Source organism: Botrytis cinerea, chromosome 8 (genome assembly GCF_000143535.2).
Source record: "Botrytis cinerea B05.10 chromosome 8, complete sequence".
NCBI classification, from domain to species: domain Eukaryota; kingdom Fungi; phylum Ascomycota; class Leotiomycetes; order Helotiales; family Sclerotiniaceae; genus Botrytis; species Botrytis cinerea.
Genome location: NC_037317.1, coordinates 2,253,547 through 2,506,985, shown reverse-complemented (window position 1 = coordinate 2,506,985; position 253,439 = coordinate 2,253,547). Strand labels below are relative to the sequence as shown.

Genomic DNA, 253,439 nt, shown 5'->3' with positions numbered 1-253,439 from the left:
GACGGCCAATCAGTATCATCTTCTGTTCCATCGGGAATGTACCCAGGAACTTCATCATCTGCGTAATAGCTTCCATCATATTCATCCTCTTGATTCTGGTTGGATGGTCTTCGAAATTGACCAAGTGAACTTGGTTTCTTGGGTGGCGTAGTGAACTTTGTCCTATCCCAACTCCATTGTGTGGAGAACCCCGGGATATGATGCTGCTGTGACTCTGATATCTGCATTGGTACTGAGTCGTAATTCTGCCAGGCAGGATCTACGACTGTTCTTGGCAGGACGCTGTTGATGTTTCTCTTTGAAAACGCAGCCGTCCAGGGTATGTCATCAGGTTCGCTCATATCTTTGCCATCAAGTATTTTTCGGCAATCTCTGTGATCCTTCCTCAATCTCCAAGGTGGTCTATTTCTCCTACAATGTCTTGTAAAATGATATTCTTCGTTTGGTTTCAATGACATATGACATTCGAAAAATTGGTGGTCAAGTGTCCCGCATTTTGGACAACCGTCCATATATCCATCGTGGGAACAGTTGACGCAATCTTTGAGCTTATGGTCGTCTTTCAAGCACCTAGGGCAAAATATCTTTTCTTTCGTATGCCGAATCTGTCGGGACATGCCACGAACGCCGCGACCTCTGTGTGAAATTGGCGGTCGGGTCGCATGGTTCCTATCATTCTTCTGGTTGTAATTGCTATAATGGCTCTGATTGTCTATCTGTGTTCTCTGCGGCATTCCATATTGTGCTGTTCGTGTCTGAGTTCTAGGACCAATTGGTGTACTCGAAGGAGGTCCTGGTAAAATGGGAAGATCAATTGAATTCTGTAAAGGCATTGTGCCTGTGTTCGCGACGGGTTCTGAGATCTGTTTTGTTTTCTGCAATGGTTGATCTCCTCCTGAGTTCGAAAAGATATCAATATCGAATTCTGGAATATTTGCCATTTTGTGATGGTGGTGGAATTTTTATTTGTTGATGCATTCAAGGAAATCACAAAGTCAAACAGCGGAGGTTGCTTGGGGTAATCAAGCGATTGCGTAGGCGAAGTCTCGTGCACAGTCAAATTTCTTGAACCTCACTTGATACATGCTTACAGTGTTTATTCATGCATTCCTGGAAATCCAACGATTGGCAGTACGACGCCTTTATCTCGACCTCAAAAGAGGTACGAGTAGCCTTCTCATAATCTCCCCACAACCATAACCATCTTCGACCTCAAAAAAGGTATCAGATTTCATTCCATAACCATCTTTTCCATCGCATCACCGCCTCCCACCCTCAAATGAGAGTATCCCGTGACCACCACTCAAAAGAGCTGTCAATCAGTCCTCCGTTTCTCTCTCCATGCCTTCAGTCGGGCTTTTGAACCTAAGCCAGTAAATTGGCCATCCTCAGTCCATGTTTTCTGCATCAAAGTGGTTGATCCATCACCGCTTTCATCAGCCTGCTCCTCATCAGGTTCCTCTTGAATGACGCTTACTCCACATGGTGTTGTTTTTGGCCTTCTCTCCATATGAAATCTATCCGATGGAAATTGATCTTGGTGAATGTCTACAGCTTTAGGCACTTTATTGTTAAATATTGGGTGGAATGCGGATATCCTGGGCTGGCCCAAAGTATCATCCTCGTCGTCAATGTCTGGAGATCCTCGGATCTCTGGACTGAGGTCTCGTCTAATTTGAACCTGTTCCATTCGGCCCTTGACGATCCATAGTTTCTTTATTTGCAAAATACTCTTCGTCGTCATCTTCGAGTTTGTTATGTGCCCATAAAGGTTCGATATTTGATCCACGGTCAACAACATAAAGTTCTCTTCCTTCTTCGCAAACATATCCCATGCGTCGGCAATTGCTATCAAATCTGCTCGACCGACGAGATCGGTTTGGTTCTTAGCTTTGTTTTTGCGGCCGATAACTTTTGGGATGCATTTTGAAAACTCCCAATACGCTGGTAGATTATAAAATCCTTCTGCTTGAAGGCTGTCTTTGATTTGATCCTCCATCGCTTTGCTAAGCTGAATGCTGAGGGGGTGGCCGTGGTCATCATGCAAACTTTCTATACAGTCAAACACCGAATAGTACCTATTGTCTCTGCATCTATCCAGTCCAGGATCACTGGCTTTGTGACCGAGTCTAGTCGATATCGCTAATAGCACGCAATAAATGAGGAACCTATGACTTCCCTTGCACACTTCTCGAAATGGCGGTAGTAATATGAGCTTGCTGAGTTTGGCACACACTGAAGTGGCCCAATTTGTATTGGGTATTTCGGTAGATCCAAATTCTATATTGCTGGCAACAGTAGTGACTCCTTGTGATCGGGGAAGGAAATCTCCCGGTGGGCGCTGATGAAACTGGAGACACTTTCTCCAAAGAGTAATTTCTTCGAGTGTTGAGGCTTTCAAAATCGCCTCATCTCTTGCGGACCAATGATGGTCGATGGCATCGTGAATATCCTGATTGTAGAAGAATTCCGGTCGCCAATCTTCGTCTTCTTCGTTCTCTGAATCTCTACTTTCGCAGTTTGTATTCTCATTGTTGCTAGTGTTCCCTTTTGAATGTTCGCCTTCGTCTTCGCTTTCGTCTAAATCAAGTCGTCTGGATCGTCTAGATTTCTTTTTCTGGGGTAGCTCATCGTTATCAGACTCTGGAAGCGTTCTCTTGGTGGTCTTCTGGGCGGTCTTCTTGGTGCTTTTGACTCCTCTCATTGATTTCTTGGGGTTCCCCTCTTTGGCAGGTCTAACCATCTTTTATTTATTATGTAGATAATCTTTTAAAATGTTATGCAAGTATTTGTGTGCTTTGCATGAATATGATGTGGTGTGGTGATGTTCTTGAATTCACAAGGCTGCTTGTGCAAGTACAAGGCGGCTAAGAACTTCAAAAATAGCTCAAATGGTCTATGCTGACTGGACGACACACATTTGTTCAGACGCGCTTCTACAATATATCACAACTCCAAGGATTCTTTCCGACTAATAATATGTTTCGAATTGGCATACAATGTTAAAGTAGCTTTGTATTCTTTAGTTATAGGCAGAAATTGATCATTACTGATAATACATATGATTGACATAATGTGAGTTCGAATATCATATGAGGTAGATAAAAATTATAGTATTAGAATAGAAATATAAATGTTCATCTTCACCTTCATAAGGCTATCAACTTGTGGTTACAAGGCTACAAGCGAAGCCAATGAAAAATTTCACACGGTGAATAATATGAAGTCTCTAAAATTCCATCGATCTAAACAATCAACAACACCACCACAATCACAACAACAACAACACCCAAAGAACCACGATACACCGCCATCAAAATGGTAAACCTGGGGAGACTCATACAGAAAATCAAAGAGAAAGCATTAAGAGATGGAGACAATCAAGGCACAGTATCAGAAGACGACTTCCAAGAAATCCGAAAGCACCTACAGATGAAGATCCCAGAGAAACACCCTCAAGCTACCCCAGATCAACTACAGCTCATCTTGGCCAATAGTTTTTGCAACTACTTTTGTGTGTATTCTTCCGCTTTTCAATTCAAAAATACACTAACATTTTTGACAGGGGGCAAGAAGCAAGCTGAGAAGGTATTTCCAGAAGAGTTTACTCTACAGACAATTCCAGAGCAACCACAAGAGGCTATTCAAGTCACACCCAGCAGCGAGCCAGAGACTCAAAGAGTCGCACCACACCCAGAAACTCCATTAGTCAACCAGTCGACCCCAACACCACAGCAAAGTCAGACCGCTGCCATCTTTCCCAATTTTACTGCAGAACAATGGGTGGCTATGACCAAAAATAGTCCAGAGGTTGCAAAAATGATGCTTGAACGCATCAGTGCTACTACTGGCAAAGCCAACCAATCGAAAGAAAGCAGCATTCATCATGAATCCTCATAGAGACCCCAAGAGGGCCCCATGAAGAAATCTCAAGAAAACCTCGCCAATAATTCTCAAGAAAGCCAGCAGCACCCCATGCCGAGCCAATTAGGTGATCCAAGTTTATATCAGCAGTTGAAGGCCATGAATACCCCATCGATTTATGCCCCAACTCCTGGCAGTGGACCAGCCCAGCGTCTCGCTGCTGCACCTGTTGGACAATGGAGTCAAGGCTCTTCAGTAGTCAAGTCTTCTAATCAGACACAATACAGCATAGCCTCCAAGAATTCCGGAAAACCCAAGTACACTAGTGCAAAGGGTCAACCAAGAGAAGAGAGATAGAAGTCCCAGGCCAGACAAAGAGAAGGCATCGATAAGAGTGGACCCCTCATCCACACACTGCCCACTCGTGTCGGTGAATGGCAACCATACTACAGCGTATTGGTCAAGGCCCAAATCAAGCAAGTCTATAGCCAATTTGTAGGGCTACATGGCGAACACGTCAAAGAGTGCCAAAAATTCTTCGGAGTTCAGTTTGCCAATAATTACTTACAGATAGAGGGCAAGACTGTTCTCATTCTTCTAGTTCAAACATTTGAAGAATATCAAACGATCGAAGAGGTACCCTCAGAGATACGAGACGCACTTCAAGCAGCATATGAGTTTTTACAGATCTGGCTTTTTTCTGGTGTGAACATATCAAGACCCATATCAGACATGCTTTTTTGGGTAATGGGAGACCCAGTTATCCGCACCCCTGAACAGCCACATTTGCAAGCTTTCTGTTTAAGGAACCAACAGAAGTACGAAATGTTAAAAGAAGATTTAAGGTAGAAGAAACAATCAGAGGAGAAGTCTCTCCAGTTTCGCGACAGTCCAGGTCACGCGTCCAACCTACCTAGAAATATCGACAAACAAGCTATCATCAAAGAACAATACCGAGAAATCGGTAATGGTGGACCTCTTCCATCCTACATCCTGCGTACAGATAAGCAAAGAGCACAGAGATCTAATAATGCATTTGCATCTTTGGGTGCTGGCTCGCAGCCAACATCAGGACAAGTCCCAACTCAGGTACCATCTATTGGTGAAGGCATCTCCCTTCTACCCAGTGAAGAAAATGAGATTCAGATACTCACAAAAGAAATGGAAACAATGCGTATCTTCGCTGATGTTTCACATGATGGAATCACAGACCCAGCTGGAGACTTCGCCAAGAAGTTCCCCGACACGCGCGAAAAGTACATAGTCGCTCTCTCAAAAAAGGAGAGTTTGGAATCCAAGGGAAAGGTTGTGACTAGAGTCATCAATGGAGGTCTCTCCGTTGATGAAACTACACAGTTCTCTAGTACCGACCCTCCAAAGACTGATGAGATATCAGGAAAGGAACCAAAAGAGACAAAAGTTGAAGAGGCGAAGGGTGATTTGGTGGTGCCAGAGAAAAGGGAGGAGGATGAAGTTGAGGTATACTGCCCATAGATCATTTGATCATTATTGGCGTGTGAAGGTGTTAATTTTGGATCACCTCTTTAGAGGTTTGGGATGTCTGGGGGAAGACGGTGTATTTGTTCACCTCATTGTAGGAATTCATACTCTATTTGGAGTTACTATTATAGTTGGGGATAGGAATAATATTAGAAATTAATATGTTCTCAAAGTTACTTTGAAGTTTTCATGACTTGATATTATAATATTGTAAATGTTATTATGATAGTAATCTGATATTGTGCGCGGGAAAATGCTATATGAGTGATGTGACAAGAAAGTTTATTAGTATCTATGATTCTTTCTCCTATAGACCTAAAATTTATCTGATTTACTCCCTCTTATTTGACTCCTTACATTGTGTTTTAGATCAAGTGAATCCTCACACCTCGTTGTCGCTATGTAGTGATTCACTCTCAATCATTATGCATAGCTGATATATGACTTAAAGAATTATAAATAAGTTTAAAACGATTTTGATTGAGTTCAAAATGATTTTGATTAAGTTCAAAGAGATAGCAATCTTATTACTTCTTTTCATTGTTTAATGAGCACATAATATCTCATGAATACTCATATACATGTAAAACAAGCTGAGATCTCGTCCTTTATCTCTCTGTCCTCCTCCATCCTCTCATTTTTACTACCTCCGCTTTTGTCTTTCCCCATTCCCCCCTTCATTTCTCACTTCCTGATCCCCAACTCTCCTCCAGATATCCCTCGAGCTAAGCACTGTACTAATAACAGTCGCCACACCTACAACACCCCTATCACTAACAATCCACCCTGTTACCGCTCCAGGTAGAAAAAGGTCGGCTGTATTCTCGAAAATTTTGAGAAATACTTGGGTCTTGGATTTTCCCTTTTTCTTATTCTTCTCTGACTGTCCCATGACAATTTGTGTTGTGTCGGCTGATTTTGTTGCTAGATCTGAATCATGTGAGTTGTCCTGTGAATTGGACTTTGAGGCTGTATCATTATTGACAAGTAGATGGTAAAGATCCCATAGCTCTCCAAATATCGATATACACAGCGAATAGAACCAAAATTTGTTGCCTTCAAGGGTACATGTTGAGGACCAGGGGGTATTACATACACCCATTATATCCAACTGTTTTATAAAATGTAATTAGTAATTTTTCTTACTTGCCTTTTGAGCCATTCTCTCTTGAGGAGTTGGTAATGAAGATACTCAGTAGGTAGTTTGATGGTTAGTACTTACAATGGTGAGACTTTCCACTGTTTGAGCAAGTTATGATTAGTCAATTTCCTTATAAGAGAATTGGAAAGTAAAAGTGCATTAATATAAGAATGTAGGAGCATAATAGTATAAGAAAACGGAGAAGTGCAAGAAAATAAGAACGTGAAAGCAGAGAACAAAAAAAGAAAAAGAAAAAACTCACATCCCAAATAAGCACCCATAAATCCCGATTTACCCACATTAATCATCATCTTCATTCCATCTTCATTTAACAAACTATCCCATGCTTTTGAAAAATTCTTGATGAAGCGAAAGAAACGCATATAACGACGTCCTGTGTGGATGTTAGTTTAAGCTCTTTGTTCTAATCCACTTTTTCGGTGATCGCTTCGCTCGTGGATTCTTTCTTTAAATAAGAAGAGAGAATATGGTGGACAAAATTCCCTCTTCATCCCACCTCGAACGATGGTTCTTGACTTTGAGATACAAAGTCAAGGAGAGATTAGATGTGATTCTCGCACACTGGTACAAGTAGCTCATTCCCGAATTTCGAATTATCCTCTCCGCTTCCCAAGTCTTCCCTCATCCTCTCATTCTATCGTCTCGTTGGTCATCCCATCATCCCATCATCCCATCATCCCCTCATTCCCTTATCTCCCCATTACCCACCACTCAACTCCATCTCCCTATTAAATAAGAAACAAAACATACCAACAGCAAGCTCTCTCCTCGCCTTCCACAACCTCTCCACAATCTGCACCTGCACCTGCATCTTCCCATCTACATCTACACCCCCCTTCCCCCCTCCACCTCTCCTCCCCATTCCAATTCCCAACCCCAACAACACCCACCCCAAAACCGTCGGATAAAATGCACATATCTGACACAAAGCTTGTATCAACCTTAGAGCTTTTTCTAGGCCGGCTTCTCATTGGATATAAAATTAGTCAAAATCTTTGTATATTGGATGGGAGGATACGAAACGTGATTTCAGAAGAGTAGGAAGCGGTAAGGGGGCAACAGGGGAAGATGTAAAGGACAAAGACCATACCAGCATCTGAAGCAAAATCCACCACATGTTTTAAAACACCCATTCTATTGATCTTCCTTCTTCGCGGGACCGTGTCAGGTTAAAGTAGTTCAAGCACCTACACCCAAGTGGTAATTATTGTTGTGATAATAAATTCCAAAAGTTCTTTGTGGAGTAAAAAAGTGAGGTGGCACTCCAAGTCGCTTAGCTAGGAACATCCTAATCATGTCCTGGAAAGGGTATCTATGATATGATCCTGTGTATGTATTATATTATCCCTTACCGTATGAATATTATTTTAACCCTAAATCTCATAACTCACATACAGGTAATTATTCCAAACATAGGATTAAACTTCACATCTCAAAAATCAAATGAACTAAAATATTGGCTTCCAATTGAAAAAAAGCACCCATGCTTGAAATCAATAAATACATTTACATCCCCCTATGAACAGTTCACTATTCCATTCACTCCCCAATTCATGCTCCGCTTCACTCCCTGATTTATTGACCAGGTGAAATAAGTTTACCTTGTTGTAATGCATTATTGTCCCATCCACCAGCCAATGCTGAACCTCCATTCTTCTCTGCATAATCCTTCATTCTTGCCTCTAACTCTGGTCTGAAATGTCTAATAAGACCTTGAATAGGCCATGCAAAAGCTTCTCCGAGAGCTATTTATATTGATTAGTCAAATTCATCATATGAGGAAGAGATATACATACCACAAATAGTATGACCCTCAACTTGCTTTGTAAGTTCTTGTAACATATCAATCTCACGTACTCTACCTTGACCCTTTTCAAATCTCTTCATGATTTGTTCAGTCCACTTGCTACCTTCTCTGCATGGTGTACATTGACCACAAGATTCATGTCTATAGAAATGACTCAATCTTGAGATGGCACGTACAACATCAGTACTCTTATCCATAACGATAACAGCTGCTGTTCCAAGACCAGATTGACTATCCTTCAATGCATCAAAATCCATCAATTGGTCATCACAAACATCCTTTGGTAAAATTGGTGTAGATGATCCTCCAGGAATAACAGCTTTAAGGTTATCCCAACCTCCACGAACACCACCACAATGTTTATCAATGAGTTCTCTGAGAGGAATACTCATCTCTTCTTCAACGGTACATGGGTTGTTAACGTGACCAGAGATACAGAAGAGTTTGGTACCAGCATTTCGTTCTCTACCAAAGGAAGCGAACCAATCTCCACCTCTTCGACAAATTGTTGGTGCAACAGCAATAGTTTCGACATTTGCTACGGTTGATGGACATCCGAAGAGACCAACAGCAGCAGGGAAAGGTGGCTTGAGACGAGGCTTTCCTGGTTTACCCTCGAGTGATTCAATCAAAGATGTTTCCTCACCACAAACGTAAGCTCCCATTCCACGATGAACATAAACATCGAAGTCATATCCACTACCACAAGCATTCTTTCCAATCAATCCATCTTTGTACGCTTCTTGAATCGCACGTTGTAAAACGGTGGCTTCGTGATAAAATTCTCCACGAATATAAATATATGCCGCCGTACAGTTCATTGCTCTTCCTGCAACCAAACATCCTTCGATAAGTTTGTGGGGATCCTTTCGCATGATTTCTCTGTCTTTGCAAGTTCCGGGTTCTCCTTCATCTGCGTTTACGACGAGATATCTTGGTTTGTTGTCATTTTCCCATCCTTTGAAGTTCATGAATGACTATCATAATTTAGCTTCATCCATTTACTTTATGAAACATCAAACCTACCCATTTCATACCAGAAGGGAATCCAGCACCACCACGACCTCTCAAACCTGAAGCCTTGATTTCGGAGATGATCTATTTCGGATGTCAACTTCTATCCTTCACAGTTGCAAACCTCTCCAACATACCCAATCATGACCTTTTGCGAGAATATCCTTCGTTCTATGCCAATCACCATATTTTTTCGCACTCGCAAGATCCGCTCCGTGATGCCCATATAAGTTTTGGAAGATTCTATCTTGATCTCTTAATCCACCCCATTGTGTCTTCTTTGGTGGAGGTGGTGTATCTGCGACTGTGGCAAGTCCTCTAGATTGTTGTATTGAAGAAATCGAAGGAGTTAATCGTGCTGTTGTTGTAGAGGTGGAAAGGATTCGATTTGAAAGTGTAGAGGCTGCCTTTGCAGAAGGCGCATTTCGCGAAAGCATTTTCGATGTGTATTTTGTGCTCAATTGAGCGTTGTTGTGAGTGGAGAGTGATCGGATTGGGGGGAAGTTGAGGTTGTAAATATTTCCGAATAGTTCAAGTCATCATAGAAATCATGAATGTTTGATTGGTCGAAGTGACAAAGCTACAAAGTGGTGGCGATAGCCGAAAACTTCCGTTGGTACGTTTGAATCTGGAACTTTAAAATTTATATGTATTTCATATATATCACTTCAACTATTACTTTGCTATTACTATTACTCCACATATGAAACAAATGGTGTTGTATAATGTTGTCTTTTGAATTTCTTTTTCTTTGAGTTATCATCCGAATATACTGGAGTACTTTGGAGATTGATGAATATCCAGAGATTTTATAGAAGTAAGCGGCAAGAATGGATATGATTTGCCCATTCTACCAATACCTGACGCTTTGCTATACTCCGTACCATCAGGAACAAACTTAACTCACCACAACTTATGTTGACCCTCTAGCAGATACATCAACCACCTCCACAAGTCTCGAATTCGTGTTCGGGTTTATAAATACAACAAGTGATTGGCCAGTATTGGCCGGTATTTACCAATATTCACCAGCACGCACCAGCACTCACCAGCATTTCCCAGTACCCATTTACCTTGCCAAAGACGACCTACATTCTACATTTCAAGCCTTGACACCGCCTACCATCAATCATGTCCTCCGCCAAACGAGCTTCCATGCTCCCTCCACCTCCTAAACCTCCGATTTCATTCTCAAGTAATATCACCATCGCAGACCATGCTTCTCTCATTGGCACAAACCTTATATCCATCCGAGGACACACCATTCTTCATCCACGTACAAAATTGAATAGCAGTTTTGCTCCCATCACAATCGGTACACAATGTGTCATTGGCGAACGTAGTTCAATTGGCATGTTGAATTTTCCATCCGAAGAACAAGCTTCAGGTGTCACATTGGAGAATGGCGTTATAATAGAAACTGGAGCTATTGTCGAGGCAAAATTCGTGGGACAAGGAAGTCTCATTGAGATCAATGCAAAGGTGGGAAGAGGGGCTGTCATAGGAAAGGTATGAATTTCGCAAGTAAAAAGGTACTATGACACGCTAATAATATACTTTACCTAGCATTGCAAGATTGGACCAATGTGTGAGGTTGAAGAAGATGAGGTTATTCCAGATTACACAGTGATATATGGAAATGGATTACGTAGAATAGATAAAAGTGGTGTGGAAGGCCTCAAGATGAAGATGATCGGTCGACACGTGGATGTGCTTAGGAGGCTTGTTCCTAGCAATTTATCTAAATATCAATGATACCCTTTTGATTTCTCTTATACTCCTGATATTCGTTTGCCTCCATACTCATCATAGGTATAGCTATGCTACTATTCTTCATACATGATTTCCGTAACTCCTAAAAAGATCCATAACTCTTTAAGAAAGAAAAAGAAAAGGAAAAGGTCAAGCAAGGACTATGCAACTCTGAAATATAATACAAGCAAATATAGCTCAACTTTTGCCAATCAACTAATTACTTCCTCCTCCCCCTCTAGGACGCTTTCCTCCATTTCCTTGTTGACCACCTTCTGGTACAGGTCTCTTTTGCCCAGGCTGCGCATTTGGACTGAAATTCTGAGCTGCTGCATTCATTCCTCCCCGTCCCGTAGGATTACCTCTTCCTCTACCAACGGCTCCTCCACGTGATTGTTGATAAATACTTCCACGACCACCCCCACCTATATTACCACCTCCACGATTTTGATTACCGCCACGCATTTGTGGTAATCGTGATTGATTTCCTACTTGAGGGGCCTATATTTCGTTAGGATTAGATGTAAAAGATTTGGAGGTTTAGAAGTGTTGCTTACAGATGGAATGTTACTGACGGGCAGTGAAGAGGCACCATTGGTAGATGGAGTGATTGGACGTGGGCCAGAAGGGATACTACTCTTCGGGGGTTCAGCCTCCTCAACCTTAGTAGCTTCCACGGGTGCACTATTGGATTGGGCTCCGGTTACGTTTGTGGGTGGTACAGCAGCTGTTGTAACATTTGCCGGTGATGGAACTGGATGGCTCGGGATTGAAACTGTGGCCGGTGTAGTAGCTGGTGTTGGTGGAGGTGGTTTAGCATTTTTTGCAACCTCCCAAACCTCACCCACAGGTTTCTCGGGAGTATCAGTCGCAGCTTTCTCAACGACAGTGATTTTTGCAGTCGCATTTTTCACCCTGTTATCCAACATGTTAAGCTTCAATGATGACTTCTTCTCTGCCATCAAAACAGCCTGGGCTTGACTGGTTTCAGCCTTTGCTTGAACTTCGGACAAAGTAGCTTCTGCCTTCTTTCTTTCTTCGGCAAGTTTCTCAGTTACCAATTTATCTTGCTCTGATTTAAGTTTCTGAGTTTCCTTCTCAAGTAACTTCTTCAAATTATTAGCAAGAATACTCTTGATTGTTGGATTTGTTGACAAGAGATGTCGAACTTGGTCATCTGAAAGATCTGAGCCATCAGCCGATGGTGCAGCAGCTTTACTTGGAGTGGCGGGAGTAGCTGGAACAGCATTTTCTTCAATCTTAGGAGCAGATGGAGTAGGTGGTGGAACTGATGAATCAGCAGTTTTGTTCTCTGCAAGCCAAATTTGTTTTTCTTGCTCGAGTTTTAACTTGAAATCAGCCTCAAGTTGTACTCTAAGAGCTTCCTTGGATTCGCCAAGTTTCTTGTTCAAAGCTGCCTTCATCTTGTCGGAACGTTGCTTGAGTGTAGCTTCCATAGATTCTTCAATTTCCTTTGCCTTCTCATCACGTTCCTTAGCCATAGTTTCAGCAACGGCTATACGTGCCTCCAATGCCTTTCTCTCTTCTTCTGAGATACCACTTTGATTTTCATCAATCTGTCCCTCATCAGCACCATCATCCATTCGGGCATCGGATGGTTGTGCCGTTTGTTGTGATCGTGCTTCAGCGGCGTCGGCGATGGCATTATCTCTCTCTGAATTAGCAGCTTCAAGTTGCTGCTTGAGTTCTGTGATTTGTTCCTCGAGAGCTTGCTTCTCCAAGATTGCTTGATCACGTTCCTTACGAAGTTCAACAAGTTGTGCATTGATAGCTTCGTTACTTTCCGATCCATTCGTTACTGGAGGTGCAGAGGGGGTCTTGGGTGAAGCAACAGATTGAACAGCATTAGCCAATGCCTGATCACGCTGAGTTTTAACTTCATGCAATTCTTGTTCCACTTCCAGAAGTTTGGCTTCTGCTGCTTCCTTTTCTTCCACAGCAGTTTGAAGTTGTCCTTGTAGAGAAGTGAGCTGTTCTTGAAGGGAATCTCTCTCAGAAATTGCCACATCTCTTTCTGCAGCTCGATCATTCCTATCCTTCGTTAAAGTGCGGTTCCTCTCCTTGGCTTGCTCAATCAACTTTTGTCGGGTGGTTTGCCACTGTGCTCTATCATTCTCCATGGAACTTTCCAAAGTTTGTACCTTCTCCTGCAATGGTTGTTGTTCCTCCAACAGAGCGTCTCTCTCACTTCGTAAAGTCTCAATAGTCTCCTTCATTTGTTCCATCTCAGCAGGGTCGATTCGGTTGTACTTGGAAAGTATATCTTGGTTACGTTTCTGCCAACGATCACGATCTTCTTGCAATAGATGCATTTCACCCTCCATAGTTTCTTTACCATGTTCCAATTCACGAACCTTAGTCTCCAATGGTTGAATTTGTGCCAGAAGGTCTTCAACACGTTTAGTTTTATCCGCAAGTTGAGATTGAGCTTGGCGGGCCTCATTACGCAAGGTAATACTACTTTCGCGGAAAAGATTGAGCTCATTGAGTTTGTCCATTAGATCCTTGTGTGCAATGGAGGATTTACCACCATCAGCATGGGAACGTCGCTCTTGGTCGAGTTTCAGTCTAGCTTCGTCAAGTTGAGCCTGAGTGTATTCGAGTTGCTGTTGTAGACGTTTGGCTTCTTGAATCTTGATATCATATTGAACCTCGCCAATCTCTTTTTCGCGTCTCAAATATGTATTCAACTCACGCAAACCTTCTAACGTACGATCATTTGTTCCCTCCGCAGTTGGCGATCCAGCTTCGGATGCACCCGGTGCATTAGAGCGGGATTCTTGCAAAGCAACGATTTGTGAAGAAACACTATCCAACTGTTGGTGGAGAAGTTTGTTCTGTGCATTGACATCGTCCCGTCTAGTCTTTAACTCAACCATCTCTCGTTCGAGCTGTTCACGTCGTTCCTCCCAAGATGCTTCACTTTGGCTCAAAGTGACCTTGGCAGATTCAGCCTCCGCTTTCAATGTTGCTGACTCTGATTTCAGTTGATTATATTCAACGCGTAAAGTTTGAAGGTGTTTAGCAGCTTCGGCGTGCTTAACAAGTTCATACTCGTAATCTTGTTGAGCTTTGGTAGCGATGGCTGCTTGGGCACGAAGGTCTTCTTGATGGAATTTGGCGGCTGCAGAGTCCTTCTCTTGCTCATCCTTCAAGCGTAAGATCTCTGCCTCGAGTCGTGACTTCTCTTCTTCAGCTTGTCTAGCAACTTCACCTTGTTGGTTTCGAAGAGCTGTCAACTCATTGTTTGAATTAGTGAGCTCGGTAGAAATGTCTTCAGCTCGTTGTTCAAGTTCGCGAATCTTTGCATCTTTCTCCTCGATGATCTTATCCATCTCCTCGCGGGCCTCATCCAATGTAGCATTGAGACTTTGTAGCTCCTCTTCAGATGATTGACTGATAGACTTGAATTGTTCCGCTTGATTCTTTGCATTCTCAAGCTCTGATTTCGCTAGTTCCAAATCTCTCTTCAACTCTGAAAGCTCAATTCCCAACTCTTGTTCGCGACTTAAAGATTCGTCTTCGGCGTTTGCATCTTGTCCAACCGTCTCCTGAGCATTGGTTCCTGGTCGTGGTGTAGGTCTTGGTTGTAATAACTCAACACGTTCCTCTGCACTCTTGAGTTCGATGTGCAATTCATCTACTCGAGCTTGGAGATGATCGCGTGATGTCTGTGCTGCAACAAGTTCCTCTCTTGCCTGGCTGAGACTAGTTGCAAGCTCATCAATCCGCTTTTGGTTTTGCTGAGAGTCATACTCCTTCCTCAACTGAGCTTTCTTACTCTCTTCAACCTCATCATTAAGCTTTCGCTTTGTGGAATTCAATTCCGATTCCAACGATTCGACTTGGGTCTGTAATCTTCTTCTAGTCTCGGATTCGGATAATTCGCGTTCATTTTGAAGAGTTTGTTGATTGGCAATAAGTGTGTTGAGTCTGCTGCGTTCATTGGCGAGATTCTCATTGTCCTGACTGAGACGATCCTGGATGTCTTTCCAAAGCTTCTTTTCGGCCTTTAGGTTGGCGGTTTCATTTCGCATGCTCTCCACCAATCCCCTAGCTTCAATCAAATCCTCTGCTACTTGCTGTGTCCTCAAATCTTGCTTGGCAGCAGCCTCGGAAAGAATTTGAGAGCGCTTTTGCAACTCGCTATTTTCTGTCTGCAACAATGTGTAATTAGAGTGCAACATTTCGTAGCGTTCATTTGCAAGAGTTAATTGACTACTAGCCTTGGAAATCTCTGCTTGAAGTGCGCTCTTCTCTGATGACAGTCGTTCTGTTTGCTCTCTGAGAGTGCGTCGATCAACGGTTTGTTCTTCCCGGTATTGATCAAAGTGGCCTTGCAACTCACGCAATAAGGCTGCATAATTAGCATTGTCCTTTTGATTTGGATTTTCAATCGTTGACATGACACCATTGCCATCCACTGATTGACCAAACATGGATTGGAGATCAGAATTGGCTGGTAGTTGTCCTCGGTGTTGAAGCATGCGACGGAACATATCCCTCTCCTTGATATAACTCTCGGAACGAGTGATCATAGATCTCAACTCATCTTTCAAGTCCTCAACCTTGGCTTGGAGGGTTTGTACTTGTTCGTGGTCTTGAACGGCTTGATTTTTTGCAGCTTGAGCTTCTTCGCTTTCCATCTTCTGGCCAAGTTCTCTGGTGATCTTGAGCAACTCTTGATTTTTCTCTTGTAATTGACTGATGCTGCGGAAGACGGTGAGTCTCTGACTGATAAATCGATCCGTGTCAGTCATTCCTTCTAATGAATCTTCGCTAACTTCTCCTCGGGCTAGACGTTCCATTTGTGCTCGCTCGCTAGCATTCAAAGTCTCCAACCCTCTTTCTTTCGCATCTAAATCACAAAGAAGCATCTTGATCTGGGCGCTGAGATCTCTGAGTTGTTGTCGAAGGATATTTACCTCTGCTTGTGCTGTAGAGGCCTCACTTTCTGCCCGCCTGACATCTTTCTTGGCTCTATCACGTTCCTTGCCTGTTTGATCAACGAACTTCGACATTTCCACTACCTCCTGTTGAAGACGTTCATGCTCAGCTTGCATTTCTTCTAACTCGGGTTGTTTCGCTTCAAGTCCTTGCATCATTTCCTCCATCTCAGCCGCAAGTCGTTCACTTCGTCTCTTCTCCGTAGCCAATTGGCCCTTGACTTTGTAGAGCTCATCAATAGCTTGAGTAGCCGTGATAGCAGATTTACTGCGCATAGATCCAGGTGTACCAAATTGAGCAGGTGAACCGGATCTTCCAAACACAGATCCATTCAATCCTCTTTGTGGGGTTGATGGTACTGAACCAGGGTGAGGTTGTGAGGATACAAGGGCTTCAAGTCGATCAATCTCGGCTTCAAGTTCTGAAATGCGATGCTCCGCCTGTTCACGTTCTTGTCGTTCCGCCTCAGCTGCTTGTTGACATCTACCAATTTCCTCGGCAGCTTCATCCTTGATTTTTTCTACTCCCCCTTCGACCTCCTTCAATCTTTGTCTGTGTGTCTCGGTTTGTTGTGCTTGTAGCTCGGCGAGACGGCGTGCGCTTTCCAATTCCTGGCGGAAACCATCTTCAGTTTTTGCAGCTGCTTCTTGAAGTTGTTGTATCTTTTGAAGTGAATCCTCTGCCTTCTTTTGAACTTCATCCAATCTAGTTCGTAAAGCTTGTTCGGTGCGTCTCAAAGACTCGACGTTGGAGGTGGATTCTTCATTAAGGCGCTGTAATTCTGCAATTCGTGCACCCTTCTCTTTGCGGTACTTCAAAGCTTCGGCGCTTTTAGTCTTTAATTCATTTTCAAACCATTCGTTGTTGCGCTTGGCCAATTCGACTTCTTGTTTCAAAGATTGCTCTCGAAATTTAGCGCTGGACGCCGCAGAGTTTGCATTTTGAACAGATTGTTGTAAGGCTGTAATTTGTTGACTGAGTTCCAATCCTTTTTGGTGTTGCTTTTGCAAGTCTTGTGCAAGAGCACCATTAGCGGTGGTCTTTGACTCGATGACAGCCAATGCGTCGCGATTCGAGGATTCGAGAGAAGAGATTCGAGACCGTAAGGTTTCTAATTCAGATGTCGACGTCGAAGAAGTAGATTTCAAGGTTTGAAGTTCATTTTGGAGAGAAGACCTTGAATTCTCTGAAAATATACGAATCAGCATCACCACACGGTATAGCAAAATTCAAACAACTTACCCTCCTCATTGAGCTTTGTTCTCAACTCTTCCACATTTTTCTGCGCCTTTTCCACACTTGATCGAAGTCCTTCAATGCGCGTCTCTGAACTTCTCACAGCATTTTCAAGCTCGATATCGACTCGTAGTTTATCTGCCGCCAATTCATCATGTTCGCGTGCTTTTGCGGTAACAGCTTCAAGGACGCTTCGAACTAATTCCGCTGTAGGATTATCAACAACTGTCTCCAGAGTTTGTTGCGGCACACTTAAATATGCCGACAAATAATCGACATCAAGTACCGCGGTCGCCATCTTGAAAAGATTCTTTCAGACAATTCGTGGTTGTGTTTTGTAGAGGACCATTTGAAATGAGTGGTTGAGAATTTGTATTGATCGCGTTGCTTTGAGAAAGTGAAGGCAGATGAGAGTAAGTAAGTGATAAAGTTGAAAGAAACCCCAGTGGTCAATATTAGATTGAGATCTATGAAATTCCTTTCTTTTCTTGTATGCCCATACCAAATCTCGGAATGAATGAATATGCCAATAAGAATTCGTATTGAAATACCTACGATGGTCAAATCGCGGTGTTGTCAGTTTCTTGAATAGAATCAATCAGTCTTTGAAAGCTAGCTTCCATGTTGCTTTCAGGACGGGAAGGCGCTGACTAATACATACAAACCTGGGAAAATTGGATAACATGAATGGGTGATATCCTTTAGCGCACGCTTGGGCCCTGTACGTTCTACATGCGCTAAAATTTACTCCCATGTAATTTCTCAGCCTCATCAACTGTACAGTACGGAGTCTTTCAGGCACTGAATAACTTCTTTGTCTTATCTCAACACTCTCCATCAAAAGTTGCGCCAAATCCGCTCGACCCTTCCACACCTCTCGATTTCGAATACATACTGTATTGTCCAGTCCTTACCCGTCGTATGCATCTGGTAGTCGACATCAGCCTTCCTAGTTCTTAAGCACCGACGTCATCTGGACCTCAAAATCATTATACGGCTGTACGACATCCCTTCGGCCTAGACGCATAAAGCTCTTTCGGCTTCGGATCTATTTCAGACTTTCATTCTCCATACATTCAATATCACTAGCCATCATCATGTCTTCATTCCTCGAGAAGCAACAAGCAGCCTTTGCAAAGGGTATTCAAAATACTTCATCTAAAATCACAAGCAAGCGTCCCACTGCACCAGTTTCAGTTCCGTCACCCGCTCCATCAAACACCTCAAATACATCGAAGAGTGAGAACAAGGATCCTAAACGTAAGAGAGAACCCACGAACGTCGTGTACTCTCAGCCTGCTTCCACCGGTTATGGAACAGAAGCATTTACACAAGTCACCTACGTTATCGAATTCTTGAAGAAGAAAGATGAGCCCAAAACTTTTCAGGAAATTCTAGAATATTTGAGTCAGGTACACGTTGAGCAGAGCAAGAAACAACTCATTGCGCAAATTCTCAGGAGACATGATCGAGTTCAATGGATCGCAGATCCTAAGTTAAAAGTACAGGCTTGGGATTCTGGCACATTCAAACATCGGCCTATCATCGGTGTTCGTAACAAGGGAGCTTTATTATCATATCTTCAAAACAAACCTGATGCTCAAGGTGTCAGTGTTAAGGATTTAAAGGATGGTTGGCCAGACTGCGAAGATGCGATCAACGAGTTGGAAAAGGAGTACAAGATTTTGGTTACCAGAACAAAGAAGGATAATCATGCACGAATGATTTGGATCAATGATCCTACTTTGATTCATCCTGTCGAATCCGAATTTCAAGTCATGTGGCACAGAACGGAACTTCCTAGCGTCGATGATCTTGTTCGAAAGCTTCTCGAAAATGGACAAAAACCTGCCAGTGAAGATCCAAGTAAGCGTGTCAAGGTGGCTCCGAAGGCAAAGGAAAAGAAGAGAAAGGCTCCAAGAAAGGGTGGTCGTACTACAAATACTCACATGGCACATTTGTTGAACGATTACTCTCACATGAAGCGATAGATAGGATGGCAGGGAAATTGTACCAAAATAATGGGACGGCGTTTTTGAAGGATTTCAAATAATACACAGTGGGGGCGTTTGGATCCAGGGTTTTAAATGATGATTCTTCATTTGTAAATCCCTTGACACATATGGGAGGGCGGAGACATGGCTAGGTGGGTGGAAAATTGGTTCATACAATGGCATTCACAACTTACGGTAGATGCGTTATGAAGATAAACCTCAACATGCAATACATACTTGCAATACAAACTTGCAATACATACTTGCAATACAGAGTTGCTTTACATGCTTGCTTATTCATTGATATTCAACTGCACATGTGAAATACCCTAGATTTCCTCTTTGGCAGTTGCTAAACTGATACATCATTGGTAACAAACCCCATAGACTCCATGTATTCCCTTTCTAATTTACATAGATGGCTAGGCTGAACCGAGGAACATGCATGTCATTCCCTAAATATTTCACCTGTGTTGCAAAAATTCTTCCCCTGGTCCATAGGCGAGAAGTAAAATTCAGGGGGTCAAATAGACCATCAACATAAACACGCTTCCCGCAATTACCAAGCATCAAAATTCCCAAATCCCCCGGACTTTATCTTCTTCTTAACTGGCGCCTCCTCTTCGTCCACTTCTACAACTCCAACATTATTATCCGTCCCGCCAGCTTTAAGATATTTACCCACTCCGCCCGTCGACTCATTTTGCACCACCGTTCCATCACCCCTAATCCGTTTACCAGTCCACGTAGTCTTATCATCTTCCGTTCCTCCCTGCCTCATGATTTCCGCTTTTTCTTTCTCCGCAACATCTTTCTCCTGTTTCTGTTTTTGGAATTCTTCAAATGGATCAACGAAAACAACCACATTTTCCATCACGATATCTTTTATAGGACGACTCTTGTCATCTACTTCCACCTTTTCGAGCTTAGATAGTACATCCATACCACCGACTACACGGCCAAAAATGGTGTGTTTCCGATCTAAATGTTTAGCTTCTTTGTAGGTGATGAAGAATTGGCTCGAGTTGGTGTTTTTTCCCTTGTTAGCCATACTCATTACACCTCTTGAATCGTGAGTTAAAGGTCCGTCGAATTCATCTTGAAAATTCTTTCCCCAAATACTCGAACCACCTTTACCACTTCCTGTTGGATCACCTCCTTGGATCATAAAATTTCGGATATTCCTATGAAACGATACACCATTATAGTAACCTTTTTTGGCCAATTGAACAAAATTCCATACTGCGCGAGGTGCTGTTTCGGTTTGTAATTCGATATTTAATGATCCCAAATTCGTCTCAATTCTGGCATATCCCTTTATCTTAACTCGTTTTGGCTTCAACATATATTCTTCATCCGTAAGAATTGCTCTCTCTCCACTGGTCTCTGGAGTCAAGCCCGTACTTGTAAAACTTGCTGCCGCTCTCCCTGTTGTGTATTGTGCTGCGTTGTATGCCATTTTCTTTTCCTGTAATAACGAAGGTTTCGCCATGGAAGTTGTCGATCCTTGTTTAATCATTGACTTTGCGCGATTGACATCTCCACCAGCCTCTCTTTCCCTTCTCGCTTTCTCGACAGCTTCTTTCGCCCTCAAAACTTTATCTCCAACTCTTCCCAATGCATTAATATTGACACTACCTTTCGATCTTTCTTCCTCTTGTTCTTTGCTCAAAACGGATTCTCCTTCTTTCAAGAATTTGAACTTGCTGAGGTCTCGACTTTCGATATTTTGTGGATCTTGTAATGTAATAATGTCCGACCTCCCAAATTCTCGATCGTCGACCAGATCTAACCACATCTTCGCCTTGATATTCAATCTTTCGACAGTTTCCCAAGCAAAAACATTGGCCTCGGTACCGTGCCTTATAGCGACAATATGCGTATTATCCGTAAAGACTTTGAAGGTAACTGGATCCACCATTTCTCCTTTACCATCCCCTCCGGCGCCACCAGATCCTCTTTCTTGCGCATCAGTGTCTCCATTCCGCGCAAAGTTCAATTTTATCAAATCTTTCGCATTCAGTGGATTTCCATTGATAGGATTTGTGCCATGCTTCTCTAGCCATTGCGAAATGACTTCTACATCGAATATAGTACCTTCGGCTGTACAGACTGGATGCTTGAATGGTTGTAGACTGGCCGCACAAAAGTTGAAGGGAAGGCGCTTGAATGAGCCATTGGGAGCTTTTTGGGAAACGTTTGATCCACTATTTGCAGAGAATGCATCAGAAGATGACCATTCGGAATGGGTGATCTGAATTCCATGTGAAGATTAGCATATGGGAAAACTTGACATTGGTACGTGGTCTAGGACTGGTGAAAGCTCACGTATAGTTTATCCGTGCCTATGAGAAATCTAAGTCAGTAAACTTTTGCATGCCAAATCTGAATAGTATTGCGACAAACCTTTACCCATTATAAACTTTCAATATTGTGTTGTGGATGGTTGATGGAAATATGAATACTTAGAAGAGCTCTTCATCAATTGTTTGACGTTTTAGCGTGATAGGTTGTTATCGGGCTTATCGTGGGTCGCTACAGTTACTTCAACTCCATGCAAATATTTTAAACTATGCTTCATTATCATATCAAACATCACCACATAATAAGTCATCACATTCAATGGTGTATGTCAATCTATTTGTGTTTCTTCATCTTTTTGAAGATATATGGATCTTGTAATTTCTGAGGGTGTATACTCAGGATCATTATTTGATCGCTCTATCAGAAAAATGTACCGTTCGTGATGAACGGGATATACTAGGCTGCAATCCTCCTGGATGCGCTCTACATGAGAAATATTCTATTGCCTCAAGATTCTCGGCCTCCTTTGGAACAAGTCCATAGACCGTCAGTGCAACGTGCCGGAAGTTTCGGTTCGGATCCATCCCAATGAGTTGGTAAACTATAAGTATCGAGTGATAACATTATGGTAATTGTGAAGAAGAAGGTTGCGTTAAGTGACGCCCTGAGAGTATCATTATCTCTGATGCCAACGGCATATTTGAGGGAACGACTCCCTAGTAAGCTGAAGTACAAGTTTTGGTGTCAGTTTAGCTGTCTGATGAATTGGTGAATACATACCTATGTATATACTCCTGACCAAGTGTTCCTCCCCCTCCATTTCATCATTCACCCTTCGCTTCCTCTCAACACTCTAACAACATATGAACATTGACAACTGCTACATCTCCAAATCACTCGTTCGTCTGTGATACTATCCATACTCCACCACTGCTTTTGTTCCTTTTTCCATTGAACCACAGCCTGAGTTTCTAGCTCACCAAAACTATCACCTGGATACATCTCAATGTATGGTCTATGTTTCTCCAGGTCATCTGTAAGCAGGAAATAACGAATGTGGTACTTCGGGTACACATTTCTATCCTTTTCAATATTCTGAAATTCAATAATTGGTTCTGATTTTGATGGTATGTCGCCCGCAAGAAGGAGAAAGGCTTTATTGAGTCGCAGGCGAGCATCCAATGCCGAAAGGAAGAGAGATAGGAGGTTGGATGAGTGTCCCCTCGGGATTCTAGTCGCAAGACAGCAAAGTACGACACTTGAAGTCATCTTTTCCCACTGTAGTGATAGGTGTTTGAATATGAACAAGAACTAATGTGATTGTTTAAATCATTCTTCTTCCAAACAAATACTCTATCTCTTTAGCTTTGTAGTAATAAGTTATGAATATCTGAATTGATCATTAAATTCAACTTTACATGTGCAAGTTTGCTTGAATAACACCAAAGATTTTTTGTTATGAATCACGTTCTATACGGCAGCACACCATCTGACTACCGTATGAGTTAACAGCACCCTATCAACTCTTCTTTCATTTTGTATAAGTCTGTTTATCTTGTTGTAAGTAAAGTGTTGTCATAGTGAACGAACTCTTGACTCAATCGACATATCTGTTTGTGAGGTTTCCTTTCTTCCACCGTTCAGGGGCTCGGGAAAACCGAATATTGGATGGTTGGTTGAGATGAAACAATAACCAAATTCTTGTGATGATAGAAAACATTTGAGAGTATATACAGTTGCTGACCTCCCATGAACACCAGGCTTGAGATTTTTATAAATCCCTGGGATCATGTTACTTTCAAATGTATATCGGTTTGTAGTTCACGCCGTCATCTCACGGACAATTGTATTTAAAAGGCTTGCCTGAAGATTCTAGCAAGGTAATGATGTCAAGTTTCTATTTCTTGCTCTGAATTTTGACTATGAAGAGCGTATAAACGATATATCTATTAAAAAATACACCAAAAATAATGGTACCCCGCATTACTCCATCACTCCTCATCGCCTCACTCCCCCAACTTTCCCATTCTCAAACCTCAAACCTCGCACAACAATTAAGACTAAACAAAACGACACTCCACCGGTACCGATTTGAGAATCTACACAAAACAACTCACAACCACAAGAGAAATAAAAGCAAATACGAATGGCAGGTACAGTGCATGAACCAATCGATATTTGGCGACCTGAAACCATACACCAGTTAAATTTCTACTTGGGAAGAGTTTTACATCCGAATTAAATTTTAAATGCATGTTCTGAGAACCTATTACTTTCTCTCAACAAAAAAAAGGAATTCAAGAACATCAATCCAATCGGGCCACTGCCCATCATGGAATCATCTGGAAAATACTGAATCGCCTTTCCTCGAGAATCTTGTACCAAACAAAAATCACCAATTACATTCCTCATCGAAACAACAAATGACGCGAAGACATTTGATGTCAAATACTAGAACACTGGTTCTTGAATCTACTTGGACAGGACTGGATTGACTCGAACAGGAAACTAAAATCCAGAGACATCAGAAGAGTAAGAATGAGCAGCGAGAATAGAAGATCTCCAGGCATGCTTTTAGTACTTACAAACTCGAGACACTCGACACTCAACCTTTTTTAATGTGCATTTCAATCAGATATGCACCACTCAGAATTCATATTCCACACCTGCACCGCACTTAGCCCAGCCACATCTCAAGTCCACCCCAATCAAAGCAATCTCAAAAGCAAAAGTAAAACCTCAACCGCTTTTCCAGATCCCACTTCTAACCGCGCGATGCGTTCCTCAAAATCCCGATAATGTTCAAGACAATAACAAAACCTACTGGTCGGGCTACTCGAGATCTACCGTACATACATATACATAGTGACCAGCGGCCACAGTGTGTACTCACAGTAGTGCAGACTACCTATCACAACTAGCAGAGACACAACTCCCGTTTGTGAATATGCAGCGACTTCACCACCTCGATTGCCATGTCACACTCGCCCGCGTCTAGACGATTGACGTGGTATGCCTACCTGGATTCGCACTCCGTCGCCTCGCAGAAACAGTGGAGCGCATCGGCTACGCCGCAGGAGCGCCAAACACATGGCATCTGTGGGGTTTGGATGCGCTAGATTTTCCGCGTTGGTACTGGTATGGAATGTGTGATATGTAGTGTGTGTGTGTGTGTGTGTGCGATAGACGCAGATGATGCGGTGAGGATTGTGGTTTGCTTGTATGGACGCGGTGGAATGGATGGGTTTGTTGACCGTTTGTTTTGGGGTTGGATTAGCTGCCGATGTGGTGTGGTCTAGTTGAGAAGCGGGATGGACTGGAGGGGCTTGCGGAGGGGCAGAGGTGCAGTGTGGAGTTACCACACATCATATCATATCATATCATTCATACCATACTATAGCATATCATATCATCTCTCATCCACAGTACTGACCATACACCAAGACCTCGAGTTCAACGTGAATACGCCTCGTACGTGCCAAGCACTCTGTAGAATGTAAAAAGGAAGCGGTGTACCTACCTACTGCCGGGCGGTGTAAGGTTATTCCACACTTCCGCCCCTCTATCTTCTCGAGCCTTCGAATGCCATTCCCAGCCCACTCCAAATCACATCGCATCAAGAATCAAGATGTATATCCGTAGCGGGGCGGAAGTACCGGTTGGTTGGAGCTTCAAGGTTCAGGGAAGATAGAGTGGGGTTGGAGGGGAACATACATACATCGTATTGTCTTGTATTATTATTGTGCGGACGATGGAAATTCGCATCAGATCGAAGGATATTGCCGTTGAGGCGGTGAAGGAACAATTTATTTCCCTTCCCTTCCCTTCAGAATCACAAGGAACAGGAAGATGGGGAGCACGGCATGTGGAGACACTTTCGCGTTGCAGATTGGGAGTGGAGGGGTCCGAGGGGTGTGTTTCGAAAAAAGGGGCAAAGGGAGAAGGAGAAGAAGAAGAAGAAGAAGAAGAAGAAAGATGTTTGCCTTCTCGAGTTTTGTTCGGGGCGCTGTGCGAGCGAGCGATATCGATGGACTCCGGTAAACGTACAACGACGATAAGAAAAATATACTTCGTCGTGTAGGAAGGGGGGGGGGGGGGGGGGGGGGGGAGGAAACTCTAAATAAACAGATGAAGAAGTAATCCAAGAAATAAATCGTCAAATAAAAAATAATAATAATATATTTATTCCGCCCCCAGATACAATCGAACCAAATCTCATGCCACAACCGTTCCAACATCTCTTGCGCAATCTGAGCCCTTTTCTTACTTGCCTTGCCAGACCAGTCATCTTGTCTCTTGTGTCTTGCGTCTTGTCTGGAAAAGGGAACTTCGGTTTCACATCGGCCGTGCGTGTATGTATATGATGGGTAATTGGGAGGGGGCTATTGATTCTTGGTGGCTGTCACATGATTTTATTGGATTTTGATTTCTCGAAATTGTTAGAGATACTGCGGGGTGGAGTAGCAGCACGCCCGTTGCAACTCACTCTTCAGCATTCTATTTTATTTTATTTAATTTCATCTAATTTTATTTAATTTTATTTTATGTTGGGGGGCTCAGAAAATGGAAGAATGGAAAAGGGAAAATTAAAAATATGGAGAGGTGGCGCGGCAAGCAGTTCTTCTTGTTGTTTGGGATTGGATAAGGAGATTCATGCCGTGTTTGCAGGAGCGTTACTTACTTGCTGGAGACTTACGAAGGAGGGGGGTCTAGATCTTTTTGAAATGTTTGACTTTGATTTCTGCTTTGAACTTGATTGTCGTGGAGGCAGGGAGGGAGGGAGAGAGGGAGGTAATAAGTTACAGTGCTATTATCACGGTTAGATGTTAGAGACGCTTCGAAGTTGGGAGTTGGGATGAAATACAGTCAATCAACGCCAATAAGTCAGTGTAGACTCCGGAATTGACCAATAATTATCCAACTTCCGGTTTGAGAAATTACATGTGTTGAATCTGACTGTGTTCCATATGGAGGATCGATTTCTTTCCTTCCATTGTAACATCACCATACCTACCATAGCACCAAAGTGCCACATGCGCCACCACGGTACCACTCTGAAGACATGGCATGTTCTGGAAATACAGCGAGGACATTGATTGATGCAGGTTGTTAGGAATGCTGCACGCACACACACACACGCATACGTATATCGATGCAAGGACAATTGATTATGCGGCGTGCCAACTTCTTTTTCTGGATACACGATCCGAGGATTGGACGGAGGATGTGAGGGGGAGAGGGGTGGGACGGGATTTCTTTTCACGCTGGGTCTGCGTGAGGCAGGTACACTGTACACCTATGTCTAGGCATCTCCGTTGGTGATGCGATGCGATGCGATGTGATGTGATGTGATGGAATGGAATGGGAGTGAGTGGCAAAGTTCATGGGGAAGGGAAGTGAAGAATCGGAGGAATCACAATGGACTCCGACTTTCTGCATAATGAAGTGTATTATAACGATTGTGAAGATGGGGAAAAAGGGGAGAAAGGACCGGAGGGAAGAATGGGCCGGAGGAGAAAGGGCCGGAGGGAGGGAAAATGTGCTGGGTTGGGATGCATTGTATTGTATTGTATTGTATTGTATCTACGACGTACTGGATTAACCGTAGACGACATGATTGGAACTTGACAGGCACAATCTTGATTTTATCATATGAGTGGTTTGGCTTGGTGTAGTAGTAGTTTGGAGACGATCATGCCAAGGTTAAATGCACTTATCATCAGTTGCTCGACATCGTACCTCGCTCCCCAGGCAAAGACAATTGGGTAATATTGAGCGATAGCTAGATCAGATCGAGTGGGACACAAAGTCAGCTTGATACTGGCCAAGTCAAGTAACCTACGGAGCGGATAATGGATACCATCTCCCTAGTGCGGTCCCGACGGAGCCATCGGATTGTGTGATCAATCGAGTAGGAGTAACCGTAACACCCTCGCACCGCACCAGATGGGAATATTTCTCGGGGATTAACGAATCAACAGGTTGGATGGAAGAAGCGGCCGACAACGGAGAAGGAGGGAGCAACGCGGAGGGAGGGTGGTATTGAAGCTACGGAATAATTTTATTTCTGGTGTGAGGATGTGAGGATGTGAGGATGTGAGGATGTGAGGATGTGAGGATGTGAGGATGGAGGGTGTGGTGAGAAGGATGAAGGATGAAGGAATGCGTTTGTGGAGGGGGAGGGAGGGATAGGAGAGAGTGAGTGAGTGATGGAAGGAAGATGGGTTGCGATTATCTATAGAGTAGTATCGACAGCTTTAGTCGAAATGTGCTGAGATGGCGTAGAATTATTGCTGAGTGTTGCTGAGTGTTGCTGAGTGAGAGAGACAACGGGGGGCTGTTGAGATGGTGTCAATGAAAGGTTTGGATGGATATTGTGATGGTCAATTGCTTGATACTGTTGACTGGAATCAATTCTTGATTACTCGAATTATTAGTATATCTTCACCGAAGTAAAGCTGTCCCCATTCTTGAAATTGCATATCAAGTTTACATACAGTCTACAGATCAAAGATCAAAGTTCTCGAACAATTCTAATTCCAATTCCAGTTCCATCCATCTCCATTTTCATTTCCATCCCATCCCTTCCCTTTTCGCTTTGATACCCACGTTCCCTCCCCCCCCCCCTTCGCACGTCTCCCCCTCACCGATCAAATCTCACACCATCCATACCCATAGCTCCCATCCGGTTTATACCCAAAACCCCTGATCGGCAAGGAGGGGCAACCGCAACAGATGTTTACGAATCAATCTCCTCCATCTCCGCTATCAGAGGACATCCACAGAGCGAACTGCCCGGTTTGATCAACGATGAAACTTAATATACATCTCTTTTGATAATATATTGCATTGGCAAAGAACGACCTTCTAGACAGAGACAGAGACAGAGACAGAGAGAGGAGACGATCTCGTAGACTGCTGGTGGGTGTTCGTTAAACACGTATACGGTAATTAGATCAAGTTTATCCATCCAGGTATCTATCTATCAATCACAGCTACGGAGTGTAGGAGGGTCTAGAAAAGCCCGACTGTGAGGAGTGAAGTTTAAATGGCCACACACACCAGTAGTCCCTAGATAATTCTCTAACATGCTAAGAAAGTTTATTGAGGAAGGTTTTGAGTGATTTTCTTGGGCCATGGAATTGGTGGAACATTGGAACATTCGGGAATTTATTCCTATTGGGAAATTGATTGAATTTCGAAGGAAAGAATGAAAGAATGAAAGAAGCATCACCGTCCCTAGGGAATTCGCCGCTCCATTTCAAATAAAGGGGTTCACTTGGAGTAAACTTTCCACAGTACGAATGGTGCATTCTGGGCTGGGCTGGGCTGGGTTGGACTGGGTTGGACTGGGTACGGGGCACAATGTCGTACTTCTTGTATGATTATTAGTAACGTATACGTATCTAGCTCCAGGTAACATATGAAGTACGCAGTAGGTACGAGCGAAGGCGAAGGAGCTCCACATGAGGTTTTGGGACTCAGCAGCATGATTATCTCCAGTACCATCATGGCTATCGTCATTGTAGGTTATCGGCTCGTAATAGATTCGCATAAGGAGAACCAAGTATGGTTCTATGACTGTATGTCTAGTATATCTTCAGGCAGGGAGCAACGTTATATAAGCCAAGTACATCCAAGTGAACCCGGTACGATGTAGTCATCCAAAGTGTAAGCAGTAGGTAGCGAAGTACGAAGGTCTGTCTATATTTAGGACAAAAGGGAACACAAATAAATCCTCCCTCTGGCTGGATTGTTTCTGGCAAGGGAATTCGCCATCATTACGTGTGTTTCGTGGGATGTATATGGTGATATGTTTTATAGTCTGCCTCCACGGCAGTGGTCCCCGAAGGGCCAGCGGAGCGGCATTCATCATTCATCATTCACCATTCATTCAATGTTATTTATATTGATGATGGGGGCAAGCCCCCAAACCCCCATTAGCTCGCTGCGCTCGAAAGTTGGGTTTGTGTGGTAGGTAGGTAGGTAGGTAGGTAGGTAGGAAGTGGTAAATAAGCTCCTATAAGATCTCCATCTTAACTCTCCAGGAATGGTGCAGGCGTGAGCTATGAAGCATGAGCTATGGTATCTGAAGGATGAACGACAGACTATGAGGCATGAACCATAAACCATAAACCATAAACCGTCTATCAGTAACCTCTGACTTCTGACTTCTGACTTCAAACCTCAAACTTCAAACGGAGAAAGCATCGGCATTCGACATGGGGGCTGTGTTATGTTGGTTTTGCACTACTGTACGGTAAGGTAAGGTAAGGTAAGGTAAGGTCAAGCAAGGCTTGAGCCCACCCACTCGCCCACTTGCCCACCTGCCCACTCTTTACGATGTGTTGGAAAATGGAAAATGGAAAATGGAATCTGGAACCCACCACAAGAAGACGGAGAGGGGGAAATAGATAATTAACTTCTGACTAAATTGATTCAAATGGCGTGAACTTGGCGTGTTGCCTCAGTCAAGCTTCTAGACTGCTCGGGCTAAACCTAATGGGGCAAGTTCTTGGATCAAGCATGGATCTTATTGAGAACATTCCTTTCTGGGATCCTGCCCTTCCATCAAGTGAATGAACGACGCGACGTGATTGGTCCCGAGAATTCCTAGAATGATCGTGAATAAACCCCTAACCGAACACCGTGTTCAATTGATAAAGAGGACAGATCTCCCACCTCGAATATTCCCCTTCCATCCTCTCTCCCACCAGCATTTCTCTCTCTCTCTTCTCTTTACTCCAATCATCCTTGCGTGGAATCTTCCATCTTCTTCTTCCTCTTAATCCTTTTATTCCGTTCCTTAATTCTTATTCGTCTGCCGCTTGACTCAAGGCATCCAAGGCATCCATCTTGCACCCATCCCTCGTTTTGACTCATACATTCGACCTCGAGTGGGCCATCTGTCCTCCTCATTATGGGCTTGTCCACATTTGACTCCCTCCACAATATCCTACATCTACAATAGTCACTCTGTGCATAAACCCATCTTGCTTGTCCCGTTTCCTCTCCATCATTGAACATCAACAAGAGATCCACTCGAGAACTTGAGAGCTAAGTTTCATCATCATCATCATCATCATCCACTTTGAGTTTGAGTGTGAGATCAATATCGAGGTCGAGGTCGAGGTCGTCACTATCAACATCAGCGTCAACCTCATACGCAGCAAACCCACAGATAATCATACAACCGACTATGTCGACTCCAAATTTAAAATTTGAGTTATCACCAGCTGAATCTGTTGCCGAATCATTTACTTCGATACCTGGTCAACAATACCCTTCATTATTTCATACAGAAGGAAGTATGGAGCCATTACAAGCTATGACTCCACAGTCTTTCGATGGCGACAGTATGTTTGGAGATGATATGGGTGAGGACATGGGCTTGACTGGAAGTCTTGCTGGCACACCCGCACCAGAAAAGAAACAAGTCAAGAAGAGAAAGTCTTGGGGTCAACAATTACCTGAACCAAAAACAAATCTCCCTCCAAGGTACTTTAACTCATCATCCTTCATCACTCAGTGGCATTGGCTAACACAACACAATAGAAAACGAGCAAAGACAGAAGACGAGAAGGAACAACGTCGAGTTGAAAGAGTCCTTCGCAATCGTCGAGCCGCTCAAACATCAAGGGAAAGAAAGAGACAAGAAGTTGATAATCTTCAAGCAGAAAAAGATCAAATCGAGCGTAGAAATACCGATTTACAATTACAATTGGCAAATATGCAAGCTAAATACGAAGAAGTTCGTCGAAAGCTAGAAGAAGTCACCGGTATGACTGGCGACAATATTGCACCAGCATGCCTTCCTCCTTCATCTGTTACCTCAACTCCAAGTCGGAAGGAAAGTTTCGATGGTCAATCTCCACTCGCCTTCACAAAACAATTATTCGAAATGGAAGAGTCTGGATCAACAATGACACCAATTAGAGATAGCCATAACACCATGCAATCAGCAATTGGTACTGTTGATCTAGCTTCCGTTTCGCCACCACCCCCTTCAATGGAATCAAATGATGAGGACTCATTCAACCCCAGTTCTTTCGGTATGACACAACATTCTGCTGCAATGTTGTGCGACCTGCAGTGTCAATCGAAAGTACAAGGGCATTGGATGAGTACCCCTCAGAATATTCTAATTTCACGGGTTTTGGTCAGTACACTATGGGTTCAAATGATGACTTCGCCAGTCATCTCGAATATCCTGATTCCCTTGGTGCAGATCAAACTTTCTTTAATGAACGGATCGGTCCTATTGTCGACACCTTCACTAATAACTTTGATAATTTGGTTGGTGACAACAACGGCGCCACTAACGATACCTTATTCGCGGACTTCACTCACCAAGAAGAGATCACACCATCTGCGCCCGAAGTACACTCTTCGGATTCGATTGTTGAGGAGACTCTTAACCTGCAGTCCCAGCTTGGCGCGTCCTCTTTTGGATGCGACGCTGGAGACAATGCGGTTGTCGTCTAATCAACAGTCAGCCAGCGATTGTATGAACGGCGCTAATGTGTTTGATCTTCGTCAAGGTGGTAAGTCTTCGAGTTTGGAATCTTTAATGACGTTGTCCTGGGCTATTAAAGTTATAATGAAGGAACAGGCAAAGGAACAGACGTCGGCAATTTCAAAACCGGACGCGGTAATGAATGTTGACCAGTCTTCTGGGAAGGATTTGTTTGAATTTAAAGAGTTTAGTAAGGTTAGGGTGCATGGGAATTCTTCTGTGAAGAATAACAGTATATTTGGGGAAAAGTCCTTGGGCGGACATTGGAGTATGGCGTTGGAGGATGATCAATAAGTTGATTCATTTCTCCTGAAATTAGCGATATCATATAGGGTGGCTGGCGTGCTAGACCTTGTATCATCACCATTGTGCCAATACAAATATTGAACATTTATTCACATATACTTTTTTGGTTCCGTTTTGTGAAATTTGATTGTGATCATACTTTATACAGGGACATTTTGTTCGTTGTTATTAATGTCGCTCCGCTAGGCCACTGCCGTGGAGGCCTTCGCGCTTCGCTTGAAGAAAGGAGGAATTTTAGTACGTATGTATGTAAGTTAGCAGTTTCCAACCTCTTCAAGTATTCATTAACGCTGCACCAAAACCAATCATGCTATATAAAAAAATCATGTGATATAATTTTGAAATGAAACCAATCGCTATCTATGAACATTTCCGCACTCCAGAAACTCATAACCGAGTTTGTACCAATTGCTATCTATCTGTAAACACACCCGTACTTCAGAGACTGCAAACTGCAAACTACAAACCGGAATTGCACATCTTTCAATGCGGCGAGATGCGGCGAGATGCGATGCATGTACGGACTGACTGACTGACTGGTTGGCTGGTTGGTTGGTTGTGTATAATCCCTAATCGGTAGAAAGCCAACGATACGTCCGGTCTGCATACCGCGTCCCCGGATAGTTCGTATCCATCCCTATCATCGTACAGATCATCCGAAGCCAAAGCCGAAGCCGAAGCCGAAGCCTAGTCATAGTCATCGTCATCATAACGATGACGAGAACGATGGCGAGAACTATGATGACTTTGATGACTTTGATGACTCTCCACCCTGACCCCTTGGCGTACGCTACTCGATTGGTAAACTCCATATCCAGTGCGTACCCTAGGGTTGAAATCTAGGTGTTCTCCTGGAGGCCTGGTTTGATACTGCGTTGCATGCATATTTGGATGCATAGTTGGAGGCATAGTTGGATGCATATTTGGATGCATATTTGGATACATAGTTGGAGGCATAGTTGGAGGCATAGCTCGAGGCATAGCTCGAGGCCTATTTAGTATTCTATCTTTCTCTGCGTCAATTGCCTCTCTTGCACGCCCCTTTCGACGACGACGTTCACGTTTGTCGCGAGACTCATACGAATCTGATTCGTAACTGTATTCTCGAGGTGGTCGTGCTCCATCAGCCATGTCTTGTTCCCACATATTACCTCTATCATCAGTGTCGAATTCGGAAAATTCTTTGCCCGCGTAGGATTGGTCCGGTTCATCGTATATTCTACTGTCCCTTGACGAACGGTGTGGCCGGACCTTCGGATAAGAAGCAGAATTATGATCAGATTCGTTTCGAGAGGCAGAGGAAGGAGTGCGATGGTGACGGCGCATTTTGGATTGAGCTTCTTTTATTTTTCGGATCTCTCGATCAATCTGTGCTTCGGTCTTTCTTCCTCCTATACAACTAATGCTGTCTTCTGGCAATACGAGATCGGTGTCTAAGGGTTCGGTGGGTCTTGAAGTAGAGGTGTGTTGAGTGGGTGTATGGCTGCGTGATTTTTTAGTTTTTGGTTTAGTTGATGTTCTAGTTGGCTCATCACTTGGTCGAGAGGTGCGGATTGGTATTGTCGATTGTCTACCCGTCGTCTGTTCATCAACCGTAGGCAAAGATGGTCCATTATCATAATACTTCTTCTTTTCCCTCTCCGGTCTAATCGTTGAATTTGATTCCGTCTCATAAGCAGTCGAAGGTGCTTTCTTCGAATCCCTACTCGACGAATGTTTACTTGACGAAGGCCTACTCTTCGAATCCCTACTTTTCGAAGCCTTCTTGTTTTTGGAATCGTAAGACCTCACATCCCCCTGCCCCTCACTATCACTGGGATACTCAGTGACTGTTATCGTGTTCTGGTCATATTGACTGGATCTCGAGGGACTAGGGGCACGAGGAATGGGGGGACTAGGGGCACGAGGAAGGCGGGAGCCTTCAGGGGCACGTGGCGTACGGGGCGTACGAGACGTACGACGGGACTCACCCATGATTTTTCAAATGAGGATATAAAAGTTGAATATGCGAAATTTCGAAAGTGCTGTGAAAATTGAATTATGCGTGCTGCAGATCTTTCCAGGGCACAAAATTGATGGATATATATATATAGGTAGCATATTTAACATATGTATCAGCCTAATATAACGGTCGCATCTCGGTACAGAAAAGGGGTCGAAATATCTAGGCTGAGACCCTGAGGAGAATATTGTCTTGGCGGTAACCCCTTGGTGACCTAATTCAACGATAATTTTGGCGACATATCGTGAAATTAACAATAGGCAGACAGGTTTAACTAGATCCATAGTAGCCATTTCTTCAGAATAGGCCAGAAAATGAGGCATTGGAAAGTTTCAAGAGTCGCGTAGGAACAATTTGTAATTAAATCAACCAACAAAGATGACATCTGAAAACATTGACTCATTACTTACAAGTATTTGACCCTCTCCCTCAATTAATATCTGTTTCAAACACCCCGATAGACCCGTATCGCGGTATCTCCATCGCTTTGCTCTAGGTACCTGAAGGAAGACAAAGTTTAAGCGAAGCGATATGAAGAGGGGTACCGTGTTGGATTTCATTTGTTTAGTGTGAACGTTAAAAAGGAAATCTTTTCAATTCCAGGAAAAGAAATTTCCATATATGAATAGTGGTAGAGTGAATTGTTCTTCAATATCAATTGTGATAGATAGTGGGCGGGATGGTGGGAAAGAAAGGGAAAGGGAAATGTGAGAAGAAAATGATGAATGGTGAAAAGGAATGGATTGGGGAAGCAAGCAATTGAAGAAAAGGGGGCAAAATGTTCTCAACGGAGTGGACAAAGACAAGATAATCAAAAGGTCTCTGGTAATACTATAATTTAATCACTGCACAAATGACATAATGAGGTGAGATTTCTCCTATCCTACGGCGCAGGTTAAGATAATTGACACTCCAAGACCTGCGCTGTTGTGTTACGTAGATGAATGAATGAATGGCTAGACAGATAGATAAATGAATGACTAGAAGAGTGAATGAATGGCCAGATAGATGGATATATGGATAAAGGACAAGTAAATGATTGTATGTATATTCGCCTTCTCTATTCCAATACCCAGGGAACGAGTAGAAGTGCAGGACGAATTGTCAATTCAATTTGTTATGAACCAATACTTCCCCAATAACCGCAGGTATAACAGCAAAGCTGTGTTTCATAACCGATATAAGCTTTCCAGTGGACCAGTAGTCAGATATTCGAGATTTTCATTTCGATGAATCGAAATTATACCAAATCCTCAGGGGTTTGTCTATTTCCGTCGTCCCTAAGGATAATTCGATGAGAATCATTTCGCCCTAGAAATTCCCCTCTATTCTCGTCGTTTTCACTATGGAAGTGAAATTTGATCATAAAGGTTTGGTTTTGAATCGGTAATGCTATGATGTATTGTATAGCCCTAGAGGAAAAAATCAGAAGGAATATCCATATAAATATCATTGATAAACTCACAAGGTGAAAAAGGCGAGTACAATCCCATCAACCACATCATTATTTCTCCAATTGTTTACCATCCCACCAATCATTGAAGATAGTAAACCACTAGCCAACAAGAAATCCATGACATTTGTAGCTTTAGCTCCATTTGGTCTGACAGATAGCTTACTCTGCCACGAACCACGACTAATCTCAACAGTGACATGAAAGACTGATGAAACGAACGTATGTAGAATTCGAACGGTATTGAAGATCAAAATGAACATGATAAAGATATCAGCAGCAATGTACTGCTCACCACCACTGATAACGAACAATGCGAAAGCGGCTGATCCGAATGCGAGATTCATGAGTCGGAGAATAAGTACATAGTTGATGGTGATAGAACGACTCTTGGAGGTACGATGGGGATATTCCTCAGATGATCGATATCCACCATCTGAACTTGGGGCAATGTATCGATCCGAATCCGAGGATTCTCGAGGAAGGGGTGAATAATCTGGGGAACCCATAATTGAAAACGAAGGGATTGTTATTGATGTTGGAAATCTATGGTTTGACGAGTATGTATGTGAATGTACAAAACGGACGAAAAGATTGAACAGTAAATACTACAGGGAAATTGAGGACATTTGAATGATCAGTAAACAAAACAAAACGATTTCCAATCCACGTATCCAATTTTTAGGTAAACAAAAAGTAAGGTATCTATCAAAGCGCTTCGTGTAAGAAAGGCGGCGCATGAAACTGTATACGGGGACTTTGAATTCGCTTCCACGAATCAAACAAATTGAGTCAGTCACTTAACCTTAAATCTCAACGACTTATCCATTCAAATGTCATATATGCATGGAAAGTAATTGGCTGGAATGCTCACTTGAGGCCCATGATGCATTTACCCAGCCTTAGGGAGGATTTAACATGCACACTTTTGTATCGAACTAACCCGGACGGTAAGGCATAGCCACATTAATGGGTTCATAGGGGCAGGCTCTAGGAGATACTCGAGGATGAACCATATAATAAAAGTGAATGCCTAATTGACCGTCAAGTTGATAAGATAAGTATCCTTGAATGTTTCAAATGGGTGACACACCGTCTCAACCTCTTTCGCTGTTACTCGTGAAGAGCATTCGGGAGCGTCGTAGACGTTCTATTCTGATAGGTACTTGGTAAGCTCAGCCGTCTTCTTTCGATCTTGAATTGCGCCATTCTTTATGTCTGCCTTGAGAGATCGTCAACTAAGCAGATTGAATGCATGAATACTTATTTCATTGATGATGCGTTTGGCATTTTTGAGACGATTGGTTGGATGTTTGATTGAATGAAAAGGTATTCAAAGATAGTTATGAAATGATCAACTAATAAGTATATGGGAATCTTTCCTGTCAGTAAGGTTAGCGCGTATTACATAATATTCTATCGTCTACCTCCTGCCTCGAGCCTCCTGCCTCGAGCCTACCTATGTATTTACAAATACAGCTTTAATCTCTTACACCTCTCTACACAGTTCTACAGCAAACAACCATCACCAACCATTCAAACTCCGACAGATCGATCTACTTTCAATTATCAGAACACGACATCCAAGGACCAGGAGCAAGTAAACATGCAAGCACATTTCAACCATCACACATCGAATTATCCATGTTGGGGGTTTTCTAGAATTCTACCCCTCCTGCAGATAACCTGATAGCGTCCCCTTTTCTCCTCCTCACAAGCCACTATTCTTCGAGATGGATCTTTGAACGCCTACCCCTCATTTCTGCTATTTTGAACACACCATCTCTTCCACTTCCCCCCTCAAATCCTACCTCACAACATCGACATCGATATCAACATCAACACCAACACCAACACCTCACACCAACACCTCACACCAACACCTCACACCACTACCCACAATTTCAAACTCTCCCTTCTATACCATCATCTTCCTTTCTCCCAAGTGTCTAATATTCTGCCTTTCCGCTCCGCTCCTCCCCTGCCTCCCCTCCTCTTCCTTCCCCCCCTTTTCTATCCTACTTCCATTTCAATTTCTCTTTCCGCCCAAATCCACAAACATCCACACTCATATCCTAACCCCCAACGCCACGCTAAAAACCACTCATGATCACTCACGTATTCACATTACATACTCGCCTCTTGTGCTATCCCATCCAACCCAATCCCATAAACCACACGATACTCCAACAGACCACCACACTCTACCATCACCATCACCCTCTCCCTCCCCACCTTCTCCATGGGGGCAAGCCCCCAAACCCCCCTTAGCTCGCTACGCTCGATTATCAAACATCCCCTTCTTATTCCCGAATCCGACTCCCAATCCTAATTCTCCATTTTCTACTCTTCATAACCCTATTATTGACCTTGATCCTAGTTAGTCTGCCTCCACGGCAGTGGCCCCCGGAGGGCCAGCGGAGCGTCATTTATTCGCCTTTTAACTTTCCTGCATGCATTAATACATACATGAGCTCTGCAGAATATAGGTATCGACAGGTACTCAAGAGATCCTCACAATTTTATACATGGGAAAGTTGGTGTGTATTTCAAGGAATAGAAACGCCAATGTAGATTCATCTATAGTGATCTAAAAGAATTTCTTTCCATCCTTCATCCATCCATCATTCATAATAAAAAAGAGCTCAGTTCAGTATTCATCTAGGTATTCATTTGCTTTCGTCGTTCGTTCGTTCGCTTGCTTGCTTGCTTACTTGCCTGCTTGCCATCAATCATTCATCTCCATTCATGTGTATACCCCTTATTTATCCACCCCTCGCTTCCCCCATTCTAACCATCATTCCATCTACAAAATTGTGCCGAAGCTATATTATTAATATTAGCATGCGTTACAGGATAAGGCCCTCCAGGAAAACCCCAAAAGAAACTTACCCAAAAGTCTGTTTAATACTTCTAACATAATATTCACTCCAGTTTCTCTTTGTAACCTCCTCTTGACCAACTGGAACACCAGACCAAGAAACTCTCATAACTGTAACATTATCGACATCATTTTGATCAAAGTTAATTTCCAATCTAGAGAAATGACCTTGTGGCCATTGATCCAGTCTCCAACTCTGTACGATTTTTGTTGGTTCAACGAGTTCAAGGTATTCACCAGAAACATTTCCTCCGAAAAGTTCGAATTTTCCTCCCTTCTTTGCACCTTCGAATAATTTTGGTGCGGCGCGTGTGAAAGCGGAAATTCGGGAAGGATCGGTGAATGTTTGATAAAGTTCTGAAGCTGGAGCTCTGAATTCTTCGTTATCGGTAACGGTGGTTGTGTTGACTAAAGAAGAACCTTTGTTGGTAGAAGTGGTTGTGGATTGGCCTGGAGCATTATGAGGATATGTCTTTGCGGCTGTGAATTTGGAAGCTGGGTTTGCATCTGGTGCATGTTGAATATCCTTTCCATGTTCTGTAATAAGAGCAGGACCTAATTGAGCGAATTGTTTTCGAAGTTGTGGAATAACTTTTGCACGGAGAAGGTCCTTGACTGGGGCTTTGGAATTGGCATCGGAATAAATATCTATGTCAAACTATAGCATCACAATTAGACAAATCATCCAAGTAGGCACCCGGGAGACGATTCAAACATACAACATACTCATTTTCTTCTGTATCATGAGCAACTTCAGGGACGGTGATGGTACCACTAACGGATTCATCATCTTTTGTTTTGCCTAGTCCAATTAGACAGAAATTCATAATATTGACTATAACTACAGGGCATACCTGAATACTCAATAACGAGCTTGACATCAAATATGGTAATGACCTTTCCCTTGCGTTGATTGACATCAACATCTCCTTCCATACTAATCAATTTATCCAATTGAGCAGTAACGCCATCCTCCTCTGCTTTCACCTCCTTTATGCTATCCTCCAACCATTGTTTTGCCCATGTTGAAGCATCTTTATTTACCCAATGCCAGTTGTTGGGGTTGTGAAGAACCATATTGATTGAAGTTTGAAAGTTTGTTGTTTAAAGAATCTGCCGAAATGGAATTGTCAGCAACAGGCATTTCAAATGAATGTGGAGATTTTTCAATCTGCAAATGAAAGGATTTTTTGTTCAGAAGGAGGCCCGAAGGCCATAGCATTGTCTTCAAAGATATGAGTACAAATCGACTCTGACTGGTGCCAGCTTGTGTCTCATCATAAAAAAAGGAAGGGGTTTGGAGGAGATCTCTCTGCTGAGACATTTTGCAACGTACCTTTGAAGTTGTAGAAGAAATGAATTAAATGTAGGTAATTATTAAGAAAAGCAACACGATCAAGCTTGCAAAGTCGATATGTTTCTGGATTGAAGAAAGAAGGGAGTATTTAAGCAAAAGTAGAAGAGTTGTTGAGACGGTGGGAAAAGAGGTACAAGTCAGAAATTATTTGGACGAAGAAATCAAAAGAATGAATTGGAAGTTTTGAAGACAAGAAGTTCAAAGTCAGTGGGGCACCAGGGGCTAATCTCCAATATGGTGTAGTGTGGAAATTGTGATGCCTTATATTGAGGTGTGTGAAAATAATAAGGCATCAATCTACCTGCCTACCTAAGGTAATGTCATCAGTTATCACTTGATATATGAAAATGAAGAGGAAATCGCCATTTGAATTGATGAACGTCCCCATCTACCTACTTACCCACCTACCTACCTACCTACCTACCTAGTATACACGACCGGAATACTTGAAGCACGTGCGACGACAGGTATCGAATAGTCACTGGAAGTGCTAAGTGTGCCTTCGGAGACAGACAGGGCATCCTCATACCAGTAAGAATGTCTCGAAACCGTCCCATCCACTCCCACAGACCTAAAGTGCCCGCACAAGCCTCAAGAGGAAGAAATCATCAGCTAGTACCTGGGGCGCAACCGCCCAGATCGCATCTATCAAGTTGGAGTCTTGGAGAGTCCACCAGGTCCGACAACGAAGAAAAAGGAAAATCAGGATCCCCGAATGAATATATGATCTTCGAACAATAATCAACTCGGCGATCAAACCAGTGGCTGCTGCTAGGTATTCTGAATCCCACCTCTTTCTCTTGGATTTGGGGTTATAGCGTCATGTGAGAACTGTGTGTGCTGTGTTTCATCATATGATCAGCTATATAAGCCAGCCTTGCCAACATTGGCAACCGGAACGGAGCATGTTGGTGCAAGTTTTCCTTATATCAAATGGATAGCGGCTTCTACCAGAGCCGGCGCTTACAATTCAATCTCCGCCCGGGAGTTTGTGAAGTTTGTATATGTGGGTAGTTTCATATCGAGGTGAACTGTATGAAGGAACTGCGAGAAATCTGATCAACTTATTGTATTGTTCAACAACCCAAGGAACAAATCTTTGTTGGGAGAAAGGAAGAATGCGATTCCAGGTTTGTTGAACTCGTCATAATGCAAAAAAGGACGATCACGGCTTCTATATATATGTTATCTAGAACCGATCTTTACCAAATGTCTCACTTGGTGCCTACCCACCTACAAAGACACGTAATAATCTCGTAGGTCAAGAGAACCTCGTACCTAGTCATAGGGTATCTGACCGTGCTAGCCCAAGTCCCCCTTTCCGCAAGCGATGAAGATTTCCCAGTACCAAGTCGAGTCAAGTATCAAATCTTTCCAAATACCGGTAATGTTTTCGTGTTCGAGGGTCGGTATTTGTGGCTGCGAACGTCATATTTCATTTTACCCTTGTCATGTGCAGCCACTCATGCTTGGAGAACGAACGGGGGACCAACCAACGCCAGTGTGTGGAGATGGGAATGGAAGCAGCGGAACGGAAGGGATGCACGTCAAGAAACAACGCGTGATGATTTTAACTTTTATAGATCTACGAGGGCAGTAGCTTAGACGTGCTCAGATGGATGGAGTGTTCTAGTTGTCGATGCATCGTGTGAGGTAGGAAGGTCAGATTTTTATTTGTCTAATAGCGATCCGATTAAATACATGGACAAAATAGATAGATAGATAGATAGATAGACATGTATTGATGCGATAATCTTACCTTACCTTGGCTTTATATTCCCTCTCGAGATCATTCCTGCATTCTCCCAACATAAACGATGAAGTTAACGTTGAAGCCAACACCGCAATCAGCCTTTTAACACCAAAAAAGCTTAACAATTATACTTTTGCCCATCCGCTCTACCATTTCCCATTTGCCGGACTCTCTTGTTCAGACTCTCCCACGTTCGGCAACGTCGATACCAAATGCTAGATACCACCAACGAAAACTCGCGACTCCGGAGTGAAAACATCAACAGCACAACAGGAACTCCGTCCAACCTCTCATCGATCCGTTTTCAGATCTTGGCATCTCCACGAAGTGATACATTTATCCAAATTCGGTCTTAGGCATACGCATACATCTATTCCTCTCTCTCTCTCTCTCTCTCTCTTCCTTACCTGCAACCCTTCATTCAACTCCCGCGCCTTAGACCTCATACGGACGGACATGCCCAACCACACCACGCCCATGACGTAGTTTCTAAACCCTCGAATCCACCTCCTCAGATTATCAATTATCATCACACACACTCTCTTCCCTACCCAGCTACCAAGCTACCAAGGACGAACAAACACCAAGCGTATCTTTGGAAGGAGTTAGTAGTTTACCTGCTTCATAATACATCAAGCTTTTGTCTTACCTTTGTGCTTGATTTTTTTTTTTTCTCTTTCTCTCTTCTCTTTATTAATTCAATCATCTTTTGGGTTGCTTCAATTGCTTGTAAGATTCAATTGTTTATCAATCACTAATCACACTCGAATAATCCTTTGTTGCTTCAAGGAAACTGGAGTGATAAACTTCATTGTCATCATCTTTTATACGAGACAGATAGATACCTCCCTACCTCCCTACCGGTACCTCTTCCAAGCAAAGAAAGAGAACAACTTGATTGTCGCAATACAACTATTACATTACCACACTACCACACCACACCACACCACACCACTACACTACACTACTACCCTGCACCACCATCCAATTTCCATCCTTCAAAATGGCGATTATCTGGGGTCTAGATCTCCGGGACATGCAATGGGGCAAGTTCAAGGGAAAGTACATGTTCAACCACGTCTACCATCTTCGCAAAACCAAGATGATCGTATATCAAATCGCCATGATTCTGTGTGTGTGTTCGGAATCCGTTGGAACGGCGGCTCTAAGTGGTAAGAAGAATCCACCTCTTCTCATCCTCTCCTCATCCACTCGCATATCGAAAAAGTAAAAAGAGACTAATCATTTATAATCCAATTTCAGATTACGTCGATCAACGAGACGGTATTAAATCGCGTTACGGATATCACACATCAGTTCGAGATATCGTTGGTATTTTCTCCTTCAACATCTTTGTCGGTATAGCCGTCGCAACCATTTTTGGTTCCGGCTTCTTCTTCGATCTCTTCTGGCCTCAACGTCATGAATCCCTTGCAGTCAAGAAGGCATGGAAGATTTGTTCCGTCCTGATGTGTTTCCTTACTTTCGCAGATGCTATTGCTCTTACCGTATGTTTATATCTTGACATCATCTCACCTCACCTCCCTCGCTAACCATTTCCGTACAGGTCATTGTAGCCACTCAACGCGCAACGATCGATGGATTAACCAATTCCGAAGCACAACAATATTTCGACATGAACGGTCCCCCAAATCCAATCTACCGCAAAAACGCATATTGTGTTGCTTCCGTCGTCCTCCTATGGCTCGGTATGCTAGGCACGATCGCTAGGTTAGCTACCCTCCTCTCTGTATCATTGAAACAACCCAACTAATCCATTTCCCAGTACATATATTATGTGGAAATCACTTGCGCACGACAAGGTTCACGGACCATTCGCCAGCAATTTCGGGCCCAAAGATGAGCCATGGCAAATCCACACCAAATCCGTCGCCACCGATGCCAACAGTCCATCAATGGTTGAATCAGGTATTGGTGAGCAACCCATCGCTACCGCCAATGATCCAGTAGTGGCCCAACCAACTACTGCTCATCAACCCGTCCACCACACAACTTGAGGTCCATCTATCTCACATATTCTATCCAACACACAAGTCATTCTTTCACGTGTGTGAATGCGAAACGGAGGATATCACAAAGTAATAAATATACGAAACACGAGCACCCAAAACAAAAGAGGAGAAACAGAAATAGAAAAAAAAAACAAAAGCAGAGAAATATTTATACCCCCTACAGCAAAATATTGAACGAGTTCAATATTATTTTTGGAAAGGAAAGGAAAGGAAATGAAACGAGAGGATAGGAATGGAATGGAAAGCCGTGGGAAGAACGGTTTATGTTATATTATGTTACGTTACGTCACGCATGCAGCAGGAAATAAATGATACCAGGCATGGAATTGGAGTTGGGGGTTTTCTTTGATCTTGATTACTTTGATTTATGAATTAACATCCACCCACCTACCTACAAACCTAGGTTAGGGGAGGATAGACAATTCATGATAATGCGGAGCGTGTATAATTATTGTTTCCAAAAAATGAGCGTACTTCGCAGAGAATACTCTGGACTTGATGTGACCCAATTTGATCGATGGTGCATTGTAATAATATTTCATTTGTTCGTGTTCGCCGTGGCACTTGTCCCAGAATTAACGAAGCACACATGAATATAATTTTGAAACGGCCACCGCACATACATACACACACACACAACACTCCATAAAGAACCCACTAGACCGTCATCATTAATGTAAGGTATAATTTGATCATTTGATTTATTGACTGCTTGGATTGTATGTAATAACTTTTTCCCTCGCCTAGCACCCCCCTTCCACCCCTGAGCAATGCTTTGCCGAATATCATAAAATAGCCATGCAACTTGCATTGGCTCTAGCTCTAGCTCAAGCACAAGCTCAAGTTATGCGTTTGAAATGAAGTAAGTGATTGCATTTCGCATCTTTAATATTGTCTCGTTGCCCCTTTCTCCCCTCATCTCCCCCCACTTCCCCAAAAAATCATCGCAAAGAATCAGGAACCGGTGCGATGTGCGTGCATGAAGGTGATATGTTTTGTGTGGACAGATCCGTCCAATGTCATCATATCTCCTTATACCGTTATATTAGTCCACACTCAACCCCCCGACCTCTCGTTTCATCCATCTACCTAGCCATAAAATTTGTATAATCGCATCATTCCTTGCATTTCTTTTCGTCTCTGCCCCTTCAACCCCTCCAAGGAGAAACATCTAGCCAGACAACACAGAGTCCAGCTTGGTTTATACTACTATATGCATAGACATAGCCTACACCATAAGTTGAATTCGCTTGTACCCCAAAACTGCTGCTGAGCAAGAAAAAAAAAATTACATCAGAAAGAGAAGACGAGACGAGATGAAAAGAATGAAGTTTAACAAAAATCAAGGGAATTCGTAAAAAAGAAAAAGTGAAGAACGAATTCCTCGCTGTGCATAAAAATGAATTATATGCACCAATGTGACCACCCTCCAACCTTAAACGCCCCGGTTGAGGAATCGAACCCCAAAACGTATACTGTGAAGAAATATAAAGCGAAGATAACAGCTGAATAAACTAGGGTATACCTCCCATCCATTTCCCCGTTCCCATTTCCCCATGAGAATGATGAATATTTCATGAATATGAGTAATTCTACTTCATACATTCTCGGGTTTAAGTTTCATTAGACGTCGTTTAAATTTCATACATTCGTTTATGCGTTTGCATTATCGGCAACTTCGACTATTCTTTCGGTTTCGTCGATACTGGGTAATAGGATACGATGACCACGTTCGGATTTCGGAACACCGTCTCGTGATGCACCAAAGTCGAGGACCTATTGAAATTGTCAGTAAAGATACGAATACAGATTTGAAAGTGTATGGATACTAACCTCGACAAATGTGAAATTATCACGTTGTACGGCTGCAACACATCTTCTTTCATCAAATTTGACTTGCCACACACCACTCAAGTCACCTAAAAGGTCCTTGATGCATTCACCAGTTTTGACATCCCACATTTTCAGGGTGCGATCTGATCCAGAGATGACCTTTTGTCCATCGTGCTGGAAACATGTAATAGCACCTGTATGTGCACTTAAGGTACTCTTGCACACACCACTTTCTGGATCCCAAATTCGTAACGTTGAATCTGCAGCTGCCGAGACAAGACGTTCATCACGTAAATCCAAGAGACCAACAAGAGATGTATGACCTTCAAGTGTGAATAAACAAGAACCAGTCTCAAGAGACCAAACCTTGACATATGTATCCATAGAACCACTGATACATCTATTGCGTTTATGATCTAAAACAACACTATAAACTTTTGCAGTATGTCCTGTTAAACGATACAAAACTTCACCTGTTGAGATTTTCCATACTCTCACAGAACAGTCGTAACTACCGCTTACTAAAGTATCTTGATGAGCAGCTATAGCACGCACTGAATGAGTATGTCCAGCAAGTACGCGAACAAAATAAGGGCAATCAGCATCATTAGTCGGTGGTCCAGTTTGGATGTATCGCTTATCTCCTTGGGCTGGTAATTTCCATACGCGTAATTGAGAATCACGAGAACCAGTAATAATAAGAGGTTGCTCAGGAACCATGATAGATTGACCACTTGCTGTCTTTCCCGCTTCTGATGGCATAAGGATTTGTAAACATCGTACAGTTGAAGTATGACCATGAAAGACTTGAGTGCAAAGGCCTTTTTCGATATCCCAAACGCGTACTGAACGATCAGTAGATCCGGAAACAAGAACGTTTCCTTCATATTGTAAAGCCCAAACGCCTCCATCATGCCCTTCAAGCTTTTTGCGTAGAGCTCCAGTTTTAGTATCGTAGACATGAATACATGTATCATCACTACCTGTCAAGATCTTTTCATCATCAAATTGAAGACAAGTGATTACATGAGATGGATGAGCTTTGAAAGCCATGTGATGAGGTTCAACAGTACGATTTGTCCAGCTATGCCGAAGGAGAAAGTGTCGGCGATATAAAGATTTGAAGAGATGAAGTTTTCGTAATCCTGGTAGGCCTAATTCGGGATTTGGTACTGCTAATGCAGCAGCAGAAGCAGCGCTTAATGGGCCTTCAGATTTATGAAATCTGGATGCCGATTCTAATATTTTGGTTGAAACATCATTACCTATCGCTCTTCTCTTTGCGCGTTCCGAGCCCGAATTTCCAGTAGTTCGCTTTCTTTTAATGGTAGCCCGAGGTCTTCTAAGTGTATCAATCTTGCTGCTACTGCCAGACGTGCCTACTTCCACATTGTGTGATTTGTCTTTAATACTCAGATCCATTTCATAACCATCCGGTCCATAAGGGTCTTGCCATGCCCAACCTTGACGTATTGCTCGCTCAAGTTCTTCGGGTTGGAGTGTGAAACCATCACGATCAAAGAGTTCTTTCCATCCAGTTTCGTTCGAGTCAATAACGTTTCTCCAACGCTTCGAAACTTGCGCGGCACGACAAAGGTCTTTATGATCCAGGTAACTCAAGATATGCAAGCTTAATTCAGCAGGAAGTTCATCAAGAAAATCGCACATCAAAGCAGGATTTACGAAACCCGCAACAGCCCGTAAAGTTTTCTTGGAGCACCTTCTACTAAGCTGATACATCACCAAGGCCTTTAATTCGCTTGGCATCGCATCGAAAGTATCCAGCATAGAACCGATCTCCATGACGGTAGAAATTTGTGAATGTAATCCAGTAGGTCTGATATGCCGATCTCGAGTCGTGGTTGTCTCAGCTACCTGAAGAGCGTACTCATCTAATGTCTCCTGGCTGTCGCCTGTATCATCATTGTCAAATTCTGGAGAGGTTGGAGTGGGCGAAAGACCAGGACTAGGAAGGCTTGCGTTTTGAGCAATTGCAGTATTCAAATGTGGGCGCTGGCCTTGTGCGAAGTTTGTATCATGACCAGACGACTCAAGATCAGATTCTACAATTGGGGGTGTAGCAACTGCGTTATTGAATGTTTCTTCATTGACGATTTCCAAATGACTTTCTGAATTCTCGAACGAAGCATTTTGGCTTAAACCAGATTGAGGGGTGTATGCATTAGTTTGAAATCGAGAGATCGAGGAAGGGGCGTCTCTCGAGGATAACTCTACTTCGGACAGATCGGGAGTTACTGGCAAGTCGGGTAAGTGCATACCCAGACCAAGGTTTCGACGTCGAATTTCGGGTTGAGCAGTCGAGCCCGCATCTTTAACTTCGTTAATGGAAACTTCTGACGCCTTTGAACTGCTAGGTCTACTGGCGGGTCGATAGTCAGATGTTCCTTTCGATTTCGAAGCCCTTCTAAAGTTGCTACTTTCCGCATCCAGCCTAATCATTCTCTCTGCTCTAGCTAATTCATCTTCGAACTGTTCACGATTCTCTTTTGATCGACGGCGCGAAGAAGAACTGCGAAGAGGGTCGGTTGGTGAATTCTGAAAAATTTCAAATATTAGTAATGTAAAGGCTTAAAGAAAGCGTACAAGAAAATGAAAATATTCGAACCTTGTGCATAACAACTCGTAAATTATCTTCCTCATACTCCATTTGTCGTCCATCAATTTCGTATGAAAACCTAGTTAGTTCAGCAGGAGTCGGTTTGAACGCTAAAGGATATTCCTTTGCGTCAAGGCTATCGAATGGTCGTGGATTTTGGAAGAGTAGTGGAGGATATGATCGCTTGGTTGTAGTCGTTGTGGTGACAGTTTTCGTTTCGATAATATCTTCCAACTCAACCTGCAATCTCGATGCATGTCCAACTGTATCGTCTCCATCTTCCCACCCTAAAGAAACGGTCTGGCTTGGGTGTCGAGTCTCGACACTATGCTGCAACAACTTCGAATTCGAAATGAACGGACTCGGAGAGGTGTCTGATGTGAATTTTGCTGTTCCAGACGTTTGAGCACTTTGGGAAAGCGTTCGATGTTTACTCTGGGGTCTATGAGGAGGATCCATTTTGTTGAAATTCGAGTGCCTAGTTAAGTTCGAGACTTGAAGCAAAAGTTCTAGCCTGCCCCTCTCTAATAGGCCGTACGCGTTCCTGATTTGAGGCTGACCACACGCGAGTATATCGCAACTTTAAAACAGCCCCTAGTATCCTATGATTCCAATGATAACATAGCCAGATTAATCGACGTTGAAAAGTATTATCGTGGTCGTGGTGGGGGGGACTTGAGATGTGGAATCGACCCGGATGACAGACAACCTGCAGAGTATGAAATCGGGGGCAACGTGTAAGAAGAACCGTGGTGAGACAATATGAAGCTGGTGCGTGGAGACTATTATATTACTGCAAATAAAGAGAAAGAGAGAGAATGTACAAGAGAAGGGGAGAAGGGGAGAGACAACTTCTTTTCTGAGAGAGAGAGAAATGGAGTGCTGTGAACTGTGAACTGAGAACTGAGAACTGTGAACTGTCAAGGGAAGATTTATCTCAGCGCGTGTGCGGGTTTGATTGTAGTGAATGGAAAGTGGAAGGTGGAGATGGATCGGTCCGTGTATGGTTTGTTCGCCGGGTTGAAACTTTTTTTTATTAAGCGGTTCTGGACAAGAGCGCTCATCCATCCATTCATTCATTCATTCATTCATTCACCCATTCATTCGTCCATTGCCTTCACCGTACAACCGTGCAATGGCGAGAATAGGGAGAGAGGTGACGAGCTGCCGCTCACTCAGCTACGTACTGTGCTTGTGCTGTCTGTACTTTGTATAAGATTCTCCAGAGGCAGGACAGGAAGGCGGAGTCGGAGTCCGAGTCAGCGAAATGGGACGTCAACATCACATTCTCACTCATTCCAATATATTTACATTTAAGATTGCAATTTTGCACCGAGTGCATGCTACCGGGATATTTATATCTATAAAAAATGGGGTCCTCATGCATCTCGCCATTTCCTTGAAATGTTCCTTACTGTAGTATCGTCGCCACAATATCTCACCATCTGCCTCTTTTCATACTCGGGTTTCCGTGCCCCTTGCTGTAACATTCGACAACAGGAGAACTTCTGTGTATTTACCCGAGGCGAGCCCAGCTTACGTTGAAAATGCCTATGATGAATTTCACAGTCCATCATCATAGTCTGACTATGCCATCTCAAATGACTCGATCTCGAAGGAAGTATTTGGAACTCCGCACAACAACCCCTTATTGGATGCCGAGCCCGCCACCAGAGAGATTATACGACACTAAGTATTCCATCCCTAGGTAGGTAAGCTGACAAGCACACCACAACGCATTCGCCCTCGCCTCCAGGTCATGAGATCTGTCTCTACGTGCTTGAAACATTTGCCAAATGCATGATAAGGTAGCTCAGCTATGAAGGTAGTTGGGCCTGGAATGGTTGATGTTGATACGACTCTCAACAAGAAATAGTTTGATTACAAAATAGTCAATCTCCACAGCAGTCGCCACGGAAAGCTAGGAGAGCGTCAGTGCCATTGACACATGGAGCTTTCTGGTGATACCATGAGCGTCGAGCCATACAATTTCATATGTCGAGGTAAAGGCAGATATGGGATATGGGATATGGGATATGGGATATGGGATATGGGATATGGGATATGGGATATAAGATATGGAATATGGTGAACTCTGTCGAGAGTCGTTCAAAGTCACTAGAGTAGATTAGGGGAGCTCATTGCATTCTACAAGTGCTAGAATGAGAGTTTCCCAAGATAACATCAAGTGGAAGAGAATTGGATCAACCGAATGATATTAGACTCGAGAAAACCGACAAGATTATTCAGGTGGTTCGCATGTATGGTGAGGGGGAGGCCGAGAAGAGTGAAGGGTGCGCGCCTTCCTTTTCTGCCTACATGTACCTTCCTGTTATAATACACTACCTCTCTACCTACCTACTTACTTCTCGCCTCATTTTCTTAGTCATTCTCTTCACTCTCTCAACTTCGCACAAACCCTTTCGATTTCACTTTCCATCAATTCTTCCCATCATCCATTTAAAATGTTGGTCGAATACCATCTCTGATTGGATTCTCTATCATCTCATATTGTCTTTCCCGTACAAAGTGTCAGTCCACAATTACCTACCCAGGTAGTATTCACCCATTCAATCGTCACGATTTTCTTTCAAATCATCGCCTTGAATTGGATTTTCCCGTTTCTTTCTCGAGAGCATTAGCTTTGATGAACAGTTGAATTGTGGTTGATTGAATGTTGAACAACACCTTCAACTTGTCCTTTCTCTACAATTCTCTCCATCCATAATCCTCCAACAGCTGTTTACATCAGCGTGTTTCACTATGCCAAGCAAGCAACTCCCACGTTTTGATCGTCCTGTTCGTGCCAAACCACCGGTAAAACCACAGGTAGAACCACAAACGAAGACGAAGCAAAAGGTTAAGGGTAAGGGTAAGGATAAGGCGAAGGCTACCGCGGAAGCTCCTAAAACAGTACAAGAACTTGTACTCAGCCAAAATCAAAGTTTTGAGCTGGTAAAGATTGGTGTAAACGCTGCTGTGTGTATCTTAGGCTCTTTCTACTTCTGTGTCCGCTAACAAATGCTTCTTAGGTCAGCCAGTTTGTTTTTGGTAGGAAACTCTTTCCAAGTAACTGCTACAAGACCCGAATCTACGATGCATACGATCCAGACCTTACCTACGAAACTTTTATTAACGGAACAAACATCCCCAAAAACTTCAATTTGAATGAAGCTGGTGATGAGATCGTTTCCTTCAATTCTGTTGTGCGAGGAACAGGCAACCCTGGCGCAGAGAAACTTCTCGATTGGCTGGTATTTCACCTTATTCTAGTCTCTTATATAGTGGTTAACTAATCAATACTCAGGAGTTTGGAGTTGCGGATGCTGTAAGCGATAAATGTTTGGCGAAATTCCAACTTTCTGTTTATCGAAAAGAAGTTGTCCCTGAACAGCTCGTTGAAGCATTCACCATAGACTTCACTTACAAAGATGTTGAAAAGAATCCCTATGTTCAAATATCTGCTTCTTTGTCGAATGATAATGGAGTTACCATCAATTTAGGGTTAGCACAGGAGGGGCTAAGGGACTTGATTCGACAGGTTATGAATAGTTCTCGAAATGTTCAAGGTCAATCGGGTAAGGTCATACCACCAAACATCTATTGACATCCGCTGAATCCGAATATAGCTGGACGCAAAGTGAGTATGCAATTGTTGTACAATGAGAACACACGCCCCAAGCATGAATATCGAGGGTTTCGTGCTGCATCGTCATCTCAGATACTTCCTGATGGTTGTGGAATTCTCATGGGCCAAACGAGCAACGGTATTCATGGGTATAACATTGCGACATCCACGATGCTACAATTGTTCTAACTTTCATAGACTTGAGATAAAGTACTATGATGCCCCAGTCATCGATACCCACTTTTCAAAAGCAACAGCTTTGAGTGATGCGAAGGTTACCTCCAGTCGAAAACATTTCGCAACTGTCACACGTCTCAAATCCACAACACCATTGGCCAATATGGTGATCGATGACAATAGCCAGTCTTCCTTGCGGCATAGTCAATTATCACAGAGCGTTGATACACATCAGAGCACAGTGCAATGGATCAATCAGATTGTAGGTTATCACCCGTCCATGGAATATTTTATTTGGTGGATGTACTAATTTGACTACGAATTAAGGGGCACGCAAAAGGATCTGACGATACAGATACACAACCGATACCCGCCTACCAGTCAACCACCTTCGGGGGGCATGCGGCATCTGTTGGACCAGAAGAGCTCAGTAATACAGTAATTGAGGAAGCGTCGGAAGCAGTGGAGGAGGAGGTAGAGTGCGAGTGTCAAAACCATGATGACCGTGAAAATTTGGTATGTCAGCCTTTATCTGCGTTTGCATACTCTAATTTGTAGAAAGATTCAATGTGAAATTTGTAGGAACTTCTATCACAGTCAATGCTATGGCTATAGCAAGGAGAGTGTCAGCGCAGATTTCAAGTGCTATGAGTGCCTTTTCGCAGGGTCGGAATCAGACATTCTTAATCAGAAGATGTACCACCTATGTGCCCGCAGACGTATGGTATATTATCTTGAACAGAATAGTTTCAATGACATGGAGGGTCTTTGCCAGTACATGAGTAGGTTTGGTGCAACTAACATTCGTATAGCACTAATCATGATTCTAGATAGGAACTTGAAAGATACGCAGGCTTTGTTTAGGTCTCTGGAAACCGAAGGTTTCATTAAGAAATGTTCAAAGTCCTCTAAGGAGCCATTTCGATTCTGCGACCGCAAGAAGCTTCAAACTGAATTGTTTGATCCATCCAAACACATTTCTCACACCAAGCCTGTGGGTAATCCTTCATCCCAGCCTATGAAAAGGTCTAATCCACCACAGTTTGCTACAGCAGCTCCAAAAACCGATTTGACCGGCAAATCCTTAGACCAGACCCAACTTACACCAGTTGGTCGTCGTCTTCGTCGACCCGAGGGTTCGATCCGAAGCGGCTTGCGAAGCGAAGGAAGCAGTACTCAGACCCCTAGTTCATGGAGAAGCTTGAATAACGAGACGTCGGGAAGATCACCAAGAGTGCCTGCTCAAACGACCCCTCAACAGCCCAACAAACGTGCTGGTGATGAAGTGTCGGATAGTGCTCGCAAGAGAATGCGATCTGCTCTAGTAGCGACTAGTCCTTTCAGCCTCAGATCAAATAGTTCGCAGTGGCCTGTTACGAAGAGTCGGACAGAGAGATGAGCGCAATAGTCATATTGCCTGATGCTCGTGATGATGTCTCGGGAGAATATGAAACGTTTTATTATTGATTGATAGTTATTTTTTTGCTAGATTGAGCACTATTTCATGTAGATTAGCTTTGCACTCGGTCGTCACAACATAAATCAGTCTTCTGTGTGTAATTTTATGTACAAGAAAATAATTCCTGTGCATCTTAATTCATCCGACTTCTTTGAAGGTTCATACAGAATGAGATGTTTGTGTAGTACTGGTGATTCTAATTCATTTTGTATCACACATTTTGGACCAAGTTAAGTGTGCCTAGTATACATGTAACGTGTGTAACATATGGTTGCTGGTTGTCTTGAAACAATTGAGGTTTCAAGTGTCGGACTGTGAAGGGCCGGGAGGTCGATCACGAAACATGAATGGGATGAAGTGTACGGGACGAATTAGGAATATATGGAGAGATACCATACTCACGATGAGATCGGATGATGTAGGACGAGATAAAGAGAAATTCTAGTATGATATTATGATTCATGGAAGATAAGATGTTATGATGTTATTAGTCGATCAGCATCTAGGATTACAAGGTGGTTTCTGGTACCTGAATTATTAGTGTTGGGTGCAACGGAATAAGCGTGGAAAACATGTGGGAATTCGTTTGAGTGTTAGTGCTTGTGTTCGGTGTCGGTGTCCCCGGTTGGAGTTTAGGGTCTAGATGGAATTGGAAAATGAAGGAAGAATGGAAAATGGAAAATGGAGAATGGAAGGTTAGGAAAAAGAAAAGATGTACGGAGGAGCATGGATTTTCAGAGCACTGTTTTTAGAAATGGAAAGAAAAGTAATTATGTACTAGGTACGTGATCGGGTAGTTTTGTGATGGGGAAAAAAGCAATATTGATCTCCTGTGACGGCAGATCAAAATGACGAGCAGAAGTTCTGCTTGTCATTCGCTTTCTTGCTTGCTTTCTTTTCCTTTCTTTTGAACCGTCAGGTTGGAAAAGAAAAGAGTGGGAATAGGTGCGAGCGTCACAGCGTGGAATGATTGGAAGGAGTGAAATGCTTCTGGTGTATTTTGAAGGGATAGACCTGGGATATGTATGGGCTTAGGATGAGACTATTTGAATGCTATGAACGCATTTTTGATGGATTTAGCTTTGGGCGTTTTTTGGCTCCTTTTGAGGTTTAGATCGGTGGATGATGAAGTAGTTGCTTGGTGTGTTCTAGTGTTAGTAGACAGGCTCGGTAGATAGGTTTTTGGTAGACTGCAGACCAAGCTGGCACGGGTTGGCAGGGTCGAGAATCCCACTTCACGGAATTCAATGTTACCTGTAAAAGAGGTTCGTGGCTTGTGATGTGATTCGATGTGATGGAAAATAGAGGAAGAGGAAGTTCGCGCGATGGAATCTCGAGGATTGGAAGGGAGGTGGTCACAAATGATAGTATACGTCTCTCTCTTACCATGTGAGACTTTTAGGATGGAGCGGCAGGGGTGAGAAAGGGGGTTGTTCTTGAGGTGTATTCACGCACGATTCACTTGGCTACTCGTGGTACATCGTTCTGTACTGTACATGCATGCAGTAAGTGTACATGTCTGTTTGCGGGGAACTCTTTGATCTCGAGACCTTGAGATTGGAATTGGGGATCGGATGTAATAGGCTTGGGGGTATGTTGGGGGATGTGCACTCCCTGATTCACACACATGCCATGCGTGCACACTAGGGGAATGGGAAATGGGAAATGGGGGGGACCACCAATCTTCACAACTTTACTAGCACATTATATGAATAATGGATTGTAGCCTGCGGTAACATGTAGTGTGGGATAGTCACTTGGTGAGGAGTTTATACAATAGGTAGATAGATGGACATGATTTGATCTAATTTGAGTCGTCAAATTAAGACCTCGTGATGGGATGTAATTACTTGATTGATTGATAAAATGAGGGTGAAGAGATGAAGTTAGATAGTTCAATAGTTTTGATGGATTACTTTAGATCAGATGAATGAATTCGTTTAATTTTAGAGTTGAGCATTACAGTTCAGGGTCGTTTGTGGCGGCGAAAGAAGGCGAAAACACTGAATCGTGCCATCTGTTATAAAAGAAAGTAGTGCGCACTGGTGAATACAGTTTATAATTGCAGGACATTGCTTTTGTTAATGGCGTGACATCTTCTTTTGAAGTTTTACATGGTTTCAACTATTTGAATGGGATGGGATGGGATAGGGTGGGATTTACCCCTTCATGAATCATGATTTTAACGAGATCTCATCAACGACAGTACCCGACGCTGTACAGAGTACATACTTCGTACGACGTGAGGTGGCAGAGGGAAGTAAAAAGTACAATCAGCCAGCCAGCCAGCCAGCCAGTACATGTAACATAATATATCTACCTACCTAACCATGCAAGCGTAATACTCTCAATCAAATTCATAGCCACATCTTCCTCCTAATCCGTACATGTGGTTCGAACTCCGTGGGTTAGCTAGATCAGCTAGGTAGGCTTACAAGAGAATCTTCATCCATGCCTAGATGATACCTATACCACTTCCGTGGTTTAAAGCGGACGGGCCGTCAAGTCCATCATTCAACAGATCTCAATATATGAAGCATCATCTTTGAGAGTTTCCGGCATCCGAATTCTCTTCAATAGCATAACCTAGTCCTCCAAACGTGTGTTCATAGGTGGGTTCACACCAAACTTTATAAACTCGAGGCAGACGAGATGATTCGACCGATTTGAAAATTCAAACAACATATCTTCAATGGTCATGTACAATCCCAGTCTTTTAATCGTCAACTATGGAGTCCTCTCCGTACTTGGTACTTTAATACCCTAGACTTGGAAGCCACTGGGAGCTTGGTAAGTATCCATCCTGGTAAATGGTTCCTCAATTATCGCGCAGGGTCCATTCCATATTGATCAAGGATGGGCCACCAGGGCCTTCATGGAGATTACGATTTGACACGACCAAATTCAATTTCATCCTACTAACCCGTAAGTTGTAACATCCATCTTCCTAGATACTTTTTTTTATTGTTATGAAATAGTGAAATTTCCGAAAAAGACTAGGAATCTTTTCTCTTTTGTTTTGTTGTCTGTTTCTTTGCATTTCCGAACTTTGTTTCGTAGACCATTGGACCTCAAGCTGCTTCGAATGTTACCGCTCTCCAATCTTTCTTCAACGACTTCATGATAAATACATAGCGAGCGAGGACTTTATATTGGAAGCCTTGTCAGCTGTCACATCACATCACTATATCCATATATACATATATACATATACACACACACCGACTGTATAACGAACCCTGGTATCAAGCTTTGTTAGCGGAACTCATAGCCCCTCCCATTTAATTCACGATCGAAAGCCACGATGCTCGTTGAAGAACGGTAACGGCGGTTCAATTTGACACCAGCACAGCGCCTGCATGTGCGCTGCATACGCGATTGTGAAATTTCTAGAATATAATTACATATAGCTTAGGCCTAGGAGCTTAGAGAGACATATACCGAGGTCGACCATCTCTACGAATACATAACATCTACCCACCAGCCATTTTCCGATTCATTGCGGCTTCATCAAGATGGGGCGAACTTCAAAATTCTCATTTCCCATTCCTGGGCGCAAGCGTAGTTCGAGTCGAGAACAAGCGTATCAAGTACCTCCACCGCCATCAAAGATATCTTCGGGGAACTTGTCAAAAGCTGAACAAATTCTGGGAACTGGCACCATCGAATCTGGGGATTGGAGGAGACCTGGATCTAGATCGAGTCGGATGAGTATTTCTATATCAGAATCAACACATTCAACGGTTCAAGATGGTCATGATTATGATCAATGGGATGGGGAATCGGGTGTTTTCCCCAGGCAAACAAATTTGAGAGGACAGGCTTCATCTAATGCATTGGGTCAGCGTTTTGGAGAAGATATGGCTACGGAAACTTCTAGCACAACACATCGATTGAGAAATGAAAATTCTACATCTACCTTGAAATCATATTATGATCGACAAAAGTTACCGGCTGCGATATCACAACAAACTTCTGCATCGTCTGCACGAGATATGGCTCTTCGAAAAGGACTTACGCCAGTTGTTAGTAGGAGTGCACATTTGCAAGCCGATTCTGTGGATCTTTGGGATCAAGCCGGTCAAAGTCTGTCGAGTATGAATGATAATCATTTGGGATCACCGGAGCGGAAGAAGTCAGTGAGGGCGGGTATATCTTCGTTGTTTCATAGGTCCGAAAGAAGACCTTCGGCAGCATCACAAAATTCCTACGATTCTTCCAAGCAAAATACCTCACTCCGAAATAGACTTGCCAAAGCAGCTTCGAAAGAATCATTACAATCACAAAGGCAAAACATTTTATCAACAAAGTCCAGGGACCAAAGGGACCAGATACAAAATCATGCTAACCCCGACGACTCACATGATTACTATGATCAATCAGCCAGGAATGCTCATATGAAGGCGATACCAGAAACCAACGTCCCGGAAACCTTTAATTTGTTTCCCAACACGTCGGAGAATAGCAATAGCCGTCAGCCAGGGTCACTAAATTCAGAGAAGAGGGAAGGACGTCGGAGATTGGAAGATTTACATTCTAGCTCTGGAGAAAAGGAAGCATTTTCGTGGAAGAACGTACGTTCGAATAAGAATGGAAATTTCCGCAACAGTATGATTTCTCAGAGCACAGGACATTCTAGTTTGGGTGTATCCAGTACTGGAAGCATATCTAGCCACAACACCAAAACATCGAGACAAACAGGGGGGAGTGTCTTTTCGAGTGCGGATCTACAACAAAGCAGTGTGTTGTCATTATCATCTGATTCGGAAGAAGATTTATCTGACGCTGAACCATCGAAATCTCGTGATAATATATCCATTGGAAAAGCTCCTTCACATGCCGAGAGCGAAATAATTCCTCCCGCATTACAAAATCGCCTAAGTACCACGAAAAATCCGTCAAGAAGATCATCAGCGTTGAAAAACTCATCATCCACAAGGAAGACAAGTGACCAATCAAATGCGTTTTTGACAATTCCGGAACCAAATGGAGGCTTGTCTAAATGGCCAATGCCACCAAGTATCACAAGGCAAGATTCTATGAATTCACAAGATTCTCGACCAACTTCATCTCATAAGCCCAAAAAACATATCCAGCAACATCAGCAACAACAGCAACAACCAACACCGCCATTATCTCCTAAAGAAATTGATGCCGAAACGGATTCTATTCATACAACATCTAGTGGTCGCATGATGCAAGTTACACAACAAGAAGAAGCACTTCTTGAAGCACTGCGTCAAAAGAGAGCACGCATGAGAGAAAAGATTATTGAAGAACACCAAGCGCGTGGAGTGAGTAGATCGCCGCCGAGGTCGACAGGAAACAGAGCGTCGTCAAGATTCTCAAAAGCGAGTACGGCGAGTACGATTAGACCGGGAACAGAGAAGGTGCCACTGATTCTTGACGCGCCGATTATGAGGGGAAAGGATATGGGTTTCGGAGGTAGATATGGGATGGGAACCGAATACGGACAACCGAGTCCGGATCTGAGTGATTTTTTGAGCATGGGAAGCGAGGAATTTGAAGAAGATGATGAGACGCCGACGAATAGTCGAGGAGTTTCGAGAAATGAGGTTAGGGGGCATGGGAGTGCGAGTGCGACTGCGATTGATGCACCGCAATTCAAGAGACCGGGTACGCCACCACAACATGATCCGAGATTTGCTTCTTTGGAGGTGGAGAAAGGTGGTAGAAATGAGGATCATGTGAAGAGAAATCCTAGTATGGGGAAAGTGAGATTTGTGGGATGAGAGAATGGAGAAGGGATGAGTTGAGGATTGTAATTTTGAGGTGCGGGTGGAGGGGTAATTTATATTTATTGTTCTTATGAGATATCACTGGGTGCGAATTGATTTTGGAATTTGGAATTGGATTTGGGATGTATGTACGTATGTATGTATTTGGATAGGAAGATGTGGATGGGGTGTCTGTCTTATTTACTTTCATGACACTACATTGATTGATGGGTTTTGGTTATATATGCATATACCCCTCTTGATTATTTTACATTTATACATTCTATACGGGATGGGAGGAGAGGGGACGGGAATGGGAAGCAAAGGATTTGTATAGCTAGCTGGTGCGGATGAAGATGGTGGCTTGGCGACCATTTTTGTATAGATATATAAATGGATGGATGTGTATAGTATAGGTGATGATTGATTGATAGATAGAAAGAGAGAGAGAAAGATTTATATTATAGATACTTATGGGATAGACAGATGATATCGAGAGTCGAAAATCGAATTTGATATTTCTGATTGAATGAATATTTGTTTTTTTTTTTATAAGCTACGATCGATATATGCATTGTATTAACTTTTTGATATTAACGTGAATGGCGAATATCAAATGTTAAATGTTAAATGTTAAATGTCAAATGTCAAATGTCAAATGTCAGAGATTTATCTTGTAGTCAGATCGAAGAAATCAAGTGTGTAAATGTTTAAATGTACGATGAGTGATTGGGAGTAGCAGTAGCAGTAGCAGTAGCAGTAGCTCGGTTGCGGGACTCTTCCGAGGTAAGTATAGTCGTATGGACGGAGGGTGGACGCTCGGGGCGGGAGAGAAGTCTGGATGCTTGGGGGTTGGGTCTTTGGGATTAACTTGCGTGGGTTAGGGGGGATTGGGGTTAGTGGGTGGTGGTGGGCTGGCGATTGAGAGGCTTGCCTTCTTTTGGGGTGGTTGGTTGGGTGAGTAGGTAGGTATGTATGTGTGGATGTGTGGATGTGTGGATGTGTGTGGGTGTGGTGCGAGTCAAGAGGCATTGGGGAGCAGGTAGGTAGTTGGGAGTTGAGAGGAGGGAGGGATCTTGGTTTGTGTTTGTGTTTGTGTTTTTGTTTGAGTTGGGTTGGGTTGGGGTTGGGATCCCGTTGATTGGGTTTTACGTATGAATGAATACCAGATAGGTGGTGGTGCTTGTGTGTGGTGCGGTGAGGCGAGGCGATGTTGTTTGCGGGAAGTTTTGATGGGTTTGGAGATCTGGGGATGTTCTAGGTGGGTGGGTGGATGATGGTGAGACATGTGTGGTCATGGAACTTGGAGAAGTGATTTAGAGTTTTTTGGAGAAGAAAAAAAAAAAAAAGAGAGAATGAGCTGGTGGAGGGATGAGATGGGATGGGATGGGATGGGATGGATGGATGAAGGGATTGATATTGACTGCTTAATTTGATGCTTCAATAGTTTCTCAATGTGAATATCGAGAATCGTTTGATGATGGCTGATCAGGTCTGGAATTAGAAATAAGAATTCTGCTTTTGGCGAATATGGATCCTCATAAAATTGGAGAGGAGAGCGCAAGACAAGGGCGTACATAGATGTGCACGTTTGATCAGCTTGTCAATCTGGTATTTGCTGGTGGATTTCCAGGAGAGAGCTTGCTGTTTCTTGATAATGATTGGTTGACTGGTCCAACCAAGATTGATTCTTGAATTTTGAACATCTGGAAAGGAAAGGAAAGGAAAGGAAAGGCAAAGCACAGCACAGCACAGCACAGCACAGCACAGCAGGACAGGGCAAACCGATGAACAGGGTCAAGAAATAGCTAGCTAGCTAGAACATTAGATCGTCTCTTTTCTACCAAGACCAACAATCCTTCCTTTCCTTTACATCATTGACATCATTGACCTCACTGTTTGCCTTGCACGTAAAGGCTTTTGCTTATTCATGATCAATCCATCTTACTCTTCAACCATAGTATTCTGAGAGATAAGATTACGGAGGATAGAGAGAGGAGATCCACCCCCGCGGTTTTGACACACAGAGAAAGTGCAGGATAATCTTGAGCGCGATGGCGATAGAAGACGCGTCGCAGAGTTGGATGGGGGCATCAATGAAGCATGTTTCTCTCATTTCGGTGAGGATATACTTTGATGGATTTGGACAATGGATTTGTGTTAATACTTTCGCAGCTTACTTTCCAAAACTCGGCCCTCATACTTGTACGTTGACATGATCGAAATGCGTCGACTTTGTCTTCGACATGACATATTGGCAGGAAGCGTAGCTAATATGGTGATAGATAATGCACTATAGTCGGATAATGCCATTAGGGGGTGGGCATAGATATTCCACATCAACCGCGGTTTTTCTCAATGAGATCATGAAGTTGGCAGTTTCCTTGACGATTGCCATGTACGATATTTCACGAACGTTACCTCCTTCTACGCCGGCCACGGTCCTTTTTGAACAATTATACATGTCTGTGTTTTCTGGAGATGGTTGGAAATTGGCCATTCCAGCTACTCTGTACACTCTCCAGAATTCCTTACAATATATTGCTGTGAGCAATTTGGAAGCTGTACAATTTCAGGTTTTATATCAATTGAAGGTCGGTTCTGTCTCTTGTATGTGCGGGATGATTGTTGACTGGTTTGGCCATGTAGATCCTCACAACGGCGGTTTTCAGTGTGGTTTTGCTTAGGAGGACACTTTCTTCCAAACGATGGATAGCTCTGGTCTTGCTCACAATTGGAGTTACGATTGTTCAACTACCCGGCGGTGCCCCGTCTGCATATTCGACAATGAACGATTCACAATCCCGGTTTTACTTCCCACGCTCTTTTCATGAGTTGGGACAAATGGGCAATGGCGCAGTGGAAGTAGCAGCCGAATTGACGAAACGTGGTATGGAGGGGCTTTCCGAAGGTCTTGCAAAACGATCTGCTACATATGAGGGAATACAAGAAGATCAAGGGCTTGTCAAACCAGTCATGAATTATTCAATTGGTCTCATGGCTGTGTTGGGCGCGGCGGTCATATCAGGTCTCACCGGGGTATATTTTGAGAAGGTGCTAAAGGAATCCACGACTCATGTTACGATTTGGACGAGGAATGTGCAGCTTTCGTTCTATTCTCTCTTTCCAGCTTTTATCTTTGGAGTGATATTCAAAGATGGAGAGGAAATTGCGAAGAATGGGTTTTTTGATGGCTATAATGCGATAGTTTGGACAGCTATTGTTATGCAAGCATTGGGGGGGATTCTCGTTGCGCTTTGCATAAACTATAGTGATAATATTGCGAAGAATTTTGCAACGAGTATTAGCATTGTTATTAGTTTCATTTTCAGCGTTTGGTTTTTTGACTTTGAGGTTTCACTCAATGTAAGTTTTTGGAGAGATTTACTTTGAAAAAATTCTTACTCACATATTCATAGTTCCTTGTCGGTACATCGATAGTCCTTTTCGCAACATGGCTCTATAGTGGTTCAGAGAGGAAACGTAATAGACCTCCACCAATCAATATCGCGAGCTATGAGAAGACTACTATTGATAATGGATTTACGCCAAAGTACGAAGAGGATAGGTCGAGTATGACGCTAGATCCATTAAGTGGGCTGAAAGGCCCAGGAGCTGGAGCATCGTTATCAACTAGTAGGCCTAGTTCGCCCATGAGACATCATTCGAGGGTGGGAAGTTCGAGAGGAAAGGTTAAGAGGGATGATTGATTTTTGGTTGGATGGGTTGAATAGGCTGGGGTTGAGATTGATAGTGGGCGAGTTGGAGCGGGGTCCTTTAATGCATACTTCACTTTAGCGAGCGATTTATCATCCTAAACTTCTTAAGCGTCAACACTGGTTTCATACTGTTGGAAATCCATATAGTTCGCTTGAAACTTCAGTGAAGAGGTACAGAAGGGAGTGACGCGAGATGACGAAATGTAGAGACGAACGAAATGATACCTGGGTGGGAAAAAACGTCTTGCGTGCACGCGCATAGGATACCTATGGAATAGCAAAATATTACATATACGATTAGGGAAAGTCAGCTGGAATGATTTTTCCGTATGAAAAAGAGCATTGAAACGCGCATTGAACAGGGAGGGAAATGGATGGAGGGCACGTGATGTTTAACTTGCGAGATATATGAGAAGTGGATCTTCTTGATGTTGAGGCGGTTTAAGACTTTTGGTACTACAATCCTAAGATTTCATACATTGCACAACATGTTTGGCTCGATTTCTCAAGTAAAGAATATCGAGGTGGTTGGTAGGTGAAGAGTAAAGTGAAGTGAAGTCAAAAATGGAAAGCACGCTAAACAATTGAGGGGTAACATCAATGGTTGCCTTTGATACACACACTTCATTTCATTCTCTCTCATGTTTGTGACATTCTTTATCGGCGTACTTAGATAGTTATCTGATCCTCCATATGTTTTTTCAATCTCTTCTTATCTATCATCAATCCTGAAAAGGGTCTCAGATTACCTACGAGCAATCAAGCAAAGTTTTGCTCCACATAGCGTGAAAGTCGTCATGGATAGAAGTTGGGATCCTCATCTTCAGAGAATTGCGAATGGTACAATTGGCAATACATCTGATGGTGTGCCTCATCATGGAGATGGAAAAGATGCAGGATTTTCCACAAACTTCTTCATAGGTAAGGACTCTCAACAGTTACCTCCAGGACCAGGATTCACCTTCGGACCATCTCCAATGCAGCATAATCAACAAGTATCTGGTCCATACGGTCAGGATGTGGATGTGCGAGGTCGTTATAACAACACAGGAGGACATAACCAATCTTCTGGATATCTGATGGCACCAAGAGAGGAACCGCCTACTGCGGGATTTACTTTTGCTCCGGCACCAAGGCAACCTGGGCAAAGGATGTCACCTCTTGGTCAAAATACAGATGTGCGAGCTTCGTATGATCTTCCGGTTCATGATCCACTCCAGGGGTACTTGAGTCGTCCTTCATTTGAGTTATCTCAACCTATGCAAAGACTCGCTCCACATTCTACTGCTGGTATTGGTAATGGGCAAGGCCGCTTATCTCTCCCTAGATTTTCTTCTCATGTTGGCGGTCAAGCACAATCCAAGGCTCGTGAACGAAAAGAACCTAGGGTTCTGACCAGTACAGATGATCACTTCAAACAGCAGATCTTGCAGGATATCGAGCTGAAACCCAAGCCGAGAAATATACCAGCACGTCTTTCGAATTCCGGTGTTGGTGAAGGGCAGAGTCCTCTAACTCAGCTTGCCAACAATATGATCTCGCAGACATCAATGCTGATGCCTCGAGCTTTGGGACTGAGTCCTTCGAAGCAGAACATTTTTCAGAGTCAATTGGAGAGACCGCTGCAGTTTCAGCAAAAGAACCAACAGGTTTCTACACCACCGTCTACTAGAATGGACTTGGGTATGGCATTTATCATTTATTCCTTGAATTCATATGAACTAAGTCGGCTAATTATTTTAGGTGCCTTCGCCTATAAACCTCCTGAACGAATGAATACAACCTTAAATTCTTCTCCTTTGCAACTTCCAGTGTCGAGTCCTAGTGCTAGAGTTAGTTCACGTCGAAATTCGAATCGACGTTTACCTCCACACAATACAAAAGAAACAGGGCAGGGTTTCGAACACCAGTATACGGCTCCACATACACCTCATAATCAGGCTTCACCCAGTAACAGATATGCTCTATCATCGACAGCCTCTCAAGCACAGGAGATGGGCCGTGGTGTAGAGACTTTCGGTTTCTCGCCCGCTAAGACATATCCTGGTAGTGTTGGACAATTTAAGAATGACCATCAGATTATCCCTTTTGGGAATGGCCCGCCAAAGGCACATGGAATTCAGCTGGTATCCCCTCACGAACTTCCAGATCGATTTCGTCAAGTATTTCCGTACGAACTTTTCAATGCTGTACAGTCCAAATGTTTTGCACAAATCTATAAGACCAATAATAACATTGTTATCTCTGCTCCTACTGGAAGTGGTAAAACGGCTCTTCTAGAACTTGCCATTTGTAAGCTAGTCGAAAGCTATGGTTCAGGACAGTTCAAGATCGTTTATCAAGCACCGATTAAATCTCTCTGTTCGGAACGTATGAGGGATTGGACCAAGAAGTTTAGTCATTTGAATTTACCTGTTGCGGAACTTACTGGTGATACTAGCAATGCCGAAATGAGTCGAGTAGGGAACGCATCGATCATCATTACCACACCTGAGAAATGGGATAGTATTACGCGAAAATGGACAGATTATCAAAAGCTTTTGCAGTTGGTGAAGCTTTTCTTGATTGATGAGGTCCATATCCTTAAGGATGCGAGAGGAGCTACTCTTGAAGCTGTAGTTTCTCGGATGCATTCTATCGGCGCTAGTGTTCGGTTTGTTGCTTTGAGTGCTACTGTTCCTAATGCGTAAGTAATACCTATTGCTGGAGCATTTGACGTAGACTAATATATACGTACTTTAGACATGATATTGCCACTTGGCTTGGAAGAGATTCAAGTAGTCGACAATTACCTGCTCATCGAGAAACATTCGGCGAAGAATTCAGACCTGTCAAGTTACAGAAACATGTGCATGGATACGAGAGCCGTGCAAATGACTTTGCTTTTGAGAAAATCCTTGATGGCAAGTTACCGGCTTTAATTCAGAAATATTCTTGTAAGAAGCCTATTATGATCTTTTGTTTCACTAGAAAATCGTGTGAAGTTACAGCAACTATTCTTGCGGAACATTGGACTCGACAAAGGGTTGTCGACCGCGCTTGGCCAACTCCAACTACCAGAACAGTTGTAGGAAGTAAAGATCTACAAGAGTTGGTTGGATGTGGTGTCGCTTATCATCATGCAGGCCTTGATGCGCAGGATAGATGTGCTATTGAGACAGCATATCTGAAAGGAGATATTAGTGTAATCTGTTGTACCTCGACATTAGCTGTTGGAGTCAATCTACCTTGTCATCTTGTGGTTCTGAAGGGTACAGTTTGCTTTCAAGATAGTGGTCTTGTCGAATATTCTGACCTCGAGGTTATGCAAATGTTAGGTCGTGCTGGAAGACCTCAATTTGACGATAGTGCTATTGCAATTATCATGACTCGAATGGATAAGGCAGATCGATACAAAAAGATGATTTCCGGTCAGGATATCTTGGAGAGTACGCTACACTTGAACCTCATTGAACATCTCAACTCAGAAATCGGACTTCGTACCATCAAGACTGCTTACGAAGCCAAAGTTTGGTTAGGAGGGACATTTTTGAGTGTTAGGATGAGACAGAATCCTAAGTATTACAAGTTTTCTGGGGTTGCTCCTAGTAGAGATGCCGACGAACAACTCGAATTGGTGTGCGAGAGAGATATCAAACTTCTTCAAGAATACGAGCTAGTCACAAAAGAGGAAAATTTCTCGTGCACAGATTATGGTGCTGCTATGAGCCGATACATGGTCCAGTTCGAGACGATGAAATTATTATTGAGTATTCCTCGTCATTCGAAGACGGAAGTAATCTTGAATACCATATGCCAAGCAGCAGAATTCAAAGACCTCCGAATGAAACCAAATGAACGATCAAGTCTTCGAGAATTTAACAAATCTCCCATGATGAAGTTTCCAATCAAGGAGAACATATCAACAACAGGTCATAAAATCTTTCTCATGATTCAAGTACAGCTTGGTGGCATTGAACCATTAACAAATAACGACTTTCGAGTTATCAGTCGACAGTTCGCAATGGAGACTAATATCATACTGGAACGATTTCAACGCTTGATTCGATGCGTTATTGATTGTAAAGCTGTGGATTGTGATTCGATCTCTGTACGCTGTGCTCTTGATCTTTCTAGGAGTGTTGCAGCGAATTACTGGGAAAACTCATCTTTACAGTTGAGGCAAGTTCCCCAAATAGGACCAGCATCTCTACGTAAATTAGCTGGGAATAACGTCAATACTATAGAGAAGCTTTCTGGGCTTGATACAGCAGGGGTTGAGAGAGTTATGGGCAAAAATCCTCCATTTGGGAAAAAGATGAAGGACATTTTGATTGAGTTCCCTCAATTGACTCTCACAGCTCAAATTGTTGGAAGAGCTTTTTCAAAACAGGGAGAGCAACCAAAGGTTAAAGTCAATGCCGTACTTGGTTATTCAAATCCCAAAATACCCAACTGGTCGGGTAGAATACCTTCAATTACCTTCATAGCCGAAACATCCTCTGGCACTTTGGTATTTTTCTGGCGTATGAACATCAAAAAATTGTCGAATGGTGGCTCTAAACAAGAGTTTACTGTTGAGCTTTCGTCACCAGATGACGAGATCAAGTGTTGGCTTGCGTGCGATGAGATTGTTGGCACTCTAAAATCTTGTGTTTTACAGCACCACGTTCCCGCATCTGAGTTTCCTCCTCCGAAAGCTATGATTGAACGACCGAGCATAAAGAGATCAAAGGCTCAAGAGCTGGGAATTTGTGATGAATTCGATGATGGTATTGATGAAGATGCTATGCTCGCAGTAGCCAAGCAAATTGAAGGTGGACGTCGAGCTTCTAGTGATTATGGTTCGGATGCTTTCATTGATATTGATACAGTTGGTCTAGACAATTCTAAAGAGAATAAGAAATTCAATGAAGAAGTCGTTGAATTAGAGCCCGTGAAGATGGAAAATGGGAAATGGGCTTGTAATCATCATTGTCGTGATGGAAATACTTTGAAAAATGGTCAAATCTGTAAGCATAGGTGTTGTAGGGAGGGTTTGGATAAACCTAGAAAGGTTACGAGAAAGAAGTCTTCCACAGGAATTACCGGAGATCAAGGTTCGAAGATTGATGATAATATTAAGGGAAGTGTGACCAAGCCCAGCATGAGTAATCCTCAACCTCCCGGTACGAAACAGCTCTCGAAATTGACCAAGAAACCTAAGCTTATGCAATCATCGGGTCCAAGTTCGGATCAAGACATTGTTGAAGTAGTCGACCTTTCGAGAACTTTGCTTCCAGTAACATATCCCGACGTCGCTCCAAGAGATTATCGTAAATTGCATAATTTGCATACAAGTATTCAAAAAGATACATCTGTTCGACTTCCGAAAGGCCAGCCCAGATTCTCTTATGCAAGTGGAAAAATGCCAAATTTTTCATTCATGTATAATGATGGCTCTAAGAATGATGAAAAAGATGAACCGGAACATTTTGATTCTGATGAGTATGAATTCCCTTCCCCTTCTGCTCTTTTAAGCAGTGAAAAGCAAGCGTCCAAAGGTGTCTCTATTTCTGCAACTCAGTTACCACCACCAGCTATGAGTGTGGACATCTCTAGGCAAGATGGAAATGAGCAACAAGCTCATTCTGACGACCCGTTTGAAGATTCATTTGGTAGTCTCGAAGCTGCGATGATAGGTTTAGATGATTCCATCAATCTTCGAACTGGCCCCGCTGCCCCTAATGCCCCAGCTACTCCCAAACTCAATACAAGCTTCGCTAATAATGTGTTTGACTTTGCGGCATTCAATTCTGAGGAAGTCAATGAACAACAATTCTCTAGTCCATTAATGAATCAGATTCAAAGAAAACACCAAGAAGGAGAGATGGATGAGATGGATATTGGTATGCCATCTATAAAGCGTCAGCAATCAAGTCCTTGGATGAAAGATTTTCAAAACGGTGATGTGATGGGATATGATCAGTGGGGTGAAAATGAGAACGAAGGTTATGATGGTCCGGTATTACCTCAGATGAAAAGAAGAAAAATTGATGGAGGAGATGAGGATGGGGATCGTGGCGGTATGGAAAGCATTGGAAAAGATCCGGAGGACGCTTTAAAATCTACCAGTGGAAGTAGTGCACCAGCATGGGCCAATAAGACGGGTTCTGGAATTATGGGATCGGATATAGGGAATGGTGGAGATGATGAGCAGAAAGGGAATCTGAAAGCCAATGTCCGTCAAGAACCGGCTTGGGTGGGTGAGATGGATCCGGATTTTATTGATATGTTTAGGGGATATGTTGATTTTGTTGATTGATTGAAGAGTTGCATTATCATTAAGGATGGACATATGGATTGAAGATAATTCGATGGGTTATATGAGGGGATGAATAGCTGGGCATATTTGGGAGAAGCATATGAATGGAACTACCTATCGCTATATTGCTGGACGAATTGAAGATAAAAGCAAATAAGCTAGAGCTGTGTTGGCTGAGATGTTATTTTTAGCACTACTTGCAATAAGGTATTGTTAGCACTTACATATAAAAAATAAAAACGATATCATCAGTGTCCATCTATTGGAATTGATATACCACTCTTGAGAACCAAATGTAAATTTGATTTGGGAAGTTTCCCTCTGTGTCTCTTAATCTATCTCAGCCAACGCTTTTCTTTCTCTCTCTGCTTCTTCTTCTTCTTCTTCTTCTTCTTCTTCTTCTTCTTCTTCTTCTTCTTCGCCTCAAACTATACCCAAAACTTCAAATACCAGTAGCAAGTAGCTGCAAGAAAAGAAAAACAATTTCTCAATTAGTATCCAATACAAAGATACAGATACAAGGACAAATACAAATCGAAACCAAAGCTCATTGCTTAGTGCTTATGCTAATGCTTAATGCGCAACGCTTGATTCTTACCCAGAACCAGAACCAGAACCAAAAACGGCACAAACCCACCCATCCTAGAATAAAAACTCCCATATCGAAACAATCATCTCGGCTCTTTTCGCAATCGTGTATACATTTCTCGTTTATCCCTTCATCACTTCATGCTTTCATCCCTTCATTCCTGGATAACTAAAACTAAATACTCTCCTTTTAGTTCCTTTGATAATACCATTTACGCCCGACATATCAGTTGGGCTTATAGGACTCGCTATGGCATGTTCGTGTCCGCGTCCATGTCCATGGCCGATCTCATCATCGTAATCCTCTATACTTGCACCCGCCCCAACACCACCGCTAACACCGGCGTCAGCTAAACTTCCCTTCCTCATTCTCAAATGCGTAGATGTTCTCGCTACCCCTGTACCACTACTCATCGGTCTTTCTCTTTCTTTCTCCTGCTCCCCCGCTCGCCCCTCAGAATGCATAATCCTAGGCCTCTCAAGTAATTCCGCAATTTCTCTTTCCCCCTCATCCTGCTCCTCCCCATTACCCCTCTTCCCACCCCCACCCACCTCCACATCCACACCTCCATCCTCTCCCCTGACCACCCCTTCCAATCTCCTCCACACTTCTGCGTCTTTCTCCAACTCCTGCCACGCCTCAATATCATTCCCCCAAAAAGTCTTCCTCACACTACTCACTCCCACCTCCAACACCGTCACCGCTGCCAAAATAACAATCAACGTACACCACCACAGCGGATTGCGACCGAATTGATAGATGAACCCATCGCGAACATTGTAAGTGAGTGATTTGGGAGAATAGAGGGCAGAGAGGAGGAGATTCCAGAGGAACCAACCGCCTATGCTGAGAATGAGACCGATGGCTGTGATGTAGGTTTTGCTGTGCATTTCTAGGATACTGTGGGGGTGGGATGTTAGTACGGGGTTGTGGGTGGGCGGAAAGAGGCGTGGAGATGGAAATAAAATTGGAAGTCAAAGTGAGAACGAAATTGGAAAAGGAAGAGAAAGGACGTCCAAATACTCACAGAAGTTTCGAAACGATAATAATCACTGCCGCCGTGAAACACAAATCTCCCAACGAATACAAAGTATTATCATCAGTAAACCTTGATTCACCAAAAAGCCCATACGCCAAAAAGAAGGTGATGATCATTTCGCTTGCCGCCATGAAAGTCCAACCAAAATATTTCTTCAAATTAAACGCTTCATCACGTTGTCCATACGTGTACAGTTCGGGAACGGCAAGAAGCGTTGTAGCCGAAAGATCCTGATCGAACACTCCGAGGAAAATAACACATAGCGATGTGAAGAGTGTATTGAAGACAGTCAGAGAAGCAGATTCAAAGAGCGAGGTTCCGGAATAACCGTTCCATTTTTGATAGATGGCTTGAATCATGTAGAACAGGAATTCCTTCCAAAAGGTCGCCAAGATATACTTTCCCGTGCGCACGTAATTCCAATGGCCATGAACGAACAAGAGACGTTGCAGAAATCGGAATTGCGCAATCGAGTAGTCGGATATACGAGCTGCTTGAAGACCTTCCTTGCCGCTGATACCAATTCCCACGTGGGCTTCTTGAATCATGGCGATATCGTTTGCGCCGTCGCCAATGGCTAGGGTGATGGATTTATTGACTTTGGTTCGGATTTCCTTTACTAGTGATGCTTTTTGACTGGGACTTGCTCGACAACAAATGACTGAATCGGCTTGGACGACGAGATCGAAGAATAGTAGGGAAAGTGTTTGGTTTGCATCAATATCCGAAAGAGTTTGTCCGTCCACGACGATAACTGAGTGAGCGACATTTCCATTATTGATATCAACCAATGTTGTAGCCATTCGCTGCTCAACTTCGCCAGTCGTTCGATCCAAGATGACGACTTCCGAATAATGTTTAGCAATCCTCGCAGAGTGCGCAATATTAATAGCCGTCTCTCGCTTATCACCCGTGAGCATCCAAATCTTAATATTCGCTCTCCTCAATTTGTCCACCGTTTCCGGAACACCTTTTTGAAGTTTATCCTCAATAGCGGTAGCTCCTGCAAGATCAAAATCTTGTTCTATCATCTCTCCTGCATTTTCAATCATGTTTTGACGATCTACTAGACTCGTTGTGGCATCCAAGTATATCTTCTTCCATCCAGTATATTCTTGTTCCTCTAAGAATCTATAGCCAAATAATAGAGTTCGAAGCCCCTCACCAGCGAAATCATCAATATGTTGAAAGCAACGTTCGAAAACAGCAGCATCATCCAAAACTAATGCTTCATCAACAAACTCATCAAAATATTCAGTTTGCATAGAAGTTCTGACATCCGATGAAGCGAAAGAAGATCGACCCATAGCCATTGAAGTCCTTGGAGTTCTATAAGCATCAGCCGCTCCATCCAAATCCGGCAATTCAACATCACTTTCCCTTTCCCTCAACCAAGAATCAAGCTCATCTCGTATAGGTTGTAATCGAGTACTGGCCATACTTGGTCTTCCACCCCCAATACTCTTTCGACTTCGACTCAAACTTGATCGTGGTAGATTCACACTAGGCCGACTATAACTCGTCCTGGGACTACTTTCACTCATTCTCCGTAGTGCTTCTTCGGCTTCTAAACTCTTTCTTACACTTGATCTTCTCTGTACCTCTGAAGCTTTCTGCATGGCTAATGGCGCGAGTTTCAAACGTGGAAGAATAGAAGAATCTGCACCTTTACAAAAGATACAAATTCTCCCATTAGGAAAACGAACAATAATCGACATTCGCTTTCGCTTACTCGAAAACTCAATCACATCAAGAACTTCATAAGTTTCCGTAACATCCTCTGATTCGCTCGGAATGGTCAAAGTAATGGAGCGAGCAGGTCTATCTATAACCAAATATCCAAGTTCTTGAGCTGCTTGTACCAAAGCCAATTCATCTGGAGATGCAGCCTGAAATTCAATATGCCCATCTTCTCGAACTTCTGGGAGACATGTATGACAAAGCGCAATGGACAAGAGGAAGAATTTAGCCTTTTTAGTAAAAATACCATGAGGTTTACTTTGCATGTATCGAATCATTTCCTCGGTTCGAAATTCAGGTTGAATGCGATTAGGCTGTGCTGATGATCTCCAGAGAGACTCTGATCTCCTAGGAATATCGGTGGTTGGGCTGTTCAATCTATCATCCCCTACATGAGACTGACGTGTTCGTTTCCTCGAAAAGTGTTTAGAGACTCCTTTGCCTTTGTTTTTTGACTTCATTTTGACTTCCTTACTTGCATCCGACTCCAGTTTGGCTGCTTCCCGAACTAAATCAAAATCGTGAAGCCAAGCATATCCAGCAACACTGAGCTTTCGAAAACGCATAACATTATCGGTCAATGTACCCGTCTTGTCGGAAAATACATAACTAATCTGACCCAAATTCTCGAGAATTGTAGATGTATTTGAAACCATTGGAGTATTCGATACGGGATCATACATCTCAACATCATGCATAAGAAGTAGTTGTCCAACCTTGATGATCTCCAAACTAACATATAACGAGAGTGGAATCAATGTATTGAAGAGGATAATAAATGCAACAATGGAGTAGCTGAATTTGAAATGCGCTCCTGTCAAATACCAAGAATTATTCTCGACATTCTTGGACCATACTTGATATGCGATGGTACAAAACAAAGCAAGGATAATGACAAATATAACAAGAATAATGACAATATTATTTGCAATCTTCTGCATCTCGGGTGATTTCGTTCGAGGATTTTTATTGGCGTTCATTCTGATTTTGCACTCTTCGCCCGTGTTGAGTATCATGCCAATGGCGTTAGGTGTATTCCTCAAGATGCTTCCTCGGAAGACAATCTCATTGGTTGTAAGTGGTAAGGTCTCGCCATCAATAGTGACTCTTCCATCAAAATTATACAAATCCAGATTAGGATCTTCAATCACAACGTGAGCTCGACAATCAACCAACTTCTCCACAGTTGAGCATTTCTTCACCAAAGGAACCGGAGGTGATTTCGTCTTTAAATTTGTCTCACCATCCAATGCCATAGTTTCGATAAAAGCGATATTGTTAGGCCCATCTGCATGTAAAAGGAGAATATCTGCCGGTACCGCTTCGTCCCGTTCAAGCTTTATAATATCGCCGACTTTGAGATTTTTCCACTTCAACGTTGCCCAATGTCTTGGTCCTGAAGCAGTTGCTTCAATGTCGATCTCATGTACCGTTTCGGGAGAATCAATGCCCAAGCCCTTCTTGACCCTCTTTGATCGTGGACCTTTAGATCCGATGTGAGATTTCTCATTGATGTCTAGTGGTGTATATGCGTTCAAGACCAATGTTTGATTGTTATTTTCAACTTGATCCAACTTGTAGCGACGAACATCATCATATCCCTCCTTAGCCATACTGATCATCACGAAAACTAAAAGTGGAGCAATTGTGGTATAGCTTCCCGTAGGTGAAAGTCCAGGAACCATTTGAAGAATAGAAACAAGTAAAAAGTACGCATTTGCCAGCTTTGAAAACTGGAAGAAAAGTTGTCGGGGCACAAAATTCCATATTGTATATCGACTAGAGCGAATAGTATTGCCGATGTATGCAACTCCAGTCCTCTCATCGATTAGCGGGGTACCGCGCGGACGAGCAGCATCTAAATCAAGATGTCGTCCATCTTTCGAAGGAGGTATTTCCCTTTGTCTAAGAATGTCCTTCAATATCTTCTCTCTCCAAAGCCATTGTGATTTCTTCTTCGCCCTTCGGATAATCGAGTCGTCTCCCTTGACCTTGCGTACAAAGCGATCATAATTTGGTAAATCCCTCGTCCCAAAAGCCTTTTTATCCTTGTATTTGGAAGTTCTACTCGAGCTCGTAGGCTGGGTACTCACACTTGGTGTCTCTTCAATCTCATCATGTACTGGACATACCGCCACCGAAGTTTGCGTCTTCTTCCCACCATTCTGTGAAGGTTCCGCTTCCACAAGTTCGATATTATCTGGCTCGGGTTCCGAATTGTTCAATCCACGCGCAAACAAAGTCCGCCTCAATGAGTATCCTCTGTCCCTCGTCCTCGGCGAAATTGGCGATATCCCCAAAACCCTCCTCCCCTGCCCCGACGTTGTTGCTCTGCCATCTGCAGCTGTTTCGGTCCCCGCTGCCCTGGTATCGATACTTAAATTCGGAGGCGTAGGTCTTTGACTGAAAGATTCGACAAAACCTCCTCGATCTCGATCTCGATCTCGTTCCACATCCACCGAGAAGCGCACTCGGTGGTTCTCTTTATTTGTCGCAAGAGGTGCGGGGTCCATTGTCGCAGGCGGGGCATTCGAATCGTCCGATGAGGTTAATTCATCGCAAGACGATGGACTCGTACTTCTTGTCCCAATGTCACCAGCCATGGTTCTAATTTATCTGTTGTCCCTCATCAATGCCAATATGTTATGAGAACTGGCCCAGTTTCCTTCTTCAATTCGAATCAATTTATACTCCGCCTCTCCAGCCACCGGACAACAAGTGCCCTAAAGTTACCAAGAATAAAAGGTATAAATCAAGTGTAACCGCAACTGCAATGAAGAATAACTTTGTGGAGCCTGTGCGAAGCAATCTGTATCTGCGAAGTACCTAGCCTGGGTATGTAGTTTTGTTTGCGAAACCTTATGGAGGAAAGCCCAAGCTCTAGATTGAATAAACAAAACAACAAATAACAATAACAACAAGAAATATTGATTGAGAGAAAAGAGAAAAAACGAATGGTGTCAAGGGACAACTGTTCGAACCAGTATACACTGCTACCTGCTTCAAACACTGGTTGGTGTTTCCAATGCCAATGCAATGTCTGGTGAGCTTTAGGTGATAGATAATAATGTGAATTGGATTGTCCTGCGTAGATACGTAGTTGGTCAATTCTTCCGCCAATTCTAGCCCTTGGACCTTGAGCCCGTTTTCGATTTGTTTTGTTTTGTTTTGTTTTGTTTTGTTTCGTCATTGCTGATTGTTACTTCGTAGATCTTTTGGTGGTATCTGATATCTGGTATCTTACTACTTATCTTCCACCACCGACATACCGGATGGTACGTATCTATGCAATGGTAATGTAGCATGCGTAGTATACAGTATGTGTGTATGTATGTATGTATGTATGTATGTATGTACATGCCACTTCCCCTGCAGAATCTATGATGAGAGAGTAGAGGCTCAGCTGCATATTCAGCTAAAAGTGTGTGATACACTAATAAGTATATACTCACACATCATCGTATAACATCAATTGTTGTCACATTCGATGTGAATTTATAATCAACGACTCAAATCATAGATGGTATCTATCCGATCCATATTCTAATACTCTAACACTTTGATATATACACACATATATATGCTTATTAAACGATTTGTTTATTCGCCTACCGATACATCTAGCTATACATCTAGCTACATATCCACCTGCTTACTTACCTTCCTATCTACTACACACCCAACTAATAAACAGTACATCTTTACCCATATCATTCATCCATCCATCCATCCATCCATTCTCTTCAATATTGAGTTGTACTCTTACCACTTCTCTACTTCTCTACTTCTCTACTTCTCTACTTCTCTACTTCTCTACTTCTCTACTTCTCTACTCACCTATTCACCTACTCACCTACTCATCCACCCACCTCCTACCAGATCCATCTAGCACACACATCCATCCATCCATCCATCCAAACACCCAAACACTCCCAAGTAATCAAAACCCCAAGCTGAATAAATCCTTTCTCCAAATTCCATAACTAGGTAATACATGATCTAGAACAGTCAATAGTCGATATAAAGATCAAAACTCAATATTCAACTAACAAAATACACCTCAGACATATCACATCACACAAATCTCACACATCAATCACAAAAACATCCATCACAAACTCACACAAATACACACTTCCCATATGAATATTAATTATATGCACATTTTTTTAACTTTACTACTCAAGCTCAAAAAAGAACAAGACAAAAAAACGAAGAAGAAAAAAACGATTTTACAAAATAGATTTTTCCACTATTAAGCCCACCATGATTCATCAATCCATTGCTTTACGCACATGTGCGCCAGCCAGCAAAATAAAATAAAATACCAAAAGCAAAATGTGTAAAACCCCCCCACCATGTTATTGTTTCCAGATTCAAATATCGCACGCTTTCCCCTAAAGCTTTCCACCTGTCCATTTATATCTTCAATCCAACTACCACACAAAATCTCCATAAGAGAGTTAAGTAAAAACAGTCAAGATGAATCTGATTAACAGACATCAAGTTCAAGAGAGAATGCGCAAGAGCAAAGATATCAATGAGAAAACGATCGCTGTACCAGACAGGCATGATAGAATTGGGTAAAGTCGTCATGCAAGTCGTGGCGTAAAAAGACAGAAGGAAATTTGGGAATATGAAATCAAGACTATGCTACAATGCCCCAAAAAGCAAGTGCAAGTCGAGAGAAGAATCGACATGAAATACCCAAAAATTGAGACGGCCGTTGACACCTCCCCCTTTCCGTGCAAAATGAAAATCAACCCAACGCCACCCCCGAATATCGCCCCCAAACAATCTCTAAGCAAAAAAAAAACTTCCTGAAATGCAGAAATTGATCATCTCAACATCTGTAATTTCAAACTCATTTCCAACAAAGGTCCAGAGTGGCCCTTTTAAGCTCTTGACCAGTTCCAAAGTTCAAAAAGTTGATCTAATCTACTGAGGCATATGCTCAGGCGAGAGACCATCATGATCAACAGGGAATTGAACAAGATTACTCATGTCCATATCCGCCGCAGATTGTTCACCAAAAGCTGGAGAATGAGGATGCATAGGGATATTAAGGGTGTGCTTCTGATACATCTCATTAAGTCCGGTACCATCATCGGAGATGGCCGAATCATTATGCATACTGTAAACATCAGCGGAAGCACTTCGGTGCATCATTGACATTGGTGGAGATTGATCAACAATTGCTGGGTCTCCGTGACTCATGAAAGATAGAGGAGAAACGGATGGAGGAACAAGCGAAGAAGGATCGGGCGACAGGTAAGGCATCGAGTATGGCGCAAAGTTCGAAGCTGGCATTGAAGATGATGTTGGCATTGGTCCTGTCATAGGTCCATTATCATTTTGGTGAGGGAAAAAGCCAGGGCTGGCATAATCCGATGGCGAAGTTGTTGTTGCTGCTGACATAGGATATTGTCTGAAATCCATTCCGTAACCTGACGAGGTATCAATCCGTAGATTAGGTCCAAGAGGTCCAAGGTTATTTGGCTGTTGGGGAATAGGAGCAAAGATATTGGGGTTTCCATGTTGGTGTTGTTGATGTTGGTTTTCACCAGGGTGTTGAATGAGGAATGATGGCATTGGGTTGTTGAACATGGAGAAATCGACGGCCATTGGAACGGATCGACTTCTCTGTCTTCTGTGACCAGGTCCGCGCGCACTTGGATGAACACCAATACCCCATTGAGATTCTTGAAACATACCAACATGCGCTTGCGCATTGAAGTTTGGCTGAGAAGACGGACGGAGACCAGTTGGAGATGCAGGTGCTGAGATAGATAATGGTTGTTGGTGTGTGAATGGGTTATCGCGTGTGATGAAAGACTCAAGGGAAACAAGCTTGGCTAATTGACCACTGAGAACCTTAGGGTGACCACCTAAATGATGAACCATGACTTGAGATGCTTGCTGGTCTTCTGTAAAATCACCACATTGGTAAAATCCACCGGATCCCGAAGAGTCCATGAAAAAGTTTGGCGCACGAATAAGCTCAACAACTAATCCACCAGGTCGCGACTCATTATCTCCATTTTCCAGGTAGATATTTTTGATTGACGAAAATGGATACTCAATTTTGTAACCAGCTTGGTCGTTGTTGATGTAGTAAGTCATTGTTGACTTATCCGGCGAGTAAAAGATGATGAGGTCCATGGCATTCTGACCAATTCGTCTCCATGATCCAATACTCAGTGATCTACACGAAAGATGATGAATCACTATTCAATGTCAGCATGAGATCACAACATGAAGAGATCTGTAGTTCAACCTACCAACTTTGCCTTGAGGGCCGTGATCACCACCCATAAGCATGTTGCCACTGCCATAAGGCATAAGTCCACCTCGGCCCAAGAAGTTACCACCCAATGACTTTCCCGATTCCATCTCCTGAATCGCGAGGTATTGGCGCATAGTTTCTGGAATTTCACAAGTCTCTCCAGTCTCAATACTCTTCTTTGCCATGAGCTTGATCTTTGCACGTCTGCGAAAGGTGATTAGACTATGCGATGTTCATCTAGTATATGAAAATAACTGACCTGTTTTGGAACCAGATTTGAACAGAACGTTCAGTCATGGTGATATCTTCCGCGATTCTCTCTCTAACTGTGGCTGTAGGCGTTGGGTTTTTGTTGAATTCCATTTCCAAAGTGACCAATTGATCTTGTGTAGCTCTCTGTCTCTTCTGGTTCTTTTGTTGTTGTGTTAATGTGCTCTTGCGCGGAGGTCTGCGGGAAGCCGAACTGCTACCAGCCGAGTTCGACGCGGTAGGAGAGGGCGTCGAGAGCATTTTGAGGGCATCTTCTTGCGACATGTCCGACATCTTTCTTAAGTTGTTAGGACCGTAGTCAATTACTTTCGTCTGTTCCTAATAGTTCAATCTTCCTCCAATGTGTTTGTATGTAGTGTAGTGTACGACAAGCGATTGTCTTTGTCTTTGGTTGCACGAGTCTCTGTGATCGTCGAGATGCTATGTGCTTTGTATGCGCAGGATGTTTTTCTGGGTCGAACCTAAGTGAGAATAGATAAAAGGGTCTTTTAGTAGATCCAAACTTCTGGCAAGAGGGATATCTTTCAAAACAAATGCTTCGCTGAATCTTGCAGGAAAAAGTGAAATGTATTGTGTAGATGTTGATAGATTCTCAAGAGATTCGTAAACGAAGCGTCGTAGGGTGTGAAGAAAGAGTGTTAAAGGGCCAAGATGACTCTTCGTTGACTTTGTGGTTGAATGTAAAGACTGGAAGGGTGCAGTTTGAATCGAAGGAGTGTTCAAGCCAGCAACGACTTTATTCTTTCTCTACAGAACAGTTGTGAAGAGGTAGAATGTAAATGTGAATTTGATAACTGAGAATCCGAAGGAGTGTAATGGACCCGAAGAATCCGATTAAAAGAAAGACAAGAGGGAAAGGGGAGGAAAATCACAAGGGGGGTGAAAAGAGTTTTGATAGAAGAGACGATGATGAAGTTGTTTTAAGAGAAAGGAAGATTCCACGATAGTAAAAGGGAATAAGACAAAAAAGAGGGAATGGGAAGGGGAAAAAGGCGAGCGGATCGGAGGTGTGGGTATAGTGAATAATAAATTTTAGCGTGCTGGCGTGGTAGCGTGGGAGTGTGGTAGTGTGGTTTATGTGGTAGCGTTCGAATCGTCACCCACTGCTCGAGTTTCGTCGATTGTGACTGGCTCAACTGGAGTCTGACCAGTTGAAATGCACTAAAATAGAGCTAATCCTTGAAACCATCCACCCATCCACACGCCCATAAGGGAGTGAACTTTCGAAGCAAGCCGAAGTCCACAAGCTACAAGCACGCAGACAAGCAGACAGAGAGGCCGGCAGGTCAGCACGCAAGAAGTTGAGAACGTGTAAGCATCTAGACAAAACAGGACAAAGATAAGCCGTGGCAGCAAGTACAGTGATTGCAATGGTAGACAAGAAAGACTCTAACCGACAATTAGTAGCATCTAGATACATGGATAGATACATTTGTGCTGCTAGCAGTCTTTCTTCACAACTATCCACTTCGGGTAATCTAGGCATGCTATTCACTCTCCCTCGAGAAATACTAATCACCAAGGTACGTAGGTATGATACTGTGCGTACTATAGGACGAGAGAGAATGCCTAGGTAAGTAAGAGAAAGCGAAAGAGAGTGAATGATTGGGAAATGCCACAATCACGCGCTCCTATTGACTCTCCATGTTGTCATTCTTTTCTCTTCTAGACCTCTCCGTCCATCTAAACCCACTCCTCCCTGAGAAGCACATCAACCCAACAACGCATATCATTGAATGAATTTGCCAGTCCATACAGCCAACGCATGTAGGTAGCTTCATGTAGTCCATTGGCACAGTGGATGAGTGGGGATGGGGGGGTGGTTCTCTCAAAAATAGCAATGCAGTAGTCTCAATCGACTACAGTTAGGTACCGCCCTTCTCCTTCTGCTATCCAATACTCTTTTTCCATCTACCCAACTACTTTCTCACGATCCATCTCCATACATGAACTGATGAATTAGTCTAATCTATCTGACAAACTGTTGGACTATTATTTACTGCATCGAGTAATGGGATGCCGGCACCCTTTGCGAATGGGAGTATGGCATTTTGTGCACGATCTAGAGCGAGCATCAGAATACCGAATCTTGCTCTTCCTCTCTATCCAGGATTTGATAACCTCGATCCCTTGATTGTTGTATTCCTTTCGAAAATCATACCTCCCCCCAAGATGCCTGTGCGTGGCCCAGCGGTTTAGTCACCTACACCAAAACCTACACCCATGCGAGCACGACCTGGATTGGAAAAAGATCCAAAAAGGGGGTAAAGAAGATCCATGCAAATTGATTAGCGTCCGCCATGTACTTTTATGTACGAGTACGCACGTATGTGAAATTTTATGTCCTATGTAAGCTATTCTTGCATTTTGTATGGCAAGAAAAACAATTCCAAGCTCCGCTGCTGCCATTGATGCACCACAGAGTACCTGGGTACTCCGTAGAGCGGTGCACTACTACCAATCCATACACCAATCGTCGCGTAGTGGCTCTCGTCATCCTGGTTTTGTTCCGCTTCCTCCTCAAACATGGGTATACCATGCCCCTGAATTGCGTTGTTGCAGATTCCGGACTTTTCAGGACCAGCGCCAATCCTCGTTGGTGGCTGGCAGCGAATCCAACCGCCGCATTTTCTTGTCTGGAATCATCTTTCCTCGGCCTTTGCACATACTTACGGTATGATTGTCGTTGGATAGACGGTGAATGCCCTGGAAAAAGACACCGGATGTGGGCGAATGAAGATATCAGTGCCAGTGGAGTGACAACTTGGGGGTCGAGTCGCACAATGCTCTTACCTTCTATTCTTTCGAAGAGGATCCGTCTTCTGACTTTCTGGTACCGACCCTCTTCATCCGAGTCCATATGCACCTTTTCCTACCAATCACCATGCACATCTTTTGCTGCACGTTACTCGATCACTTGTAACTATAACAACATATGCAATCAACCGACCGAGTCATGCAAAGTGTACATTGTACAAATCTTTTTCTGACAATGATATGATGTGACAATGTTGCAAGTAGATGCACACAACGCTACTCAGATATATGCTTTTCTGCACAATACATCTACTGTGCTGTTGAAGTAGGTTAGGAGGGAGAACGGAGAGAATTATTTGTATTCGAAATCCAAGACTTTGCTTCTTTCTCCCCCTCAAACAATTGAAACCATTCAGAGTTCCATCCATCGTCAAAATGAATAACACCCCTGAGTCCCTGGAAAACCTTACCTACCCATTCAGCCACGATTTACCGCTCGTTGAAACCAATAACAAGCGCGGATGCCGAAATGTATAAAAAAAGATGGGACGGAGGAAAAAAAACATGATGGCATTGGCAATTTAGCATCGAGAGAGAAATGCAAACCTTGATCTAAACACAATCAACTCGAGTGATTCGTTTGACTGGTGACATATCTAAGCCCGAGTGAGAATAGTTTGTTGTTTTAGTTGCAACTTGCGAGCCGTACCCAGATGCTTCGTACCGCATTACCGGCAAGCAAAAGGGTGAACTTCGAAGCATGCAACTTTTGTACCTGCATCACTGGCTCGGCGATTGTGCGGGACAGCTGCTAGCTAACGTGTGGTTCATCTTTTGTATGATTATGCACGATACTCAATGCAGATTAGTTGATAGTCACTGTGGAAGTTCTAGTCAGGAACGCTGCCACCTCTAAGGGGGTGGCAATAGTGATTGTATAAACCGACGAAGCAATCCACAAAAATTCAACCCCCCAAAACAATAAAATGGGGTAGCCTTGTCTTGTCTCGTCTACTATCTGGCTACTCGATCGCTCCCTCGTATCTTTGCATTTGGGTGCGTATCGAGGAGAGAATGCTTTGCCGTAAGATCGATACGACATTATCCGTCGCTGCCCTTGACGATGAGGTGATATATAGCGACATGTGAAGTCGGCCACCCCGTTCTATACAAACCTGGAATCGATTCGAATCCGCAGCAGCTACAGTCACTCTTCCACGGACTGAAACAAAAGGATTGAAGCCAGTCAGGTAAAGGAAGCCCGTTTTACGATCGTAAGAATCCGTATTGCTCCATCCGAAAGGTTTTGAAGACAGAACCTGTGCGACGCTAACCAGAGACGGATAAAGATGCTATCTTCACCCCCACCAAGGTTGCATAAAGGGGTAGGAGGGCATTAGCCTATTTTTCGTGCGGAAAATTGGCCTAAAACGTCAAACCGCAGAGCATCAGCATAAGCCATTATGCAGCTTGCGGCTCACGTGTTCCGCTGCATTGAGAAGTTGCTCCGATTTCCTCGAGAGCAGATGTTGATCTTTTGTCAATGTTGCGCGTAAGCATAACTCAAAAGTATCACGGCTGCGTTTTGACAGGATATGGGGACAAGACATTGTTGCGAGTTGAACGGAGAAGAACCGAAGAAGTCGAGTAAACCGACCCCATAATATTTCACGAGACCCTTACAGTTATGAGGCCATCGCGGCCATTTATTTCGCCGTGAGCATCCCTGGTACGCACGGCGAGATAAATATGCAAGACATGGTGGTGGCTTTTTCTATCCACGCCACTCTCACCGGGATTTTTACAGTTCAAAAATGATTTGGAAAATAGCACCGCTGGACCGGCCCTCGATTCCTCGTTTGTCCTCTCGTTCTCGAGTGTGTTTAGGCCGAAAAATCGTGAGATCTACCTAGGTATTGTTTGTGGTAGGTGGTATCGATAGATCCACAACACTATCTGCTAATCAGCTTACTATTACGCCAAAAATAACCACACAACTACTCGAGTATATTATGTCATATTCTTGTTCCTCTCTGATGCATACCACCACTAGCAGAATGTGAACTAGGATTCCCTATTCTTTCCGCCAAGTTCAGACGACAATCATTGCATGGTCCTCCCGGTTCCATGCTTGGCTTTCCCAATGGAGATTATGAGATTATTCCCTCCCCACAAGATCTACTGCCTCCACCCGACTGTCAAATCGGTGTCGCATAAACTTCGAGAAGGACTTTTTGAGGCTCGACCGTTATCATAATAATGTTTTCAATGCAGCCTGTCTCGCTTTCGATTAGTCGAATATAGAGAACAAAGCGAGACGAACTTGTTGTTTTGAGTTAACTGCAAGTCGAAACGAAAAAGATAAGGTTTCCCAGATCTTGGCCAAGAGACTGTGGGCCTATTTCTCTAGCCAAGCGGTGACTATGGAACATCTATTACATGTACAACGAGGCTCAGTGTGTTCCATCTGTTTGAGAACATAGTGATTCGGTAGAATTGCCACGTAAGTACCGCACAAAGTCTTAAACAGAAACATCGTCTACATTTGTATTCTGTATAGACGTCATTGTCGGACAAGTGTTCTTCCTTTGAGGTCTCGCACACGCGTGCAGCCATTATGACAAACAATAGTGTTGGAAGAACAGCAGCTAGCCACTATCTCAATAGACATATGTTCATGTCAGTTGCGGTGATGTAGCGTGCGTGATATGGGCTTTGCAACCACACGACTGAATGCGAAACTGAATGGCTCTCAGTGTTTATAGACTGTGAATTTCTAATTTAGCTTGGTTTTCGAGAAGGAAAAAAAGGAAAAGAGACTCAGCCTCAGACGAATTCGATGTACCAAATGGGCTAAAAACACCAAGAAAGGTTGGTGTAAGAGAAAGATCTAACCTGGAGCATAGTCGGAATCTTATCTGATATCTAACAACGACGTCAATCTCGCCTTGCAGTATGCAGCATTACAAACTTCATCACAAATCTTTGGAAAGTAACGTAGTCATATGACGGAAGATTGCAGATTCCCAGTCCTCCGGTATCAACGGGGATGGAAAGCTAAACTTTAATTGACGCATGTGGGTTTGGTTTCTAAGCAACCACGATTAATTCCCTTAAGGTTGTTCAGAGGACATATAGCTTCATAATTTATAAAAGCTGTCAACTTTAGGCATCTTGTAACAATGCTGGTGTGATGATCACACGAGAAATACCAAGAGGTATGTGATACGAGAGGTGGAGCACAAAAAGCAATGTGAAAGAAGACAAATATGTTGGGCTCGTATTGTACTCCGTGGCTAAAGCTGATCACGCGAAAATTGTATCATCCATCTACATATACCACATTCGAGTTACCCATAACTGACAATTCCTTGTGTGTCTGTCTCGCCGATTGTGACGATGACAAGTGACTTCTCCATCACTTCCTACCGATCGGGCTCCTTTCTCTTCACGTTACCAGAAAGAAAATTATTTGGGCAGCCTTGACAAGTCTCCGCATGCTCAGGCTGGATTTATCATTCTCATCTGATATTGTCTCAATCAAATTGGTTCAATATATTCAATAAAATAAGCCTATTGAAGATGTGGAGGAATCCGGTTCCCACTAGCAAGTCTAGTCAAAGGAGCATCACTACTCCTTTTTTCGCTTCTGCTTAATGAACTTGGATCGCCATCTGCTCTCTTGACTGTTTCTCATCAATTCCCATGTGTGAGTACCATCAACACAACTAGTGTACTATAATGATAGCCTCTGCACATTTACTTGCGAGAAGGAGGAGGTCAAGGGAGAGTAAGGTAAAGATTTATTTTGATTAGAAAGCATCGCATCGTTGCAGACGAGCAATGAATGATGCAAGTCTACTTCTCGAATGGACTTGCTGGTTCTGGCGCCTCGTAACCACGTCGAATCAAAAATCCAGCGAATTTCTGCTCTAACCTTGCAAACTAGAATACCTATTAGACTGAACTCGTAATGATACCTATGATACTTACCACACTCGTTTCCTCCACTGGTACAACTCCATCTTTGATCCATACGGAATAACTTCCCATGAGGTTTGCCATCATAACATCAGTGGTAAGTCTATCCCCGACAACTGCTATCTGATCTGGCCTGGTGACTCCGGTCTCGGGATACTTCGAAAAGTATTCCATAATATCAGGACCACATCCAGGCTTCTTAGAAGCGTGAGATAACACTGTAACACCTGTAGACTTCTCAACTTCAACCGCAAGCTTGCCAGAACGATCTAAAGATTCAGCACCTGCTGTATTAGAAACAATCAGAAGTCGCCGACCTGGGTAAGCTTCCCGAAGTTTTTTGAAGTTTTCCTAGAACAGATTAACATCGGATGAAGATCTCATGCTACGAGCTCGTTTGGGAAAGAAAGGAATATAAATGTGACAGAGTCAATGTAAGAATGGCAGATGCAGGCAGACTGAACGCCTCAGTGTAGATCGACAAGTTTTAAAACCCATGAAATATGCTCTTCAACGTACATTGTAAGACTCGTATATGTCATTGGATTTAGGATATGCGAAGCAATTATCCTTGTCCAACACTACTGCTCTAATATCAGCGTTTTTGTATTTATCAAAAGCCGAGTTGAGAGGTATCGGCAGGTGGTTGAATGTGGAAACTGTTGCTTGAGGTAAAATCAATGACGGTCTTGCAAGAAGACGAAATATATTCACCGTTGCTGATACGTTAAGAGTATTCATATCCATTGATGTAATTTCTCATATAATGGTTGTGATGTTCGGAGCGGATCAATAATTCTGAGGAGGATTGCTTGAAGACGGTAGACGGAAGTTACCGAAAGCTTCAAGATCACTAGCGTCAAATTATTCTGAGATATCCAAAGCTTCATTCGGATATTGACATTCACGCGCGCCGACTTTCAACGACTTTATCCCAGACCCTCATCTCTCTCCGACGGATTCTTTGTGATACATTTGATTTCTAGCAATTATGACGAGCACAATCGGAATACCAATCAAGCTCTTGAACGAGGCCCAAGTTCGTCCATTCCTTTCCTATAGGCTCCAAGGTCCAGTGTACCAAGGCCCAACGAAGTTTCTCTTCTCATATAACGTCTGCCATGTTCTCTGCTGATGATTACCGTTTGCTAGGGTCATGTCGTAACTCTCGAGATCACGACCGGTCAGGTCTACCGTGGAAAGCTTTTGGAAGGTACGATTACCTATTACGTTTTTCAAGCTCGCGAATCGCAAGATCGGAAAGAATGGAGGTGCTAATTCGAAATCAATGTAGCGGAAGACAACATGAACGTTCAACTTAAGGATATTACTGTCACAGCGCGCGATGGTCGTGTCAGTCATTTGGATCAAGTATACATCAGAGGCTCACACGTGAGATTCTTTATTGTTCCAGATATGTTAAGGTTAGTGAAGCCAAGATGAAGCTCCAGAGCAGATATACATATGTTCGGAGCTGTACATATCACTGTGGGCAAGGCTAACGTAAATTGTTGCAGGAACGCGCCCATGTTCAGGAGTAGAAACACTAGAGGTAGAGGTGTCGGATTGGCAAGAGGAAGGGCTACAGTTAGCAGGGCGAGAGCAAGTGGACGAGGAGCACCAAGAGGTTGAGAGGTTCATATTATATGTGAACGAAAGAATAATTTTTCAAATGTCGGCGTTTGAGGAAAACTTATGATAAATTGCAAAGCCAGTCTGGGCAGAAGAGAGCTACAAAGGCTCGAATATTGAGGATGACCCAGCGCACAAGCATACATTGGGGAGGGCTTTTTCCTTACTGGCAATTGAGTTAGAGCAGAACAATTAGGAGCATATATCCGATCTCTAAAATTAATTGCTATACCTCTCCATATTGATGTATATCCGAATGAATTTGTTCATATATGTCAAAGAAAATAAGCCAATGATATAATGCTACTTTAAATTTCGGATCGGGCAAAGAAACTTCCGACAGAATATCAATCAAGCCTAGGTACTGTTTTTACTCGTGTTCCCGACCTAGACTGACCAAGACATATATAATCAACCATGGCGATGGAAATTTCACATCCGCGGCGTATTCTAGCTGTCAGTAGACCAGATTCTGGTCTTGTAGACTTGTTGAAAGGTTTGAATACCACTTATGCTTATAGACACAATTTGGACATTAACTTATCTTTCCAGGTCTCACGGGTTCTGCGCCTGCTCTCACAGGGGACTCCATTGCAGGTGTAACCCATGACTGGTCTATCAAAACCAATTACTACACCGCAAGTGTTCCAATATGGCTTGATGAGATACATGAGCCGGAAATATGGTGTAAGGAATTTTTAGCGCCAGAAGCTCGAGAAGTTCTGACGGTTCTTGGTGCCTTTATTGTATGTTTCCGAAAGCCCGTCGATGAAGCTGAGTTACAGGCTTTTAAGATTCTTTTGGAGAGTGTGGCCGAGGTTGTTAAGGAGGGTTGTGGTTATACTTGGGATGGTGTTTGTTTGGCCGTAGCGATGCCACAGTCCACGACTCCATACCTGGAGAAAAGCTTCGACGAGTGGGAGGGATTGTGCCAGGAGCATGGTTTTGAATTCATTGATTTTGAAAGTAAAGGTCGAAATGAATACTCAGGTAAAGTAACAATGACAATGAAGTTAAATGTTTTATTGTTGACACTTGTAGAACCCATGGGCATCGAGAGGTTAAAGGAAGCTTTAGAAGCCAATGAATGGGAGGGTGGTGATGATGATGGGGAAGGTATTGATCTCGAAGATTTTGAGGATGATGGCGATGATAGCAAAAGCATCGGATTCGGAATTGAAGCGGCTGAGTTGGAAATGGAGATGTTCGGTATGAAGCAGGCAATTTATGGCGAGTCTTCCGAAAAGACGAACCCTGAAGAAGAAGCCGAGAACGAGGATGGAGTAGAGCAGCTTGAAGCTTTAATGTTGAGAATGCAAGCCGTCAAAGGTAAGAGATATCTAATTATCGAGAGAATTACATACTGACATAAACAGATATGGGTGCGGATTTGCCAGAAGCTGAGAGGAAGAGATTTGCTGCGAAAGCTGTTAACGATTTAATGAAAACTTTATAAGATGCCTCATTGTTGCCACGATTTAAGAAGCAACAATGTGTAAATAATGATCTTAAGTCCTATGCAAGATTGTCTTCGAGCAAAGCCTTGAAATTCCATATATCTTGTTGCATGCCAGTTCCAACATGGTTTTACTATTCTCCACAGTGTAGCAAGACATGAAATGATAAGGCAACGCCGGCTACTCATATCAAATCGCTAGACCGGGTAGATATATCCTGTATTGGCTGCGGCTATGTGGCCTAGAGTGCAACATGCCTTTTGGTTCCAAATACAATAACGCCGATATTGGCGCTGCAGCTTCATTTTTAGATGTAAGCCAAGTTGCTTGATTCCCGATTTTTTGTCAATCTCGATATTCATTTAGGTTCTGTATGGCCTGTTCTGCCCCCCCCCCCCCCCCCCCCCCCCGAAGCAATAAACTTCAGCCAACACTCTATTGTTTCATAAAGTCCATACTCGCTTCAGGCTTCAAGTAGTCGAGTGATAGCTTTAACTGACCTTCGCGCCGCTGTCAGTACGTCTTCCGATTGTGATGCTATTGAAATTTTGAATTGAAATCTCTGTTATTTCCCTTGAAACTATAATCCTTGCGCGGTGATGCAATAGACAGCTCGAGGCTACAGTTCCGTTTCCTCGCTTGTGAATACTAGCTACATACTTAACATCTCAAAATCCAAAAAGAATATGAAAAATCATCCCATATGTTATGACTGATGAAGAATTTAATTCACTTTCGACATAACATACCACTTGGTGACTAGCCCCTGGCCCCCTTTTAAGTACCATACTTTGCCTTCTCTCTCACATTTGAATCCGTCATCCTTTAAACTCTCTCATTACAACCTACTCTCAACGTCCTTAACACTTGCTCAACGCCTTTTGATTGTGTATTAGCCTTGGAGAGCTTTCTGGGATTTATCTACTTCATACTCATTATAATCAACCTTACGATCTTGAACGTGCCATTTTCGTCGAAGAATCGAACTACTGTGGTCAAATTCGATCCAGGAATCGTGTATGGTTGATTTTCTACCAGTATACATTGTTTTACACTAAGATAATCTTTGGAACTGCCTGCACTCGAGCTTTATGATATAGAATGTATGAAATTTCGTCTACTCACTCACCCCCTTCATTCCTTTTCTGATGAATAATCTTTGAAATAGCGAAGATGTCTTGCTAACATGACTTTACATAATTTTTAGACTTATTTCATCTCCTCTCAACGACAACACTTGATTCAAATCCGGGATATCGAGACGTCTCTTGATCATTCGACCCTCAAACTTAGCGAAATTTCCTAGACCTCTCTCTTTTCCTACTGAGAAAGGCGAGTTTCTTCTATTGACTGCTCAAAAACACTCTATTCTCTCCATCAAGGTTCTCTTTATCTCTTCAGAGTTGAAAAACTAAGAGAGCCTCTAGAGCAGAACGTTACTCAATCTTGCGATCACCCGACCACGCTTGCTTCTGGGTAAACACTACAACGATACTGAAACTACCTCTGATTCATAATTTAACTTTTTATTATCTTGAATGGGATGTTTTAACACAAGTCGAGCCTCTCTGAACCTTCTTGTTACTTACCACTCTTGACAATCTATCACCGCAACATACCTTCACAATAAACCTCGGTTATCATATTCCACAGCATCTTCCCCTATCCAACTCACCATTACGACAAAATGGGGGGTAAATTCTGGAGTGCAGAAGAACAGGAATATTTTGTCCACGAAGTCATGACCAAATCACGTTTTAATGGTAAAGATGGCGCATACAACCCTAACAAAGGTATGTCATGGGCGGATCTCGCAGTCATGATGCAGCGTAATATGGATGAAAGAGAGCTAGCTCGTAGACAATATACTGGAAACATGCTTTATGAGCATTGGTATCAGACTGTCAAGAAAGATTGGGGCGAAGATCGCGTTAGGATATTGGCGGCAAGTGCGAAAGCTGCTCGGCGTGGTGCGGGTCGACAACCGAGATCATCTCGAGTCAAGAAAGCCAACCCGAGGGTTGATACAACATCACCTCTACCGATTGCTGCAGAACAATCCAGAAAACGCACAACAAGCCCTGTAGAACAGCGAAAAGAAGTCATTGCCCGCCAAAACACCACAGAGTCTTCAGGTTACACTTCCAACCATTCTTTCATGACAGACCATGCTGCTCCTGGAAGACGTTCAGCACACTTTGAAAGCTTAAGCATAGCTCAGAGACGATATTCTAGCCTTCCAACACGCTCCGGTTCCTCAAAAAATGGCCATTTTCACCCATACAAAGCTCCCGATACATACCGCCACGCGCGCCCTGAACATGCGACAACACGTCACTCCTCACGCCATCTTAGACGTCCCGAATCTCAACTCCCTCTTCTGACCATTGACTCGGAAGCTCACACGAGATCTACTCCTCCAACCGCACCAAGAGTTTGCCACCAACCCCTCAGTCTCCAACCACGCCAACCACTCATGATCCGCGATCCCACCCCCGAAGACGACGAAAACAGTCTCTTCGTAGCGCAAGATTATCCCGAATATAACCGGAAAATCTCAGTTCCGCGCCCGAATACGGAGTTGGATGCTGCGGTCACCATGACGATGTTTCGTCGTCAAGGGATGCATGATTTACGTGGAACTCCTCCTGGTAGATTCGGCCACTCGGCTGGTTCTCGTACTTTTCAGCATGCTCATCCTGATGCTCATAGCTATCAGCGGTATATTGAAAACACTACTCCGGCATTCCGTCTCGGATCAATAGTTCCTCGTCTTGAGGCAGTGCGCCGGAGCCAGAAGCAAAATCGACTAGGTCAATTGGAGAAAAGTGCCGAGGATAATGAAAACGATGAGGATAAGTAGCTTTTGAAGATACTATGGGCTAATTTTGAGAATATCTGTGGGGTCTTTACGTTGAATTTAAATCTTTGAGGTCGTTATCTAAGCTTCCAGAGCTTAAACAGAGGGTTTGCATTATTGGTCTGAGGGACTTTGAATACACGCATGAAGGGAGTTTGCGAGGTTTATTAGATACTCAGATATCCATCACTCAATAAATACATTTGATTTCTTTATTTCACGAACCTGTGTTGTTCCACTAATTTTCCAGAGATTTTTATGAAATCGGATTTCAAAATATAAGCCTTCTCGGTTTTAGAAGCTCAAATAATTGACATCTTCATCTTGATAGCTTGGTTTTGAGATATAGAATGCCGGTGTGAGGCTAGATTACTCGTTTGATTAATTGGTTTATTTGTTCTATTTTCTAGAAAGATAGCCTTGATCTCGATATGGAGGATGAAGAGCCGTTTCTTTGTCGAATGATATCAGAACATGATATTCTCCAGATGGATGGATAAGAGTCAAGAACCATACTTCAACATGATCAAGCATTCGCATTTTTCTCCTGTCATCTCTAATCTCAGCACTTGGATCGACAACTTTATCCTCATTCATGCCCTCGGGATATTGAAATCTCTCCGCTGACACTCAACTCTCTCATTTGTTTTACCGCCCTCATATAATATATTCTTCACTCCAAGAGTGCTGGAACTTATTAACTTTTTCAGACTCTCTACTTGATCAATCCCACTTGGCATCGATATCCGTCTTTCTTTCGGGACTCTAACAGCCAAACGTTACCTTTCAAATACCAGATCACTCACATTATTCGCAATGCAATCTCAAAATCTCCTATAAATACCGAGCTCAAAATCATTCGTGTAGCTGTATTTTACACAAACAACCCTTAGCATTCAAAAAACACACATCGCATTAATTAACATCCATCTCCACATCCCCTCACTTCTTCTCTATCCGCTGAACATAACCCATCAATCTCTGACACAAAAACGCTCTCGCAGGCGCCTGATCATCATTACTCAACGCATGACTCGCTCCTGGAATGATGGCTGTAAATTCATCATCCCACACCTTATCCTTTCCTCCATGATCCGCCGCATTCTTCCACCTCTTCAACAATGCCTCCTTATCCACCCAATCCGGCACTGCCTGATCAGCCCCCGAGTAAAAAATAACCAATTGATCCCGCAATAAACCCCTCTCTTTAATCATTCCAAACGTTTTCGATAAGTGCTCATCACTCAAATCCGAGCTGAACAAATCATCTTCCTCAGGTTGTTGCGGGCTCTTAGGACTAGCCAGACTCATGAATCGTCGACAACTAATCGGGGTAGTTCCGTAGCCGATTTGCGAGGTCAGTGCCATGGGGAGAAGAATATCAATCGATTGATCACGTTTCGCAGCATCTTTTGCAATTTCTTGGATTTGTCGAAATGCAGCTTGACATTCGCTGGCGGGTCTCTTACCAAGTCCATCCTGGAGGACCGATTGGATGGCCTCGCGATCGGAAATCGGTGCTTGCATGATTGCACCGTCGAGAACGGGACGCTTCACGTGACTTAGATGAGGGTCAAATTTGGGAGTGGTAGTGTGGGGGTTGGGTTTATGTAAATAATGAAGCACGACCTGGGAGCCGGTCGAATGACCCATGAGGATGGTTTTGCTGTGGGGAAATTTGGACTGCTTGTAGGCCTGGATGTAGCGGAGACATTCAGCTATTTCGTCGGAATCACGGTCGAGGTGAGAAGTTCCCCATTGGGCGTATGAGGATGAGAGATTGAGGGTGAAGAGGGACCAGGGGGTGGGTTGGAGGGCTTTAGCTATGTCGGCCATGAAGGAGGTGGTTGCGAGTCCATCTCCCAAGCCTCCGATGAAGAGAAGACTGTGGGGTTTGGCGATGGTGCCGGATGTATATTCGAATGTTGTGAGGGTTTCGGTCTACAGGGCATGTTAATTGAATTACCCTTCATTTGCAGACAGTAATGCTCACATAATGATGTAGGATACCTGGAAGACCACCTTTAGGCCAGAACTTGGACGCCATTTTGAGGGATATTTAGGTGAGGTTACCGAAGAGGATTGTATGTAGATTGAGGAAGAATAGAATGAGCTTGAAGAAAACCCTCCAATTTTTAATATACGGTGGCAGTGAAGAAAGATCGGCGACCACGTTGGTGTAGATATGTCTTACTAGCCAAGTAATGTGTGACTACGTTCTCGAAACAAAAAGTGGGATGCAATTTTCACAAACACGACTCGAAACGTCCGTGTTCACCGCAACAAGGATTTTGCAATACTGTCGGGTACTCACTACTCAGCTACTCTAGTCATTAATTTCAAAGCACCAACAGCACAACACAACACAGCACAGCACGCTTAAACAATATTCCGAGATCAGATACTATTTCGTATGCTCGTACTGAGTGGGAATTCCATGAGTCCGGATAAAAATCACTTCAATCGCGTAGATAGTACCCAGTAGATAGGTCTTCCCAGCAAAAAACCCTCAAAAAATCAAGGATGGAGGGAAAATGCTTATTTAAGCGGATCAGATAAGATTGATTACATGTGATTTAATCTAATCAGATGACGCTAGATAGACTTCGCTTGCTCTGATGCGTTGATGAAGAGCATAAAATCTGATCAATATTCGTGATTACTAGGATTGGTGTGGGTTGGTGTATTGACACCCCGCTATGAGACGTAATGAATATATGTGAGTGACATCCTAACAAGTTGATGAGAACGGTATTTTGAGGGGTCAACAAATACTATAAAAAGAAGACTAGCTAACAAGAATGTTCATTTTCTCGAGTCGGAATTTCCGACTCGGAAAAGCGCAAAACTGTTTACAATTATGGGTCAGTAAATGTTGGATATGATGTATGTATGGTTTTTCACGCCGAGTTGCAATATGAAATCAATACAGGCCTGCACGAACAAGGATCACCAGGAATGATAAGGTGGAATAATCTGCAGGGTATCTAAAAACTTTTGATATTATGACATGTTAATTACGAGGACCTGCCAAGGGTCAAGAGAAAAGCGGTAAATCTGGCGAATTACCACATGGCATTTGATAATATACGTTTGTAAAACGCCAAGCTATTTTCCATACTTAGAACACTGTACCCTTGACTTGTGTCTTTTGGGCGACATTGATATTCTTAATCATCATAACCCAGAGGAATGCCAAGGAAATAATAACAGTTCCTCCGATAAGCATTCTCTCTTGTGCATATCCATATGCCTTCTGAATAGCGATTCTGGTCTCGCTTCCCACTGGATAAGTGAGTTGAGTAGAGAGATCACCATAAATATCATCAAAATCTGCCATAGCCGATTCGGGAAGATATCTCTCCAAAGCTTGTGGGAATGTGTTAGTCCAGATAGCACCACAGATGGCGTTTCCAATGGCACCACCGATGTTTCCAACAACATAAAGCAACGCGAGAATTGCAGCGACGTGTTGATGATCAGAAGCGGCGAGAACAGCGAGTTGCTCGACAATGATGAAAACACTTCCTCCAATAGAGATGAAGATTTGACACATGACGATGTAACCGATGCTTTGATTGGGTTGACGGAAGTAGATCATAAGACCTTGAGCGAAGACGTAAAGCGGAACCGCAATATACAGAAGCCACTTGAAGTATCCGGTCTTGCGAATCAATACACCAACTCCTAGAAGGAGGATACCAGAAACAACATCAAAAGTGTCGCTCACATATCCAGCCTCTGCAATAGTCAAGTTGTTGACAACTTGTAGGAAAGATGTGAAGTAACTGTTCCAGCAGTAGTAAGAGATTTGGTAAGTCAAATCAAGCAGACAAGCACCAATAACAGTTCGGTTTGCTAAAAGGTTGACGTCCAGAAACGGTGTCCTGGCGAAGTACGTTTCGTAAAATCCAAAGATAACAAGGACCACGAATCCAACAATAATCATAGCAATGATATAACCCGTTTGCCAACCATTTGGTGCGGTGTCAGCAAGCGTAAATGGCAGCAAGAATACGGTAAAGCCTCCAGCAAAGAGAACAACACCGAAAGCTAGTCAATGGTCAGAAAAATGCCAGATATAGAGTTGAATTGAAAAAGCATGACTCACCATCAAATTCTACGAAGTAATGCCAGATGTTCTCTGTGAGAGTTCGGCCACTGCTCTCTCTGATCAAAACACCTGTGTTCTTTGCCTTTTTGAGATTTGTCTTCAAAATGAAGTATAATGGTGCTGCTACAAATGGCAAGATGATAGCAAAGGTACCGAATCCCCATCTCCAGCTGATGTTATAGTAGTAATCATCAGAGACCTTTGGTCCAGCAAATGCGGTAATAATGTATGGCGAAGAAGTGAAGGCGTATGCAAGACCTCGATTCTTTAATTTCGAAACATCAGCAGTAATAACATCAATACTGTAGATCAGTCCACCGAATCCAATGGAGTAAAAGACCTAAAAAATGGGTATTAGCTTGCTGAAGGTGGATAATATGGCGTGGTGAGATAGTACCTGTGCAGCACAGAAGGTAGCGATACCATTGCAAGCTGCCATCATGATCAATCCGATGGTAGAGAAAAACACCATGAGAAGAAATCCTTCGGCACGACCCCAAAGATCCAACATCTTCGCAAGTGGAATATAAATGGCAGCTGTCATAGCGTTCGCAACGATATTAATGACGGTAATCAAGGAATGCGATTCGAAAGCACTCGTGGCGAATGGAATAAGATTGTAACAAATTGAAGATTGCATGGCATTAACGAAGTAAAGCAACCACATGCTGTCATTGAATAGTTTAGCTTCCATATCTGGATAGGAGAATAACGAGTTCGTGCACATACTTTAAGAAAACGGCAATGAGCATTGGTTTGGTCCACGTTAAAGCCACTGCCTCGACTTCTTGAACACCACGTTGTGCATTTTCGGTTGGTAGAGCATCTTTTTCGGCTTGCTCTGAGATTGGTAAATCATTCGCATTGCTTGAAGAGATAGTATCGTCGGCACCAGTGACTGCGGGCGTCGCGGAATTCTTTTCGTTTGAAGCTGGCATGTCAGCCATAGCTACTTCTGAACTTTCATTAATTATATCCTCGGTAGCCTTTCGACGAAATCCAGGTCTAAATTTTGATAATGCCCCCATGATTGCGGTTTGTCAATTCCGCAAATATTTTCAGAATCAATGGAAGGGCGTCCAGAAAAGAGTTGGAATGGTATAGGTAACACAGATCAATGGGGGTATTGTGGGAGACGGCCACTACTAATACTTGAAATGTCGGCTTGCCTGTTGATACGGCTATTCACATCCACATGTATGTTCATTCATCTATAGCTGCAGCTAGGACAAGGTTCGAAAATTTCGCATGTTGCCGTGTGCTTGGGGCAGCCAAGAAGCATCCCACGAAGTCCCACAAGTTAGTGATTATCAACGAGGTTCGACGTGGATTAGGACGCGAGTAATAGGAAGATTCATGAAATGATACATGCAAGGTAAGGTAGGCAGGTAAGAAGCAGATTGAATGAGCGTGAAGCTGCGTATTCCACGCACATCCATCACTCAGAAAACGTTTTCAAACACACCTTTTTTCTAAGAGTGGACATATTGCCGAATGTCGATGGGTCCATGAGCAAGGTGGGCTTGAATTTGGATGGGTCAATGGCGTTAACTATTACCGGAGACAGTTGATTAGTCGGTTAAAGGCATCTAAGTGGGGTGAAGTGGGATCGAGTGGGGATAATTGAGCTAGCTTTTATCTAATCTGATCAAAATTTTCATCGATAACCAGGGGTGGATGGTAAGAAGTAAATTTCCCGACTCACCTACTTATTAGAACTTAGACCGGCCTTTCCTCAAGTAGGCAACAATCGTATGAATGGCGTTACATTACCGCTCGCCACCACTACATCCATGGGTAAAGTCGGAATGTTTGTGTGATATCGAAGTCGGTCTCGATTTCGGTACCGTGCTACCAAGTAGCAGTGACCATTAAGATAATCTAATCAGATTGACTAAATCACAGGTTTAAGCTTTCCAATATTTATCTAATCTGATCGACATCTTCAACCTGAGTTGTGACCAGGAAGATAAAGTTCCCACCCATCTGATATATGTATGAGGTGGTTACTATAATATCGTAAGCCATCGTGTATAGTATGACTGACACCACATTGTCATCGCCAAAATCCCAAAAGCGGGCTTTCGGAAGCTATGTGGAGTGCAACTTTTTCGTGGAACGGATCGTTCACATGGGATGCATTCACACTTGTCTATTTTAGAGAGAAGACAAGCGAGTGCGGGTGGGGTGCTGTCAGGACTGAGTAAGTAATTACGCCTCGGGCTCACCTATGTACATAATCAGATTGATCAGATAACAAGGTATGGTTGAGAATTGAAAAGAGGGTAATACTTTATTGGGTATCAACTATTATTTTGAAAATGATCATCAGATCAATCAGATAAGATTTCAACGACGAGAAGAGATTTCGCCTCTTTCGCATTCGGGGATTATCCCCCACTGAATGGCGTTGGCTTAATCTAGCGTCCGCGTAGATGAATTTATTTTTCATCTCGTGACTCTCGTTGCAAAAATCAGAGCCAGCACCGGACAAAATATTCGGTATCGGGCATTTGACCATTGTGGGCAGTGTGATTCAAGCGATAATGGAGCACCACTCCTGCATGCGGCGTACGTGGAGAAGTCTTTGTGGATTCTTTGTCTCGTTGGTAATCATTCTTGGTAGCAAAGACCCTTAGTCGTCTAAACAATATCTAGCATCAACGTCAATAGTTCCATGCAGTGTGATGTCAAATGAAGTTGACGCGCAAGATAGCTTCTAAGTGCATTGTCGAATTGATCTACTAGCAAGTCATCGACCAGGGTTAATAGTGCGAATGTCGAATCATTAGGTACTTTCGATCCCTTCGGAGATTTGAAGCTAGCAAGATACGTAAAACAGTAAATTTGGGATCAATCATACCTCACGTAGCACATTGATTAATTCTCCTCATGCAGTGTGGAAGTGCTTGTCTAGTGATATATAAAGATCGAGATGGGAATGTTATTAATCTCATCTGGCGCCGAAAACTCTTTAATCCAAGAACAATACTTAGCTTCCGGCGAGAAGCCAATCGAATGGCAACAATTGACAGCTACATGAGAATGGAATCACATAGTATAAGTTATATTGCATCTTCCTCGACCAATATGCGACAACAGACGATGAAAGCTACCTGCGAGTCAATATGAGTTGTGCCACATGAGCATTTCAATCCCTGAGCGTCTAGATTAGACTTACATCTTAACAAGAAAGAAAGAAACCACTCGGTCCGAATATCTACGCTGCTCCTAAGCAATATCAGACTATAACTCACGGAATATAAATATCCTCGAAACAATGTTTGAAATTAGAATCGGCTGTCGTTTGTCGTTTTATCAATGGGGTGTCAAGATGGATGCAATGAAGTTTGTTGAACCTGAAAGGGGTGAGAAGGAAGGGATTAAGGAAGTATAACTACTTCATCTCCTGCCAACAACTCGTGGCATCGAGAACGAATCAAAGTGGCTCACTGGAGCAATCTGAAAGGAGCTTATGCTTTAGTAGCAAGTTGATTGAAGTCTGCTTGCAGTGCCTTTCAAGAATCCTGAATGGTAAACTAGATGCGATATCTGCAGATGAAATTAAGAAGGAATTTGTGAAAGCAAATTCTGCCAGGGAAATCTCAAGTGGTTTAATCTTATAAATATTCATGATTGCTTACCATCATTGTAGACTGAAGCATTTTTTGTCTTTGATATGCCCGATAATGGCTCCGCGTCAGATATCATATCTCAATGTAGCTTGATCTTCAAGCACTAAATAACGACTTGAAAACAAATATAGCTCCCACTCCGCCAACAACCATTGCAACGAACAGAGCAGCTCCCTCCTTTGAACCTGTAAAGTACATTGTATACCCCACAATCAATTCCATCGTTCTAGCTCTCTCCCTCTTCTTCTTCCAATCAATATCGATGTCAAATGGCATTTTGACCCGAGGATCATTCACACTCTCCTCGTCTTCAGGTTCTGGAATAGGTAACAAAGGAATCGTTACATCTAAAGCTACAGCTCTATGATCCGATGTTGGGAGAAGAGGCAATGCAGAGTATTTGTTTGGGATAATTCTGGCTTCTGGATTGCTCTTTTGTACCCAAGATGGCATATCAAGATACAGAATCCTATCACACCAACTCGGCCATCTATGCTTTGCCCACGGCCACTTGTTTAATTCGTCATCAGATGTCATGAATGGCCCTTCGGAATTGTATTTATATGTAGGTGGGAATGATATTGGAGCTTCGATAAGCCCATGGCAAGTTCGACCAGCCAATCTTTCTTGGTTGAGCTGATCGTTTTTGAATAGGGTTGCATAATGATTGGAAGAGGAAGTAGAATCGCCCGGTTGTGGAAATGTATCAATGTGATCATTTGGCGCTGGGGAAAGCAAGGAGGTTCGATAATTCAAGTCACCGCCAAAAAACAGATGGGATGTTGCTTTGAAGATCGAACCATCTTGTGGTGAAATGGATAACAGTGGTCTATCTTCATCACCTCGCGGTAAAGTTGTGGAGTAATTCGAGGTTGTCGAAGAAAATACTAATCCGCGGACAATATCTTTCCAGTCTTGGTTTCGTCTCTGCAGTTCTTCTTCCATAGCAGCAAGATGTGCCGCAACGAATGTTAACTCCGTTGAGGTATTTCCACTTCCGTATGTAAATCTTATTCCGACTGCTCCTTTATTTCCCATTGACCAAGCTCCTACTCCAATTTCACTAGCCTCTAGATCTTGTATAAGTGTTGGGTCCTTTGCAAATATCATAATTCCCGTCAAGCCAACATTTCGTGCTGCGATCGAAGTATATGCCGACCCATCGTTTGATAATTTCTTCGAGGCTTTTCCGACCGCATCGTGGAATCGATTGAAGTATGGTACCAGGAAGGATCCACCTATGAGAGAATATGGTATTGGCGCAATTTCTTGTAGGGAGAGAACGAGTAGGTCTGGCAAGTTAGGAGACGAGAGGCCATTAAAGAGTTGAGAGGCAAATGCATCAGTATCGATAAGAGTGAGACCACAATTAAAGGTCAGAAAATACAAACTTAATGCCTTCATTTCTGAAGAACCTGCCATGTTTGTTTGTGCAGATTTCAGGTATGAATCAAATCATGGCCATTCACGTAGTGAGTTCGTGCTTTGCGTTGCGTTGCTTTGATGTTGATGTTGATGTCGATGTTGGTAGATCTGAGGGCAAGGAAAGCAACGACGTGAATTAAGGAATCCTGGCCTTAGCTTAAGGTTACCGACGTCACCAGGCCACATATTTTGGCGCATTCCCGCACTCAATCAGAAAAGTCACCGGCCAAAGTCATAAGGTACCTCAATCAATCATACCATACATATTACATCTGCAACGATGGAGCAGTTCCCTTGGGCAGTATGTTATTGGAAAATAAACGTAGATGGAAATCTGGAGAGAGATTAGGTGATAATTCCACGAACATTTGGACGAACGAGATTGAGCTTATCAACCCCGCATCTCCCCAGACGCAAACCAATTGTCGATTTGCCGGATTGCAACGCAAGGGAGAAAAAATGAAGACGCCTCGAGATTGAGGAAAATCAGCAGTATACTACATGGAAGACTTGCCTTCCTCTGGGGTTGTCTAGTCTTCTCGTAATTCCACTCCTCGATGTTGATTGTGATCAAACTGGTGGGGCCTGGTGATCAGCCTGAGACATCTGCACTTTGGAGCATGATCTTGAAGTCAAGAACTCACCTATCCAGAATCCAAGTTCTCAAGTGTGATCATCATGAAGGTGGAAACGCTCCAGGGAGTGGACGGGTATCAAGTTCCTACGTTCATGGTTGAGAATCTAAACACACCACAGTATCAAGCTCGCTGGCTGATTCGAATCATAGACACAAGGTCTACAGTAGTTTGAGCGTCGCAAGTGTGCGCAGAATTGCCCATCCTTTTCCCTCTAAATTTAGGGAATACTTGTCGACACCATTCAATAGATTATCAAAACATAAAGACATCAGCTCCAGAGTGTCTAGAGCATGGTCTCTCCACTCATGTAGCCAATAAATTTCCTAAATTGGCGCCACTAGGATTTCCATCAAATTTTGCACCACCAGATATAATACGTCCAGAGCAAGCTGAAAATTGTTTACGGAGACCTCAAATATGTGTATGATATAGAAAAATCTGTCTACAACCACAGAGATTGAGACTCAAATGTCAAACACGGCAAGCCCAGGGATTTCTGACATCTCAAAATGCTCTTTATTCCTCCCGTAGACATCACAGATATTTTCTCCATTTACCTGCCCAAATGCTTTCCCAGGAAAGATCCACATGCCAACTGCAGTCGAAGGATATTTCTCCAACTCCTTATAGCTATCTTCATCCCTCAGACAACCATGCTTAGGGAAATCCATCCCGAAATTCCTCTTGTAAAACTCAAGCAACTCCTCCCATTGATCCAGCTCGGTTTCTCTATGACGGTCAACCATCTGACGCATCCCAAGCTTTGTTGATACATGTTGCTCAACATCTTCTCCCCATTCCTCAAGAGGTGGCAATGATGTTGTTACGCAGACATAGAAATCGAAAGTGTTTGTGTGCCGCACACCCTGAATCCTTTCCAGGACGCGCCAGCTATGATAGAATCGGCGTGGATCCCGCCAGAAAGTTAGCTGTTTTAAATCTGGATGAATTGGTCTAGGATCACTATCCAGCCACTCAAAATTAACACTAGATCTACCGATTTGTTTCATACGAGGCATGATAGGACAGGTCTCTGATAAGTGAGGTCTTCCCATCCGCAGTCCTATATTATTGTAGACCCTTGAGCCACACAGTAACTTTTCAACACACCACAATGATCGAAGCTTGGTACTGAGTATATCAACGAGGGATGCAATGGCTATTGGATGATGAGGAACATGTGAAGTTTCATGACCCATCCCACGATCACGACGTTCTCGACTTGTATCCCTCAGCAATTTAAGTGTTTCATTGTAAAAGGGTACTTCATTCTCGTGTTGCATCTCTTCCTTTGCTCTGTCATGAAACGAGCTTAAAGATGTATCGGAGCCAAAATCAACCATCTCAGCATGTCCGGAAAGTACGTTGGAGGGATGTGGAATATCAAATAAACTATCTCCTTCTCATTCCGCTAGAGCTAGATGCATCAAGCCCTCATCTTTTGGATCATAGGCTCTAATATCATGGAGAACATCAGCGAGCATCTGGGGAGCCTTATCCTAATTCTGCAAGAACAACACATCATAATCTGGATTAATTCGAATATAACCTCGAGCAAGAGGTAGATGAATCCGGTAAAAGTCTAGTGCTGCTGACCTTGATTCTATCGTGGTACGAAATAGCTGGCTGGTTGTATCCAAGATGGGTTTATTGATAGAAAGCTCATAATGACCATCGCTGACAATCTTGCCCAAATCATTATAACTAGAATAGAAGTGTGACTGATCGTGATGGTTTGAATTGTCTCGATTAGCTGTCTTGCTTACACAAATCGGGATGAAGCGGTTTTGGTGAAAAGATAGAGTCCATATCTTTAAGCGTATTTCTTGCGGAAAACGAGAGAAGCAATGGAATCTTGAAGACTGATTCTGCTTGGATGAACCTAAGTGATTATCATTAAAAAGTGGAATGATTTTTATTCAGTAGTGTGCATATGTACTGGCTCAAGAATAGGAATCTATAGAATGGAGGGCAAATGGAAAGTGTCTTGAAGAAAACCAGGGGCAGGTACTCAATATAGCACCATTAAAACCGCCCCTGTATGGGAACACTCTAGTTTTGTCAAGGTAACTGTCTCACGTAAGAATTCTATGGCAATCAGTCGTATTCCGACACATATCGCGGACTTTCCTCTGGCGGCAGAAGCTTCATGAATCTGGACCTTATTCTTCGAATTCCCATGCTCTCTTGGTCAAATTCGATTAACAGCTATGAACAAGTAATCCTGTAATCCTGAAAGATAGATACAATGGCATTTGTAAGTAGGATCCATATTGGATCTCGAAGACGCAGTGGAAGGACAACGACGGGTACATCAATTTTGGGAGCCATGATGTAGATAAAGTACGATTATTGAATGTTGCGTTAACTCCACGTGAGAGTTAGGAGGCGTAAAAGCGTGATTATTAGTCGCAAGAACATTTCATCCATGGATCGAAGTAATTACTCATGACTGTGAAGGTATCTCTAAAGGATGCTGCTCCCACACATTGTGGTTCTATTGGTTAGCATCATCAGTTACGCCGAAATATACCAAGTGTTGGCCAGCGTGACGTTGATGGACTTCTCGGCTGCCAATTGGCTAGAGTTTGATATCCTGAGAAGTAGACGAATAGTTTACCAGTCGAATCAAAAGTTTCGATCGACTGACCTCCGAAATAGACACGAGATAAGACGAGCAGGATCTAGTTATGACAATTACACCAGAAGTTATGTGGGTTTAAATACTGATTTCAGTTACTGGTATGTTTGTTGAAGGCAAAAGTACACCTAATATAGCTATGATTACTCCAGCCCTTTTTGCATGAGAATGAAGGGTCCAAAGTGAATAGAACACCTTCATCTATCAAGGCAGGTAGACTCAGAATATCTGTAACTATGTAACTCTCTGTTTTTTCCCCTGACACTAGAAGCCTTACTTCTGCGTCATATATCAGAAAGTACCAACCTGCAGAAAATTCTCCAAGAATTCCTCATCAGCTTGACTCCTTGATAGCTTCCATTCTCTTCATATTCTCTGTGCCTTTAACATCCTCCAGTTGAACTGCCAGTCCGTCTCGTAAATCTCCGATGAACTTTGCATCTTTCATATCTTCCAATTGAATCGTCGCCCTACTCGCGCGGTTGGTGAATATGGTGGCCACTATCAGATTAGTATGGATATCATCAAAGACAAAGTAGAGACTCACTTTCGAATTCCTGAACAATATGAGCTTCAGCGCATTCCTGCAAAGAAAGCAAGGTAGGATCATCAATCCGATAATTTTCTCCAGGTTTGATATCCTCCACAATCTCTCTTGCCAAACTTGCGAAGGAAGATTTGGGAATGATCAAGTCCATCTTCGGATGCAGAGCGAGAACTACTCATTGCGTACTTAGTCTTGTTGCGTCAACATTTACAGAGATAGAGAAACTTACGACCCCAGTCGTTCCTCTTTTTTGGATAGTTGACGTCTCTTCTTGGTTTTTTGTTGAACAGTCGTCTTGTTCCTCCACCCACTATATGCTGTCGCTTTCTCGTCGTGCGTTTGACGCTCTCCATTTTTGGTCGCTATGTAAGTTTAGTATGGTAGCATGAAAAGAAAACATTGTATGCTTACCTTTTGTGATAGTTGTACGAGTGATAAAGTCTCGAGTTGAATGGTCGCCGAAGATGAAATGGTGATATCTTGCAATCATTCAGACCAACCTAACTAAGCAAAAAGTGAATTCTGAAGCAAACCAACCATAAATTTGAGATTGCGGAAGATGCCACTATCGGCTTTCTTTTTCAATCTGCTGGCGATTGTGACTCAAACAATCTTTTCTGTGCTTTCGTTATGACTTTCTACGGTTTCTCGAGCATTTTACGGCGCATCCCATTGCGCTTCTGATTGCTCCGAAAGTTCATCCAGCTCTGCCATATCGTAGGCCATAAATGTTGTCAGAAAGAGGTAAGTTTCTGTACAACAAAATGCCAAACAATAAGAATTCACATCAACATCTTCAGTTTCTACAACATGGTCAGTAACCATTGTTCAAGAGTAGAATTGATGAAGATGGTGAGGGCCGCGAGGCTGTCGTCGAGAGGATTCGATGAGTCAAGAGCAGATATATATTGAAATGAACGATTAAATTTTATACTGGCAGTATCCCACTAGCACATAGGGCTCATGGTTATTTGGACCAAAGATCCAAGCTCTGAATGCGCAGTGTGTTCAACATGCAAATCATATTTGGTGTTGATGATACACAAACAGTCGTACAACATTCACATTGGCCACGCGTCTTCATCTTGTTATTGTCCACACCAAACCTAAAAGACCAAATTAACGTGTCGGTCAATCTTTCACCACAAACATCCTCAATAGTCAGTTTGAGAGGCTCTCGGAAGCCAATTGGTCCTGTCAAAGGTGGTGCAAAGACGCCACAGTTTATACCTATATCAATGCCTATGCTCTTCAAACCAACAAACCCTCCGATTGTAGCAGCAGGTACAAACTACTTCCTAGGATATGCGGTGCTAAGTACAATTATTTGCAATTTGCAGTTGAGAAATTACATGGGTAACATTCAGCAGCTCAATTACGCCACAGTCCTGTTGACTGCGGATGCTGTAACTCCCGCGACAGCAGCAGCAACCCACTTGCTTGCTATCTTCAAAAACAATACTATGAGAGCTTTGACTCTGATCTCACCTATTTCGAAAGCTCTTGATGAGGCAGAAAGTTGATGTACATCTTGGAACCGGATTTGTCGCCGTAAAGAGTTTTGAGTGACACCAATGACATTGATCATGAGCTTCTCAGTAGCATTCGGCGTCCAGGAAATGTAATTGGCGTTCAAAATCTTGACAAGACCTATTCAACCAGTTCCATTCATGATGAAGCGAGTGCGTATAACAGCTCATGTGGAAGTAAATCCACACGGCCGATCTAACAATATCTTAGTGTTGATTGTTGGTCCAGGGCCCTGGCGTGATTTTCCATATATTTAATCTCCGGCATTGATTGTAGAACATTGTGTGACACAGATCCGTGATCTCAAGAACCTCTGACAAAAATTCAAGGTTCTCAGAAGCATATGCACGAAAGCGCGGTGTAGAAACGACCAGCATATTCTGAATGGCTCGACTGTGATAAGAAATACTGAAGGTCCATATGTCCATAATTTCATTTTGTCAGAAGTCTGCACTTTCACAATAAGGTGCGAGAAAAGCCGCGGTCGTGGCTGATTTGCGTGACCTGCTGTTTCGTGCTGTTACCTAATTAGAAGTGCTTCTCGAGATTATCTGTACGTCGGCGATTTGGTGAAGAATATCTTACAGACGCCGAATGTATTTCCAGCCAATATGCGCCATTTTTCTTGTGGCTGGCGTAGATGCGCTTAAAGCTTGTTTCACATAGAGTGTTGCTTTCATTCATCAATTAATATGCAAAAATTGGCGAGGTTTATGATGTGATAAATAGCAACGTCGTGTAACCTGCCATAAAATGGCCATTGGATGATCCAGATCCTTCAGCCTACCATCCACGAAATCATCCATATATGTACGACATTATTGCTATACATACCCGGTTGGTTCATTCTATCTTGACAGCCAATTCTGGGACAGGATGCATGATGGCAGTACGAGAGTGTATGCTCATACATAAAATTAATGTCAAGGGATCTTGTACATGGTAGTGCACAAGATTCTAGTACTAAAATGGATCTTCCTGCATAAAATCAATATCTGAGATGGTGAATGTGTGCGGTATTGCTGCTGAAGTCAACACTGAAGGGTGTGCAACCTTGTTGACCAGCAGAATATCCAAAATTAAAGGTTAGAGCGGAATGAGGTTGGATTCACGAGATATCGCCGCTGATTCTATCAGCGAGAACCCATGTAAGAGTCTACTTTTGACTTGTGCAAGAGCTTTGAGTGCAATATAAATATGCCTTCAGGCCCTCATTTTGAATGACACTGGTACAGCTCTTCTCTCGTTAGCTGATTTCCAACATACAAATTTTGTTCTAAGATCCCGGATTTAATCACATACCATGATCGAGGCCAGTAGAAGTACACCCAATCTTTACAGCGGTTTCAAAGCAGACCCAGATATTGAGTCTAGATGGAAAACCACCAAATCAGTTCGTGCTACAGAGGCATCCTTACTGGATCTCTTGGAAGGTCGAACTCCTATCCTCCACGAGCCAGAGTTTCTTTCCAAGGAAGACTGCTCTAAGCTAACCGAAATTTTGGAGCCAAGACTCACGCCATATCTTCATGCTACTGGTCCAAAGTTGGCCAAAGTGGGTGTTGCTCAGTTTGAGTTTCAAGCACAAAGTGAGGATGACTTGAAAAATAGGTCTGGAAACGGTAAGTGCTGTCACAAGCAAACCCCAAAGTCCTTCTCATGCCACGGCAAGTGGATATTAGCTGATTGAATATCTAGAGAAGCAGGAATACTTCCAGGCTGTACGCGACCTGGGTGACCCACATGGAAATTTGGAAGCGGAAATTGGCGTAAATGCTTTCGCTAAGGTTTTTGAATTTATTAAATCAATTGCACCTGAAGACTGGGAGGTCATGATAGCCACGGAGGTAGTAGACGACGGGACACAATCTTACTTCGCTGGCATCTTCCGAGTAATCAACAACGGAACACCAGTTCATTGCGATTGGGCACCTTATGATACCCGAACGGAATCATGGGCGATTAGCCGATTAACCCACCAACTTGCGGCAAATCTTTGCATAACTCCACCGCCCATGAATAGTGGTGGTACTACTGTTCATGACTTGCAGTGGTCTCCCGAAGCATTGAAATTTCGTGACCCCGATAGTTATGGATATTTTCCGGGTCTTGTCGAGGGGCGTCAAAAGGTAGATTTCCAACCTCGTATTGGTGATCTGTATCTCTTCAACTCTCGCAATATGCACCAAGTTCATCCTGTCTATTCCGAGACAGGAACGCGCCGTTTGGCGATGTCAAGCTTTCTTGGAGTTATCCCGCCTCTGAACGAAGGTGAAAAGACGAAGTTGGTGTTTTGGGGTTAGAACTTAGAGGATGGAGATATAAGATTATCATGGTATAGTTAAAGTTATGAAGTTTGATGGCATTTTTGTATTCATGTGCAATCATCGACGTAGGAGCACTGGTGGAGGCTTATATAGATGACTAATGCAATATGAAAATATGGGTCTGAGGATAAGGTTAAAATCGGATGAGCGTTTTTGAACTTAAATCAAATTCTGTCCGCCGGTGGATATCATTGTATGACCTCTTCAAGACTATTTCGCTTTCAGATTGCTATATCAGGCGTCTTCCTTTTGACAGAAGCTGGAATACTTCATCGCACTGAAATCGTCGAATTTGGACATAGAAAACCAGGATGATAACAAACGCGCTCGAAAATCCCACCGATTTTCTGTGGCATGAATTTTGCGGAGGTTTGAGAATGAAGGGATGTTTGTAATTGACTCGGAAGGTTAAAAAAGGTAAGGAGAACAATAATAGTATACGATAAGATTTATTCTATTCCTCGTCTCCCAAATTTCTATCGACTCGCTTTATCCTTGGCCCCAAAACGCATACTTCCAGTGGAGTCCGTCGCATATCTGAGTTGCTATAATCTTTTCAAAATACACTGCAGTCTTCGCCTACAATTGAGAGCCACTCCTTTTTGGGAGATCCTCTTTATTTTCAATATTTCCATCCTAAAAGTCGGGATGAAAGCACAGTATGTAGTAGCAAGTGCGAAACATGTCACTGCATGCACCGAGTCCGCATACGATAATCTAATCGCTGCGATGACTTCTGAGGAATCACTAAGCCGACCGAGATTTGTGGCACCGGCAGTTACAACTGCTGCGGGGGATATCATAGTAGTATGAGAAACTAAAGCCATAGGTGTTGCTGATGTTGGCGTACCTCAAGACTGCTTGTAGCGCTGTGTATGGAACATTCATCGCAAGCTACCTGCCACTGCTATGACGAGTTGTTGAGCAGTCCGTTGGTACGTCTTGCTACAAGTATCTTTACAAGATTTGTATTACATTTGCTAACTGTAATTACAGCCATTGTAGTTGTTGCTTGTGTTAGCTCGTTCCGTTCTCTATCTGCTCACCAAAATACCTCCTAGCCAACCCCTATAGACCTATTTTAAAGATACTAGAGTGAGGAAAATAGGTAGGAAAAGAAAAGTTTATTCGATATCTACTTTGGTATTTGACCTCGTTTAATAATCTCTTCCGCATATGTGGATATAACTAAGAAACTTAGAGTGATATCACGAAGACTAATAGTCATATGATCGCGAAGAATCTCTATTTGTATGGAGCAGAATTATTTTTCCTTTCCTAAACTAAAACGTGGTATGGCTGTCATGGTGTGTGAATACTCTATTGATGTTGTGATGCCGTGCTAACAGTATCACGCAGTTGGAAACGCTCCGTCTTTACTACCCTCTTCTTACGTTCACGAAATCAACAGGAAATGCTCCAAGGACCATCAAATACGGTTCCAAAGACCTTCATTTGCCACCAAACACAATGATTCTGCCAAATCTCCTCGGGATCCAATCACATCCCCGTTACTGGGGATCTGATCGACTCCTTTGGCGTCCCTCTCGTTGGACTATATCGTCTTCGTATCAGAATGATGGACTGACTGAGGAACTTTGGACAGCGCCTAAAGGTTCATATATGCCATGGTCCGAAGGGCCTCGAGGGTGTTCGGGTAAGAAATTTAGTCAGGTGGAATTTGTAGCTGCCATGGCGGGGTTGTTTCACAGGCATAGAGTAGAGATTGTGAAAGAGGATGGGGAGAATCAAGAAGAAGCGGAGAAGAGAGTTAAGGAATTGTTGGATGATAGTGCCATGGTACTTTTATTGCAGCTGATGAAGCCAGAGAAGGTTGGTTTGAGATGGGTTAGAAAATGATAAGTGTATGAATGATGTGATTATTCAAAGCGTTGAAACAAAAGTAGGATTAAACACCACAAAAACGCCATCTAAATCTAGAATATAAAACCTGGTATCATATAAATCTCCAATCCTGACCTCCACCCTCTATCTCAAATAATCATCTTCCATCCCCCGCAACCACCTAATCCCCATGTACCTTTCCATCCTGCCCCCCTTTCCCGTCCTTCACATTACCCCCTTTCCCATCCTTTTCCTTCTCTATCCTCCCAGGCTTCGCAAACACCGCTCCAAAAAGACTCAAAAAACTAGTCGATCTCAAAACCATCGTATACATCAACGTCATGCCCACCACCACAATCTCCTCTTTAAACGCTTCATTCCCAATCACTTCCTCTCCCATAAATTCAATCCGACCCACATTCTTCAAACTCATAGTGTTCGCCGAGAACTTCGCAACCGGCATGGAAGACGCATCTAGACAGATGAAATCCCAATTTTTCCAACCCGAGGAGGACGTCCATAGCATTTGGATGGGCTCTTTACTCGACGGGGAAAAGGTGCGAGATAGATGCGAGTATTCTGTCTTCCAGCGTTTCATGGCTTTCACCTTGATAGGTTGATCGTGGAGGGAACAATCGGAGTCGATGGAGAAGGAGTGGAGAGTTCCGGTGCCGAAGACGGATTTATCGATGGCGGATTTGAAGACGAGATTTGGGGAGAGGGTCTTGTAGGAGACGGTGTAGAGGGGTTGTGGTTGCGAGGAGGAGGAGTCTTGGGTTGTGATGAGCGATTTCCATTTCATCCAAGAGAAATCTACGGAGAGAACTTGGTGAGGGGAAGAACACGAGGTAGTGGCGGTAGTGGCGGTAGTGGTTTGGAGAGGTATCGATTGGGCTGCAGCTGTTGTTGCCATTCTTGCGACGGTGTAGAGTTAGTTTGTTGCGCGTTGATTGAAAAAGTCGATGTCTTTGCTTATTCTTATAATGATATTTGCGTCAATCAATCGTAGATCCTTTCTTCTTATATACCCAAGCTATCCCTCACTGCATCCGTGACGTCGATTTCCATAGAGGGCTGATTGGGCTATTTCCATCCCACCCTATCAATAAAGTTCTACGCCAACCACCAATTCGGTACAATATCGCGCTTTGTCTCTCCATATATCTGACACTCTATTCTTTAATCATGTGAAATCCACATAAGCTTACTTCAACTCCTCTCCATGATTCAGCTTGTCATAGAAGAAGGAGCTAGTACCAATAAGGTATATAGCGCATAATAAAATCGAGATTCATGCCCAATAGGGGCATAGTGATTTAGTGGTATAGCTTGCCATCATTATTTTATATACCATTTCTGTCATGACTGTCATGACTGTAAGATGATCGACATGCTAGATTATGTCATCCCACTTCCCAAATAGGCACTACGTGCCGCTCCCATCTTGGCGAGTTTAGGCCCCCAACAGCAAGCCCCGCTAAGCCCCTTCGCTTCTCCATTCTCCCCGTTCATTCTGAAAATCATCAACTTTTATGAGTTTATATATCACATTGCGTTTGCAATTATCCACATTATCCACATATTCCACATTGCCTTTTAAGGTCGCATGTAGCGCTTTCATTTTCCATTTGATTCTTGTGTAATTGCAATGCCTGGTGTACCATCTGGACGTGGATGCGAAGCGTGTCGCAAACAGAAGAAGAAGGTTTGATTGCTTAACACTTCGTGTGTGGGGCCAGTAATGAATATTTCTAATGAGAAATAGTGTGATCAAGTCCAGCCATCATGTTCACGATGTATTCGACTATCAATTTCATGCGTAGGTAGTGGGGTTAGGCGTTACAAATTTGTATCTGGCTCCACCGACTCTACCGTAACAACTAGCTCCACAACTACGAAGCACAACAGCCATGCACTCGACACTACCCGTAAAAAAATACTCCGAATGCCTGGCAACAGAACTATATCCGTGGCGGGCTCATTCATATCCGTTCTCGAAGTAAAAGATATTCGCTACGATATTGGGGTCTATGGAACATTTCTCACAGAGATCCCTAAACGTCTGGGGACTAGCGCCGCGCTAGATGCATCGGTTAATGCCATTTCGACGTCATATACATCAATATATTCACGAAAGAAACCAGTAGAGGCGCTTGAGAATTATGGGAGGGGGTTAAAGGCGTTGAGGGTTGCGTTGAATGATCCGAAAGAGGCTGCTGAAGCGAATACCATTTGTGCCTTTTACTTGATGATGATTTGTCAGGTGAGATGTTCCTGGTATCGATGAAGCGAATAATGATGCTGATTTAGGCTAGACTTGGATGGCTCACAGTGATGATAACGCTAACCATGGAGAAATATTAATATATTTGTTGAATGCAGCTGCGGCGCAAAATTGGCAAGGTGCCTTTGAAGCAGAGCTCTTGGTAACCTTATGTGTCCCTCTGGTATGTGTAATCTTATACGCCCAAAGGAAATCGTGTGAATGCTTTGACTAATCATCTATTACAGATCATGGAAGGAATCAGAAATCCTAGGGTTAGATGGACCCCAGTACTAGGAAAACTAACCGAAGCTCGAGATAATGCCATCGGGATTGAAAGCCTCAAACTTCAGACTCTGGCCAAAGTCCCAGATTACTTAAGATATCCAAAAGAATATCTTCCTGAAATTGAATCCACATACACTCAAATGAAAATTGACATCTCAACCATGCGAAATTCTCTGAACAAACTCGGTCAAGCCCCAAATACCAGAACACTACATTCACGCTTTCAAGCCGCGTATAGTCTGATACTTTCATTTGCAAACCTGCTAAACAGCTTAATTCGTGTCTTCTCGGAAGATCATACATCTTTGATTCCGGAATCCGTGTGCTATGTTGGCGAAACCATCCTTCTTGCTGAAGAGGCACTTGAGTATCGACCATTAGGATCGAGTGCCATGCCATTGGTTCTTACAACTGCTTGGGTAGCGACGAGTGATATATCTCGGAGAATTAGGATAGAAAAGCTGCTGATAGAATACCAATCCGATTTCGCCATTATGAATTGGATGGAAGTTGCTGAGTGGTTAGAAGAAAGGTTAAGAGATATCCACCTATCATTTCAGGGCTTTGGTGTTGCGACACCGTTGAGGATCACTTAAGATTTGGGACGATTGAGACGTGGGAATTGAACTGCAGAAATTGTTTGGCAGAGTCCGCGATGAGGATGAGGTCCTCAAATACGATTACGGCCTGAGGGCTTGAGCAGGTTTTACGCTTGGTGTAAAGGTAGAAAGTGGATAATGCAGATGCCATACCCATCATTTGTGAAAAAAGTAACCAGCCGGACAATGGTGAACCTTATCAAAAGCAATAGGGAGCCAAAATAAGTTCATTATTCCATTTTCCGTTTGGTGAATTCTTGAACAAGATATCCAGGATCGTTTCTGTGGTTTCCCCTTTTGAGTCAAGTGAGTTCTCAAATAAAACAACAATAACTCTATTCTGTTTGCGCGCGACCTCCATAACCTTATGTTCAACAGCAGATTTAACGTACCCAGTATCTTTGTATTTGCTCCAGAAATATTGTTTGAATTTCTTTTGAATTGTTGTGAGGGATTCTAAGCTTGTCATAAACTCATCTAGATGTGTAAACTGTATGACACACGTTGAATCGTCCAATTTCGAGGTTCACAGGCTGCTTGAAAATGTACCAAGTCCAAAAATGGTTGGTAGGTATCGACATCGTTCAGGAATTCAGAACCCATCATCGAAATCGTGCAAAGAATTATTTTCTGTCCTATCGCCACTCTAACATGTTCCCCATTTTTGATGGTGATTTTCGAATCCACCATAATTATATGCTTTGACAATTCTATCTTCTCACACTATGTCCATGTTTCTAGCTCTGCTAAATAGTAGAAGAAGATCTTCTTTCGTAGGGATATAACTATAGTACCAAATGCGGTCTACTGAGCGGAAATAACTGCGAATAGTTAGTGATTTCAACTTGGTTGGGTCACCAAACAGATTGACATTTCAACAGCTTTCATTCTTGAGATTTTACTTGACCAAGCATCAAAAGTCTTTCGGAATCCTTGGCCGTTCCACGAAGTCGTAGCCAATTGATCAATAGTTTCTGGCGTATGATCATATGGCCAGCCTTTATATGACCAAATATTATGCGGATCAAGTCGTCCGTCCCTAAAATCACCAATATTGTATAGCTCATATCTCTCAGCCCAATGACAGCCCAATGAGAGGAGACATTGAATTTTTTCGTCTCCCAAACATCGTGCATAATGCAACGCAGAATGTACAATTGGATGGCCTTTCCGTAGATCCAATTTTCATCCTTAGTCATGTCCTGAGAGAGAAACTCAATGGAATCTGTAAGGGTGCGTTTTCCACTGTTACTGTACCCCGATAGAAGAATATAATGGAGGATTTCGAGATGTTGGTATGAACTGCGACAAGGATCATTATTCCTGTGGCTACTTGATTTATCTGAAGATTTTTCCTATAGACTATGAGCACTTGGTAAATTGGTAGGGCCTTCGTGTGGATCTAAGAAAGGGTTGTCAACGATATCTGGAGACGATCTTTGCTTCACCGGTTGCCACGGAAGACTTTTGAACTGTGATTCATCATCAGATACATTCATCGTCGAAAAGCCCAACTGGTCATTGAGTCGTCGCACAATATCCAACAAAAATGCAACTCCTTCGGTGTAGTAAAATGCAGCCTCGATGCGTAATCCATTATCTTATTCCAGAAATTCGATTTTGAAAGTGCAGTGTCTTTCAATGTGATATTTCCTCAAGTTTGTACTCCCCAAAAGTTTAATGAAGATACACGAGTAAATCCTATAAAACCATACCTCCCCCCACCCTTTCTCCCCCTTCCTTCGCTTCTCTCAATCAACTCCGTCTAGGCAGAGACAACCAGGAAACCACCTAATTCGTGGATTCCAACCGCGCTTGCGGCTGTCGATTATATCATAAACACCATAGCGTATCAACGCAGGTCATGGCGATCGATCCTCGTGGGTCACACGCCATTATAAGCGGCCCATCAAAGGTATCTATCTATATTTGAAGGCAGCAAAGAGAGTCAAGAATCGTCTTGATATATTTCATTTTTAACTTTCATTAATGGTCCCATGAAACTGGATGTATAAACATAGAATGTCTTGTCAACGCCATTAAGAACAACCCGTGGTATCCCCATATCCACTAAACGCCTTTGATCAACCTGTACCGAATATCCTACTCCAATTACATAAAAGTAGCAATTATACCTCTCCCAAACTTTTTTTGGTGCTTACAAGGCTAGCACATATATACTATTATAACGAGATAAATCCGAATCTGTCTCACGCAATGAACATATAATGACCATCGAAAGGCCATATAATTTCTCTCTTCCCCAAAATATATTGCTTCATAAGATCATGGCCAACGTATTTGGCTCTTGATTGGAATCAGTAGTCGGAATATTCAAGATGGTATGTTAATCTCGTATCCAATCATAACCTCTGTATTAGTACCTTCCCAACCCCTGTTTCCAGCAGCTGATATCATATACTTGCACGTTGGATCGATATGAAGTGCAGCTATAACACCAGCCCTTGGTGGGCCAGGAACGATAAGGAAAGGTACGGATGAATGTGATTTAGTCTGTGGTTGCTTTAGGTCATATAAACGTAAGATATCGTGTGACGCACTATTAATGATCAGTCTGGGGGATAAAATAAGAGAATGTTCAACATACCAAATAAGATGTCTCCCATTAGGCATGGCTTTTATGGCACTGACTGCACCACTTCCATTTGGAAACTTAAACGTCCTTTCGGGTTGTTTGAGACCTTTATGCAAACTGAACTCTTCCACTGTACCATTCCTTCGGCCAGCATATATGTAGTTCCCATCAGGTGACCAGCAAGCAGACATACACCATGGAGGTACTCCTGTTCTGGTCAAAATCCGAGCAATTGGGTTTGGTTGACGTCTATCCCAGACACGAATAGTTCCGTTGATAGATGCAGCAAGAAATGTGGAGTCAGATGTTGCATCAGCATCTTGAGTTTCAGGCTCTACCTTTGCTTCAATAATATCATCGGAGTGAGGTAAGCCATTAGATAGATCAGCCTGTGGTAGTTCAGATTGGATTGGAAGGGAAGAAGCAGGTTCTTCCTCAATTTGTAGAGGTGGTGCATCCATCATAGACATATCACCCGAAGAATCTGGTTGTGCTTCCATGTTCATATCCAAGGCTTTTGAGAACAAATCTTCATCATCACCAAAGTTTCCTCCGGATGGAGCTCCTAGTCCATCTGTATCTCCAAATAATGAATCTCCACCCCCGAAAAGAGAATCTGCAGGTGATCCAGGAGCATCCTCATTACCATCTGCATCTCCGTTCAACCCATTGGTCCCATTCATTCCACCAGAAGCTCCATTCAACAGTAGCTTTTCCCCAATGTTACTGGAGAAGGTTCCGTTTTGAGGGCTTGGTTCGCCAGATTCTTCGGGAACAGGTAGTGTGGAAGCTGGTCTTACTTCTATTGCAGAGATTTGACCACCACTCCCATCAAATGTGCGCCTGACTAATCCAGTATTCAAATCCCAATCCAGAACCTTTTTGTCCCAACTTCCTGATAAGACAGATCTCTCGTCGCGAGCAAGACTAAGAACCGAGACAGCAGAAGTATGTTTTTGGAGAGTGGCAATCTTCTTCCCTTCATCGTGTCGCACCGATTGTAAGTTTATGCTTCCTGATTCAAGTCCAGATAACATCCAAAGAGCCTCAGATTGTACTGCCAATGAATAGACGGGGGACAATGGATTATCCTCTCCGCCAGGGCCTCGACTTGATTCCTCATTATCCCAATAGCTCATAAGAACACCAGCTTTAACTACACTATCGACAAATGGATGCCGTTGAGCAACAGTCAGTAGTGTTTTACCGTTAACGGTGTCAACTCCATTATATTTCCTTATGAAACAATCCGAACCTCCACTGAACCAGTATCTCATATCAGGTGTTGCAGTAATCGCATTGATCGAGGTACTCTGAGGAGCAGCTATCGTTGGTACAATATCATAAGTAGAAGCAGTTAATGCTTCGGCCCTAACTTCATATCTAAATCTTGGGGATAACGATGAAGCAGAATTGTGTTGCGGCGAGGCTGAAGTCCTTATTAAAGTCGGATGGGGATGTGAGGTGGGACCCACGCCATTCATTTGAGTGTCATTCGAGTTCAACCTCTCGTTCGAAGTGTCTAGGTCTCCTCTGTTCTGCGAAGGGGAAAAGTCGTCTTCACCTTCACCATCACCATCACCATCACCATCACCATCACCATCACCATCACCATCACCATCACCATCACCATCACCATCACCATCACCGTCACCATCGCCGTCACCATCATCTTGGTCATCGTCTCCATTATCGTCATCATTGTCGTCGTCATCTCCTTCTTCATCTCCGTCTCCATCAGCATCCCCGTCCCCGTCTCCATCCCCGTCACCATCTAGTTCGGGGTCTAGATCATCTGCATCTTCCATCATGTCATCTTGTTCATTGTCGGAGCTCGCGTTCGATCCTGGCAAAACGAAAGTCAGTACTCAATAACGATAGAGTAGATGCTGCATATACCAACCGTCATCAATGTCTAACGCGAAATCCACCATCTTGAACACCTACAGACCCCTCCTCCACAATACAGTTCTCCGGGTTGGGTCAGCAATGGATTCGCGTTCGCGCAAGCTATTCAGCTTGAATTCGATTGTATGGCAACGCGGGGCGCGCAAGGATATTCTAAGTAGATGTTCGGGAATCAATTCGGGAAATAATTTGGATATGAACAAATCAAGTACGTCACAAATTCTCCAGAAAGTAGAAACAATTTAAGGCTCACTTAAATTACAACGCCAAAGGGCGTTTTGTACAATTGGAGAATCGGTAAGTTATATTTTGATGATACCAATATAATTGGCCTTTGAATCATGAATATGAAGCCAGGGTCTTAATAGCTCGTCATGCTAGCGGCCGCATGAACAAGCTCGTATATCACGTGATATGATGAGAACCTCACTGCATCAACTTTGGGAGCATCTTAAATCTCCTTCATTGCATCAAGACACTTCACTCAGAGTGGTGGATTTGGTTGGATTTGATTACATTTGAAGCAACTATTGAGAGATGGTCGATTACAAGCTTTCATCACAAAAGAAAGTGACTACCTTGTAAGATTGCATGCACTTTCTATCCTGCAGAAGTCGAATCCTCAAATCTATTCTCATGATTATGGTTCGAATCAATGCTTGCTTAGAAACATCTCAGAAAACATTGAGATGCCCGGACTACAATCCAGCAGACGGGGTATGCGTCAAGGTTGTGGCAAGGAGTAGGAGGAGTAGGTTAAGAGTCGTGAGATTTCCAGTCCTACAACTAGTAGGTACCTAGGGAGGAGCACTTTGTAGGTTTGAGCAATATCTTTTACTCGCCCATGGTAGGAAGTTGTGTTCGAGTGGTCTGTGGAGAGAGTAGATGGTAAGGGTATATGCAATCCTCTGCTTTGAAGGCAGAGAGTTTCCAAAGTTAGCTACATTGGTACGACGACCATAGATTGATCTGGATAATGCCCACCTACGTCTATGACAAACCACCCGTCTAGTACTTGGTAGGCAAAGAGCTACTAGGTATCTCAATCTCTGTTTGCTCTGAAGTTTACTCATCAATAAAAGCAAAGTCCCCATGTATGCATTGTGCAAACTGCAAGCTACCGAGCCGACCCACGGCTTGCAAACGAGTGGAAGTGTACACGGCCCAGAGACTTTCTAGAAGTTCATACTAGACATTTACCTCTTTTCTTTTGACATTTTCCATCTCTTCATTCATTGCCCAGGTAACATTTGGAGAGTTACCTCAATGGGTGTTGAAGAAGATTCTAAAACACTTATCATTTTTCGCCTTTCTAATAAAGCTGCACTGCGCGTATTTTTCAATCTCGTTCCGATTCTCGCTTGTAAATTTGGATCGTTTGGGAAGGCCCGACACAGTGAATTCTACCAAATTTTCTCCTGGGTACCAATGCAGTATTTCAAAAACTCCGATCTCGCTCTTTAGGCAACCTGCAAATCGCCTGCAACACAAAATCTTATATTGAACTTGACTGAGAAGAATTGAGATCGACTCTTTGTAAGACCGGTTGCGACTTTCACGAATGAGCGTCTGCAACTGCCAACAAGTCTTCAACGCACTTAACGCACCATACATATACCGCAAAGTTGTGGATAACACAACTGCCGTGCAAGCTCAATCACTGGTTCAGACCTTCAGATTCTTCCTCGCAATCGAGCAAACAGTCAAAGGAATTCGGCTGACAACATTCCAGGTGAGAGCAGTCAGCTACATAAGATTGTTTGACATACATTGGCACACAGGATGCTGACAATTATAAGATTTCTCAACGTATTGCCATACTTGAAATCCCCCTCCAAAACCGTCAACTCGGCATCTACTCAGTCAATCAAGGCATTGTTTCTATCTGCTTGGGTTTGAAGCTGAAGTCTGCATTGTCACTTTCATAGCCTCACACAAACTGTCCAAATACCTTTGAACTCTGGAGAGCCCTAGGAGGTCACAAGCCTATCTCTCAAACAACAATCACCCTGCAATTCGATCTTTCACAAACCCCATTCAGTTTTTTATCTAATAATTAAAGATAATGCGAGTCTAAGCTCTACATAGCAGTCATTAAATAACCCAGGGAGTGACCTAGAGCTTGCACGCCAAGGTCAGTAAAATCACATGCTTGACGAGACTAAAAGGTTAAAAGACTTGGGCTGACTTCTGGTTGTGGAGAAGAAACCGCGATCATGGCATACAGTAAGAATTTCGCGGATTGCGTGTTGCGAGAGCATGTGCAGAAACCTTATGAAAAAATCAACTTCCTCGAATCTTGGAGAAACCAGCCCGAAATTCCAACTAGTGAAGAAATTCTTAAAGATGTATCATGGCAAGATAAGGATGGTCCAGAGCAGCCAATGGATTACCAAAGCTTGGCGGAGCCGAAAGAATTCGATCCTCGTCTGCCGCACAACATTATCGATCAGGCTTGGGGCTCTAAGGAAGAATACCTTGGATTTCATTACCAGATTCTACGAGAAGATGCAGTTGCTCCTCTTCGTCAGTCTGTTGCTACATTCAAGAGAAACGATGACATGAGTGATACACAAGACACTTCCATCTACACAGACGTATGCCGTGCGACATGATAATGAGCAAAAATGTCGTTACTAATATTGTTACAGGTCCACCTCGTGGGTCTCCAACTGAGCCATCTTGGCCCAGCGTTCAAGATCGAATTCTCAAGTGACAAAGCAGGCAAAAGAATCCGATGGGAGCAGTCAAGCAGACTTACACAAGGCAGTCTCGTGTGTTTAAGTCCAACTAGCGATAAGTTTCGTTCCATATGTAAGGTTGGTACTGTCGCAGCTAGGCCCATAGACGGTGGCTTGGACTGTGATCCTCCACGAGTTGACATATTCTTTGGGAATGACGAAGACATTGTCTTGAATCCGACAGAGTGTTAGTCGCATAATTCTCGCAACATTCAGTAGAAGCTAATGTCTTTTGTAGCATATATTATGATCCAAGCCCGAGTGGGATTTTTTGAGGCGTACCGTCATGTGCTTGTAGCACTTCAAAAATTGGCCACTGAAGATTCGTACGTTAACAAAGATTGAGGAAGCAAAAAGAAACAAGATGCTAATGAGGATAGACCTTATGTCCAAAAGTATCTGATTGAATTGGATAGAGACATTCTGCCACCTAATTATATCAAGGAAAAACCTTGTCTCGACCTTCGTTCGATTGCTCTGTCGAGTGGTGATTATCTTTCGAACCTTACCGACGAAGAAGATGAAAAGTTGTCCCATGTGAATGTCCTAAAGGAGTTTCCAATTCTTCCAAAATCAGGCATGGATGACTCCCAGCTCGCGGCTTGTAAGCGAATGCTCACTCAAAGCTTAGCAATTGTACAGGTGGGATATTCTCCTTCGCTGTTTTTAATCTTGCTGGCGCATGGAGCTCTGAACTGATTCAACACTCGTCGATAGGGCCCGCCTGGCACTGGTAAGACGTTCACTTCCGTCCAAGCTCTCAAAGCTATGTTGTGCAACAGGGGCAATGGGCCAATCATTGTTGCTGCTCAGACTAATCATGCTCTTGATCAATTACTCACCCACATTGCTGGTTTCGAGGATAAGTTTGTGCGTCTAGGGAGCAGATGTGATAAGAAGAACTCGACAATACTAGCGCGAACATTGTTTGAGCTCCGTGAAGAGCATAGAAAATTGAAAACTAAGCAATTCAATGGTGGCGTTCGAGCAGCTAGCAAAGCACATAGTAGCTTGATCGATTCTATTGAACTAATGCTTTACCCCATCACTGAATTTAGTATTTTACCTGGTAGAGTTCTTTTAGAGTCTGGCGTTATGAGTCAAGAACATTATGATTCTTTCTTTGAGCCTGGTTGGTGCGATTCGGCGGATTCGCAAGATGAAAATGCCGATCCTCTTGAATCTTGTATGTACACAAAAGCTTAGGGATGTTCACTTAACTCTGCTTACAAGTATTATAGGGCTCGGGGCGCAGAAAGTCCGCATGTCGAGGACTCCAGTGATTAACAAGCATCTTGAGATAGAAGATCCTGATCAGGAATTCGATCAATTGCGAGAGAACGAAGTCGAAGTTCAAGCGAATGACATGATGGATGCTCTAAACGGGTCATGGGTTCCATTAAGTCGTGCATATACAGGTAAAACTCTTGGTGCCAGAGCCATTGGCAAGAATTCTCCTAAAAACATGCTCGCCAAATTTGGGAGTCTTCTCGACCTTCCAGACAAGTATCGGGGTCATGTTTATTGCTACTGGGAGAAGCTGTACTATGATCAACTGACCCAAAAGCTTATTGAGGCACTTCGCAAGTACAGAGACTCGATGAATAACTTAAAGATGGCAAAGGTACGCTCACTTTTTTATGATCGATGAAGTTCACTGATAAATATAGTGGCGACGTGATGCAGAATTCATTGATTACATAGACACAAGAATTATTGGTTGTACGACAACTGGTCTATCTAAGTATAGAGGACTACTTTCTGCTTTGAATCCGAGTGTACTACTCATCGAAGAAGCGGCAGAAACCCTAGAAGCAAATGTCACAGCAGGCATTATTCCATCTCTTGAGCAAGTGATACTTGTTGGAGATCATCGGCAATTGACGGCAAATACTACACTTGACCGCTTCATGTCACACCCTTATTACATGTCTGTTTCCTTGTTCGAGAGACTTGTTAATAACGGCATGGCTTATACAATGTTAAACAAACAACGCCGTATGATTCAAGAGATTCGAGAGCTTTTATGTATTGAACCGAATCCATTCTATGTCGATCTTCATGATCACCAGAATGTACGAGACCGAGTTAATCATCGTCCTCCAGTTCCTGGCATGAATTATGATTCATACTTCTTCTCACACAAATGGCAAGAACATAGAGATGTCAACATGAGTTGTTACAATGCCCCAGAAGCTGAAATGGTTGCTGGATTCTTCAACTACTTAGTTCTCAATGGTGTTCAGCCGGAAAACATTACTGTGTTGACAGTATGAATTGATCCTGACTTCTCTAACTTTCGTGGCTGATAGATTCATAGTACTATAACGGCCAACGGAAATTACTCCTAAAGGAGCTCAGTCGACGTGTCACAAGCGTTGCAACACCATACTTCAAGGTCTATACCGTCGACGCGTATCAAGGTGAAGAAAATGAGGTTATCTTGTTATCGCTAGTAAGAGGTAATCCTCATAGTTCGGTAGGATTTTTACGAAGTAAGAATCGTGTGGTTGTTGCTTTGTCTCGTGCACAACGTGGTCTCTACATCTTTGGAAATGCAATTACTGTTGCAGGGCAAGAAGCTGACAATGGCTCTCGAGAAAAACTTTGGATGCCAATTCTTCTGCATCTATTGGATGAGAAGAGATTTGGCTCTAAGCTACCTATTCTATGCTCCAAGCACCAGAATCACACTTATGTCTCAGAGCCTGAACATTGGGAAGATTTAAGTGGTGGCTGTCATGAGGCTTGTGGTGGCATTTTACCATGTGGCCATTTATGTCCTTATAAATGCCATCCAACTCCTCATAATAAAGTTCTCTGTAAAGAACCCTGCGAAAAGCTACTTGACTGTGGCCATGGTTGCAGTAACAATTGTGGTCAAACTTGTCAATGCGAAGAATGTCGTACATTATCTCGCATGCGGGCCCTTGAGCTCATATCGTCGCCCAAGAAAATCACTGCCGAAAATGAGAATGGAAACAATTCATTGAACACTACTCCCCGCAAGCAGAAAGAACGCTCCCCACAGAAATACTGGAACATGGGTGAGCAAATTGGGCAGAGCCATTCACACAGACAGCTCTCATCGGGTCAATCAGGTGGTCAACATTCGGTCTACACATTTGAATCCTCTCCCACAAAGAGAGAGCTGTCGCCAGAAAAGGGCCGTCAACTTTGGAATACTTGGGACCCAGTTCGTTCGGATGAAAACATTGACCAAGAGCGTATTGAGCGAGAGAAGCTTGAAAATGAGAACAAACCAAACGCTGAAGATTTGGTCTTTGAAGAGACTCATAAACCAGTTCGATTTGAGAATGGAAAGAGAATCGTTGGTCCCAAGATCCAAAATGTTATTCCTCGAGTGGTAAGCAGTAATGAAATCGCTCGCAGTGAAGATCAAAGTCCAAGAAGCAGTTATGAGGAGTTTCGTAACTTCAATGAGATTTTCCCCAGCAAAAACAACATCGATGGAGATAGCAACGGCATGGCTGACAGCAACAATGGCATCCTTCGCAATGGCAATGGTAGTATGGTTGCTTCCATCCACAACGGAGTTTCTAGCCGCATTAACGTGGTACAAACCAATGGAGTTACTCACAGTAGCAACGAACTTCTTCTCAATACTGCATTCAGCAACGAGGTCAATTCTACCAACGAGGTTGTTACTGCTCCAGGTTCCGAGGATGACATGCTCAAATTCAGTAACGATGATTTTGACTTTCTAGAAGGCCTTTAAAGTTGCACCGCGGTGATAATCGAGAGACGGACCATCAAATATTGTTGTTCTCATTTCAGTTGGTCTGGGGAGTACTCTTCACAGTTCTAAAAATTTCCTGTTTTCCTTAAGTCGGCGTTCAAGTTTTGAGAATATTCACGATGACTCTGGGTAAAGCTGGAAATGACATGGCGTTGCTTGAGATTTGTTTTTATGGCTGTTTATCTGGACTTTTATTTGTACACTAGAATAATAGAATACTAGAATACTAGGTAGCTAGATAGTAAAATGGAATCTTTTCTACAACTTGTTGTGTTTACCACCATTTGTCGAGCGGTTTGTCAAGTCTATATGGCATTGTGGTATTGTGTCCGGGGGCATTGTTGTGATATTTTCACTGCTATCACATCCTACCTAATACTTCTCATATCACACCGATCGCATCATATAATTCCAACCAATCACAATTCATTTTCGTACTAGCCAACTCAAATTCATGAATTATCATTTCATTTCATCTCATTTCATATAAAATCATAACTCATCCCATCATCCATCATTCATCATACAGAAAAATCCATATTCCCTAGAAAAAAGACAAGACCCTCAACCAACCTCATTCCGAATTCCAAATCCCAATAAACATAAACATACATGATATCATCAATCACCCCTCATACTTAGTTAATCCCCACCTAGCCCATCTAACCATCCATCCATCCATCCATCCATCTCTTCACCCTAGGATCCTAATGCTTATGCAACTTCTCCTTAATCTTCTCCTTTAGATGCGTTAATTTTCCTTCTTTCTTTCCTTCCCCATGTTCATGTTCATGTTCTTCTTCACTACCCGTCTCTGTACTTCCTCTTCCTGTTTCTCCTACCGCACCAGTAGAAGCAACCCCCTCCTTGCCCAGTAATCTATCCGCCTCCTTCCCCGCCCCAGGTCTCGTAGCATCGAAATCTCCCCCGTCGGCTTGCACACCCGAGCTCTTGATATATTTTTCTCCTGTCCCCGTTCCCGTTTCCGTGCCGGAACCAGATGTCTCATCGACGGGTTGTAGATCTGTAGGGACGCCCTGCGCGTTCGCGGTACTGCTTGGTTTTTCTTGTTCCTTTTCTTGTTCTCGTTCTGTGGCTGCCGCACCGCGGATTTCAGAAAGCGGCTTGGGTCCTGCGGTGCTGAGATCGATGGCTTTATTTTCGGTGGTGGAGCTGGACGCGGAAGTAGAGAGCGGTTTCCCGATAGGCGCATCGGGGAGATTGGGATTGATGTGTTCTGAGATGAACGGTTTTTCAGACGTGGGTTTGAGGGAAGAGGAGGAGGAAGTGTCGGGCTCGGTAGAGGAAAGGGGCGCGATGTGGGTTTCGGATAGAGTGTGGGATAGGGTGTCCGGGGTTGGAGATGCGATGGTGGGATCGAGGGGTTTGGCGCCGAGGCCGGGGGGTGAGAGGGTGCTGGTGTTGGTGTCGGTTGGGGTGGCGGTGCTGTCGGAGATGGTGGTGGAGAGGGTGTTTTGGGTGGTTGTGGAATCTGTTTGGGTTAGCGGATTGATGTTTTTGGGTTTGTATCTATTCATTCATTCCCATCGCTTCGTAGGTCAATCCCCCAATGCATCAACCCTCCCTCCCCATCAACCACAATCATAAACCATAACCACAACCAAAGACAAACGAAAAAACAAACATACCCGCATTCCCCAAATCATACGGTTCCCCCTTCTTCGTATCGCCCAACTCCCCACTAATCGGTTCCGTCCCCTTCGTCTCCGGCACGATCGTTGCATTTGCCGCATCGGTCGTTGCTTGAGGCTCGCCCCAGATAGCCTTTGACGCCGCGGCTGCGATGTTATTAACTGTTTCCATCTTTGCGTTGTTTGAGTTTGAGTTTGAGTTTGAGTGGAAGTTTGGTTTGTACGTTGTGTCTGTTTGTATGTTCGTATATTTATGTATTTATATTGAAAGAAGCAAGCAAGTAGAACAAAGTCGAAATAATCTTTTCAATATCAGGGAAGCAGATAGATAGATAGACCTAATTAATATACTCAACCCACAACCCAATAATCAAGAAACAAGGAACCCGCCCCAAAAAACGCCTTCTACACAAGACAATCAATCACCCAGTTCTTTATTCAATCAATCCATTTATTACTCCCACAACCCAACCAGCCATCCAATCCGCATCCCCCCTTTCCCCCCCCCCCCCCAAAAACCTGAACTCACACCCTTAATTAACCATCCATTCATTGTACCACCTACCACCCCGCAGCCCAAAAGCCCAAACCTGACGTAGTGCAGGAACCGTCACCCTACTCGCCATTGGCCCATCCCACCAGAGAGAGAAATAGGTATCTCATCCATGCATGCATGCATGCATGCATGGTAGGTTCCATAAACACAGAAAAATCCAGCTTGATCTTCTTTTTTCTTTTTTTCTTTTTCCCTTCTCACTCACCTCTTCCTTTCCTCCTCTCCTACCTTGCTTTTCCCGCACATCCCACCTTAATACAATATAAATACAATACGATATAATATGTCATAATATAAGTATAAATATAAATATAAATATAAATAAAAAACCTTATCGATCCAGCCCAGCCCAGCCCAGCCCACTCCATTTCACTCATACATACATACATACATACATACAGACAAATACACAACAAACCTTGAAATTGATCCATCGATCCATCGATCCATCAATCGATGACGTTCAGCCCAGTCCAGTCCAGTCCAGCCCACCCCACTTTACACAAGTAACCAGTCCCAGTCCCAGTCCCAGTCCCAGTCTATCGCACAAGCAAGCACAAGCATAAACACAAGCATGTACCCCAGATTTTATGTTCATGACGTCATACACAGTCACGTGTTTTCTGCCAATTTCTCCCTAGAGGCTGTGCTGCGTTGAAGAAAAACATTCTCATCATTCATGTATGCGTATGTGTATATGGAACGGGTGTAGGATAATGAACCCGAAGGTCTATGGTTCTACATAGATGGTAGTATATAGGTCGATCCGCTACAAGTACGCTTTTCACCACCTATTTCTCCCCAACAGCACCGAAATAGCTCATGAGATTTTATGAGAAGCTTGGAAATCACCTAGTAACTTCGCCCTAGATGTTTAGAATCTTGAGGTTTGTTTGGCAGATCAGTGAGACCCTCGACCCTAAGATTATAGTCGTTCTACTTTGGTCACCATGTAGAAACGCGATTTGGAGTTTACATTTTATGTGTATACTGAAAAATATGCATTAACTTGTAAACTCATCATAACCCCATAGTAATAAACAATCAATGGCTCTACCCACTCCATCTCCCATATGCACCACCTCCTGCCTTTCCCATGACGATGCTCCTATCTCCATGACTCAATAAAACATGAAATATTAATATGTAATTTCACAGCTTCCCAAGCTCATCAAGGAGCTTTGGAAGTCTCGGCAGAAGTATTCGTCTCTACAGCCTCTGTGCCATCACCTTCAGGTTTAACGCCCCCCAATGGTTTCGCAGGATCATAGCCCACACTCTTAACAATTCCCAAACCTTTCGTCCGACCCTCCCTAAACAACAGCCTGTCACCCGGAGCCAAGTATTCCGGTCTTTGTACAAATCGGAATGCGACTGTTGCTCTATCACCAGTTCGAATGTAACTTCGATCAATATCAATAATAGCACAGGTTTGACTAACAGGCCCAACATGTAGCATGGCCTGATATTTTGTTTTGATAGTAGTAGCATGAGAAAGGATCAGAACTTCAGCGACAAATTCTCGGTAAACTTTAGGGGAATTGTGTTCGGATTTCGGAAGAACAACCATTCCTTTTCTAACATCTTTTCTTCGAACCCGTTTTAATGCAAACGAAGCTGATTGACCGGCAGATGTAGCCGGAACTGGTATTCGTTTACGTTCAATGGAACGAATAGTTGTAGTTGTGAATTGACCAAGAGAGTCAGGTCCAACGAGTACAGTGTCACCTGCGTGAACAACACCCGACTTTACGATCCCTGATACTACAGTTCCTACGAATGGAACGGAGAAAGTATCATTAATATGGAATTCGAAAGGTGCCTCCGCATCATAATGGCCATGATGAGGTAGAATATTGAGGAAAGCTCGAACGAGATCTAAAGATTCTCCAGTAACATTGGATACTTGGAAGATTGGACAAATTCGTTTGCTGACGAATTGAGTAGCAGTATTGATACACTCTTCTCGATTCTTGATGAAAATTGGTATTTTCCTGGCTCCGGGACTTTTCAATATGCCGGTAATTTGCTTGATGGTTTGTTCTAAGATTTGAGGAGGACAAATATCGATTTTAGTAATGACAACCATAACCGGTACATTCAACGCAAGAGCGATACCAAGATGTTCTTTACTCATACCAATGAGTCCGTTATTTGCAGCGACCATTAGTAAACAGTAATTTGGAGACGAAGATAAGAGCCCAAACACGGTAGTTCGTAGATACCGTTCATGGCCAGCCAAATCGGTAAAGGAGATGACTTTTGCGGATCGTTTTCCAATTTCTTCCCATGACAGTTTTCTCCCCGGAACATCAGATGCGACAACTTTGCCCAAAGTATCAAAGCCCATAATTTCCATACCAACAGAACTAGTTCTTCCACTCTCAATTTCGTGCTTGTGGCGAAAGAGATTGACCCTTGCTTTTCCTCTTCCATCATCCAATCCACCTTTTACCAGCACTCCCAGCATAGTACTTTTCCCCGCGTCGACGTTTCCCACGACAGCAATTCTTGTCTCGATAACTTCCTCCACACTGGCAGGATGTTGCCGCACTAGAACTTTACCTGTGCAATCTTTCTCTTTTGACTCTCCAGTTTCACCTTCTACTTCGCCACCCACTCCATTCGTTAACAGTAACTGACAATCACTGTTCAATTTCCCTGCCGCTTCCTGTAATCTTTTCAGGGCAACATCCCATTCCTTTTTGTTGAATCCCATTGCGTCACCATTGTTCTCGAATCCAATCTCAAAAATGGTCTCTCCATGTCCCTCCTCCAATCGCAACTCCAGGACATTTTTGAGGAGCGCTAATTGATCTTCGTCGGCCGAGAGCAGTAATTCTTTTATTCGTACTTGAGGACTAGTATCTGCTATGTCGAGAGAGTTCAAGATATCTGTAAGTTCGGCATGATCTTCTACGGTAGTAACTGATGTTGCGGTGGTTGAGGGGCCACCTGTTGTTGAACTGGAAGTAGAATAAGAGGGATATCGAAGCGCTTGTTGCTTTTCAACGTATTCGGCGAACTCGCTCAGAGCCTATTGTCTGTTAGAAACATGAAATAAAGTCTGCCAAAGGCTTTTATACAGTTTCGCCTTTCCGCCGGTCGTGTGGAAGCTGTTTGCCCTTTGAAGACATGTTTCCGTTTGCCTATTTTGCCCAAAAGTGCTGTGGCAATAACTTAATTTGCTTGCAGTGTGTTTGTAAGATCATGAAAGAGTTCTTCAACGTAGGTAGCTAAATAATATAAGATAATACGGAATGATAGTGAATTGAGTGCAAAGTAGTCATTAGTTCTTGAGTGTACGGTCGGAGATGACTGTTCGGCGTGTGAAGTCCAAGTGAAGCTTTATCGATAAGGATCTCAGGATGAATGAATCATAGATCTTTGAGTCATTCATTCTCTTGAGGCTGAGTTCCTACATCTTTTCGGGCTGGAACTTATATGTGATTATCTATCTCACTTATTAACTTGCAAAACAGAATCATAATTGTATATTAGAATTCACAATTGTTGCGGGATGCCGTCGGTATTGCCTGTACATACATACACATGCTGAACAGAGTACAAGTGACGCATGAGGCTCAAGAACCCTTGAGCCCCACAATAGCTCTTTATGCCCATGTCAACCAGAAGTAAGTATTATAGAACGGGAAAAGTACCATGTTGAGATTTTGGTAAGAACGTGACAACGTCTAGATCTAGATGTCCAGCCCAAGCTTCCTCTTCTCAAAGCAAGTGTAGGCGTTCAGTCTACTTCGCAGCGTTTTAAATGAAGTAGTCACTGGTATGCATTAACTCTCGAGCTCAAGGTTGTGATCAGAAAGTTGATGACCATAATTTATAATCTGCTCTGGCAATGACTAGAATAGGAAACTCTATCATGGAGATGCAGCATTCTCACGAAAAGCCGATGACAATTGCGCTTTGGGGTAGGATGTAGTAGAACCAACCACGAGCAATAGTTCCAGCTCCAGCCCTCCTTTCGAGGTAGCTTGGGAATTTCTTTGCCCGGTCGCTTATGTGCTTTCTCCTTGTCGAAGCTCCTGCAATGAGTGTCTGCAAATGAATGACAAGGAAAGAAAGAGTCGGAGCATTTCTGCTGCGGAACTAAACTTGAGCAGGGCCAAACACGTCAAGATATGTCTCACACATTGTCGAATGGAAGTATTCTGTGAGGATCAATGCAACTATGCATTGACATAATGAACTCAGGTGTAACAACTCACAGTATTCCACACCTTCTGATACATCAAAACCATGAGCTCTGTAGGGATTAGAGCAGCCATACAATCGCAGATATGCCAGTATACGCCAGGTGGCAATCGAATACCTACGGCACTACACAGTCACACGTCTGTCTGAGCCTGAGCCCGGGTATCTTGGCTGGAATTGTTACATGTATTATTTGTTCTTCCGTCTCGCGCCTATCTATCCTTCCCGGCCTATAAGGTCCTCGAATTTGGAATTTGCGGCTAGATCTTGGTGGAATTCGCCCCTTTTTGCCTGCCGTATCGTTCTCTCATCCTCCGACCTTCGCGGTCTTTCTTTCCTAGAACGATATCTCGTTTTCGTTGGGTAATAGCATATCGGTATTTGATTTTATGAGGATCTGGGCGAGATAAGTATAACACTGTCGCCTATCGAAAGAATGTTAGATACAACGACGACCAAACAGGAGTCCAAAAACACTTACCTCTAACAAACAACATCTCGGATTTCTTAACAACCGTCTGCGGACAGAATGTTAGTCGAAAGCACATGTCAAATAGGATACAAACCTACCTTTACGATCTCCTCCCCATCATCGTCCTCGCTCTCCTCCACAACGTAAATTGTCTCCACCACATCCCCCAATACTAAATTGCAATGACTATCATAAGCCTACCCATCGTCAGTATAAGCACGGCAAAGTCTTGCAGGGGTATATCCCACATGTAGCCTTCCTTTCAATTCTCTGTCTCCCCTCAATTTTACATAAACAACCTCATCGAGACAAAGTCGCACCAAATCAAGAGGTTCCGCTGGTGCAGATGTACCGTCATCAATATCTGCCATGTTTGTTTCGTTTTATGCCGACGAACTTTTGTTGTTGCGAATGGTCTCCGGGGTTGACGTATTGAATTTACCTGTGAATCGCATAGAGGTTGTTGCTCTAGACGGCGGGATTTGCCGCCCTCACTAAAAATTTCAAATAATCAAGCGAAATCCACCAAACCCACCACTTCTAAACCACCACTTTTTAACTTCCCGCCATTAACAACACCAAGTGGACCCCTTTCAACTTTCCCCAGGTTTCCCCAGATTACAATTCAGTTGATCTCATCAATTACATGGTCAATGCGAGAAGAGAGTAGGGAGGGTGAGAGAATGATGGTTTCTAGAATCGCATCTAATGGGTTCTCTCTTGCGCGGTTTTGCGACGCGCAAGTCCACAATCGTTACATCCCTTCAATTGCCATCGTCGACGACATCCGATAGGAAATACAATGGGAAAAGATGGTTATATGAATCGACAGGCCCAAGAAACGCCCCTAGTACTTTTGTGCGAAGAGAAAGTGGAAATGGAGAAGCAACCACCGTCGAGCAATTCGAGGAAGAGGATGAGATCACCAATGATGGATCGCGGACAGCAAAACAACCATACTGGAGACGTTACGAGATAAGGAATAAACATCGAAATGTGAAGACATCTTTCAAAACACCAGAATGGATGAAGCCAGCTTGGAGTAAAGAGGAAAATTTGAAAGATTGGTGGGTTGGAAAGCATGCCACCGAAAAATCTCAAAGTCAAGAAGCATACGGAGATATATACCCACTCGAAATTCCGGCTCCTGGAGAACAAGATAAAGTATCCGATGAGTCTGATCTGGTTTCTGTCATTCGTAAAGTTGGTGTGGGATTGCCCATTAATCAGGCACAGCGAAGATTACTTCTAAAAGAAGCTAAAATGGTTTCTGGATACAAGAATGTGCTCAGAGCACTTCAGTTACGAGATCCCCACGAGCTTCTCAAAGTGCTAGTCAAACTTTCCAAAGTGGATGATTTTGGTGTGAATTATTCGCCTCTACTGGATATTCCTCCGAACACATTTTCGGAAATCCTCAGGCTACTAGATCCGAAACATTTTTTTGGAAGATACAAAGCATTATTACAAGACTTCAAGCATAAAGATTTATTGGAAATGAGAACGGATACTCTTGACTATGATGGAACTCATCGTGCCTACACTGTCTATCTTTGGCACTTGCGTCGAATCATTATGAAACGACAAATAAAGTATCCAATTCATCTGTCCGAATACAAAATGCTCCTCAAAGCTGCAAAGTTTACGGGTCATCAGGAAGTTGCAGAGTTGACATGGAAGTCTTTGATTTCCAATCAATTTCAGGTGATGGAAAACAGAAAGACTCAACCAGATGCGGAATGCTTTAATTATTACATGGCTACCATGTGTTGGTCAGATGTTCTTAGCCCTTACCATTCTGAAAGACTAAGAGTCGTGTCTCACTATAAGGATCTCCGACAATGGGACAACAGACCTTATCAACTCAATAGACACCGAATCGGATCTGACAATGGAGTTAGACTCTCGGTCAATCGATTATTTCAAGAAATGGGGAAGGCAGGTCTGATGGGGAATGAGGAGACATTTTGCTTGTTGATGATATCGGCAAGTAGGGAGGGAGACCTTGAGACTGCTAAAACGATTCTCAAGCGAGTTTGGAACATTGATGTTGAATTGAAGAATGCTGAGAACACAAAGCTCAATACACGTCTTCCAGACTCTCCATTGTACCCATCACGAAGATTACTTCGTACAATAATCCACATGTTTTGTATCAATAACGATTTACCAATGGCTATACATGTAATGGATCAAGTATCACGAAAGTACTCTATTGAGATTCCGAAACGTGCTTGGCAAGACTTATTGGAATGGACTGCAGTTTTTGCTAGAAGACGGGCAAGTGCCGTTCAACGCGAATTGGGATTCGACGAAGGAATATTGCCCTCATCTAGCATGAACGAAGTTTGGAATAACATGACTCTACATTATAATGTCCAACCCAATCTTTCAATGTACAACATCTACATTCGCCACCTTCTCTACAACCGACAAATTGGTACTGCCCAAACTCAGATCGCAAGGGCTCGTCAACTACACAATAAATTGGCCAAAAAAGTAGACCGGTACAGACTCTTATACGAAAATAGTTTGAAGCGGAGAAAACTACACTCGGTAATAACAGAAATTCGGCAAAGAGATTTCACATTCTACCGTTTCAAATTGAGGGTTAGCAGGATGTATATGCGACAATGGGTCAATTATCTCATCTATCGGCCTGCCGAATACTTGTCTAAAGACCACGCAGACTGGGCATTTCAGAAGGTTCCAGATATAGTCAATAACTATAAAACATTCTTGCGGGGAGAGTTGACTTATCAAACATATACTGGTCATGTCCGTCTAGATACTGGGAAAGCTGAAGATACAAAATTGAGAATATGGAGGAGAGTTTATGGTGATAACCGGTCAAAAAAGAGACGACAACGAAAGTCTCTGGCAAGACTTCTGAATAGAAAAGCCGAATACCGAAATAATCGGGACAGAAAGACCGTTGGTGGATCAGTTCAATTAGCAGCCAAAGTCGTACAGGATTATAGATTCAAAAATTAAATAAGTCACTGCGACACTCTATAATTCAATCTCGCTTCATCAAATTTTTATTCTCTTTGGATATCCTCGAGGGCCGAATCCACTTCTTCGGATTCATTTCCACTACGAAAAACAGAGTTACTAGATGGGAAAATGCCCAGACTATACGTCATAATAAGCAGCCTTATGTCCCTATATGCGGGTGATGTGATTAAAATAACATGATGCATGAACGGAGGTTATAGTCACACTAGTGTATGACTCAAACTCTCAAGCTTCCTCAGACAACTATTTCTATCTTCGCTCAATCATTTCCCGTAATAATTTATTTTTTTCTTCATCTCAACATATTAATCCAATTTTTTGAATATTATACACAATGGCGGAAACCATCATTCCTCAAGAAATACTCGACACCTATTTTCCCAAGACAAGTGACTTACCTATCGAACAGGATGACAAAAGAAAAGAAACGCTACTTGCACAAATTAGACACCGTGTTGAACTCGTTCGTCCCTTCTTTTCATTTACCTGATCTGCTCTTCCTCTTCCTCCCCAATTCCTCAATTCCTCAATTCCTCAATCTCCTATCTCACCCAGCCTTTCCTCCGCCCTCCCTCGAAAATATACGAAGTGAAAATTCCAAGACAAAAGAAACTCACCGAAAGAAAACTAGGTAAATTTTTGGTTCATCCCACCGGGATCAAAAGTCCTCGAGATAGGCTGTGGTCAGGGCGATACAACATTGGTACTTGCTGCACAAGTGGGGGAGGATGGTCATGTCGATGCTGTCGATCCAGGAGATCCTGATTATGGTATTGACATTTCTTTCCTTTACGACTCTTCGCACCTTCCATTTTATTCTGAAACATTGAAGATTATATCTCCCTCGCTAAATGTTGAGCGTTGAGAGGCATCGAAATTGAATCCTCACTAATCGACAAACTAACAAACATCAGGCTCACCATGGACTCTTTCCCAAGCCCAATCTCAACTCAAATCCGGCCCACTAGGCCATCGCATCACATTCCACCACGCATTTCCAATTCTCTTTCTCGAATCACTTTTCTCTCCCCTCTCTTCCTCTTCCACAACCCAAGATTCAAAACCATACACCCACATCATTCTCTCCCATAGCAGCTTTTACTTCTCTTCTCCCTCGCTCTTCCCCCAACTAATTTCCTACATCACCTCCCTCTCCTCTCCCAAAACCACATCTCCTACCTCCAATCCCATAACTAAACAAACCCAAATTTGTATCGCGGAATGGGATCTCAGCGCCACATCCCCTGCTCAATTTCCCCATCTGCTCGCGATTATGCTGCAAGCCGTTTCGGAAGGATTCAAAAAGGAAGGGGAAGAGGGAGATGGAAATGTAAGATGCGTACGTAGTGCGAAGCGGATGCGGGAGGTTATGCGGAGGAAAGGGTGGAAGGTTGAGAGGGAGATGGTGAAGGATGGATCGGGGCTGGAAGATGGGCTTTGGGAAGTAGGGAATGTGGGGAGGAGGAAAGAGGGGGAATTGGAGAGGGTAGAGGCGGTTGAGGGGAAGGAGAATAAGGAGGGGAATGTGCTGGAAATGATGTATGATGTTTTGGATTTGAGTTTGGGGAATGTAGAAGGGGGAGCGAAAGGGGTGGAAGCGATGGGAGTTTGGGTTGCGAGTTTTGCTAGGGAGGATTTCTGAGGTGGAGGTGATGGTGAGAGAAGTTGAGTGGAATTTTAGAGATGGAGAGTCTATACGAGGACATTAATTCATACGAATAAAACAGCAGAGGAGAAAGGAAAGCTACCTAGATAGATACAAGGCGCTCTATAAAACCTATCCAGCCTATCAAAAGTCAGGCTTTAGAGATATCTAAAACTATCTATGAAATATTTATCTCTGAATTTGTTTAATAAAGAATAAATCTTGTAACAATCCTATTTTAATGATTGAATCAAGATTGTTTTAAAGAATGTCTCAATTCTCAAATTTTGTTGGTTTTTATATTAATAAAAATAATCCCTAAATTATTCTACTACCATCTATATACTCGTGATTCTTTAGTCTATTACTAATTTATTATAATACTAATATAACTATTATAGTTAGTTATATACTCCTGAGGGTACATACACTCTTATAAAGACTGTATAAATAGATATTCGATATATGACAATTTCATTTATTAATTTTATTAAACATTTAAGACACTTAAAATATGATTTGAACCCTTTGATAAAGTAGGAGGAAGTAGTCAATTCTTACTATTTTTCCACTTTGCTCCGAAAGCATATTGCGTTGATTTGATGCGAAAATTGCTTTCTTATCTTTCTTTTAATTGATCCTGTTCTGGGCTGATTTTATAACCAGATTAATAGTACTAGTGATGATAGTTGAGGCATGTAGGACTAGACTGTAAAACGCGCATTATCAGAAATTGATCCAGGCGCTGTTGATGTTAAAATCTTCTAATTTTGTCACAGATAAAGAAGACATGATCAAATCTGTATGTTTAGATACCAGTTTTAAGACGAGAAGCAATGAACAAGGAAATTTGAAATCAAATGAATCATGGCTCATAATATTGAAGTATCATGAAGTAGAAAAATATCTGTCTAAATACAACAAGCAAGTTTGATGAAAGGCTGATTACTTTCCAGCCAGGTCTGTAGCCATCTTGCGGAAGAGAACAAAAAAATAACAAACAATACAAAACGAGACCAAAAAGAAGCATGCTGACTTCGTGTACGCATTTCTCATCTCTCATCCATTCATACTCTCTTATGCGCGAGATATGTTTTTATCCAAGGCCATTCGCAATGTGCACTGCACAATGGAGTCCTCTTCTCTTTCTCAAACCGTCAACTTGAGCCTTCCACATGCGCTTCTACACAACGACCTTTTCCAATTTTAAATCATTAATGACCATATATCTTGACATTCCAATCCAACCCCATCTGAACCACCTCATCTGACTCTTGTGTGCTGTTGTCATGGCCTTTTGCGCAGTTCTAAGTTGTCCCACTCCACTCATCATTAACAAAGGACTTGGGTGATCGCCTATCTCTCGCTTCGAAAATGCTGCGGCTGCCATAGTATTCAAGGTATCGAATATAGATGTGTACTTTCGGAAGATTGAGACACTGGTAAGTGTGTAAAGATCAATAGGACATTGCCATCCTGGACGATCCCGCATCATAGATGCGATTAAAGTCCGAGAGCCATGGTACAAGGAAATATGATTTGGATGCGAAGAAATTCCCTGCGCATCAAAAGTTACAATAACATCGATGGTTGCAGTTGGAGCAGTTGTAAGATCTGTTTTTCTTGTATGGGGAGGGCAAAATGCAGACGCCAAAAGGTTTGCGATCTTTTCTTTGTCCCATATCTTCGTCATGCTATCCGGGAAATCTCTGTTTAAGAAAAGCGATCAGCACAAATGGTACTTATGCGACAAGATCTAAGGAAGACATACGGACTCGTAAAAACGAAAACATCATTCTCTTGTCGCAAACCCAACTGCATCCCACTCTTAACAAGTTCCTTCTTCCGAGTTTCCCCTAATCCATCTGCATCACCTACTGCACATCAATATATGCTTAAGTCTCGATCATGCGCCTTACATACCACTGCTCAAACAGAGAATTTTAACATGGTTTCCAAGCTCCGGATCCGTAAGAGCTTGCATCGCTGGCGCAAAAAACATAGCTTCGTCATCAGGATGCGCGATCAACAGACATATCTTCTTGTTACGAAGCTTGGGAAATTTGGAGTTAACGACTGTGACACTGTATTGCCATGCAGCGAAAGTGATGATAGGGATGGTAAGGAAATAGGTCCATTGCATTTTGGGCATTTCAAAGGTGTTTATGGAGAACCTTTGATGGAGATTCAAAGTGTACGTTGAAGTGAAGCGACGACGAGCATAAAATGGTGTGGATATGAGAGAATAACTGCAGATCGAGTATGTTTAGGATTTGTGAGGGGTTCGTGAATAGAAACGAGTGGAAATGACCGGTTTGTCGGTCAAGAAATATATGGGTCCTTAAGCCTTGCGCTAAGGGATAAATCGAGGTTCACTGCAAGGGATCGGATCGAATGTTGACCAATGTCATTCAAAACTGCATGGTTTGGATATGTACGAGATGAAATCCATCGCTCTTGCATGAACGCGACCTAATCAAGCATTCGACAGCCTTTCGTCTTATGTGTTGAAACCCGTCAGCCTTGGTTACTCGGTATACGTACCCAGGTACTTGCATCTATCTTCCACTACCTTCAGATGACGAGGCTCGCAGAGAATTACTAAGTGTTCATACTCTTTTTAAAAGCCGCGAGACACTACTCCCTATCCAACCGTTCATTCCGAGTCAGCCGCCATCATGCCAGGAAAAGAACGGAAAATCAAGCTCAAAAAGCCAGATAGATCTGGTCCTGATCCCTCCATCGAAACCCTTCTCGACATCGCAGAAAAACGAAATTTGAGTGAAGCTCAACGACAGCGTCAAGCGGAGTTGGATGGAGAAAATGAGGAAATCTTGATAGGAAGGCTAGGGGACTCCATTTTATGGACAATCAGTCTTACGATGTTACATTTCACCTTGGATGTATTGGTTACACATCAATATGCCGAAGAAATCGTCTGGAAGGGTGTCGTTTCTAGGACACTCCAATCATGTCCCGGTAAGTTATACATTATATTTAGACGTAACAGAATATTTGCTGATCTTGACAGTTATCTGGCTTCTCTTTTACGCCTTCCATCCACATCCCGAACCGTCGCACTTATTACCTCGACTACCTGCCAAGGTGCATTCTTATGCACACGAAATATTCTTCTCTATCGTCACTATGATGGCTGGATGTTATCTTATACATATTACAAACGAATACGGCCATTTTGCCATAATGAAACAAGCTCCTCCAGTTGGGACCATTTGGATTTGGGCGGTGATTGAGCTGAACATCTTATGGGCAGTACCTAGTGTTGCGTTTTGTGCTATATATCTAAAGGTCAAAGGTTATGCATTCCTTTAGTCGTCAAGAAAGGAGATTTTGGGTAGTGTTTAAGAGCGAGCCTTTGCTGGAGGCAAGAAGATTCCACCTGATGCCCATTTACCACTTCTCGGCGCCAACGACGGGTTGTGCTTCGGCAGGTGCTCTCCATTCAACGCCAACCATAAAATTTACCAAATTACCTGGACAAACAAGTGCACGCCTGGCTGATGCAGGTGCTGAGGTGGGCTGAAGGAAAAGAGAAGCAGTCGAGGGAGCAGCTAGCGGTCCAAGTTCAGGAAACAGAAGCGAGGAATAGAGTAGTTATGTTTCGACTAAATTTAATGATGGCACTGAACCCTCTGCTAGACAGCCGTCAATTCTGGGGTTTGAAAATGCTCAAGGTCGTAAGTTTCTGATTTTGGTAGCGGGGTAACGGTCCCAGTCACAACGGGAGTTTCGGACTGAGAATCATCGGTTCCAAAAGTATCGTTTCTTTGAGCTCCCCAACGTTGAACGCTCTCAAATTCAATTCGATCGCGATGCATCAATCGGTATACTAAAGACTCTAGTCGATCTAGCTTCTCGTGTTGAGAATGAACTGTACTTTCCAGTCGGTCAAGTCTTTCGTGGTCTAATTCCTTTTGCTTCTTTGCTCGTGATTCTTGGTCTCGAACTCGTCTAATTTAGTCAGTTTCGAGCCCCTAAACTATGGGGTATCCTACTTACGATGACATCATACTCATCTGTGCAAATAAAACTCTAGCTCCTAATGCATCTCTTTGCCTAACTAACTCCAAAGCTTTCCTCCTCACAGGTAGCCACGACATGGCTACACTAGTTCTAAATGCCATACTTTTCGGTACCAAGGCCCATTTCTTTCCTTGATCATCTTCGGTACTAGCCTTCAATTCGGCCTCTGTTACCAGTTCAAGCAATCTCTCCTCAAGTTTTCCAAGTTCCTCCATCACGGAGACATACATCTGATATTCCTTTTCATGCCCAAAACGATCTTTTGGGCCATCAGATGCATACACCAAATCATGGAGCCATTGTGATTCAGTTTTATGCCACGAAAGAGATGCTTTGACTTGGAAATATTCGTTATCAGCATTGCGTAAATAGTTGAACCGAACGTATATCGCTGCTGCAATAGCGGCCACAAAGGTCAGTATTCCTGCAACACTAGATGTTATAGAGAGAGGGCTGTCTTGACTAGCCATTTCGGACGGAACTAGAATTCTTTCTCTGGAATCTTGAGCAGTCAAGACGAATAAAATGAAGTCAAGAATCAATCATTCATCTTTTCATGATATACAATAACTCAAATAGGTGTCTCCATCTCAGTATTGACTGCGGTACAATCACACTGATAGGACGAGACTTATGCCAGACATCTGATTGTTTTCTCTACTCAGCCACAGTCTATGCAAGGCTAAGAAATATCACACATGATATACACGCTAGTCCTCCTTCGGTTTTACCCCAGACACAACAAGCGCCCGTGCCAATAACTGTAGGCCGAGCGATCCCCGCTCCATTCACTCCACTCTTGCTATGTCGTGGAGATTCACAGGGCCTGATTTCATTGAATGGTAAGTTACATTCGAGCGGTGTAGTGTCCATTATCTCTCTTTCTGATTTTTCTTGCCATGTATACATCGCCATACTGTGTTCTTCCGCGTACATAATTTGCTTCGTTGTTTGATTTATTTTCGCGCTCTTCCATCATGGTCATTGTATCCGATTTCGAAGGAGGAAAGGAGGTAAGTTGAGAATACCCCCGCATTCCGTTCCATGACAACGATCTAACGATATGTCATAGAGAGTTGAGGAAGCAGACTATGTCACAGTGGAAGAAAATGTCGCAGATAACAAAGCATTGGTTTGGAAACAAGATCTAAGGATTGTACCTCTATGTGCTAGTATTTACTTGTTGTGTTACCTTGATCGTTCCAACATTGGTCAGTCCTACTTCTTGTCAACTTTTCGTTATGTGTATGGAGCTAATAGAAGATAGGCAATGCCAAAACGCTCAATGCTTCTACCCATAATGATCTCCTTTCCGATACACACATGACTAATCTTCAATATATGTATGTCTAGACCTTGATCCTGGGTGTGCTAAGTACTAAAACATTCCAGCATCGCATTGATGGTCTTCTTGATCGCCTATGCAATTTTCGAAGTCCCATCCAATTACTTCCTCAAGAAACTCAGTCCAAGCAAATGGATATCTTTTTTAATGTTTTCGTGGGGTATCATGACAATCGGACTTGGATTCACTCATAACTTCGCTGGTGTTACAGCTGTAAGATTTCTTCTTGGGATGTTTGAAGCTGGTATATAATACTTCATGTCCTTTTCTTTCCAGCAGTCATTGACACCCCAATAGGACTATTCCCTGGTCTAGTCTACTATCTGACTTTCTGGTACCGTACGTCTGAACGCTCAATTCGTGTTGCATTCATTCTAGCTTCCGCGACTCTTGCAGGGGCATTTGGTGGCGCTATCGCTTTTGGAGTTGGTCACATGAATGGTACCCGTGGAATGTCAGCATGGAGATGGTTATTTGTTATTGAAGGAATCCCTTCTTGTTTGTCATCCATTCTTGTCTATTTCTATCTACCAGATTATCCAGAAACGGTGAAATGGCTATCAAAAGATGAGAAGGATTTGGCCACAAGTAGACTTGCGACAGAGGGAGCTAAAGGTGGCGATAAAGGATTGACGTGGCAAGAAGCCAAGGAAACTCTCTGTACCTGGAGATTATATGCCCATTATGCAGTGAGTATTAAATATCATCATAATGTCCTATGGCGTGCTGACCAAAAAACTAAGATCTACTTTGGCATATCAACACCTTTTTCTAGTTTGTCCTTATTCACACCAAGTATTACCGCTGGACTTGGGTACAAAAACCTCGAGGCTCAACTTATGACAGTTCCACCATATGCTGTTGCCTGTATGTTTACTTCCGCTTCCCAAATTAATCAGCCTTAACTCCCTCATAGATGTTGTAACAATCCTCGTATCCTGGTCTGCCGATCATTTCAATGCGTAAGCTGGATTCTCTTCCTCTTTTCTTCCAGTCATCTAATCTTCCTTTAGTCGCGCCCTCCATTCCTCAATGATGGCCCTCGTCGGTGCAATTGGTTTCACTGCCTCTGCTCTCCTCCCACCTACTTCCTATAGCTCCCGCTATGGTTGTCTTATTATCGCCGCCTCAGGAGCCTTCTCTTGCATTCCTCCTCTTCTCGGTTTCCTCTCTTCGAATATATTCTCAACAGCAGGTATTGGACTTGCTATTGCGTTGAACATATCTGTAGGGGCGCCTGGACAGATAGCTGGTGTTTGGATATACAAGTCAAATCAAGCGAAAGAAGGGTTCCCGTTGGGACATTGGGTGAACGCTGGTTTGCTGTATTTTGTGTGTGTAGGATGTGTGGGCTTAAGGTTTTATTATGGGTGGAGAAATAAGAGAGTTGGTGAGGGAATGAGGAGATATGCTTACTGAGAAGTGGGCTCGATCTCGTTGGATCTTTGAGCTCCATCAAGCTTGGTAAAATGTGAAGAGGGATGATGATGAGCCGCAGGATCTAGAAGCTTAGGTTCCTTTCATGTGGATAATACCTGGAATTTCCAAATAAAAGCACGTGTTTACTAATATTGATTTTCTCACCACTTGTGAACTTGTTTTATTCAAGTGAAATCCAAAGTATCTGAAAACTTCCAACTCCCTCAGCAATTAAGATATCAAACATTTTCTAGAAATCACATGATTGTGACTCACGTGCTGTATAAATCACGATGTCATATTGGGTTAAAAAGCCTCGCCCTTCGATTTCCATCGAACAAACTTGATACGTACGCGAAAGAATTCCCAATACAATTTCCTGTTTTACAATCAATATCGAATATCCCACAATATCCTAGATTGTATTTTAATACTTAGCAATTTGTCACAAAAAGTAAACCGGCAAAAAACCATTCACTTGGAATTATATATCTTGTTCAAGATTTGCAAAGCAGGTGGGAGAGAACAAGACGAAGCGAAAGAATAATATAGGATAGGAGGCCGCAATTGTATTTAGAGATTGCCTATCATCAATCCTTCTGCTTATTTTCCCAGGCCACAAGCCTACACATTTTGAAAATTCAGCCCCACAACATCTTTACCATCAATATCTTTTCGCCTGGGATGGACTCATCAAGTGCTCCCCGCGGACGCGGAAGAGGAAGAGACTATGGACGAGGCCGTGGAAATAACGATAGAGCACCACGTTCCTATACCAACTCATCTCCAGTTCCGCGCATCGCGCTCCTGCATCCCGGAACACCGGTATCGATTGTTTTGAAAATGGACCAGGGGAGCGGAAGGGAAGTGAAGGGGTTTGTGGGAGAGCTTTTGACGAGGGGAGATCATCCGAGGGGAGTGAAGGTTAGGTTGAGGGATGGACGGGTGGGGAGAGTGCAGAGGTTGTGTACAGAGGCGGAGGCGGAGGAGGGAGATGGGGGGATGAGGGGGTTGGGGAGGAATGGGGAAGTGGGTGGTGTTGATTTGGGCGGTAGGATGGGAGGGGTAGAGAGAGGAGGGGGAGGTGGTAAAACGTACTCAGACTTTAGGACAGATGGGCATGATGAATCTTCTGCGGCGAGTAACAGTGCAGGAGCCAGTTTGGAAGATTATATTGTTGTGAAAGGAAATCGTAAGGGGAAGAAAAGTAAACCCGAAGAAAGCCAATTTACTGAGGAGGCCAAGAAGAAGCAAGAAGAAAGTGGTAAAAATGATGAGGAAGTATTATCGGAGGAAAGATCAACAGGAGAAGTGTTCAAATCGGCTATGAGTACATGTCCTGTTTGTGGAGATTTTGAGGGGGATGAGATGGCGGTTGCGCATCATGTTAGTGGTCATTTTGAATGATTGTCTGGGATGAGATGTTTGAGGGTGATTAAGGGGATTCATCAGAGGATTCTTGCATATTTGGATTTTGGATCATGTGTATATCAAATTACTTGAATAGTCATAAAGGGGTAGCTCTCACGATTTCAGGTGAATTTGGTAGCTACTTCTGTTGATTCAATTCATGGACTAGTTGTAGCAAATAAAATTAGTAACTTCTTCTTAGTTTCAAAGGAGAGAAAGAAATCGATAAGACTATTTATTTATATTATCTGTTTCTTGCCATTGTTCCTTGCTTTGATTTGATCTAGCTGGGATACTTCTACTTTTTAGATGAATGAATACATATAAGGAGCCAGGCTGAAATCTTTATCAAGCATTTCGTCCAAGATTGCAATTTGGTATTCTCAGCCACTCTCCTGAAAGAAAAACCGTTCAATGTACAAATCTACCGTCAATCTTATCCTCCCATGAATGGAAATCTAAGAAAAATCATGAAGAGAAGATTTTTGATAGCGGAATTCTTTTCGTTTCTTGTCTTATATTCCTTTCGTCAAATCTAAGGCTTTGATCATTATCCTTAACCCCAAACAAATGACAACCAGCCCACCAACCTATTAAACCTCTCCTTTCCCCTCCCACCACATTTAAAATCAGACAATTCAAATAGATTTTCTAAACACACCAACTTCAGCCTACGATCTCTCAAAACCTCTATTATTCATCTATCTCCGAGTGAAGATTCCCACCACAATGCCACGCAAAAACCGAGCCATTAAAGTCAGATCCCAACATCAATCAAATCCTTCCGCAGAACCAGAACCCGAAGTGCAACTGCAAGAAAGCAATACAAGCACACAATCACAATCTGATTCCTACGAAGAAGATTTGGGACCAGAAGCCCAGCTTCGAGAGAGCCAGATAATCCTCCAGGCGTATCCTGATCCCGATGTGATGGGTCCAAAACCAGAAGCCCAGCTTCGAGAGAGCCAGATAATCCTCCAGGCGTATCCTGATCCCGATGTGATGGGTCCAAAACCTGAAGTAGAGTCTCCAACTGCCTTGATCGAAGAGTCCCAAGAATTGTTAGAGAATCAAGAGGAAACTCTGTCTACCTATGTTTCGCCTCAAGAGGTAGGATCTTCAACCGAAGAAGACGATGTAGAAGATGAAGTAAGAAACGTGCAAGATTCAAGTGATGAAGATCGCCAGAATTTCGGACAGAGGCAAGAAGAGACGCTGGGTGCTGAAATAAACAGATCTGAATCGGGCTCCCAGATGGAATTGAACGATGAAGATGGCCCACTGCACATGGCAAGTAATGAGGTATCTCACGATCCCTCTCAGCATCTATCCAAGACCCAAGCTGTTCAAAGTCAGGAGTCAGACCCCGATGATCTCGACAGAGGAGGAGAGCCTCCGCTGTTCTTCAGGAACGAATTATTACGAAAGAGAAGTCAAGGTTCAACTCATCATGTCGTCAGTTCAAACAAAAACCTCCCTGCTCGATTCGAGACCGAACCTACATTGCAAAACCTCAACTCTGACACAGAGGACCGGCCAGAAAGCACAGAATCCACACCCTCTTCTTTGGCGTCACAATACCACAAGGTCACTGAGATGGTCCGTACAGAGACCACGAGAATCATGCGAAGTTCTCGGCGGGAAAGGATTCGGATCGAGGTGTTGAAGCGGGATCCTGAAACACGTACTTTGCGCGAAAAGGAAGAAGATTTAGAGGACCATGAGACAGTGTTGATTGATCTTATTGGTGATTTGACGAGTGATTTGAAGAAGACAAGGAATGAGTTGAAAAGAGTTGGGAGGATGTATAGAAAATCCTTGGCAGATTTCCAACAGGTGCCGGAGTGATGGGTTAGAAAGTTTGGGTTGATAGGGGAAGGGCAAACTGATCAAATTTTGAGCTACTGCACTGGCACATTGTATCTCCTAGAAGAAATAATTTCACCTCAAATTTCAAGTAGGTAGTAGAATGGATAGCTGAACCAACAGATGTCATTTGCAGTCCTGGGTTTTGTGAATCTCATTTGTGTAATCCATCCTCCGTTATCAAAGCCCACAGTTGAGACGAGCCAAGAGTCCTAGCTTTTCGAAAGTCATGCCCTGCTCCCCCTGAGTATCATCCACGCTCTACGCTAAATTGACAACACCAGTCCCTTCCCAAGTACTAACCCATCCAGCAAGTGGACATAACAAATCTGCCATTCCCCAAAGAGGCCAACACCAATTATTGAAGAAATAGATTGCTCCATATGAATTCAATCCAGTTATTGTCGTTAGAATGAATGAGAAGGTATACACGACGAGAAGAAGCGCTATAATCATATCGGAATGTTGTCGTGTCGCTCTATTTTCCGATTTATTAGGTTAGACGCATCAGAATGGAATGCATAGATCCAAATGAGATATAAGTACACACCTCCGCCCATAAACCCACCTCTCTCCCCTCATAATATCTAGCCACCAAAACCCGATACACACGAACCAAAGATTGAACAAGGCACTTATAATTCCCCAAAGAACCCACAAGCTTCCCCATCCCTTAATGTAGAACAGATTCAACGGGATGTGAAGTAATATTCCGGTCACGCAAATGATTTTTCGAATGGTATTTCCACGATCATTGTTACTCCAGCGAGTAAGCCATTGAGTAAATGTTGATCCATTAGGAGAATAGGCAGAGATGCTAGGCAGTCCGATTCCTGCGCCGAAAGAGATACGGTCGTGGTTGATGCCCGATTGACTGAACGTGAGGAGAAAAGGAAAAGGCATTTCGAGATGAGAGATCTCGATTGAGAATTCGAGAAGAGAACGGAGAGGAAGGAAAAGAGCAAAAAATGCAGAAGCATGAAACAGGATACTTGACCTCATTGCTATAGGATGGATGCAGGGGTCAAATTGTACAGCCTCGATGCTTACATTATGGTCATCTCAACCCATGCTCCTCAACGGCACAGTTTATTGTGCCTATCCAATCGCCAGTGAGTGAAGAGCTGTTGTCTATGGTCTTTGATAGATTGATTTAAACATGAGCTCTGTTGGCGTTTCGTATGTAACCTTATGTGCTTTGCAGTTGATAGTGGTGCGTCGACGACGACCGCAAAAACCGATGGACATTGTTCTGAAGAGCATTTTGTCTCTATTTATTGGAATGAAATATATAAAGCAGTAACAACTATGATTATTCAACAAATTCACACTATTGATATCGTAACTAATGGTATTGTGCTAAAAACATACATAACTCAAGAAGAAAATGAATGAAGGGGGAAAACAGAACCAGCTATACCGCCTTCGGGAAAAAATGCTGACAAATCCGCACCGCGACCACGAACAACAACCGCAAATAAGAAATACGATCAGCTTAGAGCTTTATGTCAAGTTGAACACCGTCACCATATTAATGCCCTCCTGAAACAGCAGCTACCAAAGCTGATGCAAACCTACCAAAAACTCCACCTGAAGATCTGCCTGCTTCAGGATAATCCTGATCTCGATGATAATCTCGAGAACCCGAAGACGAATTCCGCCTATATCTGTGCCTTTCCATTTGTCTTTCATAATAGTTTCTTTCAGCTTCTTCTCTGTCTCTTTCCAGTCGTCTTTCATAATCATCCCTCTCTGCTAGTTCTCTGTCCATATAGTATTGTCTATCCAGCTCTCGAAGGATTGGATTGGGTCCAGTGTACTCTCCCATGATTGGTCTCCTCATTCCCCAAGCCCCTCCTCCACTTTCATCACCTGACCTCGATTGAGGTGCCCTTATCATTGTGTTATTCTGATTTGAGTGATTGCTTCCCTCGGAACTTGCATAATAGTAAGCTGTATCCGAGTGAAGGGGAACTAATCTGTTCGGGGTTGGTATGCTGTTTTGTACAAAAGAGCTGCATTGGATGGGAGCTGGTGGGATATACCTGGGCTCATAGCATACACAGGAAGGCCTTGAGGGATGTCGTATAATCTGATCTGGATCTTCCTCCTGATCTGAGTCGTCTGAGTAGTCACTAGGAAGGTAGCGAGGTCGATGAGATGAGGATCTTCCCCTGAGAGGAGTCCTTGAATTTCGATATTGTCGCTCGGAACCCGAATCACTTTCATCTTCCACGTCTGAACCAGAGTCAGTATAAGAAATGACTGATGAGCTGTCGTCATCTGAAAAGTCGTCTTCGGATTCGTATAGCACGTGGCGGCTCATTACGCGTTGGAGTGTTTGGAAGATATAAGAAGTTGTCACTGGAGATATCCGAGGGGTCTTGGGAAGGCTTGATTTGGAAGATGGACTATTCGGAAGGAGTCTTGGGGCATTTATACAAACTTTTCAATCTGATCTCGACGAGAGAGCTATAGACGCACCACAAATCTAGAAGCTCAGATCAGAGCCTCGTCGATCTTTCGAATTCGTCAGCAACAAATTCAGGCTTTTTGTTTGAACAGGCATAATTAACCTTGAAACCACACAGATCAAACTTTGACTAATTCATTATTGTAATAGATCTACGTTTCTTTGTTTACACGATTGGTTGTTGATTCTTACTGAGGTCGACTGAAGCGCTACGCATGGGGGCCGCATCGATAAATCTTACCTTCTTACTACACATGATACCAAAACTGACAATTCTATCCCCTTTATGAGGCTCAAACTCAAACTCGCGGTTATTCTTGTGCTTTACTGCGCTGTCTCTCCACCATACCTCCCAGTTCCGTGTTTTGGGTATTTTTGTGGGCTGATTGCATCTGGGTCGGCGTTTTGGTCTCAACTTTGTTTCTAAAGCTTATTGCCTATCAAAGACCCGTGCAAATGCAAAACATCAATTGCCAATTTGAACTTGGTTTTTTGAATAGCGCGGAACCCGCTAAAAATGTTACAATCTAAGTCTAAGATGTGGAATTAACATTTTAGCATTTCGCTAATCGCGATGGTTTGGTTACACACACAAACCACCAGTTGTCTGTTCCTTCGGAAGCGCTTAATCTTGAGATCAAAATTGAGTGTATCAGAAGTGAGTTCATTGCCTGTCACCCAATACCTTCGGCGTAACTGGTATGTGATCTTGCAATAGATTCACTTATACTGTCGGGGTCTGCGAGATCAATCATCTATGGTCAACGATACTTACAGAGCCTCTTACTAGGGCTTTTACTATACAAATATCGCAAACCTCCCTTATATAGCTTCTCTATATCATCAATTCAAATTTTACTGAGTATCGAACGAACAGGACTCTTCTTGAATTCTTACACATAGTCGCTTTTTGTTCAATTATGTCAAACCAGATTAGTTTCTCGAATGATACTTTGGGTTCTAATAGCACCATTTTGACGTCTCAAATTTGCATCACAGATGGAAATTCAGACATTTATGGCCTCGGTATTCGCATCGGTTTCTACCTTCAGTGGTATGCCTCCCTTCTTGCATCTGCCCCCAGAGGTTCTTTGGGAAAAGTTGCTTCAGGCGAAATTCAAGGCCTCATGTTTTCAATTGTTCTCTTTAGCGTCGCGACATTTCTGGCTCTAGTCATCCAAACCTCAACGCTACAACTGGCCGAAGTCTATATCATCCTGCTCTTGGTAGTAGGCTATCACTATTACTTCATACCTAAGATGTTCATGGCACTCCTCAGCAGTATCAAGCAGCTTTTCAGCAAAGGGGAGAAAGAAGAGACAGGGCAAAAGAAGCACCGTGGTTGGGTATTCATTCTGCTAGTTGGCTTATTCTTCTGTGCCATTTCGTGTTTTCAACTTTGGTTCTGGGGTGGCCACTTCCAGGATCGAAATAGAAAAGCTAACACTTGTCCTGATTTTGGATTTGGATTCATAAGGGTCGATCTTGAGAACATTGCGTTTCGTGCTTTCAACATCACATATTGGGTGCTGTTGTTGGTATTGTCCTTTGGGATTATATGGCATGCTTGGACTCTCTTCATCGACAAGAGAAATGCTTCAAAGAAGAAATTAACCAAGGATACTCTTAGCTCGTCATCCTCAAGGTATGCCTTGCCCCCTTAGTTTATCTGAATTGCAATGAGCACACTTTTCTAATAATGCAGTAGCTTGAAATCCAGCAGTAGCAGCACGAAATCATTGAATGCGAAAAACTCGATAAGTGACTTCTTGCAGTTTGGGGTTCTTTTCATTTTTACGACGATTATGATCATTGCTGTTGAGAAAAGTATCATATGGAATCAAATTACTGGAGTAACGACATTAGCTGGTGCCGGACAGTTAATACCTTTTCTTATAGGACTAGGGTCGTTGTTTAGGGTTTGTTATGTTGGAGTAAAAGGCGAATGAGCTTTGAAGGGAGTTGTGAGTTGTGATTATCCGTCAAATGATAGGCAAACGATGACGCGAATTCGTGTTGATGAATGTTTGATCAACTATAGTTACAGCATGCCCCCGGTGGGAACTTGTAGACAGCATTGCCTCTGATAGTCACAAGAAAGAAATAATTTCACAAACTGCTGACTATATTACTATCTGACTTACAAAACGACCAAGTTACTCGAATCAACTCCCCTCCGTCACTGGTAAAATGTACCCCTATCCTCTCATAATAAAGCGACATAGGAATGTTATGATTAGATATCAGCTTTTTCATTTACAAAGTCAGTGGTTTGTATTCTGGGGAAATCTATATCAATAACGCCCAGTAGCTACTCTATGCGATCTACTCGCAACCTTCACCATAGGTAATGCTCATGCTGTACTTACGGTAAAGGGATCTATACTTATTACTCCCTAGATCCTCCGTAGCATGCCGGCCTCGAGGTATCAAGCGAATAGTATCTATATACACTCTTGGAACAAGCATTATGTTACCAACTCATGCAAATTGAGGATTCTCCTATCTCTCCCTTGTAAGCCATTTTTGAAAAGTGCGTTGAGAGGACGTCATCGTGTGTATCACATCAAATAGAAACAACGTACCTGTTATTGTGGACTTCGCATTGAAGATTTGTACTATCCTATTGAACAAGGTCACGTTTATCAATCTAAGAATGGAATGCCTAAGGATAACTAGAATGTATTGTGACGTCTGCCTAATCATATCGCTTACATAATCTCCACCTGATTGACGGGCCCAAGCTCAAGCTCAAGCTCAAGCTTAAATCAATCTTGGAAGCTTCATTAATAACTTCTTCTTCGTACAATCAAATCAGTACTGGAACCAAGACTTCTGCTTTCTCCTTTTGAAGCATTATTGTTGCTTTATAAGAATCTGATGCTTGGTTTGAAACTTCAACGAAATATTTCCATATTGCACGCCACAAAGGAGATATAGCAATCGAAATATCTTCTTTCAACGCCTTGTGAGAAAGAGGTGCAGTACCCGTCCGTGTTTGGTGAGCTGCAGAAGCTTAGGGAAAGAAAGTGATACGCCACGGATATTGGGGTACTTATTGATAGAAATACCTACCGATCTACACTTCGGTTGCTACTATTCTTCTCTCATTATATCAACAAACTCAAGTCCACAAACATGTCTTATCGCGTTGGTATGTATCTCTCTCGAGCTCCTTTCATTTGCCTCACAATTTCCATCTTTGTGTCTTCACGTGATAACGCGTTTTGTGCTCAATGATGAGAAAGAGCCATCTTTTTTGATGTGTGAATTTGTATCTTGATCACTGACGCTTGTAGAACTGGCAACTACTGCGCGGGCTGGATGTCAAAACAAGGAATGTAAAGATGCGGGTGTCAAGATTCAGAAAAATGAATTGAGACTTGGCACTTGGGTTGAGATTCAGGAACATGGAGGTTGGCAGTGGAAACATTGGTATGTTGAAATTTTGTGATTTTATGGTTTGAAGTGAAGTTTGTTGAGATGTTTCTTTTAATAACATTGATTTTTGATTCAACGGTTCCAACAACAATGATCTCTTGATTTCCAACCCTTACCACCTTCTATTGCTAATGCAAAGTAGGGGATGCGTCACTGGAAAGCAACTTGAGAATATGAGAAATTATCTTGAAGATAACAAGGGGGGTTATATGTTTGATAAGATGGATGGCTATAATGATGGTGGTAAGGGTAGTTTAGATGATCATCCTGAAATGCAGGAGAAGGTCAGACGAGTTGTTATTCAGGGATTTATTGATCCTGAAGATTGGAAAGGTGTATGTATTTTTATTCATTTTCTCTTCTCCTTTCCTCTATTCTCCCTCAACATCTAATACTACGAATATCTAATCAAAAGTAGGACCCAGAAATGAATACCCTCGGCCAAACAGGAACTCGTACCTCCGAATCCAAGAAAAAGATCAAGGAGCAGAAGTCTGCTGAAATGGGTGATCTAACTGAACTACAAGCTAAATGGGATGAAGCCGAACAGGAGAAGCAGCAACTCATTGACGATGGAAAAGGAAATGGTATGAAAGTTAAGGCTCTCAATAAGAAGATTGCAGAATTTGCAAAGGAAATGACTGCCCGTCGAAAGGAAGAGGAAAAGCAAAATGCAGTTAAATCGGAGAAGGCTAATACACCAAAGAAGAGAAGTAGAGTGAAGAAAGAAGAACTTGACGAAGAAGAAGAGGATGAACAGCCCGCGAAGAAGAAGAGAGGTGGAAAAGTCAAGAAAGAAGAGGAATCTGACGAGGAAGTTATGCCTGTTAAAAAAGGCCGTGGAAGAAAGGCTGCGATTAAGAAGGAGGAAGATATTGAAGATGATGAGGAAGACATTAAGCCAGTTCCTGTCAAGAAGTCCAGAGGAAAGGCATCCGTCGTCAAACAAGAAGAGAATTCCGAGGACGAGGAGCACACCAAACCCACCTTGTCTAGGAATTCTCGTGCCAAGAAACCAGTTGTCAAAAAGGAAGTTGAGGAAGATGAAGAAGATACCAAACCAGTCCCTGTCAAAAACTCTCGAGCCAAAATGCCAGTCGTCAAGAAGGAAGTCAAGGAAGAAGATGATGACGAGGATGAGATCTTAACCAAGACCAAACCAGCTCCAATTGCAAAGAAAGGTCGTGGACAATCGAAGAAAGTTAAACCAGAAGCTGAATCGGCAACGCCGGATTTGACTTCTGATAATGATACTTCGAAGGATCAAAAGTTTGAAGTTGGGGATGAAGAGATGAAGGATGTGGATGAGGATGAAGAAGAAGAGGAGGTTAAACCTGTTGTTAAGAAGGGCAGAGGGTAAGTTTCTTACTATTTCCTTGAAACACGTCAGAAATTGATGAATGTGTGTTTGCGTGTGAGTGTGATGTTAATAAATGATATAGAAGACCCGCCAGAAAAACAAGAGCTTGATCAACGCACTGTGGATATACTAGTTTTAACTCGACTATATCCAAATGGCATATATACGACTAAGGACCCTGATCTAACGGGTAGGTAGTTGCGTCTTACAGCTGCGGTTCTTGGAGGCGGGCCCATCAGCCAGAAAGATGTTCCATGTAGACTGATGGGACGGAGGATGGAATGGATGGAATGTAGTATTGTAATGGAATTTTGAGGACTTCAATAATGGTTGAGAAATTGGGGGTGTTGAGCCATTTATTTACTTGCTTGTGCTTTTCTTACTTTACTTGCTTATTTGTTTACTTGTTTACGAAAGAGAGGTCTTTTGCTACGATTATAAATGGATGATGAATAGATATCAAGGTGTGTTTCTTTATGTATATGTATATCTATGTATATCGAGGACAAGAATTGAATGAGGTAGATGAAAGATAAAAAAAATGAGAGATGTGGATTGAAATGCGAGATATGAGATATGAGATATGGGTGTGGGTGTGGGTGTGGGTAGATAGGAATTGATCAATTAATCAATTAATCAATATATATTATGTATATATATATATGATAGTGTGATATGGTATTGTACTGTATGGTATGGTATGGAAGTGACAGAGATGTTGGTATTGATATTGATATTGATATTGATATTGATTATGATGATAGAAGAGGTAACATTCGTGTAGTGTATTGTAATATGGTATACTATACTATGCTAAGATAAAGGTAGGTATATATATGGATATACAGACCATGAAAATCACGCAGCAAGCAAGCAGATAGTCTACTTATTACTCCATCCGATGCATGAGCAATGAGCTAGCTACCACCTATTTCCCACTCCCTAACTTCTACTCCTCCCCCGCCCAGCCTCCTCAACCACATCCCCCATTTTCCTAACCATCTTCTCCAATTCTCCTCCTTGCAACTCTGCAATTCCATCTCCACCCCCACCATAATACCAATCATACACCCCCTCCCCGCTTTTCAAATCTTTCTTGTCCTTCCACTCCTGCTCCATGCCCGTCGTCCACTCCCACCTCACCGAGATTTTAATTTTTTCCTTCTCCTTTTCTCCAATCTTCGTAGGAGCTTCTGGTCCCAGGATAGGAATTGAAGAGACGTCGAAACAGATTTGTTTGACGCCTCCTTCATTTGGTGATTCTCCCGAAAAGGTTTTGCGGAGTATGTTAGGTTGGGTTGTGGGTTTCCAGGGTTCCTCTTTATCTTCGCTTGTTTTTGATGAAGAGGAGAAGATGTGCGCAAGCCAACAGCTGACGGCCCAGAGAATGTAATTTTTTACATAATCCCATTCTGGGACTGTGTTGGGTGGTGGGCAGATTTGAAGGAGAGGAGAAGTTTCTGGTGTTATGCGCAGATAGTAGATTGGTCGAGAGTAGTTGAGGGTAGTGGTTACGGTACGGATTTGAAGGGACGAAGGTAATGGAGTAAGTGGAGTTGTGTGTGAAAAAGATGATGGGATTGAGGAATGAGGTGGTGATGAAAGGGGAAAGGGGAATGTGATCGTGGTAAAGAATTCGAGTTGATTTGTTAAAGCTGTGAGTATTCGTTCGGGAGTTGAAAGATGTAGTAGAGGTGGAGAAGTACCCGGGCTGATGGTGTAGGTTGGCGGGGTTGGAAGGGAGGCAGAGGTAAGTGTCTTACAGAGCGGGGTGAGAAGTGAGTGAAGAGATGAAACAACCGTTTCGTGAGCGAGGCGAGTCACCAAAGAGCGTAGAATAGGAAATGGGTTGTTCGGACGTGGCTGGCTAGAGATTGGTGGTGGTGGCCGAGTCCGAATACGATATTGTTGACGATGTGAGAGAGATAGAAGAAGGTGAAGAGTTAGATAGATACCATTGGCAAGATATGAATCTGGTCTTGGACCAAGAACTGGTCGAAAAGGATCAGTAGGTACTGCCTGAAGCTCGATTAAGATTCTTTTAGTTGGGGAAATTGGAAATCTGATTGTGTTCGTTTTCGAATCCGATTGGAGACCATGAGACGCGAGAGTTCTAACCTCTCGAGTCATTTCTTGCCATAGTTCAGAGGCAAAAATAGTGTTTCGTGCTTGAAGAATTAAATCTTGTATAGGTGCATCATGTGGTACTGCTTTAGGAAGTATAGTTTCTCCAGTTGTAACTCCATTGGTTTCGATCAAAACTCGTATACTCTGAGGCTCTGGACTTGCAATCCCTTGGTCCAAATATATTGATCCATCAGGATTTCGTCTGAGTGCACCGAGACTACGATTTCGAAATGTTGGCGAGGCTATAATATGTTAGCAGAGGCTGAGGTATGAAAAGTTGAATGAATGTACTGACCCTCTGAAAATCCAAATCTAACACCCAATGTATGTTTTTCTTGGGGCAACCGACATACTGCCCATCCACTTTCACTAACAGCAAGTACTTGTTCCCAATATTTTGTTTCCGCGTCGATTTCTTTTTCTAGCCGGGTGGCAGATGCCAAAATCGAATCTACAGTTTTGCTAAGATTTGATGCTTTCCAACCCTTAGCTATCTTTTTATTTTCTTGGTTTTGCTCCTTAGTATATCGTGAAGCTACTGTCTTATCCGCCCCCAAGGTGCCCATTCCAGCCAATTCACGAAGTGATGGTGATATTGATGTGCTAGCTTGTACGGGGGCATCTTTTGAAAGAAGTAGGGATATAAAATCAAGAGATATCATGGCAGCATTATGTGCATGTCTATAGACAAGTCAGTATTCGCGCATCCTGTTTTGACGCAAGGCAGCATACTCAATTTGACCAAGGATCTCATCTCTTGCTGTGAGAAGTTCTTTCAACCGATCAGGTTCCTCTTCTGCTTCTCCGTCCTCACTGGAACTCTCATTCTCCTCTTCATTGCCTCCAGCTTCAGCTTCCGCAATTTCTAGTCGCAGGCTGTCTTCTGAAATATTGCGAAAACCACCTCGTTCGGCATTGATTCTTGCGATTAATTGGGGTAATGGAATGGAGGTACTGGATGTATTTGGTGCTGGGCGCAATGAAAGTGGGTGGTTACTGGGGAGAGTTGACATTTTGAGGGCCGGATAGGATTCGAGAGATTGATTGATTGATTGATTTATTACAAGGAGACTGGGAGCGCTATTAGTGAGTTCCAGACGCCTTTCGTAGATTTGAAAGCTTTTCAAAAGGCTTTGAAGGTCTATTGAAATGTTCTACGAAGTACGATTATTGTTTTGAGGATTGAGCATCAACAACAATCAAAATACTGCCCCGCTTAAAGAAAAGAAGGCTCACCGCTTTATTAGAGCTAGAGATAAATGATAGTTCTTGAAGCTGTACGAGGGACGGAAGAGTACTTCGGTATAAACACCATATCACCCATCTATCTATTCTCTATGGATGTTGCACCTATTGATCGCAGCTCCTCAAATACGTATATTTTGATGTCAAATTGATATTTCGGATGCAGTACTGTACTCTGCGTCGTACATCTGCATCATATTGATAGCATGCTCGAGTGGTGTGAAGCATCATCAACCTTTCCTCCAGATCTCTCCAATCAACCCATCGGATTATTCACCCCCGACCATCTTTCCCCCCTCCCATTGTCGCTACTGGAAAGTTTTGCTTGGGAGCTTGTTGACTCTGCGGGTGTACTTGTGATGTCAGACGGATAGGATGTAGTATAGCGTGCCCGAATTGAGTCCGACACTACGAGGGAGATATGGCTCAGGTACCAGAGATTCACCAATCACGATTGTCGACGAAGTATCCGCCTTATAGAGTTTCCGCAAAAACATGACACAATGGGTGTGGAAATGGAATGGAAATGGAAACTTGAACTCAGGGTAGACGGAGGAGCAGGCTGAGGAGGAGTCAGTGAAGAGGATGAGAACTGTTGACTGTTTGGTTGAGGCGTGTGTTGCAAGAGAATGGTGAGTGATAGATTCATGCATGTATATATATACACATGTATATACACATACATGTATATACACATACATATACGTGCCATGATACATACATACATGCGTGTACACATACACACTTGTAGGTAAATGCTCCCTCCCATACATACATATATGCGTGCCATGATACCCACGTGCATCCTATCATGATATATGGAAAGATGCATGGCCTCACCTGCACATCGAGCATCATTCATTCTGACAGGACACGGGAGGTTTCTTGTCAGAGTGTACATCTTTTACCAGACGGAATTCTCCAATTTGAGCCCGATGCCGATGATACCACTGCCAGTGCCAATGCCAACAACACCAATGCCAAACCGATAAGCAAAGCAGCCCACGCCCACTCATCCATCCATCCATCCATCCATGCTCGTGCCCATGCGTACCATCATTAACAAAGCCGATAAAGCTCCTCGTAAAAAAAATTGACAAGGTCTCAGCCCACCAAAATACATGAAGGACCCATCTTATTTCAAACGGATCTCTCAACTTTTCGTCATTCTTTGAAAGTAAGAGAATCTACTAGTCGATACAATCTTCCTACAGCATCTCCAAACTTCATTCTTCATTCCTCATTCTTCATTCTTCTCTCTTCTCTCTTCCCTTTTCTCTCATACTACTTTTCACCTCACGTATCCATTATACCCTAGAATCTCTTTCTTACTTCTCACCTCACCTCACCTCACCTCACCTCAACTTCTTACCCCTCCAACCTATTGACCTTCAACAAAACAACTACTCAAAATCCATCATGGCTCCTCAACCCCCACCACCCCTCGAGGGAAAGAAGCGCCGCATCGCTATCATGACTAGTGGAGGTGATTCTCCCGGTATGAACGGCGTTGTGCGAGCTTGCGTTCGAATGGCCATTTATAAAGGATGCGAACCATACTGTATCTACGAAGGATATGAAGGTTTGGTCCAAGGAGGAAAATTGATCAAAAAGATGGGCTGGGAAGATGTTCGTGGATGGCAATCAGAAGGAGGTACTCTTATTGGTACTGCCAGATGTATGGCTTTCTATGAGCGACCCGGCAGATTACAAGCAGCAAAGAATATGGTGTTGAATGGAATTGATGCTCTCATCATCTGTGGTGGTGACGGTTCCTTGACTGGAGCTGATAAATTCAGAGCGGAATGGCCTGGCTTGATCAAGGAATTGATCGAAAAGAAGGAATTATCAGAACAACAAGTTGCCCCATTCAAGAATCTCAATATCGTTGGATTGGTCGGTTCAATTGATAATGATATGTCTGGTACCGACGCTACAATTGGTTGCTTTTCGGCCCTGGGCAAGATTTGCGAGATGGTGGATTATATCGAACAAACTGCTTCATCGCATTCAAGAGCTTTCGTTATTGAAGTTATGGGTAGACATTGCGGTTGGTTAGCTTTGATGGCTGGTGTTGCTACTGGTGCAGATTTTGTCTTCATTCCAGAAAAACCAAGAGCAGACAACTGGAAAGAAGAGATGCACAAGGTCATCCAGAAGGTATGTTTACTATATTTCCATAAGTTTTGATCATACTAACAATCACACAGCATAGACAATTGGGAAAGAGAAAGACGATTGTTATTGTTGCCGAAGGTGCTCACGATCAAGGAGGAAATAAGATTTCTCCAGAAATGATCAAGGATCTTCTTGCAGACAAGAATGGTCTCGCTCTTGATACACGTATTTCAACATTGGGTCATGTTCAACGTGGTGGTTCTGCATGCGCTTACGATCGATACCTTTCTACTTTACAAGGCATCGAAGCAGTAAATGCTGTTCTTGATGCTACCCCAGAAACGGTCACTCCTTTTATCGCCATTAACGAAAACAAAATCACCAGAAAACCACTGGTTCAATCCGTCATTGATACTCAAGAAGTAGCAAAGGCTATCGAAGCAAAGGATTTCGAGAGAGCTATGGCACTCAGAGATACAGAGTTTTCTGACTTTTATGATTCCTACATGACTACAACAGCTACTGATCTCAACAATGAAATGCGTCTTCCTGATAAGAAGGTATGTGATGATCGGATCTCTGTTTCTTCTGATACTAACATTACATAGCACATGAGAATTGCTATTGTGCATGTCGGAGCTCCAGCTGGTGGTGTTAATGCTGCTACGCGTGCAGCTGTTGCTTATTGCTTAACTCGTGGACATACACCAATTGCTATTCATAATGGTTTCGCTGGATTCGCCCGTCATCACCAAGATAACCCAGGATCGGTTCGAGAATTTGATTGGCTAGAAGTTGATGGATGGGCTAGTAAGGGTGGTTCAGAAATTGGTATGAACCGTGAACTTCCATCGGAATCTGGAATGCCATTGATCGCATCACTTTTTGAAAAATTCAAGATTGATGGTCTTCTCATTATTGGAGGTTTCGAAGGTTTCCATGCCTTGTCCGAACTTCGTCAAGCAAGAGAAACTTACTCTTCTCTTTGCATTCCTATGACTTTACTTCCAGCCACTATCTCCAATAATGTTCCAGGAACAGAATATTCGATTGGTTCAGATACTTGTTTGAACGAACTTGTCCGTTATTGCGATACCATTAAACAATCCGCTTCAGCTTCCCGTCGTCGTGTTTTCGTCATTGAAACCCAAGGTGGTCGATCTGGTTACGTTGCTACCATGGCTGGTCTCGCTGTTGGTGCATCAGCTGTCTATACTCCTGAAGAAGGTGTCAGTATTGGTATGCTCTCAGCAGATATCGCACATCTCAAGGAAGTTTTCGAGCAAGACAGTGGTCAATCAAGAGCTGGCCGTCTTATCCTCATCAACGAAAAAGCATCAAAGGTTTACAACGCTAAACTCATCGCTGATATGATCCGTGAAGAAGCTCGCGATCGTTTCGAATCCAGAGATAGTATCCCAGGTCACGTTCAACAAGGTGGTACTCCATCCCCTATGGACCGTACCCGAGCCGTTCGCTTAGCTATCAAATGTATTGAACATCTCGAGCAATATGAAGATAGAACCGATAAAAAGATTCTTGGGGATAAACAAAGTTCAACAGTTATTGGCATTAAGGGTGCACAAGTTGTATTCTCTAGTATGGTTGATGTTGAGGAAAATGAAACGGATTGGCCAAATAGAAGACCAAAGGATGAGTTCTGGTTGGATTTGAAGGGAACTGTGGATATTCTTGCTGGTAGACCTGATGTTCCTAGACCGGAGCGTAAATTGAAGGGTTGGAAGGCGAAGGATAGTAAGAGGGGTTTGATTTGAGATGTTTGAGATTGATGATTTTATGAGGGGAAGTGACATTTTTATATGGGATGCATTGACTTGTATGCCTGAATAGGAGAGGATGGAACAAAAGAATCAAATGAGAAATGAGAGATGAGGAACGGGATTGAAAGGAAATCAAATGAAAGGAAAGAATGAATTGACGGGATTGATGAGATGGGATACAAATGTTTTGATGGGGATAAATGAATGATTGAATGAATGAATTGAGATGAATGAGATGAGATGATGGATAGAGAAGGGGAAAGGGGAAAAGAAAGAAAGAAAGAAAGAAAGAAACATAAACAGCTCGGACTAGTTAGTTTTCAATATTGATATCAATGAGATGGGTTTGATTTGATGATTTGATTTGATATTTCTTGAAGGCATAGTTGGATAAATTATGGAAATTGTTTGAGGTAGAGATAGACATGTGGATGATTTGAAGTGATGGTTGGGTGGTTGAGTGATTGAGATGTCATATGCTATATCTTATAAGATTGGAATGAGTAAGTTAGAATGAATCATTGAATCTGGTTTGTGAATTATATGGTTTTTAGATTCTAAATTCGAGTATTTGTTCATTTGTTCATTATATCATATCATATCATGTTTATTTCCTCACTCTCCCCTCCCCTCCCTTCCCTTCCCATTCTTCCCTCCCCTCCCGCTTAAAACCAAAAAGCTCGTCGGATACTTGACCCGTGGGATTTTAATGTGTTGATTCTCCTATCAATCTGTAGGTGTATTCTTCACCTATCGCATCGCATCGCATCGCATCGCATCGTACCACCTATCTCCCGCGTCTCTGAATGGAATTTCCCGAGCCTGAAAAATATGCCCTGTGCGTGCATTGTTCGCAGGGAGGCGAACTATCTTTTTCCAGAGGCTGGGATTGCGGTCGGGAGCGGAAGTGGGAATTCAGAGTGTGATGTTTGGGGTCTTCTTCTTCTTCTTCTTCTTCTTTGTGAGTATCGTGGGGATCGCGAGGTTCTTGTGAAGAGTTTGCGTTTGCGTTTGTGTTTGCGGGAATGTTTGGGCGTAGGTGGAGTATGGTTTTGGTTTTGCTGCTTTTGGATGGTGGGAGGGAGAGGGAGAGGGGGAGATGTGTAGGTTTGGGTTTGGGTTTGGGTTTGTTTTTGCTTGGGTCGGTTTCTGATTCGGATTCGGATTCGGATTCGGAGTTTGAGCTTGAGCTTGAGCTTGAGTCTGGGGTTGGACCTTGAGTTTTATGTTTGGGAGCGGGAAGTAAATTTGCGGAGAGGCTTAGGATTTCCAGTTTTGTAAAGTGCGAGAGCTGCGCGAGGATGGAATTGTATTTGTTGCGCTTGTTGTTTTCATTGTGGTGTCGGTGTTGATAATACGCGTTTCCTTCTTCTTCTTCTTCCTCGCTTCTATCATGAATCTCAGCAGACGATGACGATGATGATGATCCAGAAACGCGAAGTCTCAAAATCTCGAGGATACCTCTCAAATGTTCGATGGAATGCAGGAAATGATTCATATCAAATGAAAATTCCAATCCTTCTTTTTCTGCGATTTGAAAATCGTATTCCCATTCCCATTGTAAGGATTTGAGAGATTTGAAATAACTGAAAAATGGGATTAAGGATTCCCGGCGGAGAACGGTGTGCGAGAGGTGGAGATGGGTGATGTGGAATGTGAAATTTGGAAGGGGGGCGGAGTAGAAGGTTGAGAGCGTGAATGGTGTTATTGGAGTTGGGGTTTGTGCGGGTTGAGCAGAGGAAGGAGACTGAAGAGAAGAAGATAAAGCGTTAAATGGAAAATGATAATCCGAAAGCATGTGTGTGTCGACTTCGCGTATGGATGGGATTGCTAAAAATGGAAGGGCGCGCAGAATCTCAAATCCCATGCGCGGATAATGTATAGTATCGTGTTTTGCTAGGTGTAAAGACCGCAAAAGCGGGAGTGAATATGGCTGTGGCTGAGCTATACCATTGGGATCGCGAAGTCGCTGATTTTGTAGCTTTGCTGCTCGGTTGAGCACGGTTTCGAGATAGGGATATCCGTAGGGACAACCGCTTGCGTGGTTGATTATATTGAGTGATTGAAGATTAGGAAGGAGACAGAGAATTAATGCGACGATGGCATCCCAGTTTCCTTGAAGGATAAAGTTGTACCATTGTGAGGTGATATAGGAGCCGAAGAATGGGGACCGTGAGCCATTCTCTTGGGTGTAGATGGATTGGAGGCGTGATTTTAGGAGGGTAAGATCTGAGGGGGAGAAATTGGAGATCGAGATGTCGGTTCGGTAGCCTAATAGAGCGTTGCAGGTGAAGGTTTTGGTGTAGAGTGCGTAGTGGGGATTGTGGAGAATGGTGTGAAGGAAATGGGGGAGGGAAGTGCATGTATCGCCGAGGTGGAGGAAGTGCGAATACAGGTATGGAGTGATGTAGTGGTGGAATTGGCGGGAACAGAGGGAGAGAGCGGAGAGAGTTTGTGGAGATGGTATTAGACGGAAGAGAGTGAAGAGAATATCTGTGGGTAGGTGAGTGATTGGGAAATTTGAATTGGTGGTTGATTTGCGAAGGGGGGAAGAGCGCGATGCAATTGGAAGATGAGTCGGTTGAATTAAGGTAGTCATGTTTAATGGGACCTGAAGATATTTAATGGAAGTAAAAACCAAAAACTCGAGTCCAAATAGTGTAATATTCAACCAAAAAACCAAAAAATACATGGAGCAGTATTGAAGACACGACTCCTCATCTAAATACTAGCTCTCAAGATCCAAGCCCCCATTGTTAGACCCTCAATCATGACTGCTTAGGGGTTCAAATATGGAGAGTAGTTCTCCATGTTTTAGAAATTGTAGATGACCACAGAAACCGCAGCAATCACATCAATTACTACTAGGCAATGATGCAAAAAGCGAGATGAAGATTCACATGGTGATCTGTGTCAAGCTGGTAAAGGAGCACGGTCATAGTAAGCAATTTGATGTAACCGCGCGGTACGAAGCAATCCTGATGACAAGATAGATGGGCACAGGAATCATCTTGACGATATGCATCAATGTTCTTGTGGTGTTGTCTTGGAGCCGACTAAGGCCATCAAAACTTGAGGACCTGAGTTCATTGAATAGGTGGAAGTAAATGCAGGAGAATTCGCGATGAACGTCAAAGGTAGAGTGAGATACCTAGGGGTAATCACTTGTTAGTCATCACCGGATAAACTTCGCTTACTTCTTATGTATGTTAATCCGTCGTTGGTGCAATGACCATCCCATTTGACATCACGACAATATTCCTTCATCCTTCGGCAAAAACTCCATCGCCTATATTGAAGCTCATATCCTTCAAGACTGATAGTTGGCGACGATCCTTACATTTCATCAGAAATACCATTCGTGACCTAGAGTTCTAGAAGCCCACGAGCTCAAGAGAATGGCCCTGCTCCTTTGGTGGCACCGTTGGCTCAATGGCAAGCGCCATCTTGGTTATTTTCAATAGTCTCATTCGATGCTTTGAATATCCCCTGAGTTGGATCAACCTACTCTGCACTTGGCATATCCCAGCTTGTCAATAACTCTTTTTCTGGGGATGATAACTTTAATCGTACCTGCATTGATCGACTGAAACCTGGCGAAGCCTTACAAGGCAGTGAAGACAACGGCTGGCTACTCCAAATTATTTTATGCTTTACACATCGTATGTTTTTTTGAATAATCTCCTCATTCTCTAAATGTGGATTGTTATTGCACAAAAAAGCTTTTGTGAAACATTACCATTCATTGCCAAGAACATGGCTGTCGAGCTGAAAGAATACACATGATCGGCTTGCCTAAAATCATACTTCGGTAAGGGGAAACAGGATTTTAGAGGCGTAAAATCTTTCTGAAATTATGCAGGTACGATGTTGATATTCGACCTGTCGCACAGGAAGTTCAGACACTGAATGGCATATCGACTGTTCTATCGTTCAATTTGTCCACAGTAAATCAGCCCTCTATGATCTATTACCTCGCAGTTTTTGGAGCCAATATTATCATGCGGAGAAGTAAGAAGAAGGAATTGTTATTTCCTTGCGTATATATTGTGCTCTCTCCGGTCTTTCTGTCCCCCTTCATCTTTTCACTATCGTCACTCGTTTCTCCTTCAGTCACTCTTTATCAAACACACTCGTTTTTAAACGTTTTCACATATAAATTCTCTTAATATATTCCAACTACCTAACCCTTACCATAATGAAGTTTGCCACTGGTGGCCTATTGGCTAGTCTTACTGCTTCTGTTCTTGCAGAAGACCTACTTTTTGTGGATAATTTCGAGTTCAAAGAGTTTGCGGAGGCAACATCTGTCCTTGGATACACTACCAAGGTGGTTAGCGAAGCACAATGGAAAACGATGACAACAGCCGAGTTTGCCGCTTTCAAAGCGATTGTCATTGCCGATCCAGATTGTTCAACGTCACCAAGCGATGTTCAATTCTTGACTGATACCAAGAACACTTGGGGGCCAGCAGTCCAAGGGAACATAGTTATTATCGGTAAGAACACCCAAACGAGTTCGAAAGTAAGACGAACCTACTAACTCGAATATCAGGCACGGATCCTACCTTTCACTTCTCAGCTCAACCTGGTGCCAAAGTTCTAATTGATAACTCCATCAAATTCGCAGCATCTGCGAAGAGTCTTGCTGGTACTCAACAGACTGGTCTCTACTACGCGTTGTCTTGTTATTATAGTAATGTGGATTCTGCGAAAGTAGAATCGCTCTCTTACTTTGGAGACTTCACTGTTCGAGGAAATCTTGCTTGTTACGACAAAGCTCACATTGTTGCATCCTCACCTGCTCTCGGAACTCTTAATGATGCTGCACTATCCAGTTGGTCTTGTAGTGTTCATGAAGCCTTCTCCAGCTATCCATCGGTCGGAATCAATGGATTCCAGGCTCTTGCTATTGCTCAAGATGTTATTGGTGTCGGATCGCAAACTTTCGGTGACAAGACAATTGGACTACCATATATCATCAGTCGTGGTGCGACCCCAGCTGGATGTGGCGATGGAAAATGGGATGCATCATTGAACGAAGAGTGTGATGATGGAAACACTGTTTCTGGTGATGGGTGCTCTGCAAGTTGCAAATGTGAATCTGGTCGCCCAACTGGTGATGGACATTGTCTTCCGGCTTTGGCACCAAACACAACAACTCCTGTTTATACTCCATCGCATTCTGCCACTCTTCCACCCCATATACCATCAGGATCTAGTGGAGTTCCTGTACCATATGGCAACAAAACTATCATTTCAACTATTGATCATAACAGGACTGTCACTGCTACCATTCATGATATCTCAACTGTTACCACGTAAGTAATCACTTTGAGTGGATAGTTATGTACTAACTTGTCTCTAGAACTTTCATTCCTCCTCCATATGTAACTCCGGCATGCCCAACAGGAGACAAGATAGTTGGTGTTGAAATTGTTGTCTATGTTTCCATCATTGAATCATGTCATACTATTGGAGACAAGACTGGTTCGTAAAATTATTTTCTTTCACTGAGATCATCACTAACATATCAAACAGTTACTTCATATATCACAAGTGATTGCTCCACTGAACAGAAGCCGATTTGGAGTACATCAACTGTAGGATATCCTTGCTACGCATGTGCCTTATCTAGTGCCGGTGTCCCCTGCCCAACGGGTGGGTTCATCACAGCCACTACAACATCATGCCACGAAACTGCAGTCCCAACTTCATACACTTGGACTCCGGTTCCACCTACCATTCTCCCATGCAAGACGTGTCTTCCATACACCATGCCAACATGTCCAGTATATAGCACACTTCCACCGTCATCTATCTACGTTATCCCGGTCCCAACTCTTGGAACTCACTCCGAACCAGTTAGTCGTGTCCCTGAGACTTCTATCTATGTACCTGCTCCATCTCCAGTTACATATACCACTTCTATCTACGGAGTTGGTGTCACAACTTATATCACTTACCCAGCTGGCCCAACCGCAACTGCAATTGTCTCAGAAGTCGAAGGTGTCATTACTACAATCATCACATATATTGCTCCGACACCAGCCCCAACACACGCCACAACTATAGTCCCTGTTTGCCCACCTGGTGGATGTAAGCCAGTGCCTTCTACTGTTGTTCCGGTAGGGCCTGTCGGAACCACTTCAATCTTGGGTCATTCCACTTATGTACCATTCACAGGGGCAGCTGCCCGTATTGTCAATGTCAATGTGGCGATGATGGTGGGTGTTGTAGGTGGTATTTTTGGATTAGTGATCGTTTTGTAGATTGGACATTTGAAGGATGTGAATTGGAATTTTGAATGATTAATGTTGTGAATGGATTGGATAGGAAGGCGTCTGGTAATTTTCGATGGATTTGGAAGGTACATGGCATGAAGAGAAGCAAACTACCTTGTGCAAATGACTTCAGGGAGAGACGTATTTATTCATTTCGTACCGACTTGCGAAGGTCTTCCGCTTTCTGTTTCTTGAGAGAAGAAGGGGGGCCATTGCAGTTGGTTTACTTATCTTTTTTATGGACGATTTTTGACTTTAGTGGGTGGAATGGATAGGTAATAGATATACATCGTTCATTAATTCAATAGTGAGGTGTTGGGAAATGAAGAGCAGTATACTTAAATGTCTCATGAATCTGTCTTTGTCCATTTGTTTATTCATTACTTGTATTATGTGTCTGTGTCTCATAGTCTACGTGTACACGCGTGAGATCTCGAAAATCTGGGAGTGTTGTAATAACAATAGTGCTTATCAGATTTTACAAGCCAAGATTTTGGAATTTCTTATAGTTCTATGAATCTTTTCATTTGATAAAGAATTGTGATTTTACAACTCGATCAAAATACACACAGTATATTAAGATACTGAAAATCAAAATCCTCATTCTTGATATTTGCTCGCACTTTTTCTATTCCGTTGTCCGCCCTAAGCGGGGCTGTGGTGATCAGCGGAGCAGTGCTGCTGGGTGGGGTGGACCAACCTCGGCAAAGTTTCGAGGTATAATTTGTTACAAGTTCACATTTCTTCTTCATTCACACCTTTGTGTTTCAAGATTGTATATATATTTACCCTCAATGCCAGTTTAGTGTGCCTTTGTTTTATCAAATGGTACAGACATTGTCTGAACAGCTGGCGCTCAATTGACTTTATCTGAAAATTACAGAACACAACTTCACCATTGACCAACAACAACACACGTCATGGAATCGGATTCCTTATTCACATCCTTCCCCGGAAAACATCTCTGGATCTCCGGTGCCGTAGCTTTAAATTTGATCCGTATCCCCTTTTGGCTTATCTACTATGTTCCTTCCATTACCCGCCCCTCGCCAAAATGGACCTATACCCAAGCTCTCCGCGTCCGGATCATTAAAGCGTTTGTCAAATCCGTCTCAGTCACCAAATCAGCTACCATTATCAATCTCCTCCCAGGCGCCGAGGGGTCACGATTCCTGACCATCCACCCTGCTTCATCCTCCCGCTACCAAGGAGTCACTATAACAAATCCCGAAATCAGACCAGAAATTATCGGTGGAACGTGGTATCCACACCAACCATCTTCAGGAGAAGTCGTCGAAGATGTAGTTCTTCATTTTCATGGAGGAGCATATGTGATTGGAGATGGACGAACACAAGATGCTGGATTTTGCGCAGAGACTTTGATTGCTAATAGCTCTGCTTCTTTTGTATTTTGTCCACAATACAGACTTGCTGCAACTCCGGCTGGAAGATTTCCAGCAGCGCTGCAGGATGCGATCACAAGTTTCTCATACTTAACCGAGACAATGGGAATTAAAGCGGAGAACATTGTTGTATCTGGGGATAGCGCGGGAGGAAACTTGACATTGGCTTTATTGAGATATCTACATGATAATCCAGACGCGGGTCTACCAAATCCAGGATGTGCATGGTTGTGGTCTCCCTGGCTCGATCCAGCTTCTACGATTCTCGAAGGAACTTTCCATGCTTCTCCACACACTCGTACCGACTATCTTGACGAGGGGTTTGGAATTTGGGGTGCCAAGGGATTAACGCCGCTAAAAGGAACAGGAGTGGAATTATCTCATCCGAATATTTCGTTTGTGGGAAATCCGTTTAAGAGTGCCACACCACTGTTTTTTAGTGCAGGGGAGTGTGAAGTACTTTTTGATGATATCGTGAAGGTTCATAATCAGTTCACGGAAGCGGGAAATAAGACGGAATTGCAGATTGACGAGGGGGCGGTGCATGATATTATTTTGATTGGAAACCTTTTAGGCTTCCAGGAAGAGGCAAAATTAGGGGCGAAGAGGGCAGGGGAATTTTGGGCGAGAAATAGATAGACAGGTTATGTTAATGAATTATAGGTTCGTAGAAATATGCTTTACAGTTTGTATTATATACCTGGTTAAATATTTGGATGTATATATTCTCATAGATTCGACATATTTGAACAACCACAAGCAAGGCATCTTTGGCTTGATCTGCGAGAAGAAATATTTTAACAAGATTGTTACTTGAACCTGACAAGACACAGAATTTTAGGACTTCAAGCCATTGATTCGAAATGAGAGGGATCCATCGAAAAGATTATTGGCAGAGCACCAGCGATAAAATGGAATCTCCGGGTGTATTTGAGTTTCTCCACTGTTGCATCGTACCGGCTCTGGATAGGGTCCTCACAGGCAGCTACGAGAATTTATTATTGGATTTGCAAATCGTAGCCAACCCTGTGATTCAAGGTAGCATATATGCTGCAAGTATACCATAAGTCTTGATATGCACTCTAAACTGCCATCATTGGGCTATTCTCATACATATTTTGTTGCTTCATCTTGCACCATCGAGACTAGATGCACTCGCCAAACTCAACAATCATCCTCTCATGCCCACCGCAGCACTAAGGCTTGAGAAATAATGATTACATCATTAATAGACCGAATAGTAAAGTATACTCTGCATACAGAGTTGAAGCCAAACTATTGGCTGTACTAAAATTTTGTCGACGTGAGTGGAGGTAAATGTGCAAATATAATCATCACGAAGTAGGGTGCGCTAGATGGAATATATTTGCGAATCGTGCTTGAAAGAGCGTATATTGCAATGTGGACGTGGACGGCTTAAATTGACCACGAAAACATGATGGCTCTGACAGTTTAGGTAGAATGAATCACGTCGAAAGCAGGCATGTCTAACAGACAGCAAACGACTGACATAAGTAATCCAGACAAAGTGAAAAGTCATGAAAATCCATGAAAACTCAATGATTCATAACGAAAAGATGATTGCAACATAGATCGGAAATCCTGTGATTTGCGAACTAAATTCGAAGTTCATATTCCACCTATGGATTGACTTCTGACTCGTATCCTAATTCAAACATGAGTGAAATGATTTTTCTTGATCTAATCAAGATCTCCTCCAATCAAGTATGTCTGACCTACTACCTAAGACGTCGTCGTATATGTTTTAACGATGTCTTTATTATTTGGTCATGACTTTATATCGCTCATATTGTCATCCGAGATGGTGAAGTATCTTTTTAAAGTCCACACAACTCGAAGCAGTTGAGCCAAAATTTGTGCAAGTATTCGAGTTCGAGATCGAGTTTAGTTCTGCGACCTCTCTTTCTTTCTCTTTTCCTCCTTCACAAATATCACCCTATAATTTACCATCATGTTCACCCGGAAGTCTCTTGACTCTCTTTTGTTCCCAATCGTCTAAGTCTTTCGCGGCGAGTCTCTGTAGTAGCGATGGATATCAGAACATTGCTCTCAAACACAAGTATATGATGGCACACTCACATAGTATTCTTCTTTCATATCCACTCGCCTTCCAGCCTTACCAATTCCTAGCTCCTCTTCTTTGCTTACTCTTCGCACACGTTTATCATGTTTCTCGTATCGAATAGCTGTGGCAGGAGTAAGAAAGAAAGATCCAGCTACCATAGTAGCAATAAATGGTAAACCGAAGAGGGCAAATGGATGTCTGGCTAAAGCGCTGCGATACCTTGCGGCGAGGGTATTTGACTCTGCCGCTCCGCGAAACTTCTTGCTTCCAAAGACTGCCATTTTATGATTCCCCTGGAGGAAATTGGATGTCCGCAGAACCAATGGCAAATGTTAGAAACAGTGGAATTGAGAACCCGAAAATTTTGAGTCGTTTTAATGAGGTACCGTACTTGTCGTCGCAATACGACAGGTGAGCCGATCGATGATTATGACCGAAAATCGCTAGAAGCCTTGAGATCACGTGCAAACGCGAAACTCTTAATTGTTTTTGACGAAACAACGCGTCGACAACTTCCTTTTTGCGATATTTCATCGATTTTGTGATATTTTATCAGCCAATCGCCAATCCTTGTGGAATCCACCGTGGTAATAGATGGTCATGAAAGGATGGCACCTCACGAGCCACCGACTGGCACACCAGGTCGTTGGGAAGCTCCTCCATCAACTATGGCTGCACAATTAATCAATAATCTCTCCACGAAAAAACAATCTCGACAAGTCGAACATGACGATTTACAGTCGCTCATGACTGAAGTTTCCTGTCGAGAGAATGATGCCTCCGATTTCACGGATCCCGAAGCTATGCTTGAGCACAAACATAAACTTCTATATGTTATCGCAAAAGTAGTTTTAGAGAAACTCAACAAAGATGACCCTTTCATGAATGTCCAAAACGTCATAAATCAAGCTTGTGAAGCCCTCGATGTTTTCATTTCCACGGTCAAAGATGTTCCAAATATACTTAACTATGTATCCACTCCGGATCGACCACTCAAATCACGCGGTCCAGAACCTCTCTGGATATGGCTATTCCCACGGGTTCTGGCTTGTCTGGGTCGTCGGAATTCTAGAAAGCTTACAGTAAAGATTGAGGCTTTCTTCTCTACCTCATTCGAGGTCGTCGCCAGATCTCCAAAACTTTGGGGTCTTAGTTCCAGCTTTTTTGCTTACCTCAAGGACAGTGTAACATGTAAGTACACAATCACACACACATCACTTAACACCCACTTATGTTTCCAGCTATTCTCAACATTCTTCAAGCCCTTAGTCTTGCTGCCCATGGAGGGGAAATGGATTTCATACTACCATCTGATCAATTCAAGATATCGTCATATTCCTTTAGTAGCGAGGACGATATGAGTGAAACATCTCTCCAATGCACATATAGCTTGCGCAGCAAAGAAGGCGCCATCCATCATGCTATATGCATTTTATCCATTTTGGTGAAGGTGTCTATCCAAGCTGCATCCTTTCAAGATGCAACTCCCGCTTTCCAAGACTACCTAGCATGGTTGTTTGATTCGTTCTACACATCCTACGAGTTGCAAAAGGTCTGGATATCTTCAGGGGACTCTGCGCAAGATTGCGAATCTCCAGCGATTTCTCTCTTCTGTGGCCTTCAGACACTTCTATCGTCAATTCAGAACTTGTTATCTGAGACTTTGGTTCGTAAGGGTTATGCCTACCTTACAATTATCGGAGCAGATATCATCGTAAATCCATCGAATATTATCGGCAAGGATGTTAACCTTGCTTTCTGTCGGACTTTATTGCATTTGGCAAACATCTGTAAAAAGTACGATTCGACATGTAGAATCATCCGTTTGTCCCTCCTCCCGAAGCTTCGCACCGTGCTTGATGACGAAGATGCGAGTATCATAGTTGGGAATGATTTCCAAGTATGTAACCTTTCTACCTTTCAGATTTTGGCTAATTATTCCATAGAATGCTGCAGCTACTTTGCTTTGGGCCTGCAGATCAGCAGAGAATGCTAATCTTGGGCTTGTTTTACCTCACATGAATTTTGATACTGATTCTTTAAATGCCGATCTCAATCTTCTTTTGTTGAAGGATATCAAAAGTCGATCAACCCAATCAGCTCCACCTAATAAACGTCGAAAAATACATTCAGAAGAGGGCCTTTTGCAAGAAATCATCGCCAAGCTATATTCTCTCTTCGGCGACCAGGAGGTTTTAGATATGGACGGGTTATGTCATCTAGCTGAGTTAGTATGATTGTTAATACTGCTTTCTTTCCTCTAACCTTTAGTAGGAGATGTTTTGCGGGGTTGACCGATCTTGACCAATGCAAGGCTATTGACTATTTATCTATGATACCATGTGCCGCATATGGCTCGTTGACAGTTACCCGAGACAAATATGAAAATATAGTCTCGTCTCAATGTTTTATCTGTGAAAAGCTTCCCCCCAGAGCCACAGCATTAGATGATGATTTATGCCAAAAAACAGGCAGCGAAGCAATCTTGATCCTTACTACGCTGATCAAGGCACCCGGCTTCCATGAGTCGCGACGATCAAGGGTCCTAGCAATGATAGCCGTCAAGGCCTTTGCCATACACTCTCGAGACGAGGAATTTTTCGACTTGGAATCTTCTGTAGTTGGACAGTGGTGCTTGAAATCTCTTCAGAGTTCCATGCGTGAGTTAAGAATCGCTGCAGGGTAAGTTATTGTCCACTACTGGAGTATAACGGAAATCTACTGATTAATGTAGTCGCACATTGCCAGAATTCCTCCAAGAAGAAAAGGCCCCAAAGGATCTTATCCTAAAGAACAGGACAAATGTACTGATTATCTTACGTGATCTATGCGAAAAGCCAAATCTTCATTGGCAAGAGACATGTGTTCTTGCCTGGGGTCAACTTGCAAGGTTTGTTCAATTAAATCATCTGCATTATTCTCATGCTTACAAGTTCAGGGTCTTGGTTGATGGCGAGCTGAATATTGTTCTTCTAAAGCTTGTTGAATATTTAGGCCATTCAAACCCAATCGTGTCGAATGCGGCCTACAATGAAGTAAGCTGGCTTATCCCGTTAGCAAATGGTTACTAACTTTTGTTTAGATATTGAAATTAGCAAATCGTAACGGAACTGTTGATAAGCCCGTCGAACGGTTGTTCAGTCCTTTCTGGGATAGTATCGCCATTGCTGCTGTGAAGGAACTACTTAGCCGACCACAAACTTCTCAGCTAATGGCGGATTTATTAGAGATCACGGTCTCTGAATTCCTTATCCTCACACAAGCATACACTCTACCATGGCTAGTTCTATGGCGCGATGGAAAGACTATCAAAAAGATTGCTTCAGCTCGGAACGAGGCACCTTGGCGAGTGTGTACGGACAGTGCCAATATTGTTCATATTATGGCGTTGCTGCTGCTGCAGGATGTGCAGAATATTGAAAGCCACACGATGTCTGTACTGAAATTTGTCTCTTCAGACTTCGAAAAACGAGGACTTGATTTTGCATTTCTTCTAAAAATGGATCCTTCGAGCACTTTTCTTCATCTTCTCAAGGTAGCCGGGTATGCGGACAACAGTAAAAAATCAAGGGTATGTAAGCTTTCTTTGCTTATATACACTGAGAACTAATTCTCTTAGATCCGACTTGCTTTGCAATTCCTCGTCGAGAATGTTCAAAGTCCAGATCAAAACCGAAAGAAGAACAACCCAATGGCAGCATTTTTAGAGCAGCACAACCTTGGCCTCGTAACTCGCATATCCGAAGTCGTGAATGATAATAGGGATGAACAGTCCAGTTTTGAGAAGAAACGAAACGTGAAAGCGATTGAAGAGATGGTGACAATTGGCAAGACCTACACTGGGGCTGCTCGACCACAAGTAACGATATCCCACTCATTTTACCTTCACATGTTAACTAACCATATCTAGATATGCGCTTGCTTACAGTCCGCATTGGCCCAGAAAGACCTTCAATCCTCAGCCTTCTCAGCGTGGTCAGCTATGCTCAGATATCTCGGCGATGATGATGTAGAATGGATGCTTGAAAGCACCTTCGTTACTATAATCCAGTATTGGGAATCTTTTGACGACTATACCAAAAAAGCAGCAGAGGAAACCTTACAATATCTTTTGAGAGACCGCGCCCGTCTTATTCGAAATAGAATAGTTGAGCTACCATCGCTCTCCAGCATCCCGCAGCTTCAAGATATAGAGCACAAGCTTAACACCATAAGGAGACCGACAGATGTCGGTAATGCATTTCAGATATTCAGCCGTCGGATACAACATGAAACGGCTGGGGTTGTCGCACAGGCTTTGTCCGAGTTAAAAGGTTTACTTCAAGAGCAGCAGTCGTTTCTTCAGGCGTCAGCTGTGAGTGAACAGCCTGACGTGGTTATTGGTAAGCTTGTGCGTTCAATCATGGATGCATGTGTTAAGTTCAACGAATCTCATCATGATATTGCTAAGCTTTCAGGGGAGTGTATCGGTTTGATAGGCTGTCTTGATCCCAACAGAGTTGAAGCCGTTAGAGACCAACGGGAAATGGTGGTTGTCATGAATTTTCATGACCCTGAGGAAACTACAGATTTCCTTTTATTTCTCTTGGAAGAGGTTATCATCAAAGCATTTTTATCTGCAACCGATACAACCTTACAAGGTTTTTTATCTTTCGTTATGCAAGAATTATTATCGAAGGGTGGGTTCGCAGACGTCTGCGCACCAACTTTGAGAGGTGCCCATAAAGATCCAAATAATCCACTTTGCAAAAAGTGGGAGTCTCTTCCGGAAAGTGTTCAGGCAACACTTACACCTTTCCTCAGCTCGATGTTCTCGGTATTGAAAATGGAAGTTCCAACTACTACGTATCCCATATTTCGACCTGATAGTTCTCAGCCCAACCGGATAAATAAGTACAATAATTGGCTGAAAACATTCGTTCTTGATCTCTTACAGAAACCCAAAAACCCCAACGCAGAATTGATATTTCCTCCTTTGTGTCGAGCTATCCGAATCAAAGATCTTTCTGTAGCAAGTTTTCTCTTGCCATACTTAATTTTACACATAGTTATAGAAGGATCGGACGAAGAGAGAGGAAATATTGGTGCAGAATTGCTTGGGATCTTGAAGTATCGGCCGACTTCAACGTCACATGTCAAGCAAGAGGAGTTAAGATTATGCAGCGAGGTAAGCGACCCATCCTCAAAATTCAGTTTATATTTTTAACACAGCGACGCAGGCCGTTTTTAGAGTCCTTGATTACCTTTCCCGCTGGATACAAGCGAAGCAGATGATAGTCCATCGGGAAATACGAGCTGGAATTCCCGATGGCCCGGAGCAAATTGAAAAGGTGACCAAGCTTATCGAAAGTATTCCTGCTGAAATCGTTTCAGCTCGGGCTATACAGTGTAAGTCATACTCTAGAGCTTTGTTCAATTGGGAGCAGCATATACGTCATATTCGTGAAACGAAGAAGCAGGATGCTTCGGGAGAGGTTTCAGATCTAGAGCGATTGCAAGAGATATATACCCAGATAGATGAGCCTGATGGTATTGAAGGAATATCGGCACATCTACATGTGTTGGATATTGACCAAATAGTTCTCGGTCATCGCAAAGCAGGGCGCTGGACAGCTGCACAAGGTTGGTATGAGATTAAGCTTGCAGAAGACCCTGAAGATGTTGACGTTCAGCTCAATCTTCTGACATGCTTAAAGGAGTCTGGACAACATGGTAAACTCAAATATCATTTGATTTTCTCGACTACTGCTAACTAGTCATAGATGTTTTACTTAATTATGTCGAAGGAATGCATACTGCCACCAAAACAGTAGGAAAACTATTGCCCTTTGCCACAGAGGCTTCGTGGGCAACAGGGAGGTGGGCTGCCTTGCAAAAATATACATCAATTGCTGGTCGGGATTTAGAGGAAGACTTTAACGTCAGCATTGGCAAAGCACTGCTAGCTTTACACGAGAAAGAGACGACGAGATTTGTTTCAACTATTGAGGATCTCAGAGAACAGATTACTTGCTCCTTGTCGAGAGCTACTACCTCATCGATTGGATCTTGCCACGATCCCATGCTAAAACTCCATGTGCTCACCGAGTTAGAAATGATTGCTGGTGTCGATTACACTGAACCGATACCAAAGGAAGAGCTCCTCGAATCACTCGACCGTCGTCTCGAAACAATTGGTGGTTATTTGAACGATAAGCAATATTTATTGGGCATAAGAAGAGCCGCCATGCAGTTATCTAGGTAAGTCACATACTCATGATGCTCAATTTTCCTTCCTTTGCACCAACGCATCTGACTTTCACACAGTCTTGAATTTACAAAAGGAGATCTTGCTTCTGCCTGGTTGACTAGTGCGCGCCTTGCTAGAAAAGGAAACGCAATTCATCAATCTTTCAACGCTGTTCTTCACGCCTCACAACTCGGTGATGATTCGGCCAAAATAGAACATGCACGACTTCTATGGAAGGAAGATCAGCATCGAAAAGCGATTCAAAGTCTTCAGGGCGCAATAGACAGTAATGCTTTCATGTCTCACAATGAGATAAACAAGGCATCTTTAGGAAGTGTTGACAACACACATCGGAAACAACAGCAGAATCTCCTCGAAGCAAGGGCTCATCTTCTACTTGCGAAGTGGCTTGACCGTGCTGGCCAAACAAACTCGTCCGCCCTACGCGCCCAATATCAACTAGCTGCAAAGACCCACAACGCATGGGAGAAGGGCCATTATTATCTGGGACGTCACTATAATAAGTTATTGGAATCATCCAGTAATTTACCATTCGAAAGACAAGATGATAGCTATCTCTCTGGAGAGACCGCGTCGCTAGTCATTTCAAACTACCTACGCTCATTAGGTCATGGTACCAAGTATGTCCACCAAACTCTCCCTCGTATATTAACACTTTGGTTGGATCTTGGAACGCAACTCAGTCAAAAGATTGATCCAAAGCGTCATTCTCAAGAGTTTGTCAGCAAGATGACTCAATTACGAAAGAAGACATTAGATGATCTTCACATTCGATTTAAGAAATACATCTCCAAAATGCCAGCCTATATATTTTATACAGCTTTACCACAAATTGTATCAAGAATTACTCATCCACACCGGGAGGTAAATCACTTCCTTCAGTTGATTATGCTAAAAGTTGTATCGGCACATCCCCAACAATCACTTTGGAGTGTTTTGGCTTTAAGTACTTCAACGCAACTGGATCGCCGAACTAAGGGGATGGAATTACTCACAAAATTGCCAAACGTCTCTGTGAAAGCCGATCATAGTTCCATAGACATCAGGGCTCTAATCAGAAGTGGACAAGCTCTCACTACCGAAATTTTGAGGCTTTGCGAAGCTGGAGATTTTAAAGAAGCAAGAGTGTTCAGATCAAGTTTATCCAAAGATCTACAATTCAAACACAAGGTCTTGCCAAGTGCGCTTGCTTGCCCAGTGGAAGCCGCGTTGACAGCGAGCCTGCCGACTCTCACAGATAAAGTAGCAACGCACAAAGCTTTCTCTCGCGATGTCATTACAATCAATTCTTTTGAAGATGACGTGCTGGTGTTAAATTCTTTGGCAAAACCCAAGCGAGTAAGAGCTCTGGCATCCAATGGACAGCACTATGGTCTTCTTTTCAAACCAAAGGATGACCTTCGTATGGATCAGCGTCTTCAAGAATTCAATGGCATGATGAATAGGTCTCTAAAGCGTGATGCAGAATCAAGTAGACGCCAATTGTATGTCAAGACTTATGCTGTAACACCTTTAAATGAGGAATGTGGAATCATAGAATGGATAGAAGGACTCCAAACACTTCGAAAAATACTTACAGATCTATACGGAGCGCAGGGGAAACGAATCAATTATACGGAACTCGGTATGTATTGCGAGGAAGCAATGAAAAGCGAGAAGCAACTCCCATTCTTCACGGAAAAGGTTCTTGGCGAATTTAAGCCTGTATTCCATAAATGGTTTGTCAAGCAATTCCCTGAGCCCTCAGCTTGGTTTGCCGCTAGACTTCGTTATACTCGGTCATGTGCTGTTATGTCTATGGTTGGCACAATTCTAGGTCTAGGAGATCGCCATACGGAAAACATCCTTTTCGAGGAAGGAAACGGAGGAACTTTTCACGTAGATTTCAATTGTCTGTTTGAAAAGGGTAAAACGTTTGCAAAGCCTGAACAAGTTCCTTTCCGCTTGACCCATAACATGGTTGACGCAATGGGTATGTACGGCTACGAAGGGCCATTCCGCAAATCCTCAGAACTCACAATAAAGCTACTACGTCAGCACGAAGAAACTCTGATGACAATTCTTGAGGCTTTCATTTATGATCCAACACTTGATCTCATGAAGAGAGTTGATAAGAAGAAGAGGGAGATAGCAAATGAAGGGATGCTGAGTGGCCAAAAGGTGTTGGATGTTATTCAGAGAAAGTTGAAAGGATTGTTACCTGGGGAAAGTGTTCCGCTCAGTGTGGAGGGTTATGTTGATGAGTTAATTAAACAAGCCACAGACCCGAGAAGATTGACGGCTATGTATATCGGGTGGTCTGCGTTCTTTTAAGGCTGATGGGATCATAACAAATGTATATGGGATAGGGCTACGTCCTCTTATGATGTATTAATAGATAATAGATATCAAATCACATCACACGGTTACAGCCTAGCACAAATTATCTGCCTATCTAGCGCAGTTACAATGACAGTGAGAAGTAATTGATATTTATGTTGCTATAACATAGATTATGTCTTCACTCTGCCTATTCGTTGTTGTTACATGAATTCTTATATCTTCTTACGCAAGGCGTATTTTTCAAATTATATGCTGTGACCTGCATCTAAGATACTGGCCCGGAAATCTGAAACAGCTCTTACGACTCTGGGGTAGTAAAGCACTCAGCACTTCATAAAACAACACGTACTGTTGATCGGTGCGATATTTGTATTCAATGTCAATACTATCCATGTGATTGGCTAGTCTTGTTGATCTACGCATTGGTCACTTCAGCTGATAATGCATGTCATCAGCAAGTCCATTAATCAATCGATGTCCGAAGAAAAGTTTCTTTTTTTGCTACGTAGCTTTTACCACTCAATGCATATGTCTCCTGTGCAGATTTCTGCTAACCCCAAAATTAAATTAAATGGAGTCATTGGGATTCAATGACAACTCATTCTTATCTGTTTCTGTTAAAATATCTCTTGACCAGTTTGAGTTACTTTCGATGATTACGAAATTAACCAAGGTATCTCGCACGGATTGTCATACAATGGCTTTCAGCTCATCAGCCGTGCTGCATACATGAAACGTGTAACCGCAGACCAATTTGATGATACATAAAGAACGACATGTCGTGAGCTCCCTGATCTCATCCCCACACCAAAATATCTACAATCAACTAAAATTATGGAAATCATAATTGTAGGCGCGGGAATCGCAGGTCTGGGTGCTGGGATTGCTCTAAGGAGAGGTGGACATAAAGTTACTGTTCGTCTTCTATTCGCTACATTTCCTTCTTCTGTCAAATTATATACTGTTTCATGCCCACAATACAGAAATACTAACACGACCCAAGATACTTGAACAATCCTCCCTTCTCCATGAAACAGGCGCCGCTATAACGGTAGCACCAAATGCGTCACTCATACTTCAATCGTGGGATTTTTCACCTGCAAAATCGAAACTGGTAGCTCTTAGTAAAGCAAATATCTGGGATGGTATGGCCATGAAAGTTGTGGTTGATGGTTATTATGCGAATACCGAGGAGAAGTATGGGATACCGCTATATGCGGCTCATCGGGTTGATTTACATAGTCAGTTGAGAGAAATAGCGACGAAGAAAGATGGGGAGGGGATTCCGGTTGATTTAGTTGTTAAGGCGAAGACAGTTGGTTATGTGAGTATTAGCGGTTACGTGCTCTATTTTGGTCTCAAGTTTTAATAATGGTTTGTGTTATAGGATGCTGTAAATGGGAAAGTTACTCTTGAAGATGGAAATACTTTGCAAGCAGATCTCATCATCGCAGCAGATGGGGTGCACTCAACAGCTGTGGAGCACGTGCTTGGTGCAAATAAGGTTCAGTCTGGCGATACTGGATGGTCTTGTATGCGATGGCTAGTGCCAACAGAAGACCTGTTATCAGATCCCGAGACGTCTGATTTGGTTGACGAATCTGTTCAGAGATTCTTTGCACCAGCTTCTGGTGTGGGCGGTTTCGTATGGTATCCTTGCAGAGAGTAAGTATTTTGTGGTTGCTCCCTACGATATCTTTAGGCTGACCAAATCGCGAATTAGTAACGAGGTGCAGAATTTCCTGTATTTGTCAAAGGCATTCAATAGTTCCCATGCTACAGAAAGTATAAGTCCCGCATTAATCTTTTTGTATGACGCTAAAAGTGGTTATTAGGTTTCAGAGCATCTGTTGACCCAAGTGTTCCGATGAAGTATGCGAAGGGAGAGTTTAGTCCCGCTTTGCAAGCTGTGATTAGGTAAGTCTTATTACCGATGGATATATGTACATTGAGTAGTATCTGACGGATAGTAAAGTAAGGCACAAGATGTTAAATTTTGGAAATTGATCGCCCGAGAACCAATCCCCACATGGCACAAGGACAAACTTGTTTTGATAGGTGATGCTGCTCATCCTATGCTTCCGTGTAAGATTTAAGCCCATACAGCTCCCTTTCGCTATGCCTTTCCTAACATCCAAAACCAGTCCAAGCACAAGGAGGATGCCAAGCCATTGAAGATGCGGGAGCACTCGGTGTGTTATTGAACCAAGTAGATCCCAATGACAAAGAAACACTGGAGAAGCGACTACAACTATACGAAAAGGTTAGGAGAAACAGAGGCTCGTCTTTACAGATCCTTTCGAACCATAGTCCACCTGCATCGCAGGATATTCGTAATGAGGCTGCTAAGTATCTTCCGGATGGAAAAACACTTAACACCACGGAAGATATCAATGATTATGTGTTCTCGTTTGATGTCATTAGGGAGTGTGAAATGCTCTTGGCACAAGAATTGGTCGATGGTGGTGTTTGAATTCAGATTTTGAGAAAACCAAGTTGATATCATTGAATAATCTTTACCAAATTTCACGATTTCTACAAGCAATGGCAGTATGTTCTTGAATGATCCTGCACCTGTGATATATTGACAATTTGGAACTGTGGTCGGGATTGTGTTTCTTGAATATACTCGAAGTCTAAAGATGAGAGAAGTAGACGAAAGGCAGAAAGCACTCGCTTAGCATTGGGCGAACAGAGGACAAATATGATCAGTACCCTGATCTAGGAAGTGGAGGATGGCCTAAGCGAATAATCCATCACAATTTGTATCCGCACTTAAGGAGCGACTTGCATTCATGAGCACAACTCCTATACTTCTTTTGTGTGTTTTTGCTTTAGCCAACACACGATCAATCATGCTGAAGGCTTTAACAGAACCCAACTTTAAATGCCTTGCTGATCGCGTCAAGCATTCTTGTATCAAGTCGAAAATTAATGGAGATAAGCCACTCATCAAGAATATCGAGTGTGATCGAAACATTTGATATCAAAATACATTGTCTATGTCGCAAATGTGACCATATTCCTCAGCGAGTGACATGCTAACACTGCACACTCGATTCATAATTGGCAGATAAAAGACACCACCAATTAATTACGCTGTAAGACGCTGAGATATTGACAGACTGCTGTGTTTTAAAATGCGGCAGACGGTACCGGAAGGTCATATAACAATTCCAAAGGCTGGGATACCATGAAAGAACTTGCCAGACTCACGAGTGTTATTCTCAATAATACAGTGAGCTCTTTTAAATCACAGTTTCAATTTTGTATAAGAGATTATTTAACCTTTCAAAATATGGTTTCGCACTTATCAAACGAGGGAGTGCTCAGCTCTGATCTTGATGGAATGAACAATACCCCTGAGAGGCAACCCATTACCGTAACTCTTGATGATTCCACCTCTCATACCAGCACCATCAAGACCTTCAATTAATATGTTCGCTACTATAACAACACGCTTGATTTAGATAGCGGCTGTAGACACCGAATGTATATCGACCGTCTTACTTCAGTGGTCCGTCATAGTGAATTCTTTTCACACACGAACCAATACCTTATCTCTACGCCTAGCGACAACAGTCGACCTCTCGATTTCTTTGACTGTCAATGTACCATTAAGATATGACTACATGTCTAACTTGCTAGTGATCATTGGAGATATCTCTTCAACAGATTATAATGAATTTCCAGAATCCAAGGAGGGCAGGACGTTGTGGCGGGTGGCTTACATAATCACGATGCATCTAATTATAAACTACCGTGGAAGTATAAAATCAAAACAAAACCAACAAAATCGAATAGCATTGTCCAACTTGTTAAGAGTCTGAGAATAGAAACCCCTCTCTTCCAGGAATGGCAATTCTTTCCATTCACATGTTAATAAATGTTCGTTTCCTACTCGTCAAGCATTGTGATCAGGTTCATGAATCCAAGCCACGTTTCAAGAAGAAAAGCCTCAATTCTACATCTAGCCTATGCACAGTTATTGAAAGTTGCTTGGGGCCCTTTTAGTAATGTCCCATGGGTCTTGAAACAACGGCGTGGGTTGGGTTAGAAGGGCAGATAGGACAGGATAGAATGAAAATGGTGTGAATTTCAACTTTCATTAGATTGAAGCTTTTCTTGGCGATGGTAATACACAGGGACGGGATGCTATTAGAGATGAATTTTGGACGAACAGCCAAGAGATAAATCAACGGCTAAAAATGTCGTGAAAGTTTTCACGGTCCATGAAGCTATTCCTGTACATATAAGTGTATGCCGCCATTCGTGACCTCGGGAGACAAACATCCGCATTTCTCAACCGCGTTTATCTTACAAATTCTGATGAAGAATCGAACATCGTTTCCTATTTCTCATGTGAGATCGTTTGCCTTCGTCAGCTCTAATGGCTTGAACGTACAATGGTCCAGAATCAGGGTAAAACAAATCATATCAAACTCGCACAGATGATTTCATGAAGCTCCCGGATCTAGTGATCTGTGCGCTATATGCCGTGGATGCTTCTCTTGATTAAGCTTTTTTATCCGTTAAGACCCATGTGGAATATCATATAAGTATCATTTCTTGAGATATTGTTATTCGAAAGTACTCTGTTGTGGTTTCAATTCGAGTATTTAAATTGTGATATCCCAGGGTCTGTCGTTCATAGATTAAACATCATGTCATCACATGAAAGGTAGGTAAAATTCCGGATATCTTCGGTGAAGAACATGAAATCGAGAGGTTCGTCTTTCTTGGCTAATCACGTAGTCAAACAGGCATCTTTCATCGAGTTCCATCTCTAGTTCGACCCCACTGAAGAAGACTCATAGTCATGGATCGATGTATCAAGGAAACGAAGAATCTCAACCAAAGTTAAAATTATTCGAAAATCCTTTGGCTCATGATAGAAGAAAATACTCGATAACGCCTCCGATTCCGAGTCCTATACATGAAATATCTGGCCCTATCAATATTGCTCGAAAACAATCATACGATGAATCGATCGAAAACCAATATGATGATAGGAAAGTTGATCCATTCTCAAAAGATAATGCAGAAGAGGAAATGTTTGAAACCCCCGAGTTTCGAAGATATGAGGAGACGACGAACATGGAACTTTTCTATGATCTGTTTTTCGTTGCAAATTTGACTACATTTAACGATGTACATGAAGTCAATGAGATTGATGCACTCAAGTCATATGCTGGATTTTTCTGCATCCTGTGGTTCTTATGGTTGCAAGTCAGTCTCTTCGATGTTCGATTTGTTACGGATAGCATATTAGAACGAATTGGAAAAGCATGTCAATTTGGTGTTATGATTGGATTGGCAATTGTCGGACCAGACTTTAATTCATCGGATCAGAAGCCTGGTGCTTTCAGGTCACTGGCAATCATTTTGATGTTTTCGAGACTGGTTTTGAGCTTTCAATATTCTGTTATACTGGTATGTTCCTTATGTTTCTCTGCAGAAATCTTTCAATGCTAATCAGAATTTAGTATCATGTTTGGTACTATAAGAATTCTAAGCTCCCACTCTTTCTTGTCGTTGTGGCCAATGTCATAGCTGCACTAATATATTTCGGCACTTTTTTGTATGTTTTCCTGTATTTCAATACTTCGTTCAAGCTAACAATCTTCAAGCGGATTCTCAAAAGAAACATCGAAGACTGGCAAGGTATTTATCGTTTGGTATATTACGGCTATCTTGGAGACGGCTGTCAACATTGCTATCTCTTCGAAGTGGAAAGTCTTGAGCTTTAGAGGGTCTCATCTTGTTCAGAGAATGACTTTGCTCACTTTGATCATTCGTAAGTTCATAATCTATAGATGTGGATGGGTCACTGCTAATTCTCGTTGCAGTGGGTGAAGGTATAATTGGAGTTAGCAAGAGTATTGCCGATGTAGGTATTTCTAACTCCTTGATCTGTAACTATGTAGTATTGACTGTCTATAGATTGCAGAACAAGAGGAGTCATGGACCGCTCCACTCATTCTTACTATCGTATCAGCTGTTGGAATAATCGTATGTCTTTATACCTCACCTATTTCGCCACCATCACTAACAATACCATTCAAGTACTTCCTCTACATGCTTTATTTTGACTGGCTGAACCGATCCCAATTCGGTTCCATACGTCAACAAATCTGGGCATTTCTCCACTTCCCATTCCATCTCGCACTAGTGTTCCTCGTCGAAGGTGTTGCCCAATTTATCAGATGGCAAAAAGTAGTCGAGGTTATCAAGTAAGCTCTAAAGCCAATCAAGTCTTTCCTTCAAACTCCCCAAGATACTAACACCCCAATAGCCAAGTCAGCCAACAATATGTAGACCAATTTAAGAAAATCCCCGCCGTCGATAGTCTCGATCTCAAAACACGCTTAGCAAACGTCACTCAAACAATCTTCCAGAAATTCCCACCAGAATTCACACAAACCTTTACAGATACCCAACGAGCCTTATTTAATATTGGAAATACGACATTTAGGTCCACAGAACAACTGGGAAATATCACAACACTCTTCTCTACAGTCCAGGATTCTCTATTCGATAATTTCGGAATCGATCCCCCGGAAAGCGATAATGCGGTTACAGATCCTAATGAGGAATGGAATGAGAATATTGGAGTTCTCGCTCTCGTGGTGCGAACTCATTTTTTTCTTTTTCGCTCTTCTCCCTAATCATTCCAACAACTACATCCCACCATCTCCCCTCCCCTCCGCGCCCCCAGAATCCCCCCACTCACTCACTAACCCCCCATCCAAACAGTTCACATACTTCTTCCTCGCCTCCGGCCTCACCCTAATCCTGATGACCACCCTCCACGCCCTCAGCCGCGCGCACTCAACACGCGCAGACAAACTCCGCAGCGCGGTAAATCTCATCCTCTCCATCACTCTTCTCGGATTAGCCGGGATCTCGAATACCGATGGCGGATTTGCGTTTGCGCAGAGCGCGGGCGTGTTGCCCAGCGTGGCGGGGGTGTATTTTTTTGGTATGTTTTTGCGGATTTGGGTTTCTTTTTTTCTTCTTTCTTTTTTTTCGAGGAGGAATGAATGAGATACTGTGTTGACAATGTATAAAAATATAACGAGATGCATAATGCTAACATATAACTCTAACAGTGATGTTACTAGGCTATACGAAACTGATCTGGTGATACAAGGTTATATATCCAGAGAAGAGAAGAAGAAGAAGAAGAAAAAAGAAGCAGACGGGATCTAGATACACAATGCGAAATAAAGTATCAAGCAAAATGTAATGATTCGACAGAGAGAGAATAATCGATTAATGAATAAACAGCATCTGAAATGAGAATATTGATATTCAACTCATCCCTCGGTTTTGTTGTTTACGGGTGAGGGGAGAGGAGAGGAGAATAGAATTGTGTGTCAAGCATTAGAGATTATTCCTTGAAGATGTAAAGGAAAAGAGGAAAGGAAATGGAAAGGGGAATAAATACTTTTTGTTTTCTTATTGTAGACCCTAGAGTGAGCGAGCGAGTGAGTACTTGAGGAAGGAAGGATGAGAGTGAGAGTAAATAGCAAGAGTACGATTATATGAATGCATCTATTTCCATGTAATCACTTACAGGATTCACGAAGATGTATTCTATTACTTTATTAGATATGTAGAGAAGATGATATAAAAGGATATGCGTAGTCGACAGATAGTATTATTACTTCTTCTTACCTTGTATACTGATATAAATGTATGCATCAAGGTATGGATATACATCACTTCATACAACTTATATGGATGGTATCGAATCTCGTATATCATTTCTCGTATATACTATATACTGTATACTGTATCGGTATAGATATATTATCTCATCAATCTCATCAATCTCGTCTCATCAACACCATCACAACAATCTCATATCTCATCGCAATCCCATCCCATCCCATCACTTCCATCAAACAAACAAAGAAAATACAGCCATTCATCCATCCCATCCCTCCTCCCTCAAATCCACAAACCCATCCCAAAGAAACAACCAAAGACGCCACAAACATTCACTCATCCAACCCATCCCGCAATTCCCATGATATATATATACTCAGCAAACCCAAGCCATGCCATCCGTGCAGACGAACAAACAATAAACAAACGAGCGAAGAACAAAAACGAGCGAAAGCGAAAAAACAAACCCAACCACAAGTCCACGAGCAGGCCAGTCCAGGCAAAGAAACAAAAGTAAAAAGGAAAGAAACTCCATCCCATCCCAAGCCATCCCATCCTATCCTATCCAAATCCGGCAAGCCGCGCCACACCCCCCGCACCACGATTCCACAACCTCATAGCTTCGCTGTCAAAGTGGATCCTTCCTCTCCACTCGCCCCGCACAACATTCCAGACCGAGTAGAGAATCGTGTTCATATAACACACACGAGGAAGGTCTCAAAGTCCCTTTCCCTTATCTTTCGATTTTCGATTTCTCGGTTCTCCAATTTCCCATCTCCCATCTCATCGCCTCACTCCTCACTTCTCCGCAACAACGCTACACAACTCTCCCAAAACACCTCGGAATTTCCCTCGCCAGATCTTTCTCTCGAAATGCACACTGTCATCCTCTCCCTCCCACATCTTCTCAAACCTCTCTTTCAAAGTCCCAAAACTTCGATCGGGGAGAACACTAAACACAGGCTTTTCCTCCTCTGAAAGTAGCTCACGAACCGGAATTCGCGAAACCATAATTTCAGACATTGCTTCATTTTCCTCATCCTCATCATCGTCATTATGGTGCGCATGAGCCGAACGGAGCGCCGAGATGGAAGCATGGATATCACGATCTGATTTCTTCACAGCTGCGAAAGAAGCAGGAGAATCAAAGGTTGAAGATCGGGCCAAACGTCTCGGCTGCTCATCCTTTATGTCTACAGACCCAAAATCAAAAGTTGAAGATCTTTCGAATCTCTTAGGACGAGGAGGGAGCGCCGGAGGCAAATCTCTCACTTCATCTCTTACCTCCTCATAAGATGGAGATTGGGCTTGAGCGTTCATCTCAGCTTCAATTTGTGCCTGCATTTCTCGTTCCATTTCCTGCTCCGCTTCACGCTCCATTTCGCGTTCCATTTGCGCTTGTATCTGTGCTTGCAATTGCGCATCTGTGAATTCGGCACGGAGAGAAGAGCTGGGGCTTTGATTTGCGGTTTCGTTGGCGGTAGTGGGGGAGAGTTCGAAGGTTTGGGGGTTGGGGAGGGGAGCGACGATAGGGAGGAGAGGAGAGGTAGCGAGGGGAGACTCTGCTTGTGGTTTGCTGACAATTACAATGTCTTCATTTGAGACAGCGGGAGCAGGAGTTGCGGGAATGGGATTCTCCACATGAACAAATTTATCATGTGCAGCTTCCACTTCCGGCTCCTCACGAGGAGCTCTCCCAACCAAAGTCTTGTTTCCACTCTCCGCTACTTTCTTTCCCCCATTCTCCCTAACATCCTTCACGACAGCTCCCACCAACTTTCTAATCTCTCCACTAGCGCCCTTAGCCTGCTCGGCCAGAACGGCCTTTCCAGCCCTAACATCCCAGATGTTAACTGCTCTCTTCCCCTCATGTTTGCGTCTCCGTTCATCCGTGCATTTCAACTCATTTCTGAGTTGATATTCCAACTCCGGTAACGTAAATGCTATTTCATGGATGCCTCCATTTTCATCTCCATTCGAAAGCAACGGCTTCGAGTCCGAATGCTGGGAAGATGCTCGCCCATTAATCTGATAAGGTGGTCTTAACCATGCATCCATCAGATTCGTCGCACTATACAGCAATGAAAAGGTACTTTGTTCCTCCACTTGCTTAAGAACTCCCCTTCTAATCCCCTCTCGAAATTGATTTCTTTCTCCTCTTCTTCCTCTCCCCTGTCCAATTCCCCAATTGCTCAAACCCCATTTTGGAGGGTTTTGAATGGGAATATTGAAATCCGTTTCATCGTGTCCAAAAACAAGATCAAATTTCGCATTTGGAACAATCCAGAAAACGGTTCGTTGTGTATAACGTGATAGAGGAGAAGATTTCCAATGAAGTGTTAGATCACCCGTCATGGAATCTGGATCTGAAATCTCTCGACCACGGATTTCTTCTCCAATTCCAAAACCCATTCCAATTCCAGTACCTGTTCCCATTCCTTCGAGATCTCGTTCGCGTTCCGTTTCAGAAGATGCACCTTCTGGCTCTTCTGACATCCCTTCCGGATCTTCGGTCAAAATCGTCGGAAGATTTGTGATGGATGGAACCACAGGATGTGAATTTAGTGCTTCGAAAATACTAGGATTGCCCTCCGTTTGTGTATGCAATACTTGAGGTCTTTGTGGTGTTCTCGGTGGCGTATCAACCACCATTGCCCCAAATGTGGCCCCCGGTCTTGGCGAAAAAGGATTTAGATTAGCATCTGGAAATAACGGACTAGTTAAATTCGATCTTGCGATTGCTTCTGGCGTCGGCTCCAGGAGTGAGAAAATGGGAGGAGCTTGAGCATTGGAAGGCATGAGAGTAGCAGTGGTGGAAGTTCTTCGGGGTGGGATTCTGGGTGGAAGAGCTGGAGCTGTAGATGTAGAAGGGGGTGGTGTATCTTCTAAGATACTTTCTCTAGCTAAAGGCGAGAAAATTCTTCTTGAAAGCGGTTCTGTCCTTGATCTTTGAAGGGGTTTAATTTCAGCAATTGGTGCAGTTTGAGATCTTGCTAGATGCTTTGGCTTAAAAGGGATTTTTGGTTTTGATACGGATTTTGAGCGTGGTTTGGCTTCACGATCGGCATCTGGCTTTAAACCAAGGGAGAAGGCGAATCGAGAAGAAATGTAGTTGTAATCCAGAGATTCGTTGTAGTAAGCCTGGGTTTCGAATTCTGTGAATTCCGGAGTAAGATTGGCGCTGGCTGTGGTAGATGATTTTGGTGAGGGCATAATTTTGATGGGGAAAGTGTAGGTTGTCTGGTGATTTGTTAATATTTGCAGTGGAAATGAGTGTCTGGGTAAAACAGGTGATGTTCAACACGCAAAAAAGAATTCATGGACGAAGGGTACCAAACTTACTTTTCTCCTGTCATTCTTTGGTCTCTCAGTTCGTTCACTGGCACTGGCACTGGCACCGGCACCGGTTTGAGCTTGATCGGTGTCCATCGTACCGTAAGCCAAATTATCGTCGTTCCTCATGTCGGAAGAATTGGAAAGCGTCGCTTTACCACTCGACTTTCGAAGAACTTTGGAAGAGGAAGGCAGACAGTTGAATATATTACAACAGGACATGAATGCCTTTCCGCCTTTCCGCCAAGTTAAAAATAGGTACGAGACCAAAAAGCGGTGTTGATAGTGATAGTGGCAAAAGGAACCAACTGACCAAGCTGTCCAGCAGCTAGAATAAACCGAGGGGGCGGGGACAAGAGTATCGGTAAGGGAATGCAGGGAAAAAGGCAAGAATATAAAGGCGTAGTGCGTGCAGCTCTTCAATATGTAATAATACTGACGGTCTATGAACACACTCCTCACGCCTGGATATGAAAAGATATCGAAGATATGAAGATATGAAGCTTGAACAATCTGCAAGCACAAGAAAAGGAAAGATATGCGGGCGAAATATATTCATATGCCCACTTCACAACGATTGAGCCTGCCCAGTACCCAAACAAAAGCGGTAGAATTCTCAACAATTCCATTTTTAATAATGTCCAACTCCATCTCGTTTCCTTTTCACATCGGAAAACAAGGCTTTGGATTTCATTCGACAAGAATGGGGACGCTTGAAAACGTTCCCATTTTCACCTGACGTGGTTCCTATCATCAACATTCCCGCAAATGAAATTCACAAGCCAAAAAAAGGACTCTGCAAAGCGAAAAAAGTAAGCGGACACTGGCGGATCAACCGTCGAAAACTTGCCAGCGAAACCTCTCGCCTCACGATGAAACACGAGAGAGAGCCGACTCCGTTAAATTCCCTTCTAGTGGATCGTTTTCTCACCTACGTACACAACTCGATCTCGACATTTGGCCGGCTTGGTGGTATGAATTGGGTGATGTGAATAATAATGAAGAGTCAACGAGGAGTCATCATTGGAAAAATCCGGTAAATGGACAAAATTGCCCATCGTTTCGAGCACCGAACCCGCCCCAATGCATGAATTTGCTGTACTTTATTGACTAGTCCTGTACAAAGTATGTTGGAGCTTGATTAGCTGCAGCTGAAGAATCTTCGCTGCAGCTTGCTGCTGGCTCGTTACGTTAGCTCGGTTAGGCTTTGGGTTAATTGTGGAGATGGCATCAGATCCCTCAAATAACGGTGAGAGAGGCTGGCTGCAAACCTGCGTAATGGTTGCGATACGGATCGACTGCTCCCCGTACCGTTTGCTTGCCCCCTTGTACATGCTACACAGTGTGTACGGACTCCGGAGTACATCGTGGATTCATCGCTCTCTGGCATCGTACAGCATCGAGTGCCAATGAAGGAGACAATTTGAATAAGTACCCCAGACCCCCTTCGCGAGCTTGTACAAGTGACTCGCGAGATTAAGGAACGACCAACACAATAGGCAAATGGCCGCCACGGCGAAACTAATCAATCAGCAGCCGTGTTTCGAAACTCCTATCACGCTTCCGAACCTCGGTATCTCGATGCTCGAATCCAGCGTTGACATGACATGATAATACAGCATAAGACATGAACATCACATGAACACCACAAGTGTTGGCTCTTCTGTTGGCTCGGTATAGTTCGTGAGATGTGGAAATGAGGAAGCAACCCAAGTAAACATAGAGTAACACTCCGTACTTGGACGAGTGTTCAGTGCCCACGTCAGCCATCTGGTTGTTGGTTGATTTCCCCAGTTTGCCTGGGTACCCACGAGGACTGGAGAATCTATGGAAAGTATACTAGTTCCAAGCAATTGCCTTGATGGAGTGTTTCAAGTATGTATGATATGAAGATCGCAGAGAGGGGTAGGAATTCGGATGCATGCCTACCTCTCTAATCATGCTGTTGCTCTAGTTTAGGTACAAATAATATGTAGAGTCGATAGAATTGACGTAGTGTCAGTCGTGATAAGAAACATGTGATGATGGTCGACGAGAATTATATGGGATCCAAGGACTTTAGCTACTGTCGAGTGTCTTGATACATGCAATTATGAGGTATTGCATATCGTCATTTCGAACCGATGAGTGTAGCTTCCTTGTAATAGATAGGTAGGTGCATGTTAGAAGTCCTAATCGAGAGATTGAGTGCTCAAATAAAGACAGCACCGACCTGCTAACCACAAGATACATGACCTACTACTGTACGATGAATTGAGAATGTATGCATAGTGAGGGCTCATTATGTGCAATGCTCTTTTTCACTAACTTCACAATTGACAGCACCAAATATTACTGTTGCATTATGGGGAAAAAATGACCGATCGCGGAAACCAAACCTGAAAAGGGCAGTATTTTCCTCGGCATCTTCTGTTTTACTGCAGAAAGTATTGCCTTGTGTTATAAGTATGGCGAGATCTCTCAACTAGCCCTCCAATCTATCTTCGTATAAGGCTATTACGCAGACACAAAAATCATAGAAGTGATGTTTGTCGGCTTGCCAGTGTGCAAAGCGTTGAAGTTCCAGTTCCCAGATGTGGTATCTTGTCAGTCCAGTCCATCCCAGTCCAGCCAATAACGCCGTGGCCTTTACTATTAATCCATTCGAAGAAAGCCCTCCATTGCCACTGCCCGCTGAATAAACCCCTGATATGATATACCCTCAGATCTCTTTCAACGAAGCCATCAATTCCTCTTGGGTTTCTTCCCCATTTTGTTCGCCGTCATTAACTTGATCGCTATAGGAAAAGTGCCGTTTTTAGGTGGTTTTCGACCCGGCAGGTTCGTAGTGCTAATTGAAGTTCGACAAACGGGGCATGATTTCCTGCCGTTATTTCCTGCGTGTAGTGCTGAGTGAAGACACTCGGAACAGAAGAGGTGACCTATATGACATTAGAAGTGCTATGAAAGAACGCTGTGGAAAACATACCACAATGTGTAACCGTCAGATCCGTCGGGTTATCCATACATATGATGCACTGGAACTCCACCAATTTGACTGGTTTTGTTGCTTCATCTTGGTTTTGTTGTTTGATTAAGTCTTCCTGTCTTTTCGCCTTCGCAGCTTCATATTCTTCCAGATTTGAATTCTCCGCGAGATCAACGACTTCGACATCTTCCTCAGGTTGGGTTGCAGATGGTGAAAGCTTGCGACGTTTTGCAGATGCAGACTTTGAGATACCAGCTGAGGGCTTTCGTCGTTTTGGGGAATTTGGTCTAGCGGATGTAGCTGGGCGTAAATTAGGGCCGCTAAGAGCTCTGCGTATTTCGGGTGGGGGAACCATAGCTGGTGATGAATCGGTGAGATCGACTATACCGTAACTATCAGACGCTTGATTGGAAATTCGTGGTGGCGATGCAAATGGATCGTCAATCTCCTCGTCGTTTTCGTTGTCTTGTGAAAGAAAGCTATCCCAGTCGAAATTTTCCAAGGCCTCGGCGTCGTCGTCGTAGAAGGAGGACCCTCTTCCTGGTTGCGAGGATGGCCGTGAGTTTGATAGTGGTAATGGAGGTGGTGATCGATACCGGTTGATTTCGTCGAAAGGATCAAAAGAAAAAAGATCAGGGGGAGATGAGCTTCGAGGGCGTTTTATTCGACTTTGGCCAGGTTCTGAATTTGAATTTGTTGTAGTTGCTGTAGTTGTAGAGGCAGATACGGCTCCAAGTGTCATTGCCGGTGCATTGCTCCTCAAATCGAGTGCTGTGTGGGAATCTGATACAAACAGTGGTGATGATGATATTGCAGGTAGCCCCAATCTATTGTCGGGATTTGACCGACTAATTGGAGGTAAAGTTAAAGATTCGAGTTCCTCTCCTCTACTAGGAAAAGATTCTCTGTTCCATAGTGAACGGTTGTTTGAGTTCGAGTTGGCAGATGATGCCGAATTCGGATTTCTGTTGTTATCGTTGTTGTTGTAATTGGGTGAATACGGATAGCCTGAGGTCATTTTGATATGGATGTAAAATTAATCAACGACGATAGCATGAGCACTCCGCAAAATTCAAGTACAAGTACAGTGCAATGTTAGTTTCTCATCTCAGTCATACATAAGACCAACAATAAAATCCAAGCAGTCTGCCAGCCTTTGGACGACTTGAAACGGAATGAGAGAGTATGGAAAGTATGGAAAGTATAGAAAGTACCCAGGAGGTAGGGAGGGAGGTATAGAATGGTCTGAAGTCAAAAGATAGAAAGGAGAATCGAGTCCCGTCCTTATGTATCTAGTTGATTGTAGAGTGCGGCAAGTAATTTATATTCGGGCTAGCTGTAACAAAGGTTCAAGGGCTTGGAGTGAGACTGATGATAGTGAGAGCGACGGGAAGAGGAAGAGTGAGATAAGAGTAGGGTTAGAAATAGATGGATTGCTCTGCTCTGCTCTGCTTTGCTTTGCTTCGCTGTCGATGTTGCTGTTGTTGTTGTTGTTGTTTTGTTTTGTTTTCCCCTTGTGGTGCAGACGAGCGAGCGCCAAATTCAAATGACCTAAAAATTAGGTGCTATACCGTAACACCTAACAATAATAAGTGTGTGTGTCTGTGATGAATTCCGTGTGTTAGTTGAATAAATGTTACACTATCAAAATCACCACGAGTAGCTTCATCCGAATGGAAAGAAATGAGAGAATCTCTTCTACTGCCGCCCGTGAAAACTGATGAAAATGCCACTCTGGACTGGAAGCGTCCTATCATTGCCATACCAGTATGATCAAGGACGACAACATCTCCCTTGCCCTGGGTACGTACTGGTAGCTGATGATGTACATGTATAAACCGCGGAACTGCCCTCTTATCTTTCTCAGTGAGCAGGAGGAGCAAGTAGATATGGATAACAGTCGGATAAAGGGGAGGAGAGAGCCTCGGGAGCGAAAGAAGCTGTCAAGTTGTTATCTGATTATCGATAAGGAGCTTATCACGGTGTTAGTCATCGAAGGCGAGGTCCGCATCCAGTGTCAGCCTTGTGTCTGCCATCATATCATGGCAAGCCTTGTGCCAATTATTAGTAACATCTTGCCTCATTCTCAGCGGAGGTTACGTATTACACTCACGCCACAGGTGGTTATTAATGAAAGCAAGAGAATTTGGTTGAACACTTGCCTACGTTGGTAAATCAACGCTAGATAGATGTCGTCAGCCTCGTGCAGCCACACAAGGCTCCCATCAAAGCCTTGTGCATCCTAATCATCAATTGGCCACCCCCGCCCGAGAAAAAAAAGAGAAACCTTACCTACTCTATGCACTTTGTGGGAGGCTTGTGAAGAACGTCACTTATCAACATATTCGCTTCATCTCGTGTTTGCTACCCATCTACCCACTAAGTATGTAAATTGGTCAAGATAATGATTTAATAAGATTTCCTTCTATATTATGCTTCTTTCGTTCCGCGTTGGTCGTGCAAGTAGACCAAGCGCAAGCTTCATCCGTCTTGCAAAATATCGAGCACATAGGCCTCAAGATACCCCGATATCGTTTGCGCGATGGCGAACATATACCACAGAATCAGTTGGATCCGTACATGATTCGGCACAAGAGCCGGTGCAAGTGTCGGCCAAAGTGGAAGATCAACTCAGTATGTAGAATAAAACTCGAACAGTTAATTTGAACGTCAGCTAAGCAAAAAGTAGAAGACCCAGAACAACCTCGATTCAATGAGATAGGTATTCAACAAATAAGTACTCGTATATATGATCAAGTATTTAAGGACACTCAATCCCCTCCCTCTCAGGAGCTCGTGGATCTTTCAAAAGATCATCTGCAGAGGCATGAACTGCTTGGAAAGAACACGGACAATACTCCTCCAATATCTTTCGACCTTCCCGAGCTACAAGGCGATACACTCGATGAGCATTTTTATAAATTGGGTGTAGATGCTTCCGAACCATATATGACATATGCAAAGCAATTTGTTAAGACGGAAGCTCCTCCTCGGCCGCGAAAATGGTCACGTCAAAGTGGATGGACGAGATACAGTGGCGATGGCACGTCGGAAACGATACTTGCGCCAGATGAAGAAATGTTATGTTTTGACACGGAAGTGATGTGGAAAACAAGTTCATTTGCTGTAATGGCGTGTGCTGTTAGTCCTACAAATTGGTATTCTTGGTTATCGCCATGGCTGTTGGGGGAGACTGACAATGATCGTCAATTGATACCTCTCGGAGATGCAAAGAAACCACGAATTATAGTGGGACATAACATTGGCTACGATCGAGCCAGAATTGCTGAGGAATACGACATCAATCAATCGAAGAACTGTTTCTTGGATACGATGTCATTACATGTTGCTGTCAATGGAATGTGTTCACGTCAAAGGCCGACTTGGATGAAGCATCGAAAGGGTCAAGAATTGCGTGAAAAAATCGCTAGAGAGACCGACAGCACGGAATTGGCAGCTTTGCTAGGGCACAAATCTTTTTCGGAAGAGGAAGAGGCAGAATTATGGATAGGTAGAAGCTCTGTCAATTCATTACGAGATGTTGCAAAATTTCATCTCAATGTCACAATCGACAAAGCGGCAAGAGATGCATTTGGTGAATGTGATCGCGAAGGAATCATGGCTAAGCTGGATGAGCTTCTTAATTATTGTGCAGCAGATGTTGATATTACCCATAAAGTTTACAAAAGAGTGTTTCCCAATTTTGTCGAGACATGCCCACATCCAGTCAGCTTTGCAGCATTAAGACATCTCTCATCAGTCATACTTCCAATTGATAGATCGTGGGAATCTTATGTCGCCAATGCCGAAGCTACTTATCACAAGTTGTCTGATGCAGTACAAGAACGACTTCTTGCTTTGAAAGATAAAGCATTGGAGATCAAAGACGATCCTGAACTATGGAAGAATGACCCTTGGCTAAAACAACTCGATTGGTCTATTCAAGAGATCAAAATGGTGAAGGGCAAAACGAAAAATGATCCACCAAGACCAGCTAAAAGACAGAAGATGCCCGGTATGCCTCAGTGGTATAAAGATCTCTACCCGAAAGTTTCTGGTCCTATTAATTTATCAGTCCGTACTCGAATTGCGCCATTACTTCTACGTATGGCTTGGGATGGGTATCCATTAGTATGGTCCGAAAAATATGGTTGGACTTTCAGAGTTCCTATCGAAGAGGCTCACAACTATAAACAAAAACAAATGCAAGAGTGTAATGCATTTGAAGAAGCTGATATGGCTCTGAGGGATGATACATCCGCTGCTTACTTTAAAATTCCGCACAAGGATGGCCCATTGGCTAAATGTGGAAGTCCGATGGCGAAAAGTTATGTGCAATACTTCGACAAAGGCATTCTTTCATCCGAGTATTCATATGCAAAGGAAGCACTTGAGATGAATGCTTCTTGTTCTTATTGGATAAGTGCAAGAAATCGTATACAGTCTCAGATGACTGTCTATGAAAAAGATGGAGCAAAGGGGCCTACAACATCGCAATCCAAGTTAGAAACGGGCTACATTCTACCACAGATTATTCCCATGGGTACCGTGACCCGAAGAGCAGTGGAGAACACATGGCTTACAGCAAGTAATGCCAAACCGAACCGTGTTGGTTCAGAACTAAAATCAATGATAAAGGCCCCACCTGGTTATTGCTTCGTTGGCGCAGACGTGGATTCTGAAGAGCTATGGATCGCCAGTCTTGTTGGAGATGCCCAGTTCAAGCTACATGGAGGTAATGCTGTCGGTTTTATGACTTTAGAGGGCACCAAAGCAGCAGGTACAGATCTCCATTCTCGCACAGCTGGTATCCTCGGTATTACCCGTAACGATGCCAAGGTCTTCAACTATGGTCGAATCTATGGAGCTGGTTTGAAGTTCGCCTCAACTCTACTTCGACAATTCAATCCTAGTCTCACGGAGGCCGAAACCTCACATACAGCTGGAAATCTTTATAAGGCTACCAAAGGTGTCAAAACCAGCAGAAAGATTCTTTATCCCGGACCTTTTTGGCGTGGAGGAACTGAGAGTTTTGTTTTCAACAAGCTAGAAGAATTTGCAGAGCAAGAAAAGCCACGCACTCCAGTTCTAGGTGCAGGAATAACAGAAGCCTTAATGGCATGTTTTGTTTCGAAGGGTGGTTTTATGACATCACGCATCAATTGGGCAATTCAATCTTCAGGTGTAGATTATTTGCACCTTCTCATCATTTCCATGGATTACATAATTCGCCTCTACAATATTAATGCCCGTCTAGCCATAACTGTTCATGATGAAATCAGATATCTAGTTAAAGACGAAGACAGATATCGTGCTGCATTAGCATTACAAGTATCGAATCTCTGGACTCGAGCTATGTTTTCCCAACAAATGGGGATTAACGATCTACCACAATCCTGTGCATACTTTTCCGCAGTCGATATTGATCATGTTTTAAGGAAAGAAGTGGATATGGACTGTATAACACCTTCACATGATACTCCAATACCCCATGGCGAATCAATAGATATCCAACAACTTCTTCGCCAACCCACCGCCCATCTCGACCCATCTATCGTCTCCACAGACCCTCCAAACCTCTCTGATATTGCCTACGAACCCCGTATTCCAGTCATGGAATCCCTCCAGAAATCTACAGACTTGATGTTTCTCAAAGCACAAATCACAGCTAGCGATCAAGAGCTCAAAGATATCATGAAAGAGGCAAAGAAATTAAAGGAAAAGGATGCACCAAAGGAACCGAAGATTCCAAGAAATAATTCGGTGCCTTATCATACCTATGCTCATTTATTGGAAGAACCTATAATGGTTAGCGATGCGTTGAGAGTGGGTAGGGCTTTTGATACTGCTAAGGGAAAGAACTGGGCGTGGGATGTTAAGGGAAAAGTAGGAGGGGCGCGAAGTGGCGCGGGGGTTAGATTCTAGATTCTAGATTGTGAGTTTTAGATTCGCTGGACATATGTATGGAAATCTTTGGATTGTGTTACTATTTTCTCGAGACTGTTGTATCTTACTTGGTTTTCTTTCCTTCTTTGGTATATGTTTGTATGAAATTAGACGAACTTTTGGTACTCGGGTACTCAGGTAGTGTGGAGATAGGAGTTTGGTCGGTTGGGAGGGGGAGGGAAGGATGGAGGTCTCTGGATTACATTGGTTGCATCTTTTTTTTTTCTTTTTGTATTGTATGATGGTTCTGTTTACTCCCTTTTCTGAGTCAGAATTCATCGGGTGGATGGATTAGAAAATGGGGAGGATTTGTGGATTTGTGGATTCGTGAATGTGAATGTATGTGTGTGTGGATGTGGATGCCTAGTAATAAATCAATTGTACTTGTTAGATTCACTTTTTTCACTTTCTCTTAGAGCATAATGAAGGTGGCTGGATAATGCGTAGATTGGATAGGTGAGTAGGTGAGTAGGTGAGTAGGTGAAAAGAACTCCTTGAAGCATGTTTGTATATCTGCAGTAGGTTTTCTTGGTCAGTTGGGGGTATATTGGAGCTGCGGCTGGGAAGCTAGAAAGGAGAAAAGAGGACTTGAATTTTATGGTGGCGAGATGGTGGGATGGTGGGAGTCGGGGTTGATATGACGATTTGATTGTAATTGAGAGGATTATGAGGGTAGCTGTGTAGTTGTGAGAGGTGGTTGTTATTAGTAAAGGAACCTGACAGTCTGATTAAGCGATCTTTTGAGGTTTCTGGTGCTGGTTGGTGGTTGGTTGGGAGTATATATGTTTAAGTATAGTGCCAGAATTGGAGATGTGGGGGAGAAAGTGTTCTTTTCTAGGATGAATGCGAATGTGAATGCGAATGATGAAGATGAAGGATTTGGAGGTGCTTGTAGATTGCTTTGGGCTGTGGGGGTGTATTCGGGTATTTTGGGATGAGTAGGCATGAACCGTATATTAAGTAAGTTCGGTGGATTTTATATGTGTTTTCTCCTTTTTTCTCGTTAACTATTTTAAAACATTGGGGGCTGGGTAGATCTTCCTGTTTCTCTTCAGAATTCTTGTTTGTTATCAAAGGGCCCCGACGCATAATGTCAATACTGGGGATATGCTACTGCACGCGTAATTTCAGAGAGTGGGAATGCAGATACAAATGAAATCTCTTCGTACCCCCCCCCTCCTCTTTCAAGGTGCACGATGGTTTGATAGCAGTTGAACAAATTTCACATATAAGTATTTCTACAATCAATCATTTCACAGTCCAAGGCATGATTTGGTGCACAGCTTGTTATTTTCAGGGAGTTACCCTAGCTGCAATACCATCATGCCTAATATCAAAACTCCGCTTTCGTCCAACCCTAAATCAGATGATAGTAACTCCTATTTTTTCATCTCTGAATCCCCCTCAACTTGCACTTGTGGCTTGTACAACCAAACTTTCGCTGGCATCCACGGTCGTGGAGTTTCATAATCTACACACTCGTCCAAGCCATACGCCACAACACCGGGGTACATTACCAGACTAATCGGTTGGCCTGTTAGCGTATCTTTGATATCTTCTTGCACGTTAGTGTGACGAGCCATCTGTATGTCAAGATGGTCGAAGAAGGGGTTTAAGTCCTTGAGCGTCACTATTTTGAGCATTGATCGTCGAGTCCAGAGATGGTAGGCTAGACCGGTGGCCTGCTGGTATATTCTTTGAAGACCGGCCGTTGTTTCTGGGGTTGTGACGAAGAAGCACCGAGCAGGGCTTTTGATGAAGTTCCCCGCTTGAGCCTTTCCTCTATCATCAAGTAAAGCTGGCATTTTGAGTCTGATAGCCTCAGCATCGTTATTTCCCGAAGGCTCTGGACACAACAGTCTCAGTGTATCAGAGCGCCATCTATGCGCATCTGCAATATTCCCTGTATTCATTAGCTAGCTCGTTGAAAGAAAAAAAATGAGTGTGCATACATGATAATCCCGTTCTATAAATAGAATCTAAGCTCGTTATCTCATCTCCGAGAAAAGAGAATGGCGACGAGAATACATTTGTGAATAGATGATGAGCAAGAAGCGCCTCGAGCAGGATTTTTTTAGCCCGTTTCTGAGGTAGTCCTTGGGGCAGCATATCGTTTTTGAAGACCATCACTTTCGACAGCTCCTCCCGCAATGCATGTTTGGCCTGATCTTCTCCTCGAAATACTTCAGATAAATCGTCAAGTCGAGAGTCGTTACTGGTTGCACCCCGGATCCATCCGCTCATTGCTGCCTGAAGTGTAGAAATTTCAAGGTTGACAGTATCATGATCAGTAGGGAGCCATGTCTGTGCTTTCCATGACTTGAAGGCCATCTCTTGAAGAGCAAGTACAGCTCGACTGCATTCTTCTCTGTCTCGCTGATTGCTTTGCTGCAATTCTGACTCGTTTTCCTTTAGGTCGACTATTTCCTTCTTCAATGTTCGAAGCTCTTCATAACACCGATGCACTTCGACTTCCAATCTTTTCGAAGTTCGGCTAATATCCATTGGAAAATCATGGAACGGGGTTGAGTCTGAAACATGAATCGCGTCCGGCAATGGCTTTCTAGGCAGAGCGCTTATCGACGAAGTTTGGGCCCTATTTAGATCAACGACGTGCTTCGTGTGAGGTAACCGGGGGTTATCTTGAGATTTCAGGGTAGATGGCAAATTTCCTTGAGTCTCGCCGGAGTGTATAGAACGGATATCAGCCAAAATATAGTCGCATTTCGCAACGCCGGTGTGACTATCCAGCTCAGCAAACGTCGAAACACCATGACCTATGAATACGGGCGCAGACGACCTGGTTTCTGAGTTCAGAGAAATTGAAGATGTGGTGTGATTGGGGAAAGTCTTTTGCGACGGAACTTCTGAACAAGAATTCCTTAACTCTATGGACCCAACACACAAATCTCCTATATTATCTGCCACGGGAAATTCTCCATCCTTAGTTTTGCATTTGGAAGGAAAGGTGCTGTGGGATCTGAAGCGCTGGAGTATCAGTCGACCCCTGCTAAAAATTGAAGATTTCCTGAACGACCAAGAAGTGTTCTGTAGCTTATCCTGACATGGTATCGTTCGTACGGGGTAAATGTGACTTCTTCGATTCTCACTCTTCGGTTTGAAGTTGAAATGTTGGAGGACGGCTTGAATTCCCATGTTTTGCGATTTCCTATTTTGAGTAAAAAACTGAAGGAAATCTTGTACCATGTAGCATTTATGGCAATTAGATTACTTCGGTAGGGTTCCTTTCCAATTGAAGTTGCCGATTCGATTGTAAGGGTTGGGTGGAAGTTTCGCCGACCGTCAAGGTAGCAGTAGAATTGTTTCGTAGTATGCGGCCTTCAGAGACATTACAATATGCGTGTGGAAAGCTCCAGGACTCACTGTTTGGAAGTATGCGAGACCAATCATTCGTCAAAAGATAAGATGTTGGTATAAATTAATAAGTTTGTCCCCATTCCAGCAGAAATTTTGAACTCCAATATCAACGTACAATATCAACGCCAGCGCGAATTTCACATAATGTCATCCCAACCTTCCAGTGATATTTCGGGACCCAACAAAGCAATTGCTACAGGTTTATCGCCACTTCATAAAATCATTGTCGGCATAGACTATGGAACTACATTCTCAGGTGTGTATTATGATCTTATTCTCCCCTCTTTGCTCACATATGCCTAGGTATTATTTGTGGCATTAGCACCATGCAAAATAGCGATGAACTTATAATTCTTCCTCTTCACGCCGAAAACGAAAACGGGCAAAGAAAGGTCCCATCCAGGTTTGCATATGCGAAAGAGAATACGATTTTAAAAAAGAACGCATGGGGCTCTGAAGTAGGACCAAGACATACGTCATGTTCTTGGACGAAGCTCCTTCTGGACAAGAATGCTGTCTTTGGCGAAGACGACGATATAATCTCAAAACTAGTCATCGATGATGGAATGATGCACTTGCCATCACATCGTGACTGTAAGGGTGTCTGTGAGGACTATCTCCATGAGTTGTATGTTAGCTTTTCTGGGTATGCCGAAAGAACACTCGGAAAAGACGCCTTCAGGATGTCGCCAAAAGAATGCTGGATTACTTTGCCAGCCATATGGTCTGATGAAGCAAAGCATGCCACCTTGAACGCTGCCAAGAGAGCTGGATTTGCAAAGAATCCAATGGATCAGATACACACAATTGCGGAACCAGAAGCGGCAGCGATTGCAACTTTGAAAGAGCTTGCTGCACCAGGAACTCTCAATGCTGTGCAGGTAAGCCCTCACAGTATCTCAAATGACTAATGACATGCTGATTAATATCCCAGCGTGGTGACAATGTCTTGATATGTGATTGTGGGGGAGGGACGGTCGATATCACCACGTACACAGTCACTTCAGTTGAGCCGAAATTGACCTTTGAAGAGCTTTGCATTGGAATAGGTCAGTATATTCACTCACTGAGAAGGTCATTTGGTCGTCTATACCGCCTCTTGTGCAATGGATGACATTTGCTCCACATTAAATGTACAGCTAACTTATTTATATATAGGTGGGAAATGTGGCTCAACTTATATTGATCGTCACCTTCACGCCCTCTTATCTGATCGTTTCGGCGATGCTTTCGAAAGCATCCCATATTCGAGAAAGGGACCGGGAAGCGTTTTAATGGACAACTGGGAGTTGCTTAAGAAAAGCTTCGGTGGCAACATGGAGGATTCTGGCACCTTCGAGCTAGGTCCGCTGTACCTCGATTTGCCAAGCTCGCATCATTATGACAGGGTTGATAATCTTATTTTCCTATCACTGTAAGTTGACCTCGATTTGCAAGTGTGAATTCCCATCAATATAATTTCCTACTTCAAACTCAGACAATGAGTAAGGATTAGACTTGGCGGTCTTGTACATGTATTATCGCAAGCTACTGACACAGTTTCAGTGAGGACATGAAGTCTGTGTTCGATCCAATCGTCGATCGAGTAATCAAACTAGTTCAGAAACAAGTCGTCCAAGCAGAGCACCAAAGGAGAGCAAAAATCCATGTAAGTTTCAATATGGCCTTGTCATATCTAGGCATTCGCCTTCACTGTCTAACTCTAGTGAAGCGTATAACTCTTGTGGGTGGAATGGGAGCTTCGAAGTATCTACACGACAGATTATTATCGTGGTGTGCTTCAAATGGAAAAATTGAGCTTCTATGCCCTGTCCGTCCGTGAGTATGCAGCCACTCTGGTGACTCGTCGCATCTAATCTGCTAAATAGTGATCTCGCAGTTCTGAGAGGTGCTGGAATTCGGGCACTGGAAGAACTTGCGCCTCGTATTAAGTATGTTCGTCGGCATTACGGTTTCCGAATTAGCCGCGTCTTCCGGGAATTGCTCGATGAGGAAAAGTACGCATACATCGACGACTACTCGAATCAAAAGTATTGTAAAGGCCGAGCAGTATGGTGTGTTTCAAAAGTGAGGGAATTTTCAAAAAGCATATGAAGACAGTAATTCTAACACTTATAGGGCGATGAGATAACTGCGGGGTGGTTTCATTCAGAAGGCTGTTCCTCCCCTTACCGCCCTGGAAAGCCTATAAGCTCTATGATTGAACTTTATTCATGCGAAGGAGATCAACAACCTGATAGGATGGACGATCCACGTAAGTTCACAGTTCTTTGCCAATATATGTTGACTCAACAGAGTCCACGGTACTAACCAGTAAAACAGGAGTCAAGAGCGTCGGCAAAATACCTTACAACTTCCCCTCAGATTTCAGTTTTGGGTTGAACAGCAAGTCAAGATTCAACCAGCGTCTCGACAAGATGGTTCATGAGTTCCATTTTCAGATTCAAGTTATTTTTGGTGACAGAGGAGCCAATTTGAAATTCAGGCTCGCTGTTGGAGGTAGAGTGGTATCCGACACTACTATCGAGTTTCCTGATCATTGAAGTGGTAAAACAATTATCAATACTCATAGATTGTAGAGGTTGATAATGAGGAAGAGATATCAGTAGATTGAGTTTAGATACTTTGCGTGGAACTTGGATTTTTAGTTTTGGTTTTAGCCAACGTCAGGAATAAAGAATGAGGAATATCTCAATTGTGCAGCGCCGCGTATTACTCAATTCATTTTCCATTATTGTGACTTTTCCTGGAGCGAAATCAGCATTGGTATGCAATTGATGCCATTTACTGGTGTATTGACTAGCTTGTTCCAGCCATCTTTCTGGTAAGAATACGGATCTAACTTGACTATTCGGTCATGAATCTCAGGACTGGGCAAACAGTAGGGTCTACCGCACCTGCTTAACTTTACGAGCAGAGAAGCCGATCCATAGAAAGGCCTAGATACTGTAATATCTTTAAGGATTTTGCACATAAGATTATACATGAAGTAGATGGCATCATGTAATCTAGATATGACACAACTATGAGTAATATCGAACCTATGTCAACTATACACATTTTCAATGAGGCGAGTGTCATTAAATAGTCGAAACATCACTTGAAGCATATCAACTAATGTCAATTGATGATGATTTAGCTTTTTGAACAACAATATAAAACATCCATATGATGTTTGTCTACTAGTAGCCCTATACTCATTGGTACAGTATTCATGAGCAATTATCCGGCCTTACACATGATTGCCTTTCGCTCGATTGATAGTAAGAATTGCACAAACATACCCCCTAAAAGAAAACAAGGAACGAACGAAATTGAAATTTGGCATTGGAACTAACAGCTCAGAACATGTAAAAAGAAAAACCCCGCATTTTTAAACTAACATCGATCATTCGAATACATGAATAGATAAATACTAATGAGCAATACATTTTGAAATTGACAGGCAAATTACAACCCAGATTGGAGGCGTTCTATTTCCAACGCCACGTTTTCCTTCTGATCTTGAAGCTGCTGTTGAAGAGCTTTGATATCCTTTTCGTGTTTCATTTGCATGGTCTTAAGATCCAAGAGCCTCGAGGTACTTCCTCCTGAATTCATCTCTTTCCTTTTCCATTTCGTTGCACTCTTCAATTCGTTGCGCTACTTCTCCACGTAACCCTTCTATCACAGGTCTTAGCTGTTCAGCAAAGTCGTCTAGGTAGGGTTTGACGAGTTCAAGCGAAGTCACTCTGTCGAAACGCTCAATGAATCTTTCGGTTAGAGTTTCTGGGCTCAAATCGCTTCGGGGAGGAGTTATTGTCACCCATTCGTTGACTGGTGAGGGAGGAATAGGCATTGGCTCAAACTCTTGCTCATTAATCACGGGGCTTCCAGGCCTAGGAACATAAAACCACACTTTTGCAGGTTTGTAAATGAAAGTCTCATGCCACCATCTCGTCTCATAGTAATTAGTATCTGCCAAGCGGACCCCACATCTCACGATCGCAGGCGATACAACCATAGCTATCTTCTGGCCATTTGGATTGATATCGGTAGTATGGTTGACCCTATCGTGTGCTTTCATGAATTTATTTCGCGCATCATATGCCTGACCCAAGAAGCTGGGGGGGTCGTCAAGGAGCTTTATCATCGGTGACTGAACCCAAATCTTGAATGAATGCTCAGCGGCCTCCATATATATATCCTCAAGTTTCTGGAGCGTATTCGGGTGATCATTCACGATATACTTGGCGGGAGTCCGCATAAATTCTGCAGCTTTGGAGACTGCTGCATTGCGCAAGAGCTTTTGTGTTACCGATTCGATAATTCTCGCATCTGCAGTTTTGCCTAGTGGACGAAGTATTTTCAAGGTGTATGCACGCCAACGTTGAGAAGCCCCCAGGTTCCCTATCCATGATTAATTTCATGTAATCAAAACTCGAATTAAAACGACCTACAGATGTTGCCTAGCGACATGATATCGTTGAGAATTTGCGATGTTTCTTCGCCTAAAAAGAAAAAAGGATCGACATAGACAGTCTTGAATATGTGATGGTTAAGCAGAGCTCCAAGAATAAATGCCAATACTCTAGGAGACTCCAGGCGTTTTGGTAATTCTTGTTTGTTTGGTCCTTCAAGAAGTACTATTTTTGCCACTTCTTTGAAAAAGAATTCACGGTCACGGCCCTGGAGATCGTCGAGCTGGGACAAAGTTTTTGCTTCTTTTAGAACCCAATTTCTAATAGAAATATCCAATAGCCCAAAGAAATCGCTACTATCGTCGTCATCCATATCATTCACCCACTTACTATCCAATTTGAAATCGACTCGGCGGGGAGATTCTACGTGAAATTTTCGTAAAGACTCTTGCAGTGCGTCGCGTTCCCCTAAGAGTAATTTCATTTCTCTGCTTATAGGCTCAGGACTGGCGCGATCATGGAGTATCGTTACAGCCATGATTTTCAGTTTATACTGATGATTTTCTCAAATATTGTTATTGTGTCGATTATAATAGACTTGATTTTGCAACTTCCAGGTTATCATGAACACACTGGATCCAGGAAATTACTTTGAACAAAATAAGGTAGAAATTCCTTTGATTATTAACGAAGCCACCAAGTGGGAAGGATTATCAAAGGGGAGTCTTTGTTTCCTCTGTTCATCATACTTGGATTGGCTGACAACATTCCAATGGATAGTTCACCAACCCTCTCTGACGCTTTCAGTATAGTTCAGCACTGAAGCTTGAATTTTCTTTGAAAGACTTGGAAATGAATTTATCATAGTATTGAAGCTACTGATATTTGAAACCCAGCATTCTGGGCTGAAATTTGATACAATTTTCACAAGATGTGTGTGGAATTTGACATAGTAAGATCCGACCCCAGGAAATTGCCAGAAAGCCAAACGACCTATAAGGTTTCAAGTGCTAGTATAACTACAAAGCCATTTCTATGTGGCATGTCCAATCCCAATCGCCAACTTTTCGTGGACCATGTTGATGGCGGCTCGGACCGGAGGACACAAACTATGCCATCTGGGACATCTTGGAGGAACTCCCGTGGAAGATGGTACCCGACACCTGACTATCAATTACCACCAAGCTTTTGGTAGACGCTAAAAATATCATTTGAAAGTTAAATCTTAAAGTAGCAATACATCCATGAAACCCGGGCTATTCTTGGCCGAATGAGAGCGTTTACTGGCGCGACTGCAAACAAGATTGAAGAGTTCAAGAGTGGGACAGACAATCGGCACCTCGGGAGAGAGATGAAGTGAAAACCCTCGTGATGCATAAACTTTTGAAAGACTTTTAATTCCATGATTCCTTGATTAGAATGTCAAGATGGAAAATACAATTTCCGTTGCTATCCCTCCTATGTGCCGAAGATGGGGGGAAGTTTGGAGCCGACTGACTCAGCAAAAGAATTTGACTGTCACGTGTCGTCTGATCTTCTTGGGATTCGTTCTGATGATATTTTGGAAATCATCCATTCACACGCATCATTATGCTGACGTACAGAGTGATGGCGGAAAAAATTGGTGGGAAAAGGAATGAAAGGAAAGCAAGAGAGGAACAAAGAAGGAAGGATGCAACCGGAAACAAAAGTCAAGAGCAAAATCAAAGGGATGAGAAACTTCCTCGGACTCACGCAATAACCCTTGTTGCATGGCTTTTGAACTTTGTGGGGCAAACACGTTTCGTCTTGTCATTGTCGTTTCTGATTGATGGGATGAAAGCACAACCCATGTCGAAATTTCCCCAGATTTTTATGGTTTGGGCTCCTGTCAGCGAGACGTCTTGATTGGAAAACTTGGCACTTGGCCCGGTGGAACATGAACAGATCTGGAACCGTCTTCCACAAGCACGGGAGTTTGGGCTAAATGAATTCTTTGGGACATAGTAGTCATGGATCCCACTGTAATGTGATAATATTCCCTCAATGAGTGTCGAGGAGAGCACCAGGTCAGAAGATGAACGCCGTTACATTGAAGCCACAAATAAGTCAGACGAAGGACTAAATGCGCTGCTGAGGAAAAAGTCAGATGAACAATCTTTTTTGAAAGGATAAAATACAGAAGTGCCACACATGCCCGGCATACGGGATTGGGAACTGGATTAGATGGAGAATTCTCCGGAGGTCCTTCTTGAACCTGTCTCCCTGTCGATCCATCTCGCAGACTAATGACGGTACCGCTTTCGGTGTGGAGACGTAAATGCCCACTACACACACTCAAGAGCGTCCTGCTCATTACCGCAAGTGTGATTCGGCTACAAACATGTTGATCAGGTCGGCTAAATAGTGAGCACCTGAAGATCAGTTTGTATATATATATATATCTTTTGTAGAGATCTCCCATGATAAAGGAAGGGATATCCTTCTACATTCTCTTGCATCCACCTCTTTCTGCACATTCTCCATCATGAAGTTTTTCTATACCGTATTGGCCTTTGCGCCACAAGTCTTCGCTGCCCTGACTTACAAAGGAGTCGACTGGTCGTCCGTCACTGTTGAGGAGGGAAGCGGCTACACTTACAAAAATACCGCCGGTACTACACAAGCCCTCGAGACTATTCTGGCAGCTTCAGGTGTCAACACTGTGAGGCAAAGAATATGGGTCAACCCTTCCAGTGGCCAATACAACTTGGCCTACAACTTGGCTCTTGCAAAACGTGCCAAGGCTGCTGGATTAAAGATCTACCTCGATTTACATTTCAGCGATACATGGGCCGATCCAAGTCATCAGGTAAACAAATCTGCTACTCATACCACTTCATTAAGCATTAAAACTAACTTCTTTCTTCACCAGGCGATTCCTTCTGGCTGGCCTACCGATACCGTTGGAAACCTTGCATGGGAAGTTTATAATTATACTTTGGCAGTCTCGGATGCCTTTGCCAGTGCTGGCATCTCTCCCTCAATAATCTCCATTGGCAATGAGATCCGTGCTGGACTTCTCTGGCCTATAGGCACCACATCTTCCTACTACAACATTGCCAGCCTCCTCCACTCCGCCTCCGCCGGTATCAAAGACTCGACTCTTGCCACCAAGCCCAAGATCATGATCCACCTCGACAACGGCTATTCCTGGAGCGAACAACAATATTTCTACAAAACGGTTCTTGCAGCAGGCCCCCTCCTAACCACCGACTTCGACATGATGGGCGTATCCTACTATCCATTCTATTCCTCCGCCGCCACCCTCGCGAGTCTCAAGACTTCCTTAACAAACATGGCTTCCACATGGGGTAAGCAACTCGTAGTCGCCGAAACCAACTGGCCATTTGCATGTCCATCCCCTGCATATACTTTCCCATCCGACACAACATCGATTCCATTTAGTGCTGCGGGCCAAACAACCTGGATCAAGGACGTTGCGGCAGTGGTTGCGGGTGTTAGTGGTGGAGTGGGACTCTTCTATTGGGAACCTGCTTGGATCAACAATGCGGCTTTAGGAAGCAGTTGTTCTGATGCTATCCTTTTCGATTCCAAGGGAGTCGCCAGATCTAGTTTGTCGGCTTTTGCTAGCATTTAATTTTTTGAATTGTGGGATCTAAAAAGATGGATGGGAGGGAAAGGTAAGGAAGGGAAATACGGATATTCAATTGTATATACTTGATCCTTAATATTTGTATATACAAATTTCACTTTGATATACGACCGGAATGTATAAGGTCGTTTTGAATCATGGCCTCCACCATGCTTTGTGAAGCGTGCTCAATGATAAAAATTGCCCCGCGTGATGCGAATGCTCTCAATAATTCTAATAGTCCGAATTCGACTTTCATGGAGGTTGATTTACTTTGTGTACCCAGTCAATCGATAACTGGAGATATGCAAGTGCCGTTATATGCAAACATACCAATAAGTCAACAGTAGAGAATTTCTATTCAAAGTAATAATTACTTCTGGGTCCAAATCATACGAGATCTTTGCAATATACCATACCCGAGTCAATCATTGACCATTACTGTCACAAAAAGATGCAAATTCCTCGAAAAGTCTTATAATCTTTGATGTTCATTTCGTCGTAAATACACAAACAATTCGCACATATATTCTAGGTATCCATACTCCAAACCTCCGTAAAAGACGTCAGATGAACCACGGTACAAGAAAGTATATCCCCTCTTTCATTTACCTGTATTCATTGATCGTAACTCGTCAATCATCAATCATTTCTCATGGAGTTTCGAAAAACACATTGAGATCTGTTCACCCAATAATTCAAATTCCATGTGTGGAGATCCTATGTCGTTGGTCGAGGCTAAAGACTTCAATGCACTTTCTTGAGCAGCCTTTAATGGAGTTAGATATTCGCTCTCAACTCGCTTCATCATTCCAGAAGGTATGATATTCGTGTATTGCTCTCCTACGACGAAAAATAGAAAATTGAGTGCGGCCATGTGGACTGAAAAGGTCTCTATCAACTCATCACTCGTTTCTTCCTCAGGTTTGTTGACAAGCGACGAAAGATTTGGGAAGATTTGGGATTGTGTCTCCAAAAGTGCGGAGTTTGTAGAGAAAAGTGTTTGTGTTTTCCTCTCATGGGCTGTAATTAACTCTTCCTTGAGCCATGTAATTGCAGATGCCTTGAGTGCTATCGCACCGATTTCATCCGAAGATCCCTTCAGTGTCTTCGAGATAAAAGTCAACCTCATCGCATCCACAGGATGGGCATGTAGGATGGCAGAGGTTAGTTTGTGTGTGCAATAACGGAGGCCAGGAGAAGGATTTGTGGCAGACCATAATGATAAAGCCCTTAAATGTGCCATGTAGTCATTGTCTTTAAACTCCCCAGAAACAAATTTATTTGAATGTTCTAACCATAACCCAATTGCGACTACTGCATCAACAATGGCAATAGATGAGCCAGCTGCAGATTCAAAAAATCGGGCAACCAATTTGGCATGGTCAGGGAATATAGACATGATTGGTTCTGGTGTCTTCGACTTGAACATGACTGATGAGAATATGAGAGAAGTAAGAAGGAATAGGCAGCCAACAGGTGAAAGTGGGATATCTTCAGGTGAGTCCGGTAAATCATCTTCGGGATTTGGAGCATGTGCAATAGGTTCTTTTGAGTGGATAGTATCGAACAAAAGATCGTAATTGGCCAATTCGAGATCGCGAGATAGAGACTAGATGAATTAGAAATGAATTGTTAACCATACGGTAGAGGCACTTACGACAAGCTGACCGGCAACTGTTTCTCGAGTTTGATACTCGGGCGTGGTTTGAAAGGCCTCTGCCAAACTCGTTCTACCTGCTACAACTCTTTTTGGATCAAATGATTCCTGCAATCTCCCAGCCCATTCCAAAGGATAAACATCGATGTACATTTCCAGCATATGCGTTACAAGTCCTTGCAGAAGCTTCTTCTGTATAGCAGATTCGTACGTATCCTCTTCTTGTGCTTCTGGGTCGGGTGCCGGAGGCAGATTTGATTCTATCTCTGGGCGCATAACGCTGGCGATACTGAGACTGGATTTCCTTCCCGGTAATGTAGGTCGCTTCTTTCCAGAGACTATATGCGCAAACTTGCCAATCGCCATAACAGCTCGGTGTGAAGGATGGAACGCTTGCACAATGGCATGTATGGTGGTTGCTAAAAAGCGTGAAGGATGCTTGGTTTTGATTCGAGGGTGAATGATAGAAAGAAGGCTAAGGATGAAACAGAATCGATCAAGGTCGTTTGATGCCGCTGGTTTATTCTGGTCTTCAACTCGAACTTCTTCCCCATGCCAGTCATCTTCGATTCCATCCAGGTCTAGCCTTTTCAATTCCGCCAGGACCGATATTATAACTTCGCGAGGATTGGCAAGTCGTGCAATCGTGATCAAGCAAGATTCTGAGCCCGGAATATCAATTAACGTAGGCACAAGATCCCAGCCTATGAGATCTGCGAGCCCTTTGTTTTGCAAAAGGTCTTCGAGAAGTGTCAATAGTTCCACCCGCAGCTCTGGTGAGGGCTGGTCTTCGATAAATATTTTATTTATTAATTGCATATACATAGGCGGGTCACCATTGGGAGGAGCCAGCCTCACAATATCGACTATAGGGTTCTTGGCTACCTCCATTTTGATGGTGCTTGATGTGAGATTATTTTGTGGAGAAGGTGGAAGACGAAGACGAAGATGAAGATGGACTGGATGAGGGGATGAAAGCTGGATCTCGGCACTATCTTTTGGCGGATGGCAGAATATTGGGGATTAAGGCGGTCGGTATATCACGTGGCAACAGTTCAAACAGCCGTGCTTTCAAAATGATCAATTCCTGATTTCCTTGTGCTTTACAATTTGTACATGTTCCAGAAATAGAATAGAAAATTGGATATCAGCATAAGCTTACGAAAGTATGCCTTGGAGACGATTCTCATGGCCCATATGGGCTGATTTCATCAACGATTGGCAGAGACTGAAACACATTGTTGTTACCCCTGGAAAAACCACTCATTTTCATCCAATACCTCTCATGTATGCGTCCACAGCCGCCCGTTGATGCAACCTCCCGCTTCTGCGTAGTAGCAAGTGCTGCATATGGAGTTATCTGCTGCGCTGGTTCCTGATCGTTCTTATGTAGTCGATCACCCATAATCAGAATTGTTTTCTTTCTTTGCTCATTATGACTATCACACATGGCCGCCTTTGGCTGGTCCGCAGGTGATCTTGCTGCCGCAATTGGAGTGCTTTGGACAGTGTGTGAATCACTAAGAGGTGCTGGTGGTGCCTCAGATAGCTATCAAAGCAACCTGAATTTTCTCCAGGGCTTACATGGTACATTGAAACGCCTGCATGATTTCAATGCCGTTACTCTTACTCCTGATGACCTCACGTTCATCAAGTCTCAACTCGATCTTGTTCAAAAACCGGTTGACAAGTTCACGCAGTATATAGTTTCACGATATGGATCTGATCTTGGGATACGACCAACTGGAAAAGCGGCTCGGAGATTGGTCATTGGGAGCGGAAAGAAGATAGCATGGGCGCTCCTCAAGGAGGCAGATAAGCTGAAGGACGAGATCTCATTACCTCTATTATCAATTCAGTTGTGTGAGCTACATCAAATTCGGTAAGTAGCCGGCCTGTGAGGCACTCATTCAAATCTCAGCATCTCAAGTGCTCTTTTAACACAAAAGATCTCGTTCTTCCTTAGTTTAATTGCTTGCGAACTCCGAGATCAGTTACCCTCTGAAATCGCAAATCTTATCAAATCAAACATCAGCAACACTCTTCCCGGCCTTCTTGAACAAAATATCGGCCCCCTTCAATCGTTAATTGCAAAACAAAGTAAAGTACAAGAGGATCGTGATATGGCGATCAATACAAAGCTTGCAGAGATTCCTCGTAATCTGACGAGACTACAAAAGGAACTTGACGACAGAGTTCAAAAAACAATTGGAGATGTGCTATATCCCCTAGAAAAAGGACTCTGTAGTATCTCAGAATCGTCCAAAGTTACAAAAGATTTTCTGGGCCAAAAGATAGACCAATTGCCCACACGGATCGTCAAAGATATTATTGCGCTAACGCGTGCAACGGAAGCAAAGAATTCTGCGACCTTGCAATCCGTGCAAAGAATAGAGAAGGTCTTACAAGATAACACATTCGACATCGAGGCTTTAAAGTCATCTCTAATTGGCAATGCTTCACCATCAGACGAGGAAAGGGAAGAGCCAATGTTGGCAAAAAATGACTCTAGTCCACAACAGACTTTGTTAGAAGTTCAAATGCATTTTAAACAAGTGTTGGTAAATTGGAGCACTCCGTATTAGTCTTTGATCTGACAAATGCTGCAGTACCTTGTTATTGGCACGACTTGTACGTGAGCTTTTAGGAAAATTCTGGTGGGTATATGTTGCCGCTCAAGCAAGGTTGATACTGATCATGATCCACCACAGGCCAGTTATTGCACCCATTCTTCTTCATCTTCAAATACTGAAGGTCTACATTATCCATGCCCCTAGCTTTCTTTTGAATGACAACATAACATTCATCGATGTATTCAATCGACCAAAAAGTTTGCCGTATGGCGTTTATAGGAACTGGGAAGTGAGTTGGTGTGATTCCATTGAATATCGCACTAGTGTTGATGATTACAGACTTTCACTCGCTTCCTAAATGTAAATTTTGAGGGGATACCTGGCAATCGCCAGATCATGGAGAACAACTTTTGGTTGACCGACCATAAAGGAAGGATAATTGACCGAACCACTTGGGGAAGCTTAGTAAAACCCAAAGCCCAAATATCAATGGCTGTGGTACTAGATAGCATGGCTATTGGAGACCATTGTCCAAAATGCAACACTGCAATTCAAATCTCAGGAAACGCAGAAGAATTATCTGTGAAATGGTAAGAAGTTTGATTCGATCAACTATCTGTGATTAGCTGACCAAAGCGAGTAGTGCAGGCCACGACTGTGGACTAGAGATTAACATAGTCACAGCCCTTGAAACCTTGGCAACACCAATCAGCAAGAGGTTATCACAACGACCGAAGTATCCAGTGTCATTTGAGATATCGCGCTCTGTTACCTACTTCCAAAACAAGAACGCAAGAGATGAAGCCCGTGAGACTTATAAGGAACTGGACATGGATCCGGAAGAAACACTTATCGAGGAGCCAAACATCAACAAACATAAGAACATCCATACCGAATATGCTCATCTCGCACTTGCGGAGCAGCGAAGTAGACCTGACAATGTAGTGTGGGATATTGTAGAACAAGAGGATAATCGGAAAACGGAAGCTTTTGAGCTTCAGAAGTATTTTCGCCGTGTACTTTTCGTTAGCCAGCCTACTCCGAAATGTCCGATCTGTTCATTTTCAAGATTCACGTACTATGATGATATAAGTCGTCATATGGTCATTGAACACACACACATCTACGTTTGTATATTCCATTTCGCAGGATGTACTGCTAAATTTGCAAATAAAGTACAGTGGAAATGCCATGTCGCATGTGAGCATCTGAACTGGGTTTGCGGAGAAAGAGCATGTCCCAACAAGCAAGATTCTCAAATGAGTCATTATTGGAAACAAAACTACCGTTTAATGAGGAAGTCCCAGATGGAACCATTCTATCGAGCTCTACGTCATAGAGCTCAAAAGGCATTGGAGGTTTTAGGACGTCATGAAAAGGTCCCGTTGGTGAAATTGGGATGCCCGATGCGCGATTGTGGTTTTGAGTTCGAGGGAGAGAATTGTTGGGATGAGAGAATGGAACATATTGCGAAGCATGTCAAAGATAATGCTATATATGTAGAAGAATATCCATGCGGGGATCTGGATGTTGTCCATTCAGATGATCAGCTGTTTGTGGAATGGGCCTCGTATGAAAATATCTTGGGCCGAACGACAAGAGGTAAATTTTGGTTGCAGGACACCGACTGATGGGTTGAGATATCTTAGATTATGTAGATCGAAGTTTATTCATATTAAATAAGGAAATTGAATTGAACTCCCGTTGTAGACAGATCACATCCGAGATTGCGTCATGTCACGAGGGGTGACCTTTCTATTTATCAGGATGATACTTCCTATTTATACTCTACAAATCTTCTAACAACCTACTTTTTGCACTCTCTTATCACGTATTTGACAATTCTTCCTAGTCCCTCAATAATCATTACATGCTTTGGAAGCCTTCGAAGCATATGATCCTACCATAACTACATAACCTCGCCTCATCCTCTTCAATAACATTGAATAATGTTGTACCCCCAAACATTATTGATCTCCTACCCTCATAACATGGCAAGTAGAAATCTCGATCATCTTGTCAAACATTTAAAGAAAAACTATTCGAATCAAAGCCGGTAAGACATGAGCTCCGAAAGAAAAGTTATAAATATCTATATGTCCAACAGCGACTTCCACTTGGGTGCACACATGGATCTCTTGGGGATGGTATGTTCCCAAGCATGGAAGAAACTGGGGCGTTTTTCCAGTCTCTAATTGTTGGAACGTATGAGATACCGCTACTCCACCAATACATCCAAGCGATCGGTTGCCCGACCTCCTTACTCGCCAATCGACTATTCTCTTATTTTCACTTCGCCCAACCAAGAGATATATTTGAGGCAAAAAGTGTCGAACATTATTTACATATAACTATTTATCAAAAAGCTGTTTATCTTAGCAGCGGTCAATCAAAAGGCTGATTGGTAGTCGTCCCCAATCTCCTAATAATCATGTTCCAACCACCAATTCCTCCCTTCATCACCCCCCCAACTTCAGCTACTCGCGACTTCTATTCATAACATGCTAGAATTCCTTATTAGCATCAGTGCATTCTATTTCTCTTCTCAACTCCTCGCACGAACTACTTTACCATCTAATCATTATCAGCTTCGCAGTAACTAGACTAGCACCCAAGCCATCTGCGCCGCTAAAATAAATGGCATTACCGAAGCCCCTTAATTTAACCTCTTTGCCCTATCCCGTTCTCCCCTGAATCTAGGATTCACACAGAACATTGACTATCTCGCCAACAACACGAATAACCCATCTCGATTCTCAAAATTTATAATCCCATATCTCGAATCCCATCTCTACAAAAGAAGTATAAAAAATTAGAAGTCCCAGTATGATTGATGATGACCAGGAGCTATCGAAGTAAAAAAATAAAAGTGTGGTGAGTTATGGATTAGATGTATAGACAGTTTGTTTTGCAGCGATTGCGATTCATGGTTATACTTATTAGGGAAGTGGAGATTGGGATTGGGACTGGGATTGAATGGCGGGTGTCGGGTTATTAGTGAATGGAGTTCGAGAGATTTGGCGGAGTTGGATTTGGGGGGTGTAGAGTGGAGAAGAGGCGGAGGAGGAGGAATAGGAATATCTGAGGGATCTGGATTGAGATACTTGGTTCGGTGAACTTTTCCTTGGGTGAATTGTATAGAAAGATGTTTCTGTTAAAGGGGTGTTTTGTCAGTCTAGAGAGAGATCTGAATGCTTATTTTCCACAAAACTTTTGCTTTAGTCATTGTTAAGATATGTATTGTCATTTTTCTACATCGATAAGATCTCGCAGACTTTTAGTTGATGAATAAACTCCCTTTCAAAGAGAGAAATCCCAGATAATCAATCTCCATCCCACTTCCCATGTATTATTTGCTTCCCACCGACTACCCATGACCACGTTCATTCCTACTTCAATCTTCTGATAAATCAATTACCTCTCGACTTTCCACTCTAGGCTTCTTTGCCACTCTGCTAGTTTCACTCATATTCTCCCACTCAGATTTCACCAAACTGCTTATATGACGTGGTGGGCTAGCCCCATACATCTCAAGGTCTCCATTCACGGCGGATAAATTACTTCCATCACCCCTTACGATACTCTGCTCTCTCATCCCGCTCAACTCCGTACTCGGACTTCTACCTCTCTTAACTCCCGCAACGCTTCCATGCCCCATAATTGAGCTCTGCCTACTGAATGTTGCCGTACTTTGACTTGAATCATGCCCCTGTATACTTGCTTCGTATCTTTCGATAATGACTTTGTTTCTCTGCGCGGTTGCCGCGGCTCTTTGGCTCTCTGCTTCAATGGCACGAGCTTTTGTCACTCGGTTATATTCTCGTAAATTCTCATTGACCTGTTCATATTCTCCAATTTTGAGTTTCATTTGACAGATGCGGTTTTGTAGTTCATCGATGGTTTCCTGTGTTGCAGAATCCTGATGGCTGGAGTCATTTTGGACTTGGAATTCGTTGATTCTTTGCTGTAGATTTTATTTCTCGGATTTGATTGCGGCGATTTGTGTATTGAGCCCTGCGGTTTCGATTTTGGTGGCATCCAAATGGATTTCGAAGTCCCGAATTTTGACTTCGAGTGCATGTATTTGTGACATTTTTGAAGCATTATCGGCCATAATCTTGTCGAATTCAACTGAAGTGGTTTCTATTTGCGATTGCAAATTCTCGACCTTCTAATTGAGCTCCTTTATTAGCAATTCAAAACAACTAATAGACTGTTTTGTGAGATTAAGCTCAGTTTTGGCATTCTGGAACTTGACTAGAGCGTTACTCAACTCTCTTTTATCGTGAGCTAGAGCTACCTGTGACTTTTTCCAATCAATGTTTGGTTTGATTTGCATATAGATCTCTTGAAATTTGTTGACAACTGTTACTGACAAGTCTTGAGCTGGCTTCTGAGCTGCAGGAGGAAGTCCAAAGAATGCGAGTGGTATATGTGCTCTAGAGACCATAGAGAAATAAGATTCTATCAAAGAGAGATCGCTGAATGTGACTTCATTGTCCAGATATACAGGTCACAATTTTTCGTAAACATCCACAAGTCTCGGGCTTAATCCCATTATCTGAGTTTTTGGTTGGATCTTGATGAGAAAATCCGAATTCTGGCCCTTGTGTATTAGTAATATGAGAATTGAGGTCAAACTGGATCATGACATACCTTGTGCTAACAATTCCGTCCGTTTATAACTGCATGTACTCTCTCGATGTAGTGTCACACAGCATTCAAGCTTCATATTATGAAGTCTGAATAATTTTCGAACTTCGATATCTTCCCAGGATACAAATATCTCTCCTTTCTGGGGACCTGGAAAGGCTCAAATTCGCCGTGGCATGTTATTGAGGCACTCGCTAACTTGTGATTTTAGGGAGTTTACACTCCGATTGTCCTTGAAATATCTACCAACCCTGATCCTGTCTAGCTCTTGTAGTACTTGATTGAATATCTCGATGATAATATGGTGGCGAGAAAATGTCTCAATTGGATTAGCGTCTCCAGAATTTCACTTACACGAAAGAATACAGTCTGTGCTGTTCTCCCCATGGCTCCTCTCAAAGTCCATTCATTTTTCATGCAGAAGAAGCTTCGAATTATCGATATCTAGATATAAATCAAGCCCAGAAGTTTCAGATTTCTTGAACACCAACAATAAAGATTGGGTTTGAGGATGCAATGCCAAAGCAGCCCTCGCAGTTCTCATTAAACTTGTGCAATAAGATGTCTGAAGAATGGGCGCGATCTGGGAGTTGCACATTATATCTTTTCTATATTCTAATGGTGTCCGAGGCAGCTTGTATTTTTTTTAATGCCTTCCATAAATTGTCTGGCAAAAGAACGGGCTCTTTTTTCAACAATGCCTTGATTACTGCAGAGTCCTAGGAGTATTATGTCAGTATATCAATCGATACCCAATGCAATGCATTGCAATGTCGTACCTTGGCAGAGTTCTGTGAGCCATAGTAGAAGTTACCTTCCTTAATTCGGAGCCTGGACCAGATAGCTTCGGCCATGAATTGGGTCATTTTGTTAACTACATTCGAATTATCGCCCCAATTATTCTCCTTGTCCAATAGCATATCGATATTCATGTCAAGCAATTTAGAGCCGTTGTTTCTGACTGCTTCTTCCCATACTTTTGTCAAAAGATCTCCCATTTGCTCGTGATCTTCCATTCCTTTTCTGTCTCGCCCGATGTGACCCTGGGCAAAATCATATCCATACTTGATGACATGTGTTCTGGAAGTTTTCTCCAAAAAGAGTCCCTTCAAATATACGTTTCCTCTAAAATTTGAGTCCAAGATCAAATTGCCACATGATGTACGAACGATTTCCTTGGGGCGATCGAAATGAATGCAGACTTTTAACCACTCCATAACTTCGGCTTCCGTGATCATTGTCGCTTGATGTCCGCGAACATGCCCGATCTTCATAGAGACGTCTTTATATGGACTTAAATTTCCGAAATGCGATGATTCTGTGTTTTGTGGGTTCAATTCTTGCTGGGTGGGCTTCTTCTTAAGTTCACTCAGAAAGCACCAAAATGTTTTCTTTTCTTTGGCCCCCCAGCGAAAGTTCCAGTAGAATTTTGATGCAGTGATTCGTGTCTGATAATTGTTTCATATCATGAGCAACGCAACGAGCTTGAACCCTTCACCATGAGTTCCCGCCAATTCGTCATTGCCGGCTTTGCTTGTACCGCCCATATCAAGAACCTCGCGGGCTAGTTGGCTGTTATGATTGCAAAGCTCTAGCATTCCTTTCTTATTATCAAAAGACAAGAAGCCAAGTATCTGGGCTATATCTGGATTGTGAACGGTGGTTGTAAACCCATTCGAGACTTTGGTATGCACATAATCCAGCTTGTCGCGAGACACTCCAGAAGTTTGGCTCATCGCATCATTCCTTTCATCATGCCAATGATTAGTTGCTCATGCTCAACTAGAGCTCACAGCGGGTGGTACAGAGAGTTAATGACTCACCAATTTTGACAAAACTCTCGAAATGCATCTGCCTTTTTCCAATCCTTGACATATGTTGCAGATAAACCTAGTCTTTGTTGACATGGTTTCAATGTACTATGATCATCATTCTCATATGGGAGACCGAGATTTCTCTCTTCAAAATCCTCGTAATTATCCAAAGCTATAGTTGAGCCTACTAGCTGTCCAATATTACCACTAGAAGTGGGAAGTGGGTGCGGAATATGAGCGTAAGCTGAATAAGAGTATCTGCCCGCAGAACTGATGCGACAATGTTATATGGCAATTTGAGAATCGAAAACTGGGGGTAAATTGGGAGCAAACAGGAACAAATTGAAGATATTTGAGGGTTGATTGATAGAGATGAATTGCGAGATAGAAAAGGTTTGAAAAGCGTTGTGTTTTGTAGAAATCGATAAGGATGGGAGAAGTTTGTAAATGGAATACCCAAGTTCTCCAAGCTGCCGATGTAATAAAGAGGGGTAGTAGAGAATAAATTCCACGTGCCCAATACTTAAGAAGTATTAATCCCCAATTCACTTCTTATTAATATTGAAAGTTGAGAAGAATGGATTGCACATAGGAATTTTTCAAGATGCTAGAGGTGTGTGAGACTACCGAGACTGGTGAAATTTCGATATCTTAGACATACAAAAGCAACGCAAACCTCAAGGATGCAAACATTCTCCTCTAAATTGATGTTGATTAAAATTTTGGGGTAAAGAATAATGAGATAGAGGCTAAGCGTTCCAAGATGAAAATTTTGCTACATAAGGTGATGCACTGTGCTAGCGTTCTTTCCTTCATCTCATAATGTAGGAAAGTGCCAGGTGCGAGTATCATATCAGAAAATGTTTACACAAAGGGAGATGGACTTAAGCATCATTCCAGCAATTTTATTAGAGATTTGGCTATGAATTTATTATATTATCTTGAATATTGACCAAATTTTATCAACCTTACAACACCAACCAAGTCAATGCTCCCAAGATCGAAAAACTCAAGGCCGAGTGTCCTGCTACCATTCCAACCGCCGCATTCCCAGTAACAGACGCGTTAGCACTTGCACTTGTGCTTGTGGAACTTCCAGAACCAGTTGTCGTCGCACCGGAAGAATTTTGAGTGGTAGATGAGAGAGCCTGGCCATGAAGCAAGCCTTGTACATAATTGAGGGCATCTATTTGTTCTCCCACACCAGTAGAACTATTTTTGGCATTGCCACTCCAGTCCAAACCACATCCGTTATCCCCACAAGTCTTTGCAGCAGCTTGGGCGGAGCTAGTAAGTTGCTTGGTAATGAGATCGCTGGTGTATGGAGCGACGGCAATGGTATCGACGAGCCATTTTCCTAGTACACCTTTGAAGGCGCGTTGGTCTATATTGCAAGAATTTTTGGTTTCGCAGGCAGTTTCGGTGGCGATTCCAGATGGGAAGAATGAGGAGATGGTTTTGTTTAAGAGACCATCGAGTGCTGTTTTCCATTGAGTGTCTCCGTTGGTATAATTGTACATGTACGCAGCTCCGGCAATGAATGTACCTGCATTCTCCGAAAATTGCACTTTGTTGATCGCGGAACAATTCTTCGAAACATCGGCGCCGTCAAAAACATTGAAGTCCTCATCAATAAAGCCAACCGCTTTAGTCCAATTCCATGCTTTGGTTGCCCACTCCGAATAAGTGTCATTGTTTTTGGAAACAGCAAGACGAGCCGCGAGTTGGAAAAAGTTTCCATTTGTTATCGTGTTCTTGTAGCTATAGCCGTTATTGAAAGTAAAAATTTGCCAGCGAAGACCTCCGTTGCAAGTTTTCTCGTCCCAGCGAACTACTTGCTCGTCGAACGTTGCTTGAGCAAGGCCAGCCCATGAAACGTTCTGATCTTCTACTAGTCGTGTCTCTACTGCAGACATTGCTGCAAGAGCCCAAATTGATTGATCGTCATTACCCATGGATTTCGTTTGATTCAGCGGCATGAAATCGTCATTAGGCCCTCGTTGATAGGCCAATCCCTGGGTGACAAGTTTGTTGTACTGAGAATCACCAGTCAAGCGCCAGTATTGAATTAAGGTGTCGAACATGGCACCGGATTCCCACCAGTAATAAGGTGGGCTCAAAACGCCAATTGGATTTCCCGGAGTTTGAGACTGGTTGTAAAGGCCGACTAAGTCTTTTGCGATTGTGCCAGCTGCTGATTTGATAGAATCTACATATTAAAATGGAATCAGCTTCACTCCATAGGATTTGCTTCGTCCAGGGGGACTTACCAGTGCTGGTGACATCAAGATCAATGCCCTGAACCTGTGTTACAGAAAATGCCGCAAGGGCAACGAGTGACTTGACTGAAACCATATCTGGAAAACTGCACAGATAAAGATGAAGTAAAACGAAGGTAAGATGAAGCTATCATGAGAATAAGGTATCTATAACAGCGACAACGAATATATAAATGAAAAATGCTCGATTCCCAGGGGTAATGGATTTGACGTACAATTACAAAGGCTCGAGCTAAGATCTGACAGCGCTTAGAGCACGATGAAATTAATTTATACGAGATCCAAGCCTAATGAGTTTAAGCTTAAGAAATGATCCGCAGCTACCTAGGATAGTCATTGGACTTAGATGCCAAGCGAATGCCTTCTGGTAAGCGAGTGGGGCCTGGTATAGGGAGTTGAGATGGGCGGGATAGCTTTCCGAAGCTGTCGCCTTGTGATTTCAGTACTCTCGTATATGCTTGGTCATGACAAATCGAGTAGTGTTATGTAAAAGAAACTTGGGGAGGAAATCAAGAACTCGAAATTGTCGGTGGTGATGGAATGCAGAACGTGTACTAAAATGATAGGCTTGACATCGACGACGGTTTATATTCACGTGACTTTTGAGTTCCTCCAAACAGTAGGGAATACGAGAACCCAAAAGAGCTACAAGCGCGTTAATCAGTCTTGTGCGGAGGATCGTCCAAGCCTTACAGATCTGGAGATGGATTTGTTTTATGAGCTATAGTAGCGTCAATGACGATTGTGCCTCTCTTGGCTTTAGGATTTTTCGTGGAAGAAATCAAGGGATTTGAACATCAAATTGCAGCAACTGAGTTCAGCTGAAAGAGGAATCGATTGGAATTTCTGATTTCTGAATTTGAAGGGTTTTGACATAACATCATGATGTCGAGGGTTGTGGCTGGAGAAAGCCTGAAACGTGTTGTTGCCACGCGCGCGAATCCTCCCAAGCATTTCTCCAAGCATTTTGGGGCTGAATATATGGAGATCACGGGAATATTCAAATCCTAAACGTAAGAATATCATCGAATATCTTTCTGACATGATTAAAATTATTAGGCTACATCTATCTCAATATACTCATGGTTTAGCAACTATTCCTGCATCATGTGATCGGGGCAGACAGTACAACGTGCAGTATACAGTATCAGCAAGTTCCAGGAACGGTCCAGATCAGGGCTGGAGATTGACCATCAACTAATTCGAGTCGCAATGTCAATTCATGTCTATCAGTCCGAGATCCAGTATCAACTATCCGGAAGAGATTGATGATTCAAATTGTACGTGAAGTCGCGTTTCCTGATCCCACACTTCAACGCGCGTTTGCTCGTTTCTCAACCTCGGATTTGTCTTACACTTTCAGGGGAAAACTAACAGGATTGGAATTTATTGCGTGGATGAAAATGAAAACTGACAGATAAGGCTCGGTATGAAAGTATGTTGCCATCGACTGAGTATCAAGCCTGACTTCTTTGCTTAGACTTCTCCTGCCAATGGCCCTCGAGGAGAAGCAGATTACCGTCGTAGGATAGAATTATGCTCAATTGAGATACTTCTGGTTACAAATTCACTCTGGACGGAGACTTACTTTTGCTTCAATTCATTTATCCTTTGCTTTTACTTGTTGCAATGGCGAATAATAACTTGTTAGACTATTCTCCCTACTTAACTGGGGTGTCATCGGCAAGAAGCCGTAGACAAAAGTGTACTGGTTTAGAATATCTGATATTTCCAATCAGCTGTGTTAATATTGCGGTTAGTTCCTCAACAAGCCTGGATCCAGAGTCAAGCAGTCTTCCGCTCCTATCCAAGAAAAGAAAATTTTGTTTCCGACAGAGTGCATGCTGCCAATACAATGTGATTGGGATTCAGTTTCTATTGATTGAGATTTGAAACATTACACGGATATCAACATCTGCCGAAGCCAATTCAGAATGTCACACGGATGGATGCGCCTCCCGAGACGGAGTGCCTTTGGAATACCAAGGCCGTCATCAAATCGGTGAATTTACACGCGTCTAGTCCCGCGTCATTCGCTCATTCATCTCGCAAAACGTGATCCCTACCTATTAAATGGTACCAAAAGACCTCAAACTCCATTTATTTATACCGCTTCTGCTTCGCCCAGTTCCCCGGTTGAATTGGATATTACGCGATATGCAGCTTCGGGATGTGTGATGATTTATCGATAGGTTAAAGATGTTCAACAGGACCATGCCCGTGATTATTGGAGATTAATAAATTGTGAATACTCAAATATGGATTTCAGAGCTTAACTATAACTTCCTATTCCCAAAACGTATAATGCCAAATTTAATACCACAAGGAGAAGATCATTAAGAATAAATTCCCAATAAATTCGCTATTTAATATCCAAAAATAATGCACACCTCTCACATCTAAAATGGGGCCTTCTCATACCCTTTCTCCGCCTCCACATAAGCATCATACCCATACAACCACTTCTGTGCGCCTCCAAAATCCTGCCATCTACTGGGGAAGCCACCTGCTTCAGTCGGTCCCGCCATTAGAATCGCATCTCTCCTGACCTGTTCCTCGCCCTCCACCATGTGGAAACTTTCCCTCTGCCCCCATGTTTCCCTCGCGATCCTTTCTCCTCTCCCTTTCCTCAATTCTTCATAAATCCTCGCCGCTTTCTTCAACTGCTCATCTTTCGTCTCTACATTTACTTTCCCCAGCAAATACCCCATTACTGCTCCATCTTCCAAACTCGAGTTTGCACCTTGCGCTAAGTATGGAAGCATAGGATGACAAGCATCCCCCGCCATCCAGAAATTTCCTTTTTCGCTCGTCCATCGTTCCAATGTCTCCAAATGCATCAATCTCCATTTCGCTACTTCTTTGACTTGTTCCAAAAATGCTCTTAGAATTGGATCCCAGCCTTCGAAAAGCCCTTTCATTTCCTCCAAGTCTCCTGCTGTGCGAGAAAGACCGGGTGGGAGATTGTCGGGACAGAGGAGAACGATATTGAATAGATCACCTCCACGCATAGTATATGAAACTACATGAGTACCTGAACCTGCCCAAAAATTGACGGAGTGGGAATCAATAAACGCAGTAAGCTTCTCTCCATCTGGTCCGCTTATTGTAGATTTATCAATCACAATTCTGTACGCGAGATCTCCAGTTGGATTTGGCGGACATTCATGGCCTAGAAATTGTGATCTCGTAGACGAATAAATGCCATCTGTGCAGAGTATAACATCTCCTTCCACCGTCTTTCCACCCTCTAATGTAATCACTGTATTCTCGAAGTCGACACTCTTGACTCTGGATGATAAGCGAATGGTGACTCCTAGCTCATCACATCTAGCGCACAGAGCACGTTGTAGATCTACTCGATGCATTCCCCAAAAAGGAGCTCCGTATCTCTCATCTATCTTTTCTTGGAAATCTGGAGAATATGCTAAGCGTTTCGTGCCATCATATCGCCATACCGAGAGCGTTTTTGGAAATGTAGCTTTGGGAGCCAGATCATCGTAGATTCCCCACTTCTTGAAGAGTCTAGATGCATTGGGTGTGATCTGTAGTCCTGCCTGTAATATTGATCAGTCTGGCTCCGCAGATATAAACGCAGGGGTTAGAATGCTTCTCTTACCCCAACTTCTGCTAATTCTGACACAGTTTCCAAAATCGTTACTTCATGCGATGGATTCGCGAGCTTTGTGGAAAGTGCTGCTGCTAGACCGGCCAATCCGGCTCCAACCACCAAGACGCGAAGGGGCATTTTGGTTTCTGTAGATTCTGTTCTACTTGGCATTGAAAGCTTCGAGATTTTGATATGCTATGAAGTGAAAATGCTGTGCTTCTGCTCGTGTGACGTTTACCCGGCGAATGATTGGGGAATTCAGCGACAAGTCCTCAGAAAATATACTTCTTATACTTGAAGATAGAAACGTTCAAAGACCGGAAAGACAATGGTACCAAATCAAATCACACAGAACAGGAAACCAGAAGACAATATATATATATATATATATACAGAGATAATCAAAATAAATAGATAAATAGCACCTACGACGATGTGGACGACGACAGTGTGTGGCCAAGTGGACGATATGTGGACGCGCTCAAAATGGCGGGGTGAAAATCCCCGCATCCCCACAATTTAGGACAATTCATCCCACTGTTTTGATCCAGACATTGACTCGGGATCTGTTCGCGGCAAAGCTTCCACGGAGTGGGAAATTATGCATGAAGCCCTTTCGGCCTTCGGTCATTCGGTCAAGGAAATGAGGCCCGAGTACGTATTGGCCGTTGATGGGCGGATCTCTTCTTTGCCTAGAAACTTTATTTGAATACCAAGACCTGGGGATCGTGGGACCCCTAACCAAAATGGATTGGGCAAGAATACACAAAACACAATGATGTAGAATTCTGGTTCCGAAAGAGCTTGCCGGCATATCTAATAAGTTACTATTCGTTGGTATAAACATAGAATCATCGTGGAAGATGAGTGTCCAATTACACCTTTGTGAAAAACCCCAACGCCATTGCTATGCAAGAAATATCCAGATCATCGCCCCTCAACATTTTACGTTGCATCTTCTACTTTTGCTTCTAGCTTCCTCCTCCTCTCCTGAGTCCATTATATCAAAAGATCTTCTCCCAATCAGGAGTGACGATGAATTTGCCCATCACTTTTCCCAACCCAGTAGCGACACCTTCTGGTGCCTCGCCCTTAGGATCCTCAGCAAGAACAATTTGACTCAAAAAAGCAGCTGGAACACCACGGCCTACTGCCATACTTGTTCCACCCCAGTCCAATTCCACCTTCCCGCTCTTCCTTACCACCAATTTTCCAATATATCCTTGTTCACTAACCAATGCTTCATTTTCTTGCGCAAGGTTAGGCTCAGTCTTGATGATGACTTCTTCTGATTCCTTTTTGATACCTTTCTCTTTATCATCAGTGAGATCGATTTGTTCCGAGGATTGGGTGACGACGACATCATCTGAGTTTTCGACTTGAGGATTGAATAGCCGAGGTAGAACAGGTGGAAATTGAAATAGATAAATTCGTCCATCTGCATGATTGGCTTCTGGTTGAGCTTCATCTTGTTCCTGTTCTCCGTCCATTCCAACATCCCCATCAACATCGACAGCCTTTCCTTTTCCTTTATCCTTGGCTGTTTTATCCACCGTTCCTCTCAACAGACGAAGTTCCTCAGCAAGTATGTCAACATCCTCAAGATAACGTTCATATTCGAATTTATCCTCTTCCGTTTGTATGACTGGCATTTTATCCTTCTTTCTGCTAGGTCGTACTTTAGATTGTTGCGGTGAAATAGGCTCCCTTTTAGGATGCTTTTTGTCTTCGGGGGAAGATGGTGCTTTGAACTCTGGGAATGTTGACATGGTTGGAGATTCAAGGCCAGGTTCTCCTTTTGCCCTTGGCTCATCCGTGGTTGTTGCTCCATCCACAGTCATCTCGACATCCTCGCCAGATTGGGTATCCTCCACTTCGTCGGCTTGCTTCTTGACTATCTCTGCGAGCTCCGGATCACTGACCATCATATTGGAACGCTCCTTATGTTCTTCACGCTTGATCCGGATCGGTGCGAGAGATCGCGATTTGAAACCACCATTCCCGCCTCTGCCAGAACCAACCATTTCATCATCATCATCAACTAAATTGATCATTTCGATATTGACTTTCCTCGCTTGTCCGTCGTCGTCGGGATATTCTGGATTGAAAGTGGCCATGTTTTCCGCTGATAGCACATTTACGCCCCCTCCATTTCCTGATCCAGAACCTCCATAACCACCACCTCCTCCACCACCGCCGCTACCTCCTCCTCCTCCTCCTCCAAATCCTCCACCACCACCCCCTCCTCCACCACCTCTGGTATTTGCAATTGCAAAGCCATCCATGCCACCCTTTCTGTCTGTAAGTAGAAATTAGTAAAGTTAACAAACAATTCACGATTTGCTTACCCATTGCTGCTGGCGCAACACTGAAAATGCCAGTAGCACTTGATATTGGAGCTCCTCTTCCCGCCCCACGATTTTGTCCCATCGCATCTCCTCTACCTCTTCCGGTGTGACCTCTTCCTCTTTGAGACCTACGCGCTTCCTTTTCTGCTTGTGCCTGATTTGCTGCTATTCTATCCCTCTCCTCTTGCTCCAATCTGTCTCTATCTGCTTGATCTCTTCTGATATTTTTGGGCTTGAACCTAGCTCTTCCAGTAGTAGATTCTCCCCGCGCCCTTGTACTTGCCCCGCCACGCCCTCTTGCAATCACACTTTCTGTTCTTGATGGAAGTCTAGTAGAGGTAATCGCGGGTGTTTGCGAAGGATTACCGGCAGATGTTTCAGCAGGCGGCATTGCAGGTGAGGCATTTGGATCGAATGCATCGTCATTGGGTTCGGTCTTTGGAATAATAGTGGCAGTCGGTTGTGTCATTGATGCCATCGGCGCAACTGGTGCAATTGGCGCAGGAGATTGACTAGGCTGAGAAGGTTCATCCAGAGCTCCTCTAAGTTCTGGAGTCTCAATCTCTTCGATCGCAATTCCTCTTCCTCTTCCTCGTCCTCTACCTCTAGGTCTACCCCGCGAGGTAGCTCCCCTCTCCGCTTTTGGTGGCATCTTTAATTGTTATATCAATCTGAAAGGAGAAGATTTAAGAGTATCGTTGTCACCGCATTAGATTCGAAATATTTATGGGAAAATTTGAGGATAAATGAAGTAGATCTGGAGAGTTACCATATGATACCAAAATTTTATGATTGCGACAAATATTTTGGAAGCTTCAAAAGTTCAAAAGTTCAATTGTAACGTTGGTGGGGCCCGACTTTTTTTTGATCCCAGAGATGCATGGGCTATCCTTGAAGATCCTTGAGAATTAGTCAGCAGTCATTTATGCCAGCCATTTGTCATCATAAGGTTGACTCCTCAGACCCTCGTCAGTACGGAGATTCTTCCTCTTGTTTGCACCAAATACATCGCGATGACCACGTTCTGAGGAGAAATATATACATACACACATGTATATATATGTATAAAGAGAGAAAAACAGAGAGAGAGAGAGAGAGAGAGAGAGAGAGAGAGAGAGAGAGAGAAGCGGAAGAGTCAATTCCGATCGCAAGTCTGCTTCAATAATATGGCAGTAGTCATGCCAGCCAGCGCCAGCCAGCGCCAGCCACCCTGCCTTTACAAAGATAACAGATTTCCAATACTACCTAGTATTCCATGGGCTTAGTTTAATCCGAATACCGATCGCTCTTTGGCGCTCAGTTTACGCAGGTTCATGAACTCACAACGAACTTGATGAGATGGAACATTTCTCGACAAATCGTGGTTGAGGATTATCACATAACCTACCATGGACGCGAGGACCTCCTCGCATGAATGTCTGAGGTTTATTCAAATCAAGCTATACACAGATTCAAGTGGTCTATTGTACAGGGCTAAACCAGTTCTGCATTGTCCACAGCTTTCAAAATCCCTAAACCAGATCGATTCCCCATTCTCTTCTAAATCTTGAGCATGAGTTTGAGTCTGGACATTCGCCACAACCTCTCCCTTTCGTTCTTTCTTACCTGACTTAAAAATGTAAAATTACTTTTACGTGATTCTAGCAACTTACCTTCAAGTGAAAATATGTGACCGTTGTGTATTGAAGAGACATGCTTCAAAATTTACATTCTTTGGCGTTCAGAGTCGAATTTCATTCTTCAATTTTAGCCGACGCAATTCTAAACGACCCCCTTCTTTTTCATAACTTCACACTATATATATCATCTCTTCATGTATTTGAGATTTTTTTTTTCTTTGCACAACTTGTCATCAGTGGATGTCATGGGGTGGCACCTCAATATCAACTACAGTGCTATAAGGGAAATTGTCGCGAACCTACTGGCCCTCCTGGATCATCATGTGCTTCTTACCCACCAGATTATCAGTTAGCATGCTACAATTCGAAATGCGATGCAAACCCTGAAAGTACAATAACCATTGAAGTAGCACTTCAATCTCCTGTAGGTGCTAGTGTAGGAAAATATTATGCTGGTATAGCGCCAGAGTATGGGTTGGTGTGTTCTCGAAAATTATGTCTTATGCCAGGTCCTCCGGGCTTTTCTTGCTCATCACTACCACCATAATATCAAATTGACTGCTACAGAAAACCCGGCAATGAAGTTTACACTCCTCTTGAATCAGAATTAGCTCTACAAATGCCAAATTCCATTCAAGAAACGCCCAGCCCTGCTCAATAAACACCTATCAATACTCAGTAGAGTTCTTGATTAGACGGAGGCTGTGTTAATGTAGCTCCTGAAAACCAGCTCGAATGCTACCGTTGAACTTGTCCAATGTCAGGTCCTATTGGCTATCTATGTGGTACTTTACCGCTGGAATATCAACTTCAATGCCATAAAGCACACTGCGATGATAGCAACTCTCTCGGCGCGAAAACTACTGTATTTCCAGCCCTAGAAGGTGGATGTGAAGCCTTGGCCCCAGAAAATAGGAAAGAATGCTTTCAAAAAGAATGTTTCAAACTATTCTGCGCCCCACTCGCGGTTCAGTACCAACTTCAATGTTACAAATAATATTGTAGTATCCCAAATATATCTGAGTTTATAAGTGGATTTGGGAATAATTTTAGTGGAATATTAGATGGCTTTAGTGCGTCGGGGAGTTCAGATGATGATGGTTCGAGTGCTTCTAGTTGCTCGGATGATGATGGAGCCACTGGTCTGGATAATAAAGGAAGATTATTTCCAGGGGGTCTTTGAATTCTGATAGTGTGATACATTTTCATTTCCACACTTCGATTTGATCTGCAATTCTTATTTCCAATGAATTTTGACTATTGGTACGACCTAGCTAGAAATTAATGACCAAATAAATACACTATATTATCGTCCCTCCTGTTCATTGGTCTATTCTTAACTTCCTCCACCTTCAAAGTTCTTCCCTTCACAATATCTACACTTGTAAATTACAACCGGATAAGACACGCATGAATTCAAAATGCACTCAACATTCCCATGCCATATCACACGCCACATCATCGGCTACACGTGCTCCATTCCTAACAAACTCCCAAGACCTCGCTACTTGCTTACCCTTTCCCTTTCCCTGCATTCCTTCCTAAGGCTTAATCGATTTCAGATACCCGGCCTAAGCTCGATCTTAAGTCTAGATCCGAGCTCCTCGACTGCGCTCAGAATTCTCAATATCTAAATCGAGTTCATTGACCAAGGGTCCTTCCGGGGATTCGTAACTGTGACTTGAATCTGTTGATAAGAGGGATAAGCAACACAAACCCCGGTGCGGGAATCGTCGCGTTCTTTCATCAAGGGGCCAACAGCCCCCCTCCAATACCTAATTTTGGTGATTGCAGGATTTCGATATTGGGACAAAGAAGTTTGGTGCGATCAGCTCAAATTTTCTAGCTATCGGTGTTATTTCAATGAGATCATTGCAACAGAGGATGGCAGATTTTTATTCAAGTGTTATTATTTCCTCATTATTAAGTACTGTAGGAAAATCAGTGGGAAGTTCCAATACTTGATGCTTGTGAGCGACCAATATGTCAACGATACCCATCTATCAAAGAAAAAGTATACTGGTGATCAAAGTCCCACTGCGATGAATTACATGAGGATACTTAAGTACAGGTGAAAGAGGTTACCAAGGTGTAGGAAGACCGAATATTAAAAGGTCAGAGAGTATAAGAGAAATAACATTACTTACATCACAACTTTCCGAATTATCTCGGTGCTGTGAATCAGAAGGGTGGAAAATACCCAGCACAGCAGCAATCTTTCCAGGGAGATTTCAATATGCATTCAAGCATCCAATCAAGATAGCAATATATCACACCTAGACATAATGTTGAAAAGAGAGAAGAGATTTTATTATCGCCAAGTGGCACGAAAGCGTCAGTAGTACAAATCATGAATGATGCAGAAGCATTATATCATCATGACTACTTGCGTTCCTTCACAATGCTCTCCTTGGGTATCTATGTACAACTTGCGTGCCAACCGCGAAAATATCATTATTCTTGATTTATCTGCCCATTTTCCCATTCCATTCGTACCCAGCTCACCCCTTCATAGCCTTTGCAATGAACCCCGGCTCAAATATCGCCCAATCCCAGTCCCAATCATCCTCGACCTCTTCCCCTCCATTCAACTCATCAACCTATATCTCGAACCATTCCACTCTGGGTCGTTAGAAATTGGTCCAAATCTAGGTTCATCTTTCGTCCAGTCAATCATGTCGATGCACATGTTCGAATCCAACTCAATGTCACACCCGGTATCTATTGCTTCATCGTCTTCAAAAAGCTCTTTCCTCGCACTTCTCATTTCCATAAATTGTTTATCCAGATCATCTACCACTCTTTTAAAACAACTTGTGAAAAATTGCCAATTCATCGCATCAAAAGCATCGGTAGCCTGTCTCATGAGGACGTTTCGTGGGAGATTGTTATAGAACGAAATTTCTTTTCGAAGATTGTCTCGATGTTTGATTTGGTCATAATATGGAAAATCTCTTTGGAGAGCTTTTTCATATCTTTCTAGGAGTAGAATGGCCTCTGCAGCAATCTTGGAAGAGTGCCATTCTCGAGAAAGTTTGGGCGAAAGCATTCCTTCCTTTCTCTTTTCCCACTTGATGAACTCCGTGAGATCCAAACATGCCAACTTCGCCCTTTGATATTGCGGCTCTAGATACTGTATAATGCTGGCGCGTTCTAATTTGAATGCCCTTGGGTTATAATTTGAGGACGAGAGAATCTCCGCATGCCTAAGGCAACTTTCGACAGGATGTGAACTCTGGGTAGTTGGATCGCGGGGCTTGTGCATCCAACGATTACTGCCAGGACACAATCCATAGTGCATCAGAAATTTTCCTACGCTGCCAGTAGATGAGTAGCGCATTTCAGACTTGAAAGTGTCAATTGCCTCAAATGCCTGTGCATAACGCATGAGTCGAAGATACATTCCGCGAGAGAGCTCTACCAAGGAGTTCCCCATTATGATTGACCTGATTTCTTTTTCTAAACTTGAGGTAGGAATGATGGATCGACAATTTTTGCCCCAAAAAACATTGTAAGGGTAAACATCTGGTAATTCGTCCCAACTTGCATCTCGGAATTGAAGCTTTTTGACCCCACGTAGCATTCGTAGAGGTATGAGCATATCTTTCAGTTCTTGATATGTGACCTCGTCTCGGAACCAAGACGACTCCTCACACTTCTCCAGACCAAGTGGTGCTAGTGCAATCTCAAGAGATATGGATCGGGACTGAGTGATGGCTTGACAAAAGTTTTCCATCGACCAAACCCTCGTTTCGTGCCATCCTCCCAACATATCCGAGTCTATAAACGAACTGACAATAACTCTCCAGAGTTTAATCTTCACCACTGCTGGATGATCAAATAGAAAAAGTTGTCCGTGACTCAATCTGTTATAATGTCTCATAATGGGCGTCATTTCCACACCTCTGTTAAATGCAGAGCGGCTTGGACGACAATCTAACGAGGATTCATATCTGCAGCAAGCGATGTAGAAAGTATTGGATCCGTAAAGAATGTCAGATGCTTCCAGGTACATCGCACGGCAAACCCGAAGAACTTGGGGTTCGAGTTCATACTTCAGTGGTGGCTGGCTTGGTCCGTGTGGTTGAGAAATTCTGGGCGTACTAGTACGATCGGTCACACTGCAGCTTTTGCCAAGAATTGGGTTTACCAGCAAGAGCTTGTAGATCATATCGCGCGTCTCTATGGGGAGCTTATTGAAGAAGGAACAACTAGGTAGTGGTGATGAGAACTTATTTGTAGAAGTATCTTTGGAAACAGCATGTGTTGAGCAGCGTTCACTTGTGCTGATGGCGGCCGCGTTGTGTTTGAGATGTGATTCAACTTTAGGATAATGCGGATTGTCTGTTGAGTTAGTGTCTGTTTGGATATTGATTTTCATATTACTGCTCAAGGCTGTGGCTCTGGAGGCAGCAACTCCATTCGATTGAGGTTCCATTGTGAACTGTCATCGTAGATATTAGTTACTGTTTCTTGTGCTTTTCTGTCACTGATAAACCAAATAAACTTACCTGTGACGATCCAGATGCAGTAGAAAGAGCTCTGCTAAAGTTGTGTGACAACTAAAAAAATCAAAAGATAAAAGCTTCGAAGGTTGTGTGGAAAATAAAGAACTTCCGGTACTAGCCGAGAAGGTTCTAACTTGTAAATGAGATTCACTGGTAAGATACCAACTTTTAACAATCCGAACTGGATGTTTGATTACCTAGTACTTAGATGTCCAACCAAAATCTTGTGAAATACATGGATCAATCAAACACCGAGATGAAGGTTTAAATTAAATTCACTGGAAGATGATTGCCTTTCATTTGATCAAAGTTTGCAGATATATCATTAACAGCACATTTAACTCAACAGGAGAAGTCTTCAAAGTTTTCTGTTTTGACATAAACCATGAAGCTTTTGACAAACTATGTGTCAAACTAACATATGAGAATGAAATCTTTTGTCCTTCGGCGGCAATGGGGATGGGGATTGCTTTTTCAATCTCCTTTTCAACCCATCATCTTCTTCTTCTCATAGTTCAGTCTCTAAATATGCTTGTCTCCGAATTTGACAGTTCTTAAGGTTTTACTTTTGGATATATAAAGTCGTGTGAACGAAGTGAATGACTTGAATTCAATTACCATTGTAATATAGCTACTGTAATAAAGCCCTAAGCGAATGCGAAAGAGACTAGCTCTTTCAATAAGTCTATATAAGACTTATTACTTTCAATACGTAGCTACCTCTTTAGATAGAATACAATTAGACATATAGGACCTAAGCAATTCGTGGGTGCTACGTCTTCCGTATCCTTCTTATACTAACAAAAGTAAAAAATATCTTCCTATTGTTTGCCAGTAGAAACTGTTGTTGTGGAGAATAAAGGGGAAACACGTATCCAGAGCATCGAAACAACTGAATACCTTTTCCCTAGAATTCTCACTCAAACAATTAGTAATTCCTCATCTTCAGTATTCGAATATAGAATTATCATTGTTGATGCCATGAATAACATATTTGAGGCAACTTCAAAACGCTTGACTCTTCCATGGATCTTACAGCAACCTGCTCCTCAGAGCATTACAGCATGTCAAGATGACTTCCTGATACATTAGACTTGATATGTAAGGTCAAGCGGTTTCCGTGTTCCCAGAAGAGTGTAGCAGAATAGATTTGATCCTATAGTAATGGTCTAGTTGCATTATAGAATGAATTAATTCAAATGAATGGCAACCGTACTTCACATCCCGAATGGTTAAAGATTATGAGATTATGAGAGCAAGCTGATACCAATCAGTTCTGTTCGGAAGTTTCTATGCCTATTTACAATTAGCAACATTTACATTGGTTTCCTTTGGTACGCTATGCCATAGTTTTGTGCGGAATCAGCATCCACTCTATCAGCATCTCCGCTGACTTACTTCAGCTAGGATCATTATTGAATCAGCAACGAGTTAAAACAGATCATTGAGCCTCGAGAAAAGTTTGAGACTTGTCGCTCATATATTCTAAAATAATCCTACAATTGGCGTCGCTTATGATCAGTACAACTAGAATAGCAGACAACTGAGTTCATGATCAGAATCACCGCATGGAACCTCAATGAACCTCAATGAGTACCGACAAGGAAGGTGTTCGAGGGACTGTTTCAACGAGAGCCAGCTTTTTTCTTCTCGTGTACACGGAATATAATGGCACCATTCCACATTTCACAGAGTGTTTCCATTTTACAATCGGTTTGTTCCAACCCCTGGAGGTGGAACTGATCCGTGTATTTTTGATTCTTCGGCAGCACCAGAGAAAGCGCCGCGGGCAAGGTTGCAATGGCATCGGTAAGACGCCAACATCTCGTCCAGTTAGCTGGCCCTACTTTCAGATTGTCAGTTGATGAGGTTGTGGGTAGAACACTAGGTATGTGGCACTCACCCTGACCGTGGTAGTTCGTCCACTTCCCCAATCTCAGAGAGACGGCGACATCCCCATACGAGATGTATCTACTTGCCTATATGTTCAAAACTCTTCTGCCAGTGCAACTAGCAGTACAATGCATTAGTACTACAACTTCCTGGAGTGCAATTCGAATGGTTCTCGAATGATAGTCAATTAAAGTCAAACAATTCTGACAGGAGACGTCAGCATTAACACACTGAGGTACAAAAAAGCATTGTTCACAATTTCGACGGACCGGAAATAAAACCAAGCTAGTGTTTTTATTCCCAGTCGATGCAATTACCAAATTATTGCCCAAAATACGCTAAGAATATCGAGGTGTCTGGCTTGGTAAACTCGTCAGTCCGACGTGTTTTTTCAGATGTGCAACAAAATGGATTTTGGAAAAATGTATCACGTGAAACTACACCGCTCTGGGCAAAACAATTGATATGTAATAGCTTACATAAGCATCGAACACTCGTTTCCCCCCCCTTTCGTTTTCTTCTTACACAAAGTCAGAAACCAGACATCAGACCATAATATTGACCTTCAGTCTAGTAGAGACTCGTACCGTAGCCTATTTTAGCAAAAGCTTCCTCTTATGATTATCGCAAAGCTGCGAACAATGAGGAACCCAAAACCACCATTCCGTTTTCGGAATATCTGAGGCAGGAAGTCCTGTGACTGGATGCAGCATTCTATTCCTTTATCTGCAAACATGGTTAATGATTTGGTCCTCGAGGCCATATATCATCGAGGAGAGAAGGGTTCATTTGGTTTAAATCGAGCGTTTACTTGTACCTATGTGTCAACCTGATTAGCATCTCAAGCTTCTTGTCGTAGCGGAGGATTCATCAAAAGTGCTTCGTTTCTGTTTTACTGTGAACAGTTCAGATATTTTCGGAACTTACTATATTATCCATTATTTTATTACTGGGGTCCTACATACTTCGAGTATTTTTAAAGAATCATACTTCTCAGCCAGCTTCACTCCATATTCCAACAACCCATGACATCCTACCTCCACCCTGAAACCATCCACGAAGTTTCCTTCATCTCAAGTCGCAACCCAATCCACATAAGCATCGATATTCGTCATCGCCAACCCCACAAGACCACTGCTAACTCCATGCCCGTCACAACCATGCTTACCCGCTTTCTTCGCTCTCCCTTCTCAGCCCTCATCCACGCCCTCATTCAACTTTCTGCCATTTTCTTCTACCTTGCTCTCCTCATGATAACATACCTCCTCTACAGCATCCGTTTCCTCTCCTCCATTACTCATCTGACTCAACTCCTCTCCTATCTTTACAACCAATTCCCCTCCATCCTCAAACACAAAGCCGGCATAATCTACGAAGAACGTCGCCAGCTCCGCCGCAAATACGCCGAAGCACGAACTGAGCGACTTCGTGAACGGAACGAAGTAGGTGAGCGAGAGCGAGCCCAAATGCGCGAAGCAGTGCGACGAGTAGCCTGGAAGAGGGGAGTTGGAAAAATGGATTATGGGATTGATTTAGCTGAAGATGAGAAGAATTACTCGTCATCCTCCAAGTCCAAACCAGAAGACAAATTTTCCAAAACATCAAAAGGCATAAAATCAGGAGAAGGAAACCCAGAGATTGAAGGATGGATAGAAGATGATGTGATCATTCAATCACCTATTGAACTTCAAGAATCACTTGAGAAATTAGAAAATCAAGCGGATTATGGAAAGAAGGCGGGATACTGGGACGAAGAGGAACAGATGAAAGCAAGAGAGGCAGCAAAAATTCTATTGAGAAATGGAGAGATAGAAGAATTTCCTAAATTTGAGGATATGGATACTAGGCAATGAAGAGAGTGAGAATACAAGGAAACGGATGGTTCAGAGTGCAGGCTCTACCCGAGCAATACGATTGCAATCAAGTGCGTGAATATAGCAATCCGGAAGACTGATTCTCTTGCTATAGCCCTACAGACACAAAAATCAAAATCGATAATCATAAATTCATACATCTGCATGAATTAACCAGTTTTACAACATCACTTACACACCTAGCAATCCTCTCCCTTCCTTTCTCCCCAAATCCGTAAGAACTTACCCAAAACTTTTTGTTGCACATCTACCCAACCCCTTGGCATACCTAGAAGAATCTAGAACTGTGTTCACGCCATTACCGCACATTATCTTTCAACCACACAACGAAAGATCACTCATATCTTGACCATCATTCAAAGAAAACCCACGTGACATTTCTGCCTAATATCTTTCCTTTGTTATCTCTTCCAGTTATAACGGATCACCGCATTGAGATTAGTCATTTACATTTACCTTATTCCTCTCTTCCCTCCCGTTCCATTCTCTCTTTGACTTATGCGTGGGATTTTACTTCACCCCGATTCATCTTCTGTGAGATTGGATTTGATCTGCTCATCTGTAAACATTGATTTGGATAACTAAAATGAGAAGTCAGTACTTATAAACACTCTTCTTATCCCGATTAATTCTTCTCCTTGACTAAAGTTATTGAACAGCAACCTTTCACACATCTACAGCCGCACACAGAAACTTCGTACAGAGGTCTTAAGATGTCCGCCTCGACTACCGCGTCCGCCGTCTCCTCGGTGCCTATCATTTCGTCTTCCTCAGTCCCAGTTATCTCTTCCTCTTCAACCACCACTTCTACCGTCTTCTCGACACCGACTATTCCTTCTTCCTCCATCACAGTCATCTCATCTCCTCCATCTTCAATCTCAATTATCTCTTCCTCTTCAAACCCAACCCCCTCATCCTCACCATCACCTTCACTCTCACAAACCTCAATCTCTTCATCCTCAACCACTCCCATACCTCCAGCTCATCACACAGCTTCTCAAACTCTCTCCCCATCCCACATATCAGCAGACCCATCTTCTCTCTTACAAAGCGCAACTCCAATTTCCATTCCTCCGCCTACCAGTACTTCTATTTCTCGTAAGCGTTCTTTTTCCTTGCATCACACTTCCCTCCAAGCCACCCAAATGATAATCTCGAGTATCACTTCCCCCACCCCTCATGTATCTCTTCAAATCCCGAAACTAACACCCTCTCCTTCCAAGTCCTCACCCAACTCCAAGAAGCTCTCGACTTCACCTCCACCCTCCTCGGTCTCTTCTTCGTCTCTCTCCTCAGCCTCCTCCTCATCTACTGGAGCACCCTCTACATCCTACGCAAAACCGTCGGTATAACTCCCCGCGACACATCCCCCCTAAACCAACTCCAACTCCAAACCCAAACCAAAGCCAAACCACCCACCAAGCCCAGCAATCCCCAATCCCAAGTTCCACTGCCCCCAAAGAAAGAAGTAGGATTTGCCCCCCACCCCTCCGACGCCGAATTCGTGCTCTCGGGCCAAAAAGCCAAAGAAATCAAACGTCGACTATCCGCCATCCCGCAATCGCCCACTTCCCCCCTATCCACATCCTCTCCATAAACCTTATTCCCCGACCCTCAACCCTGGCCAAAAGACGGGGTAAATTTCGTAGATCTAACATCTGCACCCGAATCCGAAAAAGAGAAAGTGGAGCCGAGAGCTCCAGCTACGGATCTCGAGGGGTTAAGCGAGACAGCGGGGAAGAAGAAAGAGAATGAGTTGACGGAGACGGATTTGGAGTTTCAGAGGGGCGTGAGGGATGTGAGTGGGGATACGGATGCGATTGAGAGGAGAGGAGGGAGGAGTTATGGGACCTTGTGATTAGATGGGAAAGAGGACGGTGCGATGAATGTAAAAGAATGGAAATGAAAGGAAATGGGAACAATGAGACTTTTAGGGTGCAATGCGAAAGACGAGAAAGACCAAGACCCTCCTCGCTCACTTATTCACCCTGGTGATGAATATCAGAAACCACACAGATATGATGAGGAGGAGAAGAGAGAGTGTGAAGGGAAAACTATGGTGCTTTGTATCTGATGGAACGAGAGGTGTGATATCACAAAAAAAAAAAAAAAAAAAAAAAAAGATACAGGCAAGATGATGAATGTAATTAGAAAAAAAAGAATGAGATTGCTGAAAATAGAAACAAATATCCTAGTATCTCTAATGACACCGAAAATGACGCGCAATACAAATACAAAAGAACTTCACCTTCCTCTTTCCCCCCCCTTTAAATCCCGCATTTCGATGATACCCACGAACCCACAACAATCTTTCATTTACATAATATCCGTTGAGCCCAATAACAGCCTTTCATTTCCTCTTCTAATTGATATATACCAGGCGTATAGTATAGATAGACATTCCCTTTAAAGTAATTTTGCAGACTCACATTCAAACGTATCAGTAATGACAACTCGTCGATTGATTTTTTTTTGTTCTCCAGTTCAAAGTGTCATCATGATTGTGATACATGCTAGTTTTGTTCGAATTGAAACAACAAAATTTCAACAACGTCCAGTAGCCAAACGAACTGTTGTCGGGAAACATATTCCACCCTCTCCTCCTATCTTTCTCCAAATCTTCCACGACTGCAAAACGGTTTCATCCCAAGTAATTTCCAGATACTCTGTATCAGAGCCTCGGTTTATTCAGCACTCTGTGATTTGATAATCCCAACCCTTGAAGCACAATAGTATGGCCATTAGAACAAAGTTCCTATATCTTCATGCAAGACCGCTGTATTTCCAGATTATCCGATAGTTACATCTTTGGTCTCCCTATGAAAGCAAGCACCTCAAATTGACTTAACCATAAGGTTCAATTCCCTTTTTGCTCTCTCCACAAAATTATTCCAATCATCGATACGCAAAATTTCCATGCTAAACAAATCCCAAGCAAAATATCTGAGCCTGTAAAACTTCATCGGAGACATAGAATATTCAAAATTTAGGAAGTCCTCAAAACATGGGATAGAGACGCGTTTTGTAAAATGACTCCATAACAGACGTTCTCGTTCCGAACCTCGCTCTTTACAGTGGTATGCGACGCAACAACGCAACAGGTACTCAAAAATGTGACCCTCGCAGATTACCTCGAAGTCTTTCTTCGTCCAATTATCCTCAGGAAAATTTTGCTTGAAAAGCCAGAATCCGAGTAAAAGAATACTGCGCGATATTTGGTCTGACTTTTTCAGTAGAATATCGTGATCGTGAGGGAAATTATTGGATGATAGGGGAATGTCAAAATCGGGAGCCTCAGAGCGAATATCGGGCGACAATAAAAAAACGGGCGACAATAAAAAAAGGAATTCGTGGAGTCTCTACGATCAATGTTAGTTATCAAGGAAACTGAAATTGATAGTCTCGTATAGAGAGAATATGAAATCTTACGTATCTGATCCATCTATTAACCACTTCGTCCGACACGCCATCCAGTTCGGGAGAATACTTGAGGACAGAGAGATCAAATGCAGATTCACTCGGAATGGCAAGACCAGGTTCCCGAATGAACCGATCTAGGACCATTTTTCTAGCATTAGCTATCACAGTCTCTCGGTCCTGGCCCTGGTTCACCAGTGCGCCTGGTAGAGGAAGTGTTGTTGAGACTTTAGTGCTGTCTTCTTCCCTCGTATGATGTTGAATGGCTTCATCCTCAATGATCGGTGCCGGGGTATCGCAATCAATATAACAAGGAGTTTCTAGATAAATTAGTATTGAATATCAACAACACGATCGCTTCCAGAATTATCATACCAACATTAAAGTCAAGGATTGTCTCCTCGGTTACTTTGTATCTCTGCGCGAAGCGTTGGATTTTCTTTGGTTCAATTTCCCGGCCACTAATTCGAAACTCGCTCTTCTTCCCTTCACGTTTCCTTTTCAAGTCTTTTCGCAGAATAACTCTCATATCATTTTCCTTGATGTTCTTGTCCAGCTTCCACTGTTCAATTCGTCGCTTATATTGTCGTGGCCTAGAGTTTCGAATCGATTAGCTGTTGTAGGTAGCAGTCACCAACCCTGGAAAAACTCACGTTGCACGAAATCCATATTTACTCTCCATGGTTTCCATCACTTCCTTGAGACTCTTGCCTTCGGTCAGGTAGAGTTGCGTGAAAATTGATCTCTGGCTCTCCCACTCCTCTGCAGAGTGTTCACTGGGAGCGAGTCTAGAAGCAGCCTTTGGCGGGGGTAACATAGACCTGACCATAGATAGGTCCTCGTTAGCTGTAGTAATTGGAGGCGAGGTAGGCGCATCGTAGGAGGACAATGAAGGCGGGGACCATGGATTGAGACCAGTAGATGGTGAGGGCCATGAATGTATGGAAGGTGCTGATCGATCGAGAGCGCTAGGTTCGACTTCCAATCGTCCAATACCATAATCGAAACCTCCCGATGCATTGAAGCCCTCCCAAAAATTCCCTGTAAATTCTTGCGACAATGTCTCAACGTCGAGGTTAAAGTCAAGATTGGTGGCCATCTCAACCATTTCTCCAGCCCGCCCGAGCTGATAGTTTCAAATACTGAAGTCAAAGTATCGAAACACAGCGAGAGTAAAGATACAATTAAAACGACAATTAAATAATATGACCACGAAAAACCGGCGAAGTCCAAAGCTTCATATATCCCAGCCGCAAACCTAGAATCTCCTTCAGCCTTGCTGATACCTCATGCGTGGTCCTTTTGTTTTCAACCCCAGTAACCTTATCCTTGACATGGTACTTTTGTTCAACCCCGAGGTCTGCATGGTACTTTTGCAATTGAGTCTGGAACTGCCCCTGTGGCTTACAGAACAGGGTATGAAGCGCCTCATGAAATCTTCCCACCCATAGAGACACAGAAGTGATATCATATCGTAAATAGATAAATGAATAAACGAACAAATGAACAAATGGACAGAAAAACAAGTATGCAACCAAGTTACGAGGACCTTTTCACACCCCGAATCCACGCTCTATGATAATTACCTACTCGGGGTTACGATGAATGATTTATGAATCATGAAATGGAAGACGGATGAAAGCACACACGAATAAGTACAAAAACAAGCTAAGCAAGCACCAACCACGTGATACCCTCTCTCCACACCCTCACTTCCTCTTCATCATCTATCCAGTATCCCCAACCCAACAAGCATTACCTAGCAGCTTGAGGCACTTAGCCAGACACGCTCTCTCCCCTCTCTTCCATCCTACCCACTACCTACCATCTACCATCTATCATGTATCACCTATTATCTATTACTTACCATTTATCGCTTAATCATTACAATCATTTCATACTCTTATACTCTTATACTCACATTCTCACACTCCTGCACTCTCACACTCCTAAGCCTCAAAAATCCTACATAAACAAAGAGATTGAGAAAAAAATTGAACCATTTCATAAATGTATCTATCCATCCATCCATCCATCTATCTGTCCACCTCTAACCCGAACTTTAAATATATAAGCAGCCCCTAATTATATCTTCTTCCCTCTCCTCTCTTCCCTCATTCCTTCCCCTCCTTTCTCTCCCCACCTAACCATTTAACCATCTTTCCATCTTTCCATCACCAAAAAAAAGCCATCCAAAGAAGATCTAAAGATCTAAATCCATACCCCTTCCCCATTTCTCTTTCCCCCACCTACCTGCCTCCCTACCACTCATCGATTCTATCCCATCATGTCTATTCATATCGATTTATCAGTCTAAACCTACGCCCAGGTCCCAAATCAAATCAGACACCATCCAATTAATCCAAATACATGCATGTAAGTCATGAATTTCTCTTTCGTTCTTTCTTTCTCTATTTGTTTTTTCACTCCCCTCGCCTCCATTTCCCTCAACTCCTATAAATTTCCCTTCTATCCCTCTAAGCACTTCCAGCACCATTTCCACCAATCGCTCTAGGTAATCCCATCCACTTTTCCTTTCCAGGGATCTTCACTCTCCCAAACTCCTGATCCAAATCCAAAATGATCTTCATCGCATTTCTACTCCTCAAATAATGAAGGGGTCCCTCCTGACCTGGCAATGCGCCCGCAGCCGCTACACCCACATGAGGTCTCTCATCCTTGGCATGGCCCGGCATTGGAAGAATATTTTGAAGAACTTCATATGCAGCCAATGTAAAACCGAATTGTGGGGAGGATCTAAGGATACGAGCCGGTCCACCCTTGAAGAATGCTTTGAACCCTTCTTCCTTCAAGATGGTTTTTGCGGCATGACGAAGAGATGTATATTGAGATTCACCTTTTCTGGCTTCAACTTGTAATCTGGTTTTGATGACATCACAAGGTGTGGTCAAATAAGCGGCTGGCATACCAGCAATGGCACCTGCAGTCAATAAATGCAAGACGCCTAATTTCTTGGTCTGACTTTCACCAAAGAAGTCGCGCTTCAAATGGTTATATGTAGGGAAATAAATCATGGAGAAAGGAACATCACGGAGGAGACATGCCGATGCTCCTTTGTAGAGACCAACAAGACCAAGGTTACGAACGATCCACATAGCTGAGCGGCGAGGAGTGCCTTCAACACTTTTAGCGACTTCTCCTTGAACTTGTAGACGAATTTTGACGATCTCAAGGGGGTTAGTGAAGACCTGTGCGTGATTTTAGTATACTTTCAAAAGTGGGGCGGAGGGGTAAATGTTAGCTTACCACTTGACAACCACCGGCCATACCACCAGCAAGAATTTCATGCTTAAGTTGAATATTGCCATCCTTGGTGGAGAAATGGCCACGAACAAGATCATTGACTGTCAATTTAATAGCCTTTTCGGGAGCAACACCAACAAGTTGTGGTATAACGCCAGAATATAAACCCTTGAACCCCTCATTGCGCACAACCTTCTTAGCACAATCCCAAGAATTCTTGTACAACATTTCTCCGACTCTTGAAGATCTTTGATTTTGCATACGAGTTTTGACGAGATCGATAGGGTATACCATAAATGCACCGAAAGCTCCTGCTAAACTTCCCAATGCGAAATGATGTACAGATTCGAGAACGCTGTACAGAACACTTCCACCAGCTGCTTGTGCACCATTGCCGTTACCCTTTTTTTCGTAGGCATTGTACAAAGGATTGCGCCATGAGGCATCGAGGACCTTTGCGAAGTCAGACAATCCAAGTCTGCCAGAAGGATTATCCAGACTGGCAAAGTGGAACAAAATATCGGCTTCCATAGGAGTGAAGAGAGAAAATCTGGTAATTCTTGCAGCTTCATTTAGGAAATCTGTTCTGGTAATCTTTCCATCGGTGCTTTCTGCAGTTGCCTGTCGAATAACCATCTCGACCAAATCCATCTCCCTAATCATATTTTGGAAAGCTCTAACATTTGCATATGAAATCTTGCTGCCAGCCGAGATATTGCAGAGCGTATGTAAATTTTCGAGAAGATGATCCGAGAGCTTATGTTTGGCAGTTTCGAGAATGATTCTTTGAAACTCCTCAGGTTCAATATATCCATCGCCATCTTTATCAAAGTGGTGGAAAGCTTGACGTATTCTCTCTCCTTGTAAACCTCGGAGCATCTGCGAGAATTGTGGATAAGTCAAATCGTGTCTTCTCTTCTTTCCTCCACTGTACAAAGTAGCCCATTCGCAACTCCAATCGAAAGGTATGGAATCCGGCCCCTTGTTCAATTCATATAACTTTTTCAAATCCTCATATTTGACAGTGCCGGTTCGCTCGACATCGAAGAGACGGAATGCGATCTCATATTCGGCATCGGGTTTGGCAAGGAGGTTTTCGAAGGTTCCCCAATCGTGTAGACTGATCTTCCCAGTATTTCTTTGATCGGCCACACGGAATAGAATTGCATATTGTTCTCGTTGGATTTTGTGCTAAAAGAAAATCGATTAAATTAGTTATGACTCTTACAAAGGAGGAATGGCATAAAAGCAAAAACCCGACTCACATAATCTTCTCCTTGCGGCGCAATGGCATTTACAAAATCTTCCTCAGTCATATAATCCTCTGCGCCAGACTCATCCTTCCGCGAATTCTTCTCAAAGGTAGCTTTCGATTGAGCGGAAAGTTGAATGTCCCCTGCCACGGTTGAGCCCAGCAATGACTCCTTCACCACCTCCTTCGCCGTTGTGAGATCTGTCCCAGTCATATCTTGACCCTTTGAATCTGCGACTCTCCAAATAGTGTATTAAATTCGTCCAATGGACAGGACACTGTGTGCTTCGTGTGAGTTCCTTTTGAATGATGGACCGAACTTCGGAGAAAGATCTGCGAGGAATTGTGGAGTTTCCTGGAGTTTCCGCACTCTAACAGGAATTGAATTGTCGAGTTGTCAGGCGTAGAATGATTTTTCCTTTTTTTTTTTTTTTTCGTTTTCCTTTTCAGAGGGTATCGTGAGCGAGCTGACGATTGGTGAATTGGTACGACAAGCAAAAACTCAACGGTCAACGGTCAACGGTCAACTTTCTTTTATTTATTTATCTCTTTTCCTCAATTGAAGTTAAAAAGAACAAGACAACGGGACCACCCAAACTTTTATCTAGCTCCAAGCAATTCAACGATTTCTCCAATTGGAGAGGAAATTAATACTGGGGAAGATGGGGGCGAATCTGGGCTGGCATGACTGAAAGAAAACAAAAATTAAATTTTGAGTCGGGATTGATTCCGAAGAGTGCCGGGTTCATTAATAAAATGGATTCCACAGAAGAGAAGAAAGTGCGAAAACTCTCACCCACTTTCAAATTCATTAGCAATGGATTGAACGTGATGATTGGGGAGGGAGAGTAGGGAGAGTCTTGGGGAAATTGTTCTATTCGTTTGTATTCACTTCATGAAGTATATATATATATATTTATATATAGATATATATTAACATCTAGAATTTATATCCTTATTCTCAAATTTCACATAGGTCAATGTTGATGAATGCTGAATCCTGCTACACACAATGCCGGCAAGCCCGAGGAAAGACCAACGACTCGATTCCTCTTGTCCTCTTGGAAATCTATCATCTGATGTATGGAGTACAGACATCAGAGTAAAACGTCAAAGTATTGCCAAGCCGCAGGAGGATCGTAGATGTAACTCTATCTCCCTGGCATTGCTCTATTCTGTCCTCATCAATCTTCGCTCTCCGCTCCTCGGCACCCCGTCCAACATGTCTTGTCTTCCTTTCCTCCATTCTCAATTACCGGACCAACAGCCACAGTTCTGCCAGCCCGCAAATCCTGTTCGATACGTGCGCATATATTCGTGTCGTCCCGTCCCCCCCGCCCCCCCAAGAATGGATACCTGAAGAAAGGTACCACAATTATGAAACTACGCTGTAAATAATACAACGTTGTTATCGCTACTCGGAGACTAGGAGACTAGGGGACGAGGTGTAGTTAAATCTCGGCTATCTTTGAAGAACTACCGATAGAGTTTGAGGGTCGTTCAACACCTGATCACTTATACATAGATAGCAGCTTGCTAGGGCATTTACTATTTACTATCTGCTATCTGCTATCTGCTATCTACCATCTACTATCTACTATCAACTATTTATTACTAGACACCCAATATCGAACATTAACTTATTCGTTACATGCTACCCAGCCCAGCACCAAAATTCTACACCTCAACCAAGCCCGAACCCGAACCCGAACCCAAACCCAAAATCAAAAACCCACAACCAAATCAACCAGCGGTGTTTCTTTCTCTCTCCAGTCCTCCAGTAAGAAGCTGAACACAGAATTCAACCTCCCATCTCAATCCCACCCCAATCCACCCCAATCCCACCCAAGAAACCTTCCTGTCCCTCTTTCCTTTCCTCTTCCTTTGCCCTCCCGACTTCCCATCACTTCCACGGCCTTGGTATCCGGCTTACCTACGAGCCTCCCCAGTATTTATTCCTCGCTGATATTCTTCACGGTCGCCAGCCCCTCCCTTCCTACTCTCACTACTCTAATTTTCCCTCATCATATGCTGCCTCTCTACCTATCTACTTCCTCAACCCAATTTTCAGGGGGAGAATTCAAAAAGAAGCGAGTCCTCCGTCCATCCCGCAATTCCCCCTTTCGGATAATTTAAATTCACAGACAGTTGCATTTGTCAGATTGCTTCATCTCATTACATGTATCTTTTTCCTACGCCTTATATCTACAGTAATCTTCTAAAATCCCACAATTTCATTCATCACACAAGTCACAACAAAACACATAGATATATAATCATCTTAACTTTATTTTTTGATATGAAGTATTTTTACCATATGCCAATACTTCTCCATGGTATCTTGGGACTACAATTCATTCCAACCCCATCCGTGAATGGGAATCAGAACTCCGACGACGAAACAATTGCAATAAGAGAAGAAAAAAATACAGAACCGTCCCCTGCCATTAAACTCCCCATATTGATGTAAAATGATAAGCAGTACATATCCGATCAATGGATATATTGCCGCCCATTTGCCTTGATTTTCCTCCCCTCCCCCAATCCATTGTCCCTCCTGCACCTGGTAAAAAGCAAGTAACTTAAAAAGTCGTGGTATCATCAGATCATGAAAGTCGTGATGCTGCAAGTGTATGTGCCCTAAATTCCAGAAGAGGATAAAAAAGCCATGTCATTGAGCAAAACCCTCTCCCTCACTAAAAAACCAGGAAGGAGAAGAACAAAACTAGTAAAATAAAAGCCAACCATTATGCGCTGTGCAAAGTGATGACGGCAACCAATTGAGTTTGTATGCAACGCCGCCAACGCCACTGTGAAGCAATATGGTCTATTGAAGGGGTATGGTAAAAGTGGACTCAGGTGTTGTTTAAATCGAAATGCCAAAGGGATGGTAATCGATTCAAAATCGTATCTGGTCCAATAAAATACAGTGAATTGAATGTCGTGTGATGTGTTGTTATGAAAGATTACTGTAATTAAGATTCTTAGGTTCTTGCTTGAACCATTCGCTGAGAGTTCTCCTCGATGGACAGCAATGGGTCAAAGGAAACGTTTTGGTATTGAGAATCGAGGCGTAAAGGAGCTGGAACAGATGGAGATTGTCGGCGGCGATTGATACCTGGAATTTGAAAGCCCTTAATCATTTGATCTTCAACATAAGTAGATGCTCTCTTGTAACGGCGATCGGAATATTTCTCAAAGACAGCAGCGTGATGTTTTCGAGCATTCTCGCAGCACTCAATGACCAAAGAAACGAGTGGCTTCAACTGATTCCATGTATATCCAGAGTAATAAACATGGGCTGGAGACCAATCACCTTTGCTGAGCATGAACCTAGCAACAGCATGGGATGCAGCAGCAACGAAACTTGGTGGGCTACCAACAAATCTTTCATCCATGATGGTGACCTCCAAGAAGTATTTGGCCAATGTTCGAGTTTCGAGATCATAATCATCAGCCTTACTGATGCGACGGAGGAAACTCATTGGTCCCGGCCATCCCAATTCGAACTGAAGCATGCTGAGCATGAATCTCTCTGCCTTGAGAATTTCTTCGCTACTATAACCACCATCAACCATGTAGACGATCTCTCCGATAGAAGGACAGTTAATTTCTTCGTACTTGGCAGCAACAAAGATGGCGGTGGCACCAACCAATTGAAGTTTGCCAAGCGAAACAACCTTCTTCGAAAGGAATCTATCAATGTAGTTGACGCAAAGGAAGAGGGTCTCAGGTAGTAGAGAAAATCGTTGGTGAACTTGGACCAACCAATCCATTAAAACAGATCGCATCGACCATTGAATCTCTGCTTGTGTATCCATGTAGTGTGGGTCGGGAAGAAGCTTATTCTGTGGTAGAAAGTTTGTCAGCAAATTGTAGATAAAAATCAATAAGAGGTGGCGTGAAGAAGTAAGATCTTAATAGTGACCGTTATGATCATCCCATGATAGGCTGGACTAACGATGTTTTTCCCGAAGTACAATAATGAATAATAGAATCACTAACCTCAAGCTCTCTCATGTATGAAAAGATCTCTTCGCCATACTCAGCCACCATGCTGGTATCCCACATTTCATCCTCAATATCTTCCTGGGTTCGAACAGACTCAACGAGAATCTTGGCATCTTCAAGCTCCTTCTTAACCTTGTTTGTGACTTTTGGGACGACAATTGTGGTTGCTCCTCCGGTGGTATTCTCCCCTCGGAACGAATGGGCGGTTGTATATCCTTGGTCGTCATATGTCTCTTCTTCATCCTCAGGCCAATATTCTTCGGGTTCGGAAGCAATTGGTGCAGCTGGCAATTGCTTTTGTGACTTCAATTTCTCGGCGATAGCAGACTCGTCCTTTTCCTCGATAGATCGGAGGTGAGATTCGTTGACGTTCTCTTTCAAGGGATGTTCCGAAGCGTTGTGATAGATTGTAGGTTCGGCATTGTCGACGGGATTGTTCAACTGTTTGCTCTGTGTTCGTCGTAAAACTGGTTGCTCGGCCTTGATATCAGGTTGACTCTTAGCATGTCTAGGGCCGAGGGTTTGGTGAGCTGAACTAGTCGAGGCAATTGGCTTTTGTGCAAGTGGTTGAATGTTTTCATTTTCGGTATCCTTGTATACAGCACCTTTCTTAGCCAAGGTATTGCGCTTGGTGTGGTTTGGTTGAGGTTGTTTTGGAAGTGGAGCAATAGAAGGTTGTTCGGAAGTAGATGTAGCTAATGGTGCTTTGAGGCCGTTGTTAAGTGGTCGTTGTGCTGGCTTTGAAAGTGCAGCCGACTTATCCTGAGTAGCAATAGGCTTGATAGTCTCGACAGACTTGCCATTACCGGAAGACTCGTCCCGAATAGTAGTCAAATTCTTTGCAGTATTGCTAACATCTCCAAATGCAGTTCTCTTGGCAGCAGCCTTGAGTCCTCCGACTGCTAACATATTTGTTAAGGCTCCTGTGGACTTGTGTTTTTGATGTAGAGTTGATTGTTGTTTGGTAATTAAAGGTGCGATGTTCTCATCGCCGTTAGCATTGGCTTGAGTAAGTCGTGAAGGTCTTTGGGGCTATTAAAACATTTAATGTCAGTTTGATTTGTCTGCAATTGAATAGAATCTAAGAAGATTGAAATGAAGTTGACAGGGTGATGAGGTGGAATGTAGATCGAAGGGTGAGGAGATTACGAAAGTAAAAGAAGATTGCTTGAGATTGGGTAATCGTGTAGTAATGAATCTTGGAAGAAAGGAGGAAAGAACGATCCGGCACTCCCACCACCACCACCACCACCACAATAATTATACCAACGCCAGCAGCACGAAGAAGGAGAGAAGAACTTACTCGGGCGTCCATGGTTGAAGCTATTGTTTCCTTACAATAAGGTGCGCAATAGCAAAAGCCGAAGCTGATTTGCGATGACTGTGCTCTGTGTTATTATTGCTGGAATGATGCGAGTATCAAAAAAGCACGAAGAAGCTATCGCGACCAAGATGTCATGAAGGAACGAAGGAATGCTGCTTGGTGAAGGGGCTGCTTTCAATTGGACAATCGATCAAGAATTATTGGGGATTGTGCCAATCGTTTGCTTCGATATGCAATGTATGAAATCGTGTAGTCAGAAAAGTCCCTGCAGAGTTATGATAGCTGGAAGCATGAAGATGGATACGATTGCTATGGGGTCCGAAGGAGGGGTCGGAGGGGGATAGATGGAAAAGAAGGTGAGGGCGACAGGCAGATTTGTGGAGAGCGACGAAGATGAGGTTGTTGATGTTTGGGTCTCGACCAAAAAGCTCTCTCTTGTATAATAAATTGGTTGGAGTACAGGTAGAAGAGGTGCAAGAGGTGCATACAATTTTAATTCTTTGTTTTGTCTGGTTGGCGGGGACCGGAATCTGCGCCGTTTGATTGGTCGCTGGAGCACAACAACAACACGACCCTTGCGTGGTGCTCTTAGCTTTATTTACACTTCTCCTCTTCGGGCGTAGCGCGCAATTGTGCTTTGGTAAGACAAATTCTCTGGGGGCCTCGCGATTT

At 43.0% G+C, this 253,439-nt stretch overlaps 80 protein-coding genes across 83 annotated transcripts in view; 37 read left to right on the top strand and 43 right to left on the bottom strand.

Annotated features, from left to right (window-relative positions):
- The window catches only part of BCIN_08g06820 (hypothetical protein), a 1,982-nt gene extending 1,002 nt beyond the window's left edge, over positions 1–980 (bottom strand). Inside the window, exon 1 of the mRNA XM_001549628.2 lies at positions 1–980. This exon is cut by the window's left edge and continues 1,002 nt beyond it. Within this exon, the coding sequence (XP_001549678.2) occupies positions 1–941 (941 nt within the window). The 5' untranslated portion in view covers positions 942–980.
- A 104-nt stretch (positions 981–1,084) lies between these two features.
- Positions 1,085–3,083, bottom strand: BCIN_08g06810 (hypothetical protein). The gene has a single exon (XM_001549629.2). The coding sequence runs from the start codon at positions 2,741–2,743 to the stop codon at positions 1,316–1,318; it is 1,428 nt and encodes a 475-aa protein (XP_001549679.1). The 5' UTR covers positions 2,744–3,083; the 3' UTR covers positions 1,085–1,315.
- A 159-nt stretch (positions 3,084–3,242) lies between these two features.
- BCIN_08g06800 (hypothetical protein) lies at positions 3,243–5,534 on the top strand. Its single transcript, XM_024694801.1, has 2 exons — positions 3,243–3,514; positions 3,566–5,534. Exons 1-2 carry the CDS (start codon positions 3,319–3,321, stop codon positions 3,898–3,900), a joined length of 531 nt encoding a protein of 176 aa, XP_024550594.1. The 5' UTR covers positions 3,243–3,318; the 3' UTR covers positions 3,901–5,534.
- A 322-nt stretch (positions 5,535–5,856) lies between these two features.
- BCIN_08g06790 (hypothetical protein) lies at positions 5,857–7,753 on the bottom strand. The gene is made up of 5 exons (XM_024694800.1): positions 7,617–7,753; positions 7,277–7,489; positions 6,768–6,899; positions 6,587–6,603; positions 5,857–6,475 (listed from the first exon to the last, which is right to left on the bottom strand). The coding sequence occupies exons 1-5, from the start codon at positions 7,657–7,659 to the stop codon at positions 6,008–6,010; spliced, it is 873 nt and encodes a 290-aa protein (XP_024550593.1). The 5' UTR covers positions 7,660–7,753; the 3' UTR covers positions 5,857–6,007.
- Positions 7,754–7,871: 118 nt separating this feature from the next.
- BCIN_08g06780 (hypothetical protein) lies at positions 7,872–9,949 on the bottom strand. Its single transcript, XM_001549632.2, has 4 exons — positions 9,485–9,949; positions 9,360–9,431; positions 8,323–9,310; positions 7,872–8,271 (listed from the first exon to the last, which is right to left on the bottom strand). The coding sequence occupies exons 1-4, from the start codon at positions 9,782–9,784 to the stop codon at positions 8,102–8,104; spliced, it is 1,530 nt and encodes a 509-aa protein (XP_001549682.1). The 5' UTR covers positions 9,785–9,949; the 3' UTR covers positions 7,872–8,101.
- An 80-nt stretch (positions 9,950–10,029) lies between these two features.
- On the top strand, positions 10,030–11,122 carry BCIN_08g06770 (hypothetical protein). 2 transcript variants are annotated; one of them, XM_024694799.1, is made up of 3 exons: positions 10,030–10,164; positions 10,281–10,856; positions 10,914–11,122. In XM_024694799.1, exons 2-3 carry the CDS (start codon positions 10,479–10,481, stop codon positions 11,100–11,102), a joined length of 567 nt encoding a protein of 188 aa, XP_024550592.1. In that variant the 5' UTR covers positions 10,030–10,164; positions 10,281–10,478; the 3' UTR covers positions 11,103–11,122. The 2 variants fall into 2 exon arrangements, with proteins under 2 accessions (XP_024550592.1, XP_001549683.1); XM_001549633.2 differs by having other exon boundaries at positions 10,030–10,856.
- A 46-nt stretch (positions 11,123–11,168) lies between these two features.
- Positions 11,169–17,887, bottom strand: BCIN_08g06760 (hypothetical protein). The gene is made up of 3 exons (XM_024694798.1): positions 17,310–17,887; positions 11,657–17,253; positions 11,169–11,600 (listed from the first exon to the last, which is right to left on the bottom strand). The coding sequence occupies exons 1-3, from the start codon at positions 17,599–17,601 to the stop codon at positions 11,316–11,318; spliced, it is 6,174 nt and encodes a 2,057-aa protein (XP_024550591.1). The 5' UTR covers positions 17,602–17,887; the 3' UTR covers positions 11,169–11,315.
- Positions 17,888–17,970: 83 nt separating this feature from the next.
- Bctfa2 lies at positions 17,971–19,565 on the top strand. Its single transcript, XM_001549635.2, has one exon. The coding sequence runs from the start codon at positions 18,401–18,403 to the stop codon at positions 19,292–19,294; it is 894 nt and encodes a 297-aa protein (XP_001549685.1). The 5' UTR covers positions 17,971–18,400; the 3' UTR covers positions 19,295–19,565.
- An 18-nt stretch (positions 19,566–19,583) lies between these two features.
- BCIN_08g06740 (hypothetical protein) lies at positions 19,584–21,780 on the bottom strand. Its single transcript, XM_024694797.1, has 3 exons — positions 21,704–21,780; positions 21,626–21,642; positions 19,584–21,551 (listed from the first exon to the last, which is right to left on the bottom strand). The coding sequence occupies exons 1-3, from the start codon at positions 21,711–21,713 to the stop codon at positions 19,857–19,859; spliced, it is 1,722 nt and encodes a 573-aa protein (XP_024550590.1). The 5' UTR covers positions 21,714–21,780; the 3' UTR covers positions 19,584–19,856.
- An 8,480-nt stretch (positions 21,781–30,260) lies between these two features.
- Bchac1 lies at positions 30,261–32,749 on the top strand. Its single transcript, XM_024694796.1, has 2 exons — positions 30,261–31,099; positions 31,157–32,749. Exons 1-2 carry the CDS (start codon positions 30,801–30,803, stop codon positions 32,409–32,411), a joined length of 1,554 nt encoding a protein of 517 aa, XP_024550589.1. The 5' UTR covers positions 30,261–30,800; the 3' UTR covers positions 32,412–32,749.
- Positions 32,750–32,876: 127 nt separating this feature from the next.
- On the bottom strand, positions 32,877–34,440 carry BCIN_08g06720 (hypothetical protein). Its single transcript, XM_001549640.2, has one exon. The coding sequence runs from the start codon at positions 34,395–34,397 to the stop codon at positions 33,111–33,113; it is 1,287 nt and encodes a 428-aa protein (XP_001549690.1). The 5' UTR covers positions 34,398–34,440; the 3' UTR covers positions 32,877–33,110.
- A 778-nt stretch (positions 34,441–35,218) lies between these two features.
- Positions 35,219–36,598, bottom strand: BCIN_08g06710 (hypothetical protein). Its single transcript, XM_024694795.1, has 2 exons — positions 35,891–36,598; positions 35,219–35,837 (listed from the first exon to the last, which is right to left on the bottom strand). Exons 1-2 carry the CDS (start codon positions 36,385–36,387, stop codon positions 35,666–35,668), a joined length of 669 nt encoding a protein of 222 aa, XP_024550588.1. The 5' UTR covers positions 36,388–36,598; the 3' UTR covers positions 35,219–35,665.
- A 1,809-nt stretch (positions 36,599–38,407) lies between these two features.
- On the bottom strand, positions 38,408–40,333 carry Bchch1. The gene is made up of 5 exons (XM_024694794.1): positions 40,096–40,333; positions 39,614–39,872; positions 39,479–39,561; positions 38,771–39,417; positions 38,408–38,703 (listed from the first exon to the last, which is right to left on the bottom strand). The coding sequence occupies exons 2-5, from the start codon at positions 39,834–39,836 to the stop codon at positions 38,685–38,687; spliced, it is 972 nt and encodes a 323-aa protein (XP_024550587.1). The 5' UTR covers positions 39,837–39,872; positions 40,096–40,333; the 3' UTR covers positions 38,408–38,684.
- Positions 40,334–41,864: 1,531 nt separating this feature from the next.
- BCIN_08g06690 (hypothetical protein) lies at positions 41,865–44,515 on the top strand. The gene is made up of 4 exons (XM_001549645.2): positions 41,865–43,041; positions 43,133–43,377; positions 43,437–43,600; positions 43,656–44,515. Exons 1-4 carry the CDS (start codon positions 42,873–42,875, stop codon positions 43,885–43,887), a joined length of 810 nt encoding a protein of 269 aa, XP_001549695.1. The 5' UTR covers positions 41,865–42,872; the 3' UTR covers positions 43,888–44,515.
- A 62-nt stretch (positions 44,516–44,577) lies between these two features.
- On the bottom strand, positions 44,578–49,302 carry Bccdc4. The gene is made up of 3 exons (XM_024694793.1): positions 48,362–49,302; positions 45,736–48,291; positions 44,578–45,678 (listed from the first exon to the last, which is right to left on the bottom strand). Exons 1-3 carry the CDS (start codon positions 48,809–48,811, stop codon positions 45,556–45,558), a joined length of 3,129 nt encoding a protein of 1,042 aa, XP_024550586.1. The 5' UTR covers positions 48,812–49,302; the 3' UTR covers positions 44,578–45,555.
- Positions 49,303–50,154: 852 nt separating this feature from the next.
- On the top strand, positions 50,155–54,114 carry Bchop1. Of its 2 annotated transcripts, XM_024694791.1 has the most exons (9): positions 50,155–51,331; positions 51,385–51,606; positions 51,660–51,930; positions 51,982–52,129; positions 52,179–52,419; positions 52,485–52,673; positions 52,720–52,939; positions 52,988–53,151; positions 53,200–54,114. In XM_024694791.1, the coding sequence occupies exons 1-9, from the start codon at positions 51,116–51,118 to the stop codon at positions 53,554–53,556; spliced, it is 2,028 nt and encodes a 675-aa protein (XP_024550584.1). In that variant the 5' UTR covers positions 50,155–51,115; the 3' UTR covers positions 53,557–54,114. The 2 variants fall into 2 exon arrangements, with proteins under 2 accessions (XP_024550584.1, XP_024550585.1); XM_024694792.1 differs by having other exon boundaries at positions 52,988–54,114.
- Positions 54,115–56,566: 2,452 nt separating this feature from the next.
- On the top strand, positions 56,567–59,906 carry BCIN_08g06660 (hypothetical protein). Its single transcript, XM_024694790.1, has one exon. The coding sequence runs from the start codon at positions 57,132–57,134 to the stop codon at positions 59,367–59,369; it is 2,238 nt and encodes a 745-aa protein (XP_024550583.1). The 5' UTR covers positions 56,567–57,131; the 3' UTR covers positions 59,370–59,906.
- A 1,148-nt stretch (positions 59,907–61,054) lies between these two features.
- On the top strand, positions 61,055–63,798 carry BCIN_08g06650 (hypothetical protein). The gene is made up of 5 exons (XM_024694789.1): positions 61,055–61,474; positions 61,530–61,559; positions 61,640–61,948; positions 62,004–62,720; positions 62,774–63,798. Exons 1-5 carry the CDS (start codon positions 61,409–61,411, stop codon positions 63,062–63,064), a joined length of 1,413 nt encoding a protein of 470 aa, XP_024550582.1. The 5' UTR covers positions 61,055–61,408; the 3' UTR covers positions 63,065–63,798.
- Positions 63,799–63,803: 5 nt separating this feature from the next.
- Bchfm1 lies at positions 63,804–69,508 on the top strand. Its single transcript, XM_024694788.1, has 3 exons — positions 63,804–64,756; positions 64,817–65,759; positions 65,816–69,508. The coding sequence occupies exons 1-3, from the start codon at positions 63,871–63,873 to the stop codon at positions 69,354–69,356; spliced, it is 5,370 nt and encodes a 1,789-aa protein (XP_024550581.1). The 5' UTR covers positions 63,804–63,870; the 3' UTR covers positions 69,357–69,508.
- Positions 69,509–69,608: 100 nt separating this feature from the next.
- Positions 69,609–75,912, bottom strand: Bcdnf3. The gene is made up of 2 exons (XM_024694787.1): positions 70,973–75,912; positions 69,609–70,845 (listed from the first exon to the last, which is right to left on the bottom strand). The coding sequence occupies exons 1-2, from the start codon at positions 75,325–75,327 to the stop codon at positions 70,092–70,094; spliced, it is 5,109 nt and encodes a 1,702-aa protein (XP_024550580.1). The 5' UTR covers positions 75,328–75,912; the 3' UTR covers positions 69,609–70,091.
- A 940-nt stretch (positions 75,913–76,852) lies between these two features.
- Positions 76,853–80,283, bottom strand: Bchox8. The gene is made up of 3 exons (XM_001550060.2): positions 79,270–80,283; positions 79,006–79,214; positions 76,853–78,951 (listed from the first exon to the last, which is right to left on the bottom strand). The coding sequence occupies exons 1-3, from the start codon at positions 79,518–79,520 to the stop codon at positions 77,663–77,665; spliced, it is 1,749 nt and encodes a 582-aa protein (XP_001550110.2). The 5' UTR covers positions 79,521–80,283; the 3' UTR covers positions 76,853–77,662.
- Positions 80,284–85,291: 5,008 nt separating this feature from the next.
- Positions 85,292–86,799, bottom strand: Bcgep4. Its single transcript, XM_024694786.1, has 3 exons — positions 86,538–86,799; positions 86,031–86,369; positions 85,292–85,982 (listed from the first exon to the last, which is right to left on the bottom strand). The coding sequence occupies exons 1-3, from the start codon at positions 86,763–86,765 to the stop codon at positions 85,896–85,898; spliced, it is 654 nt and encodes a 217-aa protein (XP_024550579.1). The 5' UTR covers positions 86,766–86,799; the 3' UTR covers positions 85,292–85,895.
- A 33-nt stretch (positions 86,800–86,832) lies between these two features.
- BCIN_08g06600 (hypothetical protein) lies at positions 86,833–87,992 on the top strand. Its single transcript, XM_001550064.2, has 4 exons — positions 86,833–87,057; positions 87,171–87,231; positions 87,313–87,442; positions 87,536–87,992. Exons 1-4 carry the CDS (start codon positions 87,010–87,012, stop codon positions 87,648–87,650), a joined length of 354 nt encoding a protein of 117 aa, XP_001550114.2. The 5' UTR covers positions 86,833–87,009; the 3' UTR covers positions 87,651–87,992.
- Positions 87,993–88,035: 43 nt separating this feature from the next.
- On the top strand, positions 88,036–89,468 carry BCIN_08g06590 (hypothetical protein). Its single transcript, XM_024694785.1, has 4 exons — positions 88,036–88,146; positions 88,203–88,640; positions 88,692–88,979; positions 89,027–89,468. The coding sequence occupies exons 1-4, from the start codon at positions 88,068–88,070 to the stop codon at positions 89,104–89,106; spliced, it is 885 nt and encodes a 294-aa protein (XP_024550578.1). The 5' UTR covers positions 88,036–88,067; the 3' UTR covers positions 89,107–89,468.
- A 523-nt stretch (positions 89,469–89,991) lies between these two features.
- BCIN_08g06580 (hypothetical protein) lies at positions 89,992–92,145 on the top strand. Its single transcript, XM_024694784.1, has 2 exons — positions 89,992–90,210; positions 90,315–92,145. Exon 2 carries the CDS (start codon positions 90,795–90,797, stop codon positions 91,968–91,970), a length of 1,176 nt encoding a protein of 391 aa, XP_024550577.1. The 5' UTR covers positions 89,992–90,210; positions 90,315–90,794; the 3' UTR covers positions 91,971–92,145.
- A 26-nt stretch (positions 92,146–92,171) lies between these two features.
- On the bottom strand, positions 92,172–94,447 carry BCIN_08g06570 (hypothetical protein). Its single transcript, XM_001550069.2, has 2 exons — positions 93,961–94,447; positions 92,172–93,908 (listed from the first exon to the last, which is right to left on the bottom strand). Exons 1-2 carry the CDS (start codon positions 94,012–94,014, stop codon positions 92,910–92,912), a joined length of 1,053 nt encoding a protein of 350 aa, XP_001550119.1. The 5' UTR covers positions 94,015–94,447; the 3' UTR covers positions 92,172–92,909.
- Positions 94,448–94,926: 479 nt separating this feature from the next.
- BCIN_08g06560 (hypothetical protein) lies at positions 94,927–97,573 on the bottom strand. Its single transcript, XM_001550070.2, has 4 exons — positions 96,811–97,573; positions 96,479–96,749; positions 96,079–96,421; positions 94,927–96,020 (listed from the first exon to the last, which is right to left on the bottom strand). The coding sequence occupies exons 1-4, from the start codon at positions 97,107–97,109 to the stop codon at positions 95,089–95,091; spliced, it is 1,845 nt and encodes a 614-aa protein (XP_001550120.1). The 5' UTR covers positions 97,110–97,573; the 3' UTR covers positions 94,927–95,088.
- A 2,158-nt stretch (positions 97,574–99,731) lies between these two features.
- Bcinp54 lies at positions 99,732–101,545 on the bottom strand. The gene has a single exon (XM_024694783.1). It carries the CDS (start codon positions 101,136–101,138, stop codon positions 99,813–99,815), a length of 1,326 nt encoding a protein of 441 aa, XP_024550576.1. The 5' UTR covers positions 101,139–101,545; the 3' UTR covers positions 99,732–99,812.
- Positions 101,546–104,470: 2,925 nt separating this feature from the next.
- BCIN_08g06540 (hypothetical protein) lies at positions 104,471–105,945 on the bottom strand. Its single transcript, XM_024694782.1, has 5 exons — positions 105,505–105,945; positions 105,379–105,446; positions 105,197–105,329; positions 104,968–105,138; positions 104,471–104,921 (listed from the first exon to the last, which is right to left on the bottom strand). Exons 3-5 carry the CDS (start codon positions 105,318–105,320, stop codon positions 104,755–104,757), a joined length of 462 nt encoding a protein of 153 aa, XP_024550575.1. The 5' UTR covers positions 105,321–105,329; positions 105,379–105,446; positions 105,505–105,945; the 3' UTR covers positions 104,471–104,754.
- Positions 105,946–105,960: 15 nt separating this feature from the next.
- Positions 105,961–106,554, top strand: BCIN_08g06530 (hypothetical protein). The gene has a single exon (XM_024694781.1). The coding sequence runs from the start codon at positions 105,981–105,983 to the stop codon at positions 106,488–106,490; it is 510 nt and encodes a 169-aa protein (XP_024550574.1). The 5' UTR covers positions 105,961–105,980; the 3' UTR covers positions 106,491–106,554.
- Positions 106,555–107,581: 1,027 nt separating this feature from the next.
- On the top strand, positions 107,582–109,015 carry BCIN_08g06520 (hypothetical protein). Its single transcript, XM_001550078.2, has 2 exons — positions 107,582–108,119; positions 108,196–109,015. The coding sequence occupies exons 1-2, from the start codon at positions 107,801–107,803 to the stop codon at positions 108,798–108,800; spliced, it is 924 nt and encodes a 307-aa protein (XP_001550128.1). The 5' UTR covers positions 107,582–107,800; the 3' UTR covers positions 108,801–109,015.
- Positions 109,016–109,048: 33 nt separating this feature from the next.
- Positions 109,049–110,711, top strand: BCIN_08g06510 (hypothetical protein). The gene is made up of 4 exons (XM_024694780.1): positions 109,049–109,241; positions 109,821–109,967; positions 110,028–110,131; positions 110,184–110,711. The coding sequence occupies exons 3-4, from the start codon at positions 110,078–110,080 to the stop codon at positions 110,682–110,684; spliced, it is 555 nt and encodes a 184-aa protein (XP_024550573.1). The 5' UTR covers positions 109,049–109,241; positions 109,821–109,967; positions 110,028–110,077; the 3' UTR covers positions 110,685–110,711.
- Positions 110,712–110,717: 6 nt separating this feature from the next.
- BCIN_08g06500 (hypothetical protein) lies at positions 110,718–111,968 on the bottom strand. Its single transcript, XM_024694779.1, has one exon. It carries the CDS (start codon positions 111,580–111,582, stop codon positions 110,851–110,853), a length of 732 nt encoding a protein of 243 aa, XP_024550572.1. The 5' UTR covers positions 111,583–111,968; the 3' UTR covers positions 110,718–110,850.
- A 216-nt stretch (positions 111,969–112,184) lies between these two features.
- Positions 112,185–114,179, top strand: BCIN_08g06490 (hypothetical protein). Its single transcript, XM_001550081.2, has 4 exons — positions 112,185–112,374; positions 112,435–112,932; positions 112,985–113,116; positions 113,181–114,179. Exons 1-4 carry the CDS (start codon positions 112,318–112,320, stop codon positions 113,814–113,816), a joined length of 1,323 nt encoding a protein of 440 aa, XP_001550131.1. The 5' UTR covers positions 112,185–112,317; the 3' UTR covers positions 113,817–114,179.
- Positions 114,180–115,749: 1,570 nt separating this feature from the next.
- On the bottom strand, positions 115,750–118,643 carry Bcspt8. The gene is made up of 3 exons (XM_024694778.1): positions 118,319–118,643; positions 116,428–118,261; positions 115,750–116,379 (listed from the first exon to the last, which is right to left on the bottom strand). The coding sequence occupies exons 1-3, from the start codon at positions 118,347–118,349 to the stop codon at positions 116,154–116,156; spliced, it is 2,091 nt and encodes a 696-aa protein (XP_024550571.1). The 5' UTR covers positions 118,350–118,643; the 3' UTR covers positions 115,750–116,153.
- Positions 118,644–119,675: 1,032 nt separating this feature from the next.
- On the top strand, positions 119,676–125,107 carry BCIN_08g06470 (hypothetical protein). The gene is made up of 10 exons (XM_024694777.1): positions 119,676–120,055; positions 120,123–120,457; positions 120,529–120,920; positions 120,975–121,251; positions 121,303–121,390; positions 121,445–121,706; positions 121,782–122,250; positions 122,306–122,688; positions 122,735–123,334; positions 123,385–125,107. The coding sequence occupies exons 3-10, from the start codon at positions 120,540–120,542 to the stop codon at positions 124,801–124,803; spliced, it is 3,879 nt and encodes a 1,292-aa protein (XP_024550570.1). The 5' UTR covers positions 119,676–120,055; positions 120,123–120,457; positions 120,529–120,539; the 3' UTR covers positions 124,804–125,107.
- Positions 125,108–125,150: 43 nt separating this feature from the next.
- BCIN_08g06460 (hypothetical protein) lies at positions 125,151–126,989 on the bottom strand. The gene is made up of 2 exons (XM_024694776.1): positions 126,474–126,989; positions 125,151–126,316 (listed from the first exon to the last, which is right to left on the bottom strand). The coding sequence occupies exons 1-2, from the start codon at positions 126,646–126,648 to the stop codon at positions 125,532–125,534; spliced, it is 960 nt and encodes a 319-aa protein (XP_024550569.1). The 5' UTR covers positions 126,649–126,989; the 3' UTR covers positions 125,151–125,531.
- Positions 126,990–127,649: 660 nt separating this feature from the next.
- On the bottom strand, positions 127,650–130,538 carry BCIN_08g06450 (hypothetical protein). The gene is made up of 2 exons (XM_024694775.1): positions 130,119–130,538; positions 127,650–130,069 (listed from the first exon to the last, which is right to left on the bottom strand). The coding sequence occupies exons 1-2, from the start codon at positions 130,167–130,169 to the stop codon at positions 128,204–128,206; spliced, it is 1,917 nt and encodes a 638-aa protein (XP_024550568.1). The 5' UTR covers positions 130,170–130,538; the 3' UTR covers positions 127,650–128,203.
- A 755-nt stretch (positions 130,539–131,293) lies between these two features.
- Positions 131,294–132,246, bottom strand: Bclsm3. Its single transcript, XM_024694774.1, has 4 exons — positions 131,968–132,246; positions 131,818–131,916; positions 131,729–131,765; positions 131,294–131,672 (listed from the first exon to the last, which is right to left on the bottom strand). The coding sequence occupies exons 1-4, from the start codon at positions 132,088–132,090 to the stop codon at positions 131,635–131,637; spliced, it is 297 nt and encodes a 98-aa protein (XP_024550567.1). The 5' UTR covers positions 132,091–132,246; the 3' UTR covers positions 131,294–131,634.
- A 38-nt stretch (positions 132,247–132,284) lies between these two features.
- BCIN_08g06430 (hypothetical protein) lies at positions 132,285–134,873 on the top strand. Its single transcript, XM_024694773.1, has one exon. The coding sequence runs from the start codon at positions 132,428–132,430 to the stop codon at positions 134,711–134,713; it is 2,286 nt and encodes a 761-aa protein (XP_024550566.1). The 5' UTR covers positions 132,285–132,427; the 3' UTR covers positions 134,714–134,873.
- A 19-nt stretch (positions 134,874–134,892) lies between these two features.
- BCIN_08g06420 (hypothetical protein) lies at positions 134,893–136,612 on the top strand. Its single transcript, XM_001550090.2, has 3 exons — positions 134,893–135,200; positions 135,369–135,507; positions 135,652–136,612. Exons 1-3 carry the CDS (start codon positions 135,072–135,074, stop codon positions 136,377–136,379), a joined length of 996 nt encoding a protein of 331 aa, XP_001550140.2. The 5' UTR covers positions 134,893–135,071; the 3' UTR covers positions 136,380–136,612.
- A 290-nt stretch (positions 136,613–136,902) lies between these two features.
- Bcgpi12 lies at positions 136,903–138,795 on the bottom strand. Its single transcript, XM_001550091.2, has 3 exons — positions 138,306–138,795; positions 138,154–138,256; positions 136,903–138,091 (listed from the first exon to the last, which is right to left on the bottom strand). Exons 1-3 carry the CDS (start codon positions 138,523–138,525, stop codon positions 137,566–137,568), a joined length of 849 nt encoding a protein of 282 aa, XP_001550141.1. The 5' UTR covers positions 138,526–138,795; the 3' UTR covers positions 136,903–137,565.
- Positions 138,796–138,810: 15 nt separating this feature from the next.
- Positions 138,811–139,833, top strand: BCIN_08g06400 (hypothetical protein). Its single transcript, XM_024694772.1, has 2 exons — positions 138,811–139,361; positions 139,414–139,833. Exons 1-2 carry the CDS (start codon positions 139,061–139,063, stop codon positions 139,713–139,715), a joined length of 603 nt encoding a protein of 200 aa, XP_024550565.1. The 5' UTR covers positions 138,811–139,060; the 3' UTR covers positions 139,716–139,833.
- Positions 139,834–139,835: 2 nt separating this feature from the next.
- Positions 139,836–141,160, bottom strand: BCIN_08g06390 (hypothetical protein). Its single transcript, XM_024694771.1, has 2 exons — positions 140,403–141,160; positions 139,836–140,354 (listed from the first exon to the last, which is right to left on the bottom strand). Exons 1-2 carry the CDS (start codon positions 140,894–140,896, stop codon positions 140,039–140,041), a joined length of 810 nt encoding a protein of 269 aa, XP_024550564.1. The 5' UTR covers positions 140,897–141,160; the 3' UTR covers positions 139,836–140,038.
- A 78-nt stretch (positions 141,161–141,238) lies between these two features.
- On the top strand, positions 141,239–143,354 carry BCIN_08g06380 (hypothetical protein). Its single transcript, XM_024694770.1, has 8 exons — positions 141,239–141,439; positions 141,499–141,637; positions 141,694–141,769; positions 141,819–142,015; positions 142,069–142,460; positions 142,515–142,638; positions 142,688–142,733; positions 142,785–143,354. The coding sequence occupies exons 1-8, from the start codon at positions 141,404–141,406 to the stop codon at positions 143,188–143,190; spliced, it is 1,416 nt and encodes a 471-aa protein (XP_024550563.1). The 5' UTR covers positions 141,239–141,403; the 3' UTR covers positions 143,191–143,354.
- Positions 143,355–143,525: 171 nt separating this feature from the next.
- Positions 143,526–144,834, top strand: BCIN_08g06370 (hypothetical protein). Its single transcript, XM_001550094.2, has one exon. The coding sequence runs from the start codon at positions 143,875–143,877 to the stop codon at positions 144,595–144,597; it is 723 nt and encodes a 240-aa protein (XP_001550144.2). The 5' UTR covers positions 143,526–143,874; the 3' UTR covers positions 144,598–144,834.
- Positions 144,835–144,875: 41 nt separating this feature from the next.
- On the top strand, positions 144,876–146,515 carry BCIN_08g06360 (hypothetical protein). Its single transcript, XM_001550095.2, has one exon. The coding sequence runs from the start codon at positions 145,330–145,332 to the stop codon at positions 146,446–146,448; it is 1,119 nt and encodes a 372-aa protein (XP_001550145.1). The 5' UTR covers positions 144,876–145,329; the 3' UTR covers positions 146,449–146,515.
- A 3-nt stretch (positions 146,516–146,518) lies between these two features.
- Positions 146,519–147,844, bottom strand: BCIN_08g06350 (hypothetical protein). The gene is made up of 2 exons (XM_024694769.1): positions 147,017–147,844; positions 146,519–146,944 (listed from the first exon to the last, which is right to left on the bottom strand). Exons 1-2 carry the CDS (start codon positions 147,466–147,468, stop codon positions 146,728–146,730), a joined length of 669 nt encoding a protein of 222 aa, XP_024550562.1. The 5' UTR covers positions 147,469–147,844; the 3' UTR covers positions 146,519–146,727.
- A 128-nt stretch (positions 147,845–147,972) lies between these two features.
- BCIN_08g06340 (hypothetical protein) lies at positions 147,973–149,060 on the bottom strand. Of its 2 annotated transcripts, XM_024694768.1 has the most exons (2): positions 148,512–149,060; positions 147,973–148,445 (listed from the first exon to the last, which is right to left on the bottom strand). In XM_024694768.1, exons 1-2 carry the CDS (start codon positions 148,790–148,792, stop codon positions 147,998–148,000), a joined length of 729 nt encoding a protein of 242 aa, XP_024550560.1. In that variant the 5' UTR covers positions 148,793–149,060; the 3' UTR covers positions 147,973–147,997. The 2 variants fall into 2 exon arrangements, with proteins under 2 accessions (XP_024550560.1, XP_024550561.1); XM_024694767.1 differs by having other exon boundaries at positions 147,973–149,060.
- A 512-nt stretch (positions 149,061–149,572) lies between these two features.
- BCIN_08g06330 (hypothetical protein) lies at positions 149,573–151,051 on the top strand. The gene is made up of 2 exons (XM_024694766.1): positions 149,573–150,584; positions 150,648–151,051. The coding sequence occupies exons 1-2, from the start codon at positions 149,860–149,862 to the stop codon at positions 150,886–150,888; spliced, it is 966 nt and encodes a 321-aa protein (XP_024550559.1). The 5' UTR covers positions 149,573–149,859; the 3' UTR covers positions 150,889–151,051.
- Positions 151,052–151,742: 691 nt separating this feature from the next.
- BCIN_08g06320 (hypothetical protein) lies at positions 151,743–154,371 on the top strand. The gene is made up of 5 exons (XM_024694765.1): positions 151,743–152,093; positions 152,239–152,374; positions 152,523–152,715; positions 152,799–153,736; positions 153,823–154,371. The coding sequence occupies exons 1-5, from the start codon at positions 152,078–152,080 to the stop codon at positions 153,848–153,850; spliced, it is 1,311 nt and encodes a 436-aa protein (XP_024550558.1). The 5' UTR covers positions 151,743–152,077; the 3' UTR covers positions 153,851–154,371.
- Positions 154,372–154,459: 88 nt separating this feature from the next.
- Bcsrb4 lies at positions 154,460–157,822 on the bottom strand. The gene is made up of 4 exons (XM_024694764.1): positions 157,104–157,822; positions 156,600–156,938; positions 156,163–156,548; positions 154,460–156,109 (listed from the first exon to the last, which is right to left on the bottom strand). The coding sequence occupies exons 2-4, from the start codon at positions 156,878–156,880 to the stop codon at positions 154,683–154,685; spliced, it is 2,094 nt and encodes a 697-aa protein (XP_024550557.1). The 5' UTR covers positions 156,881–156,938; positions 157,104–157,822; the 3' UTR covers positions 154,460–154,682.
- A 103-nt stretch (positions 157,823–157,925) lies between these two features.
- On the top strand, positions 157,926–161,589 carry BCIN_08g06300 (hypothetical protein). The gene is made up of 3 exons (XM_024694763.1): positions 157,926–159,272; positions 159,323–159,790; positions 159,839–161,589. The coding sequence occupies exons 1-3, from the start codon at positions 158,532–158,534 to the stop codon at positions 161,003–161,005; spliced, it is 2,376 nt and encodes a 791-aa protein (XP_024550556.1). The 5' UTR covers positions 157,926–158,531; the 3' UTR covers positions 161,006–161,589.
- Positions 161,590–161,591: 2 nt separating this feature from the next.
- On the bottom strand, positions 161,592–164,143 carry BCIN_08g06290 (hypothetical protein). Its single transcript, XM_024694762.1, has one exon. It carries the CDS (start codon positions 163,608–163,610, stop codon positions 161,799–161,801), a length of 1,812 nt encoding a protein of 603 aa, XP_024550555.1. The 5' UTR covers positions 163,611–164,143; the 3' UTR covers positions 161,592–161,798.
- Positions 164,144–164,685: 542 nt separating this feature from the next.
- On the top strand, positions 164,686–167,627 carry BCIN_08g06280 (hypothetical protein). The gene is made up of 4 exons (XM_001550104.2): positions 164,686–165,510; positions 165,567–166,332; positions 166,380–166,501; positions 166,553–167,627. The coding sequence occupies exons 1-4, from the start codon at positions 165,210–165,212 to the stop codon at positions 167,281–167,283; spliced, it is 1,920 nt and encodes a 639-aa protein (XP_001550154.1). The 5' UTR covers positions 164,686–165,209; the 3' UTR covers positions 167,284–167,627.
- A 371-nt stretch (positions 167,628–167,998) lies between these two features.
- BCIN_08g06270 (hypothetical protein) lies at positions 167,999–169,551 on the top strand. Its single transcript, XM_001550105.2, has one exon. It carries the CDS (start codon positions 168,216–168,218, stop codon positions 169,335–169,337), a length of 1,122 nt encoding a protein of 373 aa, XP_001550155.1. The 5' UTR covers positions 167,999–168,215; the 3' UTR covers positions 169,338–169,551.
- Positions 169,552–170,045: 494 nt separating this feature from the next.
- Positions 170,046–171,206, bottom strand: Bccox16. The gene is made up of 2 exons (XM_001550107.2): positions 170,799–171,206; positions 170,046–170,736 (listed from the first exon to the last, which is right to left on the bottom strand). The coding sequence occupies exons 1-2, from the start codon at positions 171,063–171,065 to the stop codon at positions 170,656–170,658; spliced, it is 348 nt and encodes a 115-aa protein (XP_001550157.1). The 5' UTR covers positions 171,066–171,206; the 3' UTR covers positions 170,046–170,655.
- A 69-nt stretch (positions 171,207–171,275) lies between these two features.
- Positions 171,276–179,476, top strand: Bcmec1. The gene is made up of 12 exons (XM_024694761.1): positions 171,276–171,975; positions 172,026–172,684; positions 172,731–173,011; positions 173,059–173,466; positions 173,519–173,674; positions 173,723–173,819; positions 173,867–174,355; positions 174,404–174,643; positions 174,695–175,951; positions 176,004–176,496; positions 176,547–177,024; positions 177,091–179,476. Exons 1-12 carry the CDS (start codon positions 171,393–171,395, stop codon positions 179,345–179,347), a joined length of 7,398 nt encoding a protein of 2,465 aa, XP_024550554.1. The 5' UTR covers positions 171,276–171,392; the 3' UTR covers positions 179,348–179,476.
- A 360-nt stretch (positions 179,477–179,836) lies between these two features.
- On the top strand, positions 179,837–182,308 carry BCIN_08g06240 (hypothetical protein). Its single transcript, XM_024694760.1, has 7 exons — positions 179,837–180,271; positions 180,360–180,680; positions 180,744–181,021; positions 181,080–181,141; positions 181,192–181,273; positions 181,332–181,441; positions 181,501–182,308. Exons 1-7 carry the CDS (start codon positions 180,191–180,193, stop codon positions 181,827–181,829), a joined length of 1,263 nt encoding a protein of 420 aa, XP_024550553.1. The 5' UTR covers positions 179,837–180,190; the 3' UTR covers positions 181,830–182,308.
- Positions 182,309–183,209: 901 nt separating this feature from the next.
- BCIN_08g06230 (hypothetical protein) lies at positions 183,210–187,050 on the top strand. Its single transcript, XM_024694759.1, has 10 exons — positions 183,210–184,037; positions 184,120–184,789; positions 184,843–184,937; positions 184,987–185,153; positions 185,206–185,246; positions 185,300–185,368; positions 185,423–185,589; positions 185,652–185,985; positions 186,113–186,338; positions 186,469–187,050. The coding sequence occupies exons 1-10, from the start codon at positions 184,021–184,023 to the stop codon at positions 186,501–186,503; spliced, it is 1,821 nt and encodes a 606-aa protein (XP_024550552.1). The 5' UTR covers positions 183,210–184,020; the 3' UTR covers positions 186,504–187,050.
- Positions 187,051–187,103: 53 nt separating this feature from the next.
- Positions 187,104–191,527, bottom strand: BCIN_08g06220 (hypothetical protein). Its single transcript, XM_001550112.2, has 2 exons — positions 190,373–191,527; positions 187,104–190,270 (listed from the first exon to the last, which is right to left on the bottom strand). Exons 1-2 carry the CDS (start codon positions 190,583–190,585, stop codon positions 187,829–187,831), a joined length of 2,655 nt encoding a protein of 884 aa, XP_001550162.1. The 5' UTR covers positions 190,586–191,527; the 3' UTR covers positions 187,104–187,828.
- Positions 191,528–192,654: 1,127 nt separating this feature from the next.
- On the bottom strand, positions 192,655–195,258 carry BCIN_08g06210 (hypothetical protein). The gene is made up of 3 exons (XM_024694758.1): positions 195,143–195,258; positions 193,332–194,933; positions 192,655–193,284 (listed from the first exon to the last, which is right to left on the bottom strand). The coding sequence occupies exons 2-3, from the start codon at positions 194,347–194,349 to the stop codon at positions 193,088–193,090; spliced, it is 1,215 nt and encodes a 404-aa protein (XP_024550551.1). The 5' UTR covers positions 194,350–194,933; positions 195,143–195,258; the 3' UTR covers positions 192,655–193,087.
- Positions 195,259–195,641: 383 nt separating this feature from the next.
- On the top strand, positions 195,642–200,464 carry Bcmip1. The gene is made up of 2 exons (XM_024694757.1): positions 195,642–195,965; positions 196,021–200,464. The coding sequence occupies exons 1-2, from the start codon at positions 195,764–195,766 to the stop codon at positions 199,254–199,256; spliced, it is 3,438 nt and encodes a 1,145-aa protein (XP_024550550.1). The 5' UTR covers positions 195,642–195,763; the 3' UTR covers positions 199,257–200,464.
- An 86-nt stretch (positions 200,465–200,550) lies between these two features.
- On the bottom strand, positions 200,551–201,809 carry BCIN_08g06190 (hypothetical protein). Its single transcript, XM_024694756.1, has 2 exons — positions 201,230–201,809; positions 200,551–201,180 (listed from the first exon to the last, which is right to left on the bottom strand). The coding sequence occupies exons 1-2, from the start codon at positions 201,780–201,782 to the stop codon at positions 200,657–200,659; spliced, it is 1,077 nt and encodes a 358-aa protein (XP_024550549.1). The 5' UTR covers positions 201,783–201,809; the 3' UTR covers positions 200,551–200,656.
- Positions 201,810–202,532: 723 nt separating this feature from the next.
- On the top strand, positions 202,533–205,386 carry BCIN_08g06180 (hypothetical protein). Its single transcript, XM_024694755.1, has 9 exons — positions 202,533–202,911; positions 202,959–203,536; positions 203,590–203,704; positions 203,814–204,069; positions 204,201–204,303; positions 204,367–204,473; positions 204,524–204,722; positions 204,774–204,909; positions 204,978–205,386. The coding sequence occupies exons 1-9, from the start codon at positions 202,800–202,802 to the stop codon at positions 205,196–205,198; spliced, it is 1,827 nt and encodes a 608-aa protein (XP_024550548.1). The 5' UTR covers positions 202,533–202,799; the 3' UTR covers positions 205,199–205,386.
- Positions 205,387–205,831: 445 nt separating this feature from the next.
- On the bottom strand, positions 205,832–207,800 carry BCIN_08g06170 (hypothetical protein). The gene is made up of 2 exons (XM_024694754.1): positions 207,095–207,800; positions 205,832–207,044 (listed from the first exon to the last, which is right to left on the bottom strand). Exons 1-2 carry the CDS (start codon positions 207,591–207,593, stop codon positions 206,215–206,217), a joined length of 1,329 nt encoding a protein of 442 aa, XP_024550547.1. The 5' UTR covers positions 207,594–207,800; the 3' UTR covers positions 205,832–206,214.
- A 1,642-nt stretch (positions 207,801–209,442) lies between these two features.
- Positions 209,443–210,836, top strand: BCIN_08g06160 (hypothetical protein). Its single transcript, XM_001545215.2, has 2 exons — positions 209,443–209,885; positions 209,949–210,836. The coding sequence occupies exons 1-2, from the start codon at positions 209,562–209,564 to the stop codon at positions 210,672–210,674; spliced, it is 1,050 nt and encodes a 349-aa protein (XP_001545265.2). The 5' UTR covers positions 209,443–209,561; the 3' UTR covers positions 210,675–210,836.
- Positions 210,837–210,926: 90 nt separating this feature from the next.
- On the bottom strand, positions 210,927–213,401 carry BCIN_08g06150 (hypothetical protein). The gene is made up of 2 exons (XM_001550120.2): positions 212,329–213,401; positions 210,927–212,280 (listed from the first exon to the last, which is right to left on the bottom strand). Exons 1-2 carry the CDS (start codon positions 213,217–213,219, stop codon positions 211,315–211,317), a joined length of 1,857 nt encoding a protein of 618 aa, XP_001550170.1. The 5' UTR covers positions 213,220–213,401; the 3' UTR covers positions 210,927–211,314.
- A 305-nt stretch (positions 213,402–213,706) lies between these two features.
- On the top strand, positions 213,707–216,706 carry BCIN_08g06140 (hypothetical protein). The gene is made up of 6 exons (XM_024694753.1): positions 213,707–214,210; positions 214,295–214,885; positions 214,938–214,985; positions 215,040–215,190; positions 215,241–215,491; positions 215,545–216,706. Exons 1-6 carry the CDS (start codon positions 213,777–213,779, stop codon positions 216,530–216,532), a joined length of 2,463 nt encoding a protein of 820 aa, XP_024550546.1. The 5' UTR covers positions 213,707–213,776; the 3' UTR covers positions 216,533–216,706.
- Positions 216,707–218,115: 1,409 nt separating this feature from the next.
- On the bottom strand, positions 218,116–219,099 carry BCIN_08g06130 (hypothetical protein). Its single transcript, XM_024694752.1, has one exon. The coding sequence runs from the start codon at positions 218,767–218,769 to the stop codon at positions 218,296–218,298; it is 474 nt and encodes a 157-aa protein (XP_024550545.1). The 5' UTR covers positions 218,770–219,099; the 3' UTR covers positions 218,116–218,295.
- Positions 219,100–219,122: 23 nt separating this feature from the next.
- BCIN_08g06120 (hypothetical protein) lies at positions 219,123–221,969 on the bottom strand. Its single transcript, XM_024694751.1, has 4 exons — positions 221,378–221,969; positions 220,334–221,300; positions 219,558–220,273; positions 219,123–219,501 (listed from the first exon to the last, which is right to left on the bottom strand). The coding sequence occupies exons 2-3, from the start codon at positions 220,826–220,828 to the stop codon at positions 220,163–220,165; spliced, it is 606 nt and encodes a 201-aa protein (XP_024550544.1). The 5' UTR covers positions 220,829–221,300; positions 221,378–221,969; the 3' UTR covers positions 219,123–219,501; positions 219,558–220,162.
- Positions 221,970–222,073: 104 nt separating this feature from the next.
- Positions 222,074–223,972, bottom strand: BCIN_08g06110 (hypothetical protein). The gene is made up of 2 exons (XM_001550125.2): positions 223,639–223,972; positions 222,074–223,577 (listed from the first exon to the last, which is right to left on the bottom strand). The coding sequence occupies exons 1-2, from the start codon at positions 223,721–223,723 to the stop codon at positions 222,337–222,339; spliced, it is 1,326 nt and encodes a 441-aa protein (XP_001550175.1). The 5' UTR covers positions 223,724–223,972; the 3' UTR covers positions 222,074–222,336.
- A 1,920-nt stretch (positions 223,973–225,892) lies between these two features.
- BCIN_08g06100 (hypothetical protein) lies at positions 225,893–227,620 on the bottom strand. Its single transcript, XM_001550126.2, has 2 exons — positions 227,267–227,620; positions 225,893–227,204 (listed from the first exon to the last, which is right to left on the bottom strand). Exons 1-2 carry the CDS (start codon positions 227,393–227,395, stop codon positions 226,047–226,049), a joined length of 1,287 nt encoding a protein of 428 aa, XP_001550176.1. The 5' UTR covers positions 227,396–227,620; the 3' UTR covers positions 225,893–226,046.
- Positions 227,621–228,033: 413 nt separating this feature from the next.
- Positions 228,034–230,422, bottom strand: BCIN_08g06090 (hypothetical protein). Its single transcript, XM_024694750.1, has 2 exons — positions 229,606–230,422; positions 228,034–229,556 (listed from the first exon to the last, which is right to left on the bottom strand). The coding sequence occupies exons 1-2, from the start codon at positions 230,255–230,257 to the stop codon at positions 228,262–228,264; spliced, it is 1,947 nt and encodes a 648-aa protein (XP_024550543.1). The 5' UTR covers positions 230,258–230,422; the 3' UTR covers positions 228,034–228,261.
- Positions 230,423–233,576: 3,154 nt separating this feature from the next.
- Positions 233,577–235,881, bottom strand: BCIN_08g06080 (hypothetical protein). The gene is made up of 2 exons (XM_024694749.1): positions 235,736–235,881; positions 233,577–235,668 (listed from the first exon to the last, which is right to left on the bottom strand). The coding sequence occupies exon 2, from the start codon at positions 235,660–235,662 to the stop codon at positions 233,812–233,814; it is 1,851 nt and encodes a 616-aa protein (XP_024550542.1). The 5' UTR covers positions 235,663–235,668; positions 235,736–235,881; the 3' UTR covers positions 233,577–233,811.
- Positions 235,882–238,159: 2,278 nt separating this feature from the next.
- On the top strand, positions 238,160–239,626 carry BCIN_08g06070 (hypothetical protein). The gene has a single exon (XM_001550130.2). It carries the CDS (start codon positions 238,651–238,653, stop codon positions 239,476–239,478), a length of 828 nt encoding a protein of 275 aa, XP_001550180.1. The 5' UTR covers positions 238,160–238,650; the 3' UTR covers positions 239,479–239,626.
- A 220-nt stretch (positions 239,627–239,846) lies between these two features.
- On the top strand, positions 239,847–241,514 carry BCIN_08g06060 (hypothetical protein). Its single transcript, XM_024694748.1, has 3 exons — positions 239,847–240,092; positions 240,159–240,597; positions 240,723–241,514. Exons 2-3 carry the CDS (start codon positions 240,213–240,215, stop codon positions 241,094–241,096), a joined length of 759 nt encoding a protein of 252 aa, XP_024550541.1. The 5' UTR covers positions 239,847–240,092; positions 240,159–240,212; the 3' UTR covers positions 241,097–241,514.
- A 128-nt stretch (positions 241,515–241,642) lies between these two features.
- On the bottom strand, positions 241,643–244,508 carry BCIN_08g06050 (hypothetical protein). The gene is made up of 4 exons (XM_024694747.1): positions 243,570–244,508; positions 243,292–243,509; positions 242,929–243,236; positions 241,643–242,858 (listed from the first exon to the last, which is right to left on the bottom strand). The coding sequence occupies exons 1-4, from the start codon at positions 244,022–244,024 to the stop codon at positions 242,334–242,336; spliced, it is 1,506 nt and encodes a 501-aa protein (XP_024550540.1). The 5' UTR covers positions 244,025–244,508; the 3' UTR covers positions 241,643–242,333.
- A 249-nt stretch (positions 244,509–244,757) lies between these two features.
- Bcagc1 lies at positions 244,758–248,327 on the bottom strand. The gene is made up of 3 exons (XM_001550133.2): positions 247,446–248,327; positions 246,184–247,371; positions 244,758–246,125 (listed from the first exon to the last, which is right to left on the bottom strand). Exons 1-3 carry the CDS (start codon positions 247,644–247,646, stop codon positions 245,394–245,396), a joined length of 2,121 nt encoding a protein of 706 aa, XP_001550183.1. The 5' UTR covers positions 247,647–248,327; the 3' UTR covers positions 244,758–245,393.
- A 1,370-nt stretch (positions 248,328–249,697) lies between these two features.
- On the bottom strand, positions 249,698–253,227 carry BCIN_08g06030 (hypothetical protein). The gene is made up of 3 exons (XM_001550134.2): positions 252,747–253,227; positions 251,438–252,475; positions 249,698–251,280 (listed from the first exon to the last, which is right to left on the bottom strand). Exons 1-3 carry the CDS (start codon positions 252,756–252,758, stop codon positions 250,417–250,419), a joined length of 1,914 nt encoding a protein of 637 aa, XP_001550184.1. The 5' UTR covers positions 252,759–253,227; the 3' UTR covers positions 249,698–250,416.
- Positions 253,228–253,439: the final 212 nt, after the last annotated feature.

What these genes read in the sequence shown, in the direction of transcription:
- BCIN_08g06810 (XM_001549629.2), bottom strand. Translation starts at nt 2,743, where the DNA reads ATGGTTAGACCTGCCAAAGAGGGGAACCCCAAGAAATCAATGAGAGGA.
- BCIN_08g06800 (XM_024694801.1), top strand. Translation starts at nt 3,319, where the DNA reads ATGGTAAACCTGGGGAGACTCATACAGAAAATCAAAGAGAAAGCATTA. An exon ending in TAGTTTTTGCAACTACTTTT is followed by an intron (nt 3,515 to 3,565) that starts GTGTGTATTCTT and finishes CATTTTTGACAG; the next exon opens with GGGGCAAGAAGCAAGCTGAG.
- BCIN_08g06790 (XM_024694800.1), bottom strand. Translation starts at nt 7,659, where the DNA reads ATGGGTGTTTTAAAACATGTGGTGGATTTTGCTTCAGATGCTG. An exon ending in GGATTTTGCTTCAGATGCTG is followed by an intron (nt 7,490 to 7,616) that starts GTATGGTCTTTG and finishes TCCAATGAGAAG; the next exon opens with CCGGCCTAGAAAAAGCTCTA. An exon ending in GAGGAGAGAGCTTGCTGTTG is followed by an intron (nt 6,900 to 7,276) that starts GTATGTTTTGTT and finishes ACATCCACACAG; the next exon opens with GACGTCGTTATATGCGTTTC.
- BCIN_08g06780 (XM_001549632.2), bottom strand. Translation starts at nt 9,784, where the DNA reads ATGCTTTCGCGAAATGCGCCTTCTGCAAAGGCAGCCTCTACACTTTCA. An exon ending in TCGCAAAAGGTCATGATTGG is followed by an intron (nt 9,432 to 9,484) that starts GTATGTTGGAGA and finishes CATCCGAAATAG; the next exon opens with ATCATCTCCGAAATCAAGGC. An exon ending in TCCCTTCTGGTATGAAATGG is followed by an intron (nt 9,311 to 9,359) that starts GTAGGTTTGATG and finishes AAATTATGATAG; the next exon opens with TCATTCATGAACTTCAAAGG.
- BCIN_08g06770 (XM_024694799.1), top strand. Translation starts at nt 10,479, where the DNA reads ATGTCCTCCGCCAAACGAGCTTCCATGCTCCCTCCACCTCCTAAACCT. An exon ending in GAGGGGCTGTCATAGGAAAG is followed by an intron (nt 10,857 to 10,913) that starts GTATGAATTTCG and finishes TACTTTACCTAG; the next exon opens with CATTGCAAGATTGGACCAAT.
- BCIN_08g06760 (XM_024694798.1), bottom strand. Translation starts at nt 17,601, where the DNA reads ATGGCGACCGCGGTACTTGATGTCGATTATTTGTCGGCATATTTAAGT. An exon ending in AACAAAGCTCAATGAGGAGG is followed by an intron (nt 17,254 to 17,309) that starts GTAAGTTGTTTG and finishes GTATATTTTCAG; the next exon opens with AGAATTCAAGGTCTTCTCTC. An exon ending in CCGTCAGTAACATTCCATCT is followed by an intron (nt 11,601 to 11,656) that starts GTAAGCAACACT and finishes AACGAAATATAG; the next exon opens with GCCCCTCAAGTAGGAAATCA.
- Bctfa2 (XM_001549635.2), top strand. Translation starts at nt 18,401, where the DNA reads ATGTCTTCATTCCTCGAGAAGCAACAAGCAGCCTTTGCAAAGGGTATT.
- Bchac1 (XM_024694796.1), top strand. Translation starts at nt 30,801, where the DNA reads ATGTCGACTCCAAATTTAAAATTTGAGTTATCACCAGCTGAATCTGTT. An exon ending in AAAACAAATCTCCCTCCAAG is followed by an intron (nt 31,100 to 31,156) that starts GTACTTTAACTC and finishes ACAACACAATAG; the next exon opens with AAAACGAGCAAAGACAGAAG.
- BCIN_08g06720 (XM_001549640.2), bottom strand. Translation starts at nt 34,397, where the DNA reads ATGGGTGAGTCCCGTCGTACGTCTCGTACGCCCCGTACGCCACGTGCC.
- BCIN_08g06710 (XM_024694795.1), bottom strand. Translation starts at nt 36,387, where the DNA reads ATGGGTTCCCCAGATTATTCACCCCTTCCTCGAGAATCCTCGGATTCG. An exon ending in GTACTCGCCTTTTTCACCTT is followed by an intron (nt 35,838 to 35,890) that starts GTGAGTTTATCA and finishes TTTTTCCTCTAG; the next exon opens with GGCTATACAATACATCATAG.
- Bchch1 (XM_024694794.1), bottom strand. Translation starts at nt 39,836, where the DNA reads ATGGTTCTTCACAACCCCAACAACTGGCATTGGGTAAATAAAGATGCT. An exon ending in GCTCGTTATTGAGTATTCAG is followed by an intron (nt 39,562 to 39,613) that starts GTATGCCCTGTA and finishes TAATTGGACTAG; the next exon opens with GCAAAACAAAAGATGATGAA. An exon ending in CAGAAGAAAATGAGTATGTT is followed by an intron (nt 39,418 to 39,478) that starts GTATGTTTGAAT and finishes GTGATGCTATAG; the next exon opens with TTTGACATAGATATTTATTC.
- BCIN_08g06690 (XM_001549645.2), top strand. Translation starts at nt 42,873, where the DNA reads ATGGCGATTATCTGGGGTCTAGATCTCCGGGACATGCAATGGGGCAAG. An exon ending in CAGATGCTATTGCTCTTACC is followed by an intron (nt 43,378 to 43,436) that starts GTATGTTTATAT and finishes ATTTCCGTACAG; the next exon opens with GTCATTGTAGCCACTCAACG. An exon ending in ATGCTAGGCACGATCGCTAG is followed by an intron (nt 43,601 to 43,655) that starts GTTAGCTACCCT and finishes TCCATTTCCCAG; the next exon opens with TACATATATTATGTGGAAAT.
- Bccdc4 (XM_024694793.1), bottom strand. Translation starts at nt 48,811, where the DNA reads ATGGATCCTCCTCATAGACCCCAGAGTAAACATCGAACGCTTTCCCAA. An exon ending in TACGAGTTGTTATGCACAAG is followed by an intron (nt 48,292 to 48,361) that starts GTTCGAATATTT and finishes GAAATTTTTCAG; the next exon opens with AATTCACCAACCGACCCTCT. An exon ending in ATAATTTCACATTTGTCGAG is followed by an intron (nt 45,679 to 45,735) that starts GTTAGTATCCAT and finishes CAATTTCAATAG; the next exon opens with GTCCTCGACTTTGGTGCATC.
- Bchop1 (XM_024694792.1), top strand. Translation starts at nt 51,116, where the DNA reads ATGCCAAGCAAGCAACTCCCACGTTTTGATCGTCCTGTTCGTGCCAAA. An exon ending in ACGAGCAACGGTATTCATGG is followed by an intron (nt 52,130 to 52,178) that starts GTATAACATTGC and finishes TAACTTTCATAG; the next exon opens with ACTTGAGATAAAGTACTATG. An exon ending in ATGATGACCGTGAAAATTTG is followed by an intron (nt 52,674 to 52,719) that starts GTATGTCAGCCT and finishes ATTTGTAGAAAG; the next exon opens with ATTCAATGTGAAATTTGTAG.
- BCIN_08g06660 (XM_024694790.1), top strand. Translation starts at nt 57,132, where the DNA reads ATGGGGCGAACTTCAAAATTCTCATTTCCCATTCCTGGGCGCAAGCGT.
- BCIN_08g06650 (XM_024694789.1), top strand. Translation starts at nt 61,409, where the DNA reads ATGGCGATAGAAGACGCGTCGCAGAGTTGGATGGGGGCATCAATGAAG. An exon ending in AGCATGTTTCTCTCATTTCG is followed by an intron (nt 61,475 to 61,529) that starts GTGAGGATATAC and finishes ATACTTTCGCAG; the next exon opens with CTTACTTTCCAAAACTCGGC. An exon ending in AGGTTTTATATCAATTGAAG is followed by an intron (nt 61,949 to 62,003) that starts GTCGGTTCTGTC and finishes TTGGCCATGTAG; the next exon opens with ATCCTCACAACGGCGGTTTT.
- Bchfm1 (XM_024694788.1), top strand. Translation starts at nt 63,871, where the DNA reads ATGGATAGAAGTTGGGATCCTCATCTTCAGAGAATTGCGAATGGTACA. An exon ending in GTCTACTAGAATGGACTTGG is followed by an intron (nt 64,757 to 64,816) that starts GTATGGCATTTA and finishes TAATTATTTTAG; the next exon opens with GTGCCTTCGCCTATAAACCT. An exon ending in AGTGCTACTGTTCCTAATGC is followed by an intron (nt 65,760 to 65,815) that starts GTAAGTAATACC and finishes TACGTACTTTAG; the next exon opens with ACATGATATTGCCACTTGGC.
- Bcdnf3 (XM_024694787.1), bottom strand. Translation starts at nt 75,327, where the DNA reads ATGGCTGGTGACATTGGGACAAGAAGTACGAGTCCATCGTCTTGCGAT. An exon ending in ATTATCGTTTCGAAACTTCT is followed by an intron (nt 70,846 to 70,972) that starts GTGAGTATTTGG and finishes CCACCCCCACAG; the next exon opens with TATCCTAGAAATGCACAGCA.
- Bchox8 (XM_001550060.2), bottom strand. Translation starts at nt 79,520, where the DNA reads ATGCTCTCGACGCCCTCTCCTACCGCGTCGAACTCGGCTGGTAGCAGT. An exon ending in CAAATCTGGTTCCAAAACAG is followed by an intron (nt 79,215 to 79,269) that starts GTCAGTTATTTT and finishes CACCTTTCGCAG; the next exon opens with ACGTGCAAAGATCAAGCTCA. An exon ending in CGGCCCTCAAGGCAAAGTTG is followed by an intron (nt 78,952 to 79,005) that starts GTAGGTTGAACT and finishes GACATTGAATAG; the next exon opens with TGATTCATCATCTTTCGTGT.
- Bcgep4 (XM_024694786.1), bottom strand. Translation starts at nt 86,765, where the DNA reads ATGGATATGAATACTCTTAACGTATCAGCAACGGTGAATATATTTCGT. An exon ending in ACATATACGAGTCTTACAAT is followed by an intron (nt 86,370 to 86,537) that starts GTACGTTGAAGA and finishes AATCTGTTCTAG; the next exon opens with GAAAACTTCAAAAAACTTCG. An exon ending in CAGTGGAGGAAACGAGTGTG is followed by an intron (nt 85,983 to 86,030) that starts GTAAGTATCATA and finishes TAGGTATTCTAG; the next exon opens with TTTGCAAGGTTAGAGCAGAA.
- BCIN_08g06600 (XM_001550064.2), top strand. Translation starts at nt 87,010, where the DNA reads ATGACGAGCACAATCGGAATACCAATCAAGCTCTTGAACGAGGCCCAA. An exon ending in AGCTCTTGAACGAGGCCCAA is followed by an intron (nt 87,058 to 87,170) that starts GTTCGTCCATTC and finishes ACCGTTTGCTAG; the next exon opens with GGTCATGTCGTAACTCTCGA. An exon ending in ATTGTTCCAGATATGTTAAG is followed by an intron (nt 87,443 to 87,535) that starts GTTAGTGAAGCC and finishes AAATTGTTGCAG; the next exon opens with GAACGCGCCCATGTTCAGGA.
- BCIN_08g06590 (XM_024694785.1), top strand. Translation starts at nt 88,068, where the DNA reads ATGGCGATGGAAATTTCACATCCGCGGCGTATTCTAGCTGTCAGTAGA. An exon ending in AGGTCGAAATGAATACTCAG is followed by an intron (nt 88,641 to 88,691) that starts GTAAAGTAACAA and finishes TGACACTTGTAG; the next exon opens with AACCCATGGGCATCGAGAGG. An exon ending in GAGAATGCAAGCCGTCAAAG is followed by an intron (nt 88,980 to 89,026) that starts GTAAGAGATATC and finishes TGACATAAACAG; the next exon opens with ATATGGGTGCGGATTTGCCA.
- BCIN_08g06580 (XM_024694784.1), top strand. Translation starts at nt 90,795, where the DNA reads ATGGGGGGTAAATTCTGGAGTGCAGAAGAACAGGAATATTTTGTCCAC.
- BCIN_08g06570 (XM_001550069.2), bottom strand. Translation starts at nt 94,014, where the DNA reads ATGGCGTCCAAGTTCTGGCCTAAAGGTGGTCTTCCAGGTATCCTACAT. An exon ending in CAGGTATCCTACATCATTAT is followed by an intron (nt 93,909 to 93,960) that starts GTGAGCATTACT and finishes CATGCCCTGTAG; the next exon opens with ACCGAAACCCTCACAACATT.
- BCIN_08g06560 (XM_001550070.2), bottom strand. Translation starts at nt 97,109, where the DNA reads ATGGGGGCATTATCAAAATTTAGACCTGGATTTCGTCGAAAGGCTACC. An exon ending in CTACCTTCTGTGCTGCACAG is followed by an intron (nt 96,422 to 96,478) that starts GTACTATCTCAC and finishes CCCATTTTTTAG; the next exon opens with GTCTTTTACTCCATTGGATT. An exon ending in TTACTTCGTAGAATTTGATG is followed by an intron (nt 96,021 to 96,078) that starts GTGAGTCATGCT and finishes ACCATTGACTAG; the next exon opens with CTTTCGGTGTTGTTCTCTTT.
- Bcinp54 (XM_024694783.1), bottom strand. Translation starts at nt 101,138, where the DNA reads ATGGCAGGTTCTTCAGAAATGAAGGCATTAAGTTTGTATTTTCTGACC.
- BCIN_08g06540 (XM_024694782.1), bottom strand. Translation starts at nt 105,320, where the DNA reads ATGGAGAGCGTCAAACGCACGACGAGAAAGCGACAGCATATAGTGGGT. An exon ending in AAAGAGGAACGACTGGGGTC is followed by an intron (nt 105,139 to 105,196) that starts GTAAGTTTCTCT and finishes CGCAATGAGTAG; the next exon opens with TTCTCGCTCTGCATCCGAAG. An exon ending in TATTGTTCAGGAATTCGAAA is followed by an intron (nt 104,922 to 104,967) that starts GTGAGTCTCTAC and finishes CTAATCTGATAG; the next exon opens with TGGCCACCATATTCACCAAC.
- BCIN_08g06530 (XM_024694781.1), top strand. Translation starts at nt 105,981, where the DNA reads ATGCAAATCATATTTGGTGTTGATGATACACAAACAGTCGTACAACAT.
- BCIN_08g06520 (XM_001550078.2), top strand. Translation starts at nt 107,801, where the DNA reads ATGATCGAGGCCAGTAGAAGTACACCCAATCTTTACAGCGGTTTCAAA. An exon ending in GAAAAATAGGTCTGGAAACG is followed by an intron (nt 108,120 to 108,195) that starts GTAAGTGCTGTC and finishes TTGAATATCTAG; the next exon opens with AGAAGCAGGAATACTTCCAG.
- BCIN_08g06510 (XM_024694780.1), top strand. Translation starts at nt 110,078, where the DNA reads ATGGAGCAGAATTATTTTTCCTTTCCTAAACTAAAACGTGGTATGGCT. An exon ending in AACGTGGTATGGCTGTCATG is followed by an intron (nt 110,132 to 110,183) that starts GTGTGTGAATAC and finishes AGTATCACGCAG; the next exon opens with TTGGAAACGCTCCGTCTTTA.
- BCIN_08g06500 (XM_024694779.1), bottom strand. Translation starts at nt 111,582, where the DNA reads ATGGCAACAACAGCTGCAGCCCAATCGATACCTCTCCAAACCACTACC.
- BCIN_08g06490 (XM_001550081.2), top strand. Translation starts at nt 112,318, where the DNA reads ATGCCTGGTGTACCATCTGGACGTGGATGCGAAGCGTGTCGCAAACAG. An exon ending in GTCGCAAACAGAAGAAGAAG is followed by an intron (nt 112,375 to 112,434) that starts GTTTGATTGCTT and finishes AATGAGAAATAG; the next exon opens with TGTGATCAAGTCCAGCCATC. An exon ending in TAACCTTATGTGTCCCTCTG is followed by an intron (nt 113,117 to 113,180) that starts GTATGTGTAATC and finishes CATCTATTACAG; the next exon opens with ATCATGGAAGGAATCAGAAA.
- Bcspt8 (XM_024694778.1), bottom strand. Translation starts at nt 118,349, where the DNA reads ATGGTGGATTTCGCGTTAGACATTGATGACG. An exon ending in CGCGTTAGACATTGATGACG is followed by an intron (nt 118,262 to 118,318) that starts GTTGGTATATGC and finishes TCGTTTTGCCAG; the next exon opens with GATCGAACGCGAGCTCCGAC. An exon ending in AATGGGAGACATCTTATTTG is followed by an intron (nt 116,380 to 116,427) that starts GTATGTTGAACA and finishes GATCATTAATAG; the next exon opens with TGCGTCACACGATATCTTAC.
- BCIN_08g06470 (XM_024694777.1), top strand. Translation starts at nt 120,540, where the DNA reads ATGGCATACAGTAAGAATTTCGCGGATTGCGTGTTGCGAGAGCATGTG. An exon ending in ACACTTCCATCTACACAGAC is followed by an intron (nt 120,921 to 120,974) that starts GTATGCCGTGCG and finishes ATATTGTTACAG; the next exon opens with GTCCACCTCGTGGGTCTCCA. An exon ending in AAATTGGCCACTGAAGATTC is followed by an intron (nt 121,391 to 121,444) that starts GTACGTTAACAA and finishes TAATGAGGATAG; the next exon opens with ACCTTATGTCCAAAAGTATC.
- BCIN_08g06460 (XM_024694776.1), bottom strand. Translation starts at nt 126,648, where the DNA reads ATGGAAACAGTTAATAACATCGCAGCCGCGGCGTCAAAGGCTATCTGG. An exon ending in GTATGATTTGGGGAATGCGG is followed by an intron (nt 126,317 to 126,473) that starts GTATGTTTGTTT and finishes TAACCCAAACAG; the next exon opens with ATTCCACAACCACCCAAAAC.
- BCIN_08g06450 (XM_024694775.1), bottom strand. Translation starts at nt 130,169, where the DNA reads ATGTCTTCAAAGGGCAAACAGCTTCCACACGACCGGCGGAAAGGCGAA. An exon ending in ACCGGCGGAAAGGCGAAACT is followed by an intron (nt 130,070 to 130,118) that starts GTATAAAAGCCT and finishes AACAGACAATAG; the next exon opens with GCTCTGAGCGAGTTCGCCGA.
- Bclsm3 (XM_024694774.1), bottom strand. Translation starts at nt 132,090, where the DNA reads ATGGCAGATATTGATGACGGTACATCTGCACCAGCGGAACCTCTTGAT. An exon ending in ATGGGGAGGAGATCGTAAAG is followed by an intron (nt 131,766 to 131,817) that starts GTAGGTTTGTAT and finishes TTCTGTCCGCAG; the next exon opens with ACGGTTGTTAAGAAATCCGA. An exon ending in CGAGATGTTGTTTGTTAGAG is followed by an intron (nt 131,673 to 131,728) that starts GTAAGTGTTTTT and finishes TTCTTTCGATAG; the next exon opens with GCGACAGTGTTATACTTATC.
- BCIN_08g06430 (XM_024694773.1), top strand. Translation starts at nt 132,428, where the DNA reads ATGGGTTCTCTCTTGCGCGGTTTTGCGACGCGCAAGTCCACAATCGTT.
- BCIN_08g06420 (XM_001550090.2), top strand. Translation starts at nt 135,072, where the DNA reads ATGGCGGAAACCATCATTCCTCAAGAAATACTCGACACCTATTTTCCC. An exon ending in TTAGACACCGTGTTGAACTC is followed by an intron (nt 135,201 to 135,368) that starts GTTCGTCCCTTC and finishes AAAGAAAACTAG; the next exon opens with GTAAATTTTTGGTTCATCCC. An exon ending in TCCAGGAGATCCTGATTATG is followed by an intron (nt 135,508 to 135,651) that starts GTATTGACATTT and finishes AACAAACATCAG; the next exon opens with GCTCACCATGGACTCTTTCC.
- Bcgpi12 (XM_001550091.2), bottom strand. Translation starts at nt 138,525, where the DNA reads ATGCAATGGACCTATTTCCTTACCATCCCTATCATCACTTTCGCTGCA. An exon ending in AATTCTCTGTTTGAGCAGTG is followed by an intron (nt 138,257 to 138,305) that starts GTATGTAAGGCG and finishes GATGTGCAGTAG; the next exon opens with GTGATGCAGATGGATTAGGG. An exon ending in GTTTTCGTTTTTACGAGTCC is followed by an intron (nt 138,092 to 138,153) that starts GTATGTCTTCCT and finishes TTTCTTAAACAG; the next exon opens with AGATTTCCCGGATAGCATGA.
- BCIN_08g06400 (XM_024694772.1), top strand. Translation starts at nt 139,061, where the DNA reads ATGCCAGGAAAAGAACGGAAAATCAAGCTCAAAAAGCCAGATAGATCT. An exon ending in GACACTCCAATCATGTCCCG is followed by an intron (nt 139,362 to 139,413) that starts GTAAGTTATACA and finishes TGATCTTGACAG; the next exon opens with TTATCTGGCTTCTCTTTTAC.
- BCIN_08g06390 (XM_024694771.1), bottom strand. Translation starts at nt 140,896, where the DNA reads ATGGCTAGTCAAGACAGCCCTCTCTCTATAACATCTAGTGTTGCAGGA. An exon ending in CAGATGAGTATGATGTCATC is followed by an intron (nt 140,355 to 140,402) that starts GTAAGTAGGATA and finishes TGACTAAATTAG; the next exon opens with ACGAGTTCGAGACCAAGAAT.
- BCIN_08g06380 (XM_024694770.1), top strand. Translation starts at nt 141,404, where the DNA reads ATGGTCATTGTATCCGATTTCGAAGGAGGAAAGGAG. An exon ending in GATTATATGCCCATTATGCA is followed by an intron (nt 142,461 to 142,514) that starts GTGAGTATTAAA and finishes CAAAAAACTAAG; the next exon opens with ATCTACTTTGGCATATCAAC. An exon ending in TCCACCATATGCTGTTGCCT is followed by an intron (nt 142,639 to 142,687) that starts GTATGTTTACTT and finishes ACTCCCTCATAG; the next exon opens with ATGTTGTAACAATCCTCGTA.
- BCIN_08g06370 (XM_001550094.2), top strand. Translation starts at nt 143,875, where the DNA reads ATGGACTCATCAAGTGCTCCCCGCGGACGCGGAAGAGGAAGAGACTAT.
- BCIN_08g06360 (XM_001550095.2), top strand. Translation starts at nt 145,330, where the DNA reads ATGCCACGCAAAAACCGAGCCATTAAAGTCAGATCCCAACATCAATCA.
- BCIN_08g06350 (XM_024694769.1), bottom strand. Translation starts at nt 147,468, where the DNA reads ATGAGGTCAAGTATCCTGTTTCATGCTTCTGCATTTTTTGCTCTTTTC. An exon ending in AGGTGGGTTTATGGGCGGAG is followed by an intron (nt 146,945 to 147,016) that starts GTGTGTACTTAT and finishes ATCGGAAAATAG; the next exon opens with AGCGACACGACAACATTCCG.
- BCIN_08g06340 (XM_024694767.1), bottom strand. Translation starts at nt 148,792, where the DNA reads ATGAGCCGCCACGTGCTATACGAATCCGAAGACGACTTTTCAGATGAC.
- BCIN_08g06330 (XM_024694766.1), top strand. Translation starts at nt 149,860, where the DNA reads ATGTCAAACCAGATTAGTTTCTCGAATGATACTTTGGGTTCTAATAGC. An exon ending in CTTAGCTCGTCATCCTCAAG is followed by an intron (nt 150,585 to 150,647) that starts GTATGCCTTGCC and finishes ATAATGCAGTAG; the next exon opens with CTTGAAATCCAGCAGTAGCA.
- BCIN_08g06320 (XM_024694765.1), top strand. An exon ending in GGTTGGCAGTGGAAACATTG is followed by an intron (nt 152,375 to 152,522) that starts GTATGTTGAAAT and finishes AATGCAAAGTAG; the next exon opens with GGGATGCGTCACTGGAAAGC. An exon ending in ATCCTGAAGATTGGAAAGGT is followed by an intron (nt 152,716 to 152,798) that starts GTATGTATTTTT and finishes AATCAAAAGTAG; the next exon opens with GACCCAGAAATGAATACCCT.
- Bcsrb4 (XM_024694764.1), bottom strand. Translation starts at nt 156,880, where the DNA reads ATGTCAACTCTCCCCAGTAACCACCCACTTTCATTGCGCCCAGCACCA. An exon ending in GAGATCCTTGGTCAAATTGA is followed by an intron (nt 156,549 to 156,599) that starts GTATGCTGCCTT and finishes ACTTGTCTATAG; the next exon opens with ACATGCACATAATGCTGCCA. An exon ending in TAGATTTGGATTTTCAGAGG is followed by an intron (nt 156,110 to 156,162) that starts GTCAGTACATTC and finishes AACATATTATAG; the next exon opens with CCTCGCCAACATTTCGAAAT.
- BCIN_08g06300 (XM_024694763.1), top strand. Translation starts at nt 158,532, where the DNA reads ATGGCTCCTCAACCCCCACCACCCCTCGAGGGAAAGAAGCGCCGCATC. An exon ending in TGCACAAGGTCATCCAGAAG is followed by an intron (nt 159,273 to 159,322) that starts GTATGTTTACTA and finishes ACAATCACACAG; the next exon opens with CATAGACAATTGGGAAAGAG. An exon ending in TGCGTCTTCCTGATAAGAAG is followed by an intron (nt 159,791 to 159,838) that starts GTATGTGATGAT and finishes AACATTACATAG; the next exon opens with CACATGAGAATTGCTATTGT.
- BCIN_08g06290 (XM_024694762.1), bottom strand. Translation starts at nt 163,610, where the DNA reads ATGACTACCTTAATTCAACCGACTCATCTTCCAATTGCATCGCGCTCT.
- BCIN_08g06280 (XM_001550104.2), top strand. Translation starts at nt 165,210, where the DNA reads ATGAAGTTTGCCACTGGTGGCCTATTGGCTAGTCTTACTGCTTCTGTT. An exon ending in AGGGAACATAGTTATTATCG is followed by an intron (nt 165,511 to 165,566) that starts GTAAGAACACCC and finishes CTCGAATATCAG; the next exon opens with GCACGGATCCTACCTTTCAC. An exon ending in GATATCTCAACTGTTACCAC is followed by an intron (nt 166,333 to 166,379) that starts GTAAGTAATCAC and finishes ACTTGTCTCTAG; the next exon opens with AACTTTCATTCCTCCTCCAT.
- BCIN_08g06270 (XM_001550105.2), top strand. Translation starts at nt 168,216, where the DNA reads ATGGAATCGGATTCCTTATTCACATCCTTCCCCGGAAAACATCTCTGG.
- Bccox16 (XM_001550107.2), bottom strand. Translation starts at nt 171,065, where the DNA reads ATGGCAGTCTTTGGAAGCAAGAAGTTTCGCGGAGCGGCAGAGTCAAAT. An exon ending in ATATGAAAGAAGAATACTAT is followed by an intron (nt 170,737 to 170,798) that starts GTGAGTGTGCCA and finishes TCGCTACTACAG; the next exon opens with AGACTCGCCGCGAAAGACTT.
- Bcmec1 (XM_024694761.1), top strand. Translation starts at nt 171,393, where the DNA reads ATGGCACCTCACGAGCCACCGACTGGCACACCAGGTCGTTGGGAAGCT. An exon ending in CCTCAAGGACAGTGTAACAT is followed by an intron (nt 171,976 to 172,025) that starts GTAAGTACACAA and finishes TTATGTTTCCAG; the next exon opens with CTATTCTCAACATTCTTCAA. An exon ending in GAGTTAAGAATCGCTGCAGG is followed by an intron (nt 173,467 to 173,518) that starts GTAAGTTATTGT and finishes TGATTAATGTAG; the next exon opens with TCGCACATTGCCAGAATTCC.
- BCIN_08g06240 (XM_024694760.1), top strand. Translation starts at nt 180,191, where the DNA reads ATGGAAATCATAATTGTAGGCGCGGGAATCGCAGGTCTGGGTGCTGGG. An exon ending in AGGCGAAGACAGTTGGTTAT is followed by an intron (nt 180,681 to 180,743) that starts GTGAGTATTAGC and finishes TTTGTGTTATAG; the next exon opens with GATGCTGTAAATGGGAAAGT. An exon ending in TAGTTCCCATGCTACAGAAA is followed by an intron (nt 181,142 to 181,191) that starts GTATAAGTCCCG and finishes AGTGGTTATTAG; the next exon opens with GTTTCAGAGCATCTGTTGAC.
- BCIN_08g06230 (XM_024694759.1), top strand. An exon ending in TTCAATATTCTGTTATACTG is followed by an intron (nt 184,790 to 184,842) that starts GTATGTTCCTTA and finishes ATCAGAATTTAG; the next exon opens with TATCATGTTTGGTACTATAA. An exon ending in AAAGTAGTCGAGGTTATCAA is followed by an intron (nt 185,590 to 185,651) that starts GTAAGCTCTAAA and finishes ACACCCCAATAG; the next exon opens with CCAAGTCAGCCAACAATATG.
- BCIN_08g06220 (XM_001550112.2), bottom strand. Translation starts at nt 190,585, where the DNA reads ATGTCCTGTTGTAATATATTCAACTGTCTGCCTTCCTCTTCCAAAGTT. An exon ending in CAAAGAATGACAGGAGAAAA is followed by an intron (nt 190,271 to 190,372) that starts GTAAGTTTGGTA and finishes ACAAATCACCAG; the next exon opens with ACAACCTACACTTTCCCCAT.
- BCIN_08g06210 (XM_024694758.1), bottom strand. Translation starts at nt 194,349, where the DNA reads ATGACCTCAGGCTATCCGTATTCACCCAATTACAACAACAACGATAAC. An exon ending in TCTGACGGTTACACATTGTG is followed by an intron (nt 193,285 to 193,331) that starts GTATGTTTTCCA and finishes AATGTCATATAG; the next exon opens with GTCACCTCTTCTGTTCCGAG.
- Bcmip1 (XM_024694757.1), top strand. Translation starts at nt 195,764, where the DNA reads ATGCTTCTTTCGTTCCGCGTTGGTCGTGCAAGTAGACCAAGCGCAAGC. An exon ending in CAAAGTGGAAGATCAACTCA is followed by an intron (nt 195,966 to 196,020) that starts GTATGTAGAATA and finishes AGCAAAAAGTAG; the next exon opens with AAGACCCAGAACAACCTCGA.
- BCIN_08g06190 (XM_024694756.1), bottom strand. Translation starts at nt 201,782, where the DNA reads ATGGATATTAGCCGAACTTCGAAAAGATTGGAAGTCGAAGTGCATCGG. An exon ending in TTATAGAACGGGATTATCAT is followed by an intron (nt 201,181 to 201,229) that starts GTATGCACACTC and finishes TAATGAATACAG; the next exon opens with GGAATATTGCAGATGCGCAT.
- BCIN_08g06180 (XM_024694755.1), top strand. Translation starts at nt 202,800, where the DNA reads ATGTCATCCCAACCTTCCAGTGATATTTCGGGACCCAACAAAGCAATT. An exon ending in CTATGGAACTACATTCTCAG is followed by an intron (nt 202,912 to 202,958) that starts GTGTGTATTATG and finishes ACATATGCCTAG; the next exon opens with GTATTATTTGTGGCATTAGC. An exon ending in CTTCTATGCCCTGTCCGTCC is followed by an intron (nt 204,474 to 204,523) that starts GTGAGTATGCAG and finishes TCTGCTAAATAG; the next exon opens with TGATCTCGCAGTTCTGAGAG.
- BCIN_08g06170 (XM_024694754.1), bottom strand. Translation starts at nt 207,593, where the DNA reads ATGGCTGTAACGATACTCCATGATCGCGCCAGTCCTGAGCCTATAAGC. An exon ending in CATGTCGCTAGGCAACATCT is followed by an intron (nt 207,045 to 207,094) that starts GTAGGTCGTTTT and finishes AATCATGGATAG; the next exon opens with GGAACCTGGGGGCTTCTCAA.
- BCIN_08g06160 (XM_001545215.2), top strand. Translation starts at nt 209,562, where the DNA reads ATGAAGTTTTTCTATACCGTATTGGCCTTTGCGCCACAAGTCTTCGCT. An exon ending in GGGCCGATCCAAGTCATCAG is followed by an intron (nt 209,886 to 209,948) that starts GTAAACAAATCT and finishes TTTCTTCACCAG; the next exon opens with GCGATTCCTTCTGGCTGGCC.
- BCIN_08g06150 (XM_001550120.2), bottom strand. Translation starts at nt 213,219, where the DNA reads ATGGAGGTAGCCAAGAACCCTATAGTCGATATTGTGAGGCTGGCTCCT. An exon ending in CAGTTGCCGGTCAGCTTGTC is followed by an intron (nt 212,281 to 212,328) that starts GTAAGTGCCTCT and finishes TAATTCATCTAG; the next exon opens with TCTCTATCTCGCGATCTCGA.
- BCIN_08g06140 (XM_024694753.1), top strand. Translation starts at nt 213,777, where the DNA reads ATGGCCGCCTTTGGCTGGTCCGCAGGTGATCTTGCTGCCGCAATTGGA. An exon ending in GAGCTTTTAGGAAAATTCTG is followed by an intron (nt 214,986 to 215,039) that starts GTGGGTATATGT and finishes GATCCACCACAG; the next exon opens with GCCAGTTATTGCACCCATTC. An exon ending in GCGTTTATAGGAACTGGGAA is followed by an intron (nt 215,191 to 215,240) that starts GTGAGTTGGTGT and finishes TGATGATTACAG; the next exon opens with ACTTTCACTCGCTTCCTAAA.
- BCIN_08g06130 (XM_024694752.1), bottom strand. Translation starts at nt 218,769, where the DNA reads ATGAAACTCAAAATTGGAGAATATGAACAGGTCAATGAGAATTTACGA.
- BCIN_08g06120 (XM_024694751.1), bottom strand. Translation starts at nt 220,828, where the DNA reads ATGAAGATCGGGCATGTTCGCGGACATCAAGCGACAATGATCACGGAA. An exon ending in GCTCACAGAACTCTGCCAAG is followed by an intron (nt 220,274 to 220,333) that starts GTACGACATTGC and finishes TAATACTCCTAG; the next exon opens with GACTCTGCAGTAATCAAGGC.
- BCIN_08g06110 (XM_001550125.2), bottom strand. Translation starts at nt 223,723, where the DNA reads ATGGTTTCAGTCAAGTCACTCGTTGCCCTTGCGGCATTTTCTGTAACA. An exon ending in TCTTGATGTCACCAGCACTG is followed by an intron (nt 223,578 to 223,638) that starts GTAAGTCCCCCT and finishes TTTAATATGTAG; the next exon opens with ATTCTATCAAATCAGCAGCT.
- BCIN_08g06100 (XM_001550126.2), bottom strand. Translation starts at nt 227,395, where the DNA reads ATGCCCCTTCGCGTCTTGGTGGTTGGAGCCGGATTGGCCGGTCTAGCA. An exon ending in CAGAATTAGCAGAAGTTGGG is followed by an intron (nt 227,205 to 227,266) that starts GTAAGAGAAGCA and finishes TCAATATTACAG; the next exon opens with GCAGGACTACAGATCACACC.
- BCIN_08g06090 (XM_024694750.1), bottom strand. Translation starts at nt 230,257, where the DNA reads ATGCCACCAAAAGCGGAGAGGGGAGCTACCTCGCGGGGTAGACCTAGA. An exon ending in TGTTGCGCCAGCAGCAATGG is followed by an intron (nt 229,557 to 229,605) that starts GTAAGCAAATCG and finishes TTCTACTTACAG; the next exon opens with ACAGAAAGGGTGGCATGGAT.
- BCIN_08g06080 (XM_024694749.1), bottom strand. Translation starts at nt 235,662, where the DNA reads ATGGAACCTCAATCGAATGGAGTTGCTGCCTCCAGAGCCACAGCCTTG.
- BCIN_08g06070 (XM_001550130.2), top strand. Translation starts at nt 238,651, where the DNA reads ATGACATCCTACCTCCACCCTGAAACCATCCACGAAGTTTCCTTCATC.
- BCIN_08g06060 (XM_024694748.1), top strand. Translation starts at nt 240,213, where the DNA reads ATGTCCGCCTCGACTACCGCGTCCGCCGTCTCCTCGGTGCCTATCATT. An exon ending in TACCAGTACTTCTATTTCTC is followed by an intron (nt 240,598 to 240,722) that starts GTAAGCGTTCTT and finishes TCTCCTTCCAAG; the next exon opens with TCCTCACCCAACTCCAAGAA.
- BCIN_08g06050 (XM_024694747.1), bottom strand. Translation starts at nt 244,024, where the DNA reads ATGGTTGAGATGGCCACCAATCTTGACTTTAACCTCGACGTTGAGACA. An exon ending in AAATATGGATTTCGTGCAAC is followed by an intron (nt 243,510 to 243,569) that starts GTGAGTTTTTCC and finishes TCGAAACTCTAG; the next exon opens with GCCACGACAATATAAGCGAC. An exon ending in AATCCTTGACTTTAATGTTG is followed by an intron (nt 243,237 to 243,291) that starts GTATGATAATTC and finishes TAATTTATCTAG; the next exon opens with AAACTCCTTGTTATATTGAT.
- Bcagc1 (XM_001550133.2), bottom strand. Translation starts at nt 247,646, where the DNA reads ATGACTGGGACAGATCTCACAACGGCGAAGGAGGTGGTGAAGGAGTCA. An exon ending in CGCCGCAAGGAGAAGATTAT is followed by an intron (nt 247,372 to 247,445) that starts GTGAGTCGGGTT and finishes ATTTTCTTTTAG; the next exon opens with CACAAAATCCAACGAGAACA. An exon ending in TGGCCGGTGGTTGTCAAGTG is followed by an intron (nt 246,126 to 246,183) that starts GTAAGCTAACAT and finishes AATCACGCACAG; the next exon opens with GTCTTCACTAACCCCCTTGA.
- BCIN_08g06030 (XM_001550134.2), bottom strand. An exon ending in CATACATGAGAGAGCTTGAG is followed by an intron (nt 251,281 to 251,437) that starts GTTAGTGATTCT and finishes TTTCTACCACAG; the next exon opens with AATAAGCTTCTTCCCGACCC.